We start from the raw sequence: 282,291 nt of genomic DNA on the forward strand, positions 1-282,291 counted from the left end.
GTTTCTTCTCACCACGAGCCAAAATCAGAGCAGCCCCTAGGCAGGTACCAGCGATGATCTCCGGTGCAGTTTAGCTGCAAAACTTGCAGTAAACCTGAGAGCGAGGTGAGAAATTCAGACCGGCTGACCTGGGCTGGGGATGGAGTGCTTGTATCAACGTGACCACCCGTGGTTAGGACAGAAAACCTATTTCTGCTGTCCTCTGCAAAAAAATAAAGTAAAATGGTTTTACCTTGGTCTGCAGCTTGGGTGGGAGCTGGGAGAGGTCTGGGAGGGAGATGGGGGCTGTTTTCCCCCAAAAATGGGAGCCTGGTGTGTGTTGCCAGCCCAGCCTTGGGTTTGGGATTTGGGTTGGCAGCCCTGGGACAGGTTTCTTTGTGTCCAGGGCATGTGGACAGAAATCTCCCCGGAATGCCTATTTACACGTGTCTTGGTCAAAAGCAGGCCTAGAGTCCCAGAGCCTTTATCTGACGTGCTTAAGTGGATGAAAATGCTCAAAATGCAGAGTCTGCCCATATGTTGCGAGCGCCTTGGTGACAGACCTGAATGCTCATCCCCACGAAGGCGAAACAGTGTTAAATGGCTGCAGGGTAAGGGAAAGCTGAGCCCGTTGTGGTATAAATAGCCCACTGGAAATACTCTCCCTGCAGCCTCTCATCCATTTGATTACCGATTTTTAAAGGAGTGAAATATCATTTACTGTCTTTGGGCTGTTTCGGACCGGGCTGGGAGCTGTGCAGCCTTCAGAAGCCCTTTCTGCGTTGTGTCCCCATGGTGGTGGGGTGTCTGCTGGCCTCGGGGCTAGGAGGAGATCACAGAATCACAGAATTGTCTAGGTTGGAAGAGACCTCAAGGTCATCGAGTCCAACCTCTGACCTAAAGATGCTGCACCTGAGCTGGGTGGCAGCTGGATAGAAAGGCGTTTGTAAACAACGCGCTTATTTGTTGACCTCCTAATCTGGAGCAGAGCGAATGTCAGTGAGAGCTTGTAAACTGAAAAACTAGAAGCTAAAATTGAAATGAAACAGCTTGGTTTTGTCAAGGTGAGTGTCCAGGGCTCCCACACCCTCGGTCCCTGGTGCAGGGGGACACCCCCTGGTGCTGGGAAGGGTGATGACCCCTGGAGGGGACTGGGATCAGCCTACACCTCCCACGCCAACCACTGCATCATTGTTAGTGTGTTACTCTGAGACCTGCCCTGCTACGGTGAAATTCCTAATTTATTTTGGAAATCCATTGCCTAATTGACTACATTCCAGCAGCTAAATACAGCTTGCTTCATGGAGGAGTTTAGCGGAGCAATGTAGGGATTTGTGTCCTAGAGCAAGGTGCAGCCTGGTTCTTCCCCAGTCCAGTCCTCTATGTCTATCCTTAGCCCCACACTGGCTTCATTTCCCTTTCTTAGTGAATGTGCACTGTTTTGGCATTAAGCTGCAGAAAAAAAATGCTGGTAGTTCTTGTTACCAAATGTGAAATGTTCAGCAAGGTCTGCTGCACCTTTATCCCTGCAAGGTCATGCAGTGAAGTCCTGTGGACAGCAGAGTGGAACAGCTCAGATTTTCCTCGTTTGCTTGGGCTAAAAACAAACAAACAAACAACAAAAAAAGCAATGTCTGCATTTAAATTGGAGTGTATTTTGTTCATTCATCCCTAGGAAACGTGTAAACAAGTTGTGGTGAGGAAGCAAGGCCAGCTAGAAGTGGGGTGCGCGCTGGGGTAAGAGAGAGCCTGGTTAATGCACCGCATCCACCAGGATGAAGGGATGAAGGGGGAGCTGTGCATGCAGGGATGGCTCCCGGCCCTGCTGCACAACCCCTTCGATATATGGAATCTGGGGACGCTGATTTCTAATAATACCCAATATGGTGTTACTATAGCAACTATATGGGGTGGTGAATAATGTCGCGGGCTCAAATCCAAAACGCTGGGAGCTAAAATGGCTCTGAGCGGGATTTAGGGCTGCCTGTGATCTTCGGTGGTGCAGGAGGTAGCCCCTAAGTGGCTGGACTTGGGAAGAAGTTAGGGAAGAAGCTGAAAAATGCTTCTCCATCAGCTCTGAAGGGAGCTGCAGCCCAGGAGGGGCTGGGAAATCGATGGCACGTGTGCCGCGTTGTGTGTGCTTCCATAAGGGTCCCTGGTGCACGGTTCAAAGGGGGGTTGCTGTAAACCAGATCTGTGACATTTAGCCTCAGGTCAAATTAAATTGATTTGTGTTAGAATGATTTTTTTTATTGGTTTGTCTTCCCGTTTGACTGGAAAAAAAAATCGTTAAAAAATCTGTTACAGCTTGGTTCTAAGCAGAATTACTTCCATTTAATTTTCTCTCCTGGCAGACCGAAGCGTCTCTTATTTGCCCAGCTTTCAACTCAAGTGCTGCTGTACAAGAGGCAAAATCGGGGCAGCCACAGTGGTGCCAGGCCGGCATCTGCAACCTGCTCCCGGTGCAGGGCAGTTCGTTCCCTGCTAAGATCCTGTAGTGTGGGGCAGGAGCCTCGCACACCCCGTGCCCCCTGTCCCACTCATCCATCCCTTTCTATCAAGAAATACACCCTGACACGTAGCCTAGTTCTATAGCTTAACTTCAAGCTCTTGCTTTTTCCTCCCAACCTCTAAGACTGTGACTAATTCCTCCCTTCACCAAAGTCGGTACCTTGCAAGTATTTATAGCCGGATCCTGCTCTCCCCATCCCTTCCCACCCTACAATATTAATTTATCTCCTTCGTTTCCTCCTCCATGCTGGTCCCAGGTGTCCTGCCCTCCAGTTCTTATGCCATCAGCATTTTTCCTCCTGTAGCTCTTCAGCACCTTTCGGTGCTTTTCCTAAGTGAAGAAACCCACAGAAGTACCCAGCTCCTGGGTCACCTGTGCCAGAGGAGAAGCTGCAGCCAGGTAGTGGGAGTCCCTTCTTGCCCTGTCCCTGTCTTGCCCTTCTCTATTTCATGCTACAGAGAAGAAACAGCTTCCATCAGCCCTTATTTCTCTTCCTCTCTGTTTCTGGGCTGCCTCCTTAATGCCTAAATTCCCTCACTAACATTTTGCCCGTTTAACCCATTTTCCATAAGAGTTGCCTACCAGGGAGGACTGGATGCTGAAAATACGAGAGAAAGTGGGCTACTCCCAGTCATTACTTTTCCTTTTCTTCCTAACACCAAGCTTGTAGCCAAGAAGGCTATTAGACGATTTTTTTAGCACAACCTGATGCTTAATCTTAGTAATTGTGTCCAAATGCCCTTTGGCTCGCTCGCTCTGGTAGACTCTCAGAATGGGCTTTCCCCAGAGGACATAGTGCTTTGCTCACCATGAAGTCTTCTGGCCTTACCCTTCCATCTCTCTGAAAACACAGCATTAAAACAAAGCCTTCTTGCTCTTTCTTTTTAACATCACTTGTAACCTATGGGTGTGATATAGGTGCCCCCATACCCATAGCATTCAAGAGTTCCCGGTGTAACTTCTCTTACAAGCCCTGATAATTTAGGATCTGAACTTTCCCAGGCTGAGGAGGAAACTCTCAGTGCTTTCTGCTGCTTCTGAGGCCGGGTTGGGAGCAAAGCGGGACATTTTCAGGTCTTGGACCTTCCCCTGGGGGCTGGGACACGCTTTGGAGGAAAGCAGACCTCTGTGTGGCTGAAAAAGCAAAGTCTTCAGTGTGGCTTTTAATAGAAAATTTGCAGCACCTGGCGGAGAGGTTGGTCCTGGCTCTTATCCTGGGGACATCCAAGCTGTCCGTGGGAGGTGAAAGCCAACATCTTGAGCTCACCAGCTCACCGCAGAGATCCACATCACCCTTGCAGGACTTCAGGCTTGATGTAAAAAGAGATGGACACTGCCACGTAAGGAACAGGAGCTTCCCCTGGGCTTTCAGGGGGGGAAAAGCACTTTCCAAGTGCTCCCCCAAAATCATCATGCCTCCACTCAAAGTACAGACTTCAAACTTGATGCTGGGCTCCTGGGTGGGCGAATATTGGTGGGGTCTGCAGGTGCCATGTATTGGCAGTCAGGAAATGGAGGGGTTCGTAGTCCTGTGGGCTCTTTGAAGTAGAGCAAGGGATGGGATAAGTCTTTGAAAATGTCCTTCAGGGAAGTGAGATGCCTGGGGAGGATTCTTCCCGTCTCTGCTTGGCATGAACTCATCTTTTGCAGGAGAAGAGCTGTGGTGGCAGGTAAATAAAGGAGAGACCTTGAAGGCGAGGACATTTATAGCATTAGTTATAGCACATCTGGCCCGACCCTCCTTAAGCACAAGCTGGAGCCAGCAGGTTGATGCTGATTTATGACTGCAGTGGCTCTGCCCCATATTCTGCACTGCTGCGAGAGCTTTAACTTTTAATACACTTTTGATAACTTTCTGATTGACTTTCAGACATACCCAGGGTGCCCCCACAGTCTAGAAACAGGAGGAAAACACTTAATGGAGAGGGAAAACCACATTAGTGCTTGGATCAGATCCTGCTGCCTCCCCTGCCTCGGCAGAACCTCTGCAGTGTCTCTTTCTGAGCCTTTTCTGATGCTGCTCGTGTGTTATACCCTCGCTCCTTGATGTTACAGGGTTTGGGTCCTCGCTGGGGCTCTGCTGGGTCTTTTCTCCTAACGCATCTACTGCTGCCAACACGAGAAGCCACCAGGAGCCAGCACACACCGGTCCTCTGGGCTTCCTGGTGCAGGTCACATTGAGATGGGGAAACTTTGGGTGAAAAGAGAATAGGAGGGGGGTTCTTGAGCTCCAGCTCTTTGCCTGCATTAGCCTTGTGCTGCTGTGTCCTCTCAGACCTTGATTTCCATGGGGCATTAGACGTGATCCTGATTTGTGGCTGATAGCATCTTGTCTTCAGATGCTCTTTGCTGGCTGCCAGGGCCTCGTGCTTGTGTGCCCAGGGAGTTTCATGCAGGTTTCTCTCTCCTGCCTTGCCCTAGCCCTTGGTGCCCGCTGGCTGGTTTTCTCCCTGAATTACCGTGCCTGACACATCGCTGGAGGTGTTATGCATTGCTGCAAAATTAATTTTCCTCTTGAGAGCTCTCAGTGATTTCTTCACAGCTGAATTTCACTGCAGCCGGCGCTCTGCCTCCCTGCAGGATTTGTGCTGCTGGGCTGGCCGCAGCCTTGGAGCACGGGGAGCCAAGTACAAGATGCTTCATTCTTCCCTTCCTTCTTCATTTTTAAGAGCAGGATTTCCATGAGATGTTGCAGTCAGGTCTGAGTGAAAGCCCAGCAGTGTATATCATGTTATGCCTTAAAAGAGTCGTGTTTCTTTCAACACCTTCTCCACTGCCAGCTCTTACCCCCTGCCACCGAGCCCTCTCTCCCCAGCTCTAGAAGAGCCTCAAGCTGTAGGGCAGCAATTTCTGTCCCAATTTTATCATGGCCTCAGAAACCACCAAAATGGGCTTTCTGTCTTCTCCAGGCTGAGTCTGAATCTGCTGTGGCTTGCCTTAGGGCAGCCGAGGGAAGCTGGGTCTGTCAGAAACCAGGAGCCAGCAAAGTGGGGCTGGGGGGCAGGGGCTCTCCAGGGGATGGGGCTGCTTCAAGGCTTTCAAAGGATGACCTGGTCCAGGTTTGGTGAGCCACCGACTGCCTGGGGATAAAAGCAGTGAAGAGCTGGAGTTCCTCAATCGCGTCTGGAATGGAATTGCAGTAGTTGAGAGCTTGTGGAGAAATGGGACTTCTGGAAAGCGTGATTTAGGTGCCAGTTCACTTTGTGCTCGGAAGATTGCTGTTGTGGGACTCGGCGGAGTTTGATCTTGCAGGGGAAATGTGAGTCCAGTGAAATAAGAATGGATTATTCTTATTAGTGGGCTTTAATAAGCCTTAGCAAAGTGCATTTGATAGCGTCTTAAGCAGTGCCTCAGTGTCACTGAACCCTGCCGACCAGGCGTGTACTCCCCGTGGTACCACTGCAGCAACCCACTTCTTTTTTTATCTTCCTGAAAGTGATTTTTGTTTAAAATTACAAAATGCTATTTGTATCCTGGTCTGCCTGGTGTGGAGATCTGGCGCAGCTGTACTTCGAGCAGGAGCACTCGCGACCTTGTGAGCTTTTAAACTGGCTTTAGGCTACTCCAAAGGTGGTTTGTTTTTTTTTTTTCAGTGTTTCTCATTTTTCATGCTGCCCAGGGTATCAGGGAGGGTCGTCAGGGACTTCAGTGCAGGTTTTTCCTGCTGGGTCAAATGGGAGCTCTCTGAGGCTCTTTATTGAAGCAGAAAGCCCGGAGGGCACGTGGAGATGGGAACTGCTGAGCTATCTGCTGTGGGTTTGCTTTGCAAGGCTTTGGGGCACCCACTGAGCATCACCAGCAAGCTCAGTGGGTATCCGCGGGGGCTGAGGGCGTTCAGCATCACCAGACCAATTTCTTTGAGTTTAAGACTTGCTTTCCATCTTGGAGGGAATGAAACTGAAGTGGTGTTTGGTGGAGTAACTGGAATATAAAGAGAATTAAGCCTACGGGGTTTTCTGTTTGGTGGCTTTGGGGTTTTGTTTCCCCTCTCCACCCCGTCCTTTTGCCCTCCTACCTGTGCAGGAGATGATGCCTGCCTCTCTGTGTGCCTTCCTCTGGGCTGCTGCAAGGGGCTGAGGACAAGCCCCTTGCCCAGCTGATGCCCTAACCCCCTCCCAGGACCCATGCAGAGAGCCAGGGAAAATACTAACAGAATAGGAGCACGCATCCTTCTGGTACATCCAATTTTCTTGTGTCTGTGATGCAAAGGAGCCCCAGAATGACTCCACTCACATCTGTAATCGCCGTGCCCTGCAGAGCTGTGTCCTTCCCGCATCAGGAGAGCTTTGAAGGAAGAGGAGCTGCCAACCTGCACGCCGGCTTTGCAGACCCTGAGCTAGAAGAAAGAAGAGCACCATCTCCTGGCAGCTGGGGCCGGCCGGCACCGCCTGTGCTTGGGGGGAAGCTGGGCTGCAAGGAGCCCTCTGAGCTCCTCACCTGCAGCATCTCCAGGTAGCACAGCTCGGGGCTGGCAGCTGGCTCCATGGTTATCCATGAAGGCCAGTCCAGGCTGGTGTAGGAGTTATCCACAGCACGGTGACAGAAGAGCTCTCAGAAATTTGGGTTTCATGCTCTGTTTGAACCAGCCTGCAAGCACCCAAGTGTTTGTGAGGTTTGCCTGGGCGCCGAAGTGTCTTGAGTTAGAATTTGGTAGAGAGGGGTCACGTAAAAATCGAGTGTGTGGCTCCCAGTTGGTGTGCTCAGATATCCCCGGGGAGACCGGACCCAGCCTGCTTCAAAGCTTCGTGTTATTTGGCACTGGGCTGAGGGATGTCTGCCACTGGGGTCTGCCAGTGAAGGGTGTCTGGAAATCTCCACAGTTTTCCTGAGGCTTGAGGTTGGGCTTGAAACCAAGCAGGGAGGGAGAAGCAGCTGGGCTTGGGTCTAAGATGATGTGTGCTTGGAATTGGGAGAGGGACTTGGGGCTACCAGTCTGTGTGGGTACTGCAGGATGGGGAAAAGGGATGAAACATTGAACATCGGTACAAAAATTGTACAGAGGAGAACATGGGAATATAAATTTTAAAAATGGAGATTTTTTTTATTTAAGAAATGATCATATATGAGGGTCAAAAGAATAGGGGAAATCTCATCCTCTTTATTTTATTTTTTTTGCAAGGAAGCATTAGGAATAAGAAGGAGCAAAGGTCAAACACAGGCTTGTGGCTTCCAGCTGATGCCAAAATTGTAAGGTTGGTACAGAAGAGGCAGGGCTGCCTAACAGCTACTGCTGTTGTGTGCTCGGCAGAAGGCAGGAGGATGTCTCTGGGATGTGAGAGAGGAGCTCGAGCAAGGATTTGCTTTCTGGGTGCAGGCGTTCAGGTGGTGGCAAGGTCTGGCAAAGGGACTGGGGGTGCACGGGGAGTCTGTGACAGGTCCCCGGGGTCGGACAAAGTCAGCTTTGGTATGAAGTCAGATTTTTGAGGAGAGAGGGCAATGGTACAACAAAAAGGTTGGCAGAGCGCTCAGTCATTTCCTTGAGCCTTTAAGACAATGTTGGATATCCGATTAAGAGTCAGGCTTCAGGCTGAGTGCTGAAGGGAAGGCGCTGCCCGTCCCTGAGCTCTGTGCTGCCTTCGGGAGTCCTGGAGCAGAACAGAGTGAAAGCTGGAGAATGCTAACTGTGTGGTTTTGGCAGCTCGGCTGTCTGAAACCTCTGCGTGACACCCAAAGGTGCTGGGACCCGGCTGTGGCACCTGGCCCGAGGGACCTCCTGGCAACGTTTGGACCAGTTTAACAGCAGTTTAACCCCTTCTTCATGGGGTTTGCGTGTTATTGTCTCTACTTCAGAATCGCCCCAAGTTGGAGAGTGCCCAAAGGGGATGGAAGGACCTCGGTGCATGGAGGCTGTGATCCGTGTGGGCATGGGGCAGGGCTGGAGCCCTGCAGCACTGGGGCAGCCAGGATCATCTCCCGAGGCTCAATATCCCCAGCAAAAGTCAGAGCCAACTGGGTAAAGGACCTACGGGAACTTGCTGGAAGCCTCTTGCTGACACTGGTCTGCTTCTGTCTGGGAAAGGTCGCTGGAGCCTGGACTCCTCAAAGAGCACCTGAAGATCCTTCGGCTTCTTGGTGCAGCTCCAGGCTGTAAAAATATCATCAGCTAATTAAAGACCAGTTCCCCCTCTCCTCTTCTGAGAAATGAACGATTCTGACCGAACCACTGGCACAATAAGCACTGAACCTTGCATCGCAGGGTTGCCACGTCCCACATCGGTCTGTCCGTGCCACCAAATGTCCCTGGAGCTGTGGTTGTGAGAGGCAGCTCAACACGGGGACTGCTCGGCATCCAGGTGACTTCAGGAAATCAAACACAATTTTTGGAAGTGATCAATTTGACGAAGACTGAGCGAGCTCTATTTTTTTTTTTTTTTTTTTTGGGGAAAAAAAATCATTCTCGTTTAAATTAGCTGTTTTTCTTGACTATTAACCTCAGCTACCTTCTTGATTTCTTCTTCCAGTGTGCCGGAGCACCTCAGCTTTCATTGATCCCAATCGGCCTGCAGCTCTCTTCCTTCAATGAAGAGTTACCCTGCATGGAGCCAGCGATTTCTTAATTTTATTTTCGTGTGTCAATTGCTAAACCCTAAATCTAGCGCTGCAGGGGAGGACTTCTGGAGCGTTCAATTTCTTATTCCAGGGAAAGAAAACAATCATTTTCCAAAAAAAAAAGAATTCTTTGCAGTTGATGAAAATGCACGCAACGTACCGAGATCTCAGCTGTGCTCAGAGTGGCTGAAGCAGACCCGTTACTGCTTCGCTGCCTGCAGGAAGGGAAATTATTTCCCGAGGGCTTGTGTTACAAGCAAACACGGCGGCTGCTCTCAGCACTGAATAGCTTTGCTTTACCTGAATTGGCAGGCAAGTTTTCGGGCGCGTTTGAGGGACGTGCACTTTTTTAAAAAAAACCTTTTGTAACAAGGGTAACTTCAGAGCCGATACTGCCACCCGTCAGCAGTGCTATTCAAGGCATCTCCTTCCCACGGATATTGAACTAAATAAACTTCAGATTGGGGAGGGCATTGCTTAATCACCGGGCTCTGAACTCACCGTTCTGCAGCAAAAACATGCTCAGCTATTGCAGGTTTCGGTGTCTTTAACAGCCGGCCTAATAGCTGGTGTATTCACACTTCACCACGGAGAGGCATTTTTACCCATGGCTTTAAATCACTCCCTGTGGAAATGCGGAATTGCATTAAATCCTCGTAATTAGGCACTTTCAGCTGTCTTAGAGCTTTTGACTCTGCGATTGTCTTGAGAGCCAGGCCCGATCCGTCCTGCTGACGCGAGCCCTTCCTGCTCACGCGTGTGCAAGGACACGCTCAAACACCCTTGAACTCCTTGCCCTGAACCCCAAAAGAAACACATTTCTTGTTTCACCAGTGTTTGCAAACCCTCTGCGATGAAAATAAAGCAGGGTTATGATTGATGAGTCCATTTTAGGTTTGCTATTGTGTTGGATAAATCCATAGCACGGCTTTTCCTACCCCTAGTGACTGTGATGTTTCTTTCAGTGACCATTTCAGGCTTATTTTTTCCTTTCTGCTCAGGGGCAGCCAAGAATTAGGATGGCATTTTCCTAGGCTGCCCGTGTGAGCACCCAGAGCACCAAGTATTGCCCAGCCACCTTGAGCTGATTCCAAGCCACTCAAAATCAGTGGGATTTTTTTTTTTTTTCCCCCCCAGTGATCTCGGTGGGCTTTGGATCAGCCCCAGAAGGCACCGAGGAACCAGCTGATGAAAGAGCAGCCCTGAAACCTCATGCTTTAGACAGCCGCTCACCCCGCACAAACAGTAAATTACAACCAGCACATACTGGCAGCAACAGGCACGAATAGGCTGCAGTCAGCAATTCACAGCCTGAAATATGTTGGCATGAACAATGCCTCAGATAATTTCAGCTAACCAACACATTTGTGAAAACCCAGACCTGTTTATGGATAATTTTCAAAAAGGCTAGCTCAGCAAGAGAAATACGAGTGAGAAAAATAACCTGTCCCTTTTTGCTTCCTGATGGGTTTGAGATGTTTTTGGCGTTTTGTGTGGACGAGCTGTCCTTTCGAGGCACCAAATGAGCTCAGGTAGGACCTGATGAGGTACTGGGCAACGCTTTCAGGTTGCATTTTCTCTCTGCTACCACGTTTCTCTTTGCAAAAGGGGGAGCACGCCTTTCCTGCTGCAAAGGCAGCCTGGGGAGGAGGAACCGCGTGCTGCTTGCAAATCATCACAGCGCTGAGCAATGCAAATATATGTGTGAGGGAGCTGGTCATTCCGCCTTTGTGCAGCGCTGGGACTGTGTGTGTGAAATCCAGCAAGGCTGAGCAGTGAAATAAAGCCTGTGGTTACATGCTGAGTCGTGCTAAGGGGAAAAAATACTGCTCAGGCTCACTGTATGAGCTGCGGAGTGTGGTGGGACAGAAGTAGTTGCAACTGTATTTAAGGATGGTGTCGTTATGCATATGCAAAGAGAAAGAAAATAAACACGTGCAAGAAGCTCTGGAGCTTTCTCACTGATATTTTGTAGTTTCTGGCTTTGCAGCTGCAGCAGCATCCCCTAGGGTTGCTGTGAAGGTTGCCTTGTGCTTGGGAGCCCAGGGACACATGGGGAGGGCTGGGAGCTCCATATTTCCTGCAGGGTGATGAGCAGAAGTTGGGCCAGAAGGGGAGGGAGGCTGTGGGATTGCCATCACCGGAGATTTTTATGCACAGGCTGGGCAAGCATTGTCCAGGAACAACCTGGTCGAGCCAATGACAAACTCAGTCTAACATCGCCAGTGGGCACGTGTGGCTTTGCAGAAAGACTGATGGCTCTCATCTCCTCACCCTGTCGTTTTTCTGTGTTTGCTTTAGGTGTCGTGGCCTTGTCGCACCTCTTCGACTATGGCTCCAGTGCTGCCAACGGGGCCGACAGCTCCTTCTACACCTCTCTGATCTCCGACGTCCACTACACCACTCCCCGGGACAGCACCTACTTCACAGGGATCTACCAGCAGGAGAACAGCCCCATTCCCTGCTCGGGCAGCACGGAGGGGTTTAACACGCTGGGGCATCCTGTTCAAGACGTGACTAGGTTCGAGTACCGCGGCTTGTTTAGCTCCGATTCGGGAATAGAGATGACTCCTGCAGAGTCTACCGAAGTTGACAAAACCTTAGCAGATCCCATGAAAGTAGAAGGTTATAAATACATGGACATAAGTAGATCAGAAGAAATAAAATACCAAGAAAAACATGACCCAGAATCAGAAGATGAAAGCCCGGACCTTATCGATGAGTACCGGGGAGCACCCATCGGGTCCAGCCACGCTGCCGAACCTCTGAGGACGCCGACTTTGGAGGGCAAAGAGGCTCCCAAAGAGCAAGCCCCTCTTGAAGACAAAAGGTCTGGGGACCAGCAAAGTGCCTCCCTGGTGACGACCCCTGTCAAGATCACGCTGACCGAGATACCCAGCACTGGGGAAGCTCCCAGCAAAGAGGCGAGTCCCACTCAGCCTGAGACCGGCCTGAAGCCGAGCCACGAGGTGGTGCCCACGGTGACAGTGTCAGAGCCAGAAGATGACAGCCCAGGGTCTGTCACGCCGCCCTCCTCCGGCACAGGTAATGCTGCCACCAGCACCTTTTTTCTGCTCTTCAGCAAGTGGTTGCAATGTTAGCCCTGTGTGCTGTGGGATCTGTAGTGTCTCACAGGTAGAGTTGTTTCTACTCTGCTCTTGCACCTCTTTGCAGGGGTGCCATCAGGGCTATCATCAGCCAGGCAACAGTTTGGGTCAGATTCCTTTGATTTTGGGGTCTTCTGGTCACCCTAGCTGACCGTGCTCCACAGAAGAAACGGGGGCATATGGGACCAGGGTGCTGTGAACGGCTGGGTTAACTTTTTAGATTTTAATGGTTGCTTAATGCCCTTTTGCCCTAGTAGGACATTGGAATGTTAAAAGGAGCACTGCTTGCAGGTGCAAGTGCTGCTCCTAGAAAATGCTGGTGAGGGAAATGTTGTCGTCTCATTTACAGAGGGACAAAGGGCCAATTTCTGTTAGAGGTTGCTGATTTCTGATCTTGGGTGTGGAGGTGGAAGGCACCAAGATCCCTCTCTTATCATTTCTATCACATTTTCTTATCATCTGATTACTGCAGTGGTATATGATATCTGTTCCTCATTTCCCATATTATACATTGCTCTGAACCACTGAAATACGGGAGCAGTACAACATGTGAAAAAGGAACAAAATTCTGTGACAGGAAGCAGAGTTTTGGGGCTCCAAGTTAAATGTCAGCATCCTGGATCAAACCCCTGATATCTGACAATGAACATCCGCAAACTGAAATTTCCACTGCTTTGATGAATTCTAGGAGCATTTATAATTCAGGAGGGATTTCCATAAAATGGCAGTTTGGGATTTCCACCCACACTAACACCTACGCTTAGAGAAACACCTTCCAGAACTGAGCGTGCATTTGCACACTTTCAGGAAAAAAGATGGAAGGAGTTCCCAGCAGCTCTGAATTTATCCTGCCTGTCTTAGCCAGAATCTTCAGGTAATATATAGCCTTTAAAGCATCCCATTTTTCTTCTTTTATTTGGCTGGGTGACATCACACGCTACATCTGCAGCGTTCCTGTTTTTATTGATTTACACTTTTGGCACTAAGAGGCAATTAAGAACTTCAGGCGCTAATTATTATTTATGCAGTCCTTGGCAGCTGTAAAAGGGCTGAATGGCACTTGATAACTGTATCTGATCGTACCGGGTGAACGGCACGTGGCATGCCCTGTCTGCTTGGTGGCGTGGAAACGTTGCTCTCCATGGGCACAGCCGATGCCCAGCGCTGCCTGAGCAGCACAGAGTCCCATCACCACATCCCGTTGGGGTGTTGGAAGGCCAAAAACATCACTTGAAGAAGCAGGCATCGTCCCGTAGGGGCTGGCTCTTGCAGGGCTCCACTTCCACTGCCTCCACTTCCACAAGTGAAGAAGAAATGTAAAACCTGCCCTAACTATTTCTACCCAGTAGAAATCTGCGCACGTGGGCAGTACTGGGGTGAAGCAGAGGATCAGGGCATTGCTGTGCTATGAGGGCTGATGGTCACATACCTGTTTGGATGTGTCCCAGATTAAATCATTTCACAGCAGCTCAGGGAGCAAGTACTTACGTGGTTTAATGCAGGGGAGCTGCACGGCTCACACACACGTCCTGCAGCTGGAGGGAAAGGATGCTTGGGCTCCTGCTCAGTGTGTCAGATGCAACAGGACCTTCCTGGCATCTAGATAGCAGTGTGGTGTGGCAGTCCCAAATGCCATAATCCTTTCTGCTGCCTGTCCCTGGCTTGCAGAGGGACTTTCTCCTACAAGATGGGTGTGTTACAAGCGAGCTGTTGTGTCGGTTGAGTTGCAGATCTGCTCATGATATGGCAGTACTGATGCAAGTGTGTTAGCAGATCACACAATCCAAAACTTCTTGAAGGGCAGAGAGGAGGTAATTCTTCTTGCCCATCTCCCAGCGGGACATCATGGCTTAGGTGCTGTCACTAAAACCTCTCTGTTTCCCAAGGAAACACGAGGGGCTCTTTCTCTTGTAGGTTTAATTGAACAGCTAACACCTATAACCTGTTATCAGTCATCGAAGTCATCAGACTTTCTGCCTGTGCTACCAGCCCTGCTAGAGGGCTCCGTGCTGGTGAATTATTGTTGGTTCCCCAAGCAGCCAAAAAATATAGTTTTATTTTTATTTTTAATTTTTTTTTTCTCCCTTTCTTTCTGTGTGGCAGAACCGTCGGGCTCAGAATCGCAGGGCAAAGGCAGCCTGTCGGAGGACGAGCTCATCAGTGCCATTAAGGAAGCAAAAAGCTTCTCCTTCGAGACCCCGGAGGCGCAGCGCTCGCCAGCCCTTTCCGCCGAGAAGCAAGAGCAGCGAGGCAAGCCCGGGCACCCTGCTGTCCCCGCACCCATGGATAACGAAGCCAGCAGCGCTGAGTCAGGAGATTCGGAGATCGAGCTGGTGTCGGAGGACCCGCTGGCTGCCGAGGAGGTGCTGCACTCCAACTACATGACCTTCAGCCACATCGGAGGGCCCCCTCCGTCGCCCGCCTCCCCGTCTATCCAGTACAGCATCCTGCGGGAGGAGCGGGAGGCTGAGCTCGACAGCGAGCTCATCATCGAGTCCTGCGATGCCTCGTCGGCCTCCGAAGAGAGCCCGAAGAGGGAGCAGGACTCCCCGCTCATGAAGCCCATGGTGATGGACATTATCAAGGAAGAGAACGGCTCGCGCGCCGACGCCTTGGATTACGAAGCCAGTAAAACGACGGAGAGCAGGATGAACAGGGAGAACCTGGCAGACTCCGCGTCCTACCTGAAATGCTCCTTTGTTGCCCCGAAAATAAGCGCTGAGCCCCCGACCTCTGCCGTCAGCACGGAGGAGCTGAAGGAGAGAATAATCCTGAAGAAACCCATCGAAGAAACTGTTGTTAACCAAAGCAAAGTGTCTTCCAAGGACTCTGGGAAAAGAAGTCCCTTGGCTTCACCCCTACTGCCGTTTTTAAATAAGCAGAGAGGTAAATGCAGATGTTTACGCTGATTTTCGCAGTGCTGCTGAGAAGAAGGGGGAGGAGGGAGAAGCTCCTTGCAGGGGAGGTGTTAGCACTGCTGACCGGGGGATGCTGCTGGCACTGGGTAACCGCAGCTGCAAGGGTCAGGCTCTGGTGATTTGGAGGAGGAGAGGGGTTGGGGTTTGGTGAGTCTGGGTGTTTCTGAAGCTGGTGGAGCTTCAGTATCTCCGTGGTGGTGGCTGACCCCTTCCATACACAATAAACAGGGTTTGGTGTGCACTCACGGGCTGGTGTGGAGAGGAGGGGTACTTTGGAGTGCTCGCTCCAGCTCTGCGTGCCTTGGGGGACATCCTGGGGCCCCTCTGAAAGCCTAATCCAGCTCCTAATCCAGTGTGCCCCCAGATTTGCAGGCTGGCACAGCAGGGAGGGACTCTCTGCCGTCCCCCTGGCTGGGCTGGGGGACAGAGGCTGTCCACAGCTCCTCCATCAGCTGGGGTTTGCAGTTCAGAGAGCTGCAGCTTCCCTGCAAACAGCTGGATACAGGTCAGGGGGGCAGCCCCTTCCCCTGCTGCTCCGCGAGCATCTTTGTCATCCCTCGTGTTTGCGCAGACGTTTGACCACATGATGGCCTGGAGACGTGGCGGGCACGTTTGGGGCATGCTTTTACAGCTGATTTATCTGGCGCTGTGAACCCAAGCGTGCAAGTCTAGTAAGGAAACAGCCTGAACTTTCACAACGTGCTGGGGAGCCCACTGCAGGAGCTGCGATGCAATTAGGTATGCTAATACTGCTGTTCCTAGCGATAATGAATTGATGACATTAATAGGCTGAATAAGAAACGTGATTATTGCTTTTTGGTGTGTTTTCCTGCCAGGCTCTCAGAGCACACAATGCCGTGCTGTGCATCTCTTAGCTCTTTCACAGGTGGGTGAGCTCCAGTCTTTTCTCTCCCCCCGTCCCAAATTTCTCCTCTTGCAGGACTTGCCCAGGCCCTGCCCAAACCCTCCAAGCTGCAGGGCTGGGTGAATTTCCCTTGCACACCCCTGCTGCAGTGTCAGACATTGGGTCTCAGCTGACCTCTGGCACCATGACATGTCCTAATGTGTCCGTCCTGGGATTTTGAGATTTCAGGGCCCAATAAAATGTGCAGGGATATGTACGCTTATCAGCAGACAGGCTTTCCTGAAAAATCCCTCATGCTGCCTTACAAAGCTTAGTGCAGCTACACACAGTATGAATCCAGTCCCCCTTGATCATATTCATGGGTTTTGGCCTAACTTTTGCCTCTCTTTTACTTTCTGTCTTTGTTTCAACTGATGCTAGCAGAGGCTTGTTCCCATGAGGTGGTCAGAGAAAATCCCGTGTGCATGACTCTCTCCCTGTGTCACAGCGTGTCCGTGTTTCCTACCTATGTTCCCGTAGGTCAGCAGGAACTGGCAGGAACATTTCTGTCAGGACAGATGCTAATTACTGTGTGGTGGTGCATAAGGACCACGCTTACAGTATGTGCTTTTCTCCCTCACGATGCTCTGGTGCTAACACCAAGGAGAAGAGAAAGCCTATCAAGACAATTATTGCTAAAACTTTTTTTGTTTTGTTTTTGTTTGAAACAGGTTTAAAGGTAGGGGAAGGTGAGCTCAAGGTATGAAACAGTGGATGATCTTGGGGTCTGGCTTAAATCACCTTCTTGTTGTGGGTTATTTGCTGTACAGGTCACTGTGTCTGGGCGCTGGTTAAATTTTTATGTTGAGGGAAGATCGTGGGTCTCTCCTGACCTGGGAAAGGGGAGCTTGTCCCTCATTTGGAGAATTCATGGGAATTCACATGAAACCCTTCAGCTGTTTTTCAGGGTCATTAGAGGTGAACTGGGGCCTGGTGGAACCACAGCATCCCCACTGTGTCCCGCCTGGCTCCGTCAGCCTGAAGCTCCATCAGCTGGCAGAGAAATGTCAAGGCAGAGCACATCCGAGGGGGCAGCGACTGCCTTCGTAGCACTGAATTGAAATCTTGGCAGAGCTTTTCAACAGGGGCATCAAATACGTGCCCTACGCCAGCTTCGATTCACCCGCCAGGCATTTGGCATGGACCAGGCTCAGCCGGAGCGATGAGAACAGAGGGAGGTGCTGCAGTGCCACGCAGTGGAAGTGCAGCAGAACGATGCCACCCGAAGCAAGAACAGAATCATCATTAACAGAATTACCTGAATTGTTGGTATCTATCATTAAGAGAAGACTAACGAGATGAGGCTGTTTAGATAAAAGATGGAAGACAAAAACTTCAGTGTTTCGTGTTACCTCCTTGCTACCTGTCACCTTGTGAGTGCTGTGCCCCTGCCACACATTGTCATTAAGACAAAATGGCTTCAGTGAGGTTCACAGAGTCCAGGTGGGGTCTCACTGGCCCCCCTATGGCCATGCCAAGTCCCACCTGAGCTCTGGTAAGTGCAAGCCCAGCACTTCTGGAGATTCATAGGAATGCGATGGATCAGATGAAGCTGTTCGACACGCTTGGCTGTGCTTTGGACACCCAATTTCAGATCTTTCTGTGGCCCTTGACCAGCTCGTAGCCAGGTATATGAAATTTAAAAATAGCCAGCTGTCAGCTTCGTGTGTAAGCATGAACTATCTCACCGTGTGATACTGTGATTCCTTCAAGGCAGAGCGCAGCAAGTGGACGTGGGGTTTGCGCAGTGATAACTCTGCCTCTGCTTAACAGCTGTTGCCATCCAGTGGCAATAACAAAAACGGGCAGTGGCTGCCTGCCTCCATTTTACACGGTTGGAAATAGAGGATGGAGCTATTCCCGTGCCGTTAGCTGCTAGTGAGCCTCACTCACTTTTTGCCATGGTCAGAAAGGCTGCAATCCTTGCTGCGACACAGGCTTTGCTTTGGCCAGAGCTGTGCAATCGCTGCCTATGTTAGCATTACCAATTCCCCTGCCTCCTGCAGAGCAAAGAGGGGAAGGCAGAGCTACAGCAAGACATTTGCTGCTCAGCTCTCATTGCCCCCACATCTCCTCCCAGAGGCGGACACAGCCCATACCCAACAGGGCTTGGAGCCCATCTGGTTGTGGTTCTCTGGGAAGGAGGTTGCCAGTTCAGCTTCTTTTTTTGTGTTTGTTTGTGTTTGTTTTGGGTGGGTGGGTGGGTGGTGTTTTTTTGTGTTTTTTTTGTGTTGTTTTTAAATATTCAGCCACAAAGAAGTAAGACCAAATGTATTTGTGCATTCCAGCAGCCAAAGCAAGAGATGCGGATTTTTAGGTTTGTTCTAAGAAAAGCAATACATTTTCCACAAACTTTGGAAAATAAAACGACTGATTGGTACAGCCTGCACAGTGCCATGACATTGTGTAGCTCAGGTGATGCCCAGGCTGGGCTTTCACATGGTCTGGGCACGTGGGGAACTTCAGAAAAGACCTGCTCTCCTGGGAGCGCATCTCTTTTGGAGCAGGGCAGTTTGCAAGAAGCCTGAGAGAAGCCTGGACCAAGACAGACAGAGAAGAAACATTTTGGCTGGGTGCTTTTGTGCCTTCTCTTGCTGTCCTGTCAGACTCTCTGTGCCAGCTTGGGGTGGCCTGGCTTACTGCAGACTGGTGACCAACAGCCTGGGGGCTTTGTCCTGGTCAGAGATCTCCCTGGGGCTGGGGCATTGCGTCTCTCTCCAGCCTCTGCTTCAATGGCAGTGTTAGCAGATTCCTTCTGCTTGATCGGTTTAATGGAACATGCAGCAGCTTGTTGCCCTTCAGATCAAATGTCTGAGCCCAGGTTTAAAATAAAATAAAATATGGGAATTCGTAGTAAAGGTCCCAGAAACTTGCCAGTGTATACATGAGCATAATTTGACCATGCATAGGAACATATTTGCAACCTGCCGTACTCTTAGATTTACCATTTTATAAATTAAATCTCTTGTTGCACTTCAGCTCTTCTGTGGTCAGCCAGGACTACTGACACGAAACTCGCTGTGGACATCTCTTGAGATGCTTGGGCTCACAAAACCTGCAGGGGATACGTCGGGCCTCTCCGACAGCCATGCACAGGTTTGCCTGAGGTGCAAACAAACAGCCTGACTCTGCACGGGTCTGTTGGAAATGTGGTAGCCCTGGGAGTTGTTCTTCTAAACTGGTCAGTTGCTTCTGAATGACCAGGAGCACAGCCAGAGTTGTGTGAATGTGTGTGGTGTTGAACATCCACTGGTCTCCAAATTTGCCCCAAGCCCCTCTTCTGTGCAGTCCCAGTGGAGGCTTGTGGTGCAAGTTAGTGGCTGTGCACAGAAGCTTCCTGTGGTTTATGGGTGATATATTTAGTTGCAAAACACTAATGAAATACATCTACAGCGTCACTTGTGCCTTCTGTTATCACTTCAGAGGTAAGTCGTACCTCTAGTGTGACCACATTCACCTTCTGGCTTTCAGGGGGATATCATAATGCTCTGTGTTTATTTTCCTTTTTTATTTTATGGCAATTCTGTGTAGGAGACGGGAACCCCTGGCCTGGAGCTGCACAGTCGTGCTGTCACTCACACACTAGATGGCACAACGGGCAGGGCCAGGCTCCAGGCAGGTCCCCAGCCAGGAAACACAGTCAGATAAAATTCAGCATTTTAAATGCACACCCATTTTGTGCCACCTTTTGTGGCTGCTCTGGCTCCAAACACCCATGAGGGACACCAAGGCTGATGGCCACCAGGCAGTGTCACAAGCCACAGTCAGGACCACTTCTGGCTTAGGGGTGGCACAAATGCCCTTGGTCAAAGAGCTCGTTCCCATCCTCTTTGGTGCCTCCTGTGTCACCCCGTGTTGCCCAGAACTATCACAATGGACATGCACAAAGCAATGCAGGCTTTTTCCCTCTGTGTCCACCTCTGCTTGCTGCAGCAGAGAAGCACAACAACACAATTTTACACAGTGTCTCAAGGAGATTGTTTTCCAGCAGGGGTCTGGGAGAGGCCTTAAGTTATTCTGAATGGGTTTTGTTCGTCAAAACGTAGCCTGCATCGTGTTAGCGCATCCCTGCTGTTGGGGGAGTCGCTGGTGAGGCATTTTTCTGTGGGAAGGGGATGTTGGGCAGGGTAATTTGGTGAGACGAGGCTCATTTCTCATCTGCGTGTTTTCACCAGGCTGGCTCTGCAATCAGCAGCAAGCCAGGCCACGGCTTAAGCATACGGTAATGTTAGTTTAATATTTGAGTGCCATCTGCTGTAAGTGCCTCCACACTCCGGCCCATCTGTTTTGCCTGTTTCAGTTTGCTTTTTATGGGGCTGCGATAGCTTTGCAGCCTTTGAAAAGTCCCTGCTTGGAAAAGGCGTGGTGGGGAAGGACGTCGGGCCTGAGGCCGGAGCCTTTTCACACCTAAAACCTGCCGGGAGAGGTGAACGCTTTGATCAAGGCCTGGCCTTGCCTCACAGTTGTGGAGCACACCAGTGAACCTCTACACACTCGCTTCCCACATGAAACAATTTAGGTGGGAAGGGACCTGTGGGGGTAATGCAGAGCTGATGAATCTGGAGGGGGACTGGCATTTTACAAATGGGTTTTGAGACTTTTGGCCATGCTCTTTCCCAAGAACCATGAGCAGATATTGAGTGAAAGAGGTCCTGCAGACATAGACTTTTTTTTTGTGGCTTAGCTATCCACAGTTACGGTAAAAATGGCTAAAAATAACTAATAAACAGTAAGAGGATAGTTTTAAGTGAAAGTATCTCGGCATGCAGACCTGCAGCTGGGAGTAAGAGGTGATTTTCTTACTGAAAATTGTTTGATACCAGCAATCCATGTGTTCTTAATATTTTGGGAAGTTTTGGAGTAGATTAGTAGACAGGGTGGTTTTGAGAACCAGTTGCTTTGCAATTCTGCTTTTGGTTTAGGGGGTGACATTGGTGGTAGGGGGATGGTTGGACCAGATGATCCTGGAGGGCTTTTCCAACCTTAACAATTCTGGGATTCTGTGATGGTGTGCTGGGGCAGCAGCTGGGATCAGTAACCACCAAGGGCAATGGTGTCTTCTTGTGATCAACACAGTGCACATACACTAAAGTATGACCTTGATGTGACCTTCAGAAACATCTCAATAAGTCTCATATCCTTCAAGTCTCAGCCAGCGTTGTCCATAGCTTGAGCAGTTTGAACCATTGCACCTCTGGTACCTGTTCTCTGATTTTTCGCTGTGCTCTTGAAGATTGGTCCCCACATGTTGGGTAAGGCCAAACTTGTAATGCCTGAGTGCCAAAGCATCTTAAACACAGTGGCTGGATACTCTGAGGTGCTTTTAAATTCAATGTTGCTTAACGTAGGAAGATCATATATCTTCTCTCGGGACTGTCATCTACTCTACTGCCTGTGCGTGAGCTAAGTACAGAGCTATAAAAATTTATAGACCTTATCCTTCCGTTCTCATATATCTTCCCTTTTAGAGCAAAGGACTGCCTCTGAAGAGTCATCAAAAGTCAGAGCACTCAAACGCAGGTATGCAGACCTTCCCGAAAGATATGGCACAGAACAGAGTTTGTAAATGTTTCTGTAAGGTCAAGATTACGAGATTACCTCCTGACCAGTAAAAAATAAAATTAAAAAGAGCTACTTGTGTGACTGTATGCAGGTGCTGGATGGTTACGTCAAATATTTCAGTATCAGAGACATGAATGGCAGAGTCTAAGCCAAGGGTATCTGTATATAAACAGGAACCTGGTGAGAACAGGTCCAAGGAGTAAAGATGCTTCACATGTGAAGGTCTTTTTCTCTGCAGGCTGGGCTGCACAAGCCCCCTGCTTGCTCTGCCCATGTCCATGTCCATGCCCTCCCAAACCGAGCACCCAGGGATGGCTCAGTGCTGCTCCTGGGAAAGGCTGCAAGGAGAAAACTGCCCTGCTCACGAGTGATTTTCTGTTCTTGGGGACAAGCCTCAACTGCAGAGTCGCTCACAGCTGAAGCAAATTTTATAAGCTAAAATCTTGACACCGTGTCCCTTTCGGAGTCTCTTGGCATTAGCAGTGACTCAGCTTTTGGGCAAGGTCATTTTTTAAGGCCAAGTTGCTTGTTTGTTGTGGCTCTGACATTGATGGTTTGATCACAGTGACAGTTTTTCCCAGATGCCTCGGTGTAGCAAAGCTTTGCCTGGATATTCTGGGCAGATCTCAGACAAATCTAGCACTTACTGATAGGTTTTCTGTGGCTATATATATGGTAAGGAAAAATACTTATATTGGTTGTAAGGAAAAAAAAATATATATATATAAAAAGGGGAGAAGTTATACCACCTGCAAGGCTTTTTTTTTGTAAATGATGTTGAAGAACTTTCTCCATAACAATTCATGCTTTTAGCTCTGACTGTGCTTAAGGGAGTTTATATACTGTAACAGAAATCAGGAGAAGTAAAAAGCAAAATATACCATTTTGGTTTTATTAACACAGAATATTTTGCCTGTTCATATGATTTTTGTATTATTATTATTATTTTTGACGTAGTGTTTTGCAGGAAATGTTTGGTGTAATTTGTTTTCTTATTTGCCAGAAATGCTGCTTCTGAACCTCTGCAATGATTTGAGAGCTGGGAATCATGGGTTTTCACCAGTTTTTTTGATTAATTCTAATGAAGTGTTTAGACTCATTTCGGGTCAGATTTAAATTTAAGATTAAGGTCTGGTAGTAGAAAATACAACCCCAGTTCTCATGATGAGGTGAAATATCACCCTGTTTCAGGCTTAATCCAGTAATTCTTCAGATGTAAGGCAGAATAAGGACTTCCCTGGATGTTGTTATTTGTCTGGCAGATAGCATGAAGTTAAAATTGATGTAGTTGACTGCACTGAAGGTCTGGAAGGGTGTGCATGATGGGAGCTCCCCTCCACTGGGAATAAAACCTGGAGGTGGGTATTGATTTTACTAGCACTTTTCCTTCACTTCTGAGAGTGCATTGCTGATTGGGACATAATGGCCATATTGACTGAAAAGGGGATTTTATTTTCTGGGGAGGCTGCTGTGTTCGTATGAATTCAGAACCACATAGGAAATAAGAGATACTCAGTGATCCAACAATTGAAAGGGCTTGATTTGTTCTCTGAAGACACAGCATCTGGTGTTTCTGTCATTTTGACTCTTAATCTTATCTTGATTTCCACTTTCTTTTGTTTAGTCCTCTACAGTGATTTTTTTTCCAACATTCTTGACCTTTACCCAAGTCAGGTAATTTTGCCCACTGTTTTTTTGCGGGTAGATATCACAGATTTCTTCTCTTTTCCGTCTGTCTCTGACAGCAGCTCAGTGGTTACTGGAGAAGTGTAGCAGTGAGACGTCATTTTGGTGTTCTGCTTTCACAGCACTTCATTTGTGTGTGAGGAATACAAATAGGTATGGAAGAAATTTCTCTTACAAGAGGACAGGTTGCTTTGGATGGCAGTAGTCACCTACCTGCACCATGGGTCTGCCAGGGGCTAGCCTGGCTGTGGTGGGGACATTTGGTGATGTCAAGGTCACTGAAATCAGCTCTAGCAATGACAACAAAGGTTTGTCATTTTGGTAGCGATGACAAATTTTACAAGTGCCATGAGGCTGGGAGGCTTCTGCTCAGCATCACTGATGAAAACCAGGCATAGCTGGATCCTCATGCTTCTGCAGCAGGCATTCCTCCATTCAAGAGGACTGAGCATTTGTCTCCTGCATATTCAGGGCTTAGCAGACACCAAACATTAACATTTTGCAAGCGACATCAGGTGGCAGTGAATATTGCATGAGGAAAACCCCTGGCAGTGGGATTGCTTTTTGCTTTCCCAGAAACCTCCTTTTTTGGGTTTATTTTTCTTGCAATTTCAGCTTGACTCACAGCCCTTTGATATCACCTGCTCACAGTAACCCTTTCCCACCTGGTGCCGCGTTATTTTATATGGCATCAGCAATCTCGTCCAAAAGTTTCAGCTGACGTTGGAGTTTCTTACACCACAGCTCCCCTTAGGAGGTAAGGTGGGCACTAATTAAGTTGACCCAGGTGCTGCCAGTCCTCCAGCACTCTCCTGTGGTTCCCCAACACCTCTGGAAAAGACGTGCCAGCTTTTTCACAGTTCATGTGGACACAATCCACAGCTCAGGTCATGAGAGTGCAAACTGCTGAGAGGTAACCTCAGGAGTCCTTTAGAGCTCGGGTAATTTGAGAGGAACAGAAAGGATACAGATAATCAGTACTGCCTTTGCAAAAAGCTGTGTCTTAGAAAGGGAAGGCTTTCAAGGCAGCAAATTGAGCTTGCATTAAGGCTTTGACATTAGACCATCCAAATTGCTGGGTAAAGCAGGAATATCAGTGAAGACCACCCCCTCCCAAACTGGATCCTAAAGAATAATTTGTCAGGGAAACAGCTCTTGGCATTGCTACAGCACATCTGGCTAAATATAAACACTGCCGGGGCAGCACATTTCATATAAACGTGCAAAATGGAATATTTTAAGATTGTCTCTTATCTCCTGAACAGCAGGTGCATGAGACTGCAGAATTTAAAGGGAAAAAAAAAACAACCGCAGGTTTCCGAGGTCTGACAGCACCCACAGCCTGGCTGGCATAAACCTCTGCCGTGTGCGCAGTTCCTTGGGATCCGCAGTGGTGTAAGATCAAAACCCAGCCTCTGACAGTCCCAGAGGCACTGTTTTCACAGCGTCTCATTTATAAGCAGCCTAGGAGCTACACTCGCTCGGTGAGTGCTGTTGGCAGAGGCAGGCATAGCACAGACAGGGCTTTCTGGTCTCTCTCTTAGAGAAATATAAAGTGCTCCTTACAGAGGCAGGGGGGAATTACTGCATACGTCCTAATGAAATGCTGTCAACATCCACAAAACAAAGTCTGTACCTGGGCAACCAGCAAGGAGCGGGGTGTAAGAGCTTATAGAAAAGCCAGCAGAGATTAATAGCCAGGATTTCTGAGGGTCACTTTGCCAGCTAATATATCATAGAGACAACAGCAGCTAATGCTTACTCGCTTAGGCTGAGTGAGGCACCTTTTCTGGAGCACGGAATTAACTTCCTAAATCACAGAATCACAGATTTGTAGGGGTTGGAAGGGACCTCAAGAGATCATCAGGTCAAACCCCCATGCCAAAGCTGGTTCCCTAGAGAAAAAAAGGGAGAGAACAGGCTGCATCCGTGGCTTGTCTCAGACGGCTGCTCTGGAGCTTTGCTGCTGCTGCTGAAACAGCAGGCCCGTGCGTAACCTTAGCTGAAAGCACAAGGTTTATGGCTCCAGCCAGGGAGTTGTAAAGCGTGGGATTTAATAAAAGCCGTAGTAGCAATTGTGCCTTCTGAAATGAGCCCTCACCTATACGGTTTATTTGCACAGGCAGTTACTGCGGCTGGATGTGATGTGCTGACTGTGCTGCCTGGTGCTCTCAGACGCGGTAATTGCACACACAGCCCAGGTCAGAAGTTGCGTGGGCAATGATGTTCAGCGTTCAGAGAAACAGCCCTAATTCCTCACGGGGAAAGGGTCTGAGTGGAGTAATTTTGGCAGACTGAGAGATGGCTCCATCCTGGTCACAGCGCTAGTGGGTTTTATCCATATTCAGGGCTTTGCTTGTTTCGGTGCTGCTGGTAGGCAGTGAAACAACCTAAATTTCCAGACAAAGCAAGAAAGGAGATGATATTGTCTTTATTTTACAGATGGGATGCTGAAACACGTGCACACCCCTCTTACAGCCCCTTTCCTAGGAAAGCTGGTTAGGAAGGGATTGTGAATGACTAATTTATCATATGATTAATGGGTTCATTGAGTGTGGTGAATTGATTTCATTGCAATAACACCACGAATACACAACAGAACTGGGAAACAACCCCTCTTTTTCCCGAATCCTGCTTTGTGAGCTCATCCTTATTGCTTGGTCACTGACCCTTACATCCGCTGGATGTCTGTAAAAAAATCAGCAGGTTTCACCATCAGTCAAAGTGGCATCAAGCAGAATGGTGAGCAGCACACCACTTCTATCCAATGGACGATTTCCATATATATAGGTATATTTCCATATATCTGTGGCAATGTGCTTGCCACTTGTAGATCTTGCTCCTCCAGCAGCGGCGAAGGGGAGATTATGCTGGAATGCAGTTAAATGGAGAAAAAGAGCCAAAGATCCAATCCTCCTAAGTGCCCCGGCGGCTTTGACACGTGCTTAATGGCGCTGAATTATTCATGGAGCTGGCTGGCCAAGCTGACATTGCAAAGGGAAATAAATGAGGGTGCCGGAGAGAAAATGCCAAACGACATGTCAGCCAAACGGCCCAGTGTCACGGACTTCATGGAGGGTCTGGTGTGGGATCCCACCCCTTCCGTGCTGGTTGCTGCCTGGTGCAAGCCCTTTGTAGGGCACCGTGAGCATGTTGGCCATGTGCTTAGGTGTGATTTCGGTGATGCTTATGGGGCTGGGTTAGTTCTCCTCGTGGTGAGATGATTTTCCTTGAAGGGAGGTGTTGCAATGGGCTGGCCCCATTGATGGGGCATCTGCAATGCAGCAAGTAAAGCCTGAAGTCAGAGATTAACTTCTGTCTGCTGCGTCTCTCTGAAGAATTTGTCATCTCCCCTTATTCCCTTTTAAAAAAGTCTCTTTCTGCTGTTCCTGCCCCACTGGTTAAACATCAGTCACCCGTTGTGCAGTGTCACTGCTCCTGCTGGAGGTGAGAGCCCCTTCGTGTTTTTTACACAGCAGCAGCAAGAGGAGTGCCTGGGATGAGCAGTCACCACCCAGCACATGATAGATGGCTGAAATGATCAGTGGGATAATCTTTGGGTTCACAAACCTGCCTATAAGGTGGTTTGAGCCCTGCCTGCAGAGCAGGATTGTTCCCTGGCACCTCTCTGACTGCTAAGACAGAAATGTTGCCTCAAACACCACACAAATGGCTCTGCTACATATGGCTGAGCTCTCCTGGGTACTCCGCAAGAAAATATTCAGAGAACTTGGCTTCAGCTTCTGTTGTTGTTGTTGCTCTGATCTGGAAATGCTGGCAACTGAGATTTGGTGCCCCGAGTCAGGATTTATTCAGATGCTGGCTTTGCTTTTGCTCCGTGGGCAAGGGTGGAGTTAAATCTGCAGTTACTATTCATGGGTCTGAATCAGACGGGTACATTCACTATACCTACAGGTATCATTTGATACTGAGGCCTTCCCATCTCCTCTTGCCTGCTCTGTGCCTGCTCAGTGGGAGGGTTCCTGGTGCTGTCCCCAGGTGTGAGCTCTGTGCTTCTGTTAGGCCTCCAGAGCATCTCATGGGTGCTGTGTCTTGCCAGAGCTGGAAGAGTCCCAATATTCAGCGATCCCCCGTTGGTATTCTCCCCTCCTCAGGAACAGACCCTAAGAAATGCGGAGAGTTCATCTCTGTTGGCCAATTGCTCCCCACTGAAGTGCAATGAGATTTGAAAAATTGAATCAGTGGAGAAGATTCTGCCACACACTTTGGTTTTCTGGTTTGTTTTTTTCTTCTTTTTTACAAGGTTTAGCTGTGGTAGTTGGATTCTTCCCAGAAAGGGGAGAACGCAACATGCTCTCAGCTGCGTAATCCTGTGGGATTTTGCTCTTGCTGACAGAGCTGAAGAATCCATAAAATGCTGAGGTAACCCCCGTGCATCCTTTCAGCGCATTTCTAAATGAGAAGAGGAAGGAAAGGGAGGTGACTATTTACTAGAACTGTGGATTGGACAGCACCCAGGGATACACGTTTGGATAACCTGCATTGCAAGAGAAGTCAGGGGAGCAGCAGGTGACTTTGAAAGGCTGTCAGGCTGTCGTGCTAGGCACATTTGTTAGCGCACACAGATTGCTCCCTGACTTCTCGAGGAAACAGCAAGCTCTGCAGTTATTGTTTTCAGATCTTATTTCAGTGGTAGTGTCTGGAGGCACGGTCACAATCAGGACCTTTGTTCGGCCAAGATACACACAAACCCTTTTGGCCCATTTCTTGTTGGCAATGTGAGCAGGGGATGTTATCTGCAACCCTTGCACAGCTGCTTAGCTGCTGTGCAGTAATTGGGGCTGCCTTTACTCCTCAGATCCCTCAGCAGCCTGACCTGAGGATGCTCAGCTTCTCCTCATGCCTGCATTTGGTGTCAGATCCACCTCGTGCAGCAGGATGGGGTGGTTTTGGTAGGAGATGAAGCACAGCCACCCCTTCAGCTGTACATTAGAGGAATGGAAATACGTAAGGGCTGGCGGACCAAATGGTCTGCTTTAATTATTCATCGTTAGAAGCAGCTATTATTAAAGATATACCCTTCTTGGTCTGAAGTAATAACTGCTAGCCTGTTTCTTTCCTCGATTGCTACCACCCGCCATCCTGCTGCACTCGCTTTTGAAGCAGGCCAGGTCAAAGGTCTTCTCCATCAGGTCCAGCTCCAACCTATTGCCACCCCCAGCAACCCCAGCCCTCCTGGAGCACCCCTTAGACCTGTTCCTCGCAGTAATTCATGAGGGGCAGCCAGTGCTTTGCTCCTCGTGCTGGTCCCAAATGGGTGCTGGGCTTCCCTTGCTGCGTGCTGTCAATTCCCCCTGAGCCTGACTCAGCTGCTGAGTACCCAGGGGAAAAGTTCCCGTGGCGGTGCCAGCATGCTCACTGCCATCCCCTTTCCTCTCTGAGAGGCACAGGCGTTGTTTACTCCTCTTTTTAATAACACAGATGGGTTTAATAGTTCTCTGCCTTCGCTCCCAGTTCCTTCTCCTTGTCTGTAGCCTGTTTAATGCTTCCTTCTAAGTGATGGCTTTGTCACTTAATCTCATTAAAACTTCTCTTCATTGAACCCCGTGAGCTGCTTATCAGACCGTAAGCCTAATCGCCCATTTGTAATTAATTTGTTCTGTGCCTCCTACAATTCAGCACCGTTAGGTAATGGCATCAGCCTCAAGGTCACGGATACGCAGCGCGAGGCTGCAGCGCTACCTGCCCCGCGAGCCTCCCTCCTCCTGCCTCCTCCCTGTGCCTCACTGCTTTATTTCACTGACAGCTTTCTCCTTTTCCCCGAGCCAGTTTTTGCTGCATTTTGGCTGCCTCCTGTCCGGCTTGTGCTGCTGTGTGACTCTGCAAATCGATCTCCTGCACTGCCTAGAGGCAAATGCTTTCCTGATATCCTCCGGACTCACCCACACTGTTTTCCCTCTTGCCTTCCCGTTGGTTCCTGTTTGGTCCAAGAAATTGGGTGCACTGTTCTTCCTTTGCTGAGTTACACATTGTAAAACTGGAAAAGCTTAATAATTTGATGGCTGTATTTAAAAATACGAACAAATCCTGGATCCCCAGGATGGCACAACCTGCTACCACCAGCCTGTTCCTCTTGGTGGGATGCAGAAGGAAACCAGGCACCAACTGGAGTGAAAACCAACCCCGTGCTGCTCCCTGCACATCGATCCTTCTGCTGTGCTGGTACTCGGCACCACCACAAAGTCTGCCTCCAGCTTGTGTATAAAGGAGTTTTGGGGCCCTGCCCTGGCTGGATCTGCTGGCTTGAGATAAATTTCAAGGTTAGGAAAGGCAAGAATGATACCTTGGGTGACGTTGCTGTTTTCTCATTGGGAATTGCTGATACAGGGTTATCTTGGACCCTTGTGGGCTCTTGAAATAGGGTCAGTCCTGCGTGAAGCTAAAGCACTTCATTTTCCCCAACAGATTTACCTTCATCTCATCTATTTCCCTGTTTGGATGTAGGATCTAGAAGACTTGAGCTGGTTTGGCTCATTCCTTCCATTTTGCTGCTTTTCCCCTGAAAACCACCTACTGAACTTAAGTAATAGACCTACCCAGAGCTGTCATTAGATCAGAGATATCAGTGCTCAATACAGTATTGATCGCAGTGTTCACAAATTCAGCGTTCAGGCAGCTCCACTGAGCAGCTCCAAACCCATATAGTTGAGTCTGCAACTATAGATTTGTAATTTGTAGTTTTTGTAAGTCCGCTTAATTTATTATTATTATTATTATTATTATTATTATTATTATTACTATTATTATTATTAGGCTTGATATTCAAGAAAGAAAAAAAAATGGTGAGAAATTCTGCTGCCCCTTGGGAGAAGGCAGACAGCCATAAAATGGATATATCTTTGGGCAGGGGGGAGTTGATGCAGGAAGGACATTTTGCATTTGCTTCTGTAATGGCTGCACACGTATCAGCTCCGCTGCCTCGCTGGGAGCCGGTGAGGTGCCCGGGCACATCGAGCTCCGTCGCTCGAGAGGGCGCAGCGTTTTGGGCAGGAGGCAGCTCTTACCCGAGGAGGTGCAGTAATTGCTCCCAGTGCAGCGCGCCTGGCTCAGCAGCACGATGCAGCGTGCTTGCAGGCTGCTAGGAACGGCGTGTTTGAATGAAGTTACACCTCGAGATGCTAGTTAAGGGCAGGGAAACTTTGTGTTTGTGGTTGTAGTCACATAAAGTCACGCTGTTGCACGGAGAGGCTGTGGCTGCCCCATCCCTGGAGGTGTTCAAGGCCAGGTTGGACGGGGCCCTGGGCAACCTGATCTGGTGGGAGGTGTCCCTGCCCATGGCAGGGGGTTGGAAATGGGTGATCTTTAAGGTCCCTTCCAACCCAAGCCGTAATTCTGTGATTTTATGATAAGTTTCTGCTTGAGGGTCACATCGATAAGGCTGAGTGACTTGAGGAGACTCACTCCTGAGGTCTGAACCAGGTTTGGATCAGCAGATAAATCGTGTTTCCTAAACCGTGCTCATTTCCCAGACCATCCTCATTTCAGTCTCTCTCTGCAGTACAGTCCTTCAAACCATGCCGAAAACATCTTTTTAATCCATTTACATAACTCCCTTTGTGCGCTGCGCTGCCTTTCTCTGTGCTCACACAATCATTACACCGATGCGATCAACAAAAGACCACAAATCATTTTATTCGGCGCATTCGCCGTTTCCTCTGAGAATGAGCCAAAGTTCGGTCTCATTCAGCTGTAATGTGCTTGGACCCCACAAGCACCATTGCAGCACTGACTATCAGCTATCTGAAGGGGCTTTTTTTTTCTTTTAATTTCGATTTTGTTTTATTTTTAATGATCCATTTGTCTCTTCAGGCTCGGGAGCAGGCGGCGAACTAGCTGCGATTTGCAGCCGCAGGCTGCCCGCTCCCTCCTCTGCTTCCATGGAAACACGTGTTGGATGAGGCGAAATCAGGCACAGGCTTAGAGCAGATGATTTCCAAAATAGTTGCTTTTCCTTGCAAGGAGTCATGCACCTCCTGTTTGTGCAAAAATTTGGGTGAGGAGGAAACCTGGTTAAAGGGATGACTTTGCAAGGTGCCCGGCTGCTGTTGCCGCAGGGCTTGGAGCATCCTCCCTGAGCCCCTTTGCTGCTCAGGACCTGATGCACGAGGGGTTTGGAGCTGCTGTCCTTATGGCCAGGGCATTTGGGGTTGGGAGGGTTCAGCTTTGATGTAATCCCTTCGCTTTTCCTTCATCTCCTCCCTGGGGAGGTGGAAATCATCCTCTGCTCTGCACTCCGGCACCCCGAAGCTACCCAATTTGCTCCCTGCATCCCCTGGGCAGCCTCTCCCCTCCTGGGTCACGGTGAAAAACAGATTATTTGCAGTTTGAGGGCAAAATAAGGGAGGGGTGAGGAAAGGGCAGGGGCTTACACAAGCCTGCATGGCACAGGCTGTGCCTGAGACAGCTTTTACAGGTGGCTGGTGTGTTTTGCAGGAGGAGCGATTCAGAAAAAAAATAAGCTTTGGGGAGAAAAAGGGCCTTAAGCTGCAGCTGCCAGGCCTTGGGTAAGTGTGGGCACAGCTCCACGGGGACTGATCCTGCTGTGGGACCCCAGGTTCTGCTGAGGGCTGAGCCCAAGCCCTGGCAGCAGCACAGCCAATGCCTTCTACTTGCCAGCGAGGGGGCAAAAACGCTTGGAAAGGCACAGAGGCGAAGGAGGTGCTGAGTGGGACCTATGCGAGGTGTCTCTCCAGGATGGAAAAAGCTGTGTTTTATCCTCCAGCACATGCAAAGCGTTCAGATTTTGAAGGTTTCCTCTCTCAGTGGCAGCCCAAGGACAAAACAGGGTGGAACATCATCTTCCGAGACACCCCCTACGCCAAGTCCTTCTGGCTGCAGCGGCCGGGAAGCTCATCCTCTTCACCAAGCTCTGTCTCAGGTGTCAAGAGGTAAAAATAAATGTTGGTCCACGCTGCCTGCTGGTTCCACACTAATCAGAGCCCTTCGTTAGTTATTTAGCTTCGGGGAAATGTGCCACAAGAGTTCTGACACTTCAGACGTGCAAAGTAATTGCTGCGTTTACCTCCTGGCTAATTGGAAAGCCGAAATAAATTGTGGTGGGATGAGCAGTGGTGCCTGGGGTGGGTGGGGGACTGGGGCTGGGACCTTTCCGCCCTTGTGTGTGGCTTCACCCAGAGCCCAAGGGGTCTGCCACGGCTGGAAGGGCTGGGGTTGTCCCCCTGTGTGGTGGCATGGGCTGGGCACCTCACACATAGCCGTGGCCACCTCCACCCTCCCCTCCGTGCAGCCGTACAAGCAGCAGGTCTCCGTGCATCACGCCTCCCCTTGCTTTCTGCACGCCCCTCTCCGAAATAAGTAGGTCTCGTCTGCAGGTTTGCAACCTGGGGAAAACAAACAAACGCAGAGCAGCGCGGCTATATTTATCTGAAACTCAGAGGCTGTGCTTCGCAGGGAACTTTGATCACTTTGAATGCGAGACAACCTGGAAAAAAAAAAAAAAAAAAAAAAAAAAGAGGGGAAAAAAATTAAAAAGCAAGTTTTGGAAAAGGTAACAGCTGCGGTTTCCAAAATGAAGTCTCTTGTCTCGTCTCTCCTGGCCCCAGTACCAGACATCCTAATCTAGGGGGCCATTATCTCCTGGCTTTGTGCTGGGGCTGCTCAGAGGCTGAGGTTTTCAAAGCCCAGAGCCACGGGTAGTGGGGCCCAGGACCAGGATGGCATTCAGCAGCAGCTGCCCTTGCCTGTGCTACCTGTGATGGGAGAGGTCCATCCAAAGCGAAATGCAGCACTTGGGGTTTGGGTTTGTTTGTCTGTGTATACAAAGATTGTGGGTTTCTTGAATTTATCATGATTCAAAAGTAACGTCACGCTGTTATGTTTTCTCTCCAATTCATTTCCAAAAAAAGAAAAAATAATTTTAAGTATCTGGTGTATGAAATGCAAGGGCCCTAGGATGGGACACAGGGATGTGGGGATTTCAAAACCTGGATGTTTTTGTTTAGAGTGAAATATCTGAAGGGGTATTTGGTGGTACCTGTCTGAGCTGGGGAGTTTCAGCAAAGCCTCCCATGCTAAAATGCTTGCAAGGAATGACAGACATGGGGGAAGCAGCTCTTTAAGTCCCAGCAGACCTTTTGCAATGCTCTCCCCATCCTATTTTGCTATTTTCTTTGCAGTTCCTCAGTTTCTGCAAAACCTGTGGCAGGGAATCCAGTACCCATAGAGAAAACACGCTCTGTTATTCTGCCACCCTGCACTGTTCACATGCAGTGTGCTGGGACAAGGGCTGGGGCTGTACCCCGTACACCCACAGTGCCACTCGGAAACTGCTGCTGCTTCTGCCATACCCACACGCTATTCGGTGTTGAAGCAGAGAGGTTAGACATCCTGTGATACAAGGGGAATGTTTTCCCTTTTTCAGTTTTGTCCAGCAAACTCCCATCCTGCCCATCCTCACAAAGATAGCAAAATAAATCCATTTTACATACTAATTCAAACTCACTCAATACCTCCTGTTACAAATTCACCCTCATCCGGAGCAGAGGGTTATCTTGCCTTTGCAGAAGCGATCAGGAAAACGTGGTGTGCGGTGTTTAAAGACGTCGTCGGGCACATCTGAATTCCTTCGCCCCTTCAGCTGGGTTTTCTAAACGGGAAATGGTTTTGCCGGTGTGTCTTTAATCCCTCGGCCTTGAGAATGGAAAATGAAATTGTCCTCTCTCCGATGCTTGACATCAGCCTCCAAATCAAGGCTTTCTCATTGTGTGCAGAGAGGGGGAGTGCCGAGAGGATGCGTGTTATTTGAGTACTCAGAGACGGGATCTGTTTTTCAGAGAGAAACCCACTTCCACAAATTCGGTGGATTATTCTGGACTCTGCGTTTTATTTTCCTTCTCTTTTTCCTCATTCTGTGTCTCCGTGTATAAAATGCCTCGTTTTAGGGATGACTGATGTTAAGTCCCTAATGAGCTGGCTTCAGGGTGTGGATTTGCATTGCATATTTTGCAGATGTGATGCTGGAAGGAAGCTTGCTTGACCTTCCTTATGGTATCTTCTGACTCCCTTTCCCCCTGACCCTTGTGGGAGATGTGTAGGGCAGGGCCATCCCCCTATATTCAAGCTGTGGCTGCTTTCCTGCTTAGCTGCTCTTTCAGCTGATAGCCTAAAATGTCCCACAAAACTAATTTCCCTGCACTTTTCCCCAGCAAACACAACTCTAACCACTTTCTTGGCACATCGTTTCCCAATGCAATCCTTCTGATTACCCTGGGCTGGCTGCCTTCTGACCTGTTCCCCCCTCTTCAGCCACGTTTTTGCCTAACAGCCGAGTCCTGTGCATCCCCCCAGCCTGCAAATGGGCTCGAGCATCCTCCCTCCCCGTGCAGAGAGCATTTTGGTCCCCAGGTGCTTGCGGGCAGCAACAGGGCTGTGGGATAAGCTGGGGCCGTGGCTGCTGCATCCAGCAGTGTGTTCGTGGTCTGCTGCTGTTTTCCAGGGAAAGCTGGGGTTGCCATGACAATTGTGGGATGTTTGAGTGGTGCTTGCGTGGCCACAGCATCTGCAGACCTCTGGCACCAGCGCATTTGTCCCGCCTGCCCCTGTGCAGTGGATGGGGGAAGCGGTGCAGAGGGGTGGGCAGCTGAGGGCCTGTTAAATGACCCCATTCCCCAAAGAAAATGGCTTTTTTGGGGAATGGGAGCTGAGGTCTGCTCTGTACCTTCACCTGCTCACTGGGGTCAGGCTGGCAGGAGGGCTGGTAGGTACAGGAGCCAGCAGAAATGGTGCAAACCACAGCCCGTTCACCAGCAGCCCTGGGTGCCTGCGAGGATGCCAGCCTGAACTAGAGGCTTGTGGCACCGCTGCAAAAGAAACCTCTGTCTCCTGAGCCTCTGCCCGTGGGCTATTGGTTTAATTTGCAGTTGTGTTTGCACAGCTCCAGCATCAGCCCTGGGCACCATTCCACCTGCAAACGGTGATGGAGACACCCACAGGACAAGGCATTTTGGGAGGTAATAAAAATTGTGTCCTTCCCTTTTCTGCCAGGCATGCTTGGCCAAAGGGGAGGCTCCTCTGTCCGCAGCACCAGGCAGGATTTTGCCCCTTCCAAGAGCCACGCAACCCCAATTCGTCTTCACCATCTTGCTTGGTCTCCGCTGGCCCAAGAACGCCAGCCAGCAACACTTGCCTGCAACTTGTTTACAAAACTGCACGAGGCTGCTTCGCTCGAGCAGCAGATGTTGTGCCAGGTGCTGCAGAAATAAAGCTTTAAAAGCAGGTGATGACCCACATTTAAATAGACCAAGCGGACCCAGAGACCCAAGAGAGAGGATTCCCAAGGTCACGCAGGAAGCCTCTGGCAGGCGTGAGGGCTGAACATAGATCTCCCGAGGCCCAGCCAACGCTGTGGTCTCAGGACTGTCTTCTCTTTTGTCTTCCAGTCCATTAAGAAGATCAGTTAATGAAATGGAATTAATAATGCCAGCTGCAGCACCAGCAGTGCTGTAAGGGAGATGAATTTAGCAGTACAGACTTAAAAGCACGGGCTTGAAGACAGGGGTAGGCTGCAAGCGGTGCACGAGCCTGCTCTGACGGGGGAATGCAGGAGGTCAGCCAGAGTTTTGGGGTCTTGGCAGCTTTACTGATCACATCTTGAAGAAGGGACGAAGACGTACCAATTGCCTCCCCCAGAGGAGGGTGATGCCCAATTTTAAGGTTCCCAGCACTTGCAAGATGAAGTCCCACTGGAAAGAAGCAAAAGACTTTTCTAGGTCAATGGCAGGAATAGAGCCTTCATTCTTAGGATCCTTCTGGTTCAAAAATAGCATTAAAGAGCTAAGAGAAACCATCCACTGCTGAAAAGCCAGGAGTAAATCACAGCTGATTCCTATGTCTTAGATGTGCTGTCACCCGCATTAGTCACCAAGCTCTGGTGGCATTGCAGGGGCGCCAACATCCCTGCGATGGTCGGTGAAAAGGATCCGTTCCCATCGGTGGTTCAGAATCCAAAATGGAAAACTGCTTCTTAATAATAGACCCAAATCTCAGGGTTTCCCCCCACATGGCTCTTCCACTGGGATTCAAAGGAAGGCTGCCTCGCTCCCAGGCGGGGAAGCAAGTGCAAAATGTGTTTCACCTGATTTTTCAGCCACTCTTTTGACTCGTGTCACAGGGCCGTTGTCTAATGCCTTCCGATAAGCTCAGACTTGGAGCAAAAATGGGCACGAGGAACAGTCATGCTGAGCAGAGAGCGAAACAGAGGCAGCAGAGCAGAAGCTTAGCTACACACCTCAAAACACGCTTCTTGTCCCTGCGAACCACCCAAATATTTCGACTGATGGTTTTAAAAACCCTGATAAACTCAGGCACTGCAAGATATCTCCAAAAAAAAATTGCAGGGAAGCTGGAACATGATGTGATGTGCTGGGGCACGGCATTTCTTTTGTTGCGAGCATTCAGCTCTAGACATACATTTCAGCACTTTGAGACCATATTGTCTCTTTAACAGCTTATCGATTCCTTTGGTGGCCTAAAGAGCTGAGAAAATAAGTAATTCATCACTGTACAACATCTCCTAAGAGAAACATCAAAGCCCAGGGCAAGAGATACAAGGACAAAGCTGTCCACGTACCACCTAGACTGTGAGTGGTAATGGACCTGAAATAGCCGGCAGCATCTCCCAGCTCCTGACCTTTTCACCTGAGCTGCCTCTGAGCAATTCTGCAGCCCAGAAAATGTGTTGAGCACGAATGAGAGCAAGACAGCAGAGCCAGGATCTGGCCCATCCCTCCGCTATTGACGGCCCCCTCGCCAAAATGTGATCGCTGGCTGCCCTTGGCTTGGAGCACTCGGGCAAAAATTCCCCACTGCTCTTTAGAGCTTTGAGGTATATTAATGGGACTTTTAAAATAGCATCCTCTGTATATTTGTTGCAAATGCTAAGAACAAATCATCTAGGAAAAAAAATGAAAAACAACAGAAATGTCCCTTAATGCTCTTGTTCCCCTAAGTGCTAAGCGTCGGGATCCTCCAGCACCACGCTGCAGTCCCGGCGCTGTCCCCAATGTGTCCTGCGATGCGCTGACGTGGAGTGATGCAGAGCTCTGCTCTGAAAAGCATCGTCAGCCCGAAGTGTCTTCAAAGTCACTGCACTTCGAGCAGAACCGGTGACAATTTTAGCTCTATCTTTGAATTTCTTCTCGTAAAATATTCTTGGAAATCGGTGCTGATTTCCACCCCTGTCCTCCAGCAGGGTTGTTAAGGGACAGCCCTGGAGGTTAAGGCTGTGGCTGATCCTTCTTGTGGTCGAACACGGTGAGTCCTGATGCTCTGAGCTCTTATGTTGATTCAACTATATCAAAAAAGCCATAAATATTGCTAACCCTGAGCTCATCAGAGCTCACCATGGAAGTGGGAGGGCCTCTGGAAAAGAGCGAGGTAGGGCTGGTAGAGAACCAGGTTGGACACAGGGCTTGTCGTGTCCCCATCCCCGTGGCAGGGTGCCCGTGCCCCTGGCTGAGCTGCAGCCCCCACCCCGTCCAGCACTCCCTGTTGGGGCCGGAGGAAAGAAATCAGGCAGACAGCAGTCTCCTAGCCATGAATTACTTGAGGTTTCTCTCAGTGCAGGGTTAGGCAGAGCTGAAAATACACAGATAACTTTATTTTACTGAGTCCTTCCCCCTAACTTCATCATACGTGGGTCATTATCTCTAGCAGAGATACGTAACAGGCCAATACTGATGAGCCCACTTGGCTTGTGGCTGTGCCATCAACATTAAACTTCAGGTGACCTCACTAAAACATCTAAAGACCTTCAATCATCCCGTAATGTCCTGCGGCAGGAGGAGGATTGCTGTAGACCATGCTCTGAAGGGAAGGAAGCTCCACTTAGTGCTTTTAATCCTGCTTCTGCTCATGATGACTGCAAACCTCTCCTCCAACACTGCACTACCCAGTGGCTCGTGCCAAGAGCTCTGACCTGTGCACGTCTCGCCTTTTTCAGATCCAGGCAGGCTTGTTTGTGCCTTCCTCTCTGCTCAGTACAGATTTAGTCGATGGCCCTGGTTTAGCTCTACTGCAAGGAAATAGTTCTAGGAAATAGCTCCTCGGTCTCTTGATGGCCAACTGCTTAGTCCTAATTCTGGCTCGCTCCTTACCGAATGCATAATTTAAATTCTCATTATAGAGATGCATTTTTTATCAATTGCAGTTTTAGCTCTGGATCCAGCCACTGCTGACTGTGATCCTGTTAAACTTTGTGTGCAAGTCTAGGTAGACACATGTACGGCGTAATGCCAGCTGCTGCCTCTCTCCCTCGCCCAGCTCAGCACTGGAAGCTCCCCGGATGACTTAGTGTGCACCACAAGATGTTCTGATCTCATTTCTATTTCCTAACTTGGTTCATCTCACAGCACCGGTTGGGTCCTGGTTCTGACACAAGTGTGTTCTTGTCACTGCTGATAAAACAGCAGGTTCTGGTGCCCATGAATTAAAATAGCCCTGGAAGTAGTGTGGGACAGGAACTACGTGGGCCAGGTCTGAAGAGACATTTTTCCAATGGGAAGCAGGAATTGAAGCAGGAAAACTATGGTAGGGTTCATTTTGGTAGCCTGGAGAATCACAAAATCATTCAGGTTGGAGAAGACCTCTAAGATGACCTGGTCCAGCCTTTAACCTAGCACTGACAAATCCACCACTGACCCGTGCTACTGAGTTCTACATCAAAATGTTTCTTGAAGTCCTCCAGGGATGGTGACTCAACCACTTCCCTGGGCAGCCTGTTCCACTGCCACACAGCCCTTTCTGTAAATAAATTTCTCCTAATATCCAACCTAAACCTCCTCTGGCACCATTTGAGGCCATTTCCCCTCATCTTATCACTTGGTGCTTGGGAGAAGAGTCCAATCCCCACCTCGCTACAGAATCACAGCCTTCTTTAAGGTAACCTTCTTTGTAGGTAAGCCCTACAACCTCCTTTAAGGTAACTGTAAAGTACAACGAGGTCTCCCCTGAGCCTTTTTTCTCCAAGCTAAACAACCCTGTCTCCCTCAGCCCTCCTCATAAGACTTGTTCTCTAGACCCTTCACCAACTTCACAGCCCTTCCTTGGATAAGAAGGAGGTGGAGACCTGAAGTCTGGGGCAAGGAAAATCTCTGCCAACAATGAGGGAAAGGAGGAATCACCACAAGACCAAGGTGTTAAAGGTACAAGGACCACTCGTCTGTGCAAAGGGAATTAATTAGTCTTTCATAGCTGGCTAAGAAATGCAGGTTACAGTGAGATTTTGTTTCTCCTTACTGCAGTGTTGCTGGTGGTGCGTGCACAATAGCCATCGGTTTCATTGAACCATTCTTGGAGGTTTCTTTATGTTTCTTTTTTCAGGGACTCCAGGATTTAGGAGTTTCATATGTGTGGTTTTCATATACATTACTTGTAAATGCCTCGTGTTGTGGGTTGGTGCTGGGGACCCTGTTGCAGGGCAGAAAGCAACAATAGAGATGTTTTCTGCTTTTGTGAAGGCTCTAAACCAATCAGACCATGTTGGGAAATCATCCCTTGCCGAGTCCTTTCTTCCTTTTTTTAACTAAGCCAGGAAGCCTGCAAAATCAGGACTTGTAATAATGTTTGTAGATTGTTTAATATTACTACATGCAATGACAATTGAAGCCAGTTCTGCACCAATTAGTTAATTATTTCTCTGTTAGGGGATTTAAGCTGAGCACAAGCCGTTCTGGGATTTCAGAGATGCTTTTGAAATGCAAGCAATAGCTGCTGCCCTCCATAAACCTAGCAGACCTTCCTAGGTAAAGGTTAAGATATAATTGTGGTGAATTGCTCCCTAAATTCTGGCTTTCTTCTGGGGTATGAGTTACCTGAGGGAGGGGTAAGTGACCCAGTAGTGCCAGCTGGGGAGATCTCTGTTAACTTAAGTGTTAAAAATCTTCTGGTTTCGGAGCCAAAAACACAGAGAGGTTCAACCTCGGTTCCCCATGCTGATGTGTATGGGACCCACTGTCTCTGTGTTGCTGTCTGTTTCCTTATTAAAAGCATAAAGTCAATATAATATGGCTAAAATAAAAATATTTAATAAATTAGTAAAGCCTGCCAGAAATCTGAAAAGGCTAACAAGTTGGGTGAATGTAAAGCATTTTTTTCCCAGTTTTTGCTGAGTACCATGTGGCCATGGCTTACCTGTGACACCCCTGTGAGGCTGCTTTTTAGTTTGCTGGTGGGGAAACTGAGGCAGGGCCAGCATCTTCCCTGGGGCAGGAGTGCCAGGGCTGGTGTTAACATTCAGCCAGCAGTGTGCTGAATTACTGCAGAGAACTTTTTCACAAATTGTCCCATAAACCTGCTGTCTCACCCCATGAATCCTGATGTATGCAGCATTTTGGGCAGCGTTTGCAGCCCGCATGTCCCAGCCCAGGAGCAGGCTGCTGTGCGCAGCATCCCACCATGGCAGGGCTCGGTGTATGGGGTGTGGGTGCTCTGCTATTTCTTGCTGTTTCTGGAATAGTTTCTGGGGAAAAAAATAGCAAAATGGGGGTTGCTTTGATGGGATCGGGTTGCTTTGATGGGATCGGGTCCTGCTTTTGGTTTTCTCCTGCCTGCTCCAAGACCTCACCCAGCCAGGCAGGGGAGAGGGGGCAGCAACACTTGGGGGTGGACAGGGAAATTTGGCCCTCCCCAAAAAAATGAAGAAAACACCAGATTTCATCACTCCCAAGAAATTTCTGGAACATGAATAGTCACAACCGTGCAGCCGTATAGGAAACGGTGCCCCCCCCCCACTCCCCACCGCCTCCACCCACACCGAATTTGTTTTTATTTCTCTGCCGTCAGGTTGCCTTAACCATTTCGATGGCTCGGGAGGCTAAGCCGCCGAGCCAGCGCCAGCTTTTGATTTGAAAGGGGACCGCATCCCCTTTTTCAAAGGAGCCTGCTCCCTAGGGCAACCACATCACACCGCTGATTTGCTGCAGTGGAGACCGCAGCGCGTACAATATGCCCTCCCCCCTCCGCCTGTGCTGCTTACAGCATCAGTCCGGAGCCGAGCGGGGAGACGGGAGCGATACCCGCTAACCCAACCCATGCTGGGGAATGCCTGACTGCTAACAACGCAGTGCCTCCGACCGCAGCACCGGCCCTTCCCCAGCCCTCCGAGATGCAAGCCAGCGCCGACTCCACCAAGATGGACTGTCTTTGGAGCAACTGGAAATGTCAGGGTATTATATCTGTTCGAGTGTTGCATGCTAGAAGGACTGCATGGCAGAGGAGGCAAAGGCAGGATCCATCCATTTTTTGCATTGTTCACCTGTGGGCCTGTGCATGCTGTTTTATCTCCCTCCCCGCGAAGCTTTTATTTGGGGGTAATTTAAGAAGGAAAGGACGAAAAAGCCCTTAATTGTGTCGTTTGAATGTATTTCTCCCATCTCCAGCTGTCTCGCCCTGAAAGCATCCAGGATACAGGACCTTCCTTCCCACCTCACAGCTCATTTCCCAAGCATCCGCCCTTGCCGTTAGCGGTATCATTCCTCACCCTGGAATCTCTGGCAGGATTTTCAGACCTTTCGGGCTTTAGGAGAGCCGGGCGATGGTGAATTTGTGCCGGCTGGGGCTGGTGAGGGTTTGAGGTGGTTGCGTTGGGTGCCTTGGTGCCTCCTGCCCACGGACACACCCATGGCCAGGGCTTAGCCTAGCGTCGACACAAAGAAAACGCAGCCCCGGCGAGACGTGCGATAGCACCGCGGCATCGCCACCCGCCTCGTACTTTGCTGTAGAGTTTTTTTTTTGTTTTTTTTTTTAAAAAAGCCTTTATTGTGCTTTCGAGCACTCTACTGAGCCCCCTTCATGGGTAAAAATATTGCGATGCTGTGCTCTGCTGCTGCATAGGCGAGGGGAACAATAGCATCTCCCTTTTGGGTTTATTTTCAGCTTCTTTGGAGCGGGTCGGTGACTGCGCTGGGTGGGGCTGGCTACCTTCCGGGGTGCCTCGGACAGCTTTTCAGCCATTTTTAGTCGGCTTCACACTTCCCAGCCAGCATCCAGCCTTTGTTTTGATAAAAGACAGTCTCTGTGACGCTGCTCGGTGGGCAGATTAGAGGGAGAAAAGCTAGCGGCTGATCCTGCCGGGCAGCCTGCTCTCTGCTTTGGGCAGGATTTGTTTGAATGTATTTTATAATTTTAAGGTGCGTGTTTACACTGAATAGATCGAATATGATGCTCACAGCAGGGTTCCTGGGAGAGAGACTCTGTAGCATCCTCCAGGATGCTTGCAGGCGTAGTTTCATAAAGGCAGCGACATGTAACCGAAGGCAGAAAACCTTCCTAAGGTGGTTTGGGGCGGGAGGAGGCAGGGGAAGACAGACATTCAGACCCTTGTCTCTAGGGATCTTGATATTTTTGCAGTCTTAATTTGGTTATGGTCTGAGGTGGTTTGTTTTTTTTCAGGAAAACGAGTAGCAGGAAAGTAAACAGATGCACCTGTTAAATGCCAGCCTGCGGCAGCTCGGGCTTTCCATACCTTAATCAAGGGCCAGGGTTTTCTATAGGATTGTGTGATTCCTTAAGCTTATACAGGAGAGCCACAGCCAAACTTGGGAGCCTTTTCATCTGAGATTCAAACATGAACTTCCTTGTTAGATGGGGTTCTGATTTTTGTTTGTTTTGCTTCCAAAAAGGCTAAGTATTTTGCTGATCCTTCTAAAAATATTAATTTGCTGAGTCAGGTTATTGAACCACCTGTATTTAGAGGCAGACTGAATCTGTTCCTTTTTTTAGCAGAAAAAAATATTTACTCACAAGGTTAAAAAAGGGGGGATGACAAAGGGTGTGCTGCTATTGTTTAATTAATAATTAATAATCAATAATAATAGTAGTCTTTCTCTCCTTCTGTGTTCTGTTGGAAATCAAGAGGCAGATTTGCTGGAAATTATATGACACAATCTGGCCCATGCTGATTTAAAAAAAAAAGATCTGAAAAAAAAAAAAAAACGCAGCTGAAATAAATCACTTGCCTCACTTCCACATCATTTGCATATCTTTCTTTTTCTTGGGTGGTGCTTTATGCTTTAAAAATGATCCTGCAGAATACACAAAATAGACAGAATGTTATTTCTGCCACTGAAATTCTTTGATCAGTCCGAGATAAAATAGAAGAAATTTAAAATTCAGGGGAATGAAGACTAAAGGCTCGATGCACTGATTCTTTTAATATCTGTTATTCACGTACTCTCCGTCTCAACCTAGAATATCAGTTTCATGAAAATCTGGAATTGTATAATTTTGCCAAGTTCATTACCAATGGAATTATGGTTCCTCCCTGAAAACTCTGGAATATGGCTGTGAACGTAACAGATGCAGTCCCAGACCTCAGTAAATACTGAGCATATTTTTACTGAAATTATGGAAATAAAATGTTGAGGTTAACATAAGCTTTAATTAATAAACAATCATGCCTGCGACTAGCTATGTCACTGGTTTGCCCTTATACTACTGAAAATTGGTGTAAAATTTGGTAGGGGTCTTGAGAAGCTGCAGGGATGCTTGGTGAGGCTTTGGCTTTGCCCCACTGAATCTACATATCATTACTCTCCTCGCAACGAAGCAACTGGTGCTGCTAAATACATTTAAAAGATTGCAATGTGTTTTAGCGACCCATACATCAAGTAAAGCATGATGTGTCAACGGTAGATCATGACACAGCCCCTCGGGGAGACTGGGAGAGTAAATCGCCCCTGCTGGGCATCTGCTTCATTCAAAATATTGTCACGGGAGGCTTTGGGGAATGGCAGCTGCCATTCACACCCATCTTTTCGCACTGGTAGGTGGTGCGTTTGAAGTAGGCCGGGATGGAGCCAAGCATGAGGCATGGTGTGTGGAGAAATGTCTCCAGCTGGGCACGCTGGTCAGCCTGGACCTTCACACAGCAATGTCATGGTGCCCGGCTCACTGAGGGGAGCTGCAGGATGAGGTGGGCCTCTGGGCTCAGGAGGCTGGAGCAGGTCTCCTTGCCTAGGGACTAGGCCCAGCTCCACAGGCCTCAGCCCTATGAGCCCTATAACTGGAGAGGTTTCTCTGGATTAGGAAGGTCTTGGCACCCCAGCTCGTTGGAGCTACTTGGTGGCAGCTCAGTTGTCCCCACAAGTATTTCCTCTTCCACTGTTTCTTCTACATGTCAGCTTTTGGGTGGTCTGCCTAAGTGCCACGCTTGTTCCTGCAGTGTCACCACCCTGCAAGATGTATTAGGAAAGAAAATCTCAAAAGATCAAGAGAAAAAGGCCTGTGAACTGCTCATAGGAGTAATCCTAAATATTATCTGCATTATGATATAAACTAATGTGGAGAAGGACTGCAGATTTCATCACATCCACCTAGCTGACGTAACTCCTCTGGAACTGGAGTTGTTGAGTAGCTTTTTTTTTGACAGCTGTTTCCAGAGAACTGGCTTCCTTTCTTGATTGATATACCGACTGCTTTCTAAAGGGTGCCAAGAAGCTCCACCAGCTTTTCATGGCAACAATCCCCACTTCTAGAGTGACAAAGAAGTTCAATAGCAATCATACGGATGCATGCTATTAATGTACAATCTTATTGACAGTTTTGAAGTCTGTTTAATTATAGCTATCACCATGAAAGCATGCTTTCAGCCAGTTGGTACCTTCATACCTTCAGTGCTTTCCTGAAAGTATTGTGCGCTAAACTTGTAAAGTATTGTGGGATCACCTTGTTTAGCTCAAATGAGTGCTTCTTCTTTGCAGGAGCTAAAGATCTGTCCCAGAAGTTGGTTCTTTTGTTGGACCTTGGTAAAGCTAAAATCTTGGAATGAATTTATCATTTGATGTAACCAATTTTCACAAAAAAACAGAACTAAATTGTGGGTAATCGACTTCCTGATTTCACAGCTGATTTCCTGTGAAATTTGAATGAAATTTGTCAATCTTTTTTCCACTTTCAGATTCCCTTTAATTTTTTTCGTCAGTCCTTCCTCAGGCACATTCCTGTTGCTAGCAACAGGACTGCAAGATCGAGAGCTTAAATCTAGAGGATAAACTCTCTTAGATGTGAGCTTCATGCCAACCATCCCAACAAAAACCTTGATCAAGGTGGTATCAAAAGTGAGATTTCAATAGCTCTGCCAAAACATGCTCTGTACACATCCTGGGTCATGTCTGAGTGTATTGTTTTTGTTTTTGTTTTTTCTTTTAAGAATAGATAAACAATATTCTTCCATTGCCTTAACAAGGAGAAAATTCCCCTAAATTAAGATTATTTTAATATGTTCTTTATGGAGTAATTTAAGCTCTATGAAGAAGGTGATGATGGGGCAGTAGCTGAAGGAAGCTGAAGTAGGTGGAGGTGCTTTTGCTTTCACCAGGTCTCTAGAAAGTTTAACAGTGAGTTTGCTGGGGCTGTTTTGGCATCAGAAGGGATAATCTCTCCATGTCATTCTCATGACTGAAGTAGGTCTGAGACATTGATTTTCTGCAGATTTTCAAATGTTTGGGTAGTTTTAGAAAGGGTCTGGTTCTGTTATTTTGGTCCAGGAGCAACTAAAAACAATGTTAATGTTTCTATAGCATCATGCGCATTCAGAAAGTGCATTCAAGGACTCTGGTTGGTCTCCTTGTTCTCTTCTCTCTTAAGGTAAGAGCAATAACATCCTTCATGGAAGCTGGCAAAGGCAAGTAGTGATATGGTTTGATGAGGAGGAGGTGTGTGAAGGAGGCATTCTCTTGCCTCTGGGTTAAATACTGGTCTCAATCCTCTCTCACGTGAAAATAATAACAAGTCACAGAAGACTCATGTGAGGAGAGGTTGCAGGGCTGATTTCTGTATTGCCAGCCTTGTGCTTTCTTCTGCTTACCCAAGCCCAGCCTGGTGTCTCACTTAAGGCCAGCAATCCTTTTTTTTTGCTCATGTAAGACAATCCTAATCTTGCAGATGGAGGAGGATATGACCTGGAGAGCATCTCGTATCAAGAATTTCCTTTTCCCTGGTCCTATCCCGTCTCCAGGTCTTCTTTCATCAGGAATTGGGGAGCAAGAAGGACTGAACTTTCAGGTTGAGTTTTGGAGCAGAGAGGTGATAAAGCCACGCTGAGGATGGGAAGTTCATGGACAAAATGTGTATGAGAGGTAGAAGTATGGAGAGATCGCTCAAGGCTGGCGATAAAGACTGAGGAGAGAGGCCTCATAAAACAGCACAAATACTCTGTCTTGGCTCTGCTGTTAATCACAGCAGTCTCCTGAAGGCACCAGGCTGCTCAGTAAATGTTGTATCCATCTGTATTACATTTGAATCAGATCTGTCGTGGGGAGCAGAGCAAGGGCCATGTTGGATCCTCCAGTAGGGAGAAGAGGGAAAGCCTGGCTCTGCAGCCTGTGGTGAAAGCTGCAAAATGACATTTCTTTCAGCATGAGCAATATTTACTTCAATTCAAAGACTCATCTCTAGCAGTCCCATTTGTTAACAAATATTGTTACAACAATGCTATAAACAAGACTGCCCTTCTTAAATTGGCTTTCCCAGGCTTTTCACTGCCACTAGGCCTGAGAAGTGAATCATGAAGTGCCTCTATATTATACTGCACCATATACAGAATTGAAGGCTGCATATAGACAGCTTTTTCTTACTTCTCATTAATACTAACATTACATAAAGAACGAAGCTGTACAACCCATTGATTTTACCTCCTAAGGAGGCCCAGTGGGACCTCCGTTGTAGGGAGGGCAGCTTGATCACATCCAAGGGCATATTAGTATGCTGAAAGCATCTAACCTTTATTCGATCCTCAAGGTCCATGGGCCTCATTTGAAGGCTGGACACAAGGTTTTTGCACACACTTTTTATACTTACTACCATATGAATGCTGCTTCATGCATGCTTATTTTTCATGCAGTTGTTGCCGTGAGGAACAACTTGCAAAGTCAGAAGGAGAGAATAAAGATTTTCAGAGGAAGACAGGAAGAAGCTGTGGAAGATGCAAATTGCCCAGCCTGTGCACAATTATTCTTCACTGATTTTTATCTTAAATTGCTTGCTTCAAGACATGGAATGGAAAGATCCTTGTTTCTCTTACAACAGTATTTTTCAAAAACATAATCATGCAGAAGTCTGAGGGAAGGAGGGCATCTCAGCTACAGGTTGGTTTGGATTTGGCTTCTCTAGAATCATCTCCCAGGAGCAGCTGCCCCACATCACGATGCTTCTGGGGACCACGTAAACCACCACAGCCCAACCCTCACTGTTTCCACCAGAAGGGATTCAGAAGCATCACTTCTTAGGCTGCCTCAGCCGTCTCAAGCCTTTTGTCCCTTGCCTTCAGCACTGCCCTCTCCAGCCCCCAAGTCTCTCTGCTGGCTTTTGTGATGCCAAATATCCAAATGTTTTCAGCTGAAAACTGTGATGTGAGCTGGGTGAGCTTTCAGGCATCATACTGGCAATCAGTTCCTTGCTGGCACAAGCATTGTACACTGCTGGTTACTTATATTTTGAGAGGTTACTTGTAATTTGCCTCACAAACACTGGCTGCTCATACCAACAGGTGGTGGCTTGTATCAGAGAATTTTATCTTTGGGCATCATTAGTCCAGGGGATGGCCCCAAATGGAGAACTCCAATTCATTTAATGAGGTGGAATTATACTATGAATTGTAGCTGAGATGCTGCTTGGCATCCTTGAAAGATTTTTCTTTCAAATTCAAGGCTACTTGACTAACATTTTACAAAATCTGCTGTCAGTTAAAAAAATAAAATATGGACAGGCAATGCTTTCAGATAAATAGCTCATCAAAATGCATTTCTCCAGAAACACTCTTCAAAGATGGTTGCAGTGACCTACGTCAGTCTGCAACGTTGCTTTCTTAGAGATTGCTGGCAAGTCCCCGTAATAAATACAAAGACTTTGAGTCTGAGACTGTTCTGGCAAAACCCAGAGTCCTTTTATACCTCCACAAATGAGCCAGAGCTCTGGTGCATTGTGCTGGAAAGAGAGCAAAGTGACCGAAGGAGGAACTCTGCTTCCCTTCTTCCAGGAGGTTGAAGGGAGATCATGGCAAGCTACAACCGAACAGCTTCTGCATGTTAATGGGCATGCCCAGGACTTTAGAGTTGGGATTTTCAAAAAAGAAGGTTCTGAATGAAACAGGCTGATTTCAGTGCCTGTTGTCCATACCCCTGTTTGCAAATACTCGCTGCGAGCTGAAGGTGCTCTGAAGTCGGCGTTTTGGCTGTCAGAAATGTGTCTTGCTTAGCCAGACAGATTGACCCGCTGTCCAATTGCATGCACATCACATATCGACGGGCTCACATGGCACAAGCCTCCTGCTTCATGCATATTCAGCGTGCATCACTCAGAATCATGCCATTGTAGTTGAGGACAGGCACACACACGCACGCACGCACACAGTCTGCAACATGCCCAAGGCTTGCAGGACCTTTGCCTGCACCAGGACCTTTTATTCTTTCCCTGTGGGCCAATTTTTCACTAAGCATTGACCAAAGCATCTAATTATTGCTTCATTAATTCATGCCCTCTCCTCTGATTTCCCTGGGGACCGATGTCCCCGTGTGAGAGCTGGACTTGGAGCCTGTTGCAGCCTGGCTGAGCAAAGAGGTGGGTGTAGATGAGCAGCTCCAGCTCAGCTCACACTCAACGTGTTCCCCATGCACTGGGGAAGCCTGCCTGAGCCTGGGTGGTCAGTAATTTGGCATACGTAGGGATGAATAGGCAGCTGCCCTCTCTTAAAGACTCAGGCCACCGTTTTTATGTCCCAAGCTGTTGAGGGGAGTAAACCCATGGGGCCAGCAAGTGTTCGAGGACACCATTTGCTGTCTGAGTCAGTTTTATATGAACATAGGATGAGATGAAACATGACACAGGCATATAAATGTGGCTGACAACTTCATCTTTCATTTTCATCCTCATTCAGAACAAACACTGGGGTGTGGAGGAGGTTGATGTATCCAGTCTTGGGCTCACCTGATGGTGAAGAAGATTTCTCATTGCTTTGCCTCTTGGCATCTGTTGACAATGCCAGACACCGATGGGACAGGTATTACCTGGACACCAGGGCAGCTGTGTAAGAACCCTTAAACCCCTATCTCCCTCCTCCTGGGGTTTCCCACCTAGCAGTTGGCATGTTTTTTTTTCCACGCACATGGGAATACTCGCGTCAGGTCTAAAAGACACAGGATCCCTCCCTCCCAGGTCTCATTTGGCTGGCGAAAGAGGCCAGCTGCCTTTCATCTCCTCTCTCACGCATGCACACAGCCCCAGAACTGTGTCATTTGGCCTCTCTCCATCTCGCTCAGAGTGGTGGCAAGGCTTTCCTTGCTGTAGCTTAGTAAAAACCCCAGTCACCTCACAGCAGGAAAGGGGCAGGTTGCAGGATATGTACACACACAGACAAGTCTCTCTTGGGTCATTCAGCACCTTCCCTGCCGAGAGGAATGAGAAAATGCAATTTAGAAAATCTCCCAGTCTGAGGAGATGTGAGGCAGAAGCTCCTAGAAAGAAGGAGAGAGTGCTTAGTTGCAATTTTTGAGTCTTATCAGCAATTGGTAATAACTCAGGGAACTCCACTGAAATGGCCTGTTGGAATTTTTTGGCTCAGCTCTCATTTGTTTGCCTGTCCACTGCCTTCGTGCTCGGTGCGTGACCTTTTGGTTTCATCAGCGGATGCTATTCCACATACAGCACCCTGAGCTGGCTCACCTGTGCTCACTTCATTTAACACGAATGTATTTTGTGACATAAAATTTAAGTGCCTCAAAATGTGAGATTTGCATAAATTTCCAATGCTGTCTTCTGACAGGAATTTTTAAGCATAGAAATGATGAAGCTGTGAATAATACCTCCTGTCCAAATGCTCGCGGGTGAAAGCACACCAGTTGCCGTGCTGTGCTGCAGAATTTTGCAGCGTCCTCGCTGAAAAAGAGTATGAAGAGTGGTAAATACCACACACTTGTCATCTGGATGCCATTTTGTAAGGATGCTTTGCAAGCCCTGCTTTCCAACCTGCAACCCTGCAAGCAACCTGTGGAGCTCCAGCTGCCTGTGTGGACACAGCTGGGTCTGCTCCACATCTCCGTGGTGTGGGTGCATGCCCTAGGCTGTAAGTGCATTTTTGGAGCGTCCACCAGTCCATACCTTGCAGTATGGGCAGGATGGAGACATGGCCATATGACTGGAAAGGCTCTGCCGTGGTCCCTATTTTGTGTACTCACACCCAGGACCCCACCACGTGCCACCCATCTCGTTGTGTGCGCTTGTGATCACAGGTCCAGTGCTGAGCTCTGACACGTAGAAATATCAAAGAATTATTATATTGTGTCTATGGATGTAGATCGTAGTAGGACGTGAATGCTGCATGAAGGGAACAGAGTTCAGGAATGCAATAGCAATTTCTGCACTCAAGCCCATTACTTTGAAAAGCAATGCTAATATGTGTAATAGTAATGAGTAATGGCTCATTGACTCAAGGGAAACATGCAGTGGTGACTCACAGTTTCTGGAGATTAGATGATACGAACTACTACGCTGGATTAATTTTGCTTCTTTCTGTGTTTGTGAATTTTCTTTTTGACAGATTGCATTTTTCCTGAATTTACTCTTTGTTCAGAATTATTTGACAAGTGGCATCTTTGAAATCTGTTTGGCTGGTGTTGTGCTCAAGCTGTTCGTGAGGACAGTGTGTGAAATTAGAGCTGCTTTGTTTAGATTGTCATGAGCTTGTTCTTCAACTGGCTGAAAAGCCTGCTTATAAATGGGTTATCGGTGCAAATGCATTAAATTTACCTTTGTGGACTCAACATCCTATGATCATTTCTTAACATTTTGCTTTTATAGTGCCTATTCCTTCAGTAGGATAGTTCGCTGGAGTGGCTAGGATAAGTTATACAACTGGAATAATGGTCAAAATGAACTCTTTTGCAAATGCAAAAATATGTTGTCGGAAAATGGTTTTCTATGCTTGCTTTGTTCTTACTAACACCTCCCCTGTATCTAGATAAGGAAAGTTATCTACAAAATACAAAAGCTTTTAAAAATATTTCTGAGATGTTCAGATTTGCAGCAGCAAGAGGAATTATTCCTCATTTTAAGGTCCCTTATGTTCCTTACCCATGTAACTAAATGGTTTCCTACACATAAAACTATTAAGAGGTGGCAAAATCAGGAGTTTTTTCCTTTCTCACAACTTCAGAAATAACAAAATTATATTGTCATAAGTTTGAATGGGAAACTGGTTTATTATGGCTAACCCCAAACTATCTCATTCATCAACAACCAAAACTTGAACACGTTTTGATCCAGAAGTGGAAAAAAAATGGCATTTGGACCTGTGACCAAACAAATAATAACAATTCGGAATTTCAATGTACAGTAGGACCTATTCTTAGATGGACAGTAGGTAAATGCAAGTTGGGGTGCAAATTTCCATGCAACCCTACCAACAACACAAACCCCACTTGCATTTGCCTTGCCCTTGCAAGATTCCCACCATGCTATGGTTGGGGATAATCATCCACTTTTAACACAAGTGCATGAAATACAAGGATTTCAAACAGGTGATCGATCCTCATTTCCTCCATGCATCCCTGAAGTCAGGAAATTCAGGAAATTCAGATGTGAGCAGGACCATGTCCTCCTTTTCTCCTCCTGCGAAGGACCCGAGCATCACAGCGGCCTTGATGCCCTCCCAGCTCCTGCCTTTAACATGTCGGTCTTCTCTCCCCAGCTATCGATCTGTTGTACTGGCGTGACATCAAGCAGACAGGGATCGTGTTCGGCAGCCTCCTGTTGCTGCTCTTCTCCCTGACCCAGTTCAGCGTCGTCAGCGTTGTGGCCTACCTGGCCCTCGCCGGCCTCTCGGCCACCATTAGCTTCAGAATCTACAAATCGGTCCTACAGGCTGTGCAGAAGACGGACGAGGGCCATCCCTTCAAGTGAGTGCTTTGTAGTTGTGGCTGGGGGCCATTTATCTTGTGGAGGATCCATTCCTTGTGGCAATTCACGTTTCTTCAGCTGCTGCTTTTATACCAGATAAAATCCTTGCTCATAATAGAGGAAATATTTTGTGTTGCTGTCCAGAGTCTCAAGAGCTGTAAGGCAATGTTGACTTAGATTCTGGGGGGAAAAAAAGAAAAAAAAAAAAAAGAAAGAAAGAAAAAAAGACAAAAAAGACAAAAAAAAAAAAAAGAACAATTACAAAAGCACCTCTGAGACACAGGCTTTTTTTTTTTTTTTCTTTTTTTTTTTCTTTAAAGTCAAAAATCATAAAAATTATAAGCAAATGGAGGAAAAGAGTTTCACTAGAGCTACTGATAATACAGTATCTCTGTAAGTAGAAGGAGAATCGCTTCAGGGCATGCTTTATTGGGCAAGTAGGGGAACTGTTTATATCTTTTCTCCAGCCCTGCTAGGCCGTGATGGGGCAGTGCATCACCGTAGGGTGCTGGTGCTGGTTAAGCTCTCCCCACCCTCTGCAGGGTCTGGGCTGTTTGCCCCCACAGTGGTGCTTTCTCCTCTGCTGTGCCAATGAGCAGTGACCTGTGAACCAGGTCAGCTTTGTGGGGAATCGCCCCAGCTAGGATTTGTAATCCTCTTTGGGAATAGTAAAGAGAGAAAGCATCCAAACTGGGCTATGCATGTGGACAGGGCATGGCTGCAAGGAAACAGCCCCAGCACAGAAATTGCCCGGGGAGACTGGTCGTGCACGGCAAAAATGGTGTGTGCTGGTGGCTCTGTGCCTGCAGGAAGGGGACACATTGCTCCAGCTGCAAGGAAATAAGGGCTGGGGAGGAGGGAGTGATGGGGAGACAGGTATGAGTGTGCAAGGCAGGTGAACCTGGCTGGGTTTGTAACCAGATGTGTGTTTCTGGCAGAGCCTACTTGGATATGGAAATGAATCTCTCACAGGACCAGATCCAGAAGTACACAGACTGTCTCCAGCTATACGTCAACAGCACAGTCAAAGAGCTGAGGAGACTCTTTCTTGTTCAGGACCTCGTGGATTCTTTAAAAGTAGGATTGCTTTAAATATTTTTAACCCCTCTCTGGAGGATCAATTTACATTTCAAAGTGCTGCTTCCCTTGTTGACACTGCCCTTATAAAACCTAGTTTTGCGTAGCTCCAGATATCAAAGTTGTTCTCCTACTTGGTTTCCAATCTGCTCGCTTCCAGTACCTCAGAGGTTTGGCAATCTGTAGTTGAAGTTATTTATCCATAATACAGGAGTTACAAAAGGTGCAGGACCAGCTTAATGCCACTGCAGGTCTGGAAGCATCTCTGTTTTGTGCTCTCTATGACCTTGCCACAAAATGGTGTGTTCCCCTCTAATCCCTTTGGCAGTCTGGCTTTCCTCTAATGGTGGCCTTTCCTGCTGTGGAGGAATGCCCTCTTTCCCTCCCTGCTGAGATAGCAATTTATTTTCAGCCTTACATCCAAACAGGTGTTCTCCAGAGCAAAGGGAAGATCATTAAGGGAGCAGACATGGGTTAGGCTGCTAAATTACGAAAGGTTTTTAGAAAAATGTGCCCATCTCCCAGCCCTCAAGGCTTTTCAGTCACTGGGATTATCACTGTGGGGTTGTGATTAACTTGTGTGGGATGACCCTTGCCTTCATCAAAATTGGATGCAGGGTCCTAAATGTATGCAATTAAACACGAAATATACAGGAAAGCTCAGCTAAGAGAGTATGAAGCAGTGATCTGCAGGAGGGAAAATAGGTTTATACACTCAGAAAAAGTACCTAGTTCTTAATGTGCCTTACTTAACAAGTCCCTTTACACATTAAAAAAGGCTAATGTGCCATTATGTTAGCTAGTTAAGTGAACTCATTTCTTCTTACACTGACACTGGAGGTGATGTAATGATCTGTCCTTAATTTAGTTTGCAGTACTAATGTGGCTGCTGACTTACGTGGGAGCCCTCTTCAATGGCCTGACTCTTCTGATAATGGGTAAAAATTATCATTTCTTTTTAAATCTATTTTTAACTCTAATTCCATGGTGATTTTTACGTAGGCAAAACAACCTCTCTTTGTTGTGCCTTCCCCACAGTTAAACCATCAGCTCGTATTTTCTCTTATTCAGTATTCCTATTCTGTTGTCTGTCCTGCTAGAACCAATTTGCATTTTACGGTTGTGCAGCTACTGGTCCCAGAGAACTGGGAAAATTCGTATTTGGGAGGTTTGAGCAAAGTTCATTTTTAATAGGAAGATCCCTGGTGGATCAGCTGACCAAGTGGCATGATACGTGTTTGTCCCTGCTCAAAGTAGGTCTCTTCTCTGGAGGGATCTGATCAGCAGGAATTTAACACTGTGCTCTTTTTCTCCTCAGCTGTGGTGTCTATGTTTACTCTCCCTGTTGTATATGACAAGTACCAGGTAAGTCTGCCCACAGCTTTGCAGTCCGGGTGCATGGGTGGTTGTACATTCTGGGTGCCCCACTGACTTTGTCTCCTTTTGCTCCTTGCAGGCACAGATTGATCAATACTTGGGACTTGTGCGGACCCACATAAACACTGTTGTGGCAAAGTGAGTTCAAACATCCTGCTGTGAGGTTGTGGTATGCCGGGGTGGCTAAGAGCTGAGTGGTCTTGGGGACAACGTGTCCCGTGAATGATGTCCTCCCCAGCTCCTGGCATGCAGGAGCCTGCAAGAGGGTAGATCCCTGGAGGATCACAGTCCTCAGATGAGTGTAGGTTGAAGCAGAGCTGTGATCCTGCATCCTTCTCTCCCCTCCCCTGCCCATTGAGCAGCCCAAACAGGGTCTGATGTCTGTACCAGACCGGACCCCAAGAAATGTGTTAACTCTTCCTCACTGACTGCCCCAGCCTCCCTTTGTGCATGCAGAGATGCAGTCCATTAGAGATAATAATAATGTTAATAAACAAAGTGGGAATTAGAACAGCACCCTGTTAGAGGAAACAAATATCTGGAATCACCATGACCTTGAGTGTCGCAAACCATCACAGAATGGTCAGAACTGGATGACGTTGATGCAGTCTGCTCTGGGGCCTAATGCATTGCCTAGCAAAAGCTTTTGTGGGATCCATAAGGGGCGAGTGAGGGTCTAAGCATAATTCTTAACACTTGGGAATAACTGAAGCAGGATGGATGGACTGAAGGGTGGATCTGTACATCTCAGCAGCTTGAACACATGGCTCTGCAAAAGTTGACTGAACAACAGGTGCCCAGTGGAAGGCTACAGGATGGTGAGGGAAAGAGAGCAAGTGGCCCACATGGAGATGCTGAGGAAACTGGGCTTGTTTTGCCTGACAGGGTGGGAGCTAAGTGGTTATTTCATAGCAGCCTGTAATTACTTGATGGGAAGTTACAAGAGGATGGAGCAAAACTCAGCAGAGGCAAAAGTTATAGCAAGAAGCAACAGCACAAATCTAGCTTAGAAAGTTGATGCTGGACATTTGGAGAAACTTCTTCTTTCAGAGGTTAATATAGCACTGGAGCAGGCTGCCCAGGGAGGTGCCAGAACTTCCTTCCCTGGAGGTTTTCAAGATGTAGCAAGACAAAGCCATGGCCAAACTAATCGAGCATTGGCGATAGTCCTGCCTCAGGTAGGAGACTGATTCAAAGGCTTCCAGGGGACATTTCCAGACAGTCTTTTTGTGATGTTGCAAACCCATAGGCAGGACTAAAAGTCTGTACTGATTTAAATTTTTTTTTTTTTTAAACTTCATTCCTGGCTTCCAGTAGACAATAGCCCACAGTAGAATAATAAGAAAAAAAAGGTGGGAGAATACCGCTGAATATATCCAATGAAAAAATGGGGCATTTACAACTTGGGGCCTATAGGAGCATATGGATGGACATCACCTCTCTTTCTCACTAGACTGTAGCCCACCAGTGGCAGCAAAGCACAAAATGCAAGCTAAGAAAATTACCCCTTGCTAGGACTCCAAGTTGGGATCCACTGGAACAGAATAGCTGCCTGACCATATAAACCTTTTTTTCTTTCTTTCTTTATTTCTAGGATTCAGGCTAAAATCCCAGGTGCTAAGAGAAAGGCAGAGTAAAGCAGACATCAAGAATTCATCAGCTACAGTAGTGAATAATGGGGGAATCTGGAGTGAAACAGCTCTGTTCTTACACTTTACTGCAAAATTATTGTTCTTTTTTTTTCTCGACACCATAATATTAGAAGGATAAAACTCGGAAGCAGTGCTTTTCCCCTGCTGCTTCTGCACTTAGAATATTTGCAATCACTTGTGTCAAGCACTAAAGTATAGTAAAGAGAAAAGTGTACTAGATGTGGTTTTTTGTGTTGCTTATAAAGTGCATGATGGTGAGAGCCTAAATAATATTGACCTTTTTTATTTTATTTTTTTAGTGTTTTTCCTTCTTCTATTGGCATTGCTTCTATAACTTTTAATGTTATATGTGGCTAGGGGCTTTCCTGCTTAGCGCACTGATGCAATAGTTAAAATTGCTTCTACGTCACTGGGTTGCTGGTTGGATTCATCTTTATTAACTATATAGAATTGTAGACTGATGTTTTAGTGTTTTCCAGCACAAATAAAATAAACAGTAATCGGTACTTATGGTAATCAGTTTTGTATAACTCCAAAAAAATGAAAACAAAACCCAGTACTTTTGTCGTAAGGGATTGACAGGCTGATTTAATGTATGGTAACTGGAAAGTTCCAGCTTGTTAAATTTATTACAATTTGTATTACATTCTCTGTAGTTCCTAATGGACTTAATTATGGACTCTGAATATTTGCACTTATGTACTTGATACCGAATGCAGAAATAAATGTTACTAAATGTAAAAAGTTCTCCCTCTTGTTGCCAATTGGATTCTCTTGATGTTTGCAAACTGAACACATCCACACACGCCTTGCCTCAGAAAATGGTTCAGTCTAACATGGTCGTCTGCATTACATAGCTTATTCATCTGTTTCACATCTTGAGAAGTAAAGAACAGAAATTACAAAAAGATCTTAGTACATCTTAGGAAAAGTTCTAAGCCCAGAGGCCGAGAACTGAAATAAAGATTTGCTCTTGTACAAAGGTGAAGGCTTTTAAATGTCAGCATCTGTATAAAGTTCTTCAAAACAAATAGATTGGTTAAGTGCTGAATGATTTTCCAATTTGTAGAACATACCAGTGGAAAATCTTTTATTCTCTCTCTCTCTCTTTTTTTTTTTTTTTTAATAAAAATGTGAAAATCAAAACATTTTCCACCAGATTACATTTATTTATTTTCTAACACCAAAGTGAAGATTTTATGCAGAACATTTTTTTTTTCCACAAAGACCTAGATCCTTAAACATTTATCTGAACTTTCTGAATTGAAGTCTCTTGCATTTCTTCATTTAATTCACCTTCATCTGTTCCACATGAGCATAGTGACATTTGTCCTAGGTTATTTGTTATTTGGCCGTGTACAAGTGTATAACAAAAATGCTTAACAGGAGGTGGCAGAAACATTAGTTTAGCTGCAGGCTAGTTAATTCTTGTGATGTGTCTCAGATGCCCTTACTTTCTTTTAAGTTTTAAATTTAAAACATTTTTCTTTGCTCTTATGTGAACACCTCAGTGTGACACCTGTTGCTTTTGAACAAATGGAATTTGTTTGTTTTAGTGTGTGTAGTTTGCAGGCAGGACTTAAAATTCAACACCTGTTCCAAGCTTTAACTGCCGCTTACACTTTCCTACTAGTGCATTCAAATGGACAGGGTATGTCCTGTATCTCTCAGGAGATAATTTTGACAATGACAACATTTAATAGCCTATCTCACTGGTACTATAAATGTGTTTTTCCCTAACACCCTCAATGCAGTTGTACCCAAGACAAGCTTTTTACAATAACAAACCCTAAGCAGGATTTACAGGCTAAATCTGGAACTAAAATAAATAACATTTGGAAATAAAATAAAACAAAAGAAAATTCTGGTAGAGTTCAAATCAATAGAGCCCAAGACCCCCCATTCTTGTCTCCTCCAGCATCACCCTCTGTCAAAACCCCCAGCCCTCTGCTCCAGGCCCCATCACCCTGGCTACCACCCTGCACAGCCACCCCTACGACCCATACCCTTTACTTTTCTCTCTTCTCACGTCATGCCTCTCTAGATCAGCACCCAAGCTTCCTTGCAGCCACCCTGACTGTCCATATATTTGGCATTAACAGCCTGCAAATCAGCAAGTGGTGCTGAGCAGCTGGGAGGTGTTTGTGCTGTGGGTGGAAGCAGTTTGCAGGACCATGCTGGGATGTACCGGAGCAGAGGACCTTGGACTGCTTGTGCTGCCTGCTAGCACTGCCCACAGCCACTGGCACTGTACTGGGACCACAGCAGGACTTTCCAGGATACCTTTGATGATATGAGCATGCAAAAAGCCATCGTGCCCAAAGCTTCCATAAGACTTGTTGCAAACCTCTGCTAGCTCTTGGTCCTGCTATGCTACTCACAATAACAGAGGCCCTGCACATATAGGGAGGGATAATGGGAGGGGCTGTACCAACATCTCTTTTTTATTTTCAAACAAGTAGAAAACAACAACGCTGAGCTCTTGTTCTGTTCGGTTGGTTTTTAAAATACTTCAGTATGATTACCATGGGTGGCTGAAGATACCCCAGTGACCCAAAGACATGCGTGGCTCAATTCATTTGCATTCGAAGTGAAGAGCAGCTTGACAAGTCAAAGCAGCAAACTTGCCAGAGTTTTAGGCAGGTGAAGCTGGGGAAGCAGCTCACACTACCTGGACAAGATGTGCCTTGGAGAGTGTGTGTGTGTGTGGACATTAAAACCAATGTTGTCTCTTCAAAATGTTCCTCGCCAGAAGTGTATGGATGCTTTGAAGACCCACCAAGGTAAGTGAGGTTGCTCAGGTGGCTGGAGTTAGATGTGTGCTGGCTGCCTCACCCAAGCAGTGTCTCTCACCTGTTGCTTCTGGGTGGTTTGAGGTGCTGATACTCCCTTTGGAGAGAGGAAGCTGAGAGGTTTTTACAGTCAAATTTCAGCTGTGAGGCTTGCTTCTATGTAAGGACAGGTCTGAATGAAGTCCTTCCCTGGCTGGAAATGGCTGTCCAATACAAGGAAGTGTGTTTTGATCTGCTAAACTTGCTGAGCTTGCCTTTGAAAGCCAGCCCAACTGACTGCACTGCATTTGCACTGAAGTAAATTTAATTTGGGCTTAGGGATATGAAATCGTAAATGGCATGCTGTTGGGAGAAAAACATTGTTAGAACTTCTACATCTCCAAATGCATCTTTTTTAGTCTGTATGACTTTAAAATTCATTCTCTGTGGTTTCACCTGTATCTACCTGGAAATGTATAAGCCTTTTTCTAAGATGTTACCTATTAAGGAGAGGTTTGAGAGTTACAGAAGAACTGTCAGTGCTTTATGTCACTTGACTATGTGTCTGTAGCTTGAAATGAATACTCCATCAGTGATTTAATGCCAAGTGGGAATACTCTAATGTCTTTAGTTTTGATTCCCTGCTTCTCAGTGCCTTAGTACTATTTTACTCTTCTAGCCCATGTGTTTACCTCTGAGCTGATGCTGATCTCTTTTATGCTTCCTCTGTTCTTTAATATTAATCTAGTTGGAGTAGGATCACAAAACACATTAGTGTCAGGAAAGCCCCGGAATTTGAAGGAGATAAGAACGGTACAATATTCTGTGAGCAGATAATCCAGTTAAAGAGAGACTGACTCCTTCCCCGCAGCTTTTGCTATCTCCCTGCACAATTTCAGATGGCAGCTGGCTCCCATCCCTGTCCTGGTGGGTTACAAGCCGGTCGACTGTAAGCCCATCAGCTTTTCCTTTTCCATATGGGCCCAGTGAAATATGTGTCACGCTCCTGTGTTTACCCAGTGCAGCTTTGTGAACAACAAGTTCTCGGTATTTCTTCCCAGATCGTCTTAATGTTGTCTTCTCAGGCACAGAATTAAAAGGTGCTCCATCAGTGACCTTGCATTCGAGCTTCCTGGGTTGCAGGCAATCGAGTGAGGCTGCTGGTGTGAGGGAGGCTGGTGGCACTGGCTGACACACGGAGGCACTGCGGGATGTACAGTATTTGGATAAGGGTGAGACAAGCACTGAGAGTAGCTGCAATGTCTGGGGAAAAAAAAAAAAAAAAAAAAGAAAAAAAAATGGAAGAAAAAGGAAAAAAAAAAAAAAAGATGAAAGGTCTCTCTTTCTTATGGGCTTTCTTGCTGCTCAGCACCTTTACAGGAGAGTGGTGAAACCCTGCCTTACAGCAGGACAGGGGAAAGATACTCAAATAGGACAATCCTTCTCCACAGATCCACGTGGAAATGAGAATTGACCATAAGTAGGTACTTGGGCTTGATCTCTCTCTTACTTGAACTGAGCATTTCCTTGTCTTTGGTACTTGGTTGTAAGCAAACTGTCAGCTCCCCTGCTACTCGTGCTCTCCTCTGGTCAGCCTCCAGTCCAAGTAGCTGCATGTTAGCAAGTCTGATGCCTGGGAAGTGCCACTTCAACTGCTCTACCTTCTTTTCCATATCAGTAGCTGCTAGCAGAGCAGGATGAGCTCTGAAGATCCATGACGTCCCCTGAACCTGCTGCAGTTGCAGCTGTATCATCACTTCTGCAGCTGCCCTGAAAAGAGCGCTGCAGCTACACAGAGGTCAGGTTTATGAGCTGGGGAAAATCGCCATCTGTGTGCAAAGCAAGCTGAGGTTACGTGGGAAGGCAGGTATGTGGGTAGGCTGACCGGCACTCTGGCAAGCCCCAGTTGACTGCAATCTGCCCATCTCTGCATTGTCCATCTTCTTGTCACCCCTTTCATTCCTGCTCTGCCTCCATCAAAACGCTGGGGGGTGCAGAAGAGAGCAGGTTGAAAATCAAGTGGTAAGAAAGAACTGCAGAAAGAGTCCATCTACAAAAGCCAAAAGATAAAGTGTGCCTGACGTGCTTTTATTGCTGCTCCCTCCTGTCTGCAGCTGAACAAGCAACTCGTACTCATTGCTCGTGTTCAATGAGTATCAAAGTGATTCACCCTCAAGGCTGCAATTTATGCAGCCTCATGGCTCTTTTTGTTTAAGTTGCAAAATAATTCAGACCAGTGAAGCTAATCGTCATTCACAGTAAGGCCCTTTTGCCTGTATTCCCATTTATGGGGAGCTGTAAAGAGGATATTAGTTACGTTTTGGCTTCTTTTTTACAGCCCTGCAATATAGCCAAAGTGATGTAAAGTAGCCCACACTAGCCAAAAAATGTCTGTATTTTATAGGTGTAACTTTAACAACAACAACAACAAAAGTAATATCCAGCCAGTGGAGTGACTCAAATAGCAGATGTCTTCATATAAAATATTCTTCACTTGCCAAGTTAGACATGAGGCCCAATTTCATTCCTCCTAATTCCACAGATGCTTGCTTGGAGAAAGCAGCATCCTCAGGATTATTAGCCTGTTATGCTGAGTGGAAAAGCATCACCTCTGGCACAGAATAAACGTAATTACTGAATGGTTACCAGCCGAACATCAGCTTAATTTGTCATTTATCAGCAAATTTGCAGCAATTAATTAGGAAAAGGTGAGAGACCTTCTCAGAAGAACACATTTGGGGAAGCACCTCTCCTACCCCTTCTAGTCAGAAATTTTGTCCTGGAAACCTCCCTCACCTTTCCTTCCCCTCAAAACCTAGAGCGTTTACAGCTTTTTCAGCTGAAATCTAGAGCTGTGATGAACTAAGGATATCAAAACTATCAAAAAGTATACTTCAAGTTTTCATGTCACCTTAAAAAACTTAAGGAGTATAAAACCCTGATACTACTAGTGTCACTCTTGAACACTTTCAGGAATACACTTATATTTAAATTCTGACATCAGGATATAAACAAGAATCTCTCTTAGTCCCAAGTGTTTTATCTCGCCCACTTTTGCAATGGCAATCACAAGTCTATGACTCAGATACTACACCAATAGTGAAAATTAAAAGAAAACATTGTGTCTACTGCCATTTAACTGAAGGTACTCCTACAGCTCTCCAGTCACAAGAGACTTGAGTCAGTCTTCCTTTCTCGATAGTGAAATGCTGTGGACTCTGTGCAGGTTGAACTCTGTTATTGTAAACTACGTTTTGTGAAAGAAATGAGACAGAGAAAGTGCTACAGAGTCATTTACCTGGAGCCTCCCATATGGTGCCATGACAGAAATTACAAATAAACCAGATAAAATGGTGACTAATAGAAGATTTTAAGATCTTCTAGAGCAGATGGCAATTGATAGCATTAAAAGGAGAGGTCAGTAGTGAAGTATCCCAAATACAAGACATATTTCAATTTTTTATAGAAAAAATTGAAAAGAAATAACGTACCCCAGTTGCAGAGGATGCTAATTACCTTTGTTAAAGATACAAAGTAGTTAAGTATCAGGAGACAAATGGGAAACCATGTGGAAGGAACTGGACGATCTTGAAGCCCATTAAAAAGAAGATGATATTTTGCATTGCAAATACAAAACATGTCCTTGATTGATAATAGAAAATTCTCTTATTGGCTACAAGGTCACTGGTTAGAAAGAAGTATTGACGAGAAAACCCTCAGTGGCCTAACAGAGGGCTGAACAGAGGATGATTGTGCTCAGTGGGACAGAGAAGTGCTATTAGGGCATTCAAGGGAATGTAGGGACCATCACAGGAAAGGAGCTCAGAAGGGTTTGCCTTCATTAAACGAGCAAAATGAAGGCTGGGAAGGAGGATATATTTGCTCTTTGAATGTATATCAGGCTAAATACCAGTAAGGCTGAACTCTATTTAAGCTAGTGCTTAATTAAGATGCTTAATGCTGATACAGGAAAAAAAAAAATTGCATTTTGCTTGGAAACTAAAATGAATCATTGGTGAGGAATACTGGCTCCCAAAGAGGAGTCAGAAACAAGCACTGTGAATCTAAGAGTCATTCAAGGTAGGATATAGTTTACACACAATGCTGATTGCCGTTTTGATAAAATCAGCAGATGGCAGTTCCCCATGTGGCTCTTTTTGTGCTGAACGTGAGTTTACAAGAGATGATTGCAGGGACTCACACACATTTTTTTTTTTTCCTCAGCAATTATTGCACTAATGCATTAACCGTTAGCACATCCTGTGTTTATTTAGCAGTAAGAGAATATAACAGATGCTCATTGGATTTAGATTAGTAGATCTGCTGAAGCCAGAGCAGTCTACACATGGTCTAGTCTCTTTAAGAAGAAAAGATTGTCTTTCCACTTAATACTAATTACAAATCTTTCTGATCCCAAGAAAGGTATTCCGGCTTCAGCAGAGGCATCACACACCTGTGAAGCCATCACTAGACTTTTGACAAAATTTTAAAGGCTTGCCAGACATGGGCTTCATGTCTCCCCTTATTTTCTGGGAGCTAGGAAGATGCTATAAAGAAAAGTTGTTCTGTGTTTCCCTGTATAAATCCTTTTTGCTATGATACTTTTGTGTGAAGGGAAAAGGGCAACCAGATTAGAGCATATTCAGGTTATTATGGATAGGTTAAGAAATGAATGAAAAACTTTTTTTTTTCTTTTCTTTTTTTTTTTTTTTTTTTTCTCCTGGTATACGTAAATATGTGGGAAAATTTACTAGAATTCTCTTCTTAGTTTTTACCCTCTAATAAACTTGTCAGGAAGCAAATGATTTCTGAGATATGAACCTTTCATTTATGTTGAAGTAGTAAAAGGAACGAGGGTGTGGATCCTCATAGACAACACTACCTCTGCTTACTCAGACCTCATATTCTGAGCTAATATCCTAGCTCTTGCAAGCTACTGCATCATTGTCTTGTTCCTCTCACCATAAAGCTGGGCAGGGACTTGACTTTCCTCATTTGGTAATCAATACAGTAGCTGAATTTATTTCTGATACAAGGCATCAATATATTCCTAGAAGTCTAGAGCTAGAAATCAAAGTATCTCACAGCTTAAAAGACCTGCTGTGGTTGTAAAACCATCCTAGTTTATGACCTATCCTTTGCTCATGCATGTGCTTTTTATGTCTGTACCACATTTACCACACTCATCTTTGACAGGAGTTCAAAAGCAACATTTGCAGATAAGGTCTTGCTGGACTAGCATGGGCAGCATGACAACAATCAAAAAGGTGTGTCTATAGGAAAGGAGACAGCCCTGTGGAGGACTTTTCATGCTTGAGCCACTAGAAATTTTCTATTAAGTTTGAAGGAACTTGGAGTCCTTTGCAACTCAGCAGAAGTGCTTTAAATTCTGCTAAAGCCCTGCTTTGAAATATCTGCTGGAACTGAATCACAGAATCACAGAATTTCTAGGTTGGAAGAGACCTCAGGATCATCGAGTCCAAAAGTTACTATTTCACATCAGAAGTCCTGATTCTGAGGCTGTTTCTGCAGGGAAGAAAAAAAAATTAAAAATAAAATAAAATAAAATAAAATAAAGAGAAAGAGAGAGAAAAATAATTACTATGATTTTTAGATTAAAATCTGTAATTCCACTGATAAATTTTACCAAACCATATGTATCACCAGAACTGCAGGACATAATATTGGGGGGGGGGGGGAGAGGCAGGAAGAATGGGTAAAATAATACCTAGAAGTGCTTAATTGCTTGAAAAGAAAACAACCTCTAGTTTTTCCTCAAGTATAATTTCCAGTTCAGGGGTTAAATACACTGAGAGAACTGAGAACTTGCCCCCAGTGCTTTGGCATTATAGAAATCAATGTGTTTATTTGGCCCAGAGGTGCCTGAATTTCAGCTGCTGGCCAGGTACCAAATTGCTTACTCTCTGGAACCAGTAAGTTCCTTGAAACCTGCCTAAGACTTCAAAGGATTTTCAGAAAGAGAGGGCCCTTCCTTTCTAACAAGGCTTTATGTTGTAGTTAACAAATTAGCTGTCATGCAACATACAGACGGCTTTTTATTAGCTGGATGGGATAGGTCTCCTAGAAGCCCAGGTCTATAGACAGGTCTTCTACTAGTCCAAGGATGACCAAAAAATGCCGTACTGTTGTTCTGCCTGCAGAGAAATGAAGACTGCAGAAATTATCACCTATTCTAGGAGATAACTGGAGGTACTTCGCACATTCAAGCTGCAGAAGAGCATTACCAAAAGAGTGCCACAGCTTGCAAGGCAGCATACACTGACTGCCCACCTCTCCTGTGAACGTCAAGAGGAGGAGAAGATGCTCATCTCACTCGGGATCAGGTCCTGCATGTGTACATATAGGGTTAACAGAAGATCATTTAATACATAGTAGTTCTTGGCAGGGTTCAATTTCCAGAGCAATTTCTCAGGAAACCAGAGGTGAAGGATGGCAGCACCTTTGCTGACTGTCCCTTGCTGAGCCATAAATTGATACTGATTGTAAGTGAAGAAGGTCTCCAGTAATAGCTTGCAAGGTGGCAGCAGCCATAAATATGCGGGAAAGAAAGGGGCCATCTCCTAACACGCTGGTTATTTCCAGAGGAAAATTGCAGCACTTCCTATTAGACTTTTAGATAATTAAAAAGAAGAGATGTTACCCTGCTGATTATTTGTATCATTGAGTTTAGTTCACATAGAAGTAATCAGCCATGCCAGCTGATATTCACTCATGCAATCGTTATTCTATCTTAAGTTCAGAATTGGTGATATTTGCTGGCTTTACCCTGTTTTTACAGTGATAAGGCAAGCACAGATAACTGCATTTAAAAAGATAGTTTTTAAATATCGCAGATCCATAGGGAAGCTTCAAAACATAACTCAACTGTAGCTCTGAGAAGAAAAAAAAAAAAAAAAAAGAGTCTAAACTTAATTAATAATATTTTTAAATCTTCCAGGGTTTGAAAGGCTGGGATGCCAGCAAAGCCTCCAAGGCCAGAAATTATCAAGTTTAACTGCTAGAATCTAAAAGTACAGTATGTGCTGGGTTTGCAAGAAAGTCATTTAATATGTGTCATTAATATGTCCAAGACTCTTCTTGGTTTATTACAATATTTTGATCTCTCTCAGACCCAGTCTGAGCTCCATGGCGTTCTGCCCTGGGCTGAGGGGACAGAGGGTGGCCGTGGCTCTACAGAACCTGTTCACCTGGCAACAACAACGCCCAGGCTGGCCACCATGTTGAGGCCCAGCATGGCTGCCATGTTGAGGCCTGGGCCAGGCACTGTGGCGCTGGTGCCCTCTGAGGTGGCACCAGCTGCCCTCCATCGCCTGCAGAGCCTGGGTGAGCAAGTGCAGGGCCTGGAGGACTGCTGAGGCTCCTCCAGTCCACCATGCCAGGACGTGGGTTCTGCCATATGGAAAGGAGGACTGGTCTCCCTGGGGACTGCGACCCCCCCAGCCCAGGGTGGACAGAAGCATGGAAATCCCAAAACATGTTGTACTCTCATGATAGGCGGTCAGGGCTTAATAGCATTTTTTTTTTTTTTTTCCTCAGTGTTTTCTGCCATTTTAAATATCCACCTAAGAAAATACGGCTAACATTATCCCCATGGCTGCATTGGCCATGGACTGTCTTCCTGGTTACCTGTAACCTAGTTTACTAGGGTTGGTATAGGAGATGGAAAATCTGAAGGAGACACCGCAAGTGTTTGGTGGAGACGAGCTTTGTGTAGGCCGTGTGTTTCTAAATGAGATGGCTGCCATGGTTATTAATGCATTTCCTCCTTGTCTTTTGGTTTTATTATCACATATGTGGCCATCTGGTTCCTCTGTGGGACTCCCAAGACTTTTTGGCAAGCATATATGAGAAGATGTCTAGGGTTTTTCTTCAAGCCTTTCTACTACATCTTATTTCTGGAAACACTGCTTAAAAAAAGAGTTTTCACTGACAGTTACAGTTTCTACCTGTAACGCAAACCTCCTCACAGTGCTGATGTTGTGGAGCAGTGTTGAGAAAAGTCTTTCTTCAACCAGAAGTCTGGTGGCACATTAAGAAAATAAATGTGCTTTGCACAGTGGTCAGGCATGTCAATGCACTGTGGCAGGTGGTGCGAGACAGATGCTTGTAGTCCCCTCAGCCTCCAAAGTGAGAATGTGGCATAGTATCTGAAGGGAGAAAGAAAATTTAAATACACTTAGATAACAAATTCATTCTTTTCAGTTCTTGAGAGATTAGAAACCCTTGAATTGTCTTGAATGTTATTTTTTTCTTGGGCTGTATCAGACAAGAACCTGCTTATGGAGCTGTTGGGCCTTCTTAGATGATAAATTTCACCTATAGAATCACATTTATCATGGTGCCTCTTGTAGGAAATGCAGCCTACTTTCAGGGTAGCTCGATGGATTGCGGAGCTGCAGAATTGAAACAATTCAGCAATCAGCAACTTGGTTCAAAGGTCTTCACAAAGGAGATGAAGCGATGACTAAAAACAGAATCAATTTGCTTTAGAAGGAAAGATTAATCATATTGCAAGAGAAGGATTGTTTCAAGTGTAAGCAAGGAAATTGTGCTAAGAGTAATAAAGTTTTCCAGATAAAAAGCACCAAATAAACTAACTAACAGGAGATAGATTTCAGACAAGTTTTATCTGGGTCCAGAGCACTCCTCTTTGAGAAGCAGGGGCAGACATATTAAGGCTGAGCAATCCCAAAGGATGGATTCCATGCTGGGGGTCATTGCCTCTGGTTATCACTTCAAATTTTCCGATTTCAGAACATTCAAAACTTTCCATTGCTGTCAAGTCTGTTTAACTGTGATGGAAAGTTATTTTTGTCTATCAAAACTGGTTTCTTATAAATAGCCAGGATTGGGCACAGCCTGTGGTTACGGATGTATATCACAAAAACTCACTTTTGGAAGCTTGAGCTGTCAGATGAGGGAACAAGGGTCTTAGCTTCCCTATTACTTCTGAGATTTGTTTTAGGGCATTATCTCAACAGCTTAGTTTCAAAGGCTGTACAAATATAATGTTCCTAATAGAGCTTAAAACCTAGAGGTCAGAAAAAGCCATGCACAGATGAGACGAATGGCTTGGAGTGACATAAGCCATAGGAAGAGATCTAATTTGATGTGGAAATACTCCACCAGTGAATGCCTGTGGTCACAGTACTCTGCCCTCCTGGCCACTACCAGGCTTCAGTCCATCACGTGCCCTAAGAAACCAGGGGATTTGAGGGGGGATTTCAGGTGTGACAAAGCAGTGACACTGCTGTGTGGAGGGGATAAACTGTGACTGATGCTGTTTGGAGTGAGAAGCTTGTGCTTGTGGCACTGAATGAGAGAGGTTGGGAGAGGGGCTGAAAATAGATAGCTGACATTTTTTTGCATGTCACCTTGCTTGACACTTTTAAAAGGCTGAAAGGTTTGATGAAAAGAGTTTTGGAAGTGAAGTAGGTGTCATAAAAGGGTGAATAAGAAAAAAAAATGGCAAGACTTTTCAGAAGGATGATTTTTTGACAGAAAAGCTGTATATGAGAAACTATACATCACTAATGTCGGCTTACATTTGGCATTTAGTTTTGGTTTAATAACTGACATGGGAGGAAATTGAAAACATCTGAATGCTTTATCTCATCATTTTTTCTGAAGGAGGTCTTTCATGTAGGAAACAGATTTTGAGGGAGCAAGTAAAAGAACAAAAGAGAAAATCAAATAGATAAAAAGAAATCAAGAGGGGGTCTAGAAGAGAGATGACCTAAAGGACAAGGAAAAAAAAAAAAAAAAAAAAAAAGACAAATGAACCAAAAACTTCACAAGCAAAACATAGATTTTAACATGGATTTTTTATTTTTGCACAATGTGCCCTAAACTATATTTCTGAAGAAAATATCTAATAGTTCTGTTGATTTTAAGATGGTAAAAAGACTGTGGTTTCAGACTGCTGTCATTAGAAAGAATTGTCTAGAATTACTACTAAATTACAAAACTGGGCCAATTCTGCCCTTAAACAACCCACTCTACTACTTGCTACATACATAGGTTTGTTTTCTGACATCTCTCCTACTGAGAGCCGTAAGTTACAGAAGGTGCCACACTGATAGGTGATCATTGTCAGGTGTTGAAGATGGGCAGGTAAAGCAGGGGTAGTGGCTGCACATGGGCTTCGTTTACACTAATTCAGGATAAAGAGCCTAGTGAAATAAGACAGTTGCCAGCATACAACAAGTCAGTAAGTCAAACTAAAAACTGAGCTCTCTTCTCAGCAGGGTGACTGCCTTGTCTTCACTCCAAATTCACTTATGCTTAGATTAAGTATTTATTCTCTCTGCACTCTCCTGCCCCTATGTGGATTTAGTCTCTTTTAAAAAATGAGGGTATAAAAAAATGTTATGCCACTGTAACAGGTACAACTATCTTTAGGATGAATTCAAATCACAGAATGGTTGATGTTTGAAGGAACCTATGGAGATATCTGGTCCTACCTCCCTGCTTAAGCAGCGTCCCGTAGTGCACATTACCTGTGATTGTGTCCAGATGGCTTTTGAATATCTCCAGGGAAGAACAGCCTCTCTGGGCAATTGTTATTCTAGCTCAAACTAAATTAAATTTAACGATAAAAAGAGTAGCTTCTGTAGTAATGTAAATCTCACTTCAGACCTTGATGAATCCAGATTAGTATTTTTGGTTGGAAAGAGACATAATGAAGCCATGGCTACTTGGAAAAATCCTAAAGATAAACTACACCCTACTTAACAGGAAATTATTTTGATCCACAACTTTTACTGTAGTTTAATAGCCCCTGCAAACTTCCCTCAATTACTGTTTTAAAAGATTATTTCTGCAGAATTTAACTTGGAACCATTTTATGACTGAAAATTTTATCAAGTCCCATGGACCTCATATGCCACTTGTGCATTTGCCTTTTCTGTGCACGAGGAGAAGTGTGAAAAACACTGGCAAGTTAAGAACAGGACAAAAGTGATTCAGCAAATACTTTTAAATCAAAAATCCTTCACATCAGAATTATTTTCACAGCACAATAAAGCAATGCTTGAACCTTAAAACCCATACATTTTTATTTTACTGTATTTTCAATTTAGAAAAACACGTGAAAAATGAAGACTATACATTCAGTGGGGAAATTGTGCAGCATCTTGAAGATACTATTACTGCTATTAAGAAATTGGTAAGAAAACATCATGCTTAATTTTAGATGTATGGCAGATAAATCGCTTGTAACCATCAGATCAGTCTTTTAGGGCTGTAATTTTATGAGTATTTTTTTATGTAAGTTATATTCTACCTCACAAGAGACGGGGCGGTTTGGGGTGAAGTTGGGGGGGTGAAGTTGATGGGTGCCCACACACACTTTGCTGCCTGCAGAAGTGTGACTGTAATTGAACAAACCAACCTGAGTGGAGCAGGTCACACAACTGGTCCAAGCCTCAGCTCACCTACTGGCATTTCAATGTGGGAACAGTAGATGCCTTTCTCACTAGGGGCTAGTGAAATTTGAGGCCTACCCAGACTTGTGTTGAAGTCAAAAGAGGAAGGGTCATACTCAGCAGAGTAAATTAGGACTTGGGGTAGAAGTTGGTTCCAAGCTCTGTCCTGCCTTCATAGGTTGCTTTTGCTCAAGAGATGGAAGCTCTAGGCCAACACTAGCTTCATAGTAGCATCACAAAAATCACCTGAAGGAAGCTTGTATGGAGCCTTTTTCATCATAAGGGCCTTAATGCTGTCTGTGCAAGGGAGAAATTGAATGCTTCTCTCTTGGGGATACTGGGAGGATACACCCAGTGATCTCAGTGAGTTCAGCAGATGGTACAGGGTCCAGCAAGGAGGTGGTTTGCCCGCCAACCAGGTCCAAAGGGATTGTTCTGGAACAGCTAGCCTTTCTTTGAGACAACTGCATTGTGTATGGTAGGAAGAGACCTTACAGCAATTATCAGCTAAGGGTGGCTGTTCATGGGTAACTAACTTTTGCTGTAAGACCTCAGAGGTCATTAAAGCCAGAATAGCTTCAAGCAGGTTTTTTAACAAGTATCTCCATAACATGTTTGTCTAGGTAGGTGTAAATCTTGTAAAAACTCTCCTTTCTCCTTCAGTAGACCTCTAAATCATCTATTTCAGACCAGCTCTGCATGAGTCTTATGAGTGTTTTACATAACATGCTGAAATCATAAAGCTGTTTTCTTTCTCACTGCTTCAGCTAATTGAGGATGTAATTCATATGAAATTAAAAACCTTCTACACATTTATTATATATCTCTAAATATTTCATCTTCTCAAGGAAGGGCTAGTAATTTATATGCATGCATATAGAATTTGCTCTGCAGACAGCAAAATTCAATAGCATCTTTTCTTCCTGCAGTGTCTTAGCTGGTGATTTTAACTGCTAGTAAAAATGAAGAAGAAAGACAGGTTTAGTTTTATGCATAAGATCTGGTGCCCTTGGCAGCATCCATTTAAGAGCTGATTTATTTTCCCAGACACTGGGGGGCTTTATCAATCCACCTACAACTCTCAGTCACACAACTTTGTGTTTTCTTTTTTCAGTTGTTTGAGGGCTCCTCCCACCATTAGTGCAGTCTTCAGGTTTTCTCTTGCTCCACCTTCACCCTAAGTGGCCCTTCTCATAGCAGCAACTATGAACCAGCAGATGACTTTCTGGTGATTCTTTTTTTCTGTAAAAGAAGTTAGTTGTTATTTTGAAGTGTGGAAGAAAGGAGGAAAGAGCAAGTATGAGGAAGGGAAATAAAGTGTCTAGGTGTGGAAAATATTCAATATCAAATAGCTTAAAAACAAATATGAAAAAAATGGTTTTGTAAGGAAGAAGTGCTTTTTCATCTGCTGTTGTATCAGTTCTCATTTATGGGTTTGTTAATTGTTAGGAAGAAATTCGAAGGCACACCATTGAATGCCTAGAAGAAGAGACTATAAAAAACAGCAATCTTCGCTTCAGATTGCAGAATTTTCCAAGAGAGATCACTGCAGAGATGACAGGTAGTACTGCCCTAACCAGCTGTGAAAAAGGAGAGAATTGAATTTTCTGTACATTTAAACACATTTGAAGTATTCTTTAAAATGAATCTTACCGCTAAATTGCTTTTGGTAACTTCTTAATGAAAAAAGGTGGGTGTTTGTTAATGTGTGACACCATAAGGGGTTATTCTCTTACAAAACAGTGTAAATGAGAAACATCTCCACTGAAGACTGTGCATGAGCACTGGAGGAGTGACTGGGGAACGGCAGCATTCAGTTCTGATCCCAGCTGTGCTACAGCCTGTCTCTGGTACTTGTGATAGAGCACTTGAGTGCTCTGTGCTGCGAGTTCCCTCCTGTAGGGTTAACAATGATATGACATTACTTTTGGGTGGGTTTCATCTGGCCAAATGCTAATCAACTGGCTCATATGGTGAAGAGAAAGAGGCACTTGGAGGCATGAGTCATCTCATCCTAGAATAGATGTTTAAAAGAAGTCAGAAGAATCATGAACTAGAAGTGCCTCATTCTCTCCACTGGCTATGAAGGGATGCTAAAACAATAGCAGGTGTCTAGAAGAAAATAAATATTGAGCTTTATTTATCTGTTTTGTTTGTTTGTTTGTTTTGTTGTTTTGTTTTTTCTTCAGATGTGGTTTCATTTTTGAGATGAATATGCCAAGGCATGCTTTGCTACCTCCCTTCTAACTGCACTGTAGTCCCAAAGGACAATGGTCAAGTATCTGATCTAGATGAATATTGAGATTTCATCTTTTGGGGAGGAGCAAGGGAGTTGAGTTTGTGTATCTGGATAGCCATGAGGCTGCATGGGTATAGGTGTGGGGGCTCAGGAGGAGGGATGGCAATGAGACAGGGGGAACAGGACTTCTTTTGGCATACTATGGAGTTATATCAGCTTTAGATTCATTGTGAAACAGCAGCCAGAGCTTTGGTATTTTATTTTTTTTCCATCTGTATTCTGTGTTTGTTGGTTAGTTTCTTACAGCAAGTTTCCTCCCTCACCTCTCTCTGCCTATAGCATTGGTTGCTATGCAGTCGGTTGTTTGGACTAGCTGCTGCCATTCTGCACCGAGTGTTTTTTGCGTGGGTGGATGTACACTAATGTGGCTGTTATCTCCGAAGCTGAAAGGATGCTGTAGTACAACGCCCATGCACAGAAGAGCTTTATCCACAGCACCTCTTCATGCAGGCTCTTCAGTTTCACAAAGCAGTGGCTCTTTGAGGAGAAATGCTGCTGAATATTGAGCAAGGTGTTCCTGTTCCTTCTCCCTGGCTGCTAAGGCTGGTTGTGCAGGAGATAGTTGTTTTTTTCAGTGAAGTAATTTTTATCAGCTCACTGTACGTCTAGGGAATTTTGTAGACATATAATATGAAAAAGAGCAATTGTTCTCTGAGAACACAGCAGACTTTTTCTTGTTGATAGATGCAGATGACTTAGGGAAAATGTGATAAGACTAAACTGCTGAAATAAAGTGTGTGATTTAGGGGATATTATTGAGTGAGTGTCTTAGAATCACAGCTATCCCTTGCCAGGTGACAGTATCTATAGTAGTGAGCTAAAGATTATGAATCAATCCCTTTATGCGTTACCCCTGATATGCTTTTTTTTTTATATCTAAGAGGCTTCTGTGTGTTTGCTGTTTATTTTGTAGCTCTTGTTAATGCAGCACGCGAATCTAGTGCTGCTCAGATAAATCAGCTGCAGTCTGCATTGAAGAGCATTGCTTATGAAATTGAATTGCTGGATGAGAAGCAAACCCTTTGTGAAAGACAGAATGCTGCACTGTGGTATGTATTTATTTGCACAAGGAAAACCATACTGGCAAGATGATTAAGGCGAATTGAAATGTTATCAAAACATGGTGAGTAGTGCTTGTCCCTCACCCCTGCAGCTAGCCGCAAATGTTTCTAGGCAACTCTTCGCTGTAGCAGCAAAGCAAGCCTGATTTTTAAGATCTTGTTTCTTGAACAGCAGAGCCTGCTTGCTGCTGCCTGCCCCCTGTGGCCCTGATAAGCTTGCTCAGAGAAAACTGGCTGCAGCTTTGCTTCTCACACTGGCAGGGAGAGTTTTCTCTTTCAGCAATTTATGTTAAGGAACAAGTATGAAGACTGTAATTGGCAGGTTTGAAAAAAAAAATAATGTGGAAGGGACTCTGAATCAGTAACTGTGGTAGAGATCCCTCTTCCTCTTCAAGACTTATCTGAAGAGGATACAGAGACTTGGGAGATAGTTGTTTTCTCCCTGCCAGATTTTATGTTACTGTCACCTTCTGGCATGCTGCTATAGAGCTGTTCAAAAATAAATCACAATGCATTTTCTTAGGGGAAGTCTTCTTCATTTGTTTGGTGCCTGAAAACAGCCCTTCCATTTTTAATAAAACTCATGGAAAATAATCACATTGGAAAAAGTAAAACTGCATAACTGCATCACAATAAATTAATGAAAGCTGCTCCATTATAATTAAAAGTCTTAGATGGTGCCAGTGGGTGCCAGCCCTTTATATAGATAGGGCTACAGCTTGAACTGAGTTACCAACATATGGATAGGAAAGTATTGAACTCAACAAACATTTGAAACAAATAACTGAATGAATAGTAGGAAGTATTATATGCATTTTTATTTTATTTTATTTTTCCAGTGAGGAACAAGAATACTTGCAGACACAGCATAAAAGAAGAGTAGACTTGCTGAATGAAAGGATGGCAACAAAAATTAACACAAATGTTCTGTTAATTGAGACTTACAATAAAACAAGGGAGACAGAAAGAGAAATAATCAGGGCAAAGGCAGCATTAGAGGAATTAAAAGAAAAAATAGCTGAAAAAATAAGTAAACTTGAGAAAGAGAATGAAGAATGTGATGAAAAGGTAAAGGTTTTGAAATGTATTTCAATTTTACAGATGGTTATATAGTGCCAAAAATGAAATGCTCTTTGAAATTGTGCTGAGTGTTGGGTTTAGCTTTCTCATACGGAGCTCACTTAGATCTCCATAGCAGCCAAACACAAAAATGACTCTTGTCATTGGGTGTGCACATGCACAAACTGACTCTTTTGACTTCTGCATACATGTGCTTGTGTATTCGTGTGTGTGTGGTGTATATGTAGACACACAAATGTGCACATCAAAATCAAATGGTATATGGAATTTGTTTCCTAGTAGCGCATCTCAGGATGTCGTGTCTGTACTGGTTGTTTTTACTGGGTGTAGGATAAATAATCATATGCCGGAGTTTCACCCCTCCAGACACACTTCTTAAAATAAAGGTACCTATATTTACCAGCAAACTCTGTGATAAGTTTTCACTGTTTATTTATTTATTTTATCCTGCCCTACTTTCGGTTGCATATATTTGGTATCGTTTCTGAATGCTAACATAAAAATAGATGAATAGATTAAAAGAAAACTTCCAAGTAGAAAACATTTTTCTGCAGAACAGAACTGTAGCTGTGTTCCTAGGATGGTATAATCTGTTTCCTACACTGAAATAAAATCACGATAACTTTTGAGAGAACAGATCCTAATTTGCATCTTTTATTAATTATTGTTTCTTTTTCTTAAAGAATTTACTCATTAGGTACATAGCTGTGTTTTCTTTTTTTTTTTTACATATATTTTTCTTCCGCTGTAAATTTAGTGCTTGGTTAATTTTGGAAGGCTCCAGATGCTTTAGTATTAAATTTTAAACAATGCATAGTTAATTGCTCACGGTGAATTAATCGTATTATTTTTAATGTAGAACAGAGAAATGAAAAACATGCTTGATATTCAGGAGGCAAAAACTTCAGCAAAAAAGGATGAATTTGAAAAATTGAATATAAAATTAATGGACCTACAACACTTGATAAGTCTGAATTCAACAGTAAGTTAAATGCAAAATAGTTTTGGTTCATTGTTAGTGCAAAGATCAAAATTTAATTTCATAACTAGTCAAAGTGAGGGGAATTTACAGTGAAATACCAACTACCTTTTAAGAAGAAAAACAAGCTTATACGGTATCTAATTGACTGGCATTATTGACTAATTACTCATTTGTAAGTCTCTGTTAAAATAGAAGATCCATATAGAACGTTTTTTACCAATTTAATGAAATAGCTTGCTACTCTCTGTGCTGGTCAATTTATTCATCAGGACAGACTTACAGGGAACTTTAAAAAAAAAAAAAAAAAAAAAAAGGAGGGAGGGAGAGGGGCAGGGTTCAGTGAGAGGATTACTTGGCCCTCAAGTCAGCTATTTGGAGCTAGCTGAAAAAGAAAAATGACAGTCAAGATATTTGGTAGGCACAAATGTGAAAAAAAGGTAATTAGTAGTTCAAGGCTGACATAAGGGGAAGAAATTTAGAAAAGACTTTTCTCAACCATTGTGAAAGGGTTTGCCTTGGAAGGTGTTGAAGAAATTGGAATGAGCAAGGAGCTCATGGTGATGGTTGCACAAAACTTTATATGAATGCACTGACTAGAGCAAGGCAGTCCACAGTGGTGGACATGATAACTTTAAGGAGGCTCAAGATGTGGACAGTGAAAGCTTATAGTGCTAAAAACAACTAAGCTTTCTTTGTCTTCCGTTTAATATTGGCTTCCAGATCAACCCTGCCTACTTTGGAACTGCTTTTCCCTTTCCAGTGGGATAACTTACGAGAGAAATGTAAGGAAAGATCAGTGTCCTTATCTTTCCTTTTATGATTTCTTACAGTGTTAGCTCAAACTGTGTGCGTTCAGTTTAACATCTGCTGAGTTACATGAGCACTACTGATAGCAGCCGTACGACAAAACTTAGACGTGTGTGATAAGGTGATCCAAACTGAGACTAAAGCATAATTTTCTGCCCTAGCTTTGCCAACGTCTGTTAGAAGCATTGCTGCCTTTCCAGTAACAGTCGTTTCTGCCTATCACATTAGTGAAAATAACAGAACTGTGCATTGAGGTGCCCTTAAAAGACAGATTTCGCAGGCTTATTTTTGGAAGCTTCTTATCTTACCAACCTGCATTGATTTATTTATTTTTAACCCCTCTAAGTGACTAAATGCAATAAATGCAGCCTTAACCACTGTTTCTTCAGCCTTCTTGCTTTGCAGGCAGTAGAAATTTTGGCTATGAAATTTCAGACTAGCTAGAAAATAGTAGAGGAGAATCTCATTCAGATGTTATGAAATACCGTCATTAAAAAAGACCAGTGGTAGTAAAGGGATTCATTATCTGCTGTTTTGAAAAATTATTTTATTTTGGCGTAGTCTGCTTTTCCTTGCTTTTTCCTTTTTTTTTTTTTTTTCTTCATAGGCTATATATAACGAGAAAAATCTCATAGCAAATCTGAAAAAAGAGAGTGAGCATTTGGAAGAAAAAATTGAATTTAAAAAGAGAGACATGCTGGAAGTCTTGGAAAAGAAGTAAGAGTTATTAGATGATTTGATTTGATCTTTCTGCTCTACCTGCATCAGTGTTTTCACTGGAAAGCTTTGCACTAGCCATGCTCTATAAAGCATCTGAATTATTTATACTGTAAAATAGCTAACAAATCCAAGGTGTCTCTTGATAAATATATTTCTATTAGCGTCAGTTGGAATGCCATAAAGACTCAGAAGATAGCTGGGGTTAATCTGAATTAGCTATCAGAGAACAAATATTCACTAACAGTGCCTTTTGCACTAGAGCTATGCTCAGTTACACAGTGTATGTGGTGGCTGTGTCAGCTGTTGCTCTCTGCACATGCTATCATCTTCCTGTCAGCCAGAATACTTATTTGTTATGGCACAGAGGCTATTTTTTTCTGTATGTTCCCTGAGGTGCAAAGTGTAGCAAATGATGTGAATAAGCAAATTAACCTGAATGTCGTTCTATGGGCTTGTTTACTACACACGTGGAGCTCAGTGTGGAGATCCTCAATTGAGCATTATCCAGGCTAGCTCCATAGCTGCTTCTCCTCTCTTTCTCTGTATCAGATTCCTTTCTTGAAGCACTTCAGGTAGACTCGTGCTTCTTGAATGGCTCCCAGTTTGTATAGTAGGCAAAGGAAATGAGTATCACTTGTACTGACTGCATCCACTAAAACATACTTGCACAATGTACATCAGAATTCTAAATTCATGCTCAAACTTCCCCTTTTTAACCTGTAGATTGTTGCTGGTAGGATTTATTGGTAAATAAAGAAGGCCTGCCTGCTTGCTCTTTGAGTACTTTTTCTATCAGTTTGTGTATACAAAATATTGCCCACAAGCCTTCCTTGTCTTGTCTTTTAAGATCTAGCAATAGAGAGCCTAGTAGTTCTGTTATGTCCTTAACTTCTTTCCAGGTTTTGTTCTCATCAGATATATTAGAGGGAAGTAATGAATAAGGATATCTGAATGGAATAGAGCTCAAAAGCATGCAGACGTTGATGTAACTTACATTCACACAAGGGGCCTGAGAATAAGAATGCACAGTTTTTAATAATCTTGTGTTAATACCCCCCTAAATATGCCCATATTGACTTTGTTTAATAGAAATCAACTTGATTCTGAATTACTGCTTTTACAATCAAAAATTGCACAAGAAAAAGAAGATTTTGATAAGGAACTTGAAAAGGTAAGAGATCTTTATTCTGGCTCAGAGTTCTTACTAGGCTAGGTCCCGAGAAAGCTTTCAACAACAGGCCTGTGCAAAGTGTGTCTTGAAATGCTTTAAGTGCTTTTATTTGGCCATACCTCTGTGTTTGATGGGTGCAAGCAGGTAGAAGAGGCACAAACATTTGCAGGACATGCAGTAGCCTTCTGTTCCAGACTCTGGGGCTAGTGCTGGAGGTAGTGGTGAGATCTGCTCTTCAACTGAGACCATGGGCAGGTATTGAGATACTTAAGGGGCACTAAGAAGTGGGGTGAACTTGAAGGTGTGGTCTTGTGAGCTGCAATGCAGTGAAATACTGAGGGTTGTGAGATTAGGATGTTGATTTTGGAGGGAGTATACACGCAATAAGAATGGGCAGGTAGATGTATGTAGGAGAGTGGCGGTGAGATTTGCTTACAAGGATGAGGATGGTATCCTGGTCTGGAAAGTTGCATGTGGAGTTCTCATAGTGATTTTTGCTGATTTACTCTATGATTCCTTGCATTGTTATTAATTTATATTGCCTGTGTGGAAAAAGCCACTAGTGGTGGTACCCCATCTGCCAGACCTGTGAGGGAAGGAAGGGCAGCTGCCTAGGACTATTGTTATGCAGACTACACACACCTTTCTGGGGATGGTTTCCAAGTTACGTTCATGAACTCTCCTCCAGATATGCACATGTCAGAAAAGGTGTCAGTCCATTAAAATCTCTGCCCTGCTGGCACTAGGCAGTGCTAGCTGGGAGCCACATTCTCCCCATCCCATACACACCTCTCCTGTACTTTACTGCACTCCCGCTACCACAAGCCAGGACCCCAGTCACCTGTTTCCTACCTCCTTTCTCTCTTGTCTTCCTGCCCATTCTCCTTCAGCCCTGACCCATGACTTCCCTCCACTTTAATATTGCATTTCTATGATATTCTATGATACTCATGTCCTTATTTCTAGGCTAAGGAGTATCTACAGAATGCTGAATGCCTGAATAAAAAACTTAAATCAGAAAATAAAGCTGCGCGCCAAAAGTTTGAACAAGCACTGAAAGAAGAAAAACACTGGGCTAGAAAAAGGGGCGAGATGGAGGCAAAGTAGGTTTCAACTGTCAGCTTTTGGATACAGATATTTTAAGTTTGTCATTTTATGACTAATGCTTTTCTTGCTACATTGTGAGATCATGTTTCTGATGAAGAATCTAACATTTTTTTGTTTTCTTCTGGTAGATTGAAGCGATTATGCACTTTGTTGAATGAAAAGCTTGAATTTCTGGCAAATCTTGTGGTGGAAAAGAAGAACCTAGAGATGGAAATCAAAAGTCTTGAAGACAGCCTGCTGTATGTAATCTCTCAATATTGACAATAGTAAATGATTTCAGTGCCATTTACTCAGGAGCAAAGCTGGTGTGAGAGATTCTGAAATGTAACATTCAGTAGGGAAGCTAAATGGCTTTATGAACTATACAAGCAGGCTGGTGTGAAACTTCATACAGCTGCCAGTTATTCCAAGTCAGTCTGTGGTTTCTTATCGCCAGGTGAGGCATATACAAATAACGACGGATACAGTGCAGTATGTGAAACTTCACAAACAGTGGTTGCGACTGCAAACTCCATATGGTGGTACCAGGTCTTGGTCCAAGCCACTACCATTTGATGGTTGTATCTGAGAAAATCTGCTTTTACTCAGAAAAATCTAAATAAGCACAGATTTGCACCATGCACAAGTGCCCTAAAAAATAAATCTTTGGGTGTGTGGTCAGAGCAGAACAGATTTCCTGTGCCCTATGCAGTAGCATATGGCTGGGAGGAGCACGGCCAAAGCACTCTCTCTTAGCTTGTAGCTGGTAGAAGAGATTTTGGACTTTGCTGCCATAGATGAGGGCATGCCCATGTGTACTGACCCCAGACATCCTGCACTGGATCCAGTTTGCCTATTTGCTAGAGAATCAGAACAGGAAGGCTGAACGCTGTACTCTAATAATCAAATTCTCTCATGTAAGAAGGGTAATCCTGGCAAAGGGGAGAGCTTTTCTTTTTCTCTCTGCTGGAGAGTCATCCTTTGCAAGATAAAGGGAAAAAGTTTGGCCAATTAATGTCCCCCAAACATAGCAGTGCCAAATGTTTGCATACACTCTGTATTTTGAGTGCCACCAGTTGTCCTGGTTCTGTGCAGCATTTCATAGTGTGGCACTAGAGGGGCTGTGCTCCTAGGGTCTTTCTGTTCTCTCTCTAAATCCTCCTGAGGAATGTTTTTGTTAATATGGAGTTGTCCTACTTCTGAATATAATTATAGATGAAATGTGAGAAAAGAATTGCTCACCTCCCTTTTCATACTGAACACGAAAACATACAATACATTCATTCTGCTTTGCAGGAAAAGAAGTACGTTTCTATTTTGATAGGAGCAGTGTCTTCATTTTTCCTGGCAAAGGAGATATTGTTGCCATGTAAATGTGGAATGCAAATAAGACCATGAGGTAGCCATACACTGCTGAAGAGGACGAGAACTTGTAGTGAAGTGCAATGAAATCTACAGCATATAAAACTAAATTTAAAATATAATGAGGTGAATAATCATCACATAGTATCTTGACACTAATTGGATATCTACACTAATGATGGAAAGGAAAGGGTTTTAAGAGTTGTCTCCCAGAGTCAATCAACTCTTAAATTCAGACTTTTAAACTGAAGTGCATCAAACTATGCAAAATGTACCACAGCTCTGACCTCTTAGAAAAACTAGTTGAAAAATCCCCTTTTCCCAGTCCCTGTCATACTTCTTTAGATTTTTATGTTATGTTTGTACATAGTAGCCTTGTTATTTGACTCTTCACTGGCCTCATGAGAAACAGCATCTCAATATATCAAGTCCCAAATAATTTAATTTCAACATATGACACACAGACCTCCCAGTCAATTTTACAGGACCACCAAAAAATTATTTGGGGCACATCTCACTACTGTTAAAATATCTTGGAGTGCTGGTTTGATACTTGTAAGTTTTGCATTTGGAACAATAAGACCTTTGGAAGAAACCTCTATAGCACCTCTTTGTAAATGCTTCTAGTGTTTGGAGCAGGTGCTTCCCACCACATTTGTGTCTTGAAGGAGTGGAAATCACTGTTTTCACACTGCTGACCTTTTTTGTTGTATTAAACTCTCTTGGAATGTGTTGAATACATATTAAATTCATGCATTTTAATTTTTACCACACATAATACACTAAAAAATGCATACTAAGAATTTAAAATAAATTGATCTGTGCATCTGGCTGGAAGTTCTACTTCTGAACATACTCATTTTTACTATTTACTACTAATACATTAGAATAATTGTTCATTTCTGAAACATCTGCTCTTGTGCTTTTGGATTTGTTTATTGTTTCTGACTTGGAAAAAGTCTCCTGGATTTGCCTTGGTTCCTATCAGGACACTCTTAATTTTAAGTTGATGTTTCTAACCAAAGAAATAATATGTAACACACAGCTATGGTTGAACGTTAGTATGTATGTATTTTTGAGATACGACCTACAGGTACTATCTCCAACTTGTAGGTGTTGGAGGTTGGTTGGTGGGAAGGAAATTTTGAAAAACTCCACTAAAAATTTGAGATAAAGTGCTCTGCAAATGTTCACTATTATTTCTGAAAGTTTCCTTTTTTTTTTTTTTTTTTTTTTCTTCCCAGAATGTCAAAGGAGATGTATGCAAAGGAACTGGCATCTCTAGAGCAAGATTTGAAGACAGAAAATAAGATGAGGTACAACTAACTAGTAATTGGGCACATTAATGAATTACTACATCTTGTTACTGCTCTTATATCAGTGATATAAACCGAAGGCCTCACTCTGTAAATATCCAGTGATATAATGGCAATAAAAGCACATCTCCTCGAATATATCCATGGTTTCATTTGAATAGTATCACTCTACTGTCAAGTGGTGAGAACCACTGAACTTTGCATATATATGGCTCTTAATCATTATATCATTAAATGTTCTACTTAATTTCATAAGCTATTTGAGAGTTGCCAGCATATGGACATTTCTAAAAAATGTAAAACTGTCTGTTGTTTATTTTAATTAATTTTAAGTGTAATTAATATTCATTGGTAACTAAATTGAATATTACACCATACTTTTGTCTCCAAAAAACAATCACGCTCAATCCAAAAACCTGTCTTTGCTTTTTCCTTTACTCTCATTAAAATGTTACTCTAAAATCTTTCTCTTTTGATAGCCAAGAATCTTTTTTTCTTGACATCTAGTTTGCATTTTTGTAGTTGTTTCTACATCAGTGTTGTCATTTTATCCTTTTCATAGTTTACAAACCCTAGGGATTTATGAATATGAAATCATGTCCCTTCCAGCCTTGCAACTTTCTAAGCAAAATTAGCCAAATTATATGGTCCAGACTTACATAAGTTAATTTTAAGTACCTTACAGAAGCACTTAAATGAGAGTAGTCACTTTAGGATTCCTCCTGTGTGTTCAGTACAGGCAATTTTAAATAGAAATTCAGAGGTGTTTTTTTTTTTGGTTGTTGCTGTGTTCAGTCTTTTTATGCATCTCTCCTAGATTCTGTCAGTATACCAGATTTCTTGCTGAACGACTTTGATCATAGTCCTGAAGTTACAGTAGATATGTTTGAGTTTTCCAATATCTTAAATGAGGCTTGCTATACCTCTGATAATGCTATGTCTGCCTTCAGTGTTTTTCACCCAGTTTCAACTTATTTTTGCTTATGTATCTGTCACTAGAGTAATGCTTCAGTGGAAGGTACTGTACTTAAAAAAGCAGAGAAAACTCTTTTTCTCAGAGGAGGAGAACATAAGCAGAGAAGCGAGTGAAAGGATAGAGGCTCTTAGAAAAAGGCATGCTGAACTACTTCTGAAGGTATGTTAAACAGCAAATATTATAACCCATGACGTTCAGTGTTATAGTAAGTTCATGCTGTACATTCGGAGTAAACTGGTACTGAAGTAAGTAGCCTCTAAAGTTCATTGTAAGCTATTAAACATGATATCAGGTCTAATGATCTTTGATATCTAAAGACAGGTCTGGACATAGTGCTAGGCAACTGGCTTCAGGTGGCCCTGCATGAGCAGGGAGGTTGGACTAAATGACCACCAGAGGTCCCTTCCAACCCCAACCATTCTGTGATCTGACCTTAACTCCAATTAATAACAATTAAAAAGCAATTATTTATCTCAGCAGATATTGTGCTTTAAATGCAGACTACTCTTTTCTTGTTCTGATTGCTTATTTCCTAGCGGTCCAGGTAGACACTATGTATTTCAGAAATTACTCACCTTTGTTTTGTTTTCCATTACAAGACTGAAGACCTTGAGAAAAAAATTCTTCAGTCTGAAAACCGAATTAAAGCACTGACTGAAGAAGCAAATAAGAGGGAAAATGATTACAGGAGTTATAATGAAGATTTCATTAACAAAATGAAATGTCTGGAGGTAAGCTTTGCTAGTTTCTAGTTTTGCATTTTTTTTTTTATTTTATTTTTTATTTTTTTTTAGGTAACCTGGAAAGATTTCTGGTGGATGAATTGTCAGTGTTTGTTGTACCACACTGGAGTGTAGCTCCAATAGCTATGCTCCAATGTGATCCATCTATCAGTAACTGTTTCAAGAAATTTCTTTATTTTTCTTTGTTTGTTGTTGTTAGGAAGTTTTTGATTGTTTATTTAATGCTCAAAAGCACTTACTATGAGACCCTCAGATTACTGAGACCCTAGAAGCAGCATACACCCATATGTATATATTCATGTACAATATGGGCACCAATCTCAATAGAATGCCATGCAGTGAATATTCTTCTGAGAAGGGTTGCCTCCCATTTTAAAATAAATACATGTGCAGGATCAATTCAGTCATGAGATGCATCCAGTTTAGCTTGATTGTGAGCTACCCAATGTGTAAGTTGTTAATGTAGAATTTTTTCTGTCATTTTTGGGTAAACAGGCTAACATTCATGGAAATACAACAGCTTGGTTTTAGACATTTGTTCAAATTCTACTCTGAATTATTGTTGTTGTAAATCTCTTGGAGTGATTGGTGGTGTGCGATACATAACCCAAGGCTACTTACTGTTGGTCTTCTTTAAAACACTGATGAGCTTTCTTTCCCAAGAAAGTAGGGCATGGAAATGCTGAACATGAACTATGCAGAGCTTTCAGAAATTTCAAGTGCTTCTCCGATCTTTGCTATGCAGCATATGCTCTGTCCCCAGGGAAACTGTCTGACTCCTGGTCAACAGTGTGATTTGAAATAGGATAAACCGGATGCCAGGAATGTAGGAAGCATTTATATATCTTACGTGACAAAGGTATATTTAGAGAAGGCCTTGGGGATTTTCGTTGTTTATCTGGTGGAGAGGTTATGATTCCACATCATCCAAGACAGTTCAGGCCATGTTGTTACTGAAGCTTTCCTAAAAAACAGGCCTGAGATTGTCACTGATATGTAAATAGTTGTGCCGGATTCATTCTCCCACTCTTTCTGGCAGTTGAACTATTCAGAATATACAAAGTCATTGCTAAATACATTGACTCCCATTCTGTCTTTTCTTTAATATAATCCATACTAAAAGAGTTTTTCCTACATCTAATACAGTGTTGAGGAAAACATTAACAGAGGGTTGCCCTTCCTTCCTGACCTGGATAAGGCAGGTTTGGAATAATTGTAACTATTATTTTCATTCAATGATATGCTCTACCATTTTCTCCTTTTTTTAACTTTTTTTTTTTTTTTTCCCTGCTATGCTTTCATTTCCTACCATTTTGATGAAGCAATTGTAGCTGCTTTGTTTTCTTCCATATTTTCCTTTTGGGGAATAAATTCCTTTTTAAATGCTTTCAGCATTTTCTTGCACTTGTAAAATGATTGCTTGACTGTTGTCTCATGGAGGCAGTCTGTGTAAAGGGAATATTTTCCATTATAAGAGTAATGACAGATCCTATGCTGATTTATTCTGCTCTGTCAGGAGCATCATGGTGATGCATGGTGTCAAAGTACTCTGTAGAAATGAGGCTTAGATCACCTTTCTTTCTCTGCCTTCTTAATACTCTAAGGGTGCCATTTCCATTTCATCTGTTCTCCTCCGTACTTTCTTTTCTTTTTTTTTTTTTTTTTTTTGCATTCTTTTTATCCATTCTTCTGCTACAGTCCATTAAAAAAAACAACAACAACAACAAAACACCACCAAAACTTATGAGTATATCCAAACATCTATACTTTGAGATTTTTCTGATATTTCTACTCTTTGATCACACAACTGGATATGATTTTCCTGACTTCAGAGTCTCACAGGGACCAAAAACATGTAGTGCAGCATTTGACATGAATGTCGTGTTAATAAAAAAGTTCAGTGTCCTGATGTTATTTCACATCCTGGGCCCAATTTAATTTCTAGTATGGCTTTATTTCTCGTGTATCATCTTGTCTTTCTCTGAACATCGTTCTTCAAGTCCTTCTGTCTGTATAGGATGTTTCTGTTCTCCCTTTCCTTGTTTATACCTATTGCAGCAAAAGAGAATAGATGTATTTTTCTACTGAAAAGTAACTCAACTCCTGACTTGCATTCCTTTTGCCCTAACCAAGATGAGATTCCACTATGCCAAGAGATGCCCATATACAGATGCCTCAGATTCAGGAGCATCATCATTACATTTATCTTTAGCAAATATTAATATGATTAAAAAAATAGGCTTATGGTTGTGCACGAAGCAACATGAGATATGTTAAGCTGCAGAATTAAATGCTGCCAGGAAAGCACGTGTGAAATAACATGAAAGCACTCCATATTGGCAGTAAAAGGAAAAAAAAAAAAAAGTTGCATTTGTTTTGCTTCATTTATGGGTTAGCAGAATCAATTGCCTAGTATAACCAATGCCATTTAATGTAAATAATGCTAGTATCAGAAAGGTAATACCACAGGCTAGGATAGGGAAGGAACCAGTTAGCAAGTGTACCGAGAGAACTCAGATGTGTTCAGATCACCCAAGTCTGACAAAATTCACTTTCAGGTAGTTAAGTTGCTGAAGCCATTTCAGTGCTATTCATGATTTAACTGCACATCAAGAACAGGTGAAGCTCAAATTATCTTCAGTTCCCAGAATAGCCGTGCTGGGTAACACACAAAGTTGATCCTACAAGAAGTCTGTCTTCTGCAGTGAACAATAGTGCTGCTTGGAAAAGTAAGGAAAAGTAATGGAAAAGTGATGAAAAAGTAAGAACATTCAAATATAGAACAGCTCTTTTTCTGTAGTATCTCTCTGACAAATGAAGTGTCAGGAACTTCTTCAGATGGAGATGGTATCTGCATTTAATAGCTTTTGATGGGATTTTATGCTATGCTCGATCTTCAGGGTAATATTCTTCTGTCACTGATTGATAATTTTAGCTCACGTATACATTTATCCTCCACAACAACATATAATTTGTTTAAAAATAAAAAAAAAAAACTTCAGTTTTAAACCTGCCGTCTTAAACGTTTATCATCATCTTGCAGTTTTATGTTGTGAGAAGCAGTGAATAGCTGCTGTCTTCTCATCTTCTCCAGCAAAGACGTGATTTTACACACCTTTCATTGCACGTCCCCTCAGTTGTCACTTCTCAGGGCTGAGGAATGCTGGGTACAAAAGCGGTTGGAAAAATCATCCTAGATAATAGTTACCCATCAGTTACTGACCAAACAGAATAATGGTCTCAGTTAGTTTGAGGGAGTTTTCTCTCAGACTGGAATTAATCTCTATTTTCCTTAATGATTCAGGTGATAGGGCTGAGAGAATGCTTATCGCATCTGCAGAGGACAGACTCGATAAGAGTGGGAGCACCCTCTGCAGGACAGAACTAGAATTCAGAATTATTTTAGCAAATCAAGGAAGTAATGTAGGGGAACAAAAAGAAGGCAAAGAGAAAAAGTTATGATAAAAAAATGTGCATTTGTATGTTTAGGTGGAAATAGTTCTGTACAAATTCATCACTGGGAAGGTCTTCAAGCCTAGCAGTGATAAATAGGACTAAGGCTGACAAGTTGAACGTAAGTCAGCACAGATGTGTAGTAATGAAAAAGAGAAATATCAAACTGGTCTCTACAAAGTGGCATATAGACTGGCATGGCATATAACGAAAATTTGCAGCTCCAGCCAGTTTTGTTAGGACACTTGTGGAACACATCATCTGGTATTGATCACCTAATTTAAAAGAAGATGTAGATTACTTGGAGATCCAAGGGGAGTTCAACAAAGATGATCAGGGGAAAAAAGAAAAAAAAAAAGTTGAAAAAGTGTGCAGTTTTTCCATTTAAAATAAGTAAATCTAAGATAAGACGGTAGCTGCCAACTAAATAAAAATTGATAGCAAGATGACAAACTTCTTGTCCACTTGTTGGGACAAATAGCAGGCAACAGAGCAGATTTAACTGAAGAAAAAATTAGGGCCTAAGAAAACACTGACAGCACAAATTGCAAAATCCTGGAATCAATTGTCTGAGACTCGATATCTCTACCACTAGGGCTTTTTAAGGACAAGTCAAACATCTGTCATAGGTACTTAGGTCTAATTGATTCTGCTGGAGAGCAGAGAGATGGACTAAGATGACCTCTTGGGATCACTTCCAGTATTCCTTTCTCTGTGGTTTTTTTTTCCCCCTTGGTTACATTGAATTATTTATGCATTAAATGCTGCTTAGAAAGATTATTGATTAATATTTACTTTCATTAAAGAATGACATCAAAACTGCAACTGAAAATCTGCTTAAAAAAGAACAAGAATTAAACGTAAGCAGGCTAACCTTGGAAGAAACCCAGAAAGAAAAAGAAGAGAAGTATACAAAATATGAAGAACTGAATAAATCGTTTTTAGGTAAGTGTTAAGTAGCTCCTCTACATGGCTGGGTTTTCTCTTTTCTGAAAACAGCATGTCATACCCCTTTGTCTGCCTGTAGCTCAAGTGAACTATGAAACAAATACAAACCGAGCTCCTGGCAACAACTAGAATCCATAGACATGGCTATAACATAAATATGAAGTATTTTGAAATGCCAGACCAGTCAAACAACTCACTCGCTGATAGAACCTAGTTTTCTTTATAAGAGTTTGACTTTAATGTTCAGTCATTATTCTGTCTTAAAAACCCTTTCCCTGCTTTGTAGAAAAGAAAGACGAAGAGGTAAGAATCAAAAGAGCCATTCAGCAGTCAATCAAGACTACTAGGAAGCTCAAGGAGGACATGGTAACAGCTTAAAACTTAACTACTAATTCTGTAAAATTTCCACCAGCAGTTTTTTAATCCCAACAGGCACCCATGGAAATGGGAAGACAGGCTGGGGCTGTGCCTTCCTTTGTCTTGCTCTGTTCCTATCTGGTGGATGCCTCAGACCTCAGCATACAAATGCTGTGGCCCAGAATTTGTATCATGCTGGCCTTAAGCTTGAGTTTGCATTCCCTAGGCACATGAACAGGCCAAAAGGAAGCTGTTGAGCTGAGACCAGGTTTGTGAACTTGCTTCTATTCAGATGCTTGCTCACTGCTGGGGCAGGACTTTCCACCACTTCAGTAACTCATATTTGAAAAATCTTCCTGTATCGTTGCCTCTTTACCTTTCCTCATTTCTGCCTTCAGGCATTCAAGCAGCACCAGTGTAAGGAGAGAGAAACTTCTGTTGTTGTGGGGATAGTTGCATACAGCTCAAAATGTCTGAGGCATGGTGGCTCTACTGTCCCCAGACAGTGTCCCCACAAAGCTTGCACAGTGAATCTGCCTGTCAGCCACCTTCAGAGCTGTACAGCTGATGAGTCTGAGCACAGTACCACAGTGCACATCAGACCTGCAGAGCTCTTACTGGCCATTTTTACAGCACATGCACAACCAGTCTCAATGTGTAGCAGGGCCATTTGTCTAGGGTTGTGGGCATCAGGCAGCCTGGCCAGAACTTGCTTCAGGTGGGCTGTACATCCTAGGTAACAGTCAGATTGTTTCTGCTTCCTGTTTCTCTGACAGAATGCCACTTTCAGGTGGAAAAGGAATGTAGTTGCATCTTCTGGTGTTAATGGAGAGAATTTAAATGTTTTTAGTTACTGAAGGGCACGAGAGAAACTTGATAAACCACATAAAGGGCTCTGTTTTGAAGTTGCTCGGGATTGTAGGATCCATGCCCAAGTGGCCTGGTAATGGGTAAATCTCTCTGATGACTGTTCCACAGAAGCTACGTGACCACAGATACTGTCTCTATTCAGAGAAGGGAGACCTCTTTCTCCAACCATATTAGAATAGTGAAGCACAACAACACTTGTGTACACCTGAACATCCAGTGACAGTAATGTGATGCTTCTGTCATTGGGTGGCCTTACAGCAGGAAGGTCACTTCGTGTCAGAGCTGGTTCCTTTCTTGTGGACCATGAGCTGTCGCTTGCCCTCTCTGTGTCTCTTCCTCCTCATTGGTAAGAGAGTACAGATTCCTGTCTCAGATGTTACTCTGAAAATCTTAAATGAAAGGTGCCATGCAGTAGAAACTCTTTTCACTTTAAGTACAAAAATCCTGTATAAAGGTCAGGTAGCAGTGAAGATTTTGTTATTTGCAGCTGGAGCTAAGAAATAAGCTGCGGATCACGCGTGATGCTGCAGTTAGTCAGCTGAAGAATCACACAGAGAGTATGAAGTTGCTGGAAAGAGACATCTATGAGATCAATAGAAAACTTGACATTGTGAACACGGAGAACTGCAGATTCAAATCAGTGAGTATATTGAAGCTTAACAGTGTTCATTCCCAATATGAAGTTCTTTGCTCAATTTCACAGAGAACTATCCACAGAAGATGATGAAACACAAAAACCACAGGGCAAACTTTGTCTTGTAAAGGAATGCGTAGATCTGTGTTTACTTGGGAGGGAAACAAAGAGGAATATCCAAGTGCAAGGCATCCGCCTAAGGCGTAATCAATATCACATATCTGCTGCCTTCAGTCAGGGATTGTAGGAAAAAGCCTTCCTGCCACATGAGATGAAAGTGAGATGTAGAATAGGCCTGTTTTGTTTGGAATACATGCTTTTGGAAGATTTCTGTATACCTTTCAGACCCTGGGCTATCAGTGTAGAAGAGTCTCCTTCCCCGTAAAATACAGGAAGGATTGTAAAAGTGCTCTTATTGCCAGCTGTTTTCAGGCTGCCATCCAGATTTGAACCCGCATTTGCACAGCCACATGGACTGAATTTCTGAGCTGATGTAACCTCTCTGCACTGTTTGGTGCCTGCGAGCAGAGAGCTCTACTGCTGCCAGTAGTGAATCTGTGCATGCTAGCGCTGCAGATGTTGGGTACCGGCGACTCTGTGGCTCTGATTATATCCTCCTGGACTAAAAGGCTTCACTCAGACCCCCTGGTTATGCTACAAATCTCCCTCTCCTTATGTTCCGTTCGCTAACAGAAGCTGAGAAGGTTTTTCTGATGCCTGTATCGCACCAGGAAGTGCTGTTTATTGTGTCTGGGCTAACACATTTCAGCCAAACCTGGGACAGCACAAGCTGAGTGCCAGTATTGATCCAATGTGAATGAGTCCACCTGATTTTGGGGAAGAAAGGAAGAAAGAGTCCCAGTTTGGATGTGACCTGTGCTGTTCTGTCTGTTTTCAGCATCATAGCCTGTTTCATTTGGTAGCATAGACATAGTTGGCTTGTAGTGATTTTGACAACTGTTAAAATTTAATCAACAAGATGAAATGGATGCTATTGTTGAAAGAAAGCATGTCCAGAGGAATATGTTAGCCTTCGTATTTCTGTAAGTTAAACATCAGTTTATTCTTGCTGGCCTCTTTAGAATCAGTGAAACTGATTGGAAGTTATTTAGAAAAGTTGGAAACTGTGGCAAGTACTCAGTTGTAATTATTTTTTTACAGTGCAATCTGCAGATGAAAGAAGATATTTTTGCAATGAATTCTGAAGCAGAAAACCACAAGTCAGCAACAGCCAAAATTCTGAATGACCTAGCAGTGCTTCATGGTAATGCGTTAATAACTATGTCAAAACAAAAAGTAATATTTTTAAATAGTATCTTTAAGTCTTTTTGTCTTACCGTAGTTTAACTGTTGACTCTGTTGTAGATCTTCTTCTGAAGGCATGGTCAGAGGACAGCTTTATTCAAAAGGTGAATTTGAATTTTCTATCATGCTATTTTGCATAAATATGTTTCACTTGTGATGTAAAAATGATTTCATGTTGCAAATAGGGCACTGCAATTTTTGAACTCATAGGGGGAAAAGTATTAAACCCATGGTTTCTAACACTATATATATATTTTTCCTGATACTGTTCCTTTTTGCTTGTCTTTTTGATCCTTTCTTAAACTGTGCAGTCTCCCTGTATCTGCTAGCATTCTTGCTTCTACCTGCTGATCAACAACCTTGTAATGTTTTTCCAATTGGAAATGGCCTTGAAATTTGGCAATTGAAAATTTCCAACAGGAATTAAACCAAACTATCATGTAAGAAGGTTTTCCACAAGTTCTTCCATTAGAAAGGCAAATTTTCCTCCTTTCCTCCCTCCTTTCCTTCCTCCTTTCCTTCCTTCTTTCCTTCCTCCTTTCCTTCAGGATTGGATCATTATTGAAAAATTTCCTTTGAAAATGGTGGTCTGGTGGCTAGTCAAGCTGTGAGAAAAGAAGATAACATAACTTTCTCAGCATGCTGTGGTTTGTGCTTTTGTTTGTTGTTTCTGTTGTTGTTTTTTCACTTTGAGAAAAAAGGAGTTTTATCCCATGTCATTACAGGAATTTCTGGAGAACGAGCAGGAAATTCTGAATGCAGTGACAGCCCTAGCAACAAAAATTCAACATCGAGAGGAGAAGATTGGTGATATTAATAGCAGGCTACAAAATAACCTGGAAGGACTGGATTCTCTGTTTGAAAAAAAATCTAGAATGGACGATCACTGTAAGATACACCAAACTTTTTCCCCTAATTTGTTTTCAGTCCCAGAGGAGTTCTGTTAAATATGTTAATTCTTAGTAGCCTGTGACTAAATACAAGTAGTACAGCTGTGTTAAATCAGCTCAGTCTGCTGTAGATTCAGATTTAGTGGAACAGTGCATTTTTTTTTGTTAGAAGAACTAGCCATGCTTTATCACACAGCCTGGATATTAACTTTAATTTCCTCTTTCTAAAGGCTTGTGATAACCACAGTGAGGGGGCTGTAAAATTGTCTGAGCATCACTGATCTTTCCAGAATTACATGTTTGCTTTTCCACAAAGGATAAATAAAACTAACAAACTCGAACTGCTGCAGCTTGTTGTTGTGTGGTTACCACTGTAGGAATACATGGTTAATTAATGTTTGTGTTGTCTAGAATTTTACCTGTGGGCAATTTGTACTGCTGTTTCCATTTAAATGCATGCCATTCTATACTGCAGTATAGCAGAGGTGTGCGGTGGTGTTATTACACCGGGGCCCTAGACGCATACCCGCCAAATTGCTTGCTTCAGGTCCTCATTTTAACTTGAATCCTGTAGATTTCTGCTCTCCTTGTTGGTTCATTGAGGCCTCGTTTGTAGTGAGTTGCAGGTTTGTCACTGTATGACATTGCCTTGGTACCAAATATTGTAAATCGGAAGGGCTGCAGCACTCAGGATGCTTTGAAGTAATTGGGTCTGGGTTATATGACAGGAAGCCAGGAAGGGGGGAATTTATAGAGGAAGGGAATCTCCCTGGAAGGAAGCCAGGCAGAGGCGGGGGAGGATGGTGAACATATAGTAGGAGTCCCCCGGTTCATCTGAAGGCTAATGTCAGTATTATTTTGTGGGTGAAACGTGCAGGGCAGGTTTCTTCGTAAGGAGCCTACAGAAACGTTGCTCAATCATTCAAAACGGCAAGTATTTATTTAGCTGCATCTGTTGAACTCCTTGTCTGCCATTATATATTTTTTTTAATTATAGTGAGAGAAGAGGATTAAAAATAAAAGCTTTTAATTTGCATTTTACATTCCAGGTTTTGCTGAAGGCTAAAACCCCCACGGCCAGAAGGAAGGTCAGTGTTTGGTAATGCCACGCGTGGTTCACAGGCTTCCTATAAACTCTGCTTTTAATAAGTCCCTGATTCTCCAGGCTTTAAAATTAGTACATGATTCTCTAGCCCGATCAAAAGATGTACTCATTAGTACAGCTAATGTTACCTCGGAGTCATCATTACTTTTCTTTTTAAAAATATATGGCCCAACTTTTAAAGCTAACATATGTAGTCTGTATGTGGAAACGCACATAGAAGCATACAGTCCTCAGGCCTGCACCTCTGCAGAAAGCTTTTCCTGCCTATTGCTGCACTGGCTGCTCACACGCTTTCTGCGTGTGTACTGATGTGGGAACCATGTAAAACTAGACACAAAACTGTCTTTAGGACATTTTAAAGAAAAACACATCTATGAATCTGTCAGTTATGTACCCGGTATCTTAACACATGGACTTTAAGAACATAGTTTTAGTTCTCTCCTCTATGTTTATATGGCTGCAAACCGCATTTTCTATGTAGCAGCATAGACAGAATTTGATTTCCTTAAGGAGATCAGTTATTTCCTTAATCCCTAAGTAATCCCTTACTTCTGCATACAAGATGTGGTTTGTTTGCATGCTATTTTTAGAAGCAGCAAACTTTGCTCTGTGCATTGCCAGTTGACAGGTTATCAGGAAATGTGTATCAGATGTAAGAAATTAAACCTATGGAGAAAGGTTCTTGAATAGAGCAGTGCACCACCTTGAGGAAGCCCTGATAGCACCCACAGAACCCCTGAGCTCTCAGCAGGCTCTGTCCCTTTCCACTGAGCCAGCAGGTAATTGACTAGAAAACGCATTCCTGCCACAGTAAAGTATGGAAAGATGCAGTATTTCTGCTACTGCTGCCAACAATTTGTTGTTAAGAAAAATCTCCCTAGAACTCTTCCTTCAACGTTCAGTCCTTCAGTGCTGCTCTGCCCCTTCTGGGCCCACTACAGCACAAAGTAGTTTGTGATTAATATACTGTGAATGTGCTTTGGGTGTATTCCCATACAACACACACAGACAATAAACAGATTAACAGGCATGAAGCATTCTCATAAGGGGAAGATGTCTTGTAAAAGACGTGGAGAAGGGGAGAAGGCTCCATCCATTTGTAGTTACCCTGGCTCACAGCCTGACCTGCAGCAAGTGCTTTGCTGACAACAGGTGTAAACTACTAGGAAAAGAAAATCTTTAACCTGATTCTAGATAGGAATTTATAGCCAGGATATAAGAAAAGGGCTTTAGTGGGAGAAATGCTACTGTTTAATCATTTCCAGAGGAGGTCTCCATACCTAAACCAGTACACGGAACATAAACTATGGAGAACTTCACAGTGCATTTTGTTTTCTTTCTCCTAGAAGTCAGAATAAAGTACAGTGAAGAAATGAGGAGATGCTTCCATCATAAAAAAAAAAGACACCTTGAGCACAATTCCAGTGCTTACCTTCAGCTATCTGAAAGTCTCTTTCCCCTCATGGAAGACAGAAGCTAGAATGCATGATGAGAAAACCAAGTGCTCTGTTTCATTCAAGCGCTGTTGTTCGATGTACAAGTGCTCCATGTTTTATCTGAGCTCTGTTTGTTTCATTGAAACTCTGTTGAAAAATAAACTATTGTTCTTCTAAACACCACCTAAAATATTGTAATAGGAAATAAACATATACAAGCAAAACTCTGTACTAGAATGTCAGAAGCTTTTTATGCAAATTCACAGCAATAAATACAGACATTCCCTTTGATCTATACTAGATATTTGCGAAGAATACAAAGTGCAGCTTTTCAATATTATACAGTCTCAGAAATGTTTCACCCAGAAGTCTTGTACACAAATGGCTGCTTCTAACCCAGAAGTTTTCAAATGCGTACCAAGCACTACACTTGCTTACTCCAGGTCGTTGTAGGACAGCGCTGTTGGCACAGGATCCTTCTAATGCCCATTCCCTCCCTCTGAGAGTATGCATGAGGGCTCCGTGTACTTGGCTGTCAGCACATAGAAGAGGGCAGGCGCGGGGACGAGGGCAAGCAGCGGCAGGTCCTGCTCGAGCTTGTCCAGTTTGGAAATGGAGATGATGCCGTAGGCGTGGAGCAGCCAGTGGCTGACGAGGACAACCAGCCTTTTCTTCCTGACAAGGAGGTCCTTGAAAGACTGGCAAAATGAACACAACCTTCTGTTAGCGCGCTGTACCTGATGTTTAAGGCACTTTATAGGTAGTGCACAGAGACACTGCACAAAGCCTCGGGGATTGAAGCCTTTCCAGCACATAGCACAGTTTCTCAGTAGGCCACAAGGGGGAAGTCTCACAGGAGCTTCCTCCAGCTAAGAGGAAGTCATAAAGGAAGATGCTTCAATACATAAAACACTGCTGAGACAATGCAAGAGAGCAGTCTCTGCTCATTCAAGTATTTTGTTATGAGTTTCGATACAGAAAACATGTTCACCTACCTCCACTTCAGAAGCAGACATGTACACAGCCAATGTAACCAAGGACAACACCAGTATGATGTATGGGAAGGCGTAATCTAAAGGAAACATTAAGGAAAAATGCATCATTATACATTCAGGGGAGACTGGAGGCCACTAAGCTACCACAGCACACCTACTGTCAAACGTGTAAGCAGGAAGGCTCAGCCAAACAGAACTAGTCAATGCTTCCATCTTAGGATCCCAAATTCAAGCTAAATCAAAGATCAGGTGAGCTCCCCAAACTTGAATTAATTTCTGAAATCAGATGTACTCTACCTTAGCAGAAAGCTGAATTAACTCCTGAATTAACTTCCTCTCATACCCAACTCTGTGCCTTTTTGGGAAAGGGGCGGCCTCTAGCAGCACAAGCAAAGATGAGGCAGTGCTGCTCGGAGCCTGGTTAGGACAGGTCTACTAACCAGCCCCCTGTTCAGCTCAGGCTCCTCACAACCTGCAGATACCTTAACAAAATCCTGATCCACAAAGCAAGAAGCGTCACATCCCTGCTCTCCCTCCCCTAGGCCATTTGTTACTGTGTTTATGGGTACGTTTATTAGCGTTATTAGGACAGAACTCACAGAGCAGGCCTCCTCCAACCGCCTGGAGCACCGTGAGGACAGGGAAGAAGTAAAGTGCTGCGTAAATGCTTTTAAATCGATCGGACTTTCCTAAACCACAGGCAATCTTCTTCACCAGCAGAGGGCGGAGTAGCATCATGAGCACAAGGCAGAAGGCATAGTATATGAACACGATGGTGTACCTGCAAATAAAGAATTTCTTATTTAAATTCTTATTCTGTTAAAACATGCAGTTTGCTCATCCTGCAGACTCAACTCAGAACCAGGAAATTTGGAGTTAGGTAGGGACAACCCTACGGAATTAACAACCAAAGGACATGACAGGACGGGGACACAGAGACACAACGATGGACAGACTTTGCTAAGGGAAATCGTCAAGATGCAGCAAATGGGGAAGACAAATGAAAATTTATGCTTCATAGCTCCATGTCCTAGGCTGTGTCACCTTCTTTGGTGGAAAGAAGAGACAGATCACAAAATGCTCTCTGAAATATTTATTTGTTGAGCTTCCCTGCTGCATGTTGAGGATTCAGCAAGAGGAAGACACGGGAAAAGACACTGGATTCACAAAGTCATTAAATGTTGGTGTTTCACACAAAAAACAGCTCAATGCACAAAAAGACTTCAGGGGTTTTAGTACTCATTGGTCCAAGCTGGGTACATGGGAACAATTTCTGCCACTTTGAGAAGAGGCATGGGCAGAAACAAACACATACAGAAGGAAGAAACAGCTCTGAGAACAGAAACCTTTCCACTCACAGGGGATAGACGGCTTCGTGGGTGCAGTGCACTGTGGTGATGTAATCGGGGCTCGGGTTGTAGAGCATCGTGTACCAGTCCGAAAGCTTCTTCACCTTGCAGGATCGGATGTGCAGGGAGCCAACGGGGTCGCTGACGAGCAGCGTAACAATCGCCGCAACGCTGCACTCGAACAGGGCGGTGATGTGCTGCAGCAGTGCACTAGAGCTGCGAAGGTGAGAAATTTAATTCTGTTTTATACCATTAAGGTAAATCTAAAGGCTGACCCAAAGGTGTAGGTGTGTACTGGACAGACTTCTGCGGGGTTGTGACTCACTGCGACCAAGGATAGGACAGTAACAACAAGATTCTGCTCGAATAAGAAAAGCCAAGTATTTTAAGCTGAGTGAGAGAATTCATTCACAGTATCCTATATGATTTAATGTATAAAATAACTGGAAACCAGTGTCTTATACCAAAGCTTTATGTAGTACAGATGACAGAAAATTAAGATCAAACCATCACAAGAAGTATTCTCCTAGGTGTATTGATGCAGGAATGCTGGAAGCAGGAGCTGCCCTCCAGGAAAGCACAAGGTGGCATCAGACTACAAGCACAAAAAGCAAACACCCAAGGCTAGCATAAAACACAGCCGTCCTCATCACGTCTGATACTCCACAGAGCTGAGCTATTCCCTCCTGCAGCAGCACAGCTCCCCCGTGCCCAGCCCAGGGACGCTTACACGTACACGCAGCACAGGCATGAACACCCTGCCAGGATATCAACACTCACGGTGCTGCAGTCTCAAAGAAAGCCTCAGTGAGAATAAGGCACCACACATCCCAGCACAGATAATATTGTGACATACAATACAGACAACGTTTTCACAGCTAAAAATCATTGGTAAAGATGGCACATAACCAGGCATTAAGCTCTCTCAGGCCCTTGTTTTCAGTGTTTAGTACACTTGAGAAACATTACTTCTTTAAAAAACTGCAGCCAAGCTCCTGATGGCCACATGGAGCCGTGAATTTAAATCCCTGTTTCTACAGAATTTTCTTGATGCACCCCACTGAAGTTAAGGTACATCAGCAGTGCTGTCAGGACCAAAACCTGCCATACACATTCCTAAAGAGAAAAGTCAAAAACATTCTTTCTTAGGGCCTCCGCAGGTGGCGGGTCAGTCTCATGGGGAGGGGCTGACATGAGGCACCACTATGGCCTGCCACGGGGAAACCCCATGTGGGTTTCTCTGCAGGCAGAGATGGGTGGGAAGGGCCAAGATGACTGCTGTAAATAAAAACATCAACCAACTGCCCAGGGCTTCCGTGCTGCTGCATCGGCACAGCCAACAGGTGTGGTGCTAGACAGATCAGTTCAGCATCTCAGACTACACTTGTGGTTAGTACATTTTTTTAAATACCTTTTTTTGAAGGAGGGGGATGCTAACCTCTTTTTTCCTGAATACCACTCAATGAAGAACCAGTGCAAGACCAAGGGCAGCATGGCCATGAAGCCGAGGTACAGCCAGTCATAGCGGTCGGGAGACCCCACGCATTCCCGGCAGATTTTGTTCTCGTCGGTCCGCTGGCCCCTGGGGCACACCTGCGGGAAGCACAGCACGGGGGTCACAGCGGAGCCCAACCACGAGGCGCTGCACCCGCCGGGGGCGGCCGAGAGGCCCAAGGGCAGCGAGCTGGGAGCCCCCGCACCTACCCCGCAGTCCCCGTAGGTCTCCAGGGAGCCGTTGACGGCCAGGACGGTGCGGCCGCAGTACAGCCCCAGGCAGGCGGGGTGGATGGCGACGGCTGCGGGGAGAGCACGGGCATTACGGCACGATAAATTACATTACATTACATTACATTACATTACATTACATTACATTACATTACATTACATTACATTACACGACGTTAGGTTAGGTTCGGGCCCACCCCGGCCCTTCCCACCCCGCGCAGCCCCGTCCGTACCGGAGCCGACCATCCCGGTACCCTAGCAACGAGCCCTTCCGCTTTACGTCATTTCCCTTTCCGCCGCGAGGCCACGCCCCGCCCACTCCAGCGAGCGCAGCGGTGGGGGCGGTGACACGGTAGTGGGCGAGGCTACACCCGGTGGGCGTGTCCACATCGGCGTGGGCGTGGCTACAGGCGGCGGGCGTGGCCAGAGCACATGGGCGTGGCTATGGGGCAGCGGGCGCGGCTTGGTGGCCAAGTGGGCGTGGCTTACCGCACAGTGGGCGTGGCTTGCATTGCGGTGGGCGTGGCCTCCGCCGTTTCCCGCGCTGATGGCGGCCGAGGCTGCGGGTGCCGCCGATGCGGGCAGAGCCCCGCGGCTGCCGCCCCGCTGGCTGCAGGCGCCGCCGCTGCTCACGGTGGAGATGCAGACGGGCGGCGAGCCCCTGCGCGTCATCCCCCGCCTGGAGGCGGCCGAGGCGGCGGTGGCGTCGTCCGGGCTGTCGCTGCTGGCGCTGCGGCGGCACGTGGCGGCCACCCAGGACCACGTGCGGCGGGCGCTGGTGCACGAGCCCCGCGGCCACCGCGGCATGTACGGGGCGCTGGTGGTGCGCGGCGAGGCGGCCGTGGGCGACGCCGACCTGGCGGCGCTGTTCCTGCACGGTGCCGGGTACAGCGCCATGTGCGGCCACGCCGTGCTGGCCCTCGGGCGCTTCGCCCTCGACTACGGGCTGGTGGCCGCCCCGCGCTGTCCCGAGACCACCGTGCGCCTGCGCTGCCCCTGCGGGGTCGTCACCGCCTTCGTGCCGTGGGATGGGCGGCGCAGCGGCAACCCCGTCCGCTTCCACAGCGTGCCCGCCTTCGCTGCTGCCACCGGTGGGGCTCAAGATGGTGGTATCAGTGTTTGGGGGGCTGGGGTGCTGGGTGAATCCTTCCCCGGTTCTGATGTCCTCCAGAGGTGGGATGAGGCCACCAGGGCAAGCTCGCAGAGCATGGCTGGATGGCCTCAGACTGCTCAGCACCGTGCCCCCTTCTCATCGCTCTCCCTTTCCCTGCACAGACGTGCCCATCGATGTCCCCGGTCACGGGAAGGTGGTGGTCGACATCGGCTATGGTGGCACTTTCTACGCCTTCCTCAGTGCCGAGCAGCTGGGCCTCGACGTCTGCTCCTCGAAGACTGGAGACCTGGTCAGCGCCGCGAGTGCAGTGACGGAAGCAGTGAAGAAGCAGGTAGGGCACCGCGCTGCTCTGACTGCTGCTGATTATGAAGTGCTGCCTGTGTTCACAAACCTCCCTGTGCCGTTCCCAGTTCCCACTCCATCACCCTGAGAGCGAAGACCTGGCTTTCCTCTACGGCACCATACTGACGGACGGGAAGGACGCCTTCAGCGAGGAGCCCACCACCAACATCTGCGTGTTTGCGGATGAACAGGTACAGGAACAGGCTGTTCTCGGGTGCTCCAGGCACTGCCTTTTTCCCCTTCGTACCCCAAACCTGCATATTTTGTCTTCCAGTTTGTGATATATCCTGATTTTTAACCCCCCCTGGGCTAGGAGGACTTCTCCCTAAGCACAGTATAAAGGTGAGAGAAGCAGAGCTGCTTCATCTCCTCTTGTAGGTTGACCGATGTCCGACCGGTTCAGGGGTGACAGCTCGCATCGCCCTGCAGTACCACAAGGGGCTCATCCAGCTGAACCAGAGCAGAACCTTTCGGAGCAGTACCACGGGGTCCTTGTTCACGGGGAAGGCAGTGAAGGCAAGTGCTTGGTGCTGGGGTTTCCCCCTGGCTTGAGGACTGCGGGGAAGGTGCTGTTGCTGTGGGTCCATGGAGGGGCAGAAAAGCCTTTCTGTGCCTGGATGGGGAGGAGGGAGGTGCCTGGGGGTCTTGCTTTCACACAAGCAAGGATTTTTTATTAGGCAAGGATGTAATGGTAAGACTTAGTTGTGTTACATGGCTTCACTGCAAACCCTCAGCCATCAGAAAAGGCCCGGGTGAGATGCATTTCTGATGCTGATGTAGATAAATCCACGTGGTTTATCCTCTGTGTCAGCGGGGGGTGGGTTCCTCTTCCCATTCCCTCTTCCCCAAGTGAGCGTGTTGCTCTGGGACACCCTGACCCTAACCCCTCCGCAGGAAGCCAAGTTTGGGGACTACAACGCCGTTGTAGTGGAAGTCTCAGGAGAAGCCTTTTACACCGGTACGGCCACCTTCACAATGGAAGAGGAGGACCCGCTGAAATACGGCTTCTTCTTCAAGTGACCGGAGCCTCTCGGTGACGGTGCTGTGCTTCTGCCTGCACATTTCTGCTCTGCTTCTGCCCACGGCTCGCTGCAATGTCCCAGAGCAACCCGACCAGCCTTCGGTGGCATGATAGTGCCTGCTGTGTTCTGAGATAACAGGTCGTGCTTCTCTGCTCTGGCTATTGATGGAGGTCCAGGGCTGCTCTGGGAAGCCACAATCTTTTTTTAAAATAATTTTTCACAGAAAATGGAGCTGATCTTTGGAGAGCTGTCTTCGAATTTACGTGCCTTCTCTGCTTCTGTAAATTACTAATTTCTAAGCCAGATTCCTATTAAATGCCAGCTGGAAACACTGCCTTCCCCTCTTGTTCTTGCTCCTGGAGCTCATTTCCAGGGCTCTGCCAAGCGTGTCACTGCTGGTGGGACTGCCTGTCCCTCCCTGATGCCTCTTGTTCAGGCGGCAGCACTGCTCTGCCTCATGCCCCTGTGTCCCCAGTCCTGGATCCCTTTATCCCTGCCCTGGTTTCATCCGTGCTAGAGCCCTGCCATGTCCTAGGTCTGGGCACAAACATGTGCAGAGGATTCCCAGCCTGCTGACTGCTGTGTCCTCCTCACACTGCTTCCTAAACCCTGCCCTCTTGCTCGTTTCGGACCACAGTCTGCAAACACCATGTGGTTAACTTTCAACGGGAGTAGCTGGCTTCAAAGGTTGGAGCCATTTTGACCTTTGATTGCAAACTTATTTAGTTGTGATTCTGTCTGAGCCCAGGGGCAGCTTGCCCAGCGGAGCGTGGCCAGGGCTGGCAATGAGCCCCACGAGGGACGGCCGCCGGGGATAAACCAAGCAGAGCCTGGGCAGGCTGTCACGGTGGCAGAAACGGAGCTTCAGGCCGCTCGGGGCCTGTAATTTCCTTTGTGTCTCTGGACAAAACGGTTTTGGTTTATTGGAGACACTCATGGGAATTTGCCTCATTAAATTCTTCTGTAAAGGAGAATGAGTATCTCCAGGTGGCTCCATGCAGCAAGTCAGGCTGGAAAGCTTGGGAAAGGGTAGCATGGGGAGGACTGAGAGGAATTTCTTCTGTCAAATTGAAAATTACAACTTTGGAAGGGGAAGAAGCAGAAATCCACAAGTTTGGAGAGCAGCTGCACTGCCAGCGTGCTTTTTCAAGGCTGGCATTTGGGATTTTTGCTCCAAGCTTTGCCTCTGATTTCCTGCAGAAGTTCCTCTGCCCCGATGAATCCCCTGCAGCCTGGTGTGCAGGTGGGCAGCAGAGACGAGCACAAGCACATCGTCTGTGCTTGCAGGAACAACTGGTGGGGTTTGGGGTGGGGAAGAGGAGGCTCGGGGCAGAGCTCGGTGCTCTCTGCAGGTACCTGGAAGGGGTGGGGAGCTGGGGGTTGGCCTCTGCTCACAGGTAACCGGTGATGGGACCAGGGAATGGCCTCAAGTTGTGCCAGGGGAGGTTGAGGTGGGAAATGAGGAGACATTTCTGCTCAGAGAGCAGGCAGGCGTTGGGATGAGTTGCCCAGGGAGGTGGTGGAGTCCCCGTCCCTGGGGGTGTTCAAGGGAAGGTTGCCATGTCCCCTGGTGCTTGGGGACGTGGTTTGGTGGTGACACTGGTGGTAGGGGGGTGGACCAGATGATCCTGGAGGGCTATTCCAAACTAATGATTGTAAAAGACACTAGTGTGCTTATAGCTTGTGCAAACCTCCTTTGGGATCTCTCCCCATACAAATACTCCAGCTGTCTCTCGCAGCCCAGCCCTTCAGCCATTAACCTGCAGCCTCCAAAAACCCTTCCCCGGAGCGGGGATGGGGTCGAGATGCCCATGAAGGGCAGCAGGCTGGGGCCCTATAACCGTGACGGGGAGCGGGGCCGTGAGGGGGATCGGGGCCGTGAGGGGGCTCCGCGGCCATGGGGCCGCCGCTGCCCCCGCCCCCGGTGCTGCGGGGCGGGCCGGGCCGGGCGGGTTCCCCGGGCAACCATGGGCGGCCGGGAGGACGTCAGCGGCTGGCGGCGGCGGGCGGGCGGGCATGGAGCCGCTGGCGGCGGTGGCCGAGCCGGGCAACCTCTCCCGGGGCGGCGGCAACGAGAGCGGGGAGGCTGCGGCCGCCTCCGGGGCGGGGTGGTCGGCGGCGGCGCTGGCCTCGCAGGCGCTGGCTCTGCTGCTCATCTTCGCCCTGTCGGCGCTGGGCAACGGGGCGGTGGTGCTGGTGATCGCCCGGCACCGGCAGCTCCGCACGGTGACCAACGCCTTCGTGCTGTCCTTGTCGCTGTCCGAGCTGCTGGGAGCCCTCCTCTGCCTGCCCTTGGCTTTTCTCAGCTTGCTCAGCCGCCCGCCCGGCGCTTGGCTCTTCGGGCAGCGCCTCTGCTTGGCCTCCGCCGCCTTGCACGCCGGGTTGGGCATCGCCGCCACGCTCACCATGGCGCTGCTCTCCTTCGACCGCTACTGCGCCATCGTCCGCCAGCCCCGGCACAAGATGGGGCGCCGCCGTGCCGCCCAGCTCCTGGCCGCCGTCTGGCTGGCAGCCCTAGCCCTTGCCGGCCCTTGGTACGGGCTGGCGGGCGAGGGGCGTCGGGAGGCACGTCCCGGGGCGTACCGCTGCGTCTACGTGCTGCCCTGGGGCTCCTCGCGGCTGGGGCCGCCCTACGGAGCAGCCCTCATCGTGCTGTGCTACCTGCTGCCCTTCGCCCTCATGTGCTTCTGCCACTACAACATCTGCCGGGCCGTGCGGCTGGCTGAGAGCCGCGTGCGGCCCCTCACCACCTATGGGCACCTGCTGCGCGCCTACGGGGAGATGCGCACGGCCACCACCGTCCTCATCATGATTGTCTCCATCATCTGCTGCTGGGGGCCCTACTGCATCCTGGGGCTGGCCGCCGCCGCCGGCCGCCTGCCCTTCTCGCCCACCATGGACGCCGTGGCCAGCGGGATGGCTTGGGCCAACGGGGCCATCAACCCCCTCATCTACGCCGCCCGCAACCCCAACATCTCCGTGCTGCTGCGGCGTAGCCGTGAGGGCGGCTACAGGACTAGGAACAACGTGGCCGCCTACCTCTCGGCCCCGGGACGCCGGCCGGAGCCTCGCAGCCGGGCTGAACGTGTGCGGGAGCGCTACGTCAACCGGCACAGCGCGCCCCCAGGCAGCGCCCCGTCCTCCTCCAGCCCGGCGAGCGGGGGAGAGGTGGCCATGTGGGCCTGCAAGAACCCAGCCGTCCTCTTCTGTCGGGATGGGCAGCCGGACACCGTCTCTGAGGCCGCCATGCAGGCCAAAGCGGACACTGTGGACACCAGCCTCTGACAGGGTTGGGGTCCGGGATGGAGGCGTTGGGCCCCGTGGCTGTCTCCCTGAGGACGCAGTGGGAGCCCCAGCTCTTGCAGTGCTTTGCAGCCAGGCTGCCGGGAAAGCGGAGAGACGGGACCGCAGGAGCCATAGTGGGATTTCTTCTCCATCTTGCGAGCTCTGGTTTGGCGACCGAGCCTCCAAGCAGCGAGAGATCCCAGGGAAAGGGTGTGCCCCTTCCATTTCAGCAGGCCTGATGCACTGGTGATAGCTGCTGGGCCCAGCCAGCCCAGGAGTTTGGCTGCAAGAACAAAGCAGCCATTGCTCCAGTCCTGCAGCAAGCGCCAAGCTGAAGCTGGGGAGCAGACGCACAAACACAGCCCAAACCGACGACCGACTGTGTGAGCTGTTTGTTAAGTGCCAAAACAGCAATTGAAAGCTGCACACTGGCAGCTGGAAGACACTCTGAAAACACCACACTGTGAAAACCGCATCATGGCAGGAAAATGTTGCTTTAACCCATTATACGTGGAAGTGCCGAAAGTCACAAAATGTTGGACAGGCTAAAAAGTGATCTGTGATGATGATATTTTCTTAAACTCCCATGCATAACAAAACAGTAATTGTTGTGACAGACGTCTACGGAGAGGGAAGATGTGTGATACTGGGAGGGAGGGAAAGGAAGATTAAACTTGTCAGCATTTCAGCAGCCTTTTCTTTTTCTTTACAGGTACAGTCAGCTTAAAATACTATGAATGTGAGAAATGAGAGCTCTTCAGAACTGAGGAAAAGGGTGTGGGTGTAGACTTTGGTATCACTGAGCTTGTGCACAAGGTGTACGCTTTCTTTTTGAGCTCATCAGAAGTGTCTCACATCTCTAACAATTTAACCGTGTTTAGAGGAGCCATGCAAGAGAGGTGAGTATCCAAAGGAGAGGTAAAGCAATGCCACGTGTTCTTTGTCTGCTTAAGCATGTGAAAATGTGTATATGCAGAGAACAGATATCATTGCACCAATGGCAGCAATCTGATACTGGAATGTAATATTTAAAAACCAGCTCTGACACTGAAACAAAATGAAAATTACACCAGAAAGGAAGTGCAATTGCACAGCATAAATTCGTATGAATTTATCTGTATCGTTTATTTTTGCCCACAGGCTCAGAGGCCTAAAGCCTTAAATTAGTATTTTGAATCAGAACCTAAGATTGTCCTTCTTTATCTTTGCTGGAGTTAAATGTGAAAGACGGGCAGTGTTTTTCTTGTACTGTCTTTAAAAATATGTTACTGTTTTAACAGCTTTTTCAACTGTTTGTGACTCAAGTTAACATACAACCCTTATTTTGCAACTGAGACAAGAAATAAATTGTCTTTTATGCAGGACATTAAAGTGTCTCAGCCTGGCATCATTCTCAACCCAGCCTTGAAAAGGGAACTTCTCTTAAAAAATTGCTAGATGAATGAGTAGACAGAAACCTAATTGAGAAATGTGACCTGATTGTTTGTGAACTTTTAATGCAGCCATTTTTTATGCTGTAAGCATTATTCTAATCCTCTTTCTGTGATGCTCCTGAAGTCCACAAGGAAAAGATACGACCCGTGGATACCTCTCAGTACTCACATTTTGCCCTGTAGATCTTGGATTTTGCAAGTTGAGCAGTGCTTTTGTATGGCTTCAGAGAGAAGCCGGACTGCTTTCCATGGAAGCTGTTTGACAGCGAGCAAACACTGGTGACTTGTTAGAAGGGCAGCACAGGAACTGCTTACATTTTTGTTTCTCTGGCCCGCCCGTCTGCAGCCAGGTATGGCTCAACAGCTCCAAGAGCTTTTGCCTGAGTCCCGCTAGTTACTGACACGGTAAGAGCAGACAAATTAAGGGATAGTTCTTGGCTTAAGAAAACAAGGAAGGTGAAGGTCCAGCACTGCTGTTCTTGACTGTTGGTGTGCTGTCCAACATTAGGCTGCATTAATCTTGCTGCTCAGTGGCCCTGAAAAGGGTGGTCCTGCTCCAGCCACTCTCCCAGCCCAGCCATCCCTTGCTGGCCAGCTCAGGCACTGAACGACAGAAAGCCATCGATTCCCTTTTTTGCATGCTGGCCGAGGTTTCTGCTGATTTCGTGCCCTGACTGGCTTACCACAGGTCGGAGAAGCAGCCCTGTGGCAGTTGCTTCTGGCAAGGGACAAGACTGGGACAGCCAGGACTGAGGTCGGCCATGAGGCATCGCGGGAGCTGCAGCAGGAGGGAATTATCAGGGCTTTCTAGGAAGGTGGAAGTGCTGCTGGAACAGCACGGATTTCCACTTATTTTTAACAAGCTCCGGCCAGTGCCTGTACATTAGTCTTGCATGTGCAGAGCTCAATGAGGGCAGCTGGCCTTTGAGCTGTCCCAAATGGCCCTTTTCTGTTAAACACTAACAGTAACTTAAACGCTGGGGCATAGCAAGGGAAGATTATTGACCAGATCCATTTTCAGGGGCTGATACAGAGCTGGTAATCACAGCACGGTTGGGTAATTTGGGTACCTGAGTCTCTACAGCCACATTTTTCAAAGTGTGATTTAAGAAGCATAACCAAGGGGTGAAGCATCTTAAGCCACAATTGAGAAAAACACCAACACACAGAGAGCACATGCCAGAGGTTGCAGGTTGCCTGCCAGAAGGGCACTTGTGCTGCTGCCTCTCTCCAACGGCACGGTGACGGGGAGATCTCAGCCATGCTAACCCAGCCCATGGGCTAACTCAGCCCATCGTCACAGCTCGTTCCCAGGGAAGAAAATGTTGCAGGAGGTGGCTCCTGGCCAAGCCACTATGGGGTCATCAGCTCCACACCTCTTACATGCCCGTGCTGGTGTGACCCCACTTACAGCTCCCCCTTCTTTGGGCTGGAGGGGCACCCAGTTGGCAGCGAGACGCTGGGGGTTTGGACAATGCAAAAGCAGCTTTGAGGGGCCAACCCTCCAGCCATGGCTCAGCAGTCCTTCTGTCCTTCCTCCTCCGTTGAGGTGAGGCTGGGTGCAAGGCAAGCCATAATTTTGTTTGTACAAGGGCTCTGAAGGGAATTTGGGACACCTTTTAGCACTCCAGCTCAAAAATTGTGTGGGCTATTCAGTGCAGTACAGCCAGCATTAAAGAGAGAGCAATTCGCATGGCTTGAAGAGCAGCTCAGCCCTGGATAGCAGTGACAACATTCATCTAAGTCAAATCTAAAAATGCGTCCTTAGGCTCCTTTGTCACTCAGCCAGCACTTCCCAGCACCCTCACCCTTTTTAAGAGTGCCATATTATTTGTGCATGCCACTGATCTGGCCTATGCATTACTTCTAAGAAGGGAAACGTTAAGTCTTTAGGAATGGGAAGCATTTACAGGGTACCGTTCCAACTAGAGTCTGGAAGTTTTGCCATTGATGCAATCATCGGATTCATTCATGTCATTACTTCCCACTCCCTCCCTGAGCCCTGGATGGAGGCTGCATTCAGAGGGAACGCTCCGTGTACAGCTGACGAGCTGCAAGCAATTAGCTTGGCAGTGACAGCCTGATGGGCTCTAATAACTGATAGCGATCAGCAGAACGGGGATGAGATCCAGCAGCCCTGCTCCTTTCAGCACTGGTGTTGGGTTGTGTAGCCAGCAGATGCCAGCAGAGCTCTGAGCAGCCAGCGCAGCCTTTCTGCTAATAAGAAAAACCTGCTAATGAGATCGATCGCTCTGCCTTCAGGACTGCTGTGCCCGAATTAAGAGCGAGGGCTGCAGCAAATGCATGGAAAGGTCTACGTTTACCCCTCTGGAGCTTTAGAAGGTTTGTCACGGAGGCTGAAATGAATAATTCAGAAAGCACACCAGAAAAGCAGCATTTTTAACAGCCTGTGGAGCTGCACACACTGCAGCCCTGATGCTGGCAGTGCCTGGTTGATCAGAGCTGCCTCTTCCCTCTCATCTTGGTGCTTTTAGTTGGTGGCTGATTATTAATAAATGGCTGCTCCTCTAGGGCTGCTTGCAGAGCAATACACAGGCACATGCTGGAATAAAATGGTCCCAAATCCCGCAGGAGGAATCACAGGCAATGGGACAGGCTTGGGTAACCAGGCAAGCACCACTATGGGAAGCAGGAGAAGCGACATGGAGAAATGAGCTGTAAATCCCTCCCTGTGGCACAAAATGGATGAGTTTAAAAAAAAATAAAGCGAAAATAGCACAAGACCCAGGGCACGACACCCAGGGCCTGCATTGGTCTGGCTGGGGAGTGAGGGGTGCTCTGCTCTGCTCAGCCAGAAAGACCCCAGGAGGGTTTGGCTGAAGCTGGAGATTTAGGAAGGGGGGGCTCAAAGGGGAAGGGAACACCTGCATGATGTGTTCTGGGGAGCTGTGTATGACCCTACACTGCTTTCACTCCTGGTGAGGGTGGCTGTACCACTGCCCCGTGCCACGCTGGTGTGGGCATCATGGCCCTGTGCTCAGCTCCACGCTCCAGTTCTTGCTCAGGGATATTTTTTTGGCTAAGCCCTAGCCCCAGGCTCTTCCCGTGTGATCTATAATATCGACAACCGAAGACCAGTCTGTGTTTTTTTCTTTTTCTGCACGGATCCTGGCACCCATCCTGCCACCCTGCCTGCAGGGGCTGTGCTGGTGCTCGCTGCGCAGGCAGACACCAAGCCCCGGGGCCTTCTTCGGGATGTTTGGGCTGGGTGAAGCAGCACAAAAACACGCCCGCAGGCTTGTGGGGTGTTTGTGAAAGATGAGCTGGAAGCAGCTACAGCTCGGCACGGGAAGGAAATGTGCTCTGAGAGGAGCCATTTGTTTTCTGCTGTTTCTTTCCTTGCTAGCATGGAGCTCCTCCAGGCTCAGCTGCTTTTGAAATGACAGGCGTTGGCAGAAGCCCCCAAAACAGAGTGAAAGCAAAGAGCTGCAGTCAGGGAGCACACAGACAGCGCTATAGCACGGCGTGATTTTGGGGATGACATTTTGGGACGTGATGCTCCTCTGGGGGAGTCTGGGAGGGGAAGCGTTCAGCATTTCGAGGAACGTTCCTGCTTCTCGCAGGGGCCGCAGCACATCTTGCTTAAGGCAGCAGGGTGAGAATTTCAGCAACACCCCTGCAAGCTGGGGAGCTGCCTGTGCTATGCAGAACAAAACCCTCGGAGGAATCCTGCAGATTAAAAACCCTCAGGGTCACGGATATGCACAAAAGCAGTAGGTGGCTTCTTCCAAACACCCTCACCCAGCCATTCCCTCACAACCTCGTAAGTGTAATTTGCTTACTCGACCTGGCAACTGCTCTCAGCATCAGGGGGAAAATGCCCGAGTAACCAGGTCACTAATTTCTCTGGCGCAGTCTGATGGGCTGTGCTGGTTTGTGCTTCCCTGACCCGCTGCCGGGCTCAGCCTGGTGCATTTCACACAACATTGGGCAATTCGCTGCCCAGAGGTCACATCGTGCTCTCAAATCGCCCATCTGAATTGTGAACGCTTTCCAGAAAATGTAACTCAAACAGCATTCATCTCCCCTGCTATTAAACGGGGAAGATTTGCCGTAGAAAGCCCATCTCGGCTGATTGCTTCGCTCCGAGCCCTCCAGCCCTGCTGTCCCGCGGCCCCGTGCTGTGGTGCACAGGCAGGAATGAGAATATTGGGCCATGGGTCAGTAAATGAAGTTGGAGAAAAAGGTAATTTAGTGACTGATCATCACAGAGCTCCCCCAGAACCAGGAAAATGAGCTTTAACGCCGAGCTCATGGTACCTGACAACAAAATGCAAGGAGAGCTGGGTTTTAGCAAGGGGAGGCTGCTCAAAACTGGCTCCCAGCACAGCCCCAGCACTGGGACAAGTCCTGGAGGTAACCATGGTGGAATTACCCTCACCATTTACCATGGCATCGCTTACCAGTGCCATCCAGATCACCCACAAAGGCGTTTTGAACTGGTTAATCTTGCACACGCAAGCACTTTCACTGCACACACTGCACAAACCAGTGCTCAGGTGGAGGACAAAGCGGCAGCAAAGCCCCACGTTGTGACCTATGCCTGTTTGACTCAGTGAGTGATGAGGGGTAAAATTAAAATTATCCCTCCTCAGCTGCGTTGGGGGGTATTAAGGTGTAGCATTTTTGACTGTTGCATGGCAGAAAGGCACCAGAGACAGCTTGGGCTGGCTGTAAAACCACGTGGCGTGGCCAGTGCCAGACTCTGCTGGTCCCCAGGCTCTGCTGGGCTTCCCTGCTCACCTGCACCAGACTTATTCAAGGCTAAAAATATAAAAAAAAAACTCAGAGGTTTGGGGCCAGAGCACTTCTGGTTGAAATGGGGCCATCTCCTTCTCACAGGTGTTTGCAACCCCAAGCACCAGCCTACTCACACCTTTCCTCCAACACCTGTCCCAAACCTCAAATAGCCCCTTTTTTCCCCCAAATATTCTGTTTTTCTCCCATCCCCAGCGACACTGAGGAGAGGCTGCTGTGCTGCTCTGCACAATAACTCGTGGCTCCGTGCTGAACACTCACTGGAATCGCTTTTCTTTATTGCATATTGCCATCTTAGAAAATGTACAGTCTCATGACATTACACAGCATTTCCCTCTAGCTAGCACTAATAACATTCTTGCACCTAACAGACTACCTTGGTCACTACGAAGCTACTAAGCTCCAAGACATATATTTCAGTTTACAAATTATTATGGATTTTTTTTTTTTCATTTTTGGCATTATTAAAAAAAAAAAAAAATCATCTTTAAAATACACACCCAAGAGAAAAGAGTGGCTACTTACACCAGCACCAATCTAAAAGTAGTTTTTGACAATGGCACATGGAATTACCTGCACACAGCCTTTGTATTTATATATATATCATCTTTTTCTTCTCTTTTTTTTTTTTTTTTCTTTTTTTTTTTTGAAGAAAACAAAGAAATGGCAAACTCAGCCCAACAACGAGGCTGCTGTAAAACAAAACAACAACAAAAACCAGGTCTGGGAGGGCAAGAGGAAATTTGTCAGAAAGGCCCCGGTGGGGCCGCGAGGCAGGAGCAGGGGCCGGGACCCCAGCAGGCGATCGCCCTTCCCCATCCGACCGCCTTGCGAGTTCGACGTGAGAAACCATTCCTTAAACCATCAGAGGCCAGACTTTTTTTTTTTTTTTTTTTTTAACCTTTTTCATCTTTTTGCTTTGTTTTGTTTTTAAATCCCCCTTCCCCCCAAGTCCATTCCCTCAATTGTATCAGCCCCGTTTTTTTTCAGCCATAAATAAAAAATATAAATAGAGGCACTTTAGTTAAGGAATAGTATTATCATTACCTTTTGTCTTTATTTCCCCCTCCTTCTGAAAGCAAAGTGCTTATCTCCACCTGTGAACATAACCCGCAGGTTGCGCAGCTGCTTGGAAACGAGGTGCTGGACTTTTGCGCTTACCTGCTTGATTTATTACTGCTTTAATGCTACTCAGAAAGTCTTTTTTTTTTTTTTTTCCTTTTCTTTTTTTTTTTTTTAAATCTACAGTGCGTCAAAAGTTGCAATGAAGAAAAGAACAAAATGGTAAAACCACAGCTCTTGACAACTCTGTTTAGAGTGATATTTCACAGCTTTCACACAGCACGCAGACCCCGCGGCCTTCAGGTGCTTAGAACCATATTTTTTATACAAATTAGTTTAAACAGCACTTTCGCTATACAGTACATATAGTTCACTGACACCCCATACCCCATCAGCAATACCGATTATCTGACAAAAAAAAAAAAAAAAAAAAAATTTTCAAATAGTGTTAATATCTAGTGCAACAGGGACAAACTCATCTCTCCACAGGAAAAAGAACAAACAAATAAAAAAGGATCACAAAAGTATTGGTGGTATAAAAAGGTTTTGTCTTGTTTCCTCAAAAAACACACCACAAATAAATAAAAGCAAAAAGTAACAGTCCTTTATATACTCAGCATAATTTAAGAATAGAAATGTTAATATGTTAATGGTGTTTACTTTTTATTCTCCAATTTTTAATTTTCTAAACCTTTAAATTATTACTCCCTGAGAGTTTTGAATTCTTTTTATTATTTTCTTTTTTTTTTTTTTTTTGGACTGACATTTTACAGGTAGTTCTGCTTACAAATTTGCAAGGACATTGAACAGCAAACCAGTCAAAAAAAAATAGGACACCGCGAAGAGACACGTTTCTTGGCATCGTTGCTTCTGGTGTCCATCAAAAAAAGAAAAACAAGAACAGAAAAGAAGGCGGGCACAGGTGTGAGCCTGCGAGTTTTGCTCCGGCCCCGTTGTACACCAGCTGACCTTCCGTCCTGACCAACATCTACAGAGGATACAGTTTGTCCCATTGAACAGAAAGCAAGAATAAAAATTACAACACGAAAGTTTAATGCTCCTCATCGCATCTGAGAACCAACCCTTCCCGCCGTCTTGGGCCAGGAAACGTTATAAAAGTATAAATACACCTGGGTGCTGTGTGAGCGATAAGCACACTCGGGGAACCTTTTCCTTTAGCAAGGTAAAAGGAAAAGAAGAGCGTTTCCCAAAAGTGATGGGAAGAACAGCATCACTGGGAGCGCTCGCGGCACCGAGCGTGGGGACCAGCACGTAGTAAGCACAGAAGTGCAAGTTTTGGGAATAACCACGACAACGAAAAAAACTCATCAAGTCCAGTCAACTTAGCTTTCTCCTCTTTTCTGCTGGGGTTGTGTGCAAGGCGTCCCAGCAAATGGCCCCGCTCAGTGCCCGGGCATTGGGGCGGGAGAGCGACGCGGAGCAGCTCTCCATCCCCTTTATGGACCCCCACGAGGAAGGCGGTTGTCTCTGTGCTCAAGTCCTCTCTTTCTCCACGGACGTGACATTGTGCTTGTGCCTTGGGAGAGGCACTCGTCGAAGGGGACAGAGGGGAGGGGACGAGCACCCTCAGGGATGCGCAGCTCCACCTGACCGACCGTACTCGTGGTACTTACACACACACTCGCCCGCAGGGAGAAAGAGCGTGCCACTGTTTCGCTTGGAATCGCAAGGCAGTATAACGAAAAAAAAACAATAATCCTAGCCACTTCAAAAAAGACTGCTAACCAGGTTTCTAAACTCGTGGTTTTCATTGTTTTCCGTCCCTTCCGCCGCTCAGAAGTTGAGCTTGGTGACGGGCCGCTCGCGGCCGCTGTCGGCCAGCTGGTTGGCGATGCGCTTGCGGTTGCGCTTCAGCTTGGAGAGGTCCTTGTCAAAGACCTCGCCCGAGCGCAGGGCTGAGACGAGGTCGTCGAACTCACCGCCCTCCTCGCCGCTCTCCTTCGCCTTCCTCGCCTTGCGCTCCCGCTCCCGCTGCTCCTTCAGCTGTCGGGGAGGAAGGACAGCTCGCTGTCACGCACGCACCCGGAACCCCAAACCATGAAATGACAGTGGTTTCCCACCCGTTATTTAACAAGCAAGAGCTGGGTGCTCTAAGTGTGCAGGAGCACCTTGCTTGGCCACCCATGCTCCCCGTGCCACCAGGGGATGGCACAGCAGGGCTGCTGTCCCCAGGTGTCCCCCGCCAGGCAGTGCTGGACCCATGAATGTCTGCTCACCTGGGCCTCCATGCGCGCCCGGCGCTCCTCCTCCTCCTTTCTCCTCCTCATGTTCTCGTTCTCCTGCTTGGCCTCCGTCACGGCTTGAAGGAACTGATCGAAGATGCCGAAGAACTCATCAGGCTGTATTTTGTCTGTGTCTTCTCCAAAGTACTTCACGGCCTTGGAAAACTGGGGAGAGAGCAGACAGGAGGCCGTCAGGCTGAGGGGACACCCACCACGCCGTTGAGACCCCCATGGAAAGCCTTCAACCTGATGGAGCAGAGAGGAACGTGTCCAGTGGTTGGACATAACAAAGAATGGAATTAACAGCAGGACTTTGATTAGTCAAACCTCAGCTTAAGCATGACATGACCCATCTGACATCTTGTTTTCTGTGCATTAGCTGACCTTTAAGTCCCCCGGAGAGGTCCTGCAGCCCCCTCTCCCAAAACACCGACCCTTCGCACCTCTGGCTCTGCTCAGCCCCCTCGAGCCCCCAGCTCGACTTCATTAACCACGCAGTAGTAAAAGCAAGGAAGCAAAATATTGTGGGACTGAAGACTGAAGACATAAAACTAATAGTAAACACGGCAGGGGAAGGGAAACTCGCACTTTTAAGTTTTCTTTGAAGTATTTTTGGGGTATTATTTATCATTGCCACATGCTCTGCTATTGAAACCAAATGTGTTGGTGAAACTTCTAAGACATTTCTGCCCAGGCTCAGACACAGCACTGGGCAGGCAAATGGGAAGTTTTCCAGCCTTTCGTGCTGTTTGCACACCATTAGTGTAAGCGAGTCAAATAAGGTTGTAGCAAAGGTCAGGACAGGAGATCCACGCTCTGCTGATGGGTCCCAGTCCCCAAGGAGCCCACAACTCATCCTTGTGGGCTGAAATCCTTTGTTCTCACTTCCAGTTTGAAGGAGACTCTGTGCACAGAAAGTTCATTAATATGGGCATGGCACGGTCTGGAGATAAGCAAGCTTTAAAGAAAAGGAAAACAAAATCAAAGCACAAACAGATTTCTAAGTTGCTTTAATTTTGCTCTGCGGACTAAGCCTGCCTGGATAATTAAGTTTTATTTTCAGGGGTGTCTCAGGCTCTTCAAAAGACATTTAGGGCATTTTCATTTCTTTGTTTATTTATGAGACTTAGCACTTCAGGATGCAAGGGGGGATCTGAAAGGTGCCCTGTATCAATCAAAACCATCAAGTTTATTCCTGTTGATTTTCATTAAAATACTGATGTTATCTGCCATTTCTCAGGAGATTCTGGTGGGGGAAAAGGCTGAAAATGTTATCCTCACGGGATATAGAATTTATAAGATTATTAAGTTTCTTCTTTCCTAAGAAAAAAATGATAAAACGATTTGAACATGTGTTTCAAAAATGAAGAGCTGGTGCATTTTCCACAGCCCATCCCATCTGACGACCATGGGAACAGCCATGCACTTGCTTCAAAGTAGGCTTTGATGGGTTATGGGGGCCACGACCAGAGCTTCTCCTCCAGATCCAGCCAATGTAGGATGACACAGCTTGCAGACACTTGTCACCATCTCCTAACTCACTGCAGGCAAGATCTGCCTGGCTGCCACCACCAATTCTGAAGGGTGGCCTCACCTCAGGGTGTAGGCACGGCCTCAGGAGGGCAGTGGTCACTCACAGTGCCAAGCACGGGTGGTCTGGAGGACAGCATCAGGTCAGCACTGGTGCAACCAGGGAGAAGGAGGTGGTGGCACTTGATAACTTGATAAATTCTGTCTTTGGAGAGGTAGCTCATGCAGTGGGATAAGGATGGGACCTCTCTGTGTTGGGTTCTCCCTGCCAGTTCAGTTAAGATGAAAGCCAAAGCAGGGAGGAGGTACTGGAAGCCAGTTCTGGGAGGGTACAGAAACCAGCTGCATGCTCAAAGAGGGGAAGCAAAGGGTGCCTGGGAGTCACAGATGTCAGCTGATGGCTACCAATTTGCTTGGATTTTAGCCAGCCTGCTGGGAAGAGAGGATGATGTGGTGAGAAGTCACCGCATGTGGCCCTTGGTGGCTGCAAAGTGCTCTGGGGAAGCTGAACCTTTGAAGCAGCATCTCTACTAAGCAGGCCTGGAGCTGGCCTCAATTCACGTCTCTGAGCTCCTCAGAAACAGTGGAAGAGCAGGGCTGTCCCTCCCCTGCTATCCAGATCTCAGGGAGTTTGGTGCCCTTACCAGCTCTTTTGCTTCTGCCAGAAGATCTTCAACATCCGAGAAGCTGAAGCTGGCTAACGTGATGAACTGGCTGACGACAGACACAAATTTGTCTCCCGTTTGCTGAACTTGAGACTTCTGAAAGTCCAGCTCCTTTGGGGAAAAAAATAAACAAATCTGGTCAGGCCCTGGCCGATGGGGGACACAAACACCACCGGCCTCCATCAGTGCTGTTGTGTGTGTGCCCACGACAGTGCCAATGGTGCCCCCGCACCGCTGCTGCCTCCTGCCACGCGTGAAAACCTCAGATTACCCCATTTTACAGTATCATGGCTGCTCTATGCTTTTGAGGCCAAATTGTGCAGGAGAGATGCTAGGAGCAGCATTATCAGCCAGACAGCGAGTCCTTCAGGATACCTCCACTGCTTCTTCACCTCTCCAGGTCAGCTGCCCAGCCCCAGCCCCTGTCCTCCGAGGTTTTCCAGCCAAGGAGACCCCACAGCACATCACAGGTCCTGCTCCATGCACGCTGTCATTCGATTTACTTAGCCTCCCCTGGTGCATCAGACACAAACCATGCACATGCCCAGCCGGCCCTGGGAGGACAGGCACACATGCAGGGCAGGAAGGGAGGACCAGATCTCTAGGAAATGTGATAAAAGCAGCTTTGCTGGGAGCCCCCCCCCGCAGAGGGATGCCGTGGTGCTCAGAGCCAGGCTGGACTGCATTTGATTTAAATAATACTTACAGCCTCCACCGCTCTCAGGCCGCTCCTCAGCGTGTTTATTTCTTTCTCCAGCTCAGTCATGCTGTTGGAAACGGCAGGACGTCAATTTTCAGCCTTCCCCAGCACATTCTACAGCTCTCCCACCACCACGACCGTGCTTTTCCACTGCAAAGACCCCGGTGCTGCAGACGTTGCCTCCTGTTTGCAGGCTGGCGTGTCTCGAGCAGCAAATCATCCTGACAGCCTCGCAGCGAGGGCAGCTGCCTATCCGAAAGTGGCTGCAGCTGCTTGCTTTAAAGCGAAGCACTTTTCTGGGCTTTTAATCAAAGGGGCTGTGCTAAAACACCCCGAGCAGACGCTGATGGTGTAGCGGAGCAGGCGGTGGTGGGATGGAGGATGGGGCGCTCCTCATTCCTGCCCCTGCAAGGTGCTGCCTTGAAAAGGCAGCTCTGTGGGGCTCAGCCCCAGGAGCTGGGAACAGGAAGGCTCAGCAAGCTCACCAGGCACAAGGAGGGCTGAGGAAAGCTCTCAGTGCCAGCAGAAGGTAATTGTGAGCGATTTTTGAGGGAACCACGATTAGGCGAGTACCCCCCAAAGCATCCTTCCTACCCGACGGCCTGGAGCAGCAGTCCTTAACAGCAAGGCAATAAAGGGAGACAACCCAAATAGAGAGAAATAAAAATAAATCGTGTCTGGCGCTCAGGCTGTTTACACAAGGCTCAAGCCCCCAGCGAGCTCTGAGCTCGAGTGCTTACGGGTTTCTACCACCACGTCTGAGCGGCAGCTTTCTCACAAAGACTCGATGACCACAGGCTTGACGTCTTTCCAGGGGTGTCTATCCTAGGGCTGGGGTCCCTGGAAATGCTGACGCAAGGTCACGGGGCAAGTGTTCCTGGCAGGTCTAGTCTGGGAAAATGAAGTTTTGGGAGCCCTGTGCTCCAGCAGTTCATTAGCAGCGCTGGGATCCACAGAGGCGGCAATCCTGCTTAACAGCTGCAGGGCTGGGGGGAGTTTAGGGTTTTCCAGAGGGCTCGAAACTTTTTGGTTTTGCTCTAGATTGGACCAAACCCAAATCTTACATATGGTGTCCGGTTTAGAGCAGAACCGATAAAGTTCAGGGAAAAAAAAAACGAAAAAAAAAAAAACCAAAAACCTCTTTCTGCAGACGTTTTCTTTCCCATGCCTGTATCTGTACAGCAGCTGCAGGGGCACGAGCACGAGGAGGAAGGTGCCTGCAGCAGCCGGGGAGCGCACCCCGGGGCCACCTTCCCACCCAGCCTCAGCTGATGCCTGCACCCAGCAGCCACCCATTCCTTGGGCAAATATTTCGTCTAACCCTTACAGCCGAAAATTACCGTGTTTTAGACACAAAATTATTGTGTTTTAGACATGGGGATGCTCGCCTCCCCAAATGTTTTTCACATCACAGATGTGCAGCGAGCGAGCCGCCCTTTGCTACAGGAGCACTTTGAATATTAAAAAGACCTGCAAGCCACCTAAAACTCCTGGCATGTTTGCTGTCACCTCTAAAAAGGTGCCGTTTAAGGCCTTTTTCATGTTCATGGATTATAAAGGCGAATGCTCCCAGCCGCACGCATGCTGCCTGCAGAAATGTAAGATCTCTGACTCCTCGTCACGGGCTCAGATCCCCGGGGGCAGCACAGCACGTCCCCTCCTGCTGAATTTTAAAGCTGAAATAGAGCCCCCATTGATTTCGGAGGGACTTAAGCACATACTTGAGGGCTTTGCAAAGCACCAGCAGATTCCTCGTGCACTTAACCCCAAGCACGTGTTTAAGGGCCGTGCTGGATGGGGGCCTCTCCAGACGGCAGCAGCCTGCTCTGAACAGGTCACAGAGAGGCATGCGGGGTCTGTAAGCATGTTGTGGACACCAGGAGCTCCACGTTGGTGGCAGAAGAAGGGCCAGGCAGGACCCCTCCCAGCAGTGCCCCACACAGCAAAGCCCCCCCCAGCGCACGCAGATACGCAGCAGCCCTTTATCTGCAGCCACACCACAACCGCTTCCTACCAGATTACTTGACGTGCCATTAGAAATTAATTAAATGCTTCTGCGGTGAGATAACAGCAGGAAACGGCTGCTGCGAGCAGCTCTCCTCCCTCTGCAGGCTGCCTGCCCTTTAGCTGCGAGGGCTGGGGTTTAAAGCCACAAGGTGATGCTTGCTGCAGCACCAACTTTGTGCCACTGCCTCCACGGGTGCTGCAGGTGAGTGCAGGGGCACGGGGGTGCGATGCAGAGAGGCAGGAGGCTGAAGCAGGAGGAGATGCACCCACCGCGGACCAGCACTGCCCCCCAAATCCCTGCTTACTTGACTTTGGCTGCCTGCGGGATGTCTCGCAGCTCCTCGTGCAGGCGGAGGACTTTGGGATACTTCTTCTCAACGATAGTGATGAGATAGTGCAGAAGAGTGATGTTCCTAGGACAGGGGAGCAGCGAGGTTAGCGTGGTGCTGGTTAAATCAGCAGGGGCCCAGGGGAGGTGCCCTGAACATCAGCATCCCCTTCCTCCATCCTTTCTGTTGATTTGTAAGGCCGGGCAGGTTTAAGACCTGACCCAGCTCCCCTCATTCCATGCACAGAGCTCAGCGGGGTGGACACTGCAGTGGCTGTGGCAGCTTGGGGTGGCTGCAGAGAGATGAGCCCCGGGACCCTTCCTCTGGCCACTGAGCCATGGCACAGCAGCTCCTGGCTTCTCCAAGGGGAAGAAACACTGGGAGGAAGATCCTCCCCTCCACCCTCGACTGCCCTTGAGCAGCTCAGAAAGGAAAGCCCCCATCCAACCCCATAAGGACCTCAGCTCAGTTCCTTCTAAACCTTTCACGCTCCAAACCCAATGGTTGTGCCATCGGACGTGCTGGCTGGGCAGCAGGAGGGAAGGGATTCCTCTCACCCCCCTGAGTCCCCAGGGCAGTGCTGACAACCCTCTGCATTCCCCCAGCAAGACTGGAGCCTGCAGAAGCTACCGAGGAGGAGGAGGAGGAGGAGGAGGAGGAGGGCAGGGGCTGCTCACTTGTCAATGCTGGACTTGGTGTCCGCGATCTTGTTGAGGCTGGAGATTTTAAACCCGAAAGCGTTTCCCCTCTGCCCTTTGTTCATGTAGTTCCCGAAGGCCAGGACCACCTCCAGCAGCTGCTGGAGGCTGCTGCTCTGCAGCACCGCCTTGGAGCCGGCGCGGATGGCTGCAGGGAGAAAGGTGAGGGACGTCACCTGCCACGTGCCGGGAGCCCTGGTGGCCAAAGAGAGGCCACCAGCTCCCTCCCTCCCTCCCGCTGCATCCCTGCCATCTCCACGGGGAGCAGCCAGCAGGCTGGGTGACTTGCCTTCCACCTTGGGCTTGACTTCTGCAACTCTCTCCGCAAACTTCTTCTTGAAGTAGAGGGACTGCAGCCTTTGCTGGTAATGGTTTATCCTGCCAGGGGAAAGCAGAGGTGTGGGCTGAGCTTTGCGTGCTCCAGGTGGAGCTCTGCTGCTCAGCTCTTCACAGGTGGACTTAGAAAGCATTCCTGAGCCACAGTGATTAAAAAATAATGACCATGTTTCTCCCTGAAACTATGCTCGGATGGGAAAAAAAATGACAATTGAAGCTGCACCCGTCACAGGGCGGATCCTGGTGGCTTCTTGAGCATCATGACTAAGTTACCCTGAACTCTGCAGGTTCAACAAGGGCATTTTTACACCCTGTTGGTATGAACAAACAGTTCATTCATGACCACTCCTGAGCAGAGGCTGATGACATCCAGGCTCCCCATGGCTCTGCAGTGAGGTGTGGCTGGAGGAACCAACGCATCCCAACCCAGCCCATTCCTGAGCAAGTTTGGGATGGCTCTGCTCACGTCAGTTGTATTTAGGCTAAACAAGATCTCACTTGCAAGCAAATGGCAGCCTGATTTGTGTTATTTGGACCAGGATCTATGGGAGAAGTGCTCACAGACAAGGTCACAGACCAGGCTGATGTTGTACTAATTAGTGGTGACAAAGCCATCACACTCAGTTACAGACCACAGGGCAAATTAAACAGCTATGCCTGAAATATATTCGCATCAGCATGCTGAGCTTTCCAGAAGATGACGGCACAGGAACAACATTTGGGCAAGAAACTGTGAAGATGGAAGGTGACCTGCAATGGGAAAGCTCATTCTGAGCATCTTCCAGCCCCAAGGGGCCTGAACTTCACAGCTCTGCCCTGCCTGCCTTTGACACTCAGCAACCACACGGTGCATCGCCGTGGGATTCACTGGCACGTTTCTCAGGGAGAAGAGGAGAGCTTCTATTTTTGATCTCCTGGAGTGATTTTGGATTGGAGAACTCTCTGACTTTTCAAACGAGTGACTTGCTCCAAGTTCAGCTAAGAAATTCCTTGGAGAAAATTTCAAACAGCTTCATGCTCAGCTGGATTTCGATAAGGAGCTTCAAGATTTTAAACCAGCACCCCTGGAGGATGTGCATGCAAAAGATAAGGTTATTCATTTCTCAAGACCTCTAAGTCTTCAGTGACTGCTGCCAGGATCAGGAAGAACTGACATTTGCTCTCTGCCTCATATATTCTTGTGAGCCCCAGGGACGAGTCATTTCTGGAAATGAGGAGGGACTTACCTACACAGCAGGGCAAAATTTACATACATCAGTCTTAGGTATTCGTTAGGATATTGGTGTGGAGGGGAAAGGAGCATCGCAGTGGCACTGTTATCATTCAAGCAACACTTCCCACCTGGACCACGACACGGATGATGCACTGCTTGGCAGAGCTGGGCCAGACTGAGCTTTTCTTCCCCAGGTGAGAGGGGAAGTGTGTCAGGAGATGCCCTGGGATCACACCACCTCCCGAGAGCACCCACCTCCCATCCCTCACCCTGCTCCACCCAGCTGCTGCTCATCTGGGATGCACAACCCTGATTTGGGGAGCACAGCATCACAAGAGATCCTAATGCACCTCACTGGTCCTCCCATCCGTCTGGCTCACACATTTTGTGATGTGAAAAGCAGCAAGCAGAGTGTATTTCCCAGCCAGGCCCCATGAAACCCCAGGGGCCACCCCACCTGCTCATTTCGAAGAGGAACCGGTCAGCCTTGGCCATGCGGTCCAGCTCGTGCTTGTGCTCCTCCAGCAGGTCAATGTCACCCTTCTCTGGAACAAACTTCAGGAGCTAAACAAGGGAAAGCACATTTGTAGATAAGAGCTCCATGCACAGTTTTGCAGTTTTTCATGCAAGATGGTGATTTACTTGAATTTCTATTTCTCAATATGCACAAAGTGGCCCCAATGCACATATGAAATGTGTTTCTGCTGTCCCTTTGCTCTTCCTCCCTCTGTCCCATCACATTGGTGTCTCTTGCTTCTGCCCTGGCACTACTCTGGCTTTACAACAGCTGTACTAGGTCTATACCAAGGTTTCCATATTAACCCTGACACTTGAGGTTACAAGGGATTGCTGCAACTCCACGTGTTGTAGATGGAAATTTTGTGCAAGGAATCCTTTCATGCTTCTGCTGAAGGTGCTATTGCCAGCCCAGTTTTAAGGACAGGTGAATAAAACGCTACTAAAGGGACTTGGAGGGGGTGAAAAATCAGATTCCCTTTTTGAGGACTGAAAAAGTTTTCAAAAGTAACTCCCACCGGGCACAAACTTCAAGCTTCAGCCACCAAATGGTTTTGCCTTCAGGTCCCAGGACAGATCCAGCTACCAGCATGGGATGCAGAGGCCATCCTGCTCCCAGACTCGATGCTACAACCTAGCTGCTTTCCTGCTTCTCCAGCCAGCCCCTTGAGTGGTTTTCAACATGTTGTTGGCAAATAACTCAGGGCACGATGCATGTCTCAGAGCCACAGTTTGATCCCAGGCACCACGTACAGGCTGCTTGCACTGGCAAGGCACACTGCCTACAAGGGAGAAGCACAGGATGCGCTGCCCACCTGCTCCAACATGTCTTTCGGGAGGTCCTCCTGCTCGTCCATCGTCAGAATGGCTCGTTTGATCTCCTCATTTGAGAGTTTCAGCCTGGGAGGAGGAGAGGGAAAGAGAATTAACTGCAGCCATGCAATCGGACAGCTTGAGGAGCGTGTCCTCAGCCACCCACCAACACGGCCAGGAGACAGGGACAGCTGAGCTAATGGTCAGTCACATATAATGAGCGGGGTCACATAGAGCAGCACATGGTTTGAAGCACATGGTGTGAAGCAGCATGTGGTTTGAAGCACATGGCATGAAGCAGCACATGTGAGACATGGAGTGGAACAGCACCACCCCTGATATTTCACAATATTTTATATAAATAATACATTATATGTGTATTTTAAAAAGCATGCATGTGTAGCTCTGGCCCGTGGCAGTGCTGCTCTTGCAGTGCCAGCATCCCCGCTGGCGTTGCGGACAGCAGGGGTGGCACTGCCCGTCACCAGCACAGCACAGCTGGGCACCGGGGCGCAGCTCAGTGCTGCTTCTGCACCCACTTCCACAACCCTTAAGGAAAATTTGGCCAAATTCTGCTGCCCTTCTTGGCTTTCTGTGCTGTCTCCCCTACACCTCCTAACTGCTTTCGGATGGAGACTTCCTCTAGAAGAAGAACCAAAAAGAAACCCAGAAGTTGGGCAAGCGGATGCTCAGCAGCCTGCAGCAAGTGGAGGCAAGAGATAGATAGAAAGATGCCCTTATCTCCTCCTGGGCCAAGCAGCCATTAATTACAGTTTAATTGGTCCACAGCACTCCCCGTAACCACTCCCTGCAGGGACTAGGAATGCAAAACCACAAATATTTTCCTTCATGTTTTTGTACTGCGGTCAATCAAATAACCTCGGTGTGAAAGAGGAGAGCCTCTCCTTACCCCTGCCCTTCCTGGCGGCTCTCGGCCAAGCATCCCCATCACAGACCTGGCTGTTTTCTTTGTCCAAGCCCTTGGCTGTTTTTTTCTTCATTTTAGAGCACTGCTGCAGCTTCTAACAACTCTGTTTGTGCTCACGCAGGTCAGACAAAGCGCTGCTTTCTGCAGCCGGGTGGGTGTCCATGAGCAAGAGGAACTAGGCTGAGCGCTACGAGCACGGGGCGGTAAGCTCAGATGGTTTCGGGTGCTGGTCTTACACCCAGCCCCAGAGCCGAGCAGAGATACAGGAGTAGTGTTGTATGCAAGGAGATGTCAGAAAAGGGTCTTGCACAGAAATTCAGAGAGCCAACATGTGAAAACTGAGCTGCAGAAGCCACCAGATCTGGGTATCGCTGAGTGCAGTGTGGCAGAGAGGGCTTTAATGAAACCCATCGCCCTGGTTTTGGTGACCAGCACTGCCAAAGGATGCTGAAATACTGATGTGGCTCAAAGGAGTGAGCTGAAACTAGAAACACAGCCTGTGGTGGGATGTGAGACCTCACGGACTAGCCTGTTCAGTGGACCAGAAAGAAAATCTCAAAGAGCAAGAAAGATCTCGACCAGTCCAGGTAATCAGAAGAGGAGGGAAATTTTCATCCTGGCATCTGCTCCGGTAGCACAGCAAGACCTCAGAGCCAGCTTTTGGAAGATGAAGCTAAAGCAGGAAGGGTGCTGGACCCTCTTGTGTCCTGGAGATGCCCTCCTCATCCCATATGATGGCGATGGCCAGGATGGACCCAACCTGACATTGGGTATGAAGTCTGCACCCAAGCAGAGGTGCTAAGGCACCAAGTGTCAGTCCTCACCCAGTGAAAACCTGATGCTTGCTGGTTTATTGATAAAATAAATAATATTAATATCAATATTAATATTAATATTTTGGAGGTCCTGGGGAGAAGAAATGCTCCCACGAGAAGGTGGCTGGTGGGCAGTTACCTCTTCCCAACGCACAAATGCACCTGAAGCTCCCCTGTGACTGTCTCCGGGTGGGTGGTGAGGGGCGAGGGTGACTTCTGTAAGCCCTGCTCATTAGAAGCAAAGTCAATAATAAAATATACAAAAAAAAAAAAAAAAAAAAAAAAGGCTAAAAAAAGTTTTCTCAGAAATCACCAAAACACCACGCCAAGAACAAGAGGCTGCTTTGGGATCGGCAGAGAGCAATCGCGGGGCGCCAGAAGCAAACAGCTTCTCAGACAATGTGATGGGAAAGGGGCCAGTGAAAGCTAGAAGCTTATCTATAACCACAATAATTATCATTGTTGGCAGCAGCTGTCGAACGCGAGCCGTCTGAGAGGAACGGGGTCACAGTGCTTGCTGTCACGGGGATTTAAGCCCAGCGGCTCGGTGATGCGAAGTGACAGCCCGGCAAGCGCGGGGCTCGCTTGCGTGGCTTTTGTAGAGCCCGGCGAAGGATGTGAGAAGTGTGAAAGGGGAAAAACAAATTCTGCCGGGAAGGGGACGCGCCCTCTTGAAAAGCCACATTCAGCTGAGAAAAATGCTCGACACTGCCTCGCCGGAGAGGGGAATGAAACGAGCCATTCAGCGCCAGCACGCTCAGAAAGGGACGGAGCACGGTCCCGATTTGCATCGCGCAGAAGGCAGCGAGCTAAAAATACTCAGACGTACACCCGCAGCGACGGCGAGCACGGGGTGGTTTCATTCAGCAAGACCCAACTCTGCACTGACAGTGGCATAGCCGAAGTGCTCTTAAACAAACAGAAAAAAAAAAGAAATCAAATGTTAAAAATATTCTTCTGCTGCATTACAAGCTGAAGGAAAATCCAGTGATCTCACTGTGCAGTAATTTCTCCCAAAGCGAGGCAAGCAGGCAAAAAAATAAATCTACAGAGAGAGATAAAGTATCTCGCTGGCCGTAATCTTTCCACGCTGCAAGCCAGACAATGGCTGTGCTGCTTACAAATGTCTGGGCTAAGCACGGGGCCAGGCGGGCAGGTCTTTCAGATGTCAAAGTCTGCTCGGCCCTGCTTCGCCGAGCCCCCTGCAGCACGGGGAGCAGGATGCTGCGGCTCTGCCCAACTCAGAGATGGGCAAAAGGTTGGCTGGAGAAGTCTGCTGGAGAAGAGTTTGCTGGAGAAGCAGGGGCTGAGCGGAGCCTGCAGAGGTCCCCGGGTGCAGGCAGGATGCTGGGCAGGGAGCTTCATCCTTTCCTTTTTTGTCGAGAGAAAATTGCCCATTTTGGGGAGAGAAATCTGCTTGTGGTCGCTTGCAGAGATGGGAAAGCTCTGCAAATGCTGGATAAATACCCTACGAGCAAGTCCCCAGCAGTGCCAGGTTGGCAGAAGCTCCTGCAGCAAGGGATGAACCCTGAGGCACCTCCAATGCCAGGGTCGGTGTCTCCTCTGGGGCAGGTGATGGCCACGGAAACCACAAAGAGAGCAGCTCGGGATCTGCTGAGAGTCAGGGCTCTCTCCCTGTTGGCTTTTTATATATTTATTTGGCTGATTATACCGGTGCTTAGGAAATGGTGATGCTGGGCAAAACCACGCAGCCCCACTCGCTGCTCCTAGGGAAGGACCCAAAGGGCAGGGGGGGCAGGCACTGGCCTCTCTATTTTCCCATCCCTGTTGGATTAATTACTGGTGACTCGTTACCAGCCACTGCTGGGAGAGAAGGACTGGCTGGTGAGATGAAATGAAGACCTTTATTCAGCGAGGCACCTCAGATACCTTTGAAGTTAAGCACTCGAGTGGCTCTCCTTCACACCGAAGGGGCTGTTTGTGCCCTTAACCTTCAGCTGCACGCCCAAGCATCCTGCTGAGTTACACCCAGTGCTGCTCTAATTGTGCTCAGCGCAGGGGAGCAACCCAGGCAGTGCCCCAGCCCAGCTGCTATGGTCACCAGCAGCTTGCTGACATAAATTCCCTCATTCACAGGCTGCTTTAAACTCCTCTTTCACTGTAATCCTTCTCATTTTGACTACTGCATTTGAGGAAGTGATAAAAACCCTAGGAGCAACCCAGAGCAGAAAGCAGGCACCGTTCCCCACCCAGAGGTGCCGTTTGCAGGCACCTGCCTGCAGTTTGCCAGGGATGAAAGCCCTGTGGGCTGACCTGCTGTCCAGATACCACAGAATTTGGGAAACCCACCCTGCCCACCACACTGCTGGGGGCTAGCTGGTCCTGGGTGCCACAGAAGCAGAGCAGCTGCCTGGTGCACCAGAGCGACCACTTAGAATGGAGCTGGGTTTTACTGCTGTTGGATCATTTTTTTTCTGGGTAAACCAGAAAAAAAGCTGCATTTTCTGCTGGTTTTGTCCTTTTTTTTTTTTTTTTTTTTTTCCATGTACCTATGCTGCAGGTTTTTCCTTCCACACCACCGCAGCCTGGTTTATTTTACCTGGTGAAAAAATGACCTTCCTATGAGATTTGGGTCTTGGATTAAATTGTTGCCCAGCCTGGAGAGGGCCATACCAGAGGCTGTCATCCTGGCAGCTGCTAAGAGGGGACACCTCTGTCCCACAGCCATGTGGCATCCACACAGGACATCCAAATTACGCTGCCAGCTGTGGCAGGGAAGCTGCTTGCAGTCCCCAAACACTGCACACAGGCAGCGTTTTCCCCAGCATACAGAGACCGTATTTAGCAGCCACCAAAGCTCAACCAAAGCCTCAGCCCTACCTGGAGAGGAGGATGTTGCAGTTCTGAGCTCTCCGGCCGTCTATGACCGAGAGCTCCTTGACTTTGTGTCGGGAGCTCAACGTGTCGTCGATAGCATCTTCCTTCTACAAAAAAAAAAGGGGGAGAAAAAAAAAAAAGCATGGAGAAAAACCCCGGAGAAGACATTTAGTACTCTCAGCACATACCAACGCGATACACAGCGGGCCCCCATTAATCAGGAGTGTCACCACGGGTTACGGGTAAAACCCACGGCCTGTAACTGAAATACAGTGAGCTGCTTCAGAAACCAGAACTGGCTTTGAAGCCACTGGTTAGAAATGTAAATATTTTCTCAGACAGGGAAGATTTAAGAATCTGCAAACACACAGGCGCTGGTGAATAAATAAAGCGGGGCTTTCTTAGTGTACATATTTGTGATACTTCATTAAACCCTCGCATGAAATGTTTCATTCTGGGCGGCTGCACACACTCGGTCCCGCTCCTGCTCCTGCACCCCAAACATCTGCAGTCGCCCTTCACGCTCCAGTCCGCAGTAAAGAGTTTTCCAATAAAAACAACCAGCCTCACAAATGCAGCTCGCTGCATTCGCTTCTCTTTCAGGGAAATGCTTCCAAAACAAGGGCTCTGAAAGCACAAATCCTTGTGGCACCTAAATCTCCTAGGCAGCTCGGAAACGTTATTGTGTTCAAATGAATAACAACGTGCAAAGGTGCGGCTGCACACGGACGGGTAGATCCAGGTAACAGCGATCTTGCAGGGCTGCCCAAGGAGTTCAGGTTGACTCTGGTTTTAATTTACCATACTGCATGCTGTAGTGAGGTTAATAAATTAAAACCTGGCTATTCAATCCTTCTGTCAGGAACATAACCCAGAGCTGCGAGGTCCCACGTGCTGCAGATGAGCACTGAATGTTTCCGAGCTCGGGAGACGTGGTGCACAACCACCCTACAGGTTTAGGGTGGGCAAAGAAGTTTCCATTCTTCACTTCTTTTCTTGCATTGACCAAAAAAAAAACACCTATGAGAAGTGGCAAACTGATGGGATGGGTGGCACAGGGCTCTGCTGAGCCCCTCCCACAGGTGTGAGTTTATTTTTCTCAATCTTTTGTCCCTCCAGGCAGGGATTCCCAGCGATGCTCAGCAGCTGGAGCTCCCCTGAGTCAAAATCCACCCCACGGCACGCATCCCCGCGTCCCCGGCCGCTCCAAGACCTGCGGATGCTCACTTACCTGCCGGGAGTTACTGCTCACAAAGAAGTCCTACAGCCATAGCAGAAGCATGGAAAAAGGCAGTAAAAACACATGCGGTTGAGTGACCTCCGCAGAACCAAAAGGAATCAAAGCACAGTTAAAGGGAGAGGGGGACACACAGCGGGGTCAGCAGCAAGGGGGAACGCGCTGGGGTCTGCCAGAGCCCAAAAACGGGGGATGCAGGTGGGGATGAAGGGAGGAGGAGGAGGAGGTGCGGGAGGGGAGGAAGGGGGATGCTTCACGGCTGGGTCACGCCAAGGTGCTTCTGAGCTTTGGGGACGCAGGGGAGCTCCGCCAAGCCCTGCCAGGGCTGGCCCCAAGCAGCGCTGCTCGGCCCGCCGTGCCGGGGGAGGAAATTGCAGGGTTTTTGCGAGTCTGAGAGGACGAAACATCACCGCCAGTGCCAGGAAAAACAGGGCTTTCAAGTGGAAATAACGAGATTCTCATCCCGGAGCAAATCTCGCCGCAGCAAAACTTTACCCTTTGCCATGGCAACGCGTTTTCCCCTTCGCCTTTCTCCTCCTCACAGGGAAAATAACCCTTCTGCGGGGCTCGGCAGCCTGGCCAAACGCTACCCCGGTGCCCAGCCTGAACTTAGCTCGTCCCAAGACCCCGTTTGCCTGCCGGGCTCCCCCCACCCCGCAGCCCTGGCCGGCAGACTGGAAGCACGTGCAGCAAAGCCGGTACCGTGAGACCACACACACACAAGAGAGTTTTCCCTCCCTGTTTGCTGGGCTGCGCCTTTTGTTGGTGGTTTTTTGGCTTGGCTCAAGGTCCGGCCGATTGGTGATGGGAAGGGAGATAGCAAAGGTGCGTGAATTGTTTGTTGCTGTTGTGTTTTTTTCAAAATTAAATCATAAAAAATGAAGGCACGCAGAGGTCTTCTGGAGGTAGGTGGACTCCAAACCCAGGTCATTTACAGCAGCGTTCCCTTCCAGCCCCTCTGCTCGGAGGGGACAGCCCGCCCACACGCCTGCTTCGAGTTTAGTCTTCTCCAAACATCACCACTGCCTTCTGCAAGGGAACCTTGTTTATGCAGGTTTTCCCCTAAGCGGCTGCCAGAGCTTTATCAGCCCAGGAACCGTGCGTGGGTTTGGGAGGGAGGATGGGAAACGGCTCTGTAGGACATCACGAAACGTCCCGGGCTCGACTTGCAGGGGGCTGAGCCCGAGCCCTCCAGCGCCCTCCGTCCCCGTGGCTTTTTGTGTGCGAATGGCTCCCAGCAGAGGTGCAGGACGAACAAGGTGTGAAGCTTCCCTGGAGAGCAAAAACGCTGCGGCCGAGAACAAAAGCAGAACGAAACGTGCCGGGAGACAACGAAACATCAGCCAAGGAAACAAGGAACCAACCCGTTCCCGAGCGTCCCGGGACAGCGGAGGTGCCAGGGCTTCCTTCAGCAGCGGCTTTGCAAGGAAAGGGGGGCCGACAGACCCTAAATAAAGACACCCAAGCTGCTATTGCCGTACTTCAGAGAGACCAGAGAAATGCAGCCCTACAATTCAGCTGGACATGAGGGCAAAATTGGACTCCACGGGCCGGTCGAGGTGGTAAAGGAGCGGTGCTTGATAAAGCAACCTCTTCCAAGCCATCCCCATGCTTGTACCTGCCCCGTGGTGCTGGAGAGCAGGAGGATGGGGAGGTCCTTCTGCCCTCTGCCTTCTCCAGGAGAGCTCCCAATGCACAGAAAGGCTCATTATAAAAAAAAAAACAACACCTCCCTCTGCCTCAACAAGCCTCGTCCCTGCCTTTCTCTTGCACAAGCCACAATCCAGCCTCTGCTGAGGGATGGCAGTGAAAGGAGGAGTCATTTTGAATTTTTCCACTTGCCCTGGCTCTTTTACCACACTCGCTGTACCTGCCATGCCCCAGGACTGCCCCAGCCACGCCGCTACCACTCCCCAGCATCACCCCCAGCCTCAGCTCTCAAAACACCTCCGACAGAGGTGCAGACCCCTGCGCAGGGATCTGCCTTCCTGGTAGGTTTGGGAAGCAACCAGCACAGGGCAGGGATGCTCTAAGGGGTGCATCCAGGGCGCTCCTGTCCTCTCCGTGGGGCAGGGCCCTTTCCCGAGAGCTGCAGAGTTCCCCCCAAAGCCTGTGTTAACCTCCCAGCCTGGGACGTGGGAAAAGCATTCGAGGAGATGCTTGGAACTGAGAATGTAATCAAGTCTGTGCTCAAACGGGGATTTCCAGGTGCTGTGGCAGTACACACAGCCAAGTCCCATCCACACCAGAGCCACCACAGCTACTCCAAGGGGGTCTGAGATGTCCCTGCCCCACGCACACCTCCGCAAGCTGCCCCCAGTGCACTGGAGCATCGGCAATGCCACTCCTCAACAGCAAAAAAAGGGCAAACAGTGATGCCCCAAGCCCTACGGACATCTCAAGGGAAGTGAGAAGTGGTCATTGAGTAAGTGACTTTCAGTAAAGGGTTCAAGACAGGGAGAGAGGAGGAGAAATCCCTGCTCGAGCTTGAAAATGCTGCACGTTGTTAAGAAATTAGTTTATCATCCTTCCCCCAAAGGACAGGCATTTCTTATTGACTGAACTTGGTGGCCCAGCTGATGAAGAGCAGAGCTCCCATCCAGCAGACACCTTCCAGACACCAAATCTTCTTAGCGGTGGCAAAAAGCAAGGAGTATTTACAACTTTTAGGCACATCCCAGCTGTAATCATGCCAGGGTGCATACCCCAGTAAAAGAAGAAAAGTGATTGTCTTGGAGAGCTGCATTTCTCATCTTAACAGCCCAGCCTCGCACACTCAGGAGGCGCTCTGCAGTCTCTGGAGACAACAAGACCCTGGTGGAAAGCCAGGGATTTCCCCAGGCACCACCTGTGTGGCACTCTGGGGACTTGCAGGTGGGTGAGGACACGTGCTGGGGACCAGGGGCATGGTCACAGCACTCCACTCGCAGCACTCCTTGCAGCATGCAGCATCTCCCCCTCCTTGCTGGCCCCACTTCACCCAGCAGGACCTCAGCCAAGCCAAAGTCTGTTTGGATTCCTGCCTGGCAGTAATCTGCAGAGCCCCAGGTGATTCACTGACTCTGGCCAGAGGGCAAGCTGTCCCACGGACACGTTCGGTTTCTATTCTTGCCTCCTTTCCATTTCCATCTCCTCCTCAGATGGGCCCTTCAGGACGCCCTAGTCAAGCTCCAAAAGCACTGGGGGAAAGAGCCAGCATCGTATCACCCGTTCCCAAAACACTCCAGGGCAGCACCTATCCCTGGGGGGTCACGCTTGATATTTGCACTGCTCTAATCCGCCCTGATCTTGCCCTCCATTAGCCTCTGGAAGAGATTAAGCTCTCACGTTGTCTAAGGAGCTTATGTGATGGGTCTGCTCCTTCCCAGCCCGTCCCTGCTGAGCCTGGCGAGAGCAAACAGCCCGGCCTCTCCTCCCCGTGACACAGCCAGACGTTCAGCAGGTGAGCACAGTGTCTGCAGCCTCTCTCTTACTTCCCCTCCTGCTTTTCCTGAAAAAACTCACGGCTTTTGACCACTAATGGTCCTGCCTGGGGTAAAACAAGTGTCTAATTTTCTTCATGGGTTTTGATGCCTTCCAAACTGGGGCCATGTTGCTTGAGAAGGAGATTAAAAAGCAGAGACTCTTGTCTGCAGTGTCATTATTTTGGTTTGGGACTTGCTTTTTGTTCAAAGCTCGCATTTTGCTCTGGGCTCACTACAAAAATAAAAGAAGAGATCCACCCATGGTAGATGTGGGCAAAACTGAGTCCTTCTTGGCCAGAGAGGGATATAAATTTTCCACCCCATACAGACATGAAGCAGTCGCTGTTAAGAGTGATCCCAAAATTACTCAACCGTGGCCACATCTGGGGGCTATTTTCATGCATTCCCTGTCATTTTTGTTTGTTTTGTGATCCATCTGGGTGCTGGCGCGGCGACACACGCGGTCAGGTACGTGGGCAGGGGCGAAATCGGTCGCGTCTGGCTGCGAGCTACCATTTCCAGGCAAAGGCACCGGCATGCAAATGAGAGGACAAGCCAGATCGAGTCGATCTGGCAAACGGAGTGAAATAATGGCAGGAGGCACGATCCGAGACCACACGTGGAACCGAGCGACCTCACGACCACGGTGTCTGCCCCAGAGGCCTGCGCAGGGCCCCGGCCAGCCGTTACCTGCTGTCTTTGGTAGGCGGAGAACGTCCTCTCCAGGTCTTCGAGGTCCAGGATTTTAAACACTTTTGCATCATCGATGTCGGTCCACACGGTGCCTGCCAGCTTGTTCTGAAAGACAGCGGGAGCACAGCAGGTTGGGGTGCCTCCTTTGGCACCTCTGGATCCGCTGCCTGAATTATTCTCCTCCTGCAGAGCACCATGGCCCTCTGAAAGCACAAATGGGGAACCCCTGGCTTACCTCTGGCAGCTTGGACCAGTTGAAGGACTTGAGGGCGTTTGTCGGCTGCGGGATGTTCTTCTTCTTCAGGGCAAAGCCCAGAGGTGCTCCTGGGGGGGGCATCACCCCATCCAGGGGTGGGGGGCCGGGGGGTGGAGGGGGACCACCCGGAGGGGGCGGCGGTGGGGGTGGCGGTGGGGGACATCCCCCCGGTGGTGGTAGTGGTGGTGGTGGAGGGGGAAGGAGGGATCCTGGAGCTGCAGAAGGTAAAGGGCCACCGGGAGCTCCTGGTGGCAAGGGAGGTCCTCCAGGGCCGGCAGCACAGACCGCTCTCTGAGAGAGAAAGAGAGGAGGAACTGGTCATACAGAGGGAGGGCACCATCCCAAAATACCTCATATTTAAACAGCATAGGAAAAAAAAACAAAGGCTTTAGCACACTTGGCTGAGGTACAACGCAGCCAGAGAGGTGAAATCACCCCATTCCCAGGGATGGACATCTTGGTGGCTCTGCCAGCAAGCACCGTCTGCAGCCCTCTGTGCAGCCTCCAGAAACCACCCCTCAGCACTTTCAGGAGATCTGGGACATGGGCACAACGAGGAGGAGGTTTGGGGCCTTACCCTGCTCATCTCATGGAGCTGTGCTGTGAGATCTGCCACCTGCTGCTTGACCTGCTTGTGCTCGCTGGACTCCTTCTCCAGCTTCTCCTTCATCTTGTTCAGTGTCTGCATCATTTCTTCCTTCTCCTGGGCCTTGGCATCGCACTCCCGCTCCTTCTTCTCCAGCTTCTGCTGAAGCTCACTGTGCTCTGAAATAGTCCCGAAAAGCAACCCCTGAAACCACTTTTGGGTGATGAACACTTCAGTATGGCGAAAAAAAACAAGCAGTGTTATAAACCCTGCACTACTTAGGAGAGAAGTTGTGCAATAGGAGAAAAGGATCGTGCGCTGGGCACATCAGACTCTGGCTAGGGCTGCCCCCGTGCCACAGACCCCATGAAGAAATTAATATTTATTTCTCTCATAAGCCCTATAGCATGATACAATCTCGGCCACTCACGGTCTACACAGTTAAATATATAAATTGGAGCTGTTTAGTTCACCATGCATGCTCAGGTTAAAGTTAGTGCCTTTCATCTTTCCATCGCTCACCTTTTCGCATTTTTTCCGCTTGCTCTTTCCACTGTTTGACTTCATTTTCATTGACTAACCTAAAAGGAGGAGACAAACAGCGCTATGAGACAACCCCGGTGCAGTCAGCAAGCAAACACCACCAGGAACAAACACAACTGAGGAGCACCGTGCATGGGACTAGGAGCTGTGTGGGGTGTAGCTCTCGTGTGGGTATTTCAGACACCTCTGCTCTGCCCTCAATGTCTCCTGGCCATGGAGTTTGCATGCTGGGATGCTCTGCTGCCTCCACAGCTCCAGGGACCCCGACTTGTCCAGCTGAGGAGCAGAAACGTCACTGTGAGAGCAGTGAGTGATGAATAAGGAACAGTGACAGTCAAGGGGAATAGCTCACTGAGCATGTCTTGTTGAGTAGGTCAAAACGATCCGAGCCTGCCAGGGATGATTCCCAAACCTTGCCTCGCCTGCCCTCCGTCTTGAGCAGACGAAGTCACGGCAGCGAGCCCCGAGAGAGGAGGACGAGCACTTACATTCGGACGACGTTTTTGATATTGAAGTTTTCCAGGGGAGTGGCGTCGGGGTCCTGCCCTTTGTCACTCTGAATGACGATCTGCTGGACGATCCTGTCCAGTAGCAGCCAGTACTGGACGGTGTTACCGCTTCTTTTATCTGGACAGGAGGAAGGGAAGAGGCTGGGAGGAGCTGCAGGGACGTGGTTGCCTCCCAGGCAGGGGACTTGGGCTGTGAGGTATGAGTTTCTTGCCTCCCCCTGTACTCACAAGGCATTTGGAGACAGTGGTGCAGGATGGACATAAAGTGCGGGTAGGCCTCTGTGTGAGTCAGCCTCTTCCTCGTCAGCTCAAACATCTGAGTTGCGCTTTTGGTGTCTATGTGAACCTGTGGAACAGAGCAGAACATGGTCAGGCCCCAGCTGGGTCAGTCCCGTGGCGAGGGACAGCAGCACCAAGTCACAGCATCTGCTACTGCACCCATAGGCAGTCAGAATATGGCCCCAGTCTCCTAGGAAGCAGCTGTCCTGAGCTTCCTGAGTCTCACCACCAAACCCCATGAGCCTCCTGGCATGCAGATAGTCCCAAGTCCCCCATGAAGGGCAAAAGGCCAGCAGGCATGGGAGAAGAGGGATGAAGCAAAGGAGCAGTGCAACAGGAGACAGATTTCCAACCTCCAAATCTGACCCAAAAGCCTGTAATTGGCCTGGTCTACGTAGGCGCTCTTAAAAGGAACTATGACATCAAGAAGCAGGCTCTGAAGCAGTAATGTTCACACTCACCAGCTCAAATCTTTTGGCAAATTCCAGTTCGTCTTCATTTCTAAGCATCTCGAAAAAATCTAAATGCCTGAGGAAAGAAAGGAAAAAAAAAACAACAAACAGCTGTTAAAAGTAGATATGGATGTGACCATGCAAAGCAGGCAGCCAGTTTGGAACAGCTTCCAGAGCAGCCCACTAGCAGGCAGTGGTCCAAAGACAAGCGAAACTTGAAACACCAACAGGATCTTCAGTCTAGAGCTCCTGGAGCTCCACATGTTCATCCTCATCCTCGCCAGCTCGAGAAACCGATTCAAAAACACAGAGGGCAAAGAAATTACAGCCCTTCCAAGGAGTCTTTTGGAAGAGGAGAGGAGGAGGAGGGCTGACAGCACCCACCAGGATGGCACCTCCTTCCCAGCTCAACCCTATGCTGGAGTGCAGCAGAGACACGGTTCTTCCCCTCCCTCCTATGGGTCTAGACCCATGTGGCTTTCCCCAAAGCCCATGTCCCAAAACCAGAATGCATGTGTGTAAGGAAAGGGGAAAAACAACCTGCAGGCTGCGGGTCACCACTCACCGGTCTAGGGTTGAGTTTTCATGCTCTCTTAGTTTGTCAATGACTGGCTGGATGCCAAGCATGAGAAATTCGTATCTCAGGTGCAGTCTGAAATCCAGGCTTTCCTGCCAGGGACAGTTGTTGGGTCAACACAGCAAGGTGCATTTCCTCAAAAACCTTACTGACAAGCCCCCAACCCACCAAAAAACCACCCTGACCAAAAGACCCAGCGCTCACCACGCCTGCTCCCTGGCTCAGGACCGCGTTGATGAAGGACATGATCGCTGTCTTGAGGCTCACTTCATCCCGATACCGCCCTGTGCTCTTGTCCAGGTCATTGATCAGCGTCTGTCAAACCCACAAGGCAAGTTAAGAGCCCAGATGCTGCACAAGCTTCCAGAGGACACAGGCATGAACAACTTCTCCCAGTGCTCCCAAAGGTCCTGCAGCAACTCACTGGCGATGCTTTCTAGACCAACAGCTGCTGTCTGAGGTAGCCCAGCCCATCCCAGCACCCGTATCTGCAAAAATCAGCCCACCCAGACGTGCTGCAGCCTTGCAGAGCTGCAGTCCCAACAACTCTACAACAAGCATTTTTGAGGGAGAGCTGCCTGAAATAAGTTCTCCCACTCTTTGCTCAGCTGTGGCTCTCCTCAGACGGGGCATTGTTCTGGGGTAATTCCTAGAGTATCAAAATTACAAATGGCCAGAACAAATCATGCACATGTGGCGTTTGGATACCTAGGAGGAGGAAGCAGCAGATCTACTCCCAGCAGCGGCTGATGAGATCTGCCCAGACCCAGAGCCGAATTTTGGGAGCCGAGGGGTGAGCCGAGAAGCACCCACCTGAAAACGAGTCCGTTCGCTGGCGTATTTCTGGTAGTGCAGCATAGCCTCCAGTACCTTTTTGTGGCCGCCGGGGACCAGGCACACAGCGCCCATGATTTCCAGCACTGCCACCTTCGTCTTAATATTCTCCGTGCTCAGACTCTGAGCGATTACGTTAATGCTCTCCGAATGGGCCAGGACGTGAGCCCGGCCCAGGGAGTTGTTCATTAGTGCTTTTATACAGCCGATGAGCGAGGTATGTATTCGAGACTCTGCTGTCTCATAGTCCATACTTTTGAGGAAGTTCAGAATACACGACAAGCCATCCAGGTCGATGAACCGGGTTACAAACCTGCCAGAAGGAGGGGCATTTTAAAATCAAATGCTGAAGGAGCACTTAACCCACAAACAGGGCTGACTTGTCTGCTCTTGCTAACCCTGAGTGCTTTTATATATTTTTTCCTGCAATAGATTTTGCATAGCAGCAAGCCTGCAGGATTTCTACTGGTCTTTTGGGACCAGTTTTGCACAGGAAGGGAAGCAGCTCCCTGGTCCTGGAGTTGTCTTTTCACTCATTGCAGCCAACCCACAGAAACCCCGATGTCAGCTGAGCCTGCCACCTGCCAGACCTGCTGCCTCCTGCTGCTCCTGCCTCACCACCTGCATCCTCCTCCTCCGCTGTACATCTCACACTTTTTTTAAGCCGGGATTTCAGATTTTGATGATGACTGATGTAATGCTGCTAAACTGAACACAGGCTGCAAATTCATGCAGTGCCCGCTGCAGATTCAGCAGAGCATGCAGACATAACCCACCCTCCTTCACTGCACACCCCTCGTGCATTTCAGGAGCTCCCTGCCCGATGCCACCCTGGCTGGGTGTATTCTGTTTTGGAAAAAGGAGTGGGCTCAGACAGCAAATGATCCGAGAACCTCCAGCACTAGGACGAGTTTAATTTAGATCCACCAGTGCTTATGTGCAACAAAAGGGATGATTGCACGCAGTGAAAACCGATTTCTCTGCTTCAAAGCCCGCTCGTACTCCAGCCAAAATCAATAGGAAATTTGACGTTCGCTTCCCTGGAAACAAAAGCAGGTCCAGAAGGTAAGGTTTTCTATAGAAACCTGCTGCATCCCCCCGATTTCCAGTGAGATGAACTCACAAGCCACTTTTAAGCACTTTGGAAAGTTTAATTGCAAACCACGACAAAGCTGGGTACCGCCCCTGCTCCCTGGGGACGGCAGGAGCCAGTGCCCAAGAGGGCAAAGCTTCATGGAAATCGGGTGCTCACCCCGACCTTGGGAATTTCTGACCAAATCCCATTGCCAGAACCATTGCAAACGAGAAATGGAAGAGTGCAATGCATCTGCGAACAAGAGCTGTGTCTTCCATAAGCAGACTGGGCAATGCATTTCTTAATGAAATGTTTTTCCATCCGAAAAAGTCAACCAAAGGCATCAAAAAGATTTTTTGGATGCGTGCATGCAGACTCCAGAGAAACTTAGGAAAAACTAAAGACATTTAGAAAGAGTCCCACCCTTTCTTTATCCTCCCCATCAAAACCTCCTAGCAACTTTTTCTTTCCTGCATTCCACTAAAGCCTGAAGATTCGTATGATTTTATTCCTTCAGAAAGCGCAAGGAGAGTTGAACTTGAAACAAAGGGCTTGGTTGACCAACAAAATTTGGATTTTTTGGAAAAACTCTGGAAGGCATTTTTATATTCTGTTCCAATTAGAATGACAGCAAATTTGAGGGGGAGAAAAAAAGTGGTCTGCTTGCTCTGAACAGACGTGAAGGTGCTGATGGTTCCAGCCACTAAAAAGGCTGAAGAATAGGAACAAAATGACAAGACGGGATCCAAAAAACAAGTGTCATTTCAGGGTCCCTGCCTCCCAAGTCCCCTTATCCTCAGCGGGCCCCATTTCTATTTCTTTTCTAAACCTCCTCTGCCAGAGAACAGAAATCAAAAGCCATGACCAGAGCAATAAAGCAAAGAAGTGGAAGAGAATTGCCTCATTGGTTTTGTCCTCAGTGCAGTCTTCAAACTTTCTATTGTTTTGTTCCTCTCCTCCTCGTCTTCTTTTTCCAAAGCAATCAGCGATTTCCTCTGCAAAGGGAAAAAGAGTGGCAAAAATCTCAAAATCTCCCTGCATCCCAGATGGATGGGGCTGGTTGGGGCAGGGAGAACACACAGAGCTAAAGCAACACTAACTGGGGGTCCAGGGCAGAACTGGGGGGTCTTTTAGCCTTCCCCAGTACCCATGCAACCAATGTATCCTTTTCAGGGGGGTGTGGGGATGCCCTGCAGCCTGGAGGGATGGGATATTGCACCCACGCCTGGGGTCACCAGGTCTGGCAGTGCAGCCTTGCCCTACAGGAACCGTATTTCCTACAGAAAACAGCTCTATTTTGGTCTCACCCGGCACAACAGCAACCACCCAGTGCAGCAGGTGTTTTGGGAACGGGGTGGTAGCAGAGATCCTGCTCTCATTGAATGTTCCTTCAAAACCAGCCCCAAAATTGCTGTGTGCCTTTAGCCTCACAGCTTCCTGGCGTGCAGGGAGATGAAAGGTCCCCGTGCCTTGGAGAACGTCTCCTTTCTCTGGTTGTACCCAGCGGTCCAGTGGACAAAATAACCTCTCCCTGCATTCCACCTGGCTTAAATAACTTCCATCAGTGTGCTGGGGGGGGGGTCTGCAAACTGGAAAGGCTGAGAAGTGCCACATTACACCGCTGCGGCTACAACACTCGGCTCTCTCAAGCACAACACTGACCATATCACAAACCATCACGATATCATGACTGCTCTCCTGCCAGTTACGGTTTTCACAAGTGCCAAAGCACTGCAGAAATACTCACAGCAGCCATGGAGTTCAGCTGGTCGATATAAAACTCTGGCCAGCTGGTGGCTCCTTTATTTTCTTCCTGGTCCTGCAGAGAGGGGAAAAAAAAAGTGAAACAAAGAGAGTGGATTAGAAGAAATGGCATTAACATCTCCTGCCCTTCAAAACCAACCACCTGTGAAGATGCCTCGTGCTCTTACCTTAATTTATATCAATATAAGCTACATTTTCTACACTCTGAACTCACCACTGACAGCTCCAGGTACAGGAACATTACCTGATCTACTGAGCTAGCACATTTTATGTGCAAGGTGTTACACCATCTGCCTGGGACTAAGCTCTGCCCCAGTGACAGTGCATCAGTTTTGGAACTTTACACCCAAATTTCTCTTGTATTGAGTCTACAGTGCCCTTGAAGTTTTGGCTGTATGGCCTCGATGACTGTGCTTTGAGGGAAAAAAAAAGAGGTTTTACAAGCTATGAGGGGTAAACAAATGTGATGTGAACAAGGTTCCACTCCTGGGGGAGGGCTGTGACTTACCACCAAGGGAGTCTCTTGGCACAACAGCCAAGAGACCCTAGGGGTTCGTTAGTTGTTAGGAGGGAACATGAACCTGGAAATGTCCCCCACTGAAGGACATCCCCCCCCAGCCCAAAATCTATGACAAAGATTGAGGCACAGCCTCCTTTGGTCATCCCAATTTACAACGTCCTGCGTCTGCTGAGACACACAAGTTGTTTTCAAGCTCTCCCATGTTCTTGTAGGACATGACCAGTGGTCCACTGAGCACAGCTCCAAAAAATAACAGTGCATGTCCACAGGTAGTACCCGTATTTTGAAGGAGTAGTTCAAGACCAACCCTATTCCCCACTGTATTTTCCCAAGATTTATACCAAAAGAAGAAAAAGGATAAAATAATAAATCCACTTCAAGCTGCACCAGGAGAAGCAGCCCCTCCCAAGCTATTAGAAGGAACCTGAGATGTTTGTAGGGGTTGTCCCACACCGCAGCTCCCTGCGAAGGCCGGGGACAAGCCACCCTTCTGCTCCCACGTCTGTGCGTGCAGACTAGCCGTAGTCTGGCCGAGTTTTGCAAGTCAAAGGAGCAGAGTCCAAAATATTTACTGTGCTTCAAGAGGCATACATGGGAAATGTTTGTGCATCCGAACTTCCCAAGCTTCAGCTTGCCAAGATGAGAAAAGAGAGGGTCAGCAAGCCCTCAGCGTGGGTGGCTCTGGGATGGGGACAAGAGGAGTTCAGGAGCACCCAGGTGGCAGCCTGGCATCTCCCCCAGCGTGCCAAGGGCCGAGAGAAGCTGCTTATCCATGCCTCTGGTCAAGTTTAAGGCAAGTGAAAGGACTTGCCTGAGCGAGAAGCCTGTATTTAGACCTCCCTGCCCTCTGCTTTATTAGTCTGGGCTGCTCGCCCCTCCTTCTGCTGCCAAGAACCCAAGTTTTGAATGAAACACTTGATTCACCTTCCCTCGACATTTCTTCTTCTTTTTTTTTTTTTTAAACCCGAATGGGAATCAGCAGGAATTTTTTTTTTCCGAGATGTTAGAAAAACAACCCAAAAATGTGTCCTACCCATGCCAGTGCCAAACCTAATAAACCTGCAGGAGGTCCCAGCGCCTGCCCCTGTGCCGCTGGGAGGACCGCTAATATCCGTGCCCTGCCACTCGGTTTTTGCTGGCTACGAGAGGTCCCCCGGGACCATTCCCAACTCCGAGCCCACCCCCGGGGGCAGAGGATGGCAGGGAGGGTGCCCTCTGCATCGGTTCTCAGCTGCCTGTGGTTAAAGCTTCCCCCGTGGGATTTGGAGAGCAGCACCCGCTGTGTGTCCGCTCTCCCTCGCCAAAAGCTGCCCGGGTTTTTGTTGTCCCATGCAGATGGGAGCGCAGGCACCAGGCTGGGGCCAAAAAATGCCCCCAGAGCTGCTGCCAGATGCTTTGGGTCAGCCTCCAGCACCCTCTTGGTGCTGGACCCAGCACCGTCTGCATGCACAGCACATGACAGAGAGCACGGCCGTGTGCCCGAGGCACTTAAAAAAAGGGTAAGGGGCCGGGGATGCTGCAAACCCAGGCACATCTGCCAGCCCCCGCCTCCAAGGCATCCTGCTGTGGGAAGGCTCTGCACTAATCCTGCACAGCCTGTGGGTAAAGCTTTCCATCTTGCCAGCGTTCCCAGTGACTTTTGGAGGCTGGCAAGCAGGCTTTGACCGAGCCTGGTGGAGCTGGAGCACCCACGTGCGCTTTGACCACTGCCCCAAACGGGACCAGCTCCTGTCACCTCCTGGAGACATCCCTCAGGTCCTCCCCAGCACCCCCATAAGGAGCACCCCGCTCCCACCAGTGCTCCCAGCAGCAGCACTGAGCCTGGGGAAGGGCACGGGGTCCCCACCAGGGCACAGCACCACGGGGTGACCAGCACGGCCCCGGACCTGCTGCAGCGTTGGGGCTGAAAGGAAGCGGCGGAGCGAAAAACACCAAGGTCCCCGGGGGGCGGGGAGGGAGGCTGAACAACAAAATTGGCTAAACTGCTCATTTATAATTAACCTGCTGCATTATAAATATTTCCCTTTGCTCGGCTCCCTCGGGCTCTTGCATTTCCTCCCTGAAACCCCCAATTTAAGGAGCGCTCTCAATTAAGCGCGGCAGAACCTCATTAATTCACAGGAGCAGCCGGGCCGGCTCGTCGGAAGGCAGCTTCCCATGCAGAAGGGGAAAGCACAATAAAGCAGCCAAAGATCAGGGCAGGGGCTTCCTTCAGCACGCTGCAGGACACTGCTCAGCGGTAATTATTGTGGCTAATGGTCTACAGCACACCGATAAGTGTCTCCGAGCGCAGGCGGTGGCAATAAAGGAGCCTCCCGACAAAGTGAGGAGCCCGGAGGGAAGTGACTCACGCAGCTTTGCTCGGAGCCAGGATGAAGGAGGAAGCTCTGCGGGCACCGAGCTTTGACAGGGTGAATTCACAGAAGTCTTCCCAGCGCCCGGGTTGGGCTTTTTGGGGTGTGCATTTTGCAGCCTGACCTCAGTGAGGGATGCGCCAGCTTCAGCTCGCCAGGAGGGCCCATCATATCCTGCCCTGCGGGAAGTGGGGACACAAAGGTTTCCTAAATTCTTCTCGGCACCAAAGCCCTCTGCTCCCTCTCTCATTGGAAAGCTCAGGAAGGGAAAAGTGATGTGAGCAGGTAGGAAGCCACAGGGGAAGGAAGGCAGCAGCTGGCGGGGACAAGTGTGGCCGGCGTGTTTCCCTTCCCAATGTACAGGTCTGCATGACCCTCAGGGCAGCTCTGTGCATGGCACGGCTAAAAGCAGCCACCTGTGAGCCCAACGGCCTTGGGAGGGGGAAGAAAAAAAGAAAAAAGTTCAGTTCTGCAGGCTGCCAAACACCGCTCTGCATTATAAACCATCACTGCCAGCCTACTGGGTGAGGAAACACTGGGCAAGCCCAAGGCTTGGGAAACCTCCACACACGTTCCCTTTCCTTTCTGTCTTCTTAAGAAGCACCAAAACAAGGGGCTGATCCGAACCCAACATGCTGGGTTAAGTTCTTTGAGGTGAACCCAAGCCAGAAAACAAGAGCTGGTTTGTGCCAGCCAGCTCCGTGCTGGCCCCAGGGAGACAGCTCCGGTGGTCACCTCCATCCTGGGAGCTGAGCTTGCTGAGCTGGCGTGCTCCAGGAGGACTTCTCACCAGGACAGCCATAACAAAAGGGTTAAGAAACTCTCCCAAAAGGGTCAGGGCCAGACCATCACGATTCTGGGGTAAGCGGGCAGCCTCCATCCCCTGCGGAGATCTGCTTGGGAATACAGCTGCCGGGGCTCAGTCCTTCTAGAAACCTTGCTCCTGCTGCAAAAATAGGAACAAGTGCATCCATTTTCAAGCAACTCCCTGATGATGTTTTTATTTTGCACCCGTCTTTCTGTTCTGTACAAGCAGAGCAAGGTAAAGCTCAGGGCCGCTGCAGCCCACCCAGCTTCAGCATCCCCAAGGCTAACCGAGGGCGCTGTGCGAGGAGCAGCCCTGCCAGGGCGAGAAACATGGGTGCTGTTTGCAAGGTCGAAAAAGAAGCAGGCAGCAGCACGGGTGGGTTTGGGATGGCTTTAAGCTGCCAGGTTTGCAGTTTCAACCCAGCGCAGCCCCACCGACACGGATGAGCCCTCGCCAGGTGTGCGCCGGCAGCAGCATCCACGCACCAAAAACTAAATAATGCAGCTAACGCCGCTTCCCCGTGCTCTGCCAAATGCTCGTGGAGCAACCCTGCCAGCCCTGTGGCTGCTGGGAAGGGCTGTCATTTAATACGGTTCTATCAAAGCTGCTATCTCGGGTCCGAACCACCCCGCTGCAGCACAGGCCGTGCTGTTTTCCCGTAACGCTTCCTCTTCCTTCTCCTCTGCGAATGCACACATGCCCTTGTACGCTTTTCCCAGGGTTTAAAAATTATGCTAACAATAAGCAAATATAGCATGACCAGATGCCTTTCATAGTCAGATGGCTCATTGTTTAAAAAGCTTCACTTTAAAATCCAAAAAGATTGCTAACAGATGCAGTTTTTGGCTGGAGACGGCGAAAAACCTCGCCTGAACAAAAGTGTGTTGTGATTGGAACTAAAAAGGGAATTACCTTTAAAGATAAAAACTATAAACATTTCCTATTGAGAACTACCCCCAGCCATGTAGACAGCCTGGTTTCTCCGCTGTTTGGTGGGAAGGGGAGAAGTGTCAGCCAGCCTTACACCCGAAATGATGTTTCAACCTGCCGCGGCCACGCTGCGGGCTGCAGCGGGGCTGGGCAACGCTGCTCCTGCAACCCAGGTGGCTGAGCGGGGCGAAACGCCAGGCTATTTATACCCCTTCCCCTGGTGGGCCACCTCTGTCAGATTCTGCTTAGCTCCGTTGCTGCAGAAAAACATGAATAAAGGGAGAAAAAAAATGGGTTTAAACGAAGGAAATGGATATCAACGCAAGCCCCGCCGCGGGACAAAGATGCACGTGGAGGGGCGAGCTGGAAAGCGGAGCTCTCCGGAGGGACGGGTGGAAGGCACAGTCAGACAGGAAAGAGGCCATCTGGCTGGGAAAAAACAGTATCATTGGAGAGTCATCACTCACTTCCCTATTTATCATGCGTTTTCCCCTTTCTTCCTGCAAGCACACCGGTGCTGCCTTGTCCCAACGCAGAGGGACCCCGATGCTGCCTCTGACACCTGAGAAAATTGTCGATGTGACGCTGACTTTGGCTTGCCATGGGGACAGCTTCCTGCAGGACAGAGCTATGCGCCCAGCTAACGGGTTTTCAGCACGGGCTTAAAGAATGTGGCATCGTTTGTCATCTTCGCGGGTCATTCGTCATCCCTGCACAACCTCTGCTGGGTTTTACAGATGTTCAACGTGAGCAGAGAGCTTTTCATCGAAAGGAAGGGGGGCAGAGCCAGACCCCGTATGTATTTTACCTGATTTTAGCTATCAATCCCTTCCCCGCAGTTATTTATGATGACTTTCTGCCTGAATACCCCCAGATCTATTTTTATTTTGATGATCTTCAAAATCACCCCGTGAGCTGCCCCAACAGCGCGGTTACATGCTGGGGCTGGCAGGAGCCAACCCTCCTGCAATGAAGAGGTGCTGCAGCATAAGCGCTAGGTGTTATTTATTATCTCCTTTTAGAGCTTCATTTCTGTTTAAGAAAGGCCATCCCGAGTCCCCTTCGTTTCCAAACCACTTCAAACCCGCAGCCAAAGCCACGCCAAACCTGGAAACCCTCCGGCTTCCTCCCTGCGCTTCCGAGCAATATCCTCTCCCGGAGAGCAGGAGCAGCAGGGAATAAAATGTTTCAGGATGAGGCACGGAGCGAGTCATCCTCCAGAAATACCACTTCTAAAAGCAGATCTTACCCTGCTGCTAATGCCCCTCCACTTTTGCATCTTCTTGCTTGATTTCAGTCAAACAGGAGGCTGACAACCTCAAAGAAGGTTTTTCCAACAGGCTTTAAATCCCCCTCCAGGTCTGAGTGCAGCACGGCTGCTGGATTTAAAGGAGGCGACCTGCCCGGGTCGCTGCCTCCTGAGTGCCCAGCCTCCATCTCAAGGTGCTTTCTCTCTCTGCCCCCAAGGACAGGACCTTGGGCAGTTTATCTAGGGCAGCCCTCAGCTCCAAGCAGGGCCAGGGCTGTGCTCCTTGCCAGGACAACCCAGCACAGCAATGTCTCGTTCTGGCCAGCTCTTAGCAAATTTTGCCTCCCAGGAGAATGCAGAAAAATGGGTAAGAATTGGGATGTGCCCTGTGGAGCGGTCCTGAGTAAGGCTGCTGATGCTGGTGGTGCTGGGCACAGGGCATCTGTCTCCCCGGGCCAGGGCATGCCAGGACCTCCTGCAGCATCGCCTCTGCTCCGAGATGTGCCAAGGAAACTCCTTCCACAACAGATGATTAAAAAGGGGACAAGCAGGCTGCCCTAAGGATAACTCTCCCCCTCTCTTTAGGAGGATGGGGACAAAGGTTTTGTAGGATGAACATGGAGAAAAAGTGCTGGCATCACGGACTGTAGCCACAACATCAGATATTTTGGAGCAGCTGCAGCTGGGAGCACTGCAATCAGCAGGGAAACTGGAAAAAGAAAAAGCTAAAAATGAAGATTGCCCCAACCTGGGACTTTCTGACTCAAAGTCCGACCGAAGTCTTTCGACTCTTAACAGCTTCCTTCGAATGGGAGCCAAGATTGGCAGCAGAGGAAAGAGCAAAATCTGCTCAGAGGAAAATTCTGGACCCTTTGCAACTCACACAACTGCCTATGACTGATGTCAGCCTTCACCGGCTCCCCCAGGACCCACTGGCTGAAACGAGGGCTTACAAGTTCTTGTGTAGTTCAAAAACCAACTTGCTATTAACCATGGACAGGCCAAAATAGTTTGGCGTATCCCGAATTTCCTACAGCACAGCTGCTGAGGCAGCAGCCGAGGCAGCGAGGTAGGAGCCCAGCCTTATCTCCTGCTCCACAGTCAGTCCAGCCCCTCGGTGCCAGATGTTGCAGGCTGCCCCGCAGGTGGTTTGTCCTTGGAAAAACAAAGAGGTAGACAGGTAGGATTTCCCTAAGCTGCTACGACAGTCACAAATGTTCCTGTCGTCCTCTCTCCACGTCCATCACGTGGGAGCACGACTGCCTGGAGCTTGCCCCGCGCAGGGAATCGTTCTGCCAAGCACCTGGCTCCCCACGCTCCCCACCTGCCGAGCCGCTGCTGGTAGGGTTTTGCTCATTTTTAATTAAAAAGCAGGACAAAAGCATTCATCTCTCCCGCCAACCAGCCACCCGGCACATCTGCACGAGCCCTGCGGCTTCCCCAGATGGTTTCATGGCCGAGGACCACGAATTGTAGAGCAGCAGCCAGGAGCTGGCCTTGCAGGAGCGCGAGATGCAAGGACTTTGGAGGACGACACGGGGCACTTCTGCAGCTCCTTCCTTCAAATCCACCAGGGAGCGATGACTTTCCCCATTTTTCAAAAGCCTTGCAGTGCCTGTGTGAGCACAAATAGGTGCTGGAATGGGAAAGGGGGAATATCAGCCCCATCTAAACCCTACCCTGGGAGATTAGATAGCACGTCATCTCCCCACACAGTAACAATTACATGGCTCTGCTTGATTTAATTTCCTATTGTCTCCGCTTATTTAGACACACTGGAGTACGGCCACGCTTATCCTAGAGGCAGCGACAAGCGAGCAGCTTCTGCCCGTGTTCTCCTGGATGAAGAGCAGTGCCTGTAATTTGTTAACATCTCTTCGCCCCTCCAGTCTAAATCTCGGACACGCCAGGCCTCTGTATAACAATAATACATGGATTTCGGGGGCATTTATGAGAGGCTTAAAACTTAATCCTACATGAGCAAGGTAAGCCTGCTCTTGGCCTGAAATGAGGCTGGAAAATCTGGTGCCATTGCTAGAGCAGGGGAAAACAGGCGTTAATAGCAGCAATCTGAGTGCCATCTGAGTGGGGCCAGGACACCGGGAGCAATTCAGAGCCAACTTCTGCAGCAAGGTGGGAAGCTTACGGGATGCAGCAGCAGCTCTGGGAATGGCTGGCATTTCCCCCCATTGACAGAGATGCTGCTGCGAAGCTGAACTCCTGGCACTGCTTTGCCCTGGGTGTGCTTTGATTGGTTTCCAAAATCTAGTATTTTTGTGCTATTTCTCCCCATTGCCATAAGACCTGCAGGACCTCTCTGCTTTGGGCAACACGAGGAAGGAAATGAATCCCAATATAGTCAGATGGGTTGGAAGTGGTTCTTCCAACCCCCAGGGCATGCATTTCTTTGCAAAGATACAGAGCAAAAATCTTTGGTTTACTGGGAAAAAAGCTGCTGGGGTACAGAAAGCCCAGGCCTTGAGTGAACACAGAGCTTGCAGGGGACAGCCTGTTCCCAGTTTGGGAAATTGGGGAAATTGCAGAGAAACTGAGTGCCTCACAGGGATCCAGAGCACACCCAGGAGGGCTTGTGAGGAAGAGCTCTGCATTTTGGAGACATAGGTCTAAGGGCCTTGCTGGCCACCGCCACAACCGAATAACCAGCCAAGGGAACAGATGCATTTCTGCGATGCCCCAAATACCACTTTGCAACCCCAGAGAGAGCTGCTTCTCCTTTCACATCTCCTCCTTCCTGGTACAGGTAAGAAAAGCGCTCAGCCCCGCTGGCAAGCAGACATGTCTCTTACTTTTTTCTTGCTGCAGTAGATCTGCCACTTCTTCTCCGCCGGCAGCGCAAACATAGCTTCTCTGTGCTTGTCTGTGAGGTCAAGTTCATCCTGGAAAGGGGAAAAAAAAGAGCACAAAAGAAGCAATGTGAGTGCACAGCCCAGAGATCACCCAGACACAACCCCCCGGGGAACTGATGTCCCAGCTCATTGCCCTGCACCTATCGATTTGCCGGGTCAATGATGCTAATTATCATCTTGCAATTGCTGACCTCTCCATGACTCTCGGGCAACAGCCGGCTTCCAGGAGGACGGGGCTGCAAACCTCTGCCTCACCCCTCCCAGACGCCACCTAAATTACTTGTTAAGGCAGCAAGCCTTTCAGAAAGGACCCTCGCGACGCCGAGCGCCCCATACACTACATCTGAAGCTCCAGGAGGCTTGCCCAAGCTTGCTGGGCTCGAGGGCTTTTTTTTTGGCTTTTGGTTTGTTTGCTAATAATTTTTAAAAGCTCCTAATATCTACAGTTCATAAAGATACTGCTCGGCGGAGGTAAAGCCGTCTACTGATTGAGGCCTTCACGGGTTTATTTGATTTCATTTTAAAGGACGCATCCGTCGAGGTCTCTGTCAGCAGCGTGTCCTCCGCTGGGATGCCCGAGTATTATCAAAGCCTTGCTGCTTCCTGGTGCTAGATGTAGGTCAAAGCTTTTAACAGGGAAGGAACTATATAAAGCATTCAGGCAGGGCTGTGAGGCTCGTTTCTAAAGCCAACATTGATCCTCCAGCCACGGATGTCTCTATAAACCACCCCTGTCGATGACAAGCCTTTTGCTGGAGGGGTGCTGGTGCAGCGCGGGGAGTGCTGGAGATGCTGCAGACGGTCACAGGAGAGCCCTGCCATGGCCTCCAGCCAAATCCCAGTCAGTGGACTTAATTGAGAGGCTCCCCATTAAAAATTACACACTTAATTCTAGCAACTAAAAAAAAAAAAGGAAAAAAGAAACCACATGGAGACTCGTTAATTTTTTCCTGCCTGAATAATAGTGCTTATGAATTAGAGCAATTATGTTCACACAAAGGTCTGCGTGCTGGTAGCCCCTGGTACCCCAACCAAAGGTAAAAGCCCCTCTTGGCGAAGGCTGAACAAGATGCTCATGGGGAGACACGGTCCGTGTGTGAGCAAGCCCACAGGCCACGAAGAAATTCAGCTGATCTAATTAAAACTCATGTTGCATCCAGCATCCATGGAAGGGAGCCTTCAGCTACCTCGTAGCCCAAACCAACTCAGCGCACTGCGACAAAGCCCTCGGCATCTCAGAGAGGACCTCACCTATATATCCACTGCAGGTAGTGGCTTCACTTCCCGATGAAATTATTCCTTACAAAAAAGGAGCTTTTTTGGTTATGTACATGTGGAGGAGCTTCACTTCTTCCTTGGCTTTCCCCTCCCCATGTTGACTGACCTTTCAAACTGATGTGCGAGTGGGCATCCTGCTGAGCACGGCCAATGCTCGTGGAGCTCTGGAAGCAGGCTTGCGAGGTGACCTTACATGGGAAATACCCAGCTGTGATTTGGCCTCTTCAAACTTTGGAAAAGGGCATTTGGGCACGTGAGAGGGGATGAGGGATCCGTGCTGGATACCCACCTCCGTGGTGAGGGTCACCCCAGGCAGCTTCCCTGCCACCCGAACCTTGGAGGCACATCTGTGCCGAGGTTCTTAGAAAAACATTTATTGAAACTTGTAAAATACCCAAACCCTAAAAATAAGACTTGTACAAACACGAAGATTTATTAACCAAGAAAAAATATAAACCGAGCTGAAGCCTCAGCAGGAGTAAGAAAGAATACAGTGGAAGAACGCGTTGGGTGCTGGTGTATGACAGCGTGCAAACAAATCCAAAAAAGGTGCAGAAATCCTGCTAAGCCTCACACAGCTTGTTTCACTGTGCCCCAGCTCTGACATGTTCAGTCATCACAGCCCTTCATCACTCAGAAACACCTACCTAATGATATCTTGCAGGATGCTTGGGAGAGGTGTTTAAATAAATAAGACGTGGCAACCGGTGAATACAAGGATCCTCCTAATCAAACAGTGACTAACCACTGTCATTCTGAGCTGTAACAGCGACTGAACCGTGAAAAATCGGCTCTTTGCTGTTACGACATGCATGGGAATTCCTGCACTCACCTCCAGCCTTGTTGGGTTTCAAGCACCACATGTGCTCATGGGTGAGTATCTCAGTATGCCCCGGCCCTGAGCAGGCTGCTCAGAAACTGTCCTCAGACTCCAAAAGATCAGCAGAGGATGGGAAAACCAACCATCTTCCAGTCGTTCACAGACAACCGTACCAATGTTGGCCTGCCTAAGTCTTTTGCAATCGCACCGCAGAGTCGTAACACGGCAGAGAAGCCGTGCACGACCTCAAACCCATATGCACCTTCAATTAAAAATCATGAACTCAATAATTAGGTGATTCCAACTGGCAGTTAATTTTATAGGCCATTTGCAAGCCAGGCACTCCCGCTACAGCACACGACGCTGGTGGCTGTCGAAGAAGACAACCCCAAGGTCGGTGTCCATCCCTACCCACTGAGTACCCACCGCCCTCACCCCTCAATCCAGCTTCGCCTTCACAGCTCTGCCCCTTTGCACCTGGCCGTCTCCCGCATCCAGAGCTGCCAACTTTGCTGTTTTAAATATTCTTTTGGAATCAGGTCAAAGGCACGTAAAATAACAGCCTCGTTTTGCCACTAAAAGGAAGTCTCTGCCCAGGGTGTTTTTACTGGAAAGAGATACGCTGCTCTTAAATATTTATCCCGTACAGTTAAACTCTTAACCTTTAGATCAGGAAACATGTTTCCACATTAAATCTTCATTTGAATATGATTAAAAAAAAAAAAAAAACCTCATAGGGGAGATTTGACTGAGTTTATGTGCTGTTTCTGGGAGGTAAAATACATCCGTGCCGCTTGCTTTGCTGACAGCTCACGGCTCCCTGCTCAAGCCAAGGGCAACAACAAATGAACATGAACAACAAGCATCTAGTGGAGGCAATTCCATGCTGCTCTCCTAAAGCTACCTGAGATATTGGTGGTTTAGCCCAGCACGCTGTGAGTAGGATCCCACAGGCTGAATTGAAGTTTTCATCCCACCTTTACCCTGGAGGATGTAAAGTGGTGCTCGGGAGAGGGGTACTCATGGTCCTGGCATCCCTGAGCCAGCACGAGGAGCCCAAGTAACAGGGATGCACATGTGGATGAAAGGACCAGGTCTGGTGAGCAAAAACCAACAAAGAGTCCTGCTGAGTGGCGCAGGAAGAAGACCACCAGGCAGCTCCTCCAAGCAGGTGCTCGCTTGGATGTCTCCCTAGCGGGAGCTTGGCAAGAAAAGAAGTCAAATCCCAGCCTGTTCCAGCAGTGACAGCATCGAGCAGGCACGGTGTCTTGTGTGCAAGTCAGAGAAGGCTCAGAGAAACCTGGAAAGCTGGAGGAAAGCCTCGAGCCTGACTTCACTGTCAAGAGAGCTGCGAGGTTTCAGGCTGGCTGAGGTGGTGGTCATCCACTCCAACGCCTTGCTCAGGCAGCGCCACACAGAGCTGCTGCCCAGGACCACGTCCAGGTGGTTTTTGAATATCTCTAAGGGGGGAGACCCTTCAGCCTCTCTGGTTTGCAGTCAGTGCCGTCTCTGACCACCTCGTAAACGCAAACCCAGATCAAAGAGAAAAGGGAGGCGCTGCGGCTGAACCAAGTGATTGATCCTCCGAGCAGAGAGGGCATCAAAGTCCAGCCCCAGGCTGCGGCAGACACTCGTGCCACGGTGGAAATTGTAATGAGCATCCTCCGTGGCTGAGAGCCACCGGACTTTCACTGGGGAAGTGGCAGGAAGCGAGGAGCTGGCTGGGGCTGCTGGCTCCATAGCACGGGGTCAGAGGGGAGAGCAGCAGGGTGAAACAGCTTTAGGAAAGGGTCAGGCTGGAGCACAGGGGTTTGTAAAGGGCAGTTTGAACTCTAAAGTTAGGCAGGACAGCCCAGGCGTGAAATTGCAGAGCTGGAGCCTGAAGTCTGAGTTTCTCCCCTTTGTTATTTCCCTACTCCACGGGGTGGGAGAGATGGGACACGACGTTGGGTGCTGCATCAGAGAGGACAAGCAGGTGGGGTGCTACAAATCTCTGACTTCAGAAACAAGCCCCAGGATGGGCTCCCACAGCTGAACCAGCCCAAACACTGCCCACCCCAGTGCGATTGCCACAGGGTTTTCCCCACAGATTCCCTAGTCCAAAAACCTCTACCAATAGTGAAGTGCAGAGATCAAATAAGGGACAGTTCACTAGGCAAGGGTTGGCACTCCCATAATATTTCAGAGGTGGTAGGAAAAAGGATGAAAAATTTATTAGCCTGATGTACTTTCTGGCTTGTACAGCTGCAATACTTAGAGGAGGCAGGGGAGAAAGGGTGTTGTTCATTGTCATAATTGAAATAAAAAATCATGCAAAGGCTGCTGGCTTATTTTGGGTTCATATATACATATCTGCATGTGCACATACATATGTATATATGCACATACAGAAAGACATCACAATAAATTAACAACATAACAAAAAGGAAGTGAATTAACCCCTGAGGGATAGATGTACAGAGTTTGGAAGCTCCGGTGTGAGGCTGCAAGGACACCAGTGGGACTACAGCACACAGCCATGCTCTCCTGCATCCTCAAGCAAATACAGGGAGATCCATGACTGCTCAAAAACCAACAACCAAAACTAAAACAATAAATAAATAAATAAATAAAGACGGAGAAAGAAAGAAACAAGTGGGAACTTTCTGGCAACATTTGGCACTAACTGGTACAGCATGAGAATTAAAAATAAATAAAGCGCCTGTTGAAGTCTGCATCAGCTTCCTTTCTCAGGGGTCATAATCTCTTTTTCACTCTCTTCCAGGCATTCTTCTCCAAGTTCATCAATGTGATTTATCCAAGAATGTTGCAGTGTCAAGGGAAACAGCAATCAGCATTTTTCCTCCCGTCCCTCATCTAATCTTCTTCCGCTGAGCGAACGCGCTGCCTCGCAGGGAGGCTGCTGCACTCACGCTGGCGGTCCTGGCTGTGATTTATACTGGCGTGCAGAAAGCCTCGGCCAGATAATCCATCCTATTTATCTCAGTATTTTCTTTTTAAGCTGTTTTCTTCAAGGAACAGACCTACTCATCGGTGGCCGCTACGGCGTGACTGCATGCAAACACGTAACCACCTTCAAAGGCAGCCTGAAGGTAATGCACCCAGCAGCACCGCTAACGATATTTAGACAGCTACAATTCTCAAGCCAGGCAGATTTAGCTCAGCTGTTTATTTAAAACAGGGAGCTATTTCCTTTTTAGTATTCCGAATAAGAACACCTCCTCTCTAGCATACATCTTTCCATCCGCAGTGCCCTGAGAACATAAAAGCAACCCTCCCGACAAGCTGACCCCAGCCAGTGTCATCGCTGTACATTTTCAATTTATTCGTGCCAGCCTGCAGCAGGAACTACAGCCCACGACCAAAACCCAGCTATTTGTATTTAGTAATGAATAAGCATAATGGTTAGAAGATTCGTATTAATTTTGCCTTTATCATTTAATGAATTTTTTGAAGAAAGGAAATTGCCTACAGCAAGGCAATGAGCAGCAGCAACAAGGAATAACGTCTTCAAAGCCCTTGCAGCCAGTCGGTCTCCTCCCTCATTTAATTTTTATTTCTTTTTTATTAGAAAGGACAGGCTGCAATCCATCCTGCTTTGCAGCTTTCAGTTATTGACCTAAACACATTGGGCAGACGTAAATAAAATATGTATTCCTTTCTTCTCCAGCAGGGAAGATTATGGCCGTCGATATCTGATTTAGCTCCTCAATAAGCTCCAGCTGCGGCTGGCTCACACTCCCATCAGTTCAAACACCTACCTGAGGCAGACAGCACGTACTGCTTTAATGCTACTTCATTTAATTCGTTATTTTAATTATCTAAACTAAGTTTAGATTTTAAGGGTGTTCATATTCCAATGCTGATGTGTTTTAAAAGAGAAATACCTACTTAGATCTCTCAACCTTTTTATTTTTGTTGTTGTTGTGATGTATAACTGCACACATACGTAATTTGTTATTTATCGAGCTCAGCCTCCTACGACCTTTTCACCGACATCATCTGGAAAACCTTTCTCCCATTTTAATTAAACACTTCTACATCTTGAATTATTGCACAAAGCACTCTACAAGCGAGGACTGTGTTGATGTAAGCAGTTTTACCCAGACAGGCGAGCACTCTCAGATCTAAAGCCCTGCAGGTGGATTGCCAGAGCGCTTTTTCCACACAATTGGACAGAAGCCGTGAAAACAACAAAATAAGATGTATTGGCCCATTATTTGTTACTGTGATCACTACGATGGATTAAATTGAAGTCAGCCTCAGCTGAGCATGACTGCCCTTCGGTGAGTGCACCTGATACTGTAATAAAGCCTGGTGTTGGCATATAAATAACAGGAGGTTTTCAGATGTACATTTCTCACCTATTTATGGACGCAAAGCAGCAGCTCCCTTTTCAATCAATTTTTAGATATCACCTCCATTGTTGAAATCTGTGAGAGCTACTGAAGTCAGAAGTCAAGCCAATGGGCCAAGTGTCACTTCAGATGTCCCCTGCCCGAAAGGGATGCTTACCTACGAGTGCTGTGCATGGTTGGTCTGGGGATAAACCACTCCAGGGTTTCCTCAGCCCTAGGAAGGGCATTGAAAAGGGCCTTGGTTACCTATTGCTTGTATATATATATATATCTAAGTGCACACAAACATGTATATACATATGTGCAAGGTAGATCTCCCCCCAGCAGCCAGGTTCAGACACAGTCTCCTCAGCAGTTGCCCTAGATCCCAGTCTCCCCAGTAGCTGGCACTGGGAAATACGAGTTCCTGCATGCCACTGAGCCCCTGTGCTGCTCTGAGCCTGTGCAAATAAACCCTTGATGGGCTGGTGGCCCCTGTCACAGGCCTGGGAGTTATCTGGGCTCCCACCACTGTCCCTCTGAGCTCCTCTGGGGGTGTGCAGATGAGCTTTAGCACACAACCTAACAACAAGTGTACCCATTTGTCTCTTGCTGAACCAGTACCTTTTGTAAGTTAAGCTCCAAGCCAAGCCTGGGATGCTTTTCATAGGAAAGTAACGTTGTCCCTCCGCTTCATATTGGTGATGTGCTATTCATCCTCCCTGCAAAGCTTTGCTTGCAAGGAACCAAACAGAAAAGCAGCTGATAAAACCACTCGGTTTTAGGAGTTTTTCGGGAAGCTAATCCCCTCGAATAGAGGTACTGGTTCATGTGCTAGAGTCGATGGGATTCAGGGCTGCCAGGCACACAGGCAGGACCCTGCAGGCAACATGGGGCTGCTCAAAGCCTCGGAGGCACAACCTGACCTTGGCCATGGCTCTGCACCAAGGAAGGCACAGACCCTGCTTTTGGCAGATACTGCATCGGCACGGACAGCTTTTCTACCCATCTGCAAGCAGATATGGGGCAGGAACAGGCTCTTTCTAGTGGGAATGCTTCCCATGGAGGTTAGCAATGAAGCAAAATCCACGTGGAGTTCAAACCTGCCTGTAATTTCTGCAACAACACGACTCAGCAACAACACAATTGGGACAAGCAGAATGTGGCAGGTGCCACCAGGCTGGCACCTCTGGGGTGACTCCTACCAGGAATGCTTGGAGCTGGCTCAAACCGAAACCCAAAATGCCCCAATTACTGCCACTGAAGCATTACCAAATGAGCTATCCAGGCCTCTCCCAGTGATGTGGCCTCCTCTTTTATGAAGTGCAAAGTGGAAAGCACTTAGCAGGTAGACCATATATTTTTCCACTTTAGCCGTGCTTCTCATCGAGACAAAGGGTTTTCTTATTTGCTCTCTGCCTTTAGCTGGGGCTCACAATATGCTGTAACACGGCTCCTTCATAAAGTTACTGCTCGGGAACAGTGCGGCCTTTAGGGCCGGGCGAGCCCCCACGCTGGTTGTAGCTGTAACAGATCTTGCAATTACACGAACGCTTCGGCTGAAACACAGCACTCCTCGGTGAATTATTTTATTCAAGTCTGTAGGACATGCGTGGGCAGAAAATCCCTATTTGCTTGCCGTGCGACGTCTGTAGCAGACACTCACCTGCCAAAACACAGGTTCGAGGGATAACACATGAAGGCGTAACGCCATGAGGCGCTGAGAGCAAACAGGGCGGCTGAGGGGACAGCAGGCGGCCTGGGGAGGCCCCGGTGGCCCAGCCTGCTCCTTCCTGACTGAAGGGATGACCGAATTGCTTGGTTTTCTTTGAAGGGATGACCAAATTGCTTGGTTTTCCTCCTAACAGGGGATTCATGTGCTGGAGGGAGCTTCTGGGTGAAGGAATTGGGGTAGGGTTAGGAGGTTAGGGTTAGGAGGCCAGCGCTGCGCCCAGCTCTGGGTGGGCTCTGCAGAAAGAGAAGTGTTGTCCAGGACACAAGGGCTGTTGCAGTCCTATCTCTTCTGAGTACCCACACCACGTTTTCTGTGGGGATACAGTGGAAGATGGCTTCAGCACTGCTCAGTGGTTCTCAAAATCCCAAAGTCCCTAACAGTGCAAAAAGACCAGGCAGCAAAAAAGGACAGCTGACCTGCGAGCGTGAAATGCGGAGCCCTGCTTTGCTGCTGATCCCTCAGCTGTTCCTTAAAAGCCGTGTTGTTTTGCAAGGCCAAAAACCTCATGCATTCTCCTTACTCGATTAGAAACCGGGGGAAAAGCACATTACTGAAGTTCCTAAGTAAAACCTAGTGATGAATACCCTCCTGGGGACCGCTACCACCACACCACAAGTGCTCAGGCTGACTGCAGCACCCCTTAACCCTGTGGCAGCTCAGCACCCATGGGGGTGGCTGGGCTGTTCCTGGCACCCACTGCTCACCCCAAACACTTGTGGCACCACGCCAAGCTCAGGTGGCCGGGCAGTGCCAGAGGAGATGGGTCAGGCCTGGCCTAATCTCCTCCCGCTGCTCCTGAAGGGCCTTCTTTATGGGACAAGGGGTGAGAGCACGCATCTGGTTCCTGATACTTTCAAAAGAACTTCAGGCAGGAGTAGACGTTACCAAAAATTAAAATAAAAAATAAGGAAAAGGCGGTTTTGAAAAAGCACAGTCTGCAAAGGCTAGAAGGGAAGGCAGCTCACTTGTGAAAGCGTTTTACCTCCACGGCTATTTCTGTTTGATTTGTACTTACAGGCTCGAACAGGCGCTGTTTGTCAAGCCGTACAAGAGCCCAGGTTCAGACAAAAAGAACATACACCTGTTCCAGTCAAAGAAGCAATAAAACTGCACCTGGAGCATCTCAGCCAAATGCCCTACATCGTCAGCCACAGACAAATTCCCCACTTCAAACATTTCAAAGGCAACATGGAGTTAATCTCTGAGACTGAGATGCTGCCTCCTAACAAACAGCCCACACCCAAAGACCAGCTCCGTGGCCTCTGATGAAACGCATCAGTTGCCAAAAGTACAGCAAAATACAAACGCTGTAACAAATATTCTAAACTAGCAGCATCTTTTCTTTTGTTCCCCAGCTGCCCAAAAACTTTCCAAAACTTTCACGTTGTGGGAGGGGAAGGCATAAATCACAGCATGTAGAGAGCACATGTGGGTATCTCCCCTCCAGCAGATCCCTTTGAAGGCAGTCACAAACACCCTGCAACATCAGCCAGCTGACTTGTCACAGGGGGCTGGGGACACTGCACAGCCACCTGCCTCCTGGTGTCAACTCCACAAGTCTCCAAAACCTTCTAATTGCTAGAAATTGGAAGGAGGGACCTGGGGAAGGATACCTGCTCTGGTTTTGTAGGTTTTGACTGAAAACAGGCTGCTGCACATCATGGCTGGGATGCGCGACAAGGTGGAGACTGCACAAATTTGTATTGCTAAAATACACAAATCTAAAATGCACAAATCTGTATTGCTAAAGATAATGATGGAGGTCTGAAAGCCCAGTGGGGACCAGTCACTGGAATTTCCTAAAAGCTCAGTTATTTGGGAGGAAAAGTCTTGAGGGACAGCCAAAGCAGCATCACCACTGAGCCCTTCCCTCTACTGGCGGAGATGTAGGGAAGGAGAGAGGTGCAAGACCTGGGAGAGGTGGCACCTTGTGCTCCTGGGGTGAGGAAAGCCCTGGTCTAAGGAGCCACCAGAGCGCTGCCAGAACGATGACACCACTACAACCTGCCCTACTGGGAAGAGAGCCAGGTTATGGGGCAGGAAGGTGGACACAGCAACGGGTAACTCAACAGGGAGACTGGTTACAAGCAAGCTGCCTCATCCAACAAGAGTATGAAAAGCACGTGTCCGAAGGTGTCCCATTCTTCCAACCTCTTGTGCCCTCCAAACACACCCAAGGGATCTTGGGCCCTCCTGGGGACTGCCCAGGCTCTTGCTGACCTTCCCTGCCCGAGCCGTTCAGCCCCTCTGCTCCTCCACCCAGCCGTGAAGCACGCGCCCCGCGGGGCCGGGGCACAGCACCACACACAGCGCTTCATTAAAAGCCTCGGAGTGACAAGGAGTGTTAAGCAGATATAAAGGACATCAGTCATTTACCCATCTGGTGGAAAGTCTAGTTGCTGGCAGAAAATAGGGAGGATTGTTATGGCGAGATCCACCATATGGCACCATTATGCGGAGCTTTGCAAGCGCTTTCTCTGAGCATGCAAGCAAGATTTCAGCCTTTGAAGAAACGCTGTATTGTTAGCCTGGATACACAGGAGCCTCTTGAAAGAAGCTGTGGCAGATGGCACAGCTTTGTTCCCTGTGTTCGAAGGCAGCTCGTCGGGCCGCAGACGTTTCCCCTTGCCGGAGCAGGGGACGGGCAGCCCCAGCGCCGCGTCCCAGGGCTGGTGTTGGTGTCACTCTGAGGATGTGCCTATGCCACCGTGTGCCATGGCACGCCATCCTGATGGAGGACTGCTGGCTGCTGGAGGTGTGGAAATAGCCTAAATCCAGCGGATGCTGCCAGGGATGTGCCAGTACCATGCTGCTGCACGAGCCCTGCAAGAGCTGCTGAACCTGGGGTGCGGTGGTGGCAATGTGGGAAGAGCCGTGCAAAGCTGTGAAGCCCCATCCCTGCAAAATCAGCTGCAAATCAGTAAATCCAGCTGAATTTCTCTGCTTTTGTCAGCGCCTCGCTGCCAGCACCTGCTCCTCCCTGGGTGGCTGAGCCTGGCCGGAGCCCCAGCAGGACAGGGGACAAAGGGAAACCTTTCAAACGGGGCCGGCGCCTGCTTGAGCGACATCCCGACAATACCCCCGCGATAGCTCATTCAACCCTGGTGGGGGGAAGGAAGGGAAAGGGAAAAGGATTGCTCTGGGAGGAAAGTGATCATTCACTGACCACAGCAACAGCATTTGCATGCACTCGGGGGCCAGGGGAAAGCCACCGCCTGCTCCCGTTGCTGGCTGGGATGGGGCACACCATCCCCACTGCCCGGGCTGCAAACGGGGCACGTTTCCCAGTTGCTCCTCTAAGAGAAGCACTTGCAGGGCCACAGAATAAAAACAAAACTATTCTGCAGAAGGTGAAAGACAAGCAGCTAAAATTCATTGTCCACAGAATACAGGGCAGGACATAAACGCATGGTAGGAAAGCAAATCGAGCTTCTAGCTAACTTTGGGGACACGAGTGCTGTTCCAAGCTCCTTGGGCAGCACAAGCCCTCATCCTCTGTCACCAGGGCAATCCCAGGGCAATCATGATTTCTCTCCATGAGGATAATTTCAGATGCAGATGAGCAGGCAAACTTAGAAATGCCCAGAGCTCCAAGGAGTTTTTGCAGAATGGCTCAAAAAACAAAGAGTTTGCCCTTCGATGTTCACATCAGCCTGGGGTATGCAGAGCAGGGACCTTGCTGAGTTAGTGGTCTTTGTGGGAGGACTGTCCCCACGGGTGACCAAACCCAGGACCGAAATCCTCCCTGCACAGCTCTCCGAGCCCGAGCTGAAGGGAACAAGTGGTGCAGAAAAGTCGCAATGAAGCCGCAAGGGAAGAGTTGGCCAAGGCCCAACCCGAGCTGGCAAAGCCTCCAGGTCCCCTCCAGCCCTTTTTGACTTCCCTCACCCCAGTGACCGAGCCCACCGAGCCCTTTTGAGGCAGCCCCAGTCCTGCAGAGCGGGCACAAGCCACCCTGCCCCAGTTGCTCGAGCGTGAACGGGGCCAGCAGCGCTGGGGCCACCGGCACGGGCTCCATCCGCAGGCAGAAAGCTCGGCCCAGTGCCTCTGAGTGCTTTCTCTGTCTCTCTTCCAAACGTTACACAGTGGGTTTATACAGAAACAGTGGGACACTTTCCAAACCATTTAGCTAATGCTGAAATTTAATACCCGGCACCAACAGGTTACGGAGAGCAAGAAGGAGCCGGTTGTAATGGGGAGGGGGTTTGCATCTTCTCTCCCCAGAATGCCATTTGGGGAAATCTGGCCTCTTACCCCCACAGGGATCATCTCAGCCTCTCTCTCCTTCCCATTCGGCACTGACACAGGCAAAAATTTGATTTTTTGGGGGGGAAACCCGGGATTTTCAGCTGCTTGCACAGGAACGTGGCAAGGACGTGCTGCATGCCCTCCCGAAATGGCTTCAGGTCCCTGGGGGGCCAGCACAGCTCCTGCTGACCCCAATCCTGGAGCAGCAGCTGCCTCCCAGCCTTCTTCTCACCCACAGCTGGGAAAAAAAGCAAAACCTTGGCAGCACGGAGCGAGGGAAACACCACAGCACGCCCGGGTCCAGCTGGTCCCCACCAGTGCTGCTCTGCTCCCACCTCACTGCACGTGCAGCGGTGCCCCGCAGTGCATCCCGTGCAAAAAGCATCTGCTGAATTTGGGGGAGACGCTTTGAAAATCATCCCCCCTCCAGCATTTTGCTGCAAGAACACGTGCTGTGGTGCAGGGATGCCTCATCCCCACTGGGATATGCCATGCAATGGGTGTCCCAGCCTGTCCTCTCCTATCGCCTGTGGAGGTTTCATCTGGGCAAAACCTGCTCCTGAGCAGCCTGGATCACCAAAATCATACTGCTGGGTGTCTGATGGGACGTGCTATAGCATGAAGTGTGACCTCCCAGCTCCTGCTACATGACAAAACACCACGGAGAAGCCCCATTTTTACTGCTGAACCCACTCAAAGTGAAGCATTTTTGGTCCATCCAACAAGCCACGTGGAAATGACAGAGGAAATGACAGCTTTTTTTTTTTTTCTGACTTTTTTGATTTTTCTGATCCATCTTTTTCAGAGTTTTGGTACTGAGGGACAAAGAAACAATATCCTGACTCTCCGAACATCGACTTAGACCATACCCAAGGACTCCTGCAAAGCAGACTGCCCAGCAAGCAAAGCCACTTTGCACCTACAGGGGACAAGCTGCTTTTCCAGCTCTGACACTGCATCACCCTGGACCCCAGAGGCAGGCAAATCCAGAACAGCCCCCAGACACTGGTCTAAGAAATCAATGCTTTCCACCAAGAAAGGGAAAGCACCATCCGGCAGTACTTCAGAGAGGAGCAGAGCTGAAGGTTCAGCACAATGTCGCTCCCAACAGCAGCCCCTGATGCATCTCAGCTTGCAAATACGAAAACACAACCTCAAGCCCATTCTCACTGGGAAAGATAGAAAGAAACGGGAAAAAAGAAAAAGGAAAAAGTGTTCTACTTACAACCAGCTCGGTGAACATGACATCCAGCTCCTCCACTGGAGGCATGGGCAGCGCGGGCTCCATGGTCTGCAGGGCGAAGCTGCTGTCATTGCGCAGGCGGTACGTGATCTCGGGGTGGTCGCTGCTGCGAAAGCAGCAGAAGATGAAGGAGATCCCCCGGCCGCTCCTCTTCCTCGGGGCCATGGCCGAAATCCTCCGCTTCCCTCCCTGCTGGGCACTAGATCCTGGGGAGAGAGGAGAGAGGAGGCTCCGGCAGCTGCCCCGCAGCACCGCGCTCCCGTCCCGCGGGGAGGAGGAGGAATCGGAGCCACCCACGCGCTCAGCGCGGAGGGGAAGAACGGAGACGGTTTACATGCCAAATATTTCTGCTCAGATTTGACATTTACAGTCCTGGCAACCTTGAAGACCGCACGAGTTCAAAAGACGCCTTTGCTTGCCTTGTGCCGACGCCGTCGGAGCGGGCAGCGGGGCAGGGGGACGCGCCGGTGTCCCCGCACTCGCAGCCCCGCAGCAGGACAGGTCCTGATCCCCTGATACCGCTGCAAAGCCCTGCAAATCCCTGCACAAATCCCCGCTGATGTCCCCGTGCTGTGCCGCTCCTGCCCGTCCAGCCCCGTCACAGGGGGGGGCAGATTTGGGGTGCTGCAGCCAAGAGCAGCTGGATGTGCTTGGCGGCACCAGGGACATGGTCCCCAGTGCGAATGGCTCAGTGCTCGAAGACCTTATACAGCTCAAGAAGCCCTGAGCTGCGAGGCACAAAAAATACCCTACATACCCCTGGTTTGCTCTTAAACGTGTCCCTAAACATCCACTGGCAGCTGCTGGTTGGGTGGCTCTTTTTCACGGAAAGTTTTGCTTGGCTTTAATTAGATAAACCCTGCTTGGAATTCCGGTAAATATTTACAAGACGCGGATTGAGCTGATAAAAATCACACTGCGCCGGTAGCTCAGACTTTTCCTACGCAGTGCTTGCGTGGGACATTACTCAGGCCGTTGGTTGGATCGGTTTGGCTCAGTTCTCAAGGCCGTGTCGGGCACGATGCTCGTGGCAGGAGGATGAATGTCCAACAGCGAGTGAGCCCGAAAGAAATGCCAACCCATGCCCTGCCCGACGGCTTACAACAAGGACCAGACAAAAACTGCACCAAAACCATGGCCATCGAGCACAAAAGTCAAAAATACAAGGGGAGGAGCGGCTACGAGGGATGAGGACAGCAAAGAAACATCCCAAGGAGAAAAATCAACCAGCAAAGCACAGTGTGTTTTGTTTTGTTTTTTACAAAAATTAAATATTTGACTTCTAAATCCACATATTAAACACCCACATATTTTATCTCTGCGAAGCAAGACACTGAGATGTTCGGAGAGAGGACAAAAAGCCGCACGCTGCCAAATTTAATGCAGGAGGTTGAAATATGGATGACTCGGATTTGCTAACAACATTAAGAGGAGACTTGGACAAAAGGTCAGCATTTCGACAGAAATCTCCATTTCCCTAAAGAATTCCCATTTCCATCTAACTACGTAAGTGTCAAAATACCCAAATGGCCAAAAAAACAGCTGCTGGGCACCACGGAGAGCCACCGCCGGAGGTAGGTTGGCATCACACCTGTGCTGGGACCCTGCACCACCTCTTGCATGGCCCTGAGCAGCAAACACTGCCTTCCCAAAAATAAGAGACCTCGCAGAAAATTCAGGCTTTGCTCCCATCGCCTTAACTGAGGACCTGACCCTTGAAATTATTTTCGACCGCATATTTTTAGCACATGGTGTAATCATCTGCTGAAGCGGGAGCGACGGGAAACAGTCGCTCGGTCTGCATGGGGGATAATCTCTGTGCCCAATCTGCAGGGCCTCCCTTCTCGGCGAGCCCGAAATCTCATTTCACATCCAGCGCCTCGGATTTGGGAAAATGCAGCCACTGGAGGAATTTCAGCTGCCACGAAATCTCGCATGGCAGCTCCCAGGCAGGCAGCAGCAGAGCAAATCCATTAGCAGTCCACTGGCACCCACGGGGCTTCGGGAGGGGGTTGACACCTGGTGGGCAGTTTCTTTCCTAGGGGGAGGGATGCAAACAAAGAACTAGGGAGACGTTTTCTCCAACAGGGAGAAAATAAAAAATGTCCTGCGGGTTTGGGTCCTGCAGGAGCACAGCACAGAGGGAAACGAAGGCAGGGAGGTGGCTGCACGGCTGTTTGTGCCTTGCATGGGAGCTTGGTCCCAACTCACACATGATTATCTGTGAAAAGCTTCGTTACTTGGTCTTCCTACCAAATCAGGGCACAATCCTGCTCCTGCAGCCAGGGTGCTTCATGGGCTGGACCAAACTGACCCGTCCTCCTCTTCCACAGGGCATTTTCTAGCCCCTTTTCAGCACCACGTCAACCTCCTTGCAACCTGCTGCTGCCTACAAGCTCCGATTTGGGCTTGCAAAAATGCACAGAAAGCTTTTATCAGGAACACACCTGCTCCTCAGGGACACCCCCTCCTGTTGGTGTTTTATGAGGAGCTTGAATGACAGAGCAAAAGGCAAGGTTTTATTTTGGGCTCTAAAGCAGACAGTGGTGTAGTAACCAAGACGAGGTATTTCTGAGCCGCTTCCAGCTCTGGAGCTGTTGAGGTTCCTCATTTTCATCCCGAAACAATTAAAAGAAAAAAAAAAAACGCCCTGTAACGCAGGCTGAGTGGGCTGTGGGTTATTAGCAACAAAGGCTAAAAATGGTTGGGGAAAGAATATGTTAGCTACCAGGCAAATAGCACGAAACCTCGAGAACGCTGATGAATATTCATTACGGCAATGGATAAAAATCAAAACTGCTTCCTGGCAGGTCGGCGGGAGCGCTGCAGACAGCGCAGATTGCCTCAGAACACAGTCCAGATACACAGCCTCCTCTTTTCCCTGTAAATTCTGCAGAAATGGGTTATTCGAGGAGAGAAGAAATGACAGTTTCTTGCAGCCCAGTGGCTTGCAGTAAGGAAAGGGAAAGGAACCAGTTCCATGTGGCCCCGCTTGTTAAACAGCCTGCTCCCACCTCCCATCTATACGTTTGAGCACTAATTACATCAATAAATTCAAGTCAGATTGTGATCTAATGCTGCCTTCTGGCCTTTACTACTGAGCAGGCCAGAATAAATTAAATTTAATTGCCCCTGTATGTACAGAGCCGGGGAAGATAGGCTGGGGAGGGTCATCGAGGGAACTTCTCGCCAAACCCCAAATCCCCAGGCAGGACCGATGGGGCTGAGTGGTTTCTAAAACTGCTCTGATTTTCCAGAAATAGGTAGAAATGTGCATGGGACGAGCTTGGACAGGAAGGACTGGGAGAGGAGGATGCAGGATGGAGACCAGTCGTGCTGCCTGGCTCTCATGCACCACCTCGGGCCAAAGTCATCCCTGCAAACCTGCACTTGTGCGGGTTTGTAAAGGATGAGCCTGATTTCTACTGCAGTTGTGCAAGTGATGGGGATCGCCCCAGCTCCCCGAGGCCTCCCAAAGACCGGTTTTGCCCAGGATCTTGCACGACCGACGGCTGTCAGCTCGAGCTGAAGCTGCTTTTCTGCAAGCTCGTGCCCCCCGCGGGACCCGCTCGCTGCATTCCTGCTGCCTGCTCGCTCCATCACATCCCCACGGCTGGTTTTGCTCCCCGGGGGAGGCCAGATGATGTTGGGGAACGATATGGACAGATCCTAATTAATTACAAGAGATTTGCTTTTGGCAAGCTGGAGGAGATAAAGGGCATTTGTCCTCTCTGAGCTAACGAACCACTCCAGCAACCAGACGAGGGAACTGTGCCACTCTCCCCCAGCCACAGGCACTGGTGGCAGGTAACGGGGTACCTGTGGCAACCCCTTTGCCTGGCACCACAAGACACTGCCCCTTTCCACGAGATTTATTCAAGTTCTGTCCCATTTCCTGGGTGGGGGGAAATAGAAGCTGTCTGTGGGGTCGGTTCATAAAAATGATGGGGCTGGGGAGCAGGAGGCAACATGTGCCCCAGGACAGGAGTGGAGCCTGGGAGGTGTCTGAGCCTTCGGCAGGTGTAGGAGGAGAAAATCCTTCATGTATGACTTGGGTGAAACCCCGACACTCTGCGAGGGAACGGCTGCCAAGAGCATTTGCTAAATTTGGAGCTGACACTGGACAAAAGGAGAACGTTTGCTCTGACACAGCGACGTGTTCCAAGCAGAGACTTTTTTTCTTGAAATGAAGACAGCTTTTGGCTGTGGGGTCGTAAAGCAGTGATTGCAATAGGGATCTGGTCTTTGGGGTCTCTACGCCACCCAGTTAAAAATGACTTCAGGAGCATCTCTCCTTGGCTTGTGGTACCCCTGTTACTTGGTCACCTCTCCTCCCACACCTCTGGTAAGGAGATGGGGGTCTCTGAGCTCCAGAAGCTGCCCTGGGGTCTGTAGCTGGCTCCTTCCAGGTGGGCAGGGGGATGCCTTGGCTGCACCCCAAGGCGACAGGGCAGGTAAAGGGACGGCTTCCACCTGTCCCGTGCTGATTTCTGCTGGTGCAGGCTGCTCAGGAGCCACATCTGCGAAGGACCAGGTGACTCCAGGGCAGGGCGCTTCCTGGAGGCTGGCACCTCGTCCTTGCGAAGCGTGCCAAAACCCTGCACAAACGTCACGACGGAGTTTGGACCGTGATAACAGCTCAGGGCAGGCGAGGCAGCAGGACACGGCCCTGGCTGTGACTGAAGCAGGCGGGATCCCAGCCCTCCTCCTCCGAAACTCCAGCGGTGACCTTGCCGGCGGCTCTGCAACGCCTGCTGCGCGGTGTGATCGCGGTGCCAAGCGGCAGGGAGGTGTTTTAATCCCAGTGCCTTCCCCTCCTGCCCGTGCTGTTGGGCTGGCTGTTGCACAGCTTCTTTTAAAAGAGGCGTAAAGGGCGAAACGAAGCTTTGGGAAGGAGCTGATCCAAGCGCTCCTTGCGACCACTCCCTGCTTTGCCAAACAGCCATAAACCAGAGATGAAGGTGGGTGAGGGCAGGCGATGCTCCTCTGGAAATAGGGCACCAACCCAAAACAACAGCAGCAGCCACGGCTGCCAGAGAGGCAGCAACAACGCCGGGGTGGGACACGCTCACAGCTCCCTGAAGCCCACATTTGGGACCCTGACACGAGTGCCACCGTGACCGACTGGAGCGTGCTGCTGTTTCAGGTCCCCCCCGTGCCTCACAACACCCCGGCATCGCCTTGAGCAGTGCTCCCATGAACTCAGTCATTAGGAGAAAATTGGGCCCCGGTGTCGCTTCCGCCTTCGCTTTAAGGAGAGGAGCACGGCAATTACAGTTTGCATATTCAGCAGCCTCCTTGGCAAGCTCCATCAGCCCGCGTGGAGCAAGGTGCTGCCGGAGCCTGCCCGCCACCGATGCCCCAGCGAGCTGGTTCGAAGCCAGCACCGGCACTGCGGCTCTGCGGTCGGCAGCACCAAAATACCCAGCGAGGGCACAAACGCATGCAAAGGAGGGTGCGCGCTCCTCTTCGCACCCGCCCCCAAACCCACGCGGCAGCTAGGAGCTAAATCATCAAATATGAACAGCAGCTCGCTGCTTTTCTGGCTCCTCTCCCATCCCCTCCCCAAACGAGGAGACGAGATCCCGAGCGAGCTCTTTCCCAACCGGGAGCTGTATTTCAGCGCGTTTCACAAGGTGAAACTCTTTCTGGTGACGCTCGCTGGCTGGCTCCGCCGAGCCCTGGCCCATTTCGGCATCTCTCACCTCGCCAAACGTCTGCCCCCACCCTGGAGTTTCGGGTGGCGCAGGGTGCTCCTGCCTGATGGGCATTTTCTGACAATCCCCCCATCACTGCCCAGTGGCCTCGCTTGCTGGCGGTGGCTGGGAAAGGCTCTGCTACCGTGGGCGATGTTGCAAGACCCCCCCTGAGCGCCAACAACGCTGAGAAACGCCAAAAACGAGTTCTGATTTTCCACCTTACACACCGCAGAAAACCGGCACCCTGCGTGGCTCTGCTCGATAATTCGACCCATTGGGTGTTGATTGCGAGCCCTCTGAAACGTGTGTGTGAGGCCGTGCCCATCTGATCAGGCGGCACAAGCGTTATTATTTATTTATCAGTGTTGTTTTTAAACCCGGGAAGCAATCCCCTCCCTGGGTGAGCAGCTAAGGAAGAGGATCGCATCGGTGGGAGCCTCCTCCCCTCCCACCGGGCAGCCCGGAGGACTGGAGCCCGTCCCCAGCACCTCCAGCACACAGCCCAGCGCCGCCCGGGTGGTTTCTATTAAAAGCAGCCAGGCTGACTTTTTGGCCACAAACTCCCACGCACGTTTTCCTCAGACCCCTTTCTCAGACGCGGCGCCGTTTTCACCCGCAGACTGCACAGGAGAGGAATGTTTGTGTTTGGGTAAAATACGTGCGCATCGGCAGGAGCTGGTTTGATGGTGTAGGGGAAAAAAAAAAATAAAGCCACAAAGCATTTGGCCCCAAAGCCTTGAAGCATTTGATGACTGGCTTTCTCCCCTGGATCCTCCCGTGAGTCAGAGCTCGGGAGCCCTCCCGTGCTGCCAGTGCTACACCTCTGGGAGCAGAAAGGGGCTTCCGAGTGCCTTGTAGGCACACCTGGACGTGGCCTTGCTGCTGTCGGGGAAAATGGGCTGCCAGAAGGAGCCTGACTCATCGTGAAATCACAAGAGCTGCAATTCCCAGCATAAGCAAATCTCAACATTCTTCAGTTTCGCTGATTTACATTTATATGCCAAATCCTAAATTATCCCAGATCCTCCTCCCTCTTTCCAGAGATCCTGTTGGACTCCACGACCCAAAAAAAAAGAGGGGGTTGCAGCTCCGAATTTCACTCCTGCTGCACAATACCAGCGTGATAGCTGCATGCCGCCTCTGACTTTGGCAGGAGCCAGCTGCAGTTGCAGGCTCCCAGCCTGGTCCCTGTGTGTCCCATCTGCCAGCACTGCAAAAAAAAAAAAAAACAAAAAAAAAACAGCACTCGCATAAAACGTGTTTACTGCCTTCTGTATTCTTTCCTTTTATTGTGGCATTCATCAAAAAACAGAGCGTACATCTGGGCCTGCTGCCTCGCAAGAAGACATTTTCCTCTGCTCCCATCCAAATGAGCTCGCAGAGGCATTTCGGGGACTTGATGGTGAAATTCAGATTGCAGCATGAAAAATTAAACCAGTTTATTCACCGAGCCAGCACGCAGCTATATGTTCAGGGGCAGGGAAGGGATGGGTGAGGTGACCTGTTTCACAGATTTGTAATACGCCAAGAAAAGCCTGCTTTTTTTTTTCTGTCTGCACATTACTTGACGATGCTGTTCAGAGAAAAGAGCAGCAGCTTCCACTCGAGTTTCCATGCGAGCGTTTGCCTGGCAGCATCACGGCACAGCTCCAGTCGCTTCTGCTGCAAGAGAGCAAAGAGGAGCGCCCAGCCCAGAAGCACGCGCACCGGGGGCTCCACAATCAGCTTTTCTGGGGAAAAGCACACAGCAGGGCGAGACACGATCTGCCTTAAAGCTCTCCAACTGAAGGAGCAGCACTGCCTGCTTTGGCAGCCCAGCAGAAATACAGATAAGGGTCTGGATGCTGTGGGAACATCCCTGTCTTGGGCATGGGAGTTTTGGAGAGGTTGGGTGCAAGGATGCTTGCAGGGGTGCCCGCACAGCCCCGTCGTGGCTGCAGGGACTGATGCTGCTCAACGCACAGATGCGTCCAGCCAGGGAAAATGCTGCTGGAGCAAAACTTTGTTTAGTTTTCGAGGATTAAAAACAAACCTTGATGGAAGTATCCCAGACAGCCAGACAGCGGGCGGCACGGCAACACCAAAAGAGGTCACAAGTTCGCCATTAAAAGGGTAAACGTAACCGGGGGTGAGCTCAGCACCAGGTCCTCGAAATGGCCACAGACCACTTCCAGCTGGAGCTCCATCAGATACACGAACATGGGCAAATGCCATTTATTTCAGGAACAAGGACAACAGGCGTGTAACCCCCTACAAGACCCAGTTTGGGAGCCTATATAAATATATATGTATTTCCCAATACTCACTAGGGTGCTAAGTGACCTAATTCCACGAACTACACGTGTGCCTTTTTCCAGCAGACGGGCAGACCTCTGGTCCTTCTTTTGCTGAAGCAAACATAAAAGCAGGTGGCGGGAGGAAGAAATATATTTCAACCCCCTTATTACACCACAAGATGCCTCAGCCAGCTCAGAGGGATGTGACAGCTCCATTCAGCATCCCAGGGCAACAGGAGGTCCTGCTGCTGCTTCATCCCACCTCCATCCTCAGCACCCAGCACTGTCACAAGCTGACATCCAGCCCCGCTGCATCTCCATCCCTGGTTTTGCCCAAATTTGAGCGAAAACACTTGCACTAAGCTAAAAAAACCACCTCCGCGGGGCTGATAACATGAGATGTGAAGCCCACACCAGCGTATCACAGTGACCAGAAAGCTCCCAACACAGCAGGACCACTTTCCAGCCAGCCCCCAGAAGAGGAGCTCCCATCTCAGTATTTCTCTGTTTACCCCCAAAGGATGTGGATCTAAGTCTGTGCGTTTTTGAGATCACTGCGGGCTCCAAGCACTTACTTTGATGATGCAAAGCTTTTGTCAATAAAAGCTGAACAGCCTGGCAAGTGTGGAGAGAGGAGCCGCATTTCCCACTGTTGGAGGATATTTGTTTGCCAATTAGCCTTTTCCTGGAGAACAATAGTTCAATAAAAGCCTTGCTTTATTTTAATTCCTTTTTTTCCTTCCCTTCTCCCCCCTCAAGCCCTGTTCCTCCAATGAATATTTGGGCTCTGACTTTGATATATCGTATGCAAAGCCTCTCTGCTGAACTTTCCATTTCACTGCTCCCCATTTCAGCGGTAATCCCTGGGGTGAGACGGGCTCTCCCACTGTAAAACGGGGGAAGGAAGGCAGGTTTTTCCTCTCTTAAGCCTCTTAATTAATTTGGCACCACACACGGGATTTTTGAAGCCGTTCAGCAGTGAACGCCTGCCTGCAGTACAGCAGCTCAGCAATGTCTGGGGCCAGCACCACGGCAAAGGAATCGAGGAGCCACCGGCCAAGTCCCCGCTGGCCAATTTTGGGTCATGTTTGGGGATTTGGGCATTAGCCATGCTTAAGGTGAGGCTTCTAGAGCTGCTGGTTTTTATGCAACTTGCTGTGTGCAGCGAGCTGGCTTTTGTGCTTTTAAAATGAAAGTGGGTTGAAGCTGGTACAAACAGGAGACCTTACTGAAAGGGACCCTGATGGGCAGGTAGATCTCTGAGCAGTTCATTAAACTTCTGGTCCAGAGAGTGCCCAAAGCCAGCCAAACAGATTCATTAGGTCTATCAATTGCCCTACACGCCACGAGCCATGTGAAATGCGGATTTCCCTTTAAAGATTTTAAAACACTGACATTAATCCAGAGTGATTTTTCCCCCTGAAGTATGAATTTGGGGTCGAGAATTCTTTGATAAAAATGGCTGAGAGCAGAAATTCCCCACTGGCAACTCTCCTTGCAGCACGGCACTAATACCTCCCACTGCTCCAGCAGATGAGCACTGAGAAATAATATACGTGAGCTCGCATCAGACACGACGTGATGCTGCACAACTGCACAGACATGGCTCGGGGAGATGAGAAGGGCTCCAGCACTACGTCTGCTCCTAACTGGGTTGCTAAAAGCAGAAATTTTTATCACATTACACTAAAAGGCTGCTTGCATTTAGACATTTAAAAAAGGAAAATAAAAAAAGCAGGCAAAACCAGCAGGCAAGTCTAATTGGAAGGCTTGATTGAATTTTTTATGCAATACAATCTAGATTACAGCAAAACCTCCGCTTTGAATAGGAGGGACGCAGGCTTCCCATCAGAGCTCAAGCCCATCTCCTTATAATTCAGAGGAGCCAGTTTAATCAAGGCACACCGTTTTAATTGCCTAACTACCCTCCTCTCACCGACTGCAAGAGCAAGGGCTTGCTCCGAACCCCGCCAACTCATCTGCCTCTGGGGATGGCCAGGGTGATGGCCCTTCCCCTGCAGAGCATCCCGAGGGGAACGTCTGTCCGGTGGAAATCCCAAGGGGACGCATTTAAAAATCAATACTGGCCATTTTAATGCTTAATCCAGGAAAGTATCAGCATCAGCAGCATCGATATAAACCAAATTTAAACACACTGAGTAGGTGCACAGGCTTCGGGTTTTTGTGCACTGATTTAGCCAAATCTGTTTTTACCCCATTCAAGTCCAAATGGGGCATCTGCAACGCTGCTAATGCTTCAGGCATCCTGTCGGCCTCATCTCTGTAGCTTCTTTGATGCAATGATGCTGTTTAAAACCCAAGCCTCTTCTCTTCATGAGCAAACACTTCCAGTAAGGAACCCCCCCGCCCGTGAAGGTGCAAGATTGCAATGACAACAGCCACCTCCCTGCCAAGGCTACGTACAGAATTTTGTACTATTCTTATTATTACCGTTTTTGCAGGTTTTCACATTGCACTCGCCACAAATTGCAACACAAAAATTCTCACTCCTGTAGTTATTTACACAGAGATCTTCCTGTTCATTAAATCTGGAAAACAAACAGCCTCATAACTGTGAAGAGATGCTTGAAAAAGTGACCCTAGGGTACCCCTATGAAGCTCAGACACCCTGAGAGAATATAACTGTGCTTGAAGCTTTTAATTTAATCTCATCTTTTGGAGACAGAAGACTCAGTGTTCCCTTCTTGAGACCAGCACCATTTCAGACACCCCACGAGAGCAGAGAAACCTTTCCAGCCGCCACCGCAGGCACAAGCCCAAGCTCACAAAGCCACAGTATCACCAAGTTCTCAAGGGACACAGCATCACATTCTGCCCTCATCCATCACCCTGCCTGGGCAAATGCCACTTCAGCTCTGCAGAGAAGCCCCGTGGTGCAACACCCCCACTCTGCTCATCCTCACACATCTTCAAACCACGTTGCAGATGCCTTCTCGCTTAGGGTTGGAGTCCACCACTCTGGCCAGCAAAGAAAAACCCTTCTCCCCATCGACACCAGGCCAGTTAACTCGCAATCCAAAGCCAAAGAAGCTTCTTTGAGGGCTTCCATGTCCTGGTGGTGGAGAGGTATTGTAGGAGTCCTTGCACCTGTCCCCTGGGTGAGGCTTTATGGTACCAGTGGTGATCAGGAGCCTGGGGACGTTGCTTCAAAATTCAGAAAGGATTCCTGGCTTTGGGGCGATATGTTGACTGACATCAGGTCTACCCAGCTCTCCAGTGAAAAAGGGTCTCCCCAGCTGCGTTTTTGCATTCATGGCTCACCAGATCTTTTATTACAGCCCAGACAACACCACTCATGATGAAGCAGGGCCCAGCAGGTCTAACCAAGCTTGAAACCCATCAAACAAACCTTTATTCCTTGATCTGAGCTTCACCATGCCCATGCCACAAGGGTCAGGAGCCAGCCATTTGCTGTGTTCGCCTGGCTTACACCACAATTAACAGCCCTAATAACAAAAAGGCCCAGCAAAGTGAGCAGAGTCACTGCTTGCTGGCTCAGGGGCTGTAACAGAGCGACACCATCTCTGCTCAGATACCCTCAGGTAACATTTTTGACTCTTGGCCAGGAGATGGAGGTCGCCACAGGGCCTGGCTGGGTGCTGCTGCTCTCTGCTCGGCCTAGCACCAGCTGGGAAGGCCCAGAGAGCCTCCATCCACCCCTCTGCTGCAAAACAGGATTATATTTACCTCCACCTCAATGTTTTCCTCTGTGTTCAGCCTCAGTGGCCCACTTCACCGATTTTACACTGCAGTTTGGATGCCCCAAACCCTAATGACACACCTCAGAGAGAGAATTACCCTGAGCTCAGCCACTACCTCGTGTCAGTCCACAGGAGAAGTAAATTAAATGGCTTTTGTTTAATAAATCTTCACAGTGTTTTCTAGCACAAGAGCTGTAACATCACCACGAGAGCTTGAAGAAGCTGCCCATTGGATTTAGGCACCCGAACTCCAGATTCACTCCGCTACAGCCAGAGATTGCCACAGGAAACCAGCACACCCTGAAATAACTGCCTCCAAAGACAAAATCTTTCAAAATCCCATTAGTGCAGTTTTTTAGAGTTGGCAAGAGCTGCCTGTCCCCATCAACTGCAACACGAGCTGTAAGAGCAGCAGCAGAAGGGAGAAAAACCATCTTCCAGGCAATCACAGGCAATTTTTGCAGAGTGCCTCGTGGGGGGAGCAACCCCTGCCCCAAGAGGAGCACGCAAAGCACACCACCAACTCTTTATTAGATTTCAATAGTCTTAAGGACACGTCACATGGATGAGGAATGAATGCTATGCAAATCCAGCCTGAGACTGCTCCCTGCCTAATCTACCTTTAGATTCAAATGCTTATTACCACGGCATCTAATCGGGTAATGCGTAATAGGTGGGTTTAGCTTGGGCTCCAGACCATCGGCTGTGTTCTTATTTAGGAAAATGAGGTATGAAACGAAACAAACCAAATCAACACTGCAAAGAATTCAAGCTGTGGTGGAAAGCAGAGAGCAAAACCCAGGTGTGGAACAAAGTATTGACACCTACCAGTAAAAACCACGCAGATAAGCAAACATTTGGCGGCTCACCAACACCACAGTGAGCACTGATTCCTGCTCACACCCTGTGGCATCCCTGCAGGGATGCAGGTGGCTGGGCTTTGAGGGTCTCTCCCTTTTCCCTGTGGGATGTAAGGTGATGCAAGGCTCTCTCACACGCCCACACAGGACCCAGCTGCTGGCAGATGGCTCCCAGAAGCAGTGAGCCAGTCACACTGTGGCTTCCAGGCTACCAAAGCACATTACAGCTGCTCTGGGCACCCACGTTAGGGCTGCCACAGCCTGGGTAGGATGTGCCAACATGGAGCCATTTGCTGGTTTGGGGAAGAAGGGGTTCCCCTGCTGCATCAGGGCCTACAGCAGGATGCAGGGACTATGGGGATGGCATTCCCAGAAGCCACCATCTCCCCGTTTGCTGGCAGCAGTCGTGCAAAAGGGCTGACCAACATCCTCTCTGCCCTTACCTGAACCAAGAAGGAGATTCATTTCTCTTCCAAATCTTCATCCAGCCGGGCTGTCCAAGCTGTATGCCATCCCTGCTACTGCAAGGACACAGCCAACACCCCAACCTCTCACCTACACCGTGTGGCCATGACACGCACCAGAAGCAACCCTGGGACACAGAATTCAAGCTTGACAGGTCCTCCTCTCCATCTGCTGCTCATCAGCCATGCTAAGCCTTCCAGCGATGGAAGATGGCAAGGTTTTCAACACTTGTTTTCAACATTGTCATACAACTTCCACCTTCAGGACACCAACTATCAGCAGCTTGTCCTCCCCTGCCTCCACAGCATCACAGGTAATGGGGATGCAGGACACGCAGCATCCTTTGTGAATCTGTCCAACACTGCATGTATTAAAAAGCTCTCCTGCCAACAGCTGCTCTGCCTGCTATGACAAATGGCACACAAACCTGTGACCAGCTCCAGCAAAAGGGTTGAGAAATGCAAATATTGTTACCGGCCTCTAAAGTCACTACAAGCCTGTGTTGACTCTGCAACGCTAAGGAAACCACACCTGGTGGGGGAAGCAGCACCATGAATACCAGAACTAACACAGAGGAGGCTTGTGTCTGCGAGCCCAAGCAACATAATGTACGTTTATATTAAGGCTGCAAGATGAACTTACGTTTATTAGGCATCAGAGAACCCACACGGGCAAACATCCCCCCTGCAACACCTACGTGTCTGTGCAGTCCTGCAGCGTGGGCCCTCCGGTGTCCTGTAACGTGGTAAATCCAACTAAAAGCACTCTTTATGGCCTGGATGTTCATAACATTTGTGTGTGTTCCCTGGCGGCCAGTACTGACTGAGTTTTCATTGCATCCCTTCCCTTAATAAAAACCTCCGCAACACCCTCCTGGCCCGATCCCTGTTTTGACAAACCTTGTAGCAGCTCCACATATTGGAGATGAAAATCAATCTGGAAGCAAAAAAACCAACGATGGACTTCATGAATTGTCAGTGGGGGAGGAGGAGCAGATGTACTGATCGACTTTAAGGCTTCCTTTCATTAGGAAACTACACTAAAACCATAGGTTAATTTTAAATGATGCACTTTATTACCACAGAAAGCAAGGCAGCTGATATTCTGCCTCTCAGGCACATGTGCTCTCTGCTTCATAACTTACCGACTGAATATTCAAATGCTTTGAAAGAAGAAAAACAAACACAAAGGAACCGAAGGTTGCAGCTTAGAGCATTTTCACAAGCCTTTTCAATGACCACGCTGGGTGGTGGTGAGGGCTGGCCTTTCAACTCTGCTCCTCACCACCTCCTCCAGCTCATGCCAGGACCCAGAGCAAATCTGGGGGGCTTTTTCCCATGCTCCTGCAGCCAAGGTGACAGTGGGGAAGGCTGGATGTGCTGTGTTCCCATGCAGCCCAGCCCATGGCACCGATGGAAGAAAGATTTTGCCGGACTCCCCAGCCAAGGACGAGGTGGAGATGCGAGTGGGGGCTCCTTCCTAGCACCAGTGAACCACACAAACAATATTTATTTTGTCATAGGGCTTAAACACCCCTACAATGTCATACCCACTTGTGAGCCAAAAAAAAAAAAAAAAAAAGCGGACATTACCATATTTACAGCCATTTCCACTTCTGGACCTCTGACTACAACAGTCTCTGGGACCAGCTCATTCCCACAGATGTCTCAAAGAAGCTCCTTCATCCCACTGCAGCACGGGACCCATGGACAGTCCTCACACATGTATTTCCAAGGGGAAAAAAAATCATTCAAAGCCTCCAAAGCTGCGTTTTCGATCATTTATTGGGGAGCTGTGGGTAACACACATGCAAAGAGCATGGTTTGCTCATGAAAAAAAAACAGGATGGCAACCTACTTGAGATGTAAAAATAATTTGATGAATAAGTATATTTAGATTTATAACCTCACAGCAGCTTTATTTATAGGGATGCCAATCACTTTTACACGGATATAAAACGGGCTGGCAGCATGCCTTCCACTATATCCAGAAACCCATCTGTAACAAATCTAAGCCGTGATATCTCTGCATACATTTGGCCAAACAATAACGCTGCCTGCCATCTTGACTTTAAATGTACAGATGGACCGGGGGGGTAGGCTCTCCAAGCCTGCCACACGGCCAAAGATGGACACATTTCGCTTTCACCTACTAGAAACCAGTTGGGGAAAGTAGGAGACGAAGGAAAACCGGTCACCATCTGGGCCACGTGGATATTAACACTGACATAATGCTGGGTGGAAAGCGAGCCGGCATGCAGCTGGGTACAGGTGAACCTCTTTCAGAGCCTCTCCTCACTGAAATTGGAAGCAATAAGCTGGGAAAAAAAGAGCCACTGGAGCTTTATAGCATCTTTGAAAGGCGAGAGATTAAGCTTGGGCTCTTGGGTATTGTCTTTTCAATCCACCACTTGAGACACGAAGCTAGGACAGAGGAAGATGCATGAGAAACTAATTGAAAGCCATCGCTTGATTTTCAATCTCAAAGCAGACAAGGATTTCTCCTGACGCTCCTCCTCTGTCACCACTGAAAACTTCATCTAAAGCCTGCAGATGTCGAGGGGAGAGGCTGCCATTGATTTCCACGGGTTTGGCATCACAGCCAGCTGGGGATGCGAGCCCAGGGCAGCCCAAACTACCCGGTGTTGTCGTGGTGGGGTTGTATTTTTTCTTGTTGCTTTTACCATCTGGAGAATGGCTTTCATTCTGAACACGTTTATTTCACAAAAAAATAAGCAAAAACTGCTCTGCACCCAGTGGTACTTCTGGGATCTGGTTGTGCCTGGCACTGGGAGAAGCAAGGGATGGCTCCACGCAGGAGACCTTTCCTGTGGAAGTCGTGGTATTACGGCAAACGCCAAGGCAGAAAATGTTACTCTGCACTATCACTTTGAGTGGCTCTGGGAACAAACCCAGCATTCATTAACAACACTCATTCAGCAAATGATTTGAATAAGCTGAGAAGGGCTCTCTCACAGCCTGACAGCATAAGTTGATAGATTTCTGCCTCTGCTCCTTAAAAAAGTTATGAGAAAACAACTCCCAACAAACACGATCGCCTTCCAGTTCAATGAGCAGATTTACTTGACCCTGCTGTGGGGACGAGGCAACCTTTCGAGGTCCCTTCCATCTCGATTTCAATGCCATTTTATACCACAAACTGTTTACAGGCTGGCATTTGCTCTGATTCATACTCGGAAATAAATATGTCTAAAGAGTAATTGATGGAAAGGAAAAACAGAAACACAACAGCAGTTTTCTCCCCTCTCACAAAGACAAAGCAAAGGAAAACAACCAGACGTGGAGCCATGACATCCTCAATTCAAATGTTTTCCAAAACATTTCCAAATGTTTTCCAAAACTTCCAGCTGAAGCTCTCACAGCTAAGCTGTGACTCCGTCAGGGCCCGGGGCTGCGTTTGCAGCTCACGACGTGTTTCAGCACAGCGGGACGGTGCGCCGGGGCATGCACCAGGATGGTTGGAGAGGCCTTTTTGGCAACTCCCTTGCCAAAAAACAACCAAGACCCTTGTGCAGAAAATGCAGTGTTTCAAAGGAAAACTTCCCCTTTCTTCCAACGTGATGGAGCCCGATTGCCACGTGGACATCTGGAAAGAGTCGGTGGATGCACGTAGCCAGATGTCCTCACCTTTATGGCAGGCTTTTGGGTTTATTCCGAGCACCTTAGGAAATCATTTCTCTGCCTCTGATCAGAATGCTTAGAAAATGAAAAGAGAGAAGCTTACATTTTCTACACTTTGGCAAGAAACGCTGAGGTTCCTTCTGAACACCGACGTGTTTGTGGTTATCACACAACCAGAGCTAAGGAGTTTGAGGGAGGCGCTGGTCTGAGTGCCATGGGAGGAGGTGATCCCACTCCTGCAGCCAAACCTCCCCCCCGCTGTATGCCAGCTTCCACCCGTATCAAGAACCCTGTCAGAAATGGCAGGGTCCATAAGCCAGAGCCTCAGAAGTCCTTCAAAGTCCAAAGCTGATTTCCATCTCTTTCAACTTGCTTCTGGACACAATCAAACCCCAAAGGAGGCTGCTTTCCAAGGGAGCCCTATCAAGCGTACGTGGGCTTTAGATTAGACTTTCTGTAGAAAAGAAAAAAGCCTTGCTCGAGGATGATAAAGTCTAGACACCACAATATATTTTCCATCTGATGCAGCAAGCCTAAAAAGCCCTCCCTTGATCTCAGACTGCCATGATCAAAGCCATTATCCCATTCGGAGCCCTTCTGAAACTTTAGCTTCCAAATGTGCAAGTTATTTTTAAAATCTAAACCAGGCCAAGCCTCTTGTTTGGAGTTTTACGAGGAAATCGGGGTGTGCTCGTCCCAAACCTTCCCCCCGCATCCGCGAGCGGCTGGCGGTCGGCCCGCACTCATTTGGGGGACACAGCCCACCTCCCCACGGTGGACACAGGGGGGAATATTCCCCTTCCTTGACCGAGATGAAAGGTTTTGGAGAGCACCCGCGTCAGACGGTGCCGCGTGGTGAGCACCAAGCCTGGCGTGCAGCACTCAGAGGGGACCCGTGGTCGGTCCCCACAGCCGAGGCTTGCAGCGGCCAGGCTGGGAGACATCAAGGGATGGGAGTGACGAGGAGCCTGGGGACATCTGGAAGGGCATTTTGAAAGCACACAGGTGCCAAGCTGCATATCCTGTGTCCTGAGGCAAAGACGGGTCTTAAAACAGATGGGGACGGGAGGTGACTCCCTCCATGGAGGGGAAAGGAGCAGCACAGAGAACTCATTTGCTCCAAAGCTATTTAATAGCCAAATTTATGTCCCTAGTGAGTGCCTCACTCATCTAAGCAGCTTGTAGAGCATTAGCACTATAAACAAGCCTAGTTGCCTCCATTTGCTCCCAGCACCCGCTTTGAAGGCACCGCTCACCTCTCTTCCCTCCTCACTCCCCATTTCCACTCTTCCTCCACTCCCAGCACCTCTGTGCCTCCTCCCACCTCTCCCTCAGCCCAACCTCTGCCCAAACACCACCACAGCAGACCTGGGAAAGCCACAGTGAAGCAAGCAGGCAAGCATGGAGAGGGGCTAGAGACCCTCCATCCCCACTGGCCTTGGGCAGCCAAGGGCAGCGCTACGCATCGCACGTCATGGGTGCTTCAAGAAATGGTGTCAAGAAGAGGAGCCCTCCACTGGCTTTCCAGTTGGGTCAACATCACAGAAAATTTCTGTTTGACAGCCTTCCTTCAGGATTTTTCCATCACACTGGACATTTCTCACCTGAGCAGAAAGGGTGAGGGCAACAGCAACCCAGCACTGGCTGTGAGAGCTGAGCAGAAACCTTTAATGTCACTGTCACCTCTGATGGGGAAACCACAGCCATCGGGGCTGGGATTGAGCCAGTGTTACACAAAGAACGAGTTAAAAGCTGTCAGAGGGGACAACTCTCTTTGAAAAGTGGCCGTGCTGACAAGGAAATGGAAATGCTTACCCCCAACACTGGCTCTGCTGTGGCACTGGGCCCCAACTCATGCCCCAGTGCAGCAGTTTGGGATCATCTCAGAAACACAGGCTGGTTTGGGTTGGCAGGGACCTCACAGCCCATCGAATCCCAGCCCTTGCCATGGGCACAACCCCTGCCCCCAGCCCAGGCTGCCCCCAGCCCCATCCAGCCTGGCCTTGGGCACTGCCAGGGATGGGGCAGCCACAGCTCCTTGGGGCAGCCTGCGCCAGGGCCTTGCTGCCCTCAGCATGAAAAACGCCTTCCTTATAACCACAGGAATTACAGCTTACCTGAGTTAGTGCAGAGAGAAGATGGACTTTGAGCTCAGCCTGCTCATGAGCAAGTTTTCCTAGCTCTGAGGGCACCGAGGCCAGGCAGATGCTGACGGCCCCACCTCGCAGCGGCCTCTTCCCTTGCATGGGAAGGCAGCGAGCGAAGCCACGCCACGCATCCGTAATCCTCGACAGGGGCTAATTAAACTGCAGTTACTGACCTCAGGACAGAAGCCGGCCAGAGAAAATTTATGGTCTGCATCACACGGGCGAGCGGAGGAGCTGATGGGCCGGCGGCTTCGGGGTTTAAAAGGCTGTGGGACTGCATCCATCACCGGGAGCAGCGCGCGCCCCGCACCCTCGGCCCCGAGGGTCGTGCACGGGATATCTGACACGATAAATTAGGCAGCTGACGAGCCAGCATCGTGACTGCTGACTGCTAGCATGGCTTCCCAAGAAAGTAAAACCAAGGAAAAGAGGGAAATTATCGAGCCCCATGCATTGTCCTCTGTGCCACCGCCAACATCGCTCTGGCCCCTCTGCACAGGCTGCTCTCACAGTGATAAATATTGCAGGGAAACAGGCACATCATTCATTTAGGCTCTGTGCATGAATCGGGGGTGGCCCCAGCACCACACCTGTCTCGTGGTGAGCTTTTCCAGCCCTCTTTTCCTGTTTTTCAGTGTTTTTCTGTGTCGTTCTTGCATTAGGGAGGGGGGAAATACATACCCCACTGTCTTCCCTTCCAAAACCCTACGTACAAATAAAAGCTGGAAATCAATTGGATCGCCAGGCCTGGGAAACTTGTAGCACTAATTCATTTCCAGGCAGAACCGTGACTTTTATAAGGGACACCACCGAGTGAAGGAGTCAAAGGCATAACTGTACAAGGGAAAGCAAACGCCCTTTATTCCTGCAAAGACATTTTTCTCCCTCAAAACGACCCCGAGTAACACAGAGCCTGCCAGTTTACAGGGGTATACACTGAAGGCTTGGCTGAAAGCAAGCTCATTAAGCTGGCTGGGTCGTTAAGCGCCAATCAAAGCAGGCAGTCCTCTGATCATCACATGAGGGGTTGCGAACCAAACACTTAAATCAGGGAAATCACCAGCAGGGAAAATCTTTCCAACCCACCCCCCCAGGCAAAATCCACCACCACCCTCTTTTTTTTATTTACTTACATAAGCAGCATGACAGATAACTTGGAGGAAATCAGATGCTTAATGATTAAGCGACACTCAGGCAGCACTCTGAAAGATAAATACGCCCTTTGGAAACCCTGCAACAAAAACAGAAGGTATAAACAGACAGTAACTAATTATTCTGATTAAATCTTGGAAGACCTGAAATACCCGACCTGGCCAGACTGCAGCAGAACAAAGCCCGTGTGTGCCTGCGCGGCTCGCAAAAAAAAAAATCAGTCACACCCTTTCCAAAAGAATTCGCAAAAATAAATGCGAGTGCTTTTTGTTTGCATGCGTGTTCCTTGAGGTCTGTGCCGGTAGGAAACCTCTGCAGTACCCCGGGGGGATCTGTTGCCATCAGCTAAAATTAGACATCAATGAAAGCAAAGTTCCCCGAGCGGGTAAACACGGGGTTGTTCCTCCGGCGTGTGAGCGAAGCTCCCACCACGCGCTTTGGGAGTGGCACGCTGGGCTTTTCCTCCCCTAAAGGCCATCGAAACCAAAAACGGAGCTTTTTTTTTTTTTTTTTTTGAATTAAAAGAAATTAAGGGAAGTAAATAAGGCGTGTTCCCGGGGAAAAGCAGAGGGGGCAGGAGCACATGGATGGGATGTGGTGTGCTGGGATGCGATGGGATGCTTGCTGCGGTGCTGGGGCACCCGCAGAGCCCCCCTGCAGCTTGCCCAGCACCACGGGCACAGAGCAAGGCTCCTGATTTATTGTGGGCCACGAGCACAGCACCAGGAGCCTCTGTTACACAGCAGACACGGCATCCAGAGCAGGGCAAGGGGATCTGCTCAGCAGACATCGCCCTGCTCTTCTCGCCTCGGAGGAGAAAACTTCATTTTCCTTCCCCTTTTCTCTCTGCCCTCCCCCACCACGCTAAATACCAGCGAGGCTCGGGGGAATATTTAATCTCAAACCTCAGTAATCAATCAGTTCGCCCTTGCACGCGAGCAAGAGTTGCAGCATTAAGCACCAAATCCCCTTTCTATCCAGCAATGCCACGTTTTAATTACGTACATAAAATTCGCCTTTTAACATAAATCTCGAACGGATCCCGCCAGCCCTGGGCGGTGGGTGGGGAGGGACACGGGGACGGGGGGAGGAAGGGGAGGAGAACCCATGGTGGCAATTATTGGAAATGACAACTTTAAATGGCTGCTCCAGTTTGCTGCGGGCACGACGACGCTTTGACCTTGGGTTTGCTCCTCATCCTGGCGCAGAGGATGGGCAGAAAGCTGCTGAGATCCCTCAGCCAACCCCAGTATCACGAGCTGCATCGCCTTCATTGCCCCCCGCCAGCTCGCATGATGGAAAACGGGGACAGCAAACACACGGTGGGCACGCATTAAAAGGTTTGGGCCAGGCTGTGGTATAGAAACAACAGCAGCGGTGTCTCTCCACCAGTGCTAGGAGCTTACTCAGAGCCTCTCCAGCTCGGTTTGAGGAGGTTTAGGATCACTCCCTGCAAACATTTGTTCCTTCCCAAGTGCAAGCATCACCAAACTGACAGGACCATCGCACGGCTGCCAGCACACCAGGCAGGCATCCCTCCCTGGCACCACGCCCCAAGTGACAAACATCGATGTTAAAACCCTATATATTTTAAACACAAACACACACACACACAGACTTTTCCAATATTGGGGAACAAAAGACGGGACATCCTGCTGAACCATCGTGTGCAGCTCGGCTGCTCTCCGCAGCGACGAAGGAAATCAGAACCAGAGCCCACGCACACACCCGCTCGCCGCGGCGTGTTTTAACTCTGGGAACATTTCTGGGTCCCCCCCAGCGCAAGCTCTGATCTGTAAGAGCTGCAAAATGATCTTGCAACCCCCCTGACCGAGGAGCACAGGGCTCCAGGGTCAATGGGCAGCCTGGAGTGCCAGGCTCACCAGCTCCGAGGTGCCCAAAGCAGCACCGCAGCACGAGGAGAGGACAGAAATCAGCTCCTACACATGGCAGGGAGCTTCTGCCCCTCTGTGCAAAACGAAACACCCCAAAAAGCCACAGCGTGCAGAACAAAGCAAGCTCAGGTCCTGGGGCTTGGCCGCTGGGTGAACCCACCCGTGACCGCTGCTCCTGCCCCGCTGGATCGCGATGCTCCGATAAGGCAACAGAAACAAGCTCGGGTTTGGGGATGGCGGTGTTATCTTTGACTTCTTTACACGGAGCAAACCTGTGGTTTTGAGCCCTGCTCTTCCAGGCACGTCCCACAGCGGGCTCCTTAAGCACACATGCGTGTATCGCTTTCAAAGGACGCACGCACCCTGGCTCGCAGAAGCAGTTTTCGGAAGGGGATGTGGTGCGGTGCAATGGGAATTTTCCAGTTCCTCCCGGCAGGAAATGCCACACTGAGATCTGAAAGGCAAATTTACCTGCAACCGAGATTCCTGCGCCCCGGTTTCCTTCAAAAGGCGGCCGCTCCCTCCCCCCTTTATTTTTGGCTTCGCTTTCCCCGAGACTTGTAACATCAGGAATTGCTTGGCACAGGGACAAATTCCTCAAGCTCCACACGCATACCTAGAGAAACTGTTTCACTTACAGACGCCCTGATCCCTTCAGCCCACGCTGGTGGATGCTCATTTTGGAGGGACCAGGCAGGGCTGGACACCCTCACCATGCTCCCCAAAGAGGCTGGTGCAGTTCAGGATGGAGACGCTCAGTATCTGGAGCCAGCTAAACCTCCCAGGCACAGAAGCAAGGATGAATTCATCGATTCGTGGAAAACGTCCTCCTAAATGACTTCTTTCGGAGCAGCAGGAGTGGACAAAATGAGGGCTATCGGGCTGGGCTGGCAGCAGTGCTGTGGGAGCGTCAGCTCTGGAGAGCACTCGTCTGGCTGCAGCTTCCAGGTGCGTGCTCCTCGCCAGGCTGAGAGCTGCTGGATGCTCACCGCCGCCTCCTGACAAAGCGACGAGCTCTTGAATTTTTCAGTTTCTCGAATAAAAGGCAAGAGGAGCACTCGTATTATGCACAGCACAAAGCGTTTTCCCCGGCTCCTGTGCATTTGCGGCTCTTCTGTGCGCTCTTACATCAGCCAAACCAGCCCCTTCCAACGCTGATGCCCAGACCCACAGGACCAGCACAGCCCCTGCTGCCAGCCCATCGCATGCCCACGGCCAAAGCTGCCGCTTCCCGGGCAGATTCAACATTAAAGAGCCTTTTGTAGCAGTGACTGCAGCTTACTGAGACTCAAACCACCATCCACAGCTCCAAATCACCTTCTGGAACCATTTACCGAGCCCCCATTTTCAGCTCATCTGCCAGTTTGTAAGTCAGCATCAACCCGAGATCGATTTTTTCCAGCATCAGCAAGGACGCTGAGTACCGATGGATGCGCTCCCGCAGGATTATACCTGCAAGAAGTGCTGCGGGAACACCTCTGCCTCTTACAAATCCCCCCCACTGGTGATATTAAAACCACAACGAACCCCAGAACCTCGTTGGGGGATGCTGGGGAGGAAACGTCGCCTTTACATAGTGAAAATGGAAAATTAAATGCATTTGTAGCAGTGCAGCATGCAAACTCTTGTGCTCCTGGCTCTCCAGTCGGAGAGCTTCTTATTGTTGCTCTGTCATCACGAACACCTGAGAGACAAGGGACAGCAGCGTGCCAGGCCGTGTCTGGTAGCTGTGCGCTCACGTGATGGGAAGAGGAGGGTGGAAATAGAATAAAAAAGGATTAAAGATGGGGAGGGAAGCGGCGTCGGGGAGGAAAACCACAGCGCTGGGCTCCTGCTGTGCTCACAGAGGAGGGCACCAGGGACACGGCTCTGCTGCATTTCGGAACCGAGCAGGTGCCCGCAGCAGAGCAGAAACCACGCTGCTCTCGGAAAGCCACCCCCTTGTTTCCTTCACCGACCAACTCACACGAGGTGACCTTGCAAGGCAAAGCCAACTCCCCCCGCATTTGTCTCTAATTTGCCTCCCCCACCCATTTTTAAGCCAAACCAAGGATAACGCCCTGCTCTCCCTTCAGGTCACTGGTTTCTCGTAGGCACCATGACGTGCGTTAATATTACTCATTTATAGGACACCCGCAGCTCTTATTGCTCTGGGTGGCTGCTGGCAGGGCCGGGGCTGGCACCGTGCTGCCAGCACACACACAGATAAGGGGTGACCCCGGCTGCCGAGGACGAGCGTGGTGACACACTCCAGATAAGCAAAGGGGAAACGGGGTTTCAAAGCAGGGCGCCGACACGCAGAGCAGGCAGCCACGGGTGGCTCCCACCTCTCTCACCACTTATTTCACCACTTATTTAGCTCAGAAGTTGCCTCCGTCGGAGACCCTGAAGATGCCGCAGCACTTCTCACCCGCTGTGAATTTTTGGTCTCTTGAGGCCTCCTGGAAGCCCAAACGCAGAGGAATCTCGGATGCTATCCCACAAGACAAGCCTCAGGAGGTGAGCTACATACACGATATTCCCCCACTGGTGTTTAATTTCCCTTTTTGCCTTCCCAGACAAAAAGGCCCTACCTCTGCTCAAGCCGACCAACAGCTTCTTATTCCTTTGCATCATCAAATACTCCACTGCTAGCTCTGGGAGGCCAGCAGACACCTCTCCATCCTGCCCTCCTCTCCACCCTGAAGCCTCCAGCCGTGCCCAGGTAGCCACAGCGTGGCCACCAAACCCTAAAACACGTAATATCAACAAAAGGTGATGGCCCCACAGCAAGACCAACTGCTTCTACAGCCCACATCCCCCCGAGCTAGAGATGTCCACGCAGTATCAGACATCCCACAGCTTGGCCACCAGCACGGCCCAGCCACGGGCTAGCAGGAGGCAGCAGCACCTTGCCCATGGGGTGTCCTCTCCCCACCGAGTCCCGGCATGGGATTCTCCTCCTGGGCCTGTTTGGAGCCGCTTTGCATAACCAAAATCAGAGCCGGCCGCAGTAACCACATCTTCCAGGGTGTGTTTAACTCCGATGGAAGACAAAAGGGGTTTGGGTCCACCGCAGATTAAAGGAGCTCAGCCTGGTTCCTTCAGGAGCTCGCGGCCGCCCTGAGCACGTCTCAGACAAACGCGCTCCTTGCAGCTCGGTGGCCTCAGGAGGAGGCACAGACGGGCTCCTGCGAGGCTTTGACAGGGGAAACGCAGAGCGAAGAGGTGGAGGAGTAGGTCCAACAGGTTCTCCGAGCCTCGGGCACGGCGCAGTCTCACCGGGGTGGCTGTCATCCGTCTGGACCCCGCGATGAGGCGCGGTGACCTCCGCGGCTCCTTCAGCCCCAAGGGAGGAAGAGGAGGAGCCGGGACAGCGGGGGGAGGATGAGGACATTTCCCTCCTGGTCTTCAGCCCCTCAGCTCCAGGGCAAGGCCTGTTTTCCCTGCCTAATTTCCACCCGTAACGTTTCATCCCCCGGCTCCTCCAGCGCGGTCACAGCACGCAGATGGGACCGAAGACAGGGTTATTTTTACATTTTCCCCCCCGGGGAAGCCACATCAAGTGCCACGTCGCGTCAGATCACCAGCACGCTGCCGCCTCAGCCCCGGCTCCATCGCAGCCCAGCTGAGCACCAAAACCATCTCACGCTTTTGGGTCTTTTTCTTGAGGTTTTTGGGCTTGGCCGCGCCACGATGCACCAAAGCCCACGTACCGCGTGGAGGAGGAGCACTGTGCCAGCGTCAGGGATTTCTTTAAACCCTGATCTCTGGGCACTTTTATACAGGGAGGAAAAGCCCAATGCTTACACGAGCAATTGAAGAGCTTCTGGGCTTCACGGAGTCGTGGTGCTGTGATGCTCCTGCTCCGTGCCAGGGCAGGGACGTGGTGACAGTCGGGTGGCCACCAGGAGGGTCAGGATGGGGAAAACTGGGTCCTTTTGAACAAAGGGAGCAGTTTGCCCAATGTTTTATTCCCCTCCTTCCCTTCAGGTTATGCTTCCCACCATCCAGGCACACCAGAGCAGCCTGGCGTTCACCAGAGCAGGTTCTGTGCTGCTTCTCTGCAGTTACTTTACAAATAGTGAAAACAAACAAAGAAATAATGAACGTCTGCACCCTAAAAGCATCCCACGGCCCTTCCCCCGCCAACACCTCCCCGAGCAGAGCGCAAATCCAGCTGCTCCACAATCTTATCTCGACGCAGAAACAGTCTGGGAGGAGATACAAGGGTTTCCCTGAAGGCACGGTTTATTAAAGGCATCTTTATTTAGCTGCTTTTCTTCAAAAACACTGCACTAAAGCGCTGCTCCCGGATGGGTTTTCATTGCAGCAGCCGGGCAAGCCAGAGGCAAACCCCATTGAGGCAGGGATGTGGGGATGGGTCCCCGCTGCCACCCACACCTGGAAAGCTGCTGGGCTCCTTCCCAGGCTAAAAAGCAGCCCAGAAACAGAGCCCACGGCCAGCCCACGGCACTTCCAGGCACCCAAAAGCTGCAGCAACCCCGCTCAGAGCCACCCGGAGCTCTGGGGACGTGCACTGCCGGGTGTTTTGGTGCACCACGGTGATGCAGCCCATGGAAAGCTCCCAATTTGCTCGGCAGCTCCGCGTCTGTCCCCTCGCTGCGTACATTGGCTTTGCACACCCGTAGCCAAACGCACTTAATGCCAGGCTTCGAGAAACACCGAGCTACAACACCACGAAACAAAGAGGCACCGGTTTGCTCACATCCCCGGGACCTTCCCTGCAGCCACAGCTTCTTATTTATCCAACACGCGACCTGTACACGTCGAGCTATTTTAATCCCTCCCGCTATTAATGGGCGGAAAAGGCGCTTGGGTGAAGGCGTTCGGCAAAAATCTCATTTAGAGATCAAGACAAGCTTAATTGGTTTCTAGCCAGACCCGCACAAAGATGGGTTACTCCACAAATACAGTTGCTAATCTGCCCATTATACTCCGTAAGCCCCCAACGGACAAAGAAAAAGGGGGGAAAAAAAGAAGAAAGATAAAAAAAAAAAAAAAGACAAGATGCACAAAGGAACGCGGGGTTTTGAGCACGCTACTTGGAACAAGGAGCAAATTTGGGGAAAAAAGCTGCGGATCCTGCAGGAACAAGGGGGTTGCTCTTTTTTGGGGAAAAGGAAGAGCCAAGTAGTAAACAAGACAACAAAACCCCATCTAATGGGGATCAAATGTGTGTTTTCCCCCCTTGCACCACGCACAGCCACCATCCATGTCAGGTTGGTGGGGAGCGTCCCCAGCAGCTATTGTCTCTGCAGGTCTGCAGCAGCGAGGGGAAAAGCCAACGCGGCCGAGGAAACGTCACTTCACGAGTGGTGGAACTGAAAGGACGGAGAGCCTCGTGATTAAAAAGCGCACGGGACCCGAAACCCTGGAGAGCTGAATTCACTTCCTCACTCGGCTGCAAAAAAAAAATAATAAAAAAAAAAAAAATAGCGAGTTTCCTGTGTGATCACATCCTAGATGATTTATTCACGTATCTGGTGTTGAAAACCGAGGGGAGGGGGGCGGAAAGGAAGCAGGAGGAGGAAGGGGAAGAGTCGATCCTGTGGGTTTTTAATAGGCTTGGGGTTAGCCGAGCACTGCAGCGGCTCAGCTCCCGGCCCATGGCACGGATCCTGCCCTGGGAATCGCCAGGCAGGTGATGAGAGGGCTCGCTGCTGCCAGCCTTGTGCAACAGCCCGAGACTCCCTGCTCCGGCGTAGGAGGCCTGTTTATTTCTTCAGATGCCAGCCAGTTTTGCTGGGTGGGAAGAGCGGCACCCCGGGGACACCCCACGGCACGGCGCCGCCAGGCCCCGCAGCCGCGGCCTCTCCTCCAGGTGCGGCCCAAAATGTGACACGCAGGGAACAAGACGGGGACACGAGGCAAGCGAGCCGCAGCCGGGACTCAGGGCAGCACCCTCTGCATTCAAAGTGCTTCAGTCGGAGTACAGCAGGAGGCTTTCCCCACGCGCACCGCAGCACCGGGCTCTCACGCTCCAGCTGGTCCAGCCCCGGCCCGAAGTCAGCGGAGTTTCATCCGATGCCACTGCTGGGCACCTCCTGGAAATCCACCCGTTGAGCATGTCGAGGTTAAAGTCCTCCTTACTCGGTTTTTGCTCATGTGGAAATGCGTCAGGCTGTCGGATGGCTTGAAGCAGGGACAGGCTGCATTTTATGGGCCTTTTTAAGGAAGTTGTATCATGACGACTACGGGAAACGCTCGGGCTCGTGCCTACACACTCCACAGCAGACACGTCACGTCTGAAGACACCACGATCACTGCTGCATCCCTCACAACGTAGAGCTGGCAAATGCTGAACTCAGCGAGTGGAAGAGCAGCCTTTTGTACAGAAGTAAACGCACAAAAACCATGAGCACCAAGACTTGCCTCCAACTCCAGATCCAAAAGTAAGAAGCTGTCTGTAGGGATTACGGCGTTTAGCACACTCCAGAAATTTTTCCTGACATCTTCTTGCTCTGTGTAATGGGGAGGAGGGACTTCTTGCAGCTCCGGAGCCACCAGCGATTTCACGTGTGATATCCCAGACAGCAGCCTGCGCCGAAGATAAAAGGAGCTGGAGTTTAAAAAGGGAACTGAGTTGTCCCCGGGGAGCCTCCAGCCGCTTTGTGGGACGCATCCGTAACGAGGGGACGGTGACGAAGGGAGCGCCGTGTGTCAGGTCTCCAAGCCAACCCCTTCCTGCCAGAGAGCTTCAGCAAGCAAACGCCTGACGTGAAGTAGCTGTCAGGACAGACATTTGAAGCGTCGCCTCTTGTAAACAAGGGTTGCTCCGGAGGCACGGGGGATTAGGGCAGTTCAAACAGTCCTCGGCGTGACTTACCGGAGCGGATCTGCAGCTTCAGCTCCTCTGCTGCCCAGCTCTCGCCCGGCACCCCTGATAAACACCAAAGATCCCACCCCGAAACCTTCAACCCCACCAACATCCCTGCACGCAAGCAGGGGCAGGGACGGTGATGGGAGAAGCCCCAAATTCCCGAAGAAAACCCCCAGAAGAAAACCCTCACCCCCGTAAAGCATTGAAGGAACCCCCACCCCACGGTGATTTCCCCAAAACCGCCAAACACAGCCAAGTTTTGCTCTGGGTAGGGAGCCCGGCTGCTGCTGTTTGATTCAAAAACCCCAAAGCCAGGCTCTGAGCAGCACGGGCTGCCTTTCCCCTGCCTCCTGGGGCTAATGGATTAACTGGGTCTTCCCAGTTTCTATCACCAGGGTTTGGCTGCTGATGGGTTGCTGGGAGCTGTGCACAACCCGTTTCCAGCCAGGGCTTTGCTCACGCAAGAAGGGACGAGGAATCCCATTGCAAAACACCCGGTGACAGCCTGGGAGTTCACCCGCTCGTAAAAATGCTCGAGCCTTGGCGGCGCGGCCCGGCGAGGGGCAGCCCGGGTTTTGGGGCAGGTAAGCCGTGCACACATGATTCAGGTGAGCAGCACGTAGCTGGGAGTGCATAGCTAAGTGCTGCTCACCCGAAGGAATGCGGGAGGCGCAACAAGAAGCCACTTGTCTGGCACGGCGAGGAGCCCTGCAATAATCCGCGCCGCCCCAACAGCGCCGAGGAGCCCGGCTCTCTGAAGGATGAGGCCGCCAGCACCACGATCCCACCAGGATGGGCAGCGGGCAGGCTCAGGAGGACGAGGACACCTCCAAATCAATATCATGCCACCCCTCCCTGAGCACTTTACGCAGGCACCGCCGTGTGTCCTCGGTGCCAAGTCTGGAGGTTCAGAACCAGGGCTCCAAAACAACTTGGAAGCAGCCAAAAAATAGCAAAGCAGCCGCCCTGTCCTTCAAAAAGGCACAAAAAGTGAACAAACGAGCACCAGAAACCCATCTCTGATGCTCTAACGCCGTGCCACCAGCCAGCTCTGCCACAGTGGCACGGACCCTGCCACCACGACGGCCCCTCCGGCGGGTGACAGCAAGGTTTTGCACCGCCTGTCAAAGCCTGTCCGTGCAACCCAGTCAACGAGCAGCTTATTTATTACCTTAACGACTCCCAATAATAATGACTCATCAATGAGCGCCAGCAGGTTGGGCCGCCCCGTCCATCTGGCCGATTTAGGAAGTGACTTCCCCGCGCAGGTGCTCCCGGCAGCACAAAGCCCTTTCATTCAGCAAAGCCAGAACAAAAGCCGGAGGCCGAGCACTGACCGCCAGAGGAAGCACTAACGAAGCCGGGGGAGCGCTGATTCATGTGGAGCACGCAGAGGTTGCTCCCGAGCTCGGCGCGGGGCAGGACACCCGGAGAGTGACCCCACCTAACTTCACCGCGAGGAGAGCTGGGGCAGATGCTGCTCGGGTGATTTCACGCATTATTTTGTGCTGCTGTAACGCAGGTGGCTGGCGTTCAGACCACACCGCTGACGGAACAAAGCCCTGTCGGTTCACCTCATGAAAGTCTCCAGGTAACCAACCCCGTATTTACGGTGTGCCAGGCTGCTTCTCTCATCTCCACCTCCTTTGTTTTCTTCTCGGAGGCCACAGAGATTTGAAAGTTTTATGACTCACTCGGCTGAGATTTTCCACGCTCCCCCAGAACTCCTGGTTCTTCAGCACACTCCAGAGCACTGTGACACCCCACAAGGACGGCAGGCACCGGGCACAATCCACCTCCCGAGAGGGCAGGTGGGAAAGGTGGCACCAGCACAGCTTTATTCCAACTGGGCTCAGACCAAGACAGCAGCAGGAAAAGGAAGAACCAAAGACAAATTGCAAATGCACTATGCAAAAAAGCTACAGCTGGCGTATTTAAGTGCTTCCCAAACTCCTGCTAGCTGTTCCTCCCATCCCCTAGTACAGTCAGCACGCAGGGTAACCTATATGCTAAGCCATATAGGTTCAAGTCAGAGTAGACACTCAGTATGTTTTCCCCAACTTGCTCCCTTTTGTTCAGATCACCTTTTTCAGCGCAGAGCTGATGTTTGTCATGGTGCAGAAGCGAAAAGTACACATATCATTACCTTCAAGAGGAAGGAAAAAAAAATCAATGTGGACACGATTTGAATTTTACAGCGTTCGACTACCACGACTTGCAAAAAAACAGCTGTCCCAGCAGGTCATGCAAGCTTCATAGGACAGCTGTAAAATGCAAGATCTTCCTTCCCCTTTTAAAGGAGATTTACTTATATAAAAACGTGTATTAAAAAGAAAAACACATGCAGGCTGAAGCCCTGTAGTTAAGGCCCACTCGATTACAGCAGAACGAGCGCGCCCTGCTTCACAGGGCCTCACCAGTTGATCCACGCAGCCGGGCTGAGATATTTAATTACCAGCATCAAGTCAGAAACCAAAGCACCCAACAAAATCCTCATTTGTGCGAGAAGCCTGCAGAAATCCCGTCGAGCAGGCTTTGGCAATCTCCAAAGCTGACAGCTGGACGCCCTTGCTTATCTCCTGCTGGAGCGCGCGCGCGGAAAAGCCCCGAATGCTTGCAGTGCCGAGCGAGCCGTGCAGGCAGCCCCGCCGGCCTCTTGTAAAGGCTCACAGAAATAGGCGAGCTTCATTTATTAATACTTCAGGGATAAAAGCGACCGTGCAGCAGCAGCTCGGTGCGTACGAGTGAAGAAGGAGGATGGGCAGGGGACAAGCAAGCGGTGCCCACTGCCAGCCACCCTCACAGGTACGCTCGCTGCCCGCGCAGGAGGGATCGATGCAAGGGTTGATCTCTTCAGTGGGATCCCTCAAAGAAAACCTTTCAAGCAGAAGCTGGGAGGCTGCTGGTGACCAACAGCATCATCACACCCACTCGGGCACCCCGCTGTCTGCCCCTCGTGCTGGATTTCAGCAGTTTTGAAGCTGGGAGCGAGCCAGCAACATGATGGTGGGCACAGGTGGGACCAGGGGGGCTCCGGGCCAGCAGGTAAACCCCACCCGAAGGCTTTCTGCAAGGGAGGAGTCACTCGGCGGTGGTGACAGCTCGGGAGAAGAGGGGGAAGAAGCCAAAACAAAGAACAGAAGCAGGGGGAGATAACCACGACCCGGGGCCGAGCGGCCGTCGCCCCCTGCTCTTCCCATCCGCGGAGCCCTTCCTGCTGCCTCCCGAAAACAAAGGGTCAGATAAGGAGCCGGCTCAGGTCGAGACCGGTCTGACTCTGCTTCCAGCCCAGGGCAGCGGATTCGGGGCTGCTCCTACACCTCACCCATCCTGTTTGCCTCCCCGGGGCGGAGGCCGGGACGCGGAGCCGGCTGCGTGCCCGGCCAGCCCCAAAACACCGCAGGGCCGCACGCAGCGACCCGGCTGGACAAGGAGGAGGACGAGAAGGAGGAGAAGAAGAAGAAGGAGGAGGAGGAGGAGGAAGCCTCCACGCTTCCTGCTGTCCCACCTTGCCTGGTCGAGGATCCCAGAACCTGGCTCTCGCTCCCTTGAGCACGCAGGAGGCGGGTGGCCACCGGTGGCGTCTGGCTGGTCCCCGAGCAGAGCGAGTCACTCATTAACCGAGGAGCGGCCAGGTGGAGGTCCGGCCCGCGGCCAGGAGGAGGTCGGGCCCGCGAGGCCACGCAGGAGGCCAGCAGGGGGAAAGGAAGCCGGTGGGAAGAGGCTCGCAGCCCGCGGGGCCCATGGAGCCCTCGCTGCGGGCGGGCAGGGAGCGCCGAGCGCTCCGAGGTATCGCCGTGCAGCCGGGCCCGGGGAAGGAAAGCGGGGCTGTGCTGCGAGGCGGCCTTCGTGCGAAACACCGCCGGGTTTTGTGTGCAGTATCGGGATCGACCTCTAGAGAGGGGAAAAAAAAAATGGGGGAAAAAAAAGAAAAAAAAAAGGGAAAAAAAGGAAAAAAAAAAAAAAAAGGAAAAAAAAAAAGAAAAAAAGGAAAAAAAAAAGGAAAAAAGCTGTGTCTGCTGTCCTCGGTGCAGCGGGGTGAAGCTGGCTCGGTGCATGGTGGTGAAGGTCTGCGGCACTCGGGGACCACCCGTGGGTCCTGGCACCCTGCTGCCCACCTGGGATTTGCACGGCCAGCTCCTCATGCCCTGCTTTGCAGCAAGCAGCCCCTTGTCTGAGCTGCCGCCCAAGCAAACCACTCGGCTCTGGACAGCAGGAGGGCTCTGGTCTGGCTTTGCCTTAAATCAACCTTGATGCAAAAAGGATGCCCAAAGCACCGAAAGGATGCGAGCAGCCCCCGAGGATGAAACCCCAACGCTGCCGCTGATGGCTTCGCATCCACCCAAGCACAATCCGACCGCAACCACCGCAGCGGAGGCATCGCCCTTTCTGCGCCCCCGACCCAAATTCTCCATAAATCCCCCCAAAACCCTCATCCTGGAGGGTGCCACAGCCAACCTGCCCACCCCCCCGACCCCAACCCCGCTCCCCCCCAGCCCCATGCCGACCTCCCGCTGCCCCTGCACAGCACCGGGGGGCTCCAGCACCCTTGGGTGGGCAGCCTCAACCCCTCCTTCGCCACCCAGCCCCGCTCCCCTCTCCACATAGGGACCCCGAGGGGGGTCCCCAGGGCTCGGTAGGGCACTCACCGAGCGGCTGCGGACCCCCGGTACCTGCCGGTGCGGCGCGGAGCCCGCCCGGCCCCTGCCCACAATGGGCCGCGGCCGCCCCGCCCCGGGCCGCCCCTCGGCTCGGCCCCGCCGCCGCCATGGCGTCACTCGGCCCGCCCCAAGATGGGGGCGGCGGGGATGGGGTGGTACTGAGGGCTGGCACCGAGGGGTAGGGGGTGAGGGAAGGGGTATGGGTACAGGGAGGGGATGGGGGGAGCTGGTATGGGGCGTAAGTATTGTGAGGAGAGGGTGGGGGAGCTGGGGGGGTGGGCTGGGGAAGAGGGGGCTCAGAGCAGAGCTCGGTGCTCTCTGCAGGTACCTGGAAGGGGTGGGGAGCTGGGGGTCGGCCTCTGCTCACAGGTAACCGGTGATGGGACCAGGGAATGGCCTCGAGTTGTGCCGGGGAGGTTGAGGTGGGAAATGAGGAGACATTTCTGCTCAGAGAGCAGGCAGGCGTTGGGACGAGTTGCCCAGGGAGGTGGTGGAGTCCCCGTCCCTGGGGGTGTTCAAGGGAAGGTTGCCATGTCCCCTGGTGCTTGGGGACATGGTTCAGTGGTCACATTGGTGGTAGGGAGATGGACCAGATGATCCTGGAGGGCTTTTCCGAACTAATGATTCACCGACAGCCCCAGCAGTGCAGAATGGGTGTGGGAGCACTCAGAGGAGGGCACCGGTGCTCGTCCTGCAGGTCTCTGCTGCATGGTCACTGGTGGTGGGCACACAGGGACAGCACAAAGCGCACCGGGGAGTGAGGACAAAGCCCTGAACCATGCGGGTGGGCAGGCACCGAATGGGCTCCTGGTGAGGCACCCAGTGCCCTGTGGCTGTCAGCACCCAAGGGACCTTTAGGCAATGCCCTCAGTAATGGGTTTCATCTTTTAGCTAGCCCTGCAGAGGTCAGGCATTAAACAGGATGACGGTTGCGGGCCCTTCCAGCTGAGCTATTCCACCCTATACTAACCCATTTTGTTCTGCTCAGCTACCTGGGTGGTGCCGATCCGAGAACCAGAGGGTGGCATTCCCTCCCGCAGAGCCCCAGCAGATGAGCCACGGAGATAAAATTTCATCAGGCTGGTGACACGGGTGGTGACGGGCATGCAAGATCGGTATCCCACCTGCTTTTACAATGCATGACGATGTTCTCCCAAGCAACATCATTCCCCGCCTGTCAGCTCCGACTTAATAAATCACTTTTCCAGGGGTTCCTGTTTCACGTAAAGCAGCACAGCAGCCTGACCGGCTGTACGTGGCTGGACTTCCACGTGCACTCGCATAACCTCTGTATGGAGATAAGGCTGTGGGCTTCCACCCGCTTCATGCATAGGAAATAGTTATTGCTCTTGTTGCAAATCAAAACTTGAGATCAAATTAATAGCGTGTAACATTATAGCCTAAGTAAACTTTTTTTTTTTTTTTTTTTTTTTTTCCTGGATAAGAGGTCAAGCTATTTATATCTTGGGTGAATTTTTTTCTCAGCAACAACCGTGTGGGAAGCTCTGACGAGCTAGGAGGGACTTAGAGGGATTGCTCATATGGGCCAAGCACAAATAATTACTAAGACAGCAGAAGGGCCAACGATGGGAACGTAAAGGAAGAGCATCCTTAGGGGAGCTGACACTGAAGTGCGGGACGAAGAGTAACATGAGAGCGACTGCATGGGGTGGGCTCTCTGCAGCTGCAGCCAGACGGACTCCTAGGTGGCCATCTGCATGAGGGAGAGACAGGAACCAGTGTGTGCACGGGGTCTGCCAAGTGCTACACAGGTCAGCCTCTTACAGCCCTGACAGCAGCTTTCCCGGCCCATCCAGGCACCATCACAGGACTTTATCTGCAAAATAAACCAGGATCAGACCCAGAGTTTCAACCCATCCCATACAGTTTCAGTCCAAGACGCCGCACTGGTTCATGTTTATGATCCCTTATTCCCAAACAAGTTGTCTGTACCCTCCCTGGAGGAAAAAGCATGTTGGGAATGATAAACCCATTACAGACATTTTTTAGGATGTCAGCTAGGCCTTTTTGGTTTTAAAGCAAGAAGGTACATTTATCTCAACAAAACACACTTCCATAAAGCGGATTTTCTACTCACTGTGCCCGGCCCTTTTCCTAACTTCTTGTCTCTTGTAGCAATGAGCTCCACAGGTAAATGTGAAATGCCAGGAAAAAATACTGTTTCACTTTACTGGTGGAGAACTTCAAAGTCGGCCCTATTCCCTGTCACTGCTACAAGGCTGGCCTCACCTCTGAGTGGTTTAAATCTCTCTCCACAGCCTAGCCTGGGGCAAACAAATCCTAGCCCTTGAGCTGCTGTCCCAAGGGATGGATCTTTCTGCAGGGAAAGTGTGACTGGTCAGACCCTGAAACCAGAAATAATTCCTTCTGAAACCATCAATACCTTTGCATCACCATGCGTGTCTTTCCAAAGAGCTAGAACTCCCCACAAAAAGCAGACAGCCCGAGGTGCCCAGGACACGTGTCTGTGCCAGCCCACAGCAGAAGCAGCAGCGTGGCCATTCCGTCCTAATGCTTTGTAATGCAGTGGTTGGCACACGTGGATCTTGGTGAGGTCTGGGTGGGTTCCTGGTAATAGGGCACTTCTTTGTGGAGGGATGCATCGGAGGCTGCACGGCAGGCTGAAAGGTCAGCAGAAGGGCTCACAGCACACGCTGGCAAAAGGAATCGTTGCAAATTGCCACCACCAGCTTGGTTTTGGACAGAGACCCCCATGCAAACAGCAACATGCAGTGTGCAGGTGCTTTCATAACGGTACCTTGGTGTAGGAGCAGAGGGAATTGGCAATTATGGGGGCTTTTTTGGTGTCGGGGGCAGGCTCTGAGGAGCAGCATGTCCAATGGCAGTGCTGTGAAGCTGGTGGGGTGCGTGGACAAACGCATCTCTAAATATGCTGGGGAAAAGCCAGCTCAGCTTTTGGAGACAGAAATGATGACTCACGGAATCTATCACGGTCCTTGGAAGCAGGCAAAGGTTTGGAGGACAACAGAGATCTAATGGATATAATAGATATGGATTTTCTAAGGGCTCTTGAGGACGGTATGGAGCCATGAAAAATTAAGCTGTTTACAGACAGAAACCACAAGGGACAGCCAGGGATGGTTGGTCCCTGCGGTGGAGGGATGCCCAGGGGAGCTGTGCAGGGGCCTGTGCTGCATCTCCAACCGTGATGTGGGCAGGTTGGGAGCTCATGACACAGGAAAACCCTAGAAGGATCTTGGGATGCTCAGTGAGAAGATGACAGATGTGGGGATAAATCTAAGTGATGAGCTGCAGAAGAAGCACTCCTACCCTCATGCACACAGTGATGGTCTCTGAGTGACCCTCACCCTGTGACAATGGGATCCTGGGGTTAGTTTTAGCAGGAAATTTGATGAAAGCATCAAACTTATTGCTCAGCAGCAATCATGAAAGCAAACAGGTAGGATTTAATGAGAAAAGAGGAAAAACAACTGTACAGATTCTTAGTTTGCTCTCGTCTTGAATATGATGAGCGGTTCCTTTCTCTTTTCTCACCAGAAGACCAAAGATGGGGGGCATCTAGGTAACAGGATTATTCAATACAACGCTTCTAAACAAGCCTTGGGCTCAGGAAGTCCTGGAGCTTCAGTCTACTGCAGCCTTGGAGATTTTACTGGAAAATGTCCCTGTACACTTCTCATGCCCTTTGGAGAGGATGCTGGGTGGGATGGTCCCCGTGTCCGACCCAGCACGGCTGTCTTATGGTCCTACTTTCACTTTTCCTCCACGAAATGCCCTCCCAGGCCTCCCCTTCCAACTTTTCTCATGGAGACACGTCCTCCAGGCAGCGATGGTTTGATCTGGAGGCTGCCAGCCTTGGGCAAGCAGCTGCAGAGCGGCTGGCACCTGGAGGGGCGTCTTCCTCGTGGCAGCGGTGCAGCCATTTTCTTGTAATTGCCTCCTCGGAGCTTGTTTGGAGGCTGCTTATCAAGCCCCATTGTGTCGCTTTCCTGCTTGTTTTTCCAACAGCTGCCTATTAAATTAAGCTCCCATATTCAGGCAGGAAAGCCCAGTAACCAGCTGCCCAGAGCCTCGCTGGCTGTGTAGGACACATGCAGCAGTCAGCCCGGGATAGGGACAAGCACCCAGCCCTTGGAAGGGGACAGCGTGGGCACCCAGCCTGCCTGGAGGATAATCCTGTAACAGGAGGTTTGTCTGTTGGATGGAAAGCTGAACCAGGCCTTTCTCTGAGCTGAGGGAAAGAAAAAGAGTTTCTTGTCCTAAATATCACAGAATCACAGAATTGTAGGGGTTGGAAGGGACCTCAAGAGATCATCAGGTCCAACCCCCCAGATACGTAAGAATATACTTGGCATTGTTCAGATTAGCTGCTCGCTGGACCTGTCAATGTTCTCTGAGCTCCATCCATGTGAGATCGATCCCGTGTTGTCCCTGGGGGAGAGCTTTTGTGTGTCTGCTCCAGTGGAACTTGAAGGGACCCCCTTGGTCCAGAGGGCAGTAATGGAATAGGGAACCCATCCCATCACAGAAATTAAACAAAATTGATTTTGGAGGGGAAAAAAACACATCTCTTCTCAATGTTATTTTTTTGTGTGTGTGTGTGTTGTATGGATGAGCTGCTCAGCAGAAAAATGGGCTGTAGCTTTTATTTCATCACTGTTTTGGTCTCGGCAGCAGAAGACCAGCGCCAAATGAGCAAAACCACTCTGTGCTGCTGCCGTCATCCTGCTCTGCCGGAGCTTACGGGAAGGTTTCCATCGGCAGCAATCAGGGCTGGTTTTAGCTGAGAGGTAGGAGACAGCGCTGTGCTTTGGCTCTCTTTAATACGGGGCTTTTAGAGCACATAGAGGCCCTTTTGTGGCTTGGTATCTGAGCAGGGAGGTTCTGCTTGAAAACAAACCGCACCCAGAGCCAGCCTTATCTCCAGCAGCGCCGAGCCCGATCTCGCCCCAGGGTTCACAGCAGCTCCCAGCAGCTGGCAGGGGAGGCAAAGCTTCGGTGTGATGTTTTGCAGCCTCGAAAAGGAAAATAAACGCATTCCCAAGGCAGGGCTCCGCCGAGCCTGTTGGCTGGAAGTGCCAGCAGAGACTTGCTGGATTTAGGTCCTGATTCTGCAAAGTCCTTAAGCTTGTGAAGAATTTGTAATTTGCTTGTAAGCAAATTCCCCTGCACGTCGATGACATTTAATCACTTACATATACGTGCTTTATGGTGGGTGAGGGGGTCCCACCTGCCGGCCACAAGTCCCACCTTTGGAAGTTACTTTTCTTGCACTGAAATGCCAGGAAAGGTGCCAGATTAAAAAAAAAAAAATCCCTGTTTCAAGGCACATGGGGCAAATCCTTCCCAGAGCAAAGTTTAGTGTCCTGTTACCTTCCTTATACCCAGGGGCATTTATAGCAGCCAGGGAAGAGGGCAAGCCTACATGGCTTCTTGGCTTCATGGCTTCTTGATTTGCTCACATTTAGCAAGGGCTGAATGTGTTGCCTTTGCAGAGGGGCTAGTGGGAAGCCAGAGCATTTAAAGCCTCAGATTAGGGCAAGAAGTGCAAGTGGGGAGGTGAGAGTGGTCTGGCCAGACGCTTGGGGCAGTGGATGACAGATCCAGCTCGTGACTGCCGGCGAGGTAAATGAGGACATCGCTTACCCGATGGGAACTGGGAGCCCTCACAAAGGGCCTAGCCGCGCTGGAAATACCTCAATCCTCCTGATTTTGGTAGGAGTCAGCCTTCTAAGTACCTACATTCCTTTTGCAAAACGAGGACTTGCCTGGCTAAGCCAATTCTCGGTAATTTGTCCTCAGTGACTCAGGCAGCGTGACCCCCGCAGCCTGTGGTCACCTGGGGACGGCAGCCAGACACCCCGAGACCTGGCCGGGCGCGCTACATCACAAGGCAGTCTCTGTCCCGACGGCTATTTTGGTCACCCCGATTTGTCCCGCATCATTAAATTTTTACAACGCCTGACTCCAGACGACTTCGAGCTTGTCTCCAGTAAGTGCAGAGCTAAGAGGTTTTGTTCCTCCGAGCACGGGGCTGGAATGTGAAGACTCAGCGACCGGCACCGGCAGGAACGTTTCCCTGCTCCGTGAGGGCCGTGCAGCTGGCCCCGAGTGCCCCCGGTATCTTTCACAGCATTGCTGGGGCTTTCGCAGCTCCTGGGGGTGGATTTCTTTCTAATGAGCAGGATTCGGGACAGACCTGCAGGATACTTGCAGAGCGACGCTGCAGGCAGCAGAGCAATGGGTCCTGGTGAAGTCCTGTCAAGAGAGCCCTGTGCTGGTGCCCTGCATGGTGGGATCGCTGCAACCCCTCCAGCCCATCCCTTGGGATCTTGTGGGGTCACAGCAGCACCGAGATCATCTTCCCAGGCCAGGCACAGCTGCTGGTGGGCCGTTATCCCCAGCATCGCAGAGCTGGCGGAGGGAAATCCTGGCCACACCGACAGCAGCGGGGACGTTCCCCTCCTTAGTCACAGCCAGATTACCAACCCCGTTCTTATATTTTCCACGGAGGCGGCGTGAGTAAGAGCTGACTCCTAGGGCTGGTCGTTGCCTCCAGAAGCCTGTAGGGAGAGAAGTGCTGACGGGACTATCAGGCTGTTTTGGGACAAAGGGGAGCCAAAGGGACGTGCGAGGAGTGGGACGGGGACGCTGGGATGGGATGGAGACACCCCACGGGGCTTGGACAGAGGGGGCTGCCCCAAGGGGACACAGCATCCTCCGAGCTGCTGTCCCTAGAGGAGGTTAGCCACACGTAGCTCTGCCTTTTCCACCACCCCTGACGCACCTCAGCCCCTCCAGAGAACACATCAGGTCTTGGGAGCTTTATTACCCCTCCTGGATTCCTGGCTCATGTATGATGGACAACACAAATGATGAGCAAAGGCCACGGGTTTCAGGAGCCTGTATCCCATGGCTGGGGAATCGTGGCTTCCCCACACTCCTGTCTCAAGCCTCCCCACAGCCAGCTGGGTGTTTAAGATGCTGGAGGAAGGTGGCAGTGGCCCCCCAGCTCCCTCCGGGGCTGTTTCCCTCCCCGTGCCGGCGCGGGGAGGCGAGGCAGGGGGAACAGGAACTTTCCCACTTGGGCCGAGACGATGGGAACGAAACCTCGCTCCCCCCGGCACCGACCCGCCGAGGCGGTGGGAACATGAGCTCAGCCCTGAGGCGACTTAATGGGCTTTTTAAAAAAAAAAAAAAAAAAAAAAACAACAAAAAAAAACCCTTTGTATCAGCCCCATTCTTCTTCCCAAAGCCGGCTGGCACCGCTCCAAGGGGAAACCTTTGATTCTGCGAATACGCCACAATGAGCACCCCGAGGAGGCTCGGCTATCGGGCTCCCCCCCTCTCCCTGACCTCCTTCCCCCGGGAAGATCAGCAGGATGCGGGAGAGGTGCTTAAATCATTCCACCCCTCCAAAAAAAAGAAAAAAAAAAAAAAAAACTTGGGCTGCAGCAGATTCCCTGCTGCTAGGAAAAAGCCTCCCCGTGCCGGCAGCTCGGCCCCGTTCTCCTCCCGGCGATGCTGAGGCTGGTGGAGCAGCCCCTGGCTCTTCCAGCAGTCCAAGGCTGGGGCTTGCCGGGATTTACGAGCTTGCAAGAATCCCACCATGGGGTTATCTCCCCCCCCTCCCTGCTTTTTATTGCTGTGTAGATAGGGATTTGGCGATAGAGCCCTTCTGGGTACCGCAGTGAGCTCGGGCTGTCTGACAGCTGCAAATATTTTTCCCCACCACTGCCCAGGTCCATGTGTGCACACACCCTGCCCACACGGAGCAGCTCACCCCAAACCGGGTGACCCTGCAAGCACAACACCAAAAGCTTGCCAAGCAGAGCACCCGCTCCCTACTCCCGTCCCTCACACGCGTGTCCCCCAATCCATCCCCTTCTCCACGAGGTCGGTTTTTATCACTTTTAAATTGCTGCTGATTTTTTTTTTTCCCTGATTTTTAAAAAGTTTTCTTCAGATTATACAAACCCTGCCCTTCTGCAGTGCTCTCCAGTCCAAGGCTGGGATTTCTGAAAGGGATGTAGGGGAGTTAGGTGCTGCACCTCCAGCAGGAGCCAAGCGCTTTTCTCCTTACCGAAATCCCAATTTAAGTAGGTCACAGGGATTTTTGTGCAGCTGCTTTCCTTAGGAGTCCGAGTAAAGCTTCCAAGTTACAATTCGCCGATGAGAGGCCAGATTCAGAGGCTGTCAGCTCCTTTGTGTGTCCTCAACATGTCCAGGGCTGTTTGGTTTGATTTTGGGATCGCTGGCTGCTCACAGGGGTTGCTGCAGCTCATGCCAGCAATGGCACAAGCTGGCAGCGCTGCCCAATTTGGTCCCTTTGGTGACACACAGCCATTGCCACCTCGCAGCTTGTCACTTAGGACCAGGGCTGGAATGGTTCAGCATCCCCATCCACATCCCCATCACGAGCCCAGCTGGATGGATCCCGGCCAGCCCAAGGTGAAGGTGATGGGAGCACGAGGCTGAGCCACTTCTGCCACCAGCAGTGGTGACCCACAGCTTAGGGACGGCACAGTGCACCCCAGAAACCTATAGGCAAGCAACGGGCTGCCACCAAAAATCCGCTCCTATCCTTTATCAAAATCAGTGCCGCTTAGTCGGGATGCTCCGGGCATGATTCAACACTCATTATCTTCATTGTGCTGGAGATTAGGCTGCAATCTTCCCAGATAATAGCGTTATTAGCTCACTATTATTCTTTCTACATTATTTATTTACGCTCAGGCCAGAACACTCAAAGCTTCCGCTGGGACAGTGATATTGGTTCAGTGGACAACACACACCGCTTTTACTCTGGCAAAGCCAAGATATCTCCTGTGTAGGAACAACCCCAGGCCAAACATGCTCTCACCAAGGATCTTTCTCCATCTGTAGGAAGCTGCACGTGTTATGGACGCCCCACCAGGTGCTAATAGGGACAGAAGGGGGTCCTAGAGCTTTAGGACAGGGAAGGGGCTGTTGTGCTTCTGTACCCCTACTGCCTCCACCGTCCACCCCAGCTGGCAGCAACCCTCTTGTGTTGGTCCAGCTCCTGAAAGAAGGCCTGGAAAAGAAATTAGAGTCCACCAATTACTCACTTAATGGTAATGGCATGGGTTCCTGACTGTGGTCTTGCTCATCTGCAGAGGCACGGAGCCCTGGCTCACAACAGCACAAGGGGCACAGCGAACCCATGGCAGCCCAGCGAGCCGGGCTAGGCACGAGGGCTGGTTTGAGTCAGCTTTGGTGAAGGCTGTCGAGGGTTATTTCTGGTGAAATCACCCAGCCATGGTTTTCTTCTGAGAACATCACACAGAGGGGTTCCCACTCCACGAGAGAGCACCTGCGACAGGCCTGCAACACCCCAACAGCCCTGGTAGGCCTGTGGGCTACCTTTGATGTGTGTTCCTTCACTGTTCAAACCAGTCCCTCATGGAAAGGCTTGGACTGGAGGCTGCTGGTAAAAGCTGCTGTTGTTATTGGGCTACCGTCCATCTGTCTGAAACTCGGGTGCCCTGAGCGACTCTGCTGATGGGAAGCAGAGGCTGGAGGCTCCTTTGGACGTGCTCAGAAATCGTCCCCGCATCCAGGACTGCTTTCAGAGACGTTTAACACCATCCATCTCCCAAGCCTCTCATCGCACAGCCTCGTCCCTGGGGTCTGGTGCAAACACTCGGCTCCGGGGGCGGTGAGAGCAATCCGGCGGTGCCGTGAGGAGCCGTCCTGCGTCAGGAGTGGGGCAATCCGTGACTGCGTGGAAACGCCCCAGAGGAGAACCTGTGGATCTGGCGATGCATCGCTGCGTTCCCAGCCCAGCCCAGGGGCATCCTGCCAGCCCCGTGCTGCTGCAGCCCTCCTGCCTGCTGGCCTAGGAGAGCAGCGATGGGGTACATCAGAGAACGTGCCTGTTTGCCTTTGCTTGCTGCCTGTACTCTAAATCCAGAGATGTCTGGAAGCAGGCTCTGGATAATATTTACTGGACTGCTGCCCTTCTCCTTTGACAGCCCTGCTCCAGCTTTCAGGAGCTGCCAGCAGTGTAGCACCCAGCACTGCCCCTAAGTGAAGCTCTAGTGAGCCAAGAAGGGACGAGCTGGCTGGTATTAAACACATGCCTGCACCTCCTGGTGACCACAGGAGGGGCATCTCAATCCTTTCCTTCCCTGGGGGCCATCTACTCATATCTCACCTGGACTCTGCCACCCAAGAGCTGGCCACCACCGCCAGCTTTGCTCCAGCTTTGCCATCGGGACTCGCCTCCCTTGGGCGCTGACGTCCTGGCAGCAAAAATCCTCCTGATGCCTCCTGGGACTGAGGCAGCAGCTGGCTGACTTGCCCAGGACCAAAATGTGGATCCACACCAGAGCAGGGACATTGCCATCATCCCTCGCCGTGCTGCGCTGCTGGCCTGGCCTCCTCCCAAAGGACAAGCAGCCCAACTAGATGCTCGGCTCACCGCTGTGCCGCACAAAACTGCCCACGGCTGGGGCTGCCAGGGTGTTATCAGCTGCTCTTGTGGCTCTGCAGAGAAGCCAGGAGTCTAAGTGAAGGGTTACTAACTGCATCTTGGCCCTGGGGAACCGTGCTGGACAAACTGCCATATAATCATGGCCCAGCCCAGCCTGCAGGACAGCATTATAATATTTTTCTCTTATCACTGCGCAGCTTTGCAGGCTCTGACTTGGTCTCCTTTATCCATGTGAACGTGGCCAAGAGCAGAGCAGCCTCTGCCTGCAGAATGGCTCCTGGTGTTCCCTTTGTCTGTGGGCTCTGGGCTGTTTCTGTCTCCTCTCTCTCTTTCTGCCAAGAGACAAGCTCTGCACGGTAGGATGTACCTTTACAGCTTGATCTCGGGATGAGCCCAGCCAAGGAGAAGGGCATAATTTCCTGAATATTACAGATACTCTTTCTGTGGGCTGGAGCAGAGCAAGGTGAGCAGCACCCCGAGCTCACAGGGTGGGTTTGCTGCGTTTAACTTCAACCAGGATCTGCTTACCGGCGCCCACTGAAAGCTGCTCTGAAATAAAGCTGAAAATAGATGGATCATTTTGGCTGACGTATCTGTTCCTCCTAAAGAACTGGACGTTTTTGTTTGAATAAATCCACAGTAAATCAGCTTGGAAGAGAAACAAAGAATCTGAGGGACATGAGAAATGCAGCTCTGCATTCCGCTTTTCTTTTCTGCTGCTTCTGATATGAACGCTCCCACATGAGACTTCTGGCTGAAAACAGGCTGCAGTCGACTTAGATTTTAAAAATATTTAATGCAAAGGTGTTGCTTTGTGTGCGTGGAACTGAATTCAGTGATTTTCTAAACCAGGCCTCCAGCTTTGCAAAAAATTGTCTCTCCACAACAAATGAGCCCGTTTCTAGCCCAGCCCTTTCCACTTCTGGTTTCGGACAGGTGTGCAGCAGTGACGCCTAACACGATTTGCACACCCTTTACACCCTGTTGACTAAGTAGTTTCAAAACAAACCCCAGACGAACCTCATCTCCCTCCAAAAAACCACCTTCTCTTCATCTTCCTCAAGGAGAACCCGTAGGAAGATGTAAAATTATCCAAACGAGAACTTTGGCACGGCTGGGGTACGGCAGGCTGCGTTAGTCATCAAAGTCGCAGCTGGAGGTTGGCAACCCGCTGGCGACTTGCAAGCGAATTATTTTTATTTTCTGTTTACAAAATAGGAGAAGGAGATTACCGGGGAGGCCTCGAGGCGGGCTGCATCACCGGTGGTGGTAAAACCGAGATGACACAGAGCTGGCTTGCACCAGACGAAGGTGTGCTCCTTCATTAAGCCTGACTCATCCCTCCCAGCAGCAGCAGGGCTGCAAGAGGATGCGCGGAGGCTGCGCACGCCCCGGAGCCGCTGGCTGCCGGCAGCTGCCAGGGGCTGGGCAAAGCCCTGATCCTGCACTCGCAGGGCTCCGGCTGCTGCACGCACAACTGGTGAGACTGGTTGGAAATCGCTGGCTCAGGACTGGGTGCGTGCCCTGGCTTTCCCGTCTTCCTCTCTGGGAATTGCTCTTTAGGCTGTACTTGTGTGGGCCGGAGAATGGAGATTTTTATTTTATTTTATTTTATTGGTACTAAATTAAGCCGGGGGTATCCTTTACTGCTGTTTGAGACTCCTGGACACACAGCGCTGTTAATCTCAGACTTGACAAATTGTAAATTAAGCTTCCACAAATTACAAGATTTTATATATATATATATACAAAGAACACACACTGGCTCCCTTCACTGGGGTTTTGTGCTTTCAGAACACATCTGGGCTCTTTTCCCTGCACACACAGCAGCAGAAATAGCCCCTTCTGCAAAAGTGGAAGCCTACAATGCAACCCTCTGGCTACAGATGCAGGAACACACAACAAATCTCCTTCCTGCAGCACAGCAAGCAGCAAAACCCTCCCAGTTCTGCACTTCTGGATTCAACCGATGGAAAAACTGTCCCCCGAGAGGACCCGGTGGGTGTGTTGGTCCCTCGGTTTCTCAGTGCTCAGCTGTCAGTGAGGACGAGCAGCACCACGTTTCCCAAACTGGCCACTTGAATGGGACAAAGGAGCAAATAGCCATCACCCTGCCAAGCCTTGAGTCTTTCTGCTTGACTCACAAAGCAGGCTTGAGGAACAAACCTCCTTCCTAGTCCCTTTGCCTCCTCAAATCCCTCCTCATTAGGGAAAGAAAAGGTCAATATCAAACGTGGTGAAATGAAGCACAAGGAACAAAACACCTCCCTCGCCTGCTGGAGGGTGCTGAAAGAGCCAAGCGTGAACCTACGTTTTCCAGAGCCTCTATCAGCTCAGGGTGACTATTTTGGCTGGCCAATATGCAGCAAAGGAGCCTGATTTCAGGAAGCAATTTGCAATTGGAAGGAAAAGAAAGCACCTGCAAGTGGGTCATAGCTTGGCCTCCCCAGACAGAGGTTTGGAAATTGTCTGGCAATTTGAGAAATTCGAGAGGAGGTGCACAACCCTACCATGAGGACGTTGAGGAGATCAGAGGCTCACCACACCAGCTAGCCCTTGGAGAGACTTCCCCAGATCTGCCCAAGGAGCCTGCTTCCCTTCTCGCAGCATGTCTTTGCTGATCCAGCCATGTAGCAAAGCCCCATCTGGGCCTGTGCATTCCTCAGCACCACCCCATCTTTTCAGACCCTGCACAAAGAGACTGTCTTTCCCACCCCACTGCTTCACCCAACTCTTCATCTCCCTCTCTTTCATCTCCCCACCTTCATGTTTTCTCCAGTGCTGCCCCTCATACCTCCCGCTGGCATCTCATCATCCTCTCTGAGACCTGCCCACGGTGATGCTCTCTGCAGTGGTGGCTGCAAAGACCATGGTGAGGCCGTCTCCTCGTGGAGAGCAGCCTCTTCTGCATCTTTGTGTCTGTCCACCTCTACGCATCATTCACCTCTTCTCTTTAATCCTGCAGTGCCCTGGGGGAAATCGCTTGAATGATCGTACAGGGCATTGGCTGGAGCTCGCTTTCTCCTACAGCTGGTCAAGGACTTTCTGCTGAAAGGCAGCTGTGAGGGAAATGCCTGCTACTGCAAACAGATACATCCCATGGGACGGTGCCAGTTCTGCTGACATGTCCTCATTCCTTATCTTAACACAACAATAAAACATTTTTCTTTTTTTCACCAGAACTTCTGTGACAAATACAGTTCCTTGATAAATATGAACACTTTCATTTTTGATCAGATTTGGTTTCAGACCAAGTTTTTAAACAATCTGATTTTTTTTTTCCCTGGGAATGGAAAATTTGATTTTTAACCAACCTGCTGCTTGCAATCTTCAATCTGTTTTAGAAGGAACCTTTATTATTATTATTATTATTATTATTATTATTATTATTATTATTATTATTTAATTCAATGAAAACAGACATAATGGATATGCACCCAAACGCTCTTTTCATGTGTGCCAACAATCAGGACAGTTACCTTGGTCTACCAGGAACAGCGGTGCCCCCAAGGGAGGACATACAGTGCATAATGCTTCCCAAATACAACCACAGTTATTTATGACCACTGAGATTACAAAGGTTTTGATGGGTAGCAAGGAGTGATGGTTGATGTCCCTTTAAATGCTTATCATCTCTGGCAGCTTAATTGAATCCCGTTAACAGATGCAGTGAAACTGAGCAACCTTTCTCTTGCTAGCAGTCTCCACTGGACCAGCGAAGCCTGGCATTGCTGTTATTTCCCTGTTTTCAGCTCTTTTCCTCTGAAGTCAGAGGGTGTGGAAATGATCTTCCTAAAAGAAACATGCTGCAAAAGAAGCATATGATTCACGTAGTCAAGGGTAGGACAGCCTGTGTGCAGGAAGAGGCTTTTTAACAGGGTTCATCTGTTGCAGTAAACTGGATGCCCAAGGTCTGGAGTGACTTTTAGGAAAGATTAAGGTATGCATGCGACAGGTCATCTTGCAGCAGCAGAGCTGGGCTAGTCTATCATCCAGCCCCATGCACCAGGGTGTTATCTTTTTGTCGGGAAAGCCATAGCACTGGGTAGAGCTTAAATTATACCCCATGGAAGCTGGCTCACTCCTCTGACAGAGGTCGTAATGAGGGAGTCAGGATTCCAGTTATAGCTCGGCACAGCAGATGCAGCTGGTTTTGCAGATGATAAAAATACAGCCTTGTCTCAGGAATGCTGCAGAAGTGAGGCGCGCGTGCAGTTTTTGTCAGAGCAGTTCTTTAACTCTGGCTGTACTGTACAACAGTTGTTCCCATTGGGAAATCAATATTTACAGAGTAAACAGTGATGGGACGTGGGCTGGGTGCCATCCAAACACGTAACAGGACCTGCTCTGTCCAATGCCTGCACCTCAGCCCTTGGAAAATGTTACTCTTCTCTCCTCTGGAGTTGCAGTAGTTTTGCATTACCAGAGATGAATACTATTTTATTTTCACTCAGCACTGTATGCTTCTCAAGGCCTGCTTGTGAGGAAGAAGGCAGCTATTGGAAAATAGGAAGTTTCAGTGTATACACTCCTGTATCACGCACAGCTCACCTCTTCTGGTCAGAATTCAAGGCCTGGTGCACAGAATTGGCCATCTCTCAAATAAAGGCAATTTATCACGTAATCAGAGCCATCACTTCATATGTGGCATCATAGAATCACAGAATATCCTTAGTTGGAAGGGTCCCACAGGGATCATCAAGTCCAACTCCTGGCTCCACACAGGACCACCCAAAAATAAAACCATGTGTCTGAGAGTGATGTTCAAACACTTCTTGAACTCTGGCAGGCCTGATGCCATGATCACTGCCCTGGGCAGCCTGTCCCAGTGCCCAACCACCTCTGGGTGCAGAACCTTTCCCTAACCCCCAGCCTGACCCTCTCCTGTCCCAGCTCCATGCCATCCCCTCGGGTCCTGTCGCTGTCCCCAGAGAGCAGAGCTCAGCGCCTGCCCCTCCGCTCCCCTCGTGAGGGAGCTGCAGGCCGCCATGAGGCCTCCCCTCAGCCTGCTCTGCTCTGGGCTGAACACACCAAGGGACCTCAGCTGCTCCTCATACGTCTTGTCCTCCAGACCCTTCCCCATCTTTGTAGCCCTCCTTTGGACACTCTCTAACAGTTTTATGTCCTTCTTATACTGTGGTGCCACAAACTGCACACATTGCTGGAAGTGAGGCCACACCAGCAGAGAGAAGAGCGGGACAATCCCTTCCCTTGACTTGTGGGTGCATTCTGCAATGGAGATGGGGATCACATACAGAGGGGTTTTCTGAGCTGCAGAAGACTCAGAGAATTTAGGAAGACCAAGGAGATGAGGCCTTCTATAGATAGATCAAAGCATCCTCATATTCATAAGCTCTGGTCCTCACTGGGGGCTTCAACCACCCCTGATATCTGTTGGAGGGACAGGGCATAGGCAATCCAGGACATTCCTGGAATACATTGATGGTAACTTTGTTTTTCAAATGATAAAAGAGCCAACAAGGAGAGGTGCTATGCCGAACCTCCTCACCAACAAGGAGGGGCTGGTGGGGAACATGAAACTCAAGGGCAGCCTTGGCTGCAGTGACCATGAAATGGTGCAATTTAGGATCCTGAGGGCAGTGACGAGGGAGCACAACAAGCTTGCTCACGTGGACTTTGGGAGAGCAGACTTTGGCCTCTTCAGGGATCTGCTTGGTAAAATACCAGGGGACTCTAAACAAAAAGAAAGGGGTAGATTTAGGTTAGATATTAGGAAGAAATTCTTTGCTCTGAGGGTGGTGAATCACCTGAACAGGTTACCCAGAGAAGCTGTGGATGCCCCATCCCTGCAAGTGTTTAAGGACAGGTTGGATGGGGCTTTGAGCAACCTGATTGAGTGGAAAGTGTCCCTGTCCAGGACAGGGGGGTTGGAATTAGATGATCTTTAAGGTCCCTTCCAATCCAAAAGGTTCCATGGTTCTATATACCAGAGACATCCCCCAGCCGCCCAACTTGCAGAGACCTTCATCTAGGGGACAAATCCTGCCCTGCGAGGAGATTATCATTGCTGGGTTGAAGCCCAGCTGGGACCAACACAAACCCAGACACACGGGTGCTGTACCTAGCTGGCCCACGAAGCATTGCCGATGGAGGAGATGGCTGCAAGCACAGCAGGACACGCTGCTCTCATTTGCCTGGGTGCTACTAGGAGTCCACCTCCTGCTTGGCAGAAACACACAGAGCTGACTGTGTAATATCGCCCAGCACTGTGTTCCCTCACGTTTGCAGAAGCAACTTGCAGCTGTAAGAAAAATGTTTTTTCTCTAATCTGTATTTACACAGAACGGAGATAAAGAAATTCCTCAACAATCACTTAATCTCTCTTTGGGCTGACACCACCATCTTTGCTCAGCCCAGCTCCAAAGCAGCAACACATGCAAACACAGCACGCCGCTCTGCAGCCCAGGGAAGGACTATCACGTGAAAAATGAGGGCTGTACCCAAGTCCTCTGCACTGCAAACATCCACTGACGCAGGCAGCGGGATGCTGAGAAGAAGGGCAGCCCCATCTTCTGGAAGCTGGCATGTGTTTGAAGCTCTTGTGTGTTTCTGGCATGTGATTTGAAGCAAGAAGCCTGCTCTCAGCTTGCAGACATGTCATCCCTGCCACAAGCCGCCCTGCTCGTGCAAGCAAGCTCTCAGCAAGCTCTGCATGAACTAACCGCCTGGCCCTTAAGGATTGGAAAAACAGGAAGCCCTTTCAAAGGTGTCTATGGATTTCATGTTGACGTTTGAATTTCCCTTTCATATCACTGTAACTCTTTTGCCCACATGCTGTATCCCTTTCACTGCGAAGTTGTCGTTTATTTCTAGTCAGAGATTTTGTGCTTTTGAAAATAAAGCCAAGGAGAACAGAAATGTGAAATGTTCAAAAACACTTTAGTGCATTAGACAAGGATTTAGTATGAGAAGCTGAGTCTTTCCAGCCCTTAGGGGAAAACATGTCTTGTATACAAATAACTTAGCAAAGACAAAGCTGTTCTGCATAGTGAGAATTTTGGTACTATATAGTTTGAGGACATAATAAAACGTACTCATCAGTAAAAACAGAGTTATGACACCATGATGATAACCCAGAAGAGATGAAAGGGACAGAGGACAACATAGACTTCATGGCACAGCACTGGGAAATCAGCATCCCTGCTCAGCCAGGCCCAGCAGCAAGCAGATGGGTTGATAAAACTCAGGAGGGTTCCTGTGGGGGCCTCTCCAGCCACAGCTCTACCTGTGAAACAGGCTCTGTTTGCCACCAGCATGTGGCCATGGAGGCTGCGGGTGCAGGCAGAGTCTGTCCTGTAGACAGGGGCAGCTCCTGGAGCACCAAGTGGCAGCAACAGTTTTTTAAAAATGCACCCTTGATGCTGCATCTGGAGCTGGCCACATTCTCCTACAGGAAAATTGTGCACTGGGAGGAACTGTGAAAAAAATTTCCACATGGAGTCTATGAATGTAATCCCCTAGGTGAAACTCCATCCCACTTGTAACCCAACTCAGCAAATGTTAATGCCCCGTTCCTGCATTCACATTCCCATATTCCTGAGACAATGGTCTTCTTTCCCCTGGTAAATACAGAAAGTAAGCACTTCCTCAAAGGAAGTTCATTTGGATTTTTAGACAACCTCCCCCCCAAAAAAAAGGAAGAGTGGGAAACAAAAACCATTTTGGTAATCTGGGAAAGTATTATCAGACACGACCTCTTCTGCTGAAGTGAAACACTTTCCCTAGGCCACTAAGAAGCTAAGGACCAAAGTGTTTCTTTAACATTATTTCAACCGTAAAGGAAGAAAATCAGATGGCCTTCCAATTCATTTTACCAGCACACATACTGAAGACTCCACACATTGAAGACTTGACTTTATTTTAAAAGAATGATTCATGCATTTAGCCTTTGGTTCATTTCTGTATTAGTTTTGGAGCCATAAATCTCACTTTGGAGGTGTAGAATGATTAATTTCTCAGCAACATTTTTGCTTTGAAGTGTCCATCAGCTGTTAATAAAACAAGCCCTGTTACATTCTCTTCAAAGTCACAAAACAAACACACGCAGATGTTTTGGGCCAAGGAGGGAGCTGAAGATCTGTCTGTCAGTGAGTATTTAGCCAAAATGAAGAGGGTGTTCCTATCTTGACACCTTGGAGAAGAGTGGTGTGTTTGTTCAGCCAAAACCTCTGTGCACAGAGGCAACGGGAGAGTTGGGACCGGGTCTCCAGAGCTCCTGATTTAGAGGGTGGAGTCTAGGGAATGAATATTACATTTTGTTAGAAAACTACTAGTGTTTCTACAGCACAGATTTAATAAAGATAATTTATGTCTGACTGAAAGTTAAATACCTCACAACCCTGCACTTGGTGTTTAGTGGAATATACTGCATAGTCTGTATCCAACCTACAGCTGAATTAACAATGAGTCTACAAAGACTCGTGCCTCTGAGACATGGAGAAACATGAGGCAATCAGAGCAGCAAATTCCGGGCTGGTGTAGCTTGGCAGCCACCCTGTGAAGCCAGCAGAGGTGTACCACCTTAGGCTAGCCAGGAATTAGATTGAGGTGTTTGGGGGTTAGCTTTTTTATAGAGGGATTTGCAGACATGTCCCTACACCTGAGCAATCCCCACTTGCTCTGTCACCTCCATGGGTCTGCCAACTGCCAGCACAAGTGAGAGCCCTTCCCTAGCCTTTGCGTTCAGCAAACCCTGAATTCCCTGTTTAAGTGTACCAGATTTACACTGGCACGAACAATGACGACAGAGGGCAGGCAAGCTCAACGAGCTGCTAAGCAGCACAGCTTAGGTTTCAGCTTTCTGCCTTTGCATCTCTGGAGCCTTCCAGTCAAAGCTTGGCTCATATGCGGGGCAGGCTGATTTTCACTAGCTAAATGCTAACAGCACAGGGTGCCCAAAAGGCCTTTTGTCTCACCTGGTGTCTCAGCATGGACGTGAGACCAACTAAACTACCACAAATTTCATTTGTGGTAGTGGGAACATGGAACTGAGCAGTGCCAGCAGAAGCAACTGTGAATGGCAGCAGATGCTGAGCCCCACTGCCAAAAGTAACTTAAGTGCCTGTGAGAAGTGACTGTACGACATCCATGCACCCACCCTGCTGTTTAGATTTGCCCTCTAGATCCTCTCCTTGGCCTCAACACGTCCTTACAACCAGGCACCACTGAACAGCTCTGGTATCACTCAGCAGAGAGCAGCCCTCTGTATCAGCTGCTGCAATTATTGAGACACATCAGAGCAATAGCAACTTGCACCGTGTGCTGCAGGACCAGCTCAAACCTGTAGCTGGGGAGGCAGTAGAGATGACAGGGACATTATTTATTAGGGACAGAGCCAAAAAAAACATCCTCCAGGCCCAAGTGTTTAGTTTGTTCCACTGCTAAGGAGAAGACACCACTAATGACAGGATGAGCAACTCCACAAAATACATACTGTGGAGCTAAAGGCCCTCATTACAGAGAAAGCCAAATCCCCCGTTGCAGACCAGGGCCTGAATACACATTACCTGTGCTGCTGCAGGTCCAGCATTCTTTCCCCAGGGAGTCTCCAGGATGCTTCAGCCTCCTGCCTGTCTGCCAGGGAGGACACAGTTTAATTCCTCCCCTGCCTTTACAGAGCTCTGAGACAGGCGAGGAAGCACAGCGTGCAAGGAAGAGGCCATCAGAAGTGTGCAACAGCTTCTCATGGCCATAAATCTCAGAAATTACAAACATCTATTATTGGTTTATTTTGACAATAACTTGGATGTGACTTTTCCTCTTATAGTCTCTGCCTAGATTCGTCTCAAAAAGGTGCCTCCTCCCATCTGTTTCCTCTGTTTTGGAGTGTGATTTTAAGGGGATTTATGGGTAACACCCATTCTCTCTCCTCAGATTTGTGCTCAGGGGCTGGGAGAGCAGCTGAACCCCACAGCTTTAACCTGAAAGCAGGCAGGGTGGTGCAATAGGGTAACCGAGCTGTGGCATACTGCCCACGGGTTCGCTGCCAGCACCACTACCAAGGACGTGTCCTGTCATATCTGTAAGACTCATCTGTATGGCTGCAGTCAACTCACAGCTGCCAGCATCTGGGCTATATCCTGCCCCAAGTTCATTCTGCCAACAATTCGGAAGGCTGCGGTGGGGCGGCAGGGTGGAAATCAAAAGGGACTTCAGACATTCAAGTCCCCTTCGTGCCAGGGTTGTCTCTGTCTTCCTCTGCTCCCATGGCCAGCTTGTTGAAGCCTCAACCTGCATAAACAATATTGAAATAATATTGTAGTAATTTCAATAATGCATATTAATATATAAAAATGCTATTGTAACGATGTTATTGCATAATAATATCTAAACAATGCAGAGTCATAACACTTGCACAGCAGCTTCCATTAATTATTACATGAAACACACATGCTTCCAGGAAGCATGGTGTTTGGAAATAGCAAATTTTCCACCATTCCCTACCAGTGTTTTGTGTACATGTCGTTTTAATCTGCTTGGCAAACACAGGCTGTGATTGATGTGGCTAGGAGAGATCTATGTGACTTTATCCATTCAATCGCTCACCCTGTTTTTAGATCTGTGTTTTCTGTGATCTGCCTTGAGGTGGCCAAACACCTCTTGCAGCTTTTAACTCTTAACTCGGAGCAGGCGATGCATGTGAATAGGTACTACAGGGATCACAGCATTTTCTGGAGAAAGGCCTAGCTGTGGCAAAAATAAACCCACTCACCATTCCCTAGCATGAGACTTTCCCACTATCTCTGACACCCACCAAAACCTATTCTCCCATCCAGAGAGCAAGGGTAGAAATCAAGATGAGGAGAGTGCATGGAAAAGGAGCTTCCTAAGTTCTAGCATCAGTGAAGTTCCTACTAAGGGCTTTATGAAATGACTCTACAAAACCTGCTCCCTATCATGTGTCTAGCTCTCACCCAGAGTTTACCAAACTCACTGGGAAAGCTTCAGTGTCATCAGCCATTGGTTTCAATAGCATCCTGCAGAAATATGAGGACACATTCTCCTCTGGGGTGATGGTTTGGCCAGATCTTAATCCTGTGGGGATGGCTAGTGCCCACAGGCTGCAGATGCTGTGGACAGCTCAGTCTATCACAGTGAGGAACATTTCCATATCCTGCTTTGCACAGAGAGAGCTTTGAGCCGCAGTGGCTACACTCAGGCCAGGATTCATCTCTGCCACTTAGCCAAATTCTGGAGGCATTGATCTGGTTCAGGCTTGTCCTCGGGACCTGCCATTCACGCCTCCAGGGGCACTGACTAAGGGATGACCCAAAGTCCCTGGTATTGCATGTGTATGCTCTACTCCTTCCCTGTGCTGGGACAGTCAGGTCTTTCTCGCCACAAGCGTGTTTCACTCTGCCCTGCCCTTTCCATGGATTAATGGATTAACCCCTAATCTTTGCAGTGACCCAACTTGTAGCCTGATTGATGGCTCTACTTGCTTTCTTGCATTTTGCATCAGCAACACAAGAGAAGCGATAACCACACAAAAGAAACAGCTGCTGGAGAGAAGGAAAGAAACTCAAGACAGTTGTTTATAGGCAATTAATGTCTTTTGTCCCACAGTAGGTGTGATTTAGGGTAGCACATATTCAAGCATTTGGAAATGGCTGTTTCTCCCTCCTCTCCACTATCAGTGGGCTCATGTTTTTTAACAAGGCCAGGGACCAAGAACAGGCCACGGAAGACTGATGCTTTGAGAGGGGCATGAGCATCTTTAGCCACTCACTTGTTAGACTGCTTCAGGACCACAGAGGAATACACAAATCTCTGGCTCCAGCTAGAGGCTAGTTCACTGCAAGGCTTCTAACCTGAAAGCAGCATATGGCACGGTATTGAAGTGCATGAAAACACATATAATGAAGAAAAAAGGAACGACAAGGGCAGAGACCACAGAGACTTTCACATGCTGTCTGTCCCAGACAGCAGAATTTTCCTCCTTGTCTATCAAGCAACAAGATGGGCTGCTGTTCCCTTCCCTCCATCAATGTTATCAAGTCAATGAACCTTGTAATGTATTAACCCTACTTGACATTGTGAAACAAGATGTGTGTTTGACCGAACTATTGTCCCGTCAGTTAAGCGCAAGTTCTGGCTGCTCAGTTAAAGGTAAAGCCCTACAAATGCAGGGCCAGTCTTCCCAGCTGGGCAGGAAAGGAATCAGGTGGGACGTGGTTCCTGGGCTACACTTCTGGTATTGCTCAGGCCTCTCTGCGTGGGGTGAGCTGGGTGCCCTAGCAGAGACCAGCATCGTTAGGGCAGGGCTGATGGTCAGCCACTTCAGCCCTGTTTCTGCCCTCTGGTGGGCAAGAGAGCGTTACGAGACAAGGGAGATCCAGATGGCAGACCCAGAGGAAGAACAAGTTGTCCACGCCAATGCTGAGAGATGAGTCAGCTCCTTGAGCGCTATGAAAATTATTTGAAATTTTTGGAGGGCTGGGATCTCGGGAGTGCACCTCGCCCCAGTCAGTGTGATGCAAGCACCCTGTCACAAGCACAGGTGGCTAAGGCCAGCAAAGTAGGAAAGACGTGAAAACGTCCCCTACCTACCAGGGGAAACTGTTGTTTTCCTTTATACCATCAACATTCGACTCCCAAAATACACAGATAAGTTTATACCAACTCTGAAAGCCAGCAGGAGCTGACTGGGATCGTCCCTCTTACAACTGGATCACAGGCAGGGTTTGCGGCAGAGTTTTTGGGATCTGACGCCATGTGGCTAGATTTCCTTGACACCCTCTGCACATTATGTGTCTGGCCATTCTCATCCATAAGCTAATTCATCAACTGGAGAGCCACGGGATGATCAGCAAGATTCACTCACCCTTTCGTAGTCCCATATGGCCAGTGCGAAAGTCTAATGGTGAGTGGACTATCGTGGCCTGAATAAAGTCATGCCACTGCTGAGTGCTGCAGTGCCAGACATGCTAGAACTCCAGGACGAACTGGAATCAAAGGCAGCCAAGTGGTACGCTGCAATTGATATAGCTAATTGATATAGCTAATTGATATAGCTAATGCATTTTTCTCCATCCCTTTGGCAGCAGAGTGCAGGCCAGTTTGCTCTTACTTCGAGGGGTGTCTAATACACCGGGAATTGACTGCCCCAGGGGTGGAAAGAAAGCCCTACCATACCTAGACTACATGATGTGGACACTCTTTGATTTGCACACCATGGAAGAACTGCCTGTGTTCTGCAGTGTATGACTGCAAAGAGGAAGGACCCTGGGCTTTTAGAGCACTGGGACGTTTACAGCACTCTTGATATGATAGTTACAGAAGAACTTGCAAATGTTTGCCCATATAGTGCAGAGTGTGGAAAAAGATCAGAACCAACAGAGAGAGGAAGACTGCCACAGACATAGCATGGGGGAGTTGAGAGAGAAGAAGCTTATTGGATCAGCTCCTCAGCAAAATGCTCCCCAATGCTATGGCAGCCAAGCTGTCAGCATCTCATGCCTGCCTGTCCTGACCAAGAGTGATACAGACACTCACACACAAAGCAGTTGTTTAAGCAAGCAATATATTAGGGTTTTGGAGAGGCCGAGCTCCCGGAGTGAATGGACAATGTGCAAGAGCTAGATGGTCACTGTCCAGCTGGTAACAAAGCCTCTGCTTCAAGCAGCTGCATGGGGTGTGCCTCCCGCAAGGGTGGTTTTGCTGTGGAGAGAACACGGAGGAGCAATTCCCACTGCCAACTGAGCAGCATCTTCTCCATGTCCAGCATGCTCAGCTCTGCAGCACGTGGCAAGCAGTTGTGGTTGTAGCCACCGTAGTCATCAGTGGTTACTACGCTTGGTAGATTGTCCATACGGGGATCTTGCCACACTTGGCAGTGGGTTGCTGCACGGAGTTTTCCCGTCTTTTTCTGTGTCCTGCGTTCTCCCCTCTTCTTTCTGTGGTGGGAGGTCATTGCCTGCTGTCAGCAGAGTGCCCCGGAGAGCTCTGCATGAAGGCCTCTCTCAATTCCCAAAGTTCAGCATTTTCATGAGCTGCTCTTGCAGCTCACGGAAATCAGTGTGCGCCTGGGTGTATTGATCCGGGTCCTTTGCTAAGTCCTGGAAGAGGTTGGGTGGTCTGGATGTTTGGAAATCCGGAGGCAAGATGAACTCCTCAGGCATTTGCTCGTTTCCTAACCAGAAGTGGTTCAGGCGCTTCTTCCTCAGGCGCGAGCGCAGGTACTCCACGATGTCATCCATCCTCTGCAGAAACTCCCTCCTCTGCCATCTTTCCAAAGGGATGGTGTTCAGCAGGTGCATGACGACTGTCTTCATCATATAGCTGGTAAAATAACTGCCCAGCGCGATACGGGCACAGAGCTGCATGCATCCGAGGTGGAAACTGTCCTGCTGGGCATTCGCGGCTATGTTCCGGAAGAACTTCATCTCTGCCACTGCGCAGCTCTGTGGCCATACTGTGTCCGGGGTAACGGGAGCCTCAGAGTAATCGCTGCTCAGAAAAATGTCCGTATCACCTTGTCGTACCCCAAACATCATCTCAACGAACAGGGTTGATCCGGTGTCATCAATCAAACGGAGCATGCAAGAGCGTCTGGTTTTCAGTACTTTAACCAGCCATGAAGATGAATGAGGCACAGATTTCCAGGATAATTTCGCCAGCTGCTGGAACCAGGAGGAGACTTTACGCACATCCAAGTAGGAGCGAGTGCACATAGTTTGTAGGAGGCTGGGTTCCTGATTTCTTCTCAGGTCCTCCACAGTGTTGTGGAGGAAGCACAGCATATTCCCAAACTCCTGCTCCCTCCAGCACGTGCACTCCAGCTTCACGCGAATACGAGACACCTTTGATGGCAGATTCCATTTGGTGTTCTGCTCCACGTGGAAGGAGTGCCCACGAGGAGCTGTCATGGGAATAAGGCAGCGGTAGACCGTATCACCCTCACGAGGACTCCAGCCTTCAAAAGCACTGCCCACTCCAATGGGTGTCTGCAGCACTGGAGAGAAAGTGTCCTTAAAGACCCAGTCACAGGCACGGCAAAAGCCGCGCACCATTTCCTCCACAAGCCGGCAGTAGTTGGTCAGGATTACCTGCTGCCCCTGGATGCGCTCTGCAATAACAGTGGCTGCATTCGGTTCATCATTGAGCGCTGGTTCTTCCAAGTCCTCGTCGCTTCTGTCATCAAACACCTCGAACTTTTTACGAAGCCAAAACAACAGCCAAATTAAGAGGAGAACCCCAAGACCGACCCAGAACTGCCAAGTCTGCATCGCAGATGAGAGCAGGGCTCCCATATGCGTCGAGGTCTGCTGCTTCTCTATCTGCTCAATTTCCAACAGGAGCTGCGCCATGCGTTGTTGCATCTCCTCCGCATACTGCCGCATGCGCTCATTCGTAGCCTCATCCAATTCATCCCCGACTTCCACTGGGCTCTCGACTAAGCCCAAGAACGCCAGGAAATTGAAAGTTGCCGAAACCATGGTCTGAAAGAGAGAGAAGCACGTCAGTGGGGCTGGGTGGGAGCTGGATGGCGGCTGAGGGAGCTGCGGCAGGAGCCACAGGCCCCTGGGGTCAGGTAGGAGAGGGGGCGAGGGAGCTGGGAGGCAGCAGGGACTGTGGGCAGTGCCAGCGGGGACAGCCACGAGCCCTGCCCTGGCCCAACCCAGTCTTCCCCCTGCTGCTGCACTCACCGATGGCTCAGGCCAAAGTGAAGCAGCGCTGCCCGCGGCTGCCTTTAAAGCCTCCCCCCCATTGTGACACGTCCTCTGTGATGTCACCTGCGCCCACACCGCATCACAGGACCCCCGCCCCGCCCTCGGTGCCCACCGCATGTCCAGCATGCACAGCATTGGGGCTTGTGGCCAGCAGGGTATCTGTCAGGCATCTTTGTAGCTGCCACAATCGTCGCTGGCTGTGGTGTTGGAAATCCCTCCTGTGCATGCTTCCCAAGGGGATGGTGGTCAAGAAGTGCGTGACAGCTCTCTTTAAGGCATAGGTGGCAAAGTTGGTGCCTAACATGCTGGAGGTAAAGATGGCCTCTGTCCTCTGTCAGCTCAGAATTTCCTTGCCGCACCCCAAATATTATCTCAACAGAGAAGTTTCTCCTGGCAGCACCTGTCAGCTGGAACTTGCACGTGCGGGTGGAAGGCAGCACTTCTACATTGTAAACCTGCAACTGAGGCGTAAGCACCCAGGCTGTTTTCACAAAGTTCTGGAACCACCTTGCAGTCTTCTCCGCATCTAGGTAGGAGTCGGTGCAGAGGGTGTCTAGGAGGCTCGGCTCCTGCTTTTTCAGCTCCTCCTCAGAATGGTGGAGGAAGCACAGCATGTCCCCAAAGTCCTGCTCCCTCTCGCACGTGCACTCCAGTTCCACACGGATAGAGGACTTCCTCGCCAGCAGATCCTCTTCATTGCCCAGCTCCAGGTGGAAGGAGTGCCCACAGGGGGCCGTCATCGGCACAAGTAGGCGGTAGACAGGATCTTTCATATGGGGATTCCAACCTTCAAAGGCACTGCCCACTCCGATGGCTCGCTGCAGATTCGGGAAGAAACTTCTTAGGACGACTGAGTCAAAGATATGCAGGAGGTCTCCCACAATCTCCTCCACCAGTGCGCATCTGACGGTCGGATCCGGGAATGGCCAGTAGACGCGCTCAGCTATAAATCTGGGCACATCTCTTGCATCATTGGGGAGTGGTGGTACTCTTGCTTCCTCCTCTTCTTCACTGCTGGAGCTCTCGTCATCACTGTCATGTTTCCGGGTATTTTTAAAGAGCAGGCACACTTTCCAAAAGAGCAGGAGAGCAACACCAACACAGGCCCAGAACTGCCAGTACTGTGTGGCAGATAAGAGCAGGGGTCCCACGTGCGGCCATCTCTGAGCCTTCTCCGCCTCCTCAATTTCCAACAGGAGCTGCATCATATACTCTTGCAGCTCCTCTGCACGCTGCAGCATACATTGTCACGTGGCTGCACCTAATTCATCACTGACATTCTCCAACTTGTAGATTAAACCCAACACCATCAGGGTGAAAAAAATTGCCAAAATTTCAGTCTGAAAGAGGTGAGAGAGAAGCAGGTCAGTGGGGCTGGGTGGGAGCGGGCTGGCAGCTGAGGGAGCTGCGGCAGGAGCCTCAGGCCCCTGGGGTCAGGTAGGTGAGGGGGTGATGGAGCTGGGAGGCAGCAGGGACTGTGGGCAGTGCCAGCAGTGACAGCCGCAAGCCCTGCCCTGAGCGGCTGGGCCCTGGCTGCAGGCTTAGCAAGGCCTCGGGGGGCAGCTTTTGTGCCCCAGCCCTGTGCTGCCCAGCCTTCCCCCTGCTGCTGCACTCGCCTCACGGATGGCTCAGGCCAGACTGCAGCATGGCCCCGAGGGGAGCAGGGACATTCCTGACAGGCACCAAGGGCCCTGAGGTGGACAGGGATGTTCCTAACAGGCCCCAGCAACCATGATGTGAGGAGGGACATTCCTGACAGACCCCAGAGGCCGTAATAGCTCTGAGGGGAGCAGCAGTGTACCTGATAGGAGGCACGGCTGCTTTTCTGTGGGTTGTGAGGGCCCAGGTAATATTCCAGCACATGGCAAAATGTGGTGTGCCTTTTTGCAGCAAAACAAGCATTTGTTAAAAAAAAAAAAATATGGGCTATGGATGGCAAAATGCTGGTATAGAAGATGTAGGGAGAGCATCTGATTTCAGATTTCACTTATGATTCCCAATATAGAACCATAGAATCATAGAATATCCCGAGTTGGAAGGTACCCATAAGGATCATCAAGTCCAACTCCTGGCACCACTCAGGTCTGTCCAGAAGTTTAGACCATGTGCCTAAGTGCACAGTCCAATCGTTTTTTAATTTCAGACAGGCTTGGTGCAGTGACCATGTCCCTGGGGAGCCTGGTCCAGTGTGGAACCACCCTCTCGGTGAAGAACCTCTTCCTGATGTCCAGCCTAAACTTCCTCTGCCTCAGCTTGACACCATCCCGCGGGTCCTGTCACTGGTGTTTACAGAGAATAGATCACCTGCCTATTCACTCCCCCTAGTGAGGAAGTTGTAGATGGTGATGAGGTCTCCCCTCAGCCTGCTCTTCTCCAGGCTGAACAGGCCCAGTGCCCTCAGCCGCTCCTCATACATCTTCCCCTCTAGGCCCTTCACCATCTTTGTTGCCCTCCTCTGGACACTCTCTAACAGTTTTATGTCCTTCTTGTACTGTGGTGCCCAGAACTGCACACAGTGCTCGAGGTGAGGCCGCACCAGCGCAGGGCAGAGCGGGACAGTCACCTCCCTCGACTGACTAGCAATGCCGTGCTTGGTGCACCCCAGGGTATGGTTGGCCCTCCTGGCTGCCAGGGCACACTGCTGGCTCACGTTCAACTTGCTGTCAACCACAACCCCCAGAGCCCTCTCCGCGGGGCTGCTCTCCAGCGTCTCATCGCTCAGTCTGTACATATAGCCAGGGTTGCCCCGTCCCAGGTGCAGGACCCAGCACATCACAGATCCTAGAGTACATCAGAGAATCACATTATTGAAGAGGTTGGAAGGGACCTCGAAAGATCATTGGGTCCAATCCCCCTGCCAAAGCAGGTTCCTTAGAGCAGGCTGCCCACGTAGGCTTCCAGACGAGCCTTGAGTATCTCCAGAGAAGGAGACCCCACAACCTCCCTGGGCAGCCTGGCCCAGTGCTCCGTCACCCTCACCCAGAAGTTCTCTCGCATGTTGGGGCGGAACTTCCTCTGCTCTATCTTGTGACCACTACCCCTTCTCCTGTCCCCGCCAATCACTGAAAAGAGGTTGGCCAAATCCCTCTGCGTCCCACACCTCAGGTATTTATACACATTGATGAGATCCCCTCTCAGTCTTGTTTTCTCCAGGCTGAACAGACCCAGGGCTCTCAGCTTCTCCTCACGGGGAAGACGCTGCAGGCCCTGTATCATCTTTGTGGCCCTCCACTGGACTCTTTCCAGGAGCTCCCTGTCTTTTTTGTAGCGGGGAGCCCAGATGATGTGGGCATGATGCGGACACTGTTTGATTTGCATGTCATGGAAGAACTGCCTGTGTTCTGCAGTGTATGACTGCAAAGAGGAAGGACCCTGGGCTTTTAGAGCACTGGGACATTTACAGCTCTTTTGGTATGACTGTTACAGAACACCTCTCAAGTGTTTGCCCATATTGTGTAGGGTGTGGAAAAGGCTCAGAACCAGCAGACAGAGGAAGATTGCCACAGCCATTGATTTGCGGAAATCAGACTCTATAACCTCGGAGTAGTTATAAAGCAGGTACGTTTATTTGGCATTGCGCACACACGCCAGGCACAAGGGGGATAACTCCACCTAGCTTGCGCACCAAGGGTTACTGGCAGTGTGCTTGTGTTAGTGGGATACATACATAGTCATTTCATTTCCCATGGTTCTCTTGAATATTTGTCAGGTCTCCGAAGAGTCATTAACGCAGGTTCCCGCCCCTATACGCATGCATACTGGAGTCCTTGGATGGTCGTCTGGCATACTCTGGTGGTCTCTTGATGAAGGCCAGAAGTCTTCCTCACTGCTAAACTCCTGACCTTTCCTGTCTTTAACAGACTTCAGCAGCCAAGCCAGTTTTTGCTGGTTCCATTATCTATGCATACAGTCTTTTATGCCCTTGTCTTTGGGTTGTTAATTGTGGTAGCTAAGACCTACAGAATCACCATTCTTTATCTTGTTCCCTGTCTCAAGTCCCCCCTTTTCTTTATCCTAAGGCAAATTCTTTTGCTTACAGCACTCACTGATTCAAAGTTTTCATAAAATTCTTACCACTTTCTACATGGTGCTTGATTTGGTTACACTTTCAGGTTTCATAATCATCTAGTCCTTTTATACAGCACCAAATGCACACTGTACTAATAAACAGGTTAAGAATACTAGTAAAAGTGAGATCAATATTCCTATAAACAATTGCTTAAGCCAAGAAAAGTTGGGTAACCAAGAGATCATTTTGTTTCTTAGTTCTTGAAAACCCCATGAGGTGTCATCTTGAACTACCTTATATAAGATCTCAGTCTTTTCCAAACTTTTTTTTTAACCTTTTTTTTTTTTTTTTTTTTTTTTTTTTGAGATCAGTCTCAATTTGTCCTGCCTCATTTACATACATACAGCAGTACAGCAACTAATATTTCTTAAAGTGCATCCTCCCTCTTGGGAGACTAATAAAAGGTCTAGTGCCTAAAACATTCTAATTGGTGTTATAAATGAAGTCTCAACTCAATCTGAATTCAGTAATATTTATAAAAGACAAGTAAACGGCACTGGGTGTACGGGGAGTCTGTGCACTACCAACACGCACACATGAACATCGAACATTGTAAATATACAGAACATTGCTTTTACATACTAAACCCGAGTACACCCATACATATGTACAATCAGAAAAGGCAACAAACAATCCTTTAAGTCTATTACTATCGATGTCCATGACTGGGGGAGCACAGCTGGCCTGGTTGAAGTGCTCCCGTATCTTCCATGACTTATAACAGTCTCCATTTTCCATTCCTTTTCTTGATTACAAGCACCGGAGAATTCCAGGGCTAGTCGTGGGAACAATATTGAAACATGGGATTAGAAATCAGAGAGCGATTGATTAAGAATGAATATGTAGGCAACACATTGCTTAATACGTGCTACATTTGCGATGTGCCTGTGCTGCACTTAGGCCTCCAGATAACAGGAGCCCCTGGGACCCCAAGAACCAGATCAAACCAACCTTATGGTTCGGACTGTGACCAAGGGCTCAGAGAGCATGTACAAGGAGATGAGGTGAAAAGTTCAACCCTGATGATGACATCTTACTTCATCCTCACGACCCTCAGCGCCCAGCACCAGAAGACACCACGCAAGCACAGAGGGGAGGAGTTTATGGAAATGACTTGTTGGAGCTAATTTTAATACTAAGCGGGGACAGGTTATGAATATGTATAGGCATACTGGGAAACCTCTTGCATATGTAAATCTTTACTGCATATAACCAAAGCGAGTTGCCATGTTAGGGGCGCACAACTTTGTGGGACTACCACCCGTGCTGCCCAGTGCTGAATAAACATACCTACTTTATGATCTTACTGATTGTGGAGTCAGTTTCCGCAAATCAATATGTTGTGCTTTAAGTTGTTAAGCAACTCGGCCTTCAGGTCTCATGCATCCCAGTCTTCCCGGATTGAAGGGAAACAGATCCGGCTCCCTTTCAAGGCCAATAGGGCCTGGATCAAAAGGCACGTCCAGGTCACCAGAGGGTGTAACAGCAAAGTCATGGCAGTAGCGGTGGGGGAGCCGATGGTGTAGCAGAAGGATCTGTGGACGAGCCCGCAGCTCCCTCGCTGTCTGGCAAACCACACGTTTCTGACTGTGGCCCCACGTGGCTCTTTATGGCCTCACAGACTGCTCGCCAGGTGCCGAGCAATCCCACCGCAACCTGGTGGTTTTTAGTAGCAGTCCCACACCTTGACCTCAATTTGGTCCCATGTTTCAGGATCATAAAGTGTCTGATTGTTAATAAAGGGAATAAGCTGTAAGGTTACCAGGAGAGTCTTTGTTTCTAAGGATGTATGATTCCCCATAATGCGCAGCTGCTTACCAGCGAGGGGCAGTTGTGTGCTCGGCTCCGCTTCTCTCAGCTCGAGCTTCTTCCCAGCTGCGGTGCGCCCATTTCCAGCGACTTCCTGTACGAGCTTCTTTGGGTGGTTTGCTGAGTTTGGCCGAACCTATCTTCATGAGGCGATCAATGTGCCTGTTCCCGTCTTGGTCCCTGTTCTGCTAGCCTGTCCTTATTCATTCCTTTTTTCTACTTCTTTATTGATGAAATAACTTCATTGTGTTGCCTTCTTCATCTTGAGGACAGGCTCCCCTCTTACACCCTTCACCCCACAGCAGTCGTTTTCAAAACAACTTTTCACTGGTCAAACAACTTTGCCCGGCAACAGCAAACACCCAGCAACTTCCATGCCTTAATGGCTGGAGAACAAGAAACGCCAGAGGGCAAGGCGTCTCCTGAATCACCCTTCTTTGTTCCCTCTAAACTCTTTACATTCCTGATGGCCTCATTGTTAAGAGTCTGATGTAATCATCAACCACGTGGCTTGCTGACCCCCATGGCCACACTCCCACATCTCCCCCTTCTTTATTAATGTCAACCATCTTCTTGACACAAATTATTACTCCATATATCACATTGATTTGTTCTAGTTGCTTGCCCAAAACTATATGTTGTTGTTGTTGCAAAGATTGGTTTCCTACTTGGGTTAGATCTTCTCCTTTGTATGGCATTTGGTAAGGACTGCCACAGAATATCTCTAAGGGTCTTAGTTTTACCAATACATATTGGTTTCTTGACAGATTTTAGCAATCTGTTGTTTTATCAAATGATTCATTTGCTTCCACTTGCCTGTGGCCCATACGGAGTGTGTTGTTGCCAGTCAATCCCCAGCACTTCGCTGACTTGTTGGGTCAGTTCTGAACTGAAGGGTGGTCCCCTGTCAGATGACATTACTGGGGGTACACCAAATCTCGCAATAATGTAATTCAACAATACTTTGGACACTTCTCTGGCTTTGTTAGTTCTACATTGGAATGCTCCTGGCCATCTGGAAAAGGTGTCTGTTAGTACCAATAGGCATCTAAACCCCCCTTTTCTTGGGAGTTCTAAGAAACCAATTTGCCACTCTTTCCCAGGAATATTTCCCTTCCCTATTGTTCCCTTTTGGGGGTTGATTCCTGTCTGTGGATTCTTTTTAAGACATATGACACCTTGTTTCAATACTTGTCTGACAAATGAGGACCAATCCATTTTCTACTTAAAAACTGTTATAATATTTCAGCTCCCCAGCATGCTTTCCTATGTTTTGCAATAACCATCTAATACCATATGGTATCACAACTCTCCCATTATTTATTTGTGTTAAACCTGTAGGTAACATTTTCCATTTACATCTTCAATTAATTGCTTATAGATCTTAGAGTATTCTACTTCATTTTCTAAGGCTTTTGTTAATGCCTCAGAAAATGTGTTAGTTAATGCCTTTGATACCAGGAGAGAAGAAGCTTATTGGATCAGCTCCTCAGCTAAATGCTCCCTGATGCTGTGGCAGCCAAGCTGTCAGCATCTCGTGCCCGCCTGTCCTGACCAAGAGTGACACAGACACTCACACACAAAGCACTGTTCAAATAAGCAATGTATTGGTATTTTTGCAGAGGTCAAAGCTTCGGTGGTGAATGGACGCTTCCCGAGAGGCTGGGTGGTCACTGTCCAGCTGGTAACAAAGCCTCTGCTTTCAGCCTCCCGCAAGGGTGGTTTTGCTGTGGAGAGAACACGGAGGAGCAATTCCCGCTGCCAACTGAGCAGCATCTTCTCCATGTCCAGCATGCTCAGCTCCGAGGCATGTGGCAAGCAGGATGTCCGTCAGGCATCTTCATAGCCGCCACAATCATTGCTGGCTTTGGGGCTGGGAATCCCTCCTGTGCATGCTTCCCGAGGGGATGGTGGTCAGGAGGTGTGTGACAGCTGTCTTCAAGGCATGGGTGGCAAAGTTGGCGCCTAAGAGGATACAGACACAGAGCTGCAGATGTCCGACGTAGAAGGTGTTGTGCCGAGCTTGCCTACGCGTGTCCTGAACAGCTCTGTGGCCATGTTGTGCTGGGGATGGAGGTGTCCTTTCTTATCTGGCTGCTCAGGAAGATATCTGAATCCTCTTGCTGCACCCCAAATACTATTTCAATTGTGAGTCTTCTCCTGGCAGCACCTGTCAGCTGGAACTTGCACGTGCGGGTGGAAGGCAGCACTTCTACATTGTAAACCTGCGACTGAGGCATAAGCACCCAGGCTGTTTTCACAAAGTTCTGGAACCACCTTGCAGTCTTCTCCGCATCTAGGTAGGAGTCGGTGCAGAGGGTGTCTAGGAGGCTCGGCTCCTGCTTTTTCAGCTCCTCCTCAGAATGGTGGAGGAAGCACAGCATGTCCCCAAAGTCCTGCTCCCTCTCGCACGTGCACTCCAGCTCCACACGGATAGAGGACTTCCTCGCCAGCAGATCCTCTTCATTGCCCAGCTCCAGGTGGAAGGAGTGCCCACGGGGGGCCGTCATGGGCACAAGTAGACGGTAGACAGGATCCTTCATATGGGGATTCCAACCTTCAAAGGCACTGCCCACTCCGATGGCTCGCTGTAGATTCGGGAAGAAACTACTTAGGACGACTGAGTCAAAGATATGCAGGAGGTCTCCCACAATCTCCTCCACCAGTGCGCATCTGACGGTCGGATCTGGGAATGGCCAGTAGACGCGCTCAGCTATAAATCTGGGCACATCTCTTGCATCATTGGGGAGTGGTGGTACTCTCACTTCCTCCTCTTCTTCACTGCTGGAGCTCTCGTCATCACTGTCATGTTTCCGGGTATTTTTAAAGAGCAGGCACACTTTCCAAAAGAGCAGGAGAGCAACACCAACACCAGCCCAGAACTGCCAGTACTGTGTGGCAGATAAGAGCAGGGCTCCCATATGCATCGAGCTCTGCTGCTTCTCTATCTGCTCAATTTCCAACAGGATCTGCGCCATGCGTTGTTGCATCTCCTCCGCATACTGCCGCATGCGCTCATTCATAGCTTCATCCAATTCATCCCCGACTTTCTTTGGGATCTCGACTAAGCCCAAGAACGCCAGGAAATAGAAAGCTGCTGAAACCATGGTCTGAAAGAGAGAGAAGCACGTCAGTGGGGCTGGGTGGGAGCTGGATGGCGGCTGAGGGAGCTGCGGCAGGAGCCACAGGCCCCTGGGGTCAGGTAGGAGAGGGGGCGAGGGAGCTGGGAGGCAGCAGGGACTGTGGGCAGTGCCAGCGGGGACAGCCACGAGCCCTGCCCTGGCCCAACCCAGTCTTCCCCCTGCTGCTGCACTCACCGATGGCTCAGGCCAAAGTGAAGCAGCGCTGCCCGCGGCTGCCTTTAAAGCCTCCCCCCCATTGTGACACGTCCTCTGTGATGTCACCTGCGCCCACACCGCATCACAGGACCCCCGCCCCGCCCTCGGTGCCCACCGCATGTCCCACTGCCAACTGAGCAGCATCTTCTCCATGTCCAGCATGCTCAGCTTTGGGGCTTGTGGCCAGCAGGGTGTCTGTCAGGCATCTTTGTAGCTGCCACAATCATTGCTGGCTTTGGGGCTGGGAATCCCTCCTGTGCATGCTTCCCAAGGGGATGGTGGTCAGGAGGTGCGTGACAGCTGTCTTCAAGGCATGGGTGGCAAAGTTGGCGCCTAAGAGGATACAGACACAGAGCTGCAGATGTCCGACGTGGAAGGTGTTGTGCCGAGCATGCCTACGTGTGTCCTGAAGAACTGCATGTCTGGCACAGCGCAGCTCTGTGGCCACGTCGTGCTGCTGCTAACAAAGCGCTCTGCCTACTCGAAGCTCATGAACGTGTCTGAGTTGTCTTGCTGTACCCCAAGCATCATCTCGATGGAGCGTGAGCTTGCAGAAATGGGTGGAGGGCAGCACCGTTAGCTGGAGTTAGGATGACTGAGACGTTCCCTGGAGAAGAGGAGGCTCAGGGGCGACCTTATTGCTCTCTACAGGTACCTTAGAGGAGGCTGTAGAGAGGTGGGGGTTGGTCTGTTCTCCCACGTGCCTGGTGACAGGACGAGGGGGAACGGGCTAAAGTTGCACCAGGGGAGTTTTAGCTTGGATGTTAGGAAGAACTTCTTTTCCGAAAGGGTTGTTAGGCATTGGAACAGGCTGCCCAGGGAAGTGGTGGAGTCACCATCCCTGGAGGTCTTTAAAAGACGTTTAGATGTAGAGCTTAGGGATATGGTTTAGTGGGGACTGTTAGTATTAGGTCAGAGGTTGGACTCGATGATCTTGAGGTCTCTTCCAACCTAGAAATTCTGTGATTCTGTGATTCTGTGATTCTGTAGCCACCCAGGCTTATGTCACCCAGCTCTGTCACCCAGCTTCTGTCGCCGAGCTCTGCTCCTGGTCCCTCTCCTCAATTTCCAACAGGAGCTGCATCATGCACTCTTGCAGCTTCTCTGCACACTGCAGCATACATTGTCACGTGGCTGCACCTAATTCATCACTGACATTCTCCAGCTTGTAGATTAAACCCAACACAATCAGGGTGAAAAAAATTGCCAAAATTACAGTCTGAAAGAGGTGAGAGAGAAGCGGGTCAGTGGGGCTGGGTGGGAGCAGGCTGGCAGCTGAGGGAGCTGCGGCAGGAGTATTGTGGTTCTGCTCAAGTGGGCAGCCGAGCTCCACTACAGCCTCCCTCTCCTCAAAGAGGAATGGGGAGAAAATACATGAAAAGAGCTCAAAGGTTGAGATAAGGATGAGAAAATCACTCAGTAATTATTGTAACGGGCAAACAGACTCGGCATAAGGAGACAGGAAGATTTATTGCCTATTACTAACAAGCTAGAGAAGTGAGAAACAAAGGAAAAAAAAACAAAAGCACCTTCCTCTCCATCCACCCTCTTCCACTTCCTCCCCCCCCCAAGCAGCGCAGGGCAATGAGGGAATGGGGGTTATGGTCAGTCTACAGCGCTTCTTCTCTGCCGCTCCTTCTCGGTCACTCCCGTCCCCTGTGCTGTGGGGTCCCACCCACGGGATGCAGTCCTTGATGAACTGATCCGGCGTGGGCTTCCCACAGGCAGCAGCCCTTCCAGAGCTGCTCCAGATATGGGTCCGTACCACGGGGTCCATCCCTCAGGAGCAAACTGCTCCAACCTGGCTCCCCCACGGGCAGCAGCTCCTGCCCCATCACCTGCTCCTGCGTGGGCTCCTCTCCATGGGCTACAGGTCTGGCCCGGAATCTGCTCCGGCAGGGGTCTTCCACAGCCTCCGTCGGTGCAGGGCCACCTGCTCCACCATGGTCTCCTCCACGGGCTGCAGCGAGGAACCCTGCTCTACCGTGGCACTCCATGGGCTGCAGGGGGACAGCCTGCTTCACCATGGGCCTCACCACACGCCGCAGGGGACTTCTGCTCCAGCGCCTGCAGCACCTCTCCCCCTCCTTCTGCACTGACCTTGGCGCCTGCAAGGCTGTTCCTCACTCCTCTCACTCTCCCAGATGCTGTGTAGCACAGCGTTTTTTTCCCTGTCTTAAATATGCTCTCACAGATGCACAAAACAACATCGCTTATTGGCTCAGCTCAGGTCAGCAGTGGGGCCCTTAACAAACATGGGGCAGCTTCTAGATCCTTCTCCCAGAAGCCACCCCTATGGCCCCCTGCTACTAAAACCTTGCCACGTAAACCCACTACGAGGAGCCTCAGGCCCCTGGGGTCAGGTAGGTGAGGGGGTGATCACAGAATCACAGAATTTCTAGGTTGGAAGAGACCTCAAGGTCATCGAGTCCAACCTCCAACCTAACGCTAACAGCCCTCCACTAAACCATATCCCTAAGCTCTACATCTAAGCGTCTTTTGAAGACTTCCAGGGATGGTGACTCCACCACTTCCCTGGGCAGCCTGTTCCAATGCCTCACAACCCTTTCTGTAAAGAAGTTCTTCCTAACATCTAACCTAAAACTCCCCTGGCTCAACTTAAGCCCATTCCCCCTCGTCCTGTCACCAGGCACGTGAGAGAACAGGCCAACCCCCACCTCGCTACAGCCTCCCTTGAGGTACCTATAGAGAGCGATAAGGTCACCCCTGAGCCTCCTCTTCTCCAGGCTGAACAAGCCCAGCTCCCTCAGCCGCTCCTCGTAGGACTTGTTCTCCAGGCCCCTCACCAGCTTCGTCGCCCTTCTCTGCACCCGCTCAAGCACCTCGATGTCCTTCTTGATGACATCGTGATGGAGCTGGGAGGCAGCAGGGACTGTGGGCAGTGCCAGCAGTGACAGCCACGAGCCCTGCCCTGAGCGGCTGGGCCCTGGCTGCAGGCTTAGCAAGGCCTCGGGGGGCAGCTTTTGTGCCCCAGCCCTGTGCTGCCCAGCCTTCCCCCTGCTGCTGCACTCGCCTCACGGATGGCTCAGGCCAGACTGCAGCATGGCCCCGAGGGGAGCAGGGACATTCCTGACAGGCACCAAGGGCCCTGAGGTGGACAGGGATGTTCCTGACAGGCACCAACTCTCTGAGGTGATCTGCTCTGGGGCAGACACGTTCTGCAGTGGACTGGGGGATCGGGACAGGCAAGGCTTTTTTTTTGGCATCGAGGCAACTTGGGGCAGCTGATGGAGCCACCAGGGCCCTGCCGCCCTCTCAAGGGAGGTTGAGGAGGCGAAGGCGGAGCCAGCAGTGCCCCCTCTACCCTGAGGTTCAGAGGCAGCTCCTAGGGAGTTCAAGCGAGGAGGACGTGCAAGCATGGCAGGGCACGGCAGTTGGCACAGGCAGGACGAGCAGGGAAGGCCCCCTGCCCATAAGAACAGATCCTCTAAGGGCTGTCTTTCCCTAGCTTGGCCGCAGTGGTCTACACCAGGCAGAGAGCTCTCGCTAGGAAGTCTGTACACACCCAGACTGAGTGCCCGCTCCAAAATGCAGCAGCTCAGGTCTCCGGGTGCAGGGAGTGCCTGAGCCTGTTGCTACCACCTGTGGGGGGCAGAGAGACTGTGTGCGTGCGGTGCAAGCAGGTGGACGACCTGGTCTGCCTCGTGGCAGAACTCAAGGAGGAGGTCAAGAGGTTGAGGGATATCAGGGAGTGTGAGCGGGAGATAGACTGGTGGAGCAACTCCCTGCCAGGACCGAAGGAGAGGTACCGGGGTGGGACACCGCAAATGGGGATGGACCCCCTGCCCTGTCGCTGTCGGGCAGAGGCAGAGGACCTGGGAGTTGAGGAGGAATGGAAACAGGTCCCTGCTCGACATCGCAGGTAATGCCCCCCCTACCGGCCCCACCTTACCAGGTGCCATTACATTAACAGGTTTGAGGCCCATGAGCTTGAGAGACTGGTGGGTGAGGTTGAGGTAAAAAGTCTACCCAGGAGGATGCCTAGGACGCCTCAGGACTGCCTCCACCAAGAAAGAAGGGCAATCGTTGTTGGTTGATTCCCTTCTCAGGGGAACAGAGGGCCCTATTTGTTGGCCTGACCCTGCCCATAGGGAAGTCTGCTGCCTCACTGGGGCCAGGGTCAGGGACATTGCCAGAAAGCTTCCCAACGTGGTTCGCCCCTCTCTTTTGATAGTCCAGGCTGGCAGTGATAATATTAAAGAGAGAAGCCTGAAGGCTATCAAACGGGACTTTAGGGGACTGGGACAGGTAGTGGATGGAGCGGGAGTACAGGTGGTGTTTTCATCCATCCCTATGGTGGCACGGAGGGGTACAGAGAGGGCACGGAAAGCCCACCTGATAAACACATGGCTCAGAGGCTGGTGCCAACACAGAAATTTTATTTTTTTTTTTAATAAAAAATTGATGGCTGCAGACAGATCCCGATTATCTCTAAGGGGAAAACAGATCCTAGCCCGGAGCTGGCAGGGCTCATTGAGAGGGCTTTAAACTAGGTTAGAATGGGGACGGGGCTGAAGCAAGGCTTGTTAGAGCCAGGGGAAACAATGTCAAGGCTGGGAGAGAAGGCAATGGCCCAACTCAAGTGCATCTACACTAATGCATGCAGCATGGGTAACAAACGAGGAGCTGGAACCATCGTGCAGCAGGCAGGCTATGACTTAGTTGCCATCACGGAAGGATGGTGGGACCACTCTCATGACTGGAGTGCCGCAATGTCTGGCTATAGGCTTTTCAGAAGGGACAGGCAGCACAGAAGGGGTGGTGGTGTGGCTCTCTATATCAGAGAGTGTTTTGGTGATGTGGAACTTGAGGCTGAGAATGATAAGGTTGAGTCCCTATGGATTGGGATCGGCGGGAAGGCCAGCAGGGCAAGCATCCTGATGGGGTTCTGTTATAGACCGCCAAACCAGGATGAGGAGACTGATGAGGAGTTCTACAGGCAGCTGATAAAAGTTGCGAAATCATCAGCGCTTGTTCTCGTGGGGGACTTCAACTTCCCAGACATATCCTGAAAACACAACACAGCCCAGAGGAAGCAGTCTAGCAGGTTTCTGGAGAGCGTGGAAGATAGCTTCCTGACACAGCTGGTTAGTGAGCACACCAGGGGAGGTGCCCCACTAGACCTGCTGTTCCTCTTCATTGCCCAGCTCCAGGTGGAAGGAGTGCCTACAGGGGGCTGTCATGGGCACAAGTAGGCGGTAGACAGGATCATTCCCATGGGGATTCCTGACAGGCACCAACAACCATGATGTGAAGAGGGACATTCCTGACAGGCATAAAGGGCCCTGAGGGGGACTGGGACATTCCTGACAGGCTCCAGAGGCCCACGTAGGCGTCCAGATGGGCCTTGAGTATCTCCAGAGAAGGAGACCCCACAACCTCCCTGGGCAGCCTGGCCCAGTGCTCTGTCACCCTCACCCAGAAGTTCTCTCGCATGTTGGGGCGGAACTTCCTGTGCTCTATCTTGTGACCACTACCCCTTCTCCTATCCCCGCCAATCACTGAAAAGAGGTTGGCCAAATCCCTCTGCGTCCCACACCTCAGGTATTTATACACATTGATGAGATCCCCTCTCAGTCTTGTTTTCTCCAGGCTGAACAGACCCAGGGCTCTCAGCTTCTCCTCACGGGGAAGACGCTGCAGGCCCTGTATCATCTTTGTGGCCCTCCACTGGACTCTTTCCAGGAGCTCCCTGTCTTTTTTGTAGCGGGGAGCCCAGATGATGTGGGCATGATGCGGACACTGTTTGATTTGCATGTCATGGAAGAACTGCCTGTGTTCTGCAGTGTATGACTGCAAAGAGGAAGGACCCTGGGCTTTTAGAGCACTGGGACATTTACAGCTCTTTTGGTATGACTGTTACAGAACACCTCTCAAGTGTTTGCCCATATTGTGTAGGGTGTGGAAAAGGCTCAGAACCAGCAGAGAGAGGAAGATTGCCACAGCCATTGATTTGCGGAAATCAGACTCTGTAACCTCGGAGTAGTTATAAAGCAGGTACGTTTATTTGGCATTGCGCACACACGCCAGGCACAAGGGGGATAACTCCACCTAGCTTGCGCACCAAGGGTTACTGGCAGTGTGCTTGTGTTAGTGGGATACATACATAGTCATTTCATTTCCCATGGTTCTCTTGAATATTTGTCAGGTCTCCGAAGAGTCATTAACGCAGGTTCCCGCCCCTATACGCATGCATACTGGAGTCCTTGGATGGTCGTCTGGCATACTCTGGTGGTCTCTTGATGAAGGCCAGAAGTCTTCCTCACTGCTAAACTCCTGACCTTTCCTGTCTTTAACAGACTTCAGCAGCCAAGCCAGTTTTTGCTGGTTCCGTTATCTATGCATACAGTCTTTTATGCCCTTGTCTTTGGGTTGTTAATTGTGGTAGCTAAGACCTACAGAATCACCATTCTTTATCTTGTTCCCTGTCTCAAGTCCCCCCTTTTCTTTATCCTAAGGCAAATTCTTTTGCTTACAGCACTCACTGATTCAAAGTTTTCATAAAATTCTTACCACTTTCTACATGGTGCTTGATTTGGTTACACTTTCAGGTTTCATAATCATCTAGTCCTTTTATACAGCACCAAATGCACACTGTACTAATAATCAGGTTAAGAATACTAGTAAAAGTGAGATCAATATTCCTATAAACAATTGCTTAAGCCAAGAAAAGTTGGGTAACCAAGAGATCATTTTGTTTCATAGTTCTTGAAAACCCCATGAGGTGTCATCTTGAACTACCTTATATAAGATCTCAGTCTTTTCCAAACTTTTTTTTTAACCTTTTTTTTTTTTTTTTTTTTTTTTTTTGAGATCAGTCTCAATTTGTCCTGCCTCATTTACATACATACAGCAGTACAGCAACTAATATTTCTTAAAGTGCATCCTCCCTCTTGGGAGACTAATAAAAGGTCTAGTGCCTAAAACGTTCTAATTGGTGTTATAAATGAAGTCTCAACTCAATCTGAATTCAGTAATATTTATAAAAGACAAGTAAACGGCACTGGGTGTACGGGGAGTCTGTGCACTACCAACACGCACACATGAACATCGAACATTGTAAATATACAGAACATTGCTTTTACATACTAAACCCGAGTACACCCATACATATGTACAATCAGAAAAGGCAACAAACAATCCTTTAAGTCTATTACTATCGATGTCCATGACTGGGGGAGCACAGCTGGCCTGGTTGAAGTGCTCCCGTATCTTCCATGACTTATAACAGTCTCCATTTTCCATTCCTTTTCTTGATTACAAGCACCGGAGAATTCCAGGGCTAGTCGTGGGAACAATATTGAAACATGGGATTAGAAATCAGAGAGCGATTGATTAAGAATGAATATGTAGGCAACACATTGCTTAATACGTGCTACATTTGCGATGTGCCTGTGCTGCACTTAGGCCTCCAGATAACAGGAGCCCCTGGGACCCCAAGAACCAGATCAAACCAACCTTATGGTTCGGACTGTGACCAAGGGCTCAGAGAGCATGTACAAGGAGATGAGGTGAAAAGTTCAACCCTGATGATGACATCTTACTTCATCCTCACGACCCTCAGCGCCCAGCACCAGAAGACACCACGCAAGCACAGAGGGGAGGAGTTTATGGAAATGACTTGTTGGAGCTAATTTTAATACTAAGCGGGGACAGGTTATGAATATGTATAGGCATACTGGGAAACCTCTTGCATATGTAAATCTTTACTGCATATAACCAAAGCGAGTTGCCATGTTAGGGGCGCACAACTTTGTGGGACTACCACCCGTGCTGCCCAGTGCTGAATAAACATACCTACTTTATGATCTTACTGATTGTGGAGTCAGTTTCCGCAAATCAATATGTTGTGCTTTAAGTTGTTAAGCAACTCGGCCTTCAGGTCTCATGCATCCCAGTCTTCCCGGATTGAAGGGAAACAGATCCGGCTCCCTTTCAAGGCCAATAGGGCCTGGATCAAAAGGCACGTCCAGGTCACCAGAGGGTGTAACAGCAAAGTCATGGCAGTAGCGGTGGGGGAGCCGATGGTGTAGCAGAAGGATCTGTGGACGAGCCCGCAGCTCCCTCGCTGTCTGGCAAACCACACGTTTCTGACTGTGGCCCCACGTGGCTCTTTATGGCCTCACAGACTGCTCGCCAGGTGCCGAGCAATCCCACCGCAACCTGGTGGTTTTTAGTAGCAGTCCCACACCTTGACCTCAATTTGGTCCCATGTTTCAGGATCATAAAGTGTCTGATTGTTAATAAAGGGAATAAGCTGTAAGGTTACCAGGAGAGTCTTTGTTTCTAAGGATGTATGATTCCCCATAATGCGCAGCTGCTTACCAGCGAGGGGCAGTTGTGTGCTCGGCTCCGCTTCTCTCAGCTCGAGCTTCTTCCCAGCTGCGGTGCGCCCATTTCCAGCGACTTCCTGTACGAGCTTCTTTGGGTGGTTTGCTGAGTTTGGCCGAACCTATCTTCATGAGGCGATCAATGTGCCTGTTCCCGTCTTGGTCCCTGTTCTGCTAGCCTGTCCCTATTCATTCCTTTTTTCTACTTCTTTATTGATGAAATAACTTCATTGTGTTGCCTTCTTCATCCTGAGGACAGGCTCCCCTCTTACACCCTTCACCCCACAGCAGTCGTTTTCAAAACAACTTTTCACTGGTCAAACAACTTTGCCCGGCAACAGCAAACACCCAGCAACTTCCATGCCTTAATGGCTGGAGAACAAGAAACGCCAGAGGGCAAGGCGTCTCCTGAATCACCCTTCTTTGTTCCCTCTAAACTCTTTACATTCCTGATGGCCTCATTGTTAAGAGTCTGATGTAATCATCAACCACGTGGCTTGCTGACCCCCATGGCCACACTCCCACATCTCCCCCTTCTTTATTAATGTCAACCATCTTCTTGACACAAATTATTACTCCATATATCACATTGATTTGTTCTAGTTGCTTGCCCAAAACTATATGTTGTTGTTGTTGCAAAGATTGGTTTCCTACTTGGGTTAGATCTTCTCCTTTGTATGGCATTTGGTAAGGACTGCCACAGAATATCTCTAAGGGTCTTAGTTTTACCAATACATATTGGTTTCTTGACAGATTTTAGCAATCTGTTGTTTTATCAAATGATTCATTTGCTTCCACTTGCCTGTGGCCCATACGGAGTGTGTTGTTGCCAGTCAATCCCCAGCACTTCGCTGACTTGTTGGGTCAGTTCTGAACTGAAGGGTGGTCCCCTGTCAGATGACATTACTGGGGGTACACCAAATCTCGCAATAATGTAATTCAACAATACTTTGGACACTTCTCTGGCTTTGTTAGTTCTACATTGGAATGCTCCTGGCCATCTGGAAAAGGTGTCTGTTAGTACCAATAGGCATCTAAACCCCCCTTTTCTTGGGAGTTCTAAGAAACCAATTTGCCGCTCTTTCCCAGGAATATTTCCCTTCCCTATTGTTCCCTTTTGGGGGTTGATTCCTGTCTGTGGATTCTTTTTAAGACATATGACACCTTGTTTCAATACTTGTCTGACAAATGAGGACCAATCCATTTTCTACTTAAAAACTGTTATAATATTTCAGCTCCCCAGCATGCTTTCCTATGTTTTGCAATAACCATCTAATACCATATGGTATCACAACTCTCCCATTATTTATTTGTGTTAAACCTGTAGGTAACATTTTCCATTTACATCTTCAATTAATTGCTTATAGATCTTAGAGTATTCTACTTCATTTTCTAAGGCTTTTGTTAATGCCTCAGAAAATGTGTTAGTTAATGCCTTTGATACCGGGAGAGAAGAAGCTTATTGGATCAGCTCCTCAGCTAAATGCTCCCTGATGCTGTGGCAGCCAAGCTGTCAGCATCTCGTGCCCGCCTGTCCTGACCAAGAGTGACACAGACACTCACACACAAAGCACTGTTCAAATAAGCAATGTATTGGTATTTTTGCAGAGGTCAAAGCTTCGGTGGTGAATGGACGCTTCCCGAGAGGCTGGGTGGTCACTGTCCAGCTGGTAACAAAGCCTCTGCTTTCAGCCTCCCGCAAGGGTGGTTTTGCTGTGGAGAGAACACGGAGGAGCAATTCCCGCTGCCAACTGAGCAGCATCTTCTCCATGTCCAGCATGCTCAGCTCCGAGGCATGTGGCAAGCAGGATGTCCGTCAGGCATCTTCATAGCCGCCACAATCATTGCTGGCTTTGGGGCTGGGAATCCCTCCTGTGCATGCTTCCCGAGGGGATGGTGGTCAGGAGGTGCGTGACAGCTGTCTTCAAGGCATGGGTGGCAAAGTTGGCGCCTAAGAGGATACAGACACAGAGCTGCAGATGTCCGACGTGGAAGGTGTTGTGCCGAGCATGCCTACGTGTGTCCTGAACAGCTCTGTGGCCATGTTGTGCTGGGGATGGAGGTGTCCTTTCTTATCTGGCTGCTCAGGAAGATATCTGAATCCTCTTGCTGCACCCCAAATACTATTTCAATTGTGAGTCTTCTCCTGGCAGCACCTGTCAGCTGGAACTTGCACGTGCGGGTGGAAGGCAGCACTTCTACATTGTAAACCTGCGACTGAGGCATAAGCACCCAGGCTGTTTTCACAAAGTTCTGGAACCACCTTGCAGTCTTCTCCGCATCTAGGTAGGAGTCGGTGCAGAGGGTGTCTAGGAGGCTCGGCTCCTGCTTTTTCAGCTCCTTCTCAGAATGGTGGAGGAAGCACAGCATGTCCCCAAAGTCCTGCTCCCTCTCGCACGTGCACTCCAGCTCCACACGGATAGAGGACTTCCTCGCCAGCAGATCCTCTTCATTGCCCAGCTCCAGGTGGAAGGAGTGCCCACGGGGGGCCGTCATGGGCACAAGTAGACGGTAGACAGGATCCTTCATATGGGGATTCCAACCTTCAAAGGCACTGCCCACTCCGATGGCTCGCTGTAGATTCGGGAAGAAACTACTTAGGACGACTGAGTCAAAGATATGCAGGAGGTCTCCCACAATCTCCTCCACCAGTGCGCATCTGACGGTCGGATCCGGGAATGGCCAGTAGACGCGCTCAGCTATAAATCTGGGCACATCTCTTGCATCATTGGGGAGTGGTGGTACTCTTGCTTCCTCCTCTTCTTCACTGCTGGAGCTCTCGTCATCACTGTCATGTTTCCGGGTATTTTTAAAGAGCAGGCACACTTTCCAAAAGAGCAGGAGAGCAACACCAACACAGGCCCAGAACTGCCAGTACTGTGTGGCAGATAAGAGCAGGGCTCCCATATGCATCGAGCTCTGCTGCTTCTCTAGCGCCTCAATTTCCAACAGGATCTGCGCCATGCGTTGTTGCATCTCCTCCGCATACTGCCGCATGCGCTCATTCGTAGCTTCATCCAATTCATCCCCGACTTTCTTTGGGAACTCGACTAAGCCCAAGAACGCCAGGAAATAGAAAGCTGCCGAAACCATGGTCTGAAAGAGAGAGAAGCACGTCAGTGGGGCTGGGTGGGAGCTGGATGGCGGCTGAGGGAGCTGCGGCAGGAGCCACAGGCCCCTGGGGTCAGGTAGGAGAGGGGGCGAGGGAGCTGGGAGGCAGCAGGGACTGTGGGCAGTGCCAGCGGGGACAGCCACGAGCCCTGCCCTGGCCCAACCCAGTCTTCCCCCTGCTGCTGCACTCACCGATGGCTCAGGCCAAAGTGAAGCAGCGCTGCCCGCGGCTGCCTTTAAAGCCTCCCCCCCATTGTGACACGTCCTCTGTGATGTCACCTGCGCCCACACCGCATCACAGGACCCCCGCCCCGCCCTCGGTGCCCACCGCATGTCCCACTGCCAACTGAGCAGCATCTTCTCCATGTCCAGCATGCTCAGCTTTGGGGCTTGTGGCCAGCAGGGTGTCTGTCAGGCATCTTTGTAGCTGCCACAATCATTGCTGGCTTTGGGGCTGGGAATCCCTCCTGTGCATGCTTCCCAAGGGGATGGTGGTCAGGAGGTGCGTGACAGCTGTCTTCAAGGCATGGGTGGCAAAGTTGGCGCCTAAGAGGATACAGACACAGAGCTGCAGATGTCCGACGTGGAAGGTGTTGTGCCGAGCATGCCTACGTGTGTCCTGAAGAACTGCATGTCTGGCACAGCGCAGCTCTGTGGCCACGTCGTGCTGCTGCTAACAAAGCGCTCTGCCTACTCGAAGCTCATGAACGTGTCTGAGTTGTCTTGCTGTACCCCAAGCATCATCTCGATGGAGCGTGAGCTTGCAGAAATGGGTGGAGGGCAGCACCGTTAGCTGGAGTTAGGATGACTGAGACGTTCCCTGGAGAAGAGGAGGCTCAGGGGCGACCTTATTGCTCTCTACAGGTACCTTAGAGGAGGCTGTAGAGAGGTGGGGGTTGGTCTGTTCTCCCACGTGCCTGGTGACAGGACGAGGGGGAACGGGCTAAAGTTGCACCAGGGGAGTTTTAGCTTGGATGTTAGGAAGAACTTCTTTTCCGAAAGGGTTGTTAGGCATTGGAACAGGCTGCCCAGGGAAGTGGTGGAGTCACCATCCCTGGAGGTCTTTAAAAGACGTTTAGATGTAGAGCTTAGGGATATGGTTTAGTGGGGACTGTTAGTATTAGGTCAGAGGTTGGACTCGATGATCTTGAGGTCTCTTCCAACCTAGAAATTCTGTGATTCTGTGATTCTGTGATTCTGTAGCCACCCAGGCTTATGTCACCCAGCTCTGTCACCCAGCTTCTGTCGCCGAGCTCTGCTCCTGGTCCCTCTCCTCAATTTCCAACAGGAGCTGCATCATGCACTCTTGCAGCTTCTCTGCACACTGCAGCATACATTGTCACGTGGCTGCACCTAATTCATCACTGACATTCTCCAGCTTGTAGATTAAACCCAACACAATCAGGGTGAAAAAAATTGCCAAAATTACAGTCTGAAAGAGGTGAGAGAGAAGCGGGTCAGTGGGGCTGGGTGGGAGCAGGCTGGCAGCTGAGGGAGCTGCGGCAGGAGTATTGTGGTTCTGCTCAAGTGGGCAGCCGAGCTCCACTACAGCCTCCCTCTCCTCAAAGAGGAATGGGGAGAAAATACATGAAAAGAGCTCAAAGGTTGAGATAAGGATGAGAAAATCACTCAGTAATTATTGTAACGGGCAAACAGACTCGGCATAAGGAGACAGGAAGATTTATTGCCTATTACTAACAAGCTAGAGAAGTGAGAAACAAAGGAAAAAAAAACAAAAGCACCTTCCTCTCCATCCACCCTCTTCCACTTCCTCCCCCCCCCAAGCAGCGCAGGGCAATGAGGGAATGGGGGTTATGGTCAGTCTACAGCGCTTCTTCTCTGCCGCTCCTTCTCGGTCACTCCCGTCCCCTGTGCTGTGGGGTCCCTCCCACGGGATGCAGTCCTTGATGAACTGATCCGGCGTGGGCTTCCCACAGGCAGCAGCCCTTCCAGAGCTGCTCCAGATATGGGTCCGTACCACAGGGTCCATCCCTCAGGAGCAAACTGCTCCAACCTGGCTCCCCCACGGGCAGCAGCTCCTGCCCCATCACCTGCTCCTGTGTGGGCTCCTCTCCATGGGCTACAGGTCTGGCCCGGAATCTGCTCCAGCAGGGGTCTTCCACAGCCTCCGTCGGTGCAGGGCCACCTGCTCCACCATGGTCTCCTCCACGGGCTGCAGCGAGGAACCCTGCTCCACCGTGGCACTCCATGGGCTGCAGGGGGACAGCCTGCTTCATCATGGGCGTCACCACAGGCCGCAGGGGACTTCTGCTCCAGCGCCTGCAGCACCTCTCCCCCTCCTTCTGCACTGACCTTGGCGCCTGCAAGGCTGTTCCTCACTCCTCTCACTCTCCCAGATGCTGTGTAGCACAGCGTTTTTTTCCCTGTCTTAAATATGCTCTCACAGATGCACAAAACAACATCGCTTATTGGCTCAGCTCAGGTCAGCAGTGGGGCCCTTACCAAACATGGGGCAGCTTCTAGATCCTTCTCCCAGAAGCCACCCCTATGGCCCCCTGCTACCAAAACCTTGCCACGTAAACCCACTACGAGGAGCCTCAGGCCCCTGGGGTCAGGTAGGTGAGGGGGTGATGGAGCTGGGAGGCAGCAGGGACTGTGGGCAGTGCCAGCAGTGACAGCCACGAGCCCTGCCCTGAGCGGCTGGGCCCTGGCTGCAGGCTTAGCAAGGCCTCGGGGGGCAGCTTTTGTGCCCCAGCCCTGTGCTGCCCAGCCTTCCCCCTGCTGCTGCACTCGCCTCACGGATGGCTCAGGCCAGACTGCAGCATGGCCCCGAGGGGAGCAGGGACATTCCTGACAGGCACCAAGGGCCCTGAGGTGGACAGGGATGTTCCTGACAGGCACCAACTCTCTGAGGTGATCTGCTCTGGGGCAGACACGTTCTGCAGTGGACTGGGGGATCGGGACAGGCAAGGCTTTTTTTTTGGCATCGAGGCAACTTGGGGCAGCTGATGGAGCCACCAGGGCCCTGCCGCCCTCTCAAGGGAGGTTGAGGAGGCGAAGGCGGAGCCAGCAGTGCCCCCTCTACCCTGAGGTTCAGAGGCAGCTCCTAGGGAGTTCAAGCGAGGAGGACGTGCAAGCATGGCAGGGCACGGCAGTTGGCACAGGCAGGACGAGCAGGGAAGGCCCCCTGCCCATAAGAACAGATCCTCTAAGGGCTGTCTTTCCCTAGCTTGGCCGCAGTGGTCTACACCAGGCAGAGAGCTCTCGCTAGGAAGTCTGTACACACCCAGACTGAGTGCCCACTCCAAAATGCAGCAGCTCAGGTCTCCGGGTGCAGGGAGTGCCTGAGCCTGTTGCTACCACCTGTGGGGGGCAGAGAGACTGTGTGCGTGCGGTGCAAGCAGGTGGACGACCTGGTCTGCCTCGTGGCAGAACTCAAGGAGGAGGTCAAGAGGTTGAGGGATATCAGGGAGTGTGAGCGGGAGATAGACTGGTGGAGCAACTCCCTGCCAGGACCGAAGGAGAGGTACCGGGGTGGGACACCGCAAATGGGGATGGACCCCCTGCCCTGTCGCTGTCGGGCAGAGGCAGAGGACCTGGGAGTTGAGGAGGAATGGAAACAGGTCCCTGCTCGACATCGCAGGTAATGCCCCCCCTACCGGCCCCACCTTACCAGGTGCCATTACATTAACAGGTTTGAGGCCCATGAGCTTGAGAGACTGGTGGGTGAGGTTGAGGTAAAAAGTCTACCCAGGAGGATGCCTAGGACGCCTCAGGACTGCCTCCACCAAGAAAGAAGGGCAATCGTTGTTGGTTGATTCCCTTCTCAGGGGAACAGAGGGCCCTATTTGTTGGCCTGACCCTGCCCATAGGGAAGTCTGCTGCCTCACTGGGGCCAGGGTCAGGGACATTGCCAGAAAGCTTCCCAACGTGGTTCGCCCCTCTCTTTTGATAGTCCAGGCTGGCAGTGATAATATTAAAGAGAGAAGCCTGAAGGCTATCAAACGGGACTTTAGGGGACTGGGACAGGTAGTGGATGGAGCGGGAGTACAGGTGGTGTTTTCATCCATCCCTATGGTGGCACGGAGGGGTACAGAGAGGGCACGGAAAGCCCACCTGATAAACACATGGCTCAGAGGCTGGTGCCAACACAGAAATTTTATTTTTTTTTTTAATAAAAAATTGATGGCTGCAGACAGATCCCGATTATCTCTAAGGGGAAAACAGATCCTAGCCCGGAGCTGGCAGGGCTCATTGAGAGGGCTTTAAACTAGGTTAGAATGGGGACGGGGCTGAAGCAAGGCTTGTTAGAGCCAGGGGAAACAATGTCAAGGCTGGGAGAGAAGGCAATGGCCCAACTCAAGTGCATCTACACTAATGCATGCAGCATGGGTAACAAACGAGGAGCTGGAACCATCGTGCAGCAGGCAGGCTATGACTTAGTTGCCATCACGGAAGGATGGTGGGACCACTCTCATGACTGGAGTGCCGCAATGTCTGGCTATAGGCTTTTCAGAAGGGACAGGCAGCACAGAAGGGGTGGTGGTGTGGCTCTCTATATCAGAGAGTGTTTTGGTGATGTGGAACTTGAGGCTGAGAATGATAAGGTTGAGTCCCTATGGATTGGGATCGGCGGGAAGGCCAGCAGGGCAAGCATCCTGATGGGGTTCTGTTATAGACCGCCAAACCAGGATGAGGAGACTGATGAGGAGTTCTACAGGCAGCTGATAAAAGTTGCGAAATCATCAGCGCTTGTTCTCGTGGGGGACTTCAACTTCCCAGACATATCCTGAAAACACAACACAGCCCAGAGGAAGCAGTCTAGCAGGTTTCTGGAGAGCGTGGAAGATAGCTTCCTGACACAGCTGGTTAGTGAGCACACCAGGGGAGGTGCCCCACTAGACCTGCTGTTCCTCTTCATTGCCCAGCTCCAGGTGGAAGGAGTGCCTACAGGGGGCTGTCATGGGCACAAGTAGGCGGTAGACAGGATCATTCCCATGGGGATTCCTGACAGGCACCAACAACCATGATGTGAAGAGGGACATTCCTGACAGGCATAAAGGGCCCTGAGGGGGACTGGGACATTCCTGACAGGCTCCAGAGGCCCACGTAGGCGTCCAGATGGGCCTTGAGTATCTCCAGAGAAGGAGACCCCACAACCTCCCTGGGCAGCCTGGCCCAGTGCTCTGTCACCCTCACCCAGAAGTTCTCTCGCATGTTGGGGCGGAACTTCCTGTGCTCTATCTTGTGACCACTACCCCTTCTCCTATCCCCGCCAATCACTGAAAAGAGGTTGGCCAAATCCCTCTGCGTCCCACACCTCAGGTATTTATACACATTGATGAGATCCCCTCTCAGTCTTGTTTTCTCCAGGCTGAACAGACCCAGGGCTCTCAGCTTCTCCTCACGGGGAAGACGCTGCAGGCCCTGTATCATCTTTGTGGCCCTCCACTGGACTCTTTCCAGGAGCTCCCTGTCTTTTTTGTAGCGGGGAGCCCAGATGATGTGGGCATGATGCGGACACTGTTTGATTTGCATGTCATGGAAGAACTGCCTGTGTTCTGCAGTGTATGACTGCAAAGAGGAAGGACCCTGGGCTTTTAGAGCACTGGGACATTTACAGCTCTTTTGGTATGACTGTTACAGAACACCTCTCAAGTGTTTGCCCATATTGTGTAGGGTGTGGAAAAGGCTCAGAACCAGCAGAGAGAGGAAGATTGCCACAGCCATTGATTTGCGGAAATCAGACTCTGTAACCTCGGAGTAGTTATAAAGCAGGTACGTTTATTTGGCATTGCGCACACACGCCAGGCACAAGGGGGATAACTCCACCTAGCTTGCGCACCAAGGGTTACTGGCAGTGTGCTTGTGTTAGTGGGATACATACATAGTCATTTCATTTCCCATGGTTCTCTTGAATATTTGTCAGGTCTCCGAAGAGTCATTAACGCAGGTTCCCGCCCCTATACGCATGCATACTGGAGTCCTTGGATGGTCGTCTGGCATACTCTGGTGGTCTCTTGATGAAGGCCAGAAGTCTTCCTCACTGCTAAACTCCTGACCTTTCCTGTCTTTAACAGACTTCAGCAGCCAAGCCAGTTTTTGCTGGTTCCGTTATCTATGCATACAGTCTTTTATGCCCTTGTCTTTGGGTTGTTAATTGTGGTAGCTAAGACCTACAGAATCACCATTCTTTATCTTGTTCCCTGTCTCAAGTCCCCCCTTTTCTTTATCCTAAGGCAAATTCTTTTGCTTACAGCACTCACTGATTCAAAGTTTTCATAAAATTCTTACCACTTTCTACATGGTGCTTGATTTGGTTACACTTTCAGGTTTCATAATCATCTAGTCCTTTTATACAGCACCAAATGCACACTGTACTAATAAACAGGTTAAGAATACTAGTAAAAGTGAGATCAATATTCCTATAAACAATTGCTTAAGCCAAGAAAAGTTGGGTAACCAAGAGATCATTTTGTTTCATAGTTCTTGAAAACCCCATGAGGTGTCATCTTGAACTACCTTATATAAGATCTCAGTCTTTTCCAAACTTTTTTTTTAACCTTTTTTTTTTTTTTTTTTTTTTTTTTTGAGATCAGTCTCAATTTGTCCTGCCTCATTTACATACATACAGCAGTACAGCAACTAATATTTCTTAAAGTGCATCCTCCCTCTTGGGAGACTAATAAAAGGTCTAGTGCCTAAAACGTTCTAATTGGTGTTATAAATGAAGTCTCAACTCAATCTGAATTCAGTAATATTTATAAAAGACAAGTAAACGGCACTGGGTGTACGGGGAGTCTGTGCACTACCAACACGCACACATGAACATCGAACATTGTAAATATACAGAACATTGCTTTTACATACTAAACCCGAGTACACCCATACATATGTACAATCAGAAAAGGCAACAAACAATCCTTTAAGTCTATTACTATCGATGTCCATGACTGGGGGAGCACAGCTGGCCTGGTTGAAGTGCTCCCGTATCTTCCATGACTTATAACAGTCTCCATTTTCCATTCCTTTTCTTGATTACAAGCACCGGAGAATTCCAGGGCTAGTCGTGGGAACAATATTGAAACATGGGATTAGAAATCAGAGAGCGATTGATTAAGAATGAATATGTAGGCAACACATTGCTTAATACGTGCTACATTTGCGATGTGCCTGTGCTGCACTTAGGCCTCCAGATAACAGGAGCCCCTGGGACCCCAAGAACCAGATCAAACCAACCTTATGGTTCGGACTGTGACCAAGGGCTCAGAGAGCATGTACAAGGAGATGAGGTGAAAAGTTCAACCCTGATGATGACATCTTACTTCATCCTCACGACCCTCAGCGCCCAGCACCAGAAGACACCACGCAAGCACAGAGGGGAGGAGTTTATGGAAATGACTTGTTGGAGCTAATTTTAATACTAAGCGGGGACAGGTTATGAATATGTATAGGCATACTGGGAAACCTCTTGCATATGTAAATCTTTACTGCATATAACCAAAGCGAGTTGCCATGTTAGGGGCGCACAACTTTGTGGGACTACCACCCGTGCTGCCCAGTGCTGAATAAACATACCTACTTTATGATCTTACTGATTGTGGAGTCAGTTTCCGCAAATCAATATGTTGTGCTTTAAGTTGTTAAGCAACTCGGCCTTCAGGTCTCATGCATCCCAGTCTTCCCGGATTGAAGGGAAACAGATCCGGCTCCCTTTCAAGGCCAATAGGGCCTGGATCAAAAGGCACGTCCAGGTCACCAGAGGGTGTAACAGCAAAGTCATGGCAGTAGCGGTGGGGGAGCCGATGGTGTAGCAGAAGGATCTTGCCCTAGAGAGGGCAAGGCGTCTCCTGAATCACCCTTCTTTGTTCCCTCTAAACTCTTTACATTCCTGATGGCCTCATCGTTAAGAGTCTGATGTAATCATCAACCACGTGGCTTGCTGACCCCCATGGCCACACTCCCACATCTCCCCCTTCTTTATTAATATCAACCATCTTCTCGACACAAATTATTACTCCATATATCACATTGATTTGTTCTAGTTGCTTGCCCAAAACTATATGTTGTTGTTGTTGCAAAGATTGGTTTCCTACTTGGGTTAGATCTTCTCCTTTTGTATGGCATTTGGTAAGGACTGCCATAGAATATCTCTAAGGGTCTTAGTTTTACCAATACATATTGGTTTCTTGACAGATTTTAGCAATCTGTTGTTTTATCAAATGATTCATTTTCTTCCACTTGCCTGTGGCCCATACGGAGTGTGTTGTTGCCAGTCAATCCCCAGCACTTCGCTGACTTGTTGGGTCAGTTCTGAACTGAAGGGTGGTCCCCTGTCAGATGACATTACTGGGGGTACACCAAATCTCGGAATAATGTAATTCAACAATATTTTGGACACTTCTCTGGCTTTGTTAGTTCTACATTGGAATGCTCCTGGCCATCTGGAAAAGGTGTCTGTTAGTACCAATAGGCATCTAAACCCCCCTTTTCTTGGGAGTTCTAAGAAACCAATTTGCCGCTCTTTCCCAGGAATATTTCCCTTCCCTATTGTTCCCATTTGGGGGTTGATTCCTGTCTGTGGATTCTTTTTAAGACATATGACACCTTGTTTCAATACTTGTCTGACAAATGAGGACCAATCCATTTTCTACTTAAAAACTGTTATAATATTTCAGCTCCCCAGCATGCTTTACTATGTTCTTCAATAACCATCTAATACCATATGGTATCACAACTCTCCCATTATTTATTTGTGTTAAACCTGTAGGTAACATTTTCCATTTACATCTTCAGTTAATTGCTTATAAATCTAGAGTATTCTACTTCATTTTCTAAGGCATTTGTTAATACCTCAGAAAATGCATTAGTTAATGCCTTTGATACCGGGAGAGAAGAAGCTTATTGGATCAGCTCCTCAGCTAAATGCTCCCTGATGCTGTGGCAGCCAAGCTGTCAGCATCTCGTGCCCGCCTGTCCTGACCAAGAGTGACACAGACACTCACACACAAAGCACTGTTCAAATAAGCAATGTATTGGTATTTTTGCAGAGGTCAAAGCTTCGGTGGTGAATGGACGCTTCCCGAGAGGCTGGGTGGTCACTGTCCAGCTGGTAACAAAGCCTCTGCTTTCAGCCTCCCGCAAGGGTGGTTTTGCTGTGGAGAGAACACGGAGGAGCAATTCCCACTGCCAACTGAGCAGCATCTTCTCCATGTCCAGCATGCTCAGCTCCGAGGCATGTGGCAAGCAGGATGTCCGTCAGGCATCTTCATAGCCGCCACAATCATTGCTGGCTTTGGGGCTGGGAATCCCTCCTGTGCATGCTTCCCGAGGGGATGGTGGTCAGGAGGTGCGTGACAGCTGTCTTCAAGGCATGGGTGGCAAAGTTGGCGCCTAAGAGGATACAGACACAGAGCTGCAGATGTCCGACGTGGAAGATGTTGTGCCGAGCTTGCCTACGCGTGTCCTGAAGAACTGCATGTCTGGCACAGCGCAGCTCTGTGGCCACCTCGTGCTGCTGCTAACAAAGCGCTCTGCCTACTCAAAGCTCATGAAGGGGTCTGAGTTGTCTTGCTGTACCCCAAGCATCATCTCGATGGAGCGTGAGCTTGCAGAAGCGGGTAGAGGGCAGCACCGTTAGCTGGAGTTAGGATGACTGAGGCGCAGCCACCCAGGCTTCTGTCACCAGTTCCTGGAACCACTTTGCTGTCTTCAGTATGTTAAACAGACAAGGGGAAGCTCCCACTGTCCCAAAATAAGGAGGATCCAAGCCCAGTTGGTATCAGGAGTGGTTGGTGTCAAGCCTCTGGAGCTGCATGAGGTCCGTCTCTCCACAGCATGCTAGCAGTTCATCACTGGCGATCAGCACGGCGCCTTCGCCGTGCACGATGTTTTCTTTCATGTCCGTAGGTTATCAGTCTTCTGAGCCGATCTCGCACCACCTCGAACTTCTGCAGTGCATCAGCTCTGGCATATGGGTTCTGCTTCAGGTACTGGAAGAGGTTGATTGGCTCAGAATTTTGGAAGGATGGTGGCAGGACAATCACATCGGGCACCATCTCATTGCCAAAGAAGAAGTGGTCAAGGCGCTTCTCCATCACACAGCCACGCAGGCACCGCATTACATCATCCAGCCGACGCAGAAAATCCATCTTCTGCCACATTTCCATGGGGATGTTAGTCAGGTGGTGCATGACAATAGTCTTGATGACATAGGTGGGAAAGATTGTGCCCTCCACCAAATGGGCACAGACCTGCATGCACTTGAGGTGCATGCTGTTGAACACGTCTTCTCTGGCCACGTGCTGGAAGAACTTCCTTTCTGCAACTGAACAGCTCTGTGGCCATGTTGTGCTGGGGATGGAGGTGTCCTTTCTCATCTGGCTGCTCAGGAAGATATCTGAATCCTCTTGCTGCACCCCAAATACTATTTCAATTGTGAGTCTTCTCCTGGCAGCACCTGTCAGCTGGAACTTGCACGTGCGGGTGGAAGGCAGCACTTCTACATTGTAAACCTGCGACTGAGGCATAAGCACCCAGGCTGTTTTCACAAAGTTCTGGAACCACCTTGCAGTCTTCTCCGCATCTAGGTAGGAGTCGGTGCAGAGGGTGTCTAGGAGGCTCGGCTCCTGCTTTTTCAGCTCCTCCTCAGAATGGTGGAGGAAGCACAGCATGTCCCCAAAGTCCTGCTCCCTCTCGCACGTGCACTCCAGCTCCACACGGATAGAGGACTTCCTCGCCAGCAGATCCTCTTCATTGCCCAGCTCCAGGTGGAAGGAGTGCCCACGGGGGGCCGTCATGGGCACAAGTAGACGGTAGACAGGATCCTTCATATGGGGATTCCAACCTTCAAAGGAACCGCCCACTCCGATGGCTCGCTGCAGATTTGGGAAGAAACTTCTTAGGACGACTGAGTCAAAGATATGCAGGAGGTCTCCCACAATCTCCTCCACCAGTGCGCATCTGACGGTCGGATCCGGGAATGGCCAGTAGACGCGCTCAGCTATAAATCTGGGCAGATCGCTTGCATCATTGGGGAGTGGTGGTACTCTCACTTCCTCCTCTTCTTCACTGCTGGAGCTCTCGTCATCACTGTCATGTTCTGGGAGATCTCTAAGGAGCAGCCACAAGTTCCAAATAAACAGGAGAGCAACAACAACACCAGCCCAGAACTGCCAGTACTGTGTGGCAGATAAGAGCAGGGCTCCCATATGCATCGAGGTCTGCTGCTTCTCTAGCGCCTCAATTTCCAACAGGAGCTGTGCCATGCGTTGTTGCATCTCCTCCGCATACTGCCGCATGCGCTCATTCGTAGCCTCATCCAATTCATCCCCGACTTCCACTGGGCTCTCGACTAAGCCCAAGAACGCCAGGAAATTGAAAGTTGCCGAAACCATGGTCTGAAAGAGAGAGAAGCACGTCAGTGGGGCTGGGTGGGAGCTGGATGGCGGCTGAGGGAGCTGCGGCAGGAGCCACAGGCCCCTGGGGTCAGGTAGGAGAGGGGGCGAGGGAGCTGGGAGGCAGCAGGGACTGTGGGCAGTGCCAGCGGGGACAGCCACGAGCCCTGCCCTGGCCCAACCCAGTCTTCCCCCTGCTGCTGCACTCACCGATGGCTCAGGCCAAAGTGAAGCAGCGCTGCCCGCGGCTGCCTTTAAAGCCTCCCCCCCATTGTGACACGTCCTCTGTGATGTCACCTGCGCCCACACCGCATCACAGGACCCCCGCCCCGCCCTCGGTGCCCACCGCACGTCCCACATGCTATAATACTCAATTTGGAAACCAGGCGCAGCAGAGTTGAGATTAAAGCAATCAGCATTATGACAAGTGAGTATTAAGCCGGTCTAGTACTTATACCAATTTTAGTTTAACACACTCTGGTCAGATCTGCCATTATCTCAACCTTTCAGGCCCCATGTTGGGCACCAAAAAGACTGTCGTGGTTTAACCCGGCCGGCAGCTAAACACCACGCAGCTGTTCGCTCACCCTCCCCGTCCCTCTCTGGGACGGGGGAGAGAAATGGAAAGTGAAGCCCGTGAGTTGAGATAAAGACAGTTTAATAAGACAGGAAAATAATAACAACAACAACAATAATAATAATAATAATAATACAATGATAACAATAGTACTAACACTAATAATATGTACAAACAAGTGATGCACAATGCAATTGCTCACCACCTGCTGACCAATGCTCAGCCTAACCCCAAGCAGTCCGGCCCCCTCCCCCGGCTAGCCACCCCTGGTGACCTCTTGGGTCACCTGTCCTGGGTCTGTCCCCTCCCAGCTCTTACTGCACCCCCAGCCTGCCCGTTGGCAGGACAGAGGAAGAAGCTGAGATGTCCTTGGCTTAGTATAAGCACTGCTCTGCAACAATTAAAACATCGGGGTGTTATCAGCACTCTTCTCATCCTAAGCCAAAACACAGCATTCCACCAGCTACCAGGAAGAAAATTAATTCTGTTCTAACTGAAACCAGGACATGGGGCCACAGTCAGAAATGTGTGGTTTGCCAGACAGCGAGGGAGCTGCGGGCTCGTCCACAGATCCTTCTGCTACACCATCGGCTCCCCCACCGCTACTGCCATTACTTTGCTGTTACACCCTCTGGTGACCTGACGTGCCTTTTGATCCAGGCCCTATTGGCCTTGAAAGGGAGCTGGAATTGTTTCCCTTCAATCCGGGAAGACTGGGATGCATGAGACATGAAGGCCGAGTTGCTTAACAACTTAAAGCACAACATATTGTTCCCACAACTAGCCCTGGAATTCTCCAGTGTTTGTAATCAAGAAAAGCAATAGAAAATAGAGACTGTTGTAAGTCATGGAAGATATGGGGGCACTTCAACCAGACCAACTGTGCTCTCCCAGTCATGGACATCGATAGTAATAGACTTAAAGGATTGTTTGTTGCCTTTTCTGATTGTACATATGTATGGGTGTACTCGGGTTTAGTATGTAAAAGCAATGTTCTGTATATTTACAATGTTCGATGTTCATGTGTGCGTGTTGGTAGTGCACAGACTCCCCGTACACCCAGTGCCGTTTACTTGTCTTTTATAAATATTACTAAATTCAGATTGAGGTGAGACTTCATTTATAACACCAATAAGAACGTTTTAGGCACTAGACCTTTTATTAGTCTCCCAAGAGGGAGGATGCACTTTAAGAAATATTAGTTGCTGTATTGCTGTATGTACGTGAATGAGGCAGGACAAATTGAGACTGATCTCAAAAAAAAAAAAAAAAAAAAAAAAAAAAAAAAGTTAAAAAAAAGTTTGGAAAAGACCGAGATCTTATATAAGGTAGTTCAAGATGACACCTCATGGGGTTTTCAAGAACTATGAAACAAAATGATCTCTTGGTTACCCAACTTTTCTTGGCTTAAGCAATTGTTTATAGGAATATTGATCTCACTTTTACTAGTATTCTTAACCTGTTTATTAGTACAGTGTGCATTTGGTGCTGTATAAAAGGACTAGATGATTATGAAACCTGAAAGTGTAACCAAATCAAGCACCATGTAGAAAGTGGTAAGAATTTTATGAAAACTTTGAATCAGTGAGTGCTGTAAGCAAAAGAATTTGCCTTAGGATAAAGAAAAGGGGGGACTTGAGACAGGGAACAAGATAAAGAATGGTGATTCTGTAGGTCTTAGCTACCACAATTAACAACCCAAAGACAAGGGCATAAAAGACTGTATGCATAGATAATGGAACCAGCAAAAACTGGCTTGGCTGCTGAAGTCTGTTAAAGACAGGAAAGGTCAGAAGTTTAGCAGTGAGGAAGACTTCTGGCCTTCATCAAGAGACCACCAGAGTATGCCGGACGACCATCCAAGGACTCCAGTATGCATGCGTATAGGGGCGGGAACCTGCGTTAATGACTCTTCGGAGACCTGACAAATATGCAAGAGAACCATGGGAAATGAAATGACTATGTATTTATCCCACTAACACAAGCACACTGCCAGTAACCCTTGGTGCGCAAGCTAGGTGGAGTTATCCCCCTTGTGCCTGGCGTGTGTGCGCAATGCCAAATAAACGTACCTGCTTTATAACTACTCCGAGGTTATAGAGTCTGATTTCCGCAAATCAATGGCTGTGGCAATCTTCCTCTCTCTGCTGGTTCTGAGCCTTTTCCACACCCTACACAATATGGGCAAACACTTGAGAGGTCTTCTGTAACTGTCATACCAAGAGAGCTGTAAATGTCCCAGTGCTCTAAAAGCCCAGGGTCCTTCCTCTTTGCAGTCATACACTGCAGAACACAGGCAGTTCTTCCATGGTGTGCAAATCAAAGGGTGTCCACATCATGTAGTCTAGGTATGGTAGGGCTTTCTTTCCACCCCTGGGGCAGTCGATTCCCGGTGTATTAGATACCCCTCGAAGTAAGAGCAAACTGGCCTGCACTCTGCTGCCAAAGGGATGGAGAAAAATGCATTAGCTATATCAATTAGCTATATCAATTAGCTATATCAATTGCAGCGTACCACTTGGCTGCCTTTGATTCCAGTTCATACTGGAGTTCTAGCATGTCTGGCACTGCAGCACTCAGCAGTGGCATGACTTTATTCAGGCCACGATAGTCCACTCACCATTAGACTTTCGCACTGGCCATATGGGACTACGAAAGGGTGAGTGAATCTTGCTGATCATCCCGTGGCTCTCCAGTTGATGAATTAGCTTATGGATGAGAATGGGGGGTCTCGGTTGGTGCCATATTGCTGCCGGTGCACAGCTGTGGTGGCAATTGGCACCTGCTGTTCTTTGACGCTCAGCAACCCAACAGAAGGGTCCTCCCAGAGACTGGGCAACGTAGACAACTGGTTAATGTCCTGTGTCTCTAAGGCAGCTATGCCAAAAGCCCACCGGTACCATTTTGGGTCCTTGAAATATCCTCTCCTGAGATAGTCTACACCAAGGATGCATGGAGCATCCGGGCCTGTCACAATACGCTGCTTTTGCCACTTTTTTCCAGTTAGACTCACTTCATCCTCCAGTACAGTTAACTGCTGGGATCCCCCTGTCACCCCATAAATACGGAAGGGTTCTGCCCCTATATAGTTTGGCTGCGGCCTCTGGGGTCTGTCAGGAATGTCCCGCCCCCCCCCCAAAGGCCGCTGGGGTCTGTCAGGAACATCCCTGTCCACCTCAGGGCCCTTGGTGCCTGTCAGGAATGTCCCTGCTCCCCTCAGGGCCATGCTGCAGTCTGGCCTGAGCCATCCGTGAGGCGAGTGCAGCAGCAGGGGGAAGGCTGGGCAGCACAGGGCTGGGGCACAAAAGCTGCCCCCCGAGGCCTTGCTAAGCCTGCAGCCAGGGCCCAGCCGCTCAGGGCAGGGCTCGTGGCTGTCACCACCAGTCCTGGCCACAGTCCCTGCTGCCAGGGACCCTTGCTGCCACCATCCCCTTGGAAATGTGGCACGGGACGGATTTTCTGCTTCGGCTGGATGATATCAGTTGGTACCTTCGCTGCTGTGTGGAAGAGAAATGTCTCAACCACTTCTTTGGCAACGAGATGGTGCCCGATGTGATTGTCCTGCCACCAGCCTTCCAGTTGTCTGGCCCGGTCAAGCTCTTCCAGCATCTGAAGCGGGACCCATATGCCAAAGCTGATGCACTGCAGAAGTTCGAGGTGGTGCGAGATCAGCTGAAAAGACTGCTGATCTACGGACATGACACAGACCTTCATGCACAGCGAGAGCGCTCTGCTGATGGCAGATGATGACCTGCTAGCACCCTGCGGGGAGCTGGACCCCATGCAGCTCCAGAGGCTGCTTCATGGACGCTTGATGCAGAGACTCCTCATACCAAGTGGGCTTGGTTCTTGGTCTGTCCATTTCACTGGGAGCTTGGCCTTTGCAAAGATTCCAATAAATGTCTTGCTTGAACAAACACTTTGTCTGTGAGTGTCCTCCTCGAGCCACTGGGGCCTGTCAGGAACGTTCCTCGTCCCTTCAGCGCCGTTGGGGCCTGTCAGGAATGTTCCCTCTCCCGTTAGGGCCGTTGGGACCTGTCAGGAACTTTCCGGCACCGCTCAGGACTGTTGGGGCCATTGCTCCCCCCTGTCCCTCTGTTGGGACCACTACTCCCCCCATCAGGGCTGCTCCCCCAGCCCCTCTCCAGCACTGGCATCCCCCAGTGTCACTGCCTGGCCCTGGACGGCAGTGCCTCAGCTCTTGCCAGGGATTTTTCAGGATCAATCCGTGTTAACCAAGCAACAGAAAGCTGGAGGTCTGGATGAGAGACAAGAACTGGTACTGGCCAGATCTGTGAAGACAATAATGCAGTCTGCACAGCCCTCTGCACCCCAACAATTAGCACCATGAATTTAGACTTTGCAAGTAATCCGCATCAAAGCACGTTTAGTACAGCAGTTGGCTTCCGCTCCAAGGGGTTTCAGCCAACCTGGCCATTTCTTGCCAGTGTCCACGAGGGCTGTGACTTGGCGTAGTGGGTTTACGTGGCAAGGTTTTAGTAGCAGGGGGCCTTAGGGGTGGCTTCTGGGAGAAGGATCTAGAAGCTGCCCCATGTTTGGTAAGGGCCCCACTGCTGACCTGAGCCGAGCCAATAAGCCGAGCCAACAACAGTGTTACTTTGCGCCTCTGTGAGAGCATATTTAAGACAGGGAAAAAAACGCTGTGCTACACAGCAGCTGGGAGAGTGAGAGGAGTGAGGAACAGCCTTGCAGGCGCCAAGGTCAGTGAAGAAGGAGGGGGAGAGGTGCTGCAGGCGCTGGAGCAGAAGTCCCCTGCGGCCCGTGGTGAGGCCCATGGTGAAGCAGGCTGTCCCCCTGCAGCCCATGGAGTGCCACGGTGGAGCAGGGTTCCTCGCTGCAGCCCGTGAAGGAGACCACGGTGGAGCAGGTGGCCCTGCACCGACGGAGGCTGTGGAAGACCCCTGCTGGAGCAGATTCCGGGCCAGACCTGTTGCCCGTGGAGAGGAGCCCACGCAGGAGCAGGTGACCTGGCAGGAGCTGCTGCCCGTGGGGGAGCCAGGTTGGAGCAGTTTTCTCCTGAGGGATGGACCCCGTGGTACGGACCCATATCTGGAGCAGTTCTGGAAGAGCTGCTGCCTGTGGGAAGCCCACGCCGGATCAGTTCATCAAGGACTGCATCCCATGGGAGGGACCCCACAGCACAGGGGACGGGAGTGACCGAAAAGGAGCGGCAGAGAAGAAGCGCTGTAGAGTGAGCATAACCCCCATTCCCCCGTTGCCCTGCGCTGCTTGGGGGGAAGAGGGGGAAGAGGGTGGATGGGGTGGGGGGAAGGTGCTTTTGTTGTTTGTTTTTTTTTCTTTGTTTCTCACTTCTCTAGCTTAGTAATAAGTAATAAATCTTACTATCTCCCTATGCAGAGTCTGTTTTACCCATTACAATAATTACTGCGTGATCTGCTTGTCCTTATCTCAAACTTTGAGCCCTTTTCATCGTATTTTCTCCCCGTTCCTCTTTGAGGAGGGGGAGTGAGAGAGCGGCTGTGGTGGAGCTCGCCTGCCCACTCGAGCGGAACCAGGACACTTGGACATGCATCATGGAGGACCTGGTGGGAGAACTCCTGTGTGTCTTCTGATTCCTCTTGATTACTTTCCTTCTGCTGCTGCATCCAGCTGTCAGGGTGGGCAGTGGTTTTCAAGGCTGGAGACCCCGCGAGGATGATGCTGCTCACCACCTGCTTGTGTCCTTGAAGCCTCCTGCTGGCCACTCCTTCCACCTGGACCTGGACACTGCAGGGAAGATGCCCACAAGGACCTTCTTGTGGAACTGCAGAGCAGCTTGTGGGAGAGGTGCTGTGCTTCTCGCACCACTCTGAGGATGAGCTCCAGCTGATGGATGCCTTCAGTAGAACCAGCCTCATTCAGGTGGTTTGGGCTGCAGCAAGGTGACTCAAACATCTTCCTCAGCAGCCAGAAGGCAGAGGCCAGCTTTACCCCCAGCACAAGCTGGCCACAGAGCTGCAGTGTGGCAGAGATGAGGTTCTTTGGGCACGTGGTCAGGCATCCCTGACATGACAGCTTCTCCATCAGATGTCTGCAACTCTGCACCCGTATCCTGGTGGTCACAGGTATTTCTACATATGCCTTCGAGACTCCTGTCATGTACCTCCTACCACGGCCTAGCTAGTACAGGAGACTGGATGATACCATGCAGTACCTGTGCTGCTGTATGGAGGAGAAATGCCTCAACCACTTCCTTTTAGGAAATGAGAACTTGCCAGAGGAGAAGTTTCGGTGCAGCAAGGTGACTCAGATGTCTTCCTGTGCGTTTGGTAGGTCAAGGCTGACTTTACTGGCTTTTACTTTTTTTTTTTTTTTTTTTTTTTTTTCCCTCTGATAGGGCTGTGCTTTTCAAGGAGTATTTGGTCATCTCATGATATCATATTCATCCTTCAAAAATTCTTAGGATTTTCAGCTGTATCTTTTGTTTGGGTTGTGTTTAGAATGAGATGTATCACCTAGATTATCTAGAACAAGCATATGGAGGCAGTCTGCCTATCTCTGTCCAGATATTTATCTCATAACCAATTTGGCAATATTTAGAAGCATTCTATTTATGTGGTGTTTCATTTCCCCTCTCTTTATGGCAGAAACCCGTAATCATCATAGCCCGGGACATCCCTCCCCTCCACAGCATATGCCAAGGCACACTGAATTCACCTCTACTTTAACTCTGAAATTACCTTCTCTCTCTGAAAAGGAGAACTGCACTGGTAACTCCTCCAGCTAAGAAATCTTGTTTGAACATAAGGGCTTTGCAGGTATACTTCATGTGGGTTCAGGTGTGGAAGGAAGAGACCACTCTTCTGCCAAGAGGCCAGACATAACGCGCAGAGGGTGTCAAGGAAATCTAGCCACATGGCGTCAGATCCCAAAAACTCTGCCGCAAACCCTGCCTGTGATCCAGTTGTAAGAGGGACGATCCCAGTCAGCTCCTGCTGGCTTTCAGAGTTGGTATAAACTTATCTGTGTATTTTGGGAGTCGAATGTTGATGGTATAAAGGAAAACAACAGTTTCCCCTGGTAGGTAGGGGACGTTTTCACGTCTTTCCTACTTTGCTGGCCTTAGCCACCTGTGCTTGTGACAGGGTGCTTGCATCACACTGACTGGGGCGAGGTGCACTCCCGAGATCCCAGCCCTCCAAAAATTTCAAATAATTTTCATAGCGCTCAAGGAGCTGACTCATCTCTCAGCATTGGCGTGGACAACTTGTTCTTCCTCTGGGTCTGCCATCTGGATCTCCCTTGTCTCGTAACGCTCTCTTGCCCACCAGAGGGCAGAAACAGGGCTGAAGTGGCTGACCATCAGCCCTGCCCTAACGATGCTGGTCTCTGCTAGGGCACCCAGCTCACCCCACGCAGAGAGGCCTGAGCAATACCAGAAGTGTAGCCCAGGAACCACGTCCCACCTGATTCCTTTCCTGCCCAGCTGGGAAGACTGGCCCTGCATTTGTAGGGCTTTACCTTTAACTGAGCAGCCAGAACTTGCGCTTAACTGACGGGACAATAGTTCGGTCAAACACACATCTTGTTTCACAATGTCAAGTAGGGTTAATACATTACAAGGTTCATTGACTTGATAACATTGATGGAGGGAAGGGAACAGCAGCCCATCTTGTTGCTTGATAGACAAGGAGGAAAATTCTGCTGTCTGGGACAGACAGCATGTGAAAGTCTCTGTGGTCTCTGCCCTTGTCGTTCCTTTTTTCTTCATTATATGTGTTTTCATGCACTTCAATACCGTGCCATATGCTGCTTTCAGGTTAGAAGCCTTGCAGTGAACTAGCCTCTAGCTGGAGCCAGAGATTTGTGTATTCCTCTGTGGTCCTGAAGCAGTCTAACAAGTGAGTGGCTAAAGATGCTCATGCCCCTCTCAAAGCATCAGTCTTCCGTGGCCTGTTCTTGGTCCCTGGCCTTGTTAAAAAACATGAGCCCACTGATAGTGGAGAGGAGGGAGAAACAGCCATTTCCAAATGCTTGAATATGTGCTACCCTAAATCACACCTACTGTGGGACAAAAGACATTAATTGCCTATAAACAACTGTCTTGAGTTTCTTTCCTTCTCTCCAGCAGCTGTTTCTTTTGTGTGGTTATCGCTTCTCTTGTGTTGCTGATGCAAAATGCAAGAAAGCAAGTAGAGCCATCAATCAGGCTACAAGTTGGGTCACTGCAAAGATTAGGGGTTAATCCATTAATCCATGGAAAGGGCAGGGCAGAGTGAAACACGCTTGTGGCGAGAAAGACCTGACTGTCCCAGCACAGGGAAGGAGTAGAGCATACACATGCAATACCAGGGACTTTGGGTCATCCCTTAGTCAGTGCCCCTGGAGGCGTGAATGGCAGGTCCCGAGGACAAGCCTGAACCAGATCAATGCCTCCAGAATTTGGCTAAGTGGCAGAGATGAATCCTGGCCTGAGTGTAGCCACTGCGGCTCAAAGCTCTCTCTGTGCAAAGCAGGATATGGAAATGTTCCTCACTGTGATAGACTGAGCTGTCCACAGCATCTGCAGCCTGTGGGCACTAGCCATCCCCACAGGATTAAGATCTGGCCAAACCATCACCCCAGAGGAGAATGTGTCCTCATATTTCTGCAGGATGCTATTGAAACCAATGGCTGATGACACTGAAGCTTTCCCAGTGAGTTTGGTAAACTCTGGGTGAGAGCTAGACACATGATAGGGAGCAGGTTTTGTAGAGTCATTTCATAAAGCCCTTAGTAGGAACTTCACTGATGCTAGAACTTAGGAAGCTCCTTTTCCATGCACTCTCCTCATCTTGATTTCTACCCTTGCTCTCTGGATGGGAGAATAGGTTTTGGTGGGTGTCAGAGATAGTGGGAAAGTCTCATGCTAGGGAATGGTGAGTGGGTTTATTTTTGCCACAGCTAGGCCTTTCTCCAGAAAATGCTGTGATCCCTGTAGTACCTATTCACATGCATCGCCTGCTCCGAGTTAAGAGTTAAAAGCTGCAAGAGGTGTTTGGCCACCTCAAGGCAGATCACAGAAAACACAGATCTAAAAACAGGGTGAGCGATTGAATGGATAAAGTCACATAGATCTCTCCTAGCCACATCAATCACAGCCTGTGTTTGCCAAGCAGATTAAAACGACATGTACACAAAACACTGGTAGGGAATGGTGGAAAATTTGCTATTTCCAAACACCATGCTTCCTGGAATCATGTGTGTTTCATGTAATAATTAATGGAAGCTGCTGTGCAAGTGTTATGACTCTGCATTGTTTAGATATTATTATGCAATAACATCGTTACAATAGCATTTTTATATATTAATATGCATTATTGAAATTACTACAATATTATTTCAATATTGTTTATGCAGGTTGAGGCTTCAACAAGCTGGCCATGGGAGCAGAGGAAGACAGAGACAACCCTGGCACGAAGGGGACTTGAATGTCTGAAGTCCCTTTTGATTTCCACCCTGCCGCCCCACCGCAGCCTTCCGAATTGTTGGCAGAATGAACTTGGGGCAGGATATAGCCCAGATGCTGGCAGCTGTGAGTTGACTTCAGCCATACAGATGAGTCTTACAGATATGACAGGACACGTCACAGAATCACAGAATTTCTAGGTTGGAAGAGACCTCAAGATCATCGAGTCCAACCTCTGACCTAACACTAACAGTCCCCACTAAACCATATCCCTAAGCTCTACATCTAAACGTCTTTTAAAGACCTCCAGGGATGGTGACTCCACCACTTCCCTGGGCAGCCTGTTCCAGTGCCTCACAACCCTTTCAGTGAAGAAGTTCTTCCTAACATCTAACCTAAAACTCCCCTGGCTCAACTTAAGCCCATTCCCCCTCGTCCTGTCACCAGGCACGTGGGAGAACAGGCCAACCCCCACCTCGCTACAGCCTCCTTTAAGGTACCTATAAAGAGCGATAAGGTCGCCCCTGAGCCTCCTCTTCTCCAGGCTGAACAAGCCCATCTCCCTCAGCCGCTCCTCACAGGACTTGTTCTCCAGGCCCCTCACCAGCTTCATCGCCCTTCTCTGCACCCGCTCAAGTACCTCGATGTCCTTCTTGTAGCGAGGGGCCCAAAACTGAACACAGTACTCGAGGTGCGGCCTCACCAGAGCTGAGTACAGGGGGACGATCACCTCCCTAGCCCTGCTGGTCACACCGTTCCTGATACAAGCCGGGATGCCGTTGGCCTTCTTGGCCACCTGAGCACACTGCTGGCTCATATTCAGCCGACTGTCCACCATCACTCCCAGGTCCTTCTCTGCCTGGCAGCTTTCCAACCATTCCTCTCCCAGCCTGTAGCTCTGCTTGGGGTTATTGCGCCCCAGGTGCAGGACCCGGCACTTGGCCTTGTTGAACTTCATGCAGTTGACCTTAGCCCATCGGTGCAGCCTATCCAGATCCTCCTGCAGAGCTTTCCTACCCTCAAGCAGATCGACACACGCACCTAACTTGGTGTCATCTGCGAACTTACTGAGGGTGCACTCGATGCCCTCGTCCAGATCATCGATGAAGATATTAAAGAGGACCGGCCCCAGCACCGAGCCCTGGGGGACGCCACTAGTGACTGGCCTCCAACTGGACTTGGCTCCATTCACCACGACTCGTTGGGCCCGGCTATCCAGCCAGTTTCTAACCCAACGAAGCGTGCGCCAGTCCAAGCCAAGAGCAGCCAGTTTCTTGAGGAGAATGCTGTGGGAGACGGTGTCAAAAGCCTTGCTGAAGTCAAGGTAGACCACATTCACAGCCTTTCCCTCATCCACCAAGCGTGTCACTTTGTCATAGTAGGAGATGTCATGGTGTCATAACTCTGTTTTTACTGATGAGTACGTTTTATTATGTCCTCAAACTATATAGTACCAAAATTCTCACTATGCAGAACAGCTTTGTCTTTGCTAAGTTATTTGTATACAAGATATGTTTTCCCCTAAGGGCTGGAAAGGCTCAGCTTCTCATACTAAATCCTTGTCTAATGCACTAAAGTGTTTTTGAACATTTCACATTTCTGTTCTCTTTGGCTTTATTTTCAAAAGCACAAAATCTCTGACTAGAAATAAACGACAACTTCGCAGTGCAGGGATACAGCATGTGGGCAAAAGAGTTACAGTGATATGAAAGGGAAATTCAAACGTCAACATGAAATCCATAGACACCTTTGAAAGGGCTTCCTGTTTTTCCAATCCTTAAGGGCCAGGCGGTTAGTTCATGCAGAGCTTGCTGAGAGCTTGCTTGCACGAGCAGGGCGGCTTGTGGCAGGGATGACATGTCTGCAAGCTGAGAGCAGGCTTCTTGCTTCAAATCACATGCCAGAAACACACAAGAGCTTCAAACACATGCCAGCTTCCAGAAGATGGGGCTGCCCTTCTTCTCAGCATCCCGCTGCCTGCGTCAGTGGATGTTTGCAGTGCAGAGGACTTGGGTACAGCCCTCATTTTTCACGTGATAGTCCTTCCCTGGGCTGCAGAGCGGCGTGCTGTGTTTGCATGTGTTGCTGCTTTGGAGCTGGGCTGAGCAAAGATGGTGGTGTCAGCCCAAAGAGAGATTAAGTGATTGTTGAGGAATTTCTTTATCTCCGTTCTGTGTAAATACAGATTAGAGAAAAAACATTTTTCTTACAGCTGCAAGTTGCTTCTGCAAACGTGAGGGAACACAGTGCTGGGCGATATTACACAGTCAGCTCTGCGTGTTTCTGCCAAGCAGGAGGTGGACTCCTAGTAGCACCCAGGCAAATGAGAGCAGCGTGTCCTGCTATGCTTGCAGCCATCTCCTCCATCGGCAATGCCTCGTGGGCCAGCTAGGTACGGCACCCGTGTGTCTGGGTTTCTGTTGGTCCCAGCTGGGCTTCAAACCAGCAATGATAATCTCCTCGCAGGGCAGGATTTGTCCCCTCTCATCTGCGATGCAATCTTAGCAGTTCTGGGCCGGTCTTGGTTTTATTCTCCTCTTAATTTTCCTGTTGTTTTGGCTTCGTAAAAAGTTCGAGGTGTTTGATGACAGAAGTGACGAGGACTTGGAAGAACCAGCGCTCAATGATGAACCGAATGCAGCCACTGTTATTGCAGAGCGCATCCAGGGGCAGCAGGTAATCCTGACCAACTACTGCCGGCTTGTGGAGGAAATGGTGCGCGGCTTTTGCCGTGCCTGTGACTGGGTCTTTAAGGACACTTTCTCTCCAGTGCTGCAGACACCCATTGGAGTGGGCAGTGCTTTTGAAGGCTGGAGTCCTCGTGAGGGTGATACGGTCTACCGCTGCCTTATTCCCATGACAGCTCCTCGTGGGCACTCCTTCCACGTGGAGCAGAACACCAAATGGAATCTGCCATCAAAGGTGTCTCGTATTCGCGTGAAGCTGGAGTGCACGTGCTGGAGGGAGCAGGAGTTTGGGAATATGCTGTGCTTCCTCCACAACACTGTGGAGGACCTGAGAAGAAATCAGGAACCCAGCCTCCTACAAACTATGTGCACTCGCTCCTACTTGGATGTGCGTAAAGTCTCCTCCTGGTTCCAGCAGCTGGCGAAATTATCCTGGAAATCTGTGCCTCATTCATCTTCATGGCTGGTTAAAGTACTGAAAACCAGACGCTCTTGCATGCTCCGTTTGATTGATGACACCGGATCAACCCTGTTCGTTGAGATGATGTTTGGGGTACGACAAGGTGATACGGACATTTTTCTGAGCAGCGATTACTCTGAGGCTCCCGTTACCCCGGACACAGTATGGCCACAGAGCTGCGCAGTGGCAGAGATGAAGTTCTTCCGGAACATAGCCGCGAATGCCCAGCAGGACAGTTTCCACCTCGGATGCATGCAGCTCTGTGCCCGTATCGCGCTGGGCAGTTATTTTACCAGCTATATGATGAAGACAGTCGTCATGCACCTGCTGAACACCATCCCTCTGGAAAGATGGCACAGGAGAGGAGCCAGGGGAGTTTTAGGTTAGATGTTAGGAAGAACTTCTTTACAGAAAGGGTTGTGAGGCATTGGAACAGGCTGCCCAGGGAAGTGGTGGAGTCACCATCCCTGGAAGTCTTCAAAAGACGCTTAGATGTAGAGCTTAGGGATATGGTTTAGTGGAGGGCTGTTAGCGTTAGGTTGGAGGTTGGACTCGATGACCTTGAGGTCTCTTCCAACCTAGAAAATTCTGTGATTCTGTGAGGGAGTTTTTGCAGCGCATGGATGACATCAGGGAGTACCTGCGCTCGCGCCTGAGGAAGAAGCGCCTGGACCACTTCTGGTTAGGAAACGAGCAAATGCCTGAGGAGTTCATCTTGCCTCCAGATTTCCAAACATCCAGACCACCCAACCTCTTCCAGGACTTAGCAAAGGACCCGGATCAATACACCCAGGCGCACACTGATTTCCGTGAGCTGAAATATAAGCTCATGAAAATGCTGAACTTTGGGAATTGAGAGAGGCCTTCATGCAGAGCAACCCGGGGCACTCTGCTGACAGCAGGCAATGACCTCCCACCACAGAAAGAAGAGGGGAGAACGCAGGACACAGAAAAAGACGGGGAAACTCCGTGCAGCAACCCACTGCCAAGTGTGGCAAGATCCCCGTATGGACAATCTACCAAGCGTAGTAACCACTGATGACTACGGTGGCTACAACCACAACTGCTTGCCACGTGCTGCAGAGCTGAGCATGCTGGACATGGAGAAGATGCTGCTCAGTTGGCAGTGGGAATTGCTCCTCCGTGTTCCCTCCACAGCACAACCACCCTTGCGGGAGGCACACCCCATGCAGCTGCTTGAAGCAGAGGCTTTGTTACCAGCTGGACAGTGACCATCTAGCTGTTGCACATTGTCCATTCACTCCGTGAGCTCGGCCTCTCCAAAACCCTAATATATTGCTTGCTTAAACAACTGCTTTGTGTGTGAGTGTCTGTATCACTCTTGGTCAGGACAGGCAGGCATGAGATGCTGACAGCTTGGCTGCTACAGCATTGGGGAGCATTTTGCTGAGGAGCTGATCCAATAAGCTTCTTCTCTCTCAACTCCCCCATGCTATGTCTGTGGCAGTCTTCCTCTCTCTGTTGGTTCTGATCTTTTTCCACACTCTGCACTATATGGGCAAACATTTGCAAGTTCTTCTGTAACTATCATATCAAGAGTGCTGTAAACGTCCCAGTGCTCTAAAAGCCCAGGGTCCTTCCTCTTTGCAGTCATACACTGCAGAACACAGGCAGTTCTTCCATGCTGTGCAAATCAAGGAGTGTCCACATCATGTAGTCTAGGTATGGTAGGGCTTTCTTTCCACCCCTGGGGCAGTCGATTCCCGGTGTATTAGACACCCCTCGAAGTAAGAGCAAACTGTGGCCTGCACTCTGCTGCCAAAGGGATGGAGAAAAATGCATTAGCTATATCAATTAGCTATATCAATTAGCTATATCAACTGCAGCGTACCACTTGGCTGCCTTTGATTCCAGTTCGTCCTGGAGTTCTAGCATGTCTGGCACTGCAGCACTCAGCAGTGGCATGACTTTATTCAGGCCACGATAGTCCACTCACCATTAGACTTTCGCACTGGCCATATGGGACTACGAAAGGGTGAGTGAATCTTGCTGATCATCCCGTGGCTCTCCAGTTGATGAATTAGCTTATGGATGAGAATGGGGGGTCTCGGTTGGTGCCATATTGCTGCCGGTGCACAGCTGTGGTGGCAATTGGCACCTGCTGTTCTTTGACGCTCAGCAACCCAACAGAAGGGTCCTCCCAGAGACTGGGCAACGTAGACAACTGGTTAATGTCCTGTGTCTCTAAGGCAGCTATGCCAAAAGCCCACCGGTACCATTTTGGGTCCTTGAAATATCCTCTCCTGAGATAGTCTACACCAAGGATGCATGGAGCATCCGGGCCTGTCACAATACGCTGCTTTTGCCACTTTTTTCCAGTTAGACTCACTTCATCCTCCAGTACAGTTAACTGCTGGGATCCCCCTGTCACCCCATAAATACGGAAGGGTTCTGCCCCTATATAGTTTGACAGCATTACAGTACGCTGCGGCCTCTGGGGTCTGTCAGGAATGTCCCAGCCCCCCCCCCAAAGGCCGCTGGGGCCTGTCAGGAACATCCCTGTCCACCTCAGGGCCCTTGGTGCCTGTCAGGAATGTCCCTGCTCCCCTCGGGGCCATGCTGCAGTCTGGCCTGAGCCATCCGTGAGGCGAGTGCAGCAGCAGGGGGAAGGCTGGGCAGCACAGGGCTGGGGCACAAAAGCTGCCCCCCGAGGCCTTGCTAAGCCTGCAGCCAGGGCCCAGCCGCTCAGGGCAGGGCTCGTGGCTGTCACCACCAGTCCTGGCCACAGTCCCTGCTGCCAGGGACCCTTGCTGCCACCATCCCCTTGGAAATGTGGCACGGGACGGATTTTCTGCTTCGGCTGGATGATATCAGTTGGTACCTTCGCTGCTGTGTGGAAGAGAAATGTCTCAACCACTTCTTTGGCAACGAGATGGTGCCCGATGTGATTGTCCTGCCACCAGCCTTCCAGTTGTCTGGCCTGGTCAAGCTCTTCCAGCATCTGAAGCGGGACCCATATGCCAAAGCTGATGCACTGCAGAAGTTCGAGGTGGTGCGAGATCAGCTGAAAAGACTGCTGATCTACGGACATAACACAGACCTTCATGCACAGCGAGAGCGCTCTGCTGATGGCAGATGATGACCTGCTAGCACCCTGCGGGGAGCTGGACCCCATGCAGCTCCAGAGGCTGCTTCATGGACGCTTGACGCAGATACTCCTCATACCAAGTGGGCTTGGTTCTTGGTCTGTCCATTTCACTGGGAGCTTGGCCTTTGCAAAGATTCCAATAAATGTCTTGCTTGAACAAACACTTTGTCTGTGAGTGTCCTCCTCGAGCCACTGGGGCCTGTCAGGAACGTTCCTCGTCCCTTCAGCGCCGTTGGGGCCTGTCAGGAATGTTCCCTCTCCCGTTAGGGCCGTTGGGACCTGTCAGGAACTTTCCGGCACCGCTCAGGACTGTTGGGGCCATTGCTCCCCCCTGTCCCTCTGTTGGGACCACTACTCCCCCCATCAGGGCTGCTCCCCCAGCCCCTCTCCAGCACTGGCATCCCCCAGTGTCACTGCCTGGCCCTGGACGGCAGTGCCTCAGCTCTTGCCAGGGATTTTTCAGGATCAATCCGTGTTAACCAAGCAACAGAAAGCTGGAGGTCTGGATGAGAGACAAGAACTGGTACTGGCCAGATCTGTGAAGACAATAATGCAGTCTGCACAGCCCTCTGCACCCCAACAATTAGCACCATGAATTTAGACTTTGCAAGTAATCCGCATCAAAGCACGTTTAGTACAGCAGTTGGCTTCCGCTCCAAGGGGTTTCAGCCAACCTGGCCATTTCTTGCCAGTGTCCACGAGGGCTGTGACTTGGCGTAGTGGGTTTACGTGGCAAGGTTTTAGTAGCAGGGGGCCTTAGGGGTGGCTTCTGAGAGAAGGATCTAGAAGCTGCCCCATGTTTGGTAAGGGCCCCACTGCTGACCTGAGCCGAGCCAATAAGCCGAGCCAACAACAGTGTTACTTTGCGCCTCTGTGAGAGCATATTTAAGACAGGGAAAAAAACATAGCGCCACACAGCAGCTGGGAGAGTGAGAGGAGTGAGGAACAGCCTTGCAGGCGCCAAGGTCAGTGAAGAAGGAGGGGGAGAGGTGCTGCAGGCGCTGGAGCAGAAGTCCCCTGCGGCCTGTGGTGAGGCCCATGGTGAAGCAGGCTGTCCCCCTGCAGCCCATGGAGTGCCACGGTAGAGCAGGGTTCCTCGCTGCAGCCCGTGGAGGAGACCATGATGGAGCAGGTGGCCCTGCACCGACGGAGGCTGTGGAAGACCCCTGCTGGAGCAGATTCCGGGCCAGACCTGTTGCCCGTGGAGAGGAGCCCACACAGGAGCAGGTGATGGGGCAGGAGCTGCTGCCCGTGGGGGAGCCAGGTTGGAGCAGTTTTCTCCTGAGGGATGGACCCCGTGGTACGGACCCATATCTGGAGCAGTTCTGGAAGAGCTGCTGCCTGTGGGAAGCCCACGCCGGATCAGTTCATCAAGGACTGCATCCCATGGGAGGGACCCCACAGCACAGGGGACGGGAGTGACCGAGAAGGAGCGGCAGAGAAGAAGCGCTGTAGACTGACCATAACCCCCATTCCCTCGTTCCCCTGCGCTGCTCAGGGGGAAGAGGGGGGAAGAGGGAGGAGGGTGGATGGAAATTCTCCGGTGTTTGTAATCAAGAAAAGGAATGGAAAATGGAGACTGTTATATGGAAGATATGGGAGCACAGCCAGGATTACCAACTCGAACTATGCTCCCCCAGTCATAGACATTAATAGTAATAGACTTAAAGGATTGTTTGTGAAACACTTGCCAGAATTCGGAAAACTTAGGTATGTTTATGCTTCGATTGATACCTTTTCTGGTTCTACATATCTATAGGCATACTTGGGTTTCTTATGAATATGTAAAAACAATGTTCTATATATTTAGAAAGTTTGATGTTAGTGTGTGCATGTTGGTAGAGCGTAGACTCCCCGTGCACCCAGCGCTGTTTACTTGCCTTTTATATATATTACTAAATTCAGATTGAGTTGTATCTTCATTTATAACAAGAGCGTGACCTCTGCATCCCTGTGGTCATCCTGGGCAATGCCATTGGACTCCCAGGGCATGGTTTCCCTCAGGTCCCATAAGTCCCCCCTTTAGACTCCACACAGCACACCAGCAACAGACAGCTTTGTGGAGGGTCCTGAGCTATTCTCATTGCCCTGCTGGAGGACCAAAGACAGGCAGCAGTGCTTTAGCTCCAGAAGGAGCGCAGTTGGAGCCCACGGAATCAGCTCCACAGCAAAATGCTTCTCGATGCTGTGGCACCTCATGCCTGCCTTTCCTGAACAAGTGTGGTACAGACACTCACGGACAAAACGTTTGTTTAAGCAAGCAATATATTAGGATTTTTGGAGAGGCCGAGCTCCCGGAGTGAATGGACAATGTGCAAGAGCTAGATGGTCACTGTCCAGCTGGTAACAAAGCCTCTGCTTCAAGCAGCTGCATGCGGTGTGCCTCCCGCAAGGGTGGTTGTGCTGTGGAGGGAACACGGAGGAGCAATTCCCACTGCCAACTGAGCAGCATCTTCTCCATGTCCAGCATGCTCAGCTCTGCAGCACGTGGCAAGCAGTTGTGGTTGTAGCCACCGTAGTCATCAGTGGTTACTACGCTTGGTAGATTGTCCATACGGGGATCTTGCCACACTTGGCAGTGGGTTGCTGCACGGAGTTTTCCCGTCTTTTTCTGTGTCCTGCGTTCTCCCCTCTTCTTTCTGTGGTGGGAGGTCATTGCCAGCTGTCAGCAGAGTGCCCCGGAGAGCTCTGCCTGAAGGCCTCTCTCAGTACCCAAACGTCAACAGTCTTGCGAGCCGTTCTCGCAGATACTGGACTTCACGCAGTGCCCGGGCATGGACATTTGGATCCTCTGCCATGTCCTGGAAGAGGTTGAGTGGGCTGGATGTTAGGAAATCTGGATGCAAGGTGACCTCGTCAGGCACTTCCTTGTTCCCTAAGAAGAAGTGGTCCAGGCGTTTCTCCACTATGCAGCAGTGCAGGTACTCCACGATGTCATCCATCCGCTGCAAAAACTCCCTCCTGCACCATCTTTCCAAAGGGATGGTGTTCAGCAGGTGCATGACGACTGTCTTCAAGACATAGGGGGTAAAATCTCTGCCCACCACGATACGGGCACAGAGCTGCATGCATCTGAGGTGGTAACTGTCCTGCGGGGCATGCGCTTTTATGTACCGGAAGAACTTCATCTCTGCCACTGTGCAGCTCTGTGGCCATACTGTGTCCGGGGTAAAGATAGCATCAGTGTTCTCGCTGCTGAGAAAAATGTCTGAATCACCTTGTTGCACTCCAAAAATCAACTCAACAAAGCGGATTCTATCGAAGGCATCAAACACACGGAGCTTGCAGGAGCGTCTGGATGGCAGCACACCAATGTGATGTCTGGCCGACTCAGGCAAAAATTTCCATGCGGCTTTCATCATCTGCTGGAACCAGAAGGAGGTTTTATGCACATCCAGGTATGATCCAGTGCACAGTGTTTGTAGGAGGTTGGGCTCCCGATTTCTTCTCAGCTCCTCCTCAGGTTGGTGGAGGAAGCACAGCACGTTCCCAAACCTCTGCTCCCTCGCGCACGTGCACTCCAGCTCCACGCGAATACGAGAATTCTTTGATGGTAGCTCCTCTTCGTTGCCCAGCTCCAGGTGGAAGGAGTGCCCACGAGGAGCCGATATGGGTACGAAAATGCGATAGACAATATTATAGTCCTCCAAGGGAGTCCAGCCTTCAAAGGCACTGCCCACTCCAATGGGTGGATGCAGCACTGGAAAGTAAGTGTTTGACACAGAACGTCGGGTGAAATAGAGGAGGTCTCCCACCATCGACATCATCACTTGACAGTTGATTTGGATGTGCTGCACTGGCCACTGGATTCTCTCTGCAAAAATCCTCCCTTCATCCCGTCCTTCAAAACGATTTCTGTTATTAACCTGCTGGTCATCATCGCTGCTAGAGCTTTCTTCCTCAATGTTGTTTTCATGTCCTAGGAGATCTCTAAAGAGCAGCCACACGTTCAAAATATACAGGAGAATAACACCAAGCCAGGCCCAGAACTGCCAAGTCTGCATCACAGATAAGAGCAGGGCTCCCATATGCATTGAGCTCTGCTGCTTCTCTATCTGCTCAATTTCCAACAGGAGCTGCGCCATGCGTTGTTGCATCTCCTCCGCATACTGCCGCATGCGCTCATTCGTAGCTTCATCCAATTCATCCCCGACTTTCTTTGGGAACTCAACTAAGCCCAAGAACGCCAGGAAATAGAAAGCTGCCGAAACCATGGTCTGAAAGAGAGAGAAGCACGTCAGTGGGGCTGGGTGGGAGCTGGATGGCGGCTGAGGGAGCTGCGGCAGGAGCCACAGGCCCCTGGGGTCAGGTAGGAGAGGGGGCGAGGGAGCTGGGAGGCAGCAGGGACTGTGGGCAGTGCCAGCGGGGACAGCCACGAGCCCTGCCCTGGCCCAACCCAGTCTTCCCCTTCCGCTGCACTCACCAATGGCTCAGGCCAAAGTGAAGCAGCGCTGCCCGCGACTGCCTTTAAAGCCTCCCCCCAATTGTGACACGTCCTCTGTGATGTCACCTGCGCCCACACCGCATCACAGGACCCCCGCCCCGCCCTCGGTGCCCACCGTGGCACAGCGACTCCCAGCTGCCCTGGGCAGCCCAGGCCCTGTTGTCACCCGAAAGCAGAGGCACGTGGCCAGATGGAGCTCCTCAGGCTCCCTTTGCACTGCCTGTGGAAGCCCCCAGGGTTATTCTCAAGAAGAAATTAATCTCTCAAAGCATTGTTTCAAGCAGGCAATGTATTGGCTTTTTTAGCAGAGGTCAAAGCTCCCAGAGTGAATGGACATGCTCCAGGAGGCCGGGTGGTCACTGTCCTGCTGCTAACACAAGTCTCTGCTTCAAGCCTCCCCTTTTCAGCAGCGTGGGATCTGCCTCCCTCAAGTGGGAGAGAGAAAACACACAGGAGCACCTCCCACTGCCAACTGAGCAGCAGCTTCTCTGTGTCCAGTGTACTCTGCTGCACGTGGCAAACATTCATATTTGTAGCCACCGTAGTCATCACTGGCTCTGCAGTGGGCAGACTGTCCATATGAGGACCTTGCCACACTTGACAGCAGTTTGCTGCACGGAGTTTTCCCATCCTCTTCTGTGTCCTGCGTTCTCCCCTCTTCTGTCTGTGGTGGGAGGTCATTGCCTGCTGTCAGCTCAGTGCCCCAGAGAGCTCTGTGCTTGAAGGACTCTTTCAGTTCCCAAAGGTCAGCATTCTTGTGAGCCGATCTCGCAGCTCACAGAACTCATGCAGCGCCTGGGAATAGTTAGTCCTGTCCTTTGCTATGTGTCAGAAGAGGATGGGTGGTTTGGACATTTGTAAATCCGGAGGCAAGATGATCTCCTCAGGCATTCGTTCGCTTCCTAACCAGAAGTGCTCCAGGCATTTCTTCCTCAGGCACAAGTGCAGGTACTCCATGATGTCATCCATGCGCTGCAAAAACTCCCTCCTGTGCCATCTTTCCAGAGGGATGGTGTTCAGCAGGTGCATGGCGACTGTCTTCAAGACATAGGGGGTAAAAACATTGCCCACCACGATACAGGCACAGAGCTGCATGCATCTGAGGTGGAAACTGTCCTGCTGAGAATTCACAGCTATGTGCCAGAAGAACTTCATCTCTGCCACTGAGCAGCTCTGCGGCCAGGTTGTGCATGGGGTTGGATGTTCTCTTTGTATTTTCCACACGGCTGATTTTCCTTCTGTGTACAAAGCTTCCCAGCACAATTTTATTTTGCTGCAAAATGATCACAATAACATTGTGCTGTGCTCTTTGCTTGTTCAGGAGCTAAAGCTCATCAGGATTTTGGTACATGAAGGCAAAAGGTGAAATATGTTACTTGAATGAGATCTTCCATTTGAAATTTTTAATTGAGTACCACGGTGGAGCAGGGTTCCTCGCTGCAGCCCGTGGAGGAGACCGTGGTGGAGCAGGTGGCCCTGCACCGACGGAGGCTGTGGAAGACCCCTGCCGGAGCAGATTCTGGGCCGGACCTGTAGCCCATGGAGAGGAGCCCACGCAGGAGCAGGTGATCTGGCAGGAGCTGCTGCCCGTAGGGGAGCCAGGTTGGAGCAGTTTTCTCCTGAGGGATGGACCCCGTGGTATGGACCCATATCTGGAGCAGTTCTGGAAGAGCTGCTGCCTGTGGGAAGCCCACGCCGGATCAGTTCATCAAGGACTGCATCCCGTGGGTGGGACCCCACAGCACAGGGGACGAGAGTGACCGAGAAGGAGCGGCAGAGAAGCGCTGTAGACTGACCATAACCCCCATTCCCCCATTGCCCTGCGCTGCTTGGGGGGAGGAGGGGGAAGAGGGTGGATGGGATGGGGGGAAGGTGCGTTTGGTTTCTTTCCTTTGTTTCTCACTTCTCTAGCTTGTTAGTAATAGGCAATAAATCTTACTATCTCCTTATGCCGAGTCTGTTTTGCCCGTTACAATAATTACTGCGTTGATTTTGTCGTCCTTATCTTAACTTTTGAGCCCTTTTCATGTATTTTCTCCCCATTCCTCTTTGAGGAAGGGGGAGTAAGAGAGCGGCTGTGGTGGAACTCGGCTGCCCACTCGAGCGGAACCACGGCAGAATGTATCCATGATGTTCTCATTTAGATTTCTGCATTAAGTTATTAAGCACCTCCGCCTTTTCCTCATCTTTTGTAACTAAGTTCCCCCCGACATCCAGTAAAGGTTGGAGATTGTCCTTAGTCCTCTCCTTATCTCCCGCTCACACTCCCTGATATCCCTCAACCTCTCCTTGAGTTCTGCCATGAGGCGGACCAGGTCGTCCACCTGCTTGCACCGCACGCACACAGTCTCTCTGCCCCCCACAGGTGGTAGCAACAGGCTCAGGCACTCCCTGCACCCGGAGACCTGAGCTGCTGCATTTTGGAGCGGGCACTCAGTCTGGGTGTGTACAGACTTCCTAGCAAGAGCTCTCTGGATGGTGTACACCATTGTGGCCAAGCTAGGGGCAGACAGCCCTTAGAGGAATTGCTCCTATGGGCAGGGGGGAGCGCTCTGTCCTTCCTGCCCGCCCTGCCTGCATGAACTGGGCTGGGGAAGGGGCACTGCTGGCTCCACCTGTGCCTCGTTCACCTCCCTCATGAGGGCTGCAGGGTTCTGGCAGCTCCCTCAAGTGGGCTCAGTGCTGGAAAAAAAAAAAAAGCCCTGCCTGTCCGATCCCCCGCTCCGCTGCAGACTGCGTCTGCTCCAGAGCCGATCACCTCGCAAGAGTAGTCAGCTCGATGGGTGGGTGCCCTGCCTTGGCGACAGCCCAGTGCTGCAGCTGTGTCGATGCTGCATGGCACCCACGTACAGGGCCGTAGCACAGTAGTCCAGCACTGTTGTCTCTCCAAGAGAGAAGGACGAGGGAGGGCTAATTGAGCATTCTCCTCAAGAAACTGGCTGCTCTTGGCTTGGACTGGCGCACGCTTCATTGGGTTAGAAACTGGCTGGATAGCCGGGCCCAAAGAGTCGTGGTGAATGGAGCCAAGTCCAGTTGGAGGCCAGTCACTAGTGGCGTCCCCCAGGGCTCGGTGCTGGGGCCGGTCCTCTTTAATATCTTCATCGATGATCTGGACGAGGGCATCGAGTGCACCCTCAGTAAGTTCGCAGATGACACCAAGTTAGGTGCGTGTGTCGATCTGCTTGAGGGTAGGAAAGCTCTGCAGGAGGATCTGGATAGGCTGGACCGATGGGCTGAGGTCAACTGCATGAAGTTTAACAAGGCCAAGTGCCGGGTCCTGCACCTGGGGCGCAATAACCCCAAGCAGAGCTACAGGCTGGGAGAGGAATGGTTGGAAAGCTGCCAGGCAGAGAAGGACCTGGGAGTGATGGTTGATAGTCGGCTGAATATGAGCCAGCAGTGTGCTCAGGTGGCCAAGAAGGCCAACGGCATCCTGGCTTGTATTAGGAACAGCGTGACCAGCAGGGCTAGGGAGGTGATCGTCCCCCTGTACTCAGCTCTGGTGAGGCCGCACCTCGAGTACTGTGTTCAGTTTTGGGCCCCTCGCTACAAGAAGGACATCGAGGTGCTTGAGCGGGTGCAGAGAAGGGCGACGAAGCTGGTGAGGGGCCTGGAGAACAAGTCCTACGAGGAGCGGCTGAGGGAGCTGGGCTTGTTCAGCCTGGAGAAGAGGAGGCTCAGGGGTGACCTTATTGCTCTTTACAGATACCTTAAAGGAGGCTGTAGAGAGGTGGGGGTTGGCCTGTTCTCCCACGTGCCTGGTGACAGGACGAGGGGGAATGGGCTAAAGTTGAGCCAGGGGAGTTTTAGGTTAGATGTTAGGAAGAACTTCTTTACAGAAAGGGTTGTGAGGCATTGGAACAGGCTGCCCAGGGAAGTGGTGGAGTCACCATCCCTGGAAGTCTTCAAAAGACGCTTAGATGTACAGCTTAGGGATATGGTTTAGTGGAGGGCTGTTAGCGTTAGGTTGGAGGTTGGACTCGATGACCTTGAGGTCTCTTCCAACCTAGAAAATTCTGTGATTCTGTGATTCTGTAATTGTTGTCTTCTGCTACCCAGAAACTGTCTTTTCTCAGAGGTGCACAGTGAAAGAATGAGAGACAACATGTTGCACCAAGGGAAATAGGCCATGAGAGCAGATGAGCTCTGGAAGAGGTGACAGGAGAGGCTGGGGAATCTCCATCCTTGGCAACACTAAGAGTTCGTCTGGACAATACACTGAGCAACATGACTATACTTTGATGTTAGCCTTGCTTTGACTAGGGGCTGAACCAGAGACCTCCAGAGGTCTTTTCCAAACCAAATTCGCTATGATTCTCTGACTGACAATGAGGCTCCAATGACCTTGGTGACCTTGCGGTGCAGGTGAAAGACCTTGTGGTGCAGGTGTTAACATTGCTCTGCAGGCCTTCATGTGGAGCTTCCAGTACTGAAAGCACTGCCAAAAGACTGCTGGAGGAGCACTCCTTATGGTGAGGGAGTCTTTTCTTTGAAGATGAAAGCACAGATAAGAATGCAGAAAACTCTGTCACATAAATAATGTATATGACAAACAGTGAGCCAGGCCCCCAAAATGAGCTATTAGTGATGGCATATATGTCACCCCAAAAAAAGAGGTCCTATTTGCAGTTGCCCATCACTGTCACCAGGAGTCACCCCACAGCTGGGCAGTTTCCCATGCTGGACTGCCTGGCACAGCAGCCCTTAGCTCCTGCGTACTACACTCAGTAGACAGCTCAGTGACTAGAGCTTTTAGCTCAGTGACAGCCAGCGCAAAGGCAAGTGGCCAGCTGCAGCATTTTCTTCACTCATGGAAATCAGCCCATTTCCTTGACAGCTGACAGTTATCCACAGGAATTTGGCTTTGCAGGTCCTAAATAGCAAATGAGGAAGTCTGAAGATCTCTGTTGAAGAAAGCTTTAGAATAAGTGTATAATAGCCTGGCATAAGATCACAGAATAATAAACAAAATGACTCACATGAGGAGACTGAATGTTCTGTCCACAGTTATGAGTAACAGATATTTATAGGAGAACTGTAAGAAAGTGTAAAAATGAGGGTCATCTAATAGTCTAATCTAATAGTCCCAAGCACAACAGGAAGTACAACCACAATCACATGGCAAGGCATTTCCATGGCAACTGATAACATTTTCCATTAACCTGGAGTTAAATTTCAGGCTATAATGGGCCTAAGGACAGAGAATGCACGAGGATGCAGCAAGATAGCTAATGCCATATGTAGAAAAGTGATATGTTTGTACTGTGGGTATGATGGGGGCAGGAGGGAGCGAGAGCAGGACTGGAATAAGGAAGCCTTGTCCCAGCACGCTGTCACGGACGGGAAATGCTCCCTGCCCTCCATTACCCCTGGATCTCACTGCGTGGATTTCCCTGCAATGGTCTTGGTAAGTAATGCAGATGTGAGAAGTTGCATCACTGCTCTTTCCCTGGTCCCATAACTGCGTCATTGGTCTGTCCTGGCTTTGGAACAAAAGGCATTAACTACCTTACCAGACATGCTGCCTCCACGATTACCAGGGCCCTGGCCAGCCCCTCTGGGGCTTCCTCTCACCCTGCCCATGGCCCAGGAGCCCATTTCAGCCTAACCCCGTTTCAATTCAACCCATGGCTGTCAGTCCCTGCCCCAGCAATGCTGCAAGTTGTCAGAATTCAGCTCCCTGCAGCCCTGCTGAGCCAGGTCCACTGGCAGGCCAATGTCACAGCCCATCCTTGGTCTCTCCCTTTCTCCATGGCCCTGTCTGACTGTCCCTGGACATGACTCTGGGCTGTAGATTGACCTCCTGACTTGAATTCTTCCTGTCTTGTCACTGTGAAGCTGCTTTACAATCTGCAGGCATGGCTGAACCCATCAAGGATCTCCACAGCTCCCCTGCTCCCTGGCTGGGAGCGGTGGGATGGCTGTTAGCACACTCAGCTCCCAGCTCCCAGTCCCTCAGGGAGCTGCTGGTCCTCACTGCACCCCGGAACAAGTGTCCATGGTACCTTAATACCTAGGTTCTTCTGCAGGTCCTTGTCAGGAAGCTACACCCAAGCCATACACAGCCTTTGCATCCTAATCCTGGCCCAATGACTTGATCTCCCAGTGCACAAGGATAATGGTAGCTTCTTCATCAGATAGACTGTCTCCATTTACCTTCCCAGCTATCTAGCAAGGTTATTACTCAGCTTATGAGACAGGTGTGAGGAGCCAGCATCAGCCCTTGGCTGAAGGATTGCCCCTTTCTTTCTCCCTCAAAGCCCTTTATACCTGAAGATCCCAGCTGTGAGCAGGTACCATGCTTTCCCTCCCTTTTTCCCTCTGTAAGTTTCCACCCAAGCATGAACAAGATGTTGTGTGATGGGATGCTCCGCTCACGTCAGGACAATCTGTAGTGACTATTAAAGAATCACAGGCAGGTATGAAGAAACAAAACTGATGTTCCAGAATTCCCCGCTCCAGATCTAGAGGAAAACAAATGTCACCAGTCTTTGGAATACTTTCTTGAGGTCAGGGGCTTTTGGGGATGCATGAACAAATAGTAAACCTCCTGTTTCAGGGATGGGGTTACGAGGAAAGATGTCTTATTATATATAGTCTTCAAAGAGAGCATGAGAAGGACATGGTTTCCTGTCACCTTCCTTACTCACCCTGCTTAAACAACTGCAACCGAATTCAGTGTCAAAATTCTCAGCACCTTCCATGAGTCTCATGTTTTTCCTTCTGTTTTCCCTTCAGATATACTGAGGAAAGAATCCCTCTGTGTTACCTGCATGTCTGTAGACGAGAAAGTATTGCATTTGCACATGCAAAGGGTGTTTGTTTAATCTAACAGCTGGGAGTCTGAAAGGTAAAGCCACAGGTGCCCTTATTTGTTTAGAATTAGTTGAGATCTGAGGAAGAAACACACCTTCGCCACTGTAGTTTCAAAAGAAGTGAAAGGAAATGTGACATATCCTGTTCCTACAAACCCCTTTCCAGTAACTTTAGAGAAAATCTTTACACTTTTGAGGTTTTGCAAAGCTATTTACCTTCCTTCTTAGTTTTCCTGTTTTCCTCTGCGGTAAAACAGATTTATGTGTGAAAGGACAACCTGCACTTGACAGAGTGGAGCCATCTGCCATTTCTTGATAACACCAGCTCTGCAAAGCTAATCTCAGAGTCTCTGCATTTGCTTCTATTTTCAAACTTGGTAAGAACACAAGGGCTTGAAGAGCAGAATAGATGGCACATTTAAATGCTTTGTCAAAGGCTGGTTTGTTACAGTGTTTTCTTATGATTAAAATCAGACATCTGTTGAACTAACAGAAATTGTGCACAAAGCAAATGAAAATGATGGAAAATCTAAGGTCAAGCAAGTTAACATGAGCGTCTATGAATGGCTACGGTACAGCCAAGCTCAGATCTGCCTGGTGTATGTTCCAAAGTGAGAATGTTCGTTCAAGGACTCTGCTCTCCCATTCTACAAATTCCTCTCAACCACAACAAACCTCTCACTGGAGATGATTGGAACAAGCTCTGACACATACACAGGTGAGTTTCCAACAAATGGGAACCATTCTTCTGAAATCAGTAGAGGCTACATTACTGTAGGTAGCAAGCAGTGGTACGGCCA

At 49.4% G+C, this 282,291-nt stretch overlaps 9 protein-coding genes and 4 long non-coding RNA genes across 20 annotated transcripts in view; 7 read left to right on the forward strand and 6 right to left on the reverse strand.

Moving 5' to 3' along the window:
- Positions 1-56,993, forward strand: part of RTN1 (reticulon 1) — a 97,666-nt gene extending 40,673 nt beyond the window's left edge. Inside the window, exons 2-9 of one of the 2 annotated variants that reach the window (XM_084520897.1) lie at positions 11,342-12,085; positions 14,251-15,033; positions 51,935-52,142; positions 53,082-53,220; positions 54,089-54,158; positions 54,539-54,585; positions 54,677-54,735; positions 56,192-56,993. In XM_084520897.1, coding sequence (XP_084377023.1) covers positions 11,342-12,085; positions 14,251-15,033; positions 51,935-52,142; positions 53,082-53,220; positions 54,089-54,158; positions 54,539-54,585; positions 54,677-54,735; positions 56,192-56,234 — 2,093 coding nt within the window. In that variant the 3' untranslated portion in view covers positions 56,235-56,993. Of the gene's footprint in view, positions 1-11,341; positions 12,086-14,250; positions 15,034-41,021; positions 41,421-51,934; positions 52,143-53,081; positions 53,221-54,088; positions 54,159-54,538; positions 54,586-54,676; positions 54,736-56,191 lie in introns of those variants that run through there. The other variant, XM_084520898.1, reaches the window with a different exon arrangement.
- A 13,763-nt stretch (positions 56,994-70,756) lies between these two features.
- CCDC175 (coiled-coil domain containing 175) lies at positions 70,757-95,006 on the forward strand. 4 transcript variants are annotated; one of them, XM_084520900.1, is made up of 19 exons: positions 70,757-71,090; positions 71,917-72,028; positions 73,680-73,815; positions 74,667-74,895; positions 75,767-75,889; positions 77,304-77,413; positions 78,506-78,587; positions 79,554-79,690; positions 79,823-79,933; positions 82,280-82,351; positions 83,351-83,486; positions 83,927-84,058; positions 88,330-88,468; positions 88,758-88,837; positions 90,186-90,338; positions 91,494-91,596; positions 91,698-91,741; positions 92,363-92,525; positions 93,577-95,006. In XM_084520900.1, the coding sequence occupies exons 2-19, from the start codon at positions 72,022-72,024 to the stop codon at positions 93,591-93,593; spliced, it is 1,974 nt and encodes a 657-aa protein (XP_084377026.1). In that variant the 5' UTR covers positions 70,757-71,090; positions 71,917-72,021; the 3' UTR covers positions 93,594-95,006. The 4 variants fall into 4 exon arrangements, with proteins under 4 accessions (XP_084377026.1, XP_084377025.1, XP_084377028.1 ...); XM_084520899.1 differs by having other exon boundaries at positions 92,363-95,006; XM_084520902.1 differs by lacking the exons at positions 70,757-71,090; positions 71,917-72,028; positions 74,667-74,895 and adding an exon at positions 72,471-72,575 and having other exon boundaries at positions 92,363-95,006.
- Positions 95,007-95,300: 294 nt separating this feature from the next.
- On the reverse strand, positions 95,301-99,528 carry JKAMP (JNK1/MAPK8 associated membrane protein). Of its 2 annotated transcripts, none has more exons than XM_084520906.1 (7): positions 99,371-99,528; positions 99,117-99,208; positions 98,851-99,005; positions 97,422-97,628; positions 96,663-96,844; positions 96,064-96,140; positions 95,301-95,766 (listed from the first exon to the last, which is right to left on the reverse strand). In XM_084520906.1, the coding sequence occupies exons 1-7, from the start codon at positions 99,381-99,383 to the stop codon at positions 95,548-95,550; spliced, it is 945 nt and encodes a 314-aa protein (XP_084377032.1). In that variant the 5' UTR covers positions 99,384-99,528; the 3' UTR covers positions 95,301-95,547. The 2 variants fall into 2 exon arrangements, with proteins under 2 accessions (XP_084377032.1, XP_084377031.1); XM_084520905.1 differs by having other exon boundaries at positions 98,824-99,005.
- Positions 99,529-99,687: 159 nt separating this feature from the next.
- On the forward strand, positions 99,688-101,944 carry L3HYPDH (trans-L-3-hydroxyproline dehydratase). The gene is made up of 5 exons (XM_084521691.1): positions 99,688-100,228; positions 100,413-100,582; positions 100,662-100,784; positions 100,972-101,113; positions 101,492-101,944. The coding sequence occupies exons 1-5, from the start codon at positions 99,778-99,780 to the stop codon at positions 101,611-101,613; spliced, it is 1,008 nt and encodes a 335-aa protein (XP_084377817.1). The 5' UTR covers positions 99,688-99,777; the 3' UTR covers positions 101,614-101,944.
- A 1,687-nt stretch (positions 101,945-103,631) lies between these two features.
- On the forward strand, positions 103,632-106,264 carry GPR135 (G protein-coupled receptor 135; the record flags this gene model as incomplete). Its single annotated transcript, XM_084520907.1, has 1 exon — positions 103,632-106,264. One exon carries the CDS (start codon positions 103,632-103,634, stop codon positions 104,898-104,900), a length of 1,269 nt encoding a protein of 422 aa, XP_084377033.1. The 3' UTR covers positions 104,901-106,264.
- Positions 106,265-111,362: 5,098 nt separating this feature from the next.
- On the reverse strand, positions 111,363-195,873 carry DAAM1 (dishevelled associated activator of morphogenesis 1). 3 transcript variants are annotated; one of them, XM_084520909.1, is made up of 28 exons: positions 195,793-195,873; positions 182,407-182,504; positions 165,239-165,353; positions 162,446-162,669; positions 148,743-148,832; positions 140,058-140,129; positions 139,211-139,305; positions 137,215-137,548; positions 136,606-136,716; positions 136,390-136,493; positions 135,834-135,900; positions 135,322-135,439; positions 135,073-135,211; positions 134,564-134,622; positions 134,033-134,220; positions 133,435-133,746; positions 133,197-133,304; positions 129,037-129,066; positions 127,809-127,912; positions 123,227-123,311; positions 122,353-122,459; positions 120,636-120,724; positions 120,326-120,494; positions 119,625-119,732; positions 117,319-117,379; positions 116,592-116,723; positions 114,412-114,582; positions 111,363-114,178 (listed from the first exon to the last, which is right to left on the reverse strand). In XM_084520909.1, exons 4-28 carry the CDS (start codon positions 162,626-162,628, stop codon positions 113,969-113,971), a joined length of 3,246 nt encoding a protein of 1,081 aa, XP_084377035.1. In that variant the 5' UTR covers positions 162,629-162,669; positions 165,239-165,353; positions 182,407-182,504; positions 195,793-195,873; the 3' UTR covers positions 111,363-113,968. The 3 variants fall into 3 exon arrangements, with proteins under 3 accessions (XP_084377035.1, XP_084377034.1, XP_084377036.1); XM_084520908.1 differs by lacking the exon at positions 165,239-165,353; XM_084520910.1 differs by lacking the exons at positions 129,037-129,066; positions 165,239-165,353.
- A 4,566-nt stretch (positions 195,874-200,439) lies between these two features.
- LOC311437539 lies at positions 200,440-209,222 on the reverse strand. The gene is made up of 2 exons (XR_014693539.1): positions 209,058-209,222; positions 200,440-202,370 (listed from the first exon to the last, which is right to left on the reverse strand). It is a non-coding gene; the product is annotated as an uncharacterized lncRNA (long non-coding RNA).
- A 15,829-nt stretch (positions 209,223-225,051) lies between these two features.
- On the forward strand, positions 225,052-227,330 carry LOC311438263. The gene is made up of 2 exons (XR_014694039.1): positions 225,052-225,513; positions 226,925-227,330. It is a non-coding gene; the product is annotated as an uncharacterized lncRNA (long non-coding RNA).
- Positions 227,331-229,860: 2,530 nt separating this feature from the next.
- Positions 229,861-230,940, reverse strand: LOC311437297 (inositol 1,4,5-trisphosphate receptor-interacting protein-like 1; the record flags this gene model as incomplete). The annotated part of the gene is made up of 1 exon (XM_084520334.1): positions 229,861-230,940. The coding sequence occupies one exon, from the start codon at positions 230,938-230,940 to the stop codon at positions 229,861-229,863; it is 1,080 nt and encodes a 359-aa protein (XP_084376460.1).
- Positions 230,941-236,727: 5,787 nt separating this feature from the next.
- Positions 236,728-238,997, forward strand: LOC311437878. Its single transcript, XR_014693776.1, has 2 exons — positions 236,728-237,189; positions 238,600-238,997. It is a non-coding gene; the product is annotated as an uncharacterized lncRNA (long non-coding RNA).
- A 2,538-nt stretch (positions 238,998-241,535) lies between these two features.
- LOC311437298 (inositol 1,4,5-trisphosphate receptor-interacting protein-like 1) lies at positions 241,536-242,615 on the reverse strand (the record flags this gene model as incomplete). Its single annotated transcript, XM_084520335.1, has 1 exon — positions 241,536-242,615. One exon carries the CDS (start codon positions 242,613-242,615, stop codon positions 241,536-241,538), a length of 1,080 nt encoding a protein of 359 aa, XP_084376461.1.
- Positions 242,616-247,910: 5,295 nt separating this feature from the next.
- On the forward strand, positions 247,911-250,180 carry LOC311437538. Its single transcript, XR_014693538.1, has 2 exons — positions 247,911-248,372; positions 249,783-250,180. It is a non-coding gene; the product is annotated as an uncharacterized lncRNA (long non-coding RNA).
- A 1,140-nt stretch (positions 250,181-251,320) lies between these two features.
- On the reverse strand, positions 251,321-255,064 carry LOC311437536 (inositol 1,4,5-trisphosphate receptor-interacting protein-like 1). The gene is made up of 2 exons (XM_084520911.1): positions 254,773-255,064; positions 251,321-253,993 (listed from the first exon to the last, which is right to left on the reverse strand). The coding sequence occupies exon 2, from the start codon at positions 253,988-253,990 to the stop codon at positions 252,446-252,448; it is 1,545 nt and encodes a 514-aa protein (XP_084377037.1). The 5' UTR covers positions 253,991-253,993; positions 254,773-255,064; the 3' UTR covers positions 251,321-252,445.
- Positions 255,065-282,291: the final 27,227 nt, after the last annotated feature.

The sequence above is a fragment of the Aythya ferina genome (assembly GCF_964211825.1).
Source record: "Aythya ferina genome assembly, chromosome: 5".
Taxonomy (NCBI): Eukaryota; Metazoa; Chordata; class Aves; order Anseriformes; family Anatidae; genus Aythya; species Aythya ferina.

Excerpts from the sequence above, each read along its gene's own strand:
- LOC311437536 (XM_084520911.1), bottom strand. The coding sequence starts at position 253,990 with ATGGTTTCGGCAACTTTCAATTTCCTGGCGTTCTTGGGCTTAGTCGAG.
- DAAM1 (XM_084520908.1), bottom strand. The coding sequence starts at position 162,628 with ATGGCCCCGAGGAAGAGGAGCGGCCGGGGGATCTCCTTCATCTTCTGC. Across the intron at positions 134,623-135,072 it reads ATCAAAAACGTCGTCCGAAT|GTTAGTCAATGAAAATGAAG; the intron begins GTAAGTGCTCGT and ends TCCTCCTTTTAG. Across the intron at positions 133,747-134,032 it reads AGCTCCATGAGATGAGCAGG|AGAGCGGTCTGTGCTGCCGG; the intron begins GTAAGGCCCCAA and ends TTTCTCTCTCAG.
- JKAMP (XM_084520905.1), bottom strand. Across the intron at positions 99,006-99,116 it reads AGACCTACGGGGACTGCGGG|GTGTGCCCCAGGGGCCAGCG; the intron begins GTAGGTGCGGGG and ends TGCTTCCCGCAG. Across the intron at positions 95,767-96,063 it reads TGTCTGCTTCTGAAGTGGAG|TCTTTCAAGGACCTCCTTGT; the intron begins GTAGGTGAACAT and ends TCATTTTGCCAG.
- L3HYPDH (XM_084521691.1), top strand. The coding sequence starts at position 99,778 with ATGCAGACGGGCGGCGAGCCCCTGCGCGTCATCCCCCGCCTGGAGGCG. Across the intron at positions 100,229-100,412 it reads CGCCTTCGCTGCTGCCACCG|ACGTGCCCATCGATGTCCCC; the intron begins GTGGGGCTCAAG and ends TTCCCTGCACAG. Across the intron at positions 101,114-101,491 it reads GGGGAAGGCAGTGAAGGCAA|CCAAGTTTGGGGACTACAAC; the intron begins GTGCTTGGTGCT and ends CTCCGCAGGAAG.
- CCDC175 (XM_084520899.1), top strand. Across the intron at positions 79,934-82,279 it reads AGTCTTGAAGACAGCCTGCT|AATGTCAAAGGAGATGTATG; the intron begins GTATGTAATCTC and ends TTTTCTTCCCAG. Across the intron at positions 88,838-90,185 it reads GGAAGCTCAAGGAGGACATG|CTGGAGCTAAGAAATAAGCT; the intron begins GTAACAGCTTAA and ends TGTTATTTGCAG.